This window comes from Gorilla gorilla, chromosome 23 (genome assembly GCF_029281585.2).
Source record: "Gorilla gorilla gorilla isolate KB3781 chromosome 23, NHGRI_mGorGor1-v2.1_pri, whole genome shotgun sequence".
Lineage (NCBI taxonomy): Eukaryota > Metazoa > Chordata > Mammalia > Primates > Hominidae > Gorilla > Gorilla gorilla.
The window spans coordinates 42,633,526-42,876,360 of NC_086018.1; the positions used below are offsets into that span (position 1 = coordinate 42,633,526).

General features: G+C 52.5%; 2 protein-coding genes and 1 pseudogene across 5 annotated transcripts; all 3 read left to right on the forward strand.

The window, feature by feature from the left end:
- Positions 1-18,935: 18,935 nt before the first annotated feature.
- On the forward strand, positions 18,936-21,437 carry LOC134758230 (acidic leucine-rich nuclear phosphoprotein 32 family member B-like; annotated as a pseudogene).
- A 13,030-nt stretch (positions 21,438-34,467) lies between these two features.
- PRR5 (proline rich 5) lies at positions 34,468-103,493 on the forward strand. Of its 3 annotated transcripts, none has more exons than XM_055375369.2 (9): positions 34,468-34,681; positions 68,194-68,310; positions 80,261-80,341; positions 90,968-91,016; positions 92,299-92,356; positions 97,511-97,602; positions 98,047-98,187; positions 100,828-100,963; positions 102,584-103,493. In XM_055375369.2, exons 2-9 carry the CDS (start codon positions 68,204-68,206, stop codon positions 103,057-103,059), a joined length of 1,140 nt encoding a protein of 379 aa, XP_055231344.1. In that variant the 5' UTR covers positions 34,468-34,681; positions 68,194-68,203; the 3' UTR covers positions 103,060-103,493. The 3 variants fall into 3 exon arrangements, with proteins under 3 accessions (XP_055231344.1, XP_055231343.1, XP_055231342.1); XM_055375368.2 differs by lacking the exon at positions 34,468-34,681 and adding an exon at positions 42,212-42,823; XM_055375367.2 differs by lacking the exon at positions 34,468-34,681 and having other exon boundaries at positions 67,906-68,310.
- A 13,978-nt stretch (positions 103,494-117,471) lies between these two features.
- ARHGAP8 (Rho GTPase activating protein 8) lies at positions 117,472-226,740 on the forward strand. 2 transcript variants are annotated; one of them, XM_031005500.3, is made up of 12 exons: positions 117,472-117,535; positions 150,690-150,839; positions 165,301-165,388; positions 172,604-172,735; positions 178,988-179,074; positions 186,657-186,755; positions 189,747-189,857; positions 209,543-209,616; positions 212,251-212,328; positions 213,208-213,336; positions 223,703-223,806; positions 226,231-226,740. In XM_031005500.3, exons 2-12 carry the CDS (start codon positions 150,761-150,763, stop codon positions 226,549-226,551), a joined length of 1,302 nt encoding a protein of 433 aa, XP_030861360.1. In that variant the 5' UTR covers positions 117,472-117,535; positions 150,690-150,760; the 3' UTR covers positions 226,552-226,740. The 2 variants fall into 2 exon arrangements, with proteins under 2 accessions (XP_030861360.1, XP_063560993.1); XM_063704923.1 differs by lacking the exon at positions 172,604-172,735 and having other exon boundaries at positions 117,484-117,535; positions 226,231-226,698.
- Positions 226,741-242,835: the final 16,095 nt, after the last annotated feature.

The following is a 242,835-nucleotide window of genomic DNA, read 5'->3' on the forward strand; positions in this document are numbered from 1 at the left end:
ATTGATATTCAACGAGGGTGCCAAGACAATCAAAGAAGAATCATCTTTCAAAAAATGGAGCTAAGACAACTGGGTATCCACATGCAAAAGAGTGAAGCTGGACCCCTACCTCACTCCATATACAAAAACTAACTCAAAATGGATCAAAGACAGCCATGGAAGAGTTGCCACTACAAAAATCAGAAGAGGTCAGGTGCCAATCTTCACGACTGAATTAGGCAAGAGTTTCTTCTTTGTGACACCAAAAGCACAAGCAATGAAAGAAAAAACATAGAAAATTGATTTCATCAAAATGAAAAACTTGTGCTTTGAAGGACATTCACAAGAAAGTGACAAAACAGCTCAAAGAATAGAAGGAACTATTTGTAAACCACATATCTAATACAGATATAGTATTTAGACTATATAAAGAACTACTACAACTCAATAATTTAAAAAAACAAATATCCACGTTAAAAAGTGACCAAAGGAGTCTGGGCACAGTGGCTTACACCTATAATTTCAGCACTTTGGGAGGCCAAGGTGGGGTGATCACTTGAGGTCAGGAGTTCGAGACCAGCCTGGCCAACATGGCAAAACCCTGTCTCTACTAAAAATACAAAAATTAGTGGGACATGGTGGCGGGTGCCTGTAATCCCAGCTACTTGGGAGGCTGAGGCAGGAGAATCACTTGAACCCAGGAGGCGGAGGTTGCAGTGAGCTGAGATCACACCACTGCACTTCAGCCTGGGTTATAGAGTGAGACTCTGTTTCAAAAAAAAGTGACCAAAGGATTTGAAGATACACTTCTCTAGACAAGATATACTCATGGCAACAGGCACGTGAAAAGGGGCCTGATATCACTAGTCATCAGAAAAAATGCAAATCAAACCCACAATGTCACAGCACTTCACAATCACAATGATGGCTATACCAAAAAAAAAGAAATGACAATAACAAATTGAGGCAAGGATGTAGTGAAATTAGAGCCCTCATACATTGCTGATGGGAAGTTAAAATAGCGCAGGAGGTTTGAAGAAAAGCCGGGCAGTTCCTCAGAAAATTAAACATAGAGTTACAGCAATCTCACCCCAGATATCTACTCAAGAAAACAGAAACACATGTCCACACAAAAATGTACACTTGAATGTTTACAGCAGCACTATTCACAACAGCAAAATATGGAAACAATCCAAATTTCCATCAACAGAAAATGGATAAACGTAACGTGGTATGCACATCCAACCATAAAAAGGACGGAAGTCCTAACAAGTGACACATCGTGGGTCAACCTTCAAAACATGGTGCTCAGTGAAAGAAGCCTGACATGAAAGGCCACAGATTCTAGGTTTCCATGTGTATGAAATGTCCAGAATAGGGAAACCTACAGAGACAGAAAGATTGGTGATTGCCAAGTGCTGGGGGTGTGGGGGAAGGGGAAGTATCTACTAATGGGAACAGAGTTTCTTTCAGGGAGATGTAAATGTTCTGGAATTAGATTGGTGGTTGCACAATCTTGTGAATATACTAAAAACTACACTGTATGCTCTAAGAGGGTGAATTTTGTGATATGTGACTTGATCTCAGGTTTTATCAAAGGCCCTCCAGACTCCTTAGCTGGCATTTGGGAGCCGCCCCAGCCTCTCCTGCCTCATCTCTCACTCAAACCTCCTAACCACATACTCATCCTCTACCACCCTGGGAACCCTGTGAGGTCACACCCCACCCCCACTGAACAACCCCATCACAGCACTCATCACCCAGCATTGGGGTGGTGAAGTGTCCTCCACCCCACCGTGAGCTCCCCTGGGTCAGAGACCAGGCTGGCTACCCCTGTGTCCTCACCACCCAGCAGGGGCCCCATAGATCCACAGAGCAGACATCAGACAAGGAGCAGAGGTGGATGAATGGATAGATAGATGTTTGGATGGGTGATGGATAAATGAATGGATGGATGGGTGGATAGTTGGATGGGGGGATGGAAGATGACTGGATGAATGAATGGAAAATGGGTAGGTGTATCAGTGGATGGATGGATGAATGAATGATTGAACAGATAAATTGATGGATGGATAGATGCGTGGATGGATGATGAATGGATAGATGAATGGATGGTTGGATATAGGTGGAAGGATGATAGGTGGATGGATGGATGGATACATAGTTAGCTGTGGGGGATGAGTGATGGTGAATGAATGGATGGATGATTGAACAGATGGACGGATGGATGGATAGATGAGTAGATGGATGATGAATGGATACATGCATGAATAGTTGGATGGGTGGGAGAATGATGGATGGATGGATGGTTGGATGGATGGGGGGATGGATATACGTGGATGGATAGATGATGGGTGGATACCTGGATGAAAGAATGGATGGATGAATGGATGGATGGATGATTGAACGGATGGATGGATGGATGGATGGTTTGATGGGGGACAGATAAGTGGATGGATGGGGGATGGATGGATGCATGGATGGATGACTGAACAGATGGACAGATTGACAGATGGATGGGTGGGTGGGTGGGTGAATAATTAAGGGATATGTGGATGTATGGGTGGGTGTGTAGATGGGTTTTCAGGGGCCTAGATTGTCCGACCATTGCCCCTGTTTTGGTACAAGGGAATGGCCATCACTCCTTTCATTCCTCTATCCTCTTTCTCCCTGCTGATTCTAATGGCTCCAGATTGGCCAAGGGCTGTAGGAGGGGATGGTCAGGCCTAGTGAGCTGGGTGAAGGAGGGTAAGAGTCAGTGCTGCACTTTGCCCTGGACTTCAAGCCAAGCCTTCCTTGCTAGGAGCTCTGGCAGTGAGAACAGGACCCATGGGAGCGCCTCAGAGCAGACAGGCCACTGCCCTAAGCCAAGTGGTGACAAAGGCCCTGGCCCATGGAGAGGGAGGGAGAGAGGGCCCAGGCTTGGCTTCTCTGCTGAGCCCCAGGAAGGTGACAACTCAGCAAGGTACGGGTAGGGGAGAAGACAGGTATGCCTCAAAGTGGGCCTATGCTGGCTGAAGCCTCACAAATATACAGCATCCCCCAGCAACCTGCACACGTGCATATGCACATTCACGCACACACCATCCAGCCAAGGGGTGCACTGGCTGGCTCGGACCACAGCCACCCCACTGCTGTCTCAGAATGGATCCCACCACCACCTTCTGATGACACAGAGTTCCTTGTGGCCATTTCACAGAAAGGCAAACTGAGGTGAACAGACTGAGTGGCTTGGTCTGAGCCTGGTTCCGCCGACCAGTACTCCCACTCACTGGTCTACAAAAGCCAAGAGTTGTTTCAAAGGGAACCCACAGCTGTCACTGTCCCCCTGGGGGTGCAACCTCATGGGTCACATCAGTGGTGGCAAAGCTCATTTTCCGTTTCCTGCCCACACTCCTTCTGCAGAGGCTTCCTGAGTACCTACTCCATGCCCAGCACTGTGCCCGTCACCGGAGGTGTATGAGGAACGAAATCTGGTCTGTGGGCTTGCAGCGCTGGGGTCCCAGGGCCTGTCACTGAGTCCTTGCTGACTCGAAGGTCAAGGTCATCTCTCCACTGCCAGGAGGCCGGAAGGGACACGTGGCTGATGCCCTTGCATCAGGGCAGGACCAGGGAGGACTTCCCAGAGGAGGTGCTTTTGAACCTGAAACCCAAAGATGAAAAAGGAGGCATCCAGGTTGGGGGAGAGGGGGCATGGCAGGGAGAAGGGGAGAAGGGCTGAGGAGGCAGCGTGAGCTGGAAGCCCAGAGCTTGTGGGGAAGGAAAGCAGGCTCCAGGCAACTCTGCGGCCAGCATGGCAACTGAGGCCAGGCCAAGCCTGGGGCGCTTAGTGTCTAAAGACAAGATGAGGATCCCAAAACACTCAGGCTTTAGGAGGCAGCTTTGAAGCAATCAGGGTACTTTTTTTATTTTCTGTTTTTTGAGATTTTGTGTAACCAGGCTGGGCACAGTGGCTCATGCCTGTAACCCCAGCACTTTAGGAGGATGAGGTGGGCAGATCACCTCAGGCCAAGAGTTCAAGACCAGCCTGGCCAACATGGTGAAACTCCGTCTCTACTAAAAATACAAAAAAAAAAAAAAAACCTAGCCAGGCATGGTGGTGCGTGCCTGTAATCCCAGCTACTCCGGAGGCTGAGGCAGGAACCTGGGAGGCAAAGGTTGCAAGTGAGCCGAGATTGCACCACTGCACTCCAACCTGAGCAACAGAGCGAGACTCCATCTCAAAAAAAAATTTGATGTAACCAGGGCTTAAAAGAAAAAGAGAGGTTGGGCGTGGTGGCTCACGGCTGTAATCCCAGCAATTTGGGAGGCCAAGGCGGGCAGATCACCTGAGGTTGGGAGTTTGAGACCAGCCTGACCGACATGGAGAAACCCCGTCTCTACTAAAAATACAAAATTAGCTGGGCATGGTGCTGCACACCTGTAATCCCAGCTACTCGGGAGGCTTAGGCAGGAGAATCGCTTGAACCCAGGAGGTAGCAGTTGTGGTGAGCCGAGATGGCGCCATTGCACTCCAGCCTGGGCAACGAGAGCGAAACTCCGTCTCAAAAAAAAAAAAAAGAAGAAGAAAGAAAGAAAGAAAAAGAGAAAGAGCTATGGCGATATATGAATTATTTGCAACCTGCTCCCCCTGCAACCCCACCCAGACCTCTAAGGTAGCTGCTGCGCTTCCTCACCCAGCAAAATCTGCAAATTGGGATACAGGGGCAGAGAGCAGCCAGAGAGGCTGTGGGGGTGATGTCCAGGACAGAGTTGAGTGGAGTGGAAGGGCTCAGGAGGGGCCCAGATGGAATGGGGCGAGGACAGCTAGGTTTCGGGAGCTAGGAGTAAGGGAGTGAGACTCCTAGAGCACCTGAGATAGGAGCAGAGCATGAGCGATGGGGAGATCATTTGTACACATTTGGCTGCAGGTTATGAACATGCTTCCACATTATGGTGCTATCCCAGGAGTCTGCAGTAGAGTCGGCAGTAGATGGATGGATGGCTGGATGGATATAGGTGGATGGATGGATGGATGGATGGATGGATATAGGGGGATGGATGAATATAGGTGGGTGGAAGGGTTATAGGTGGATGGATGGATGATGGTGGATGGTTAGATGGGTGATGGATGAATGATTGAACAGATGGATGGATGGATGGATGGATGGATGGATGGTTTGATGCGGGGAGGGTTATAGGTGGATGGATGGATGATGGTGGATGGATGGATGATGGTGAATGGACAGATGGATGATGGACGGATGATTGAACAGATGGATGGATGGATGGATGGATGCTTTGATGGGGGGAGGGATATAGGTGGATGGATGGATGATGGTGGATGGATAGATGGATGATGGAAGGATGGTTGAACAGATGAGTGGATGGATGGATGGATGGATGAGTGGGTGGGTGGATAGTGAAGGGATATACGAATGTATAGGTGGACATGTGGATGGGTTTTCAGGAGCCTAGAGTGTCCAACCATTGCCCCTGTTTTGGGTCAAGAGAATGGCCACCACTCCTTTCATTCCTGTGTCCTCTTTCTCCCTGCTGACTCTAACAGCTCCAGAATGACCAAGGACAGTAGGAGGGGATGGTCAGGCTTTTCAGCCAGGCTGGGTGTGATGCCAGACCAGTAGTTCTTTTCATCTGTCATGAGGTGCTCTTGGTCAATGGGGTAAATGCATTTACATGTTCTCCCACTATAAAAATAATACCCATTTATTACTGGATATTTGGAAATTGCTAATTTGGAAAACTAGAAAGAACAGATCATTTTCCATATTGTCAACATCCAAAGATTTGTATCAATAACAATTCAGTGCATTTCTTTCTGATCTTTTCCTAATCTCTGCATTTTATGTCATCTTAATAGTTTGTAGAATGTTTTGAATATTGATTGTTTTTTAAAATTTAACGTGAGTGCATAAACATTTCCCCATGCCTTTAAAAACTTACTGTAGGCTGGGAGCAGTGGCTCAGGCTTGGAATCCCAGCACTTGGGGAGGCCGAGGCAGGAGGATTGCTTAAGCCCAGAACTTCAAGACCAGCCTGGGCAACATAGGGAGACCCCGTCTCTACAAAATATTTTTTTAAAATTACCTGGGTCTGGTGGCACCCATCTGTGGTCCCAGCTACTCGGGAGGCTGAGGTGGGAGGATCACTTGAGCCAGGGAGGTCAAGGCTGCAGTGAGCCATGACGGTGCCACTGCACTCTAGCCTGGGTGACAAAGGGATGCCCTATCTCAAAATTAATTAATTAATTAATTAATTTTTAAAAATCATCATAAACCTAACTTTTTTTTTTTTTGAGACAGAGTCTCGCTCTGTCACCCAGGCTGGAGTGCAGTGGCGCAATCTCGGCTCACTGCAAACTCCACCTCCCAGGTTCACGCCATTCTCCTGCCTCAGCCTCCCGAGTAGCTGGGACTACAGGTGCCCGCCACCACACCTGGCTAATTTTTTGTATTTTTAGTAGAGATGGGGGTTTCACCATGTTAGCCAGGATGGTCTCGATCTCCTGATCTCGTGATCTGCCCGCCTCAGCCTCCCAAAGTGCTGGGATTACAGGCTTGAGCCACCGCGCCCAGCCCGTAAACCTAATTCTAATGGGTGCATCATATTCCAGAGAGAGGACGCATGAGAATTTCATGATTCACTTTGTTGGGCATTTTCACAGTGGGTATTTCCTGCTGCTCTAAATAGTGCTCTGACAAACAGTGTGGAGATTTTCCTCAATTTCGAGAGACTCCCTGACTGTGAGTTTCCAGAAGTGGAATCATTGAGTCACCTCACTTCCTGAATGTACAGCCAAGCTGGCCTCCAGAAGTTCTGCAGAGATTTCCACTCCCATCAGGGGAATGAAAGCCTCTGCTGCACAGTGCCCAGTACAAGGGACCCACATGTACTTACTCGCCTACGATGTGGTGGACTTGAGGGGCCTCTGAGTGCCCAAGAGGCATTTCTATGGCTGTGTTTTGTGGCCAGTGTTCCTGCCACCCCTGGGAACTGTCTCGTGGGCTTGGCTGGGGCTGTGAGCCAGGCAGTGGACACTGCTTGGATTGAGAAGCTGGCAGCCCCCGGCCTTGGTTCGTGCCTTCCTCATCTGCAAATGGAGAGACTGGGAGGCCATGAGACATCAACTTGGACAGCGGGCATGGCTGGTGACCTGCCACTGCACTATCGCCCCTCACAGCCCGCCGTCTGCTGGCAGGGCCGCTCGGGAGCACACGCTGTTCCTGGTGCAAAGCCACTGCTGCCTGTTCCGGGAACAGCAGAAGATCAAACGCCCCGGGCTCCTGGACTTCATTAAAAACGTATTTCTTTCTCTTTGCCCACAAAAGTTTCCATGTAACCAGGGAAACCTTTTTTAAATTACACACTTCCTCCAACAGCCATGCAGTCTGGGGCCTGAGAATGGACGAGGCCGGGATCTCTCAAGATCTCAGAATCTCTTCCTCCGCTGGAGCCCAGGGCCTCCTCAGGGAATGTGCAGCTCAGCTTCCAGATGGGCAGAGATGCCACATGGAAGGAGGGCAAGGGCCAGAACCCAGCCGGTCGGAGGGCACCCAGATAGCCCCAGAGTCCCCCAGCCACCGCGAGCCCTGCTAGACAGCTGGGACAGCCCAGGGAAGGTGCCGGGCATTCATTAATCAGCTCATCTGCCCACCGGCTGACACTCTGCCAGGTCCTCTGTGCTTCGATAGAGCTGGGATGGGGGACAGAGAAATAAATCAGGCAAAAATCCTTTGGCCAAGTCACTGTCAGGCTCTGGAGGGGGAGATGGCACTTGAAACATATAATTATATTCACGTCGCTGTTGAAAACACATTTTCTGAGTACTTACTCTGGGTCACTAACTATGCTGGGAGGTTCACATCATAAACATTCTGTGAGCTGGGGACTGAATGTGTCCTAGGCCATGCCTGGCTGAGGCCGACAGAAGCCCAGCGAGGGCCACAGAGTCCACCTGGGGCCCCGGGCCACCAGCAGGAGCCAAAGCCAACCCAGGGTCCCAGGCCACCAACAGGGGCCAGAGCCAACCCAGGGTCCCAGAACACCAGCAGGGGCCAGAGCCAACCCAGGGTCCCAGGCCACCAACAGGGGCCAGAGCCAACCCAGAGTCCCAGGACACCAGCAGGGGCCAAACCAAGACTAGGCTGCTCAGCCTGCCTGGCTCCATGATACTGCAATGGGGGCAAGCAGGAGGCCCGGGAGTTCCCTCAGGGTCACAAAGGCCCCCCCCGAGCACTGGGATGGGGTCAGCCAGGAAACAGGACACAGCGCCTGTCCAGGGGCCGGGGAGGAGGGAGGAGGGGAGGAGGGGGTTGGGCAGAGCCAGCTCCGCGGACAGCCTGTGCAGGAAACAGCTGAGGGAAGCTGGGGCGAGATGGGAGCAGTATCGCCTCCACAGCCCACCCTCCCATGGGAGCCAGGGCCAGGGCGGCGCTACCACTCCTGAGGTTGGAACCATAGTGGCTGAGGCCACAATCCAGCTCTGGGTCTGCCGGCTCCCACCGGCCATCACTGCCAGAGCCCAGGGACCTCTCCTGTAGTGTAGGACTGTGGATTCCTGCCCCCGAGTGTCATGGAGATTCCAGGTCCCAGAGGACAAGACAAGGCCAGGAGATGTTGTTTCTCCCAAGACTGGGGGCAATTCTCGGACCTGGAGCTGAGTCAGCCCCATTCACCTGCTCACCAAGGGGAGTGTGGCCAACGCCTGGGCAGTTGACAGTGACCAGCAAACGAGTGAATGGAGGAACAAGGGAATGCTCGAGTGAATGAGAGGAGGCAGAGCCCTGACCAGACTCTGGGAGCCCCAGGTCTGGCCGGTTCACAGCCTCACTGGAGGCCTGCTGCAGGCCAGGAACACAGCGAGGCAGCAGCCGGGGGGTACGGAGGGCAGAGAGACTTCAAGCCGCTCCCGGGGGTGGCTGTGTTCCTGTGGCCGGTCCCAGAGGATGAGAGGGAGATTTCTAGACAGAAGAGATGGTGGAGGACACAAAAATACAATTCCTGCCCCCACGGGAGTACCGAGGCCAGCTTCTAAAGAAAACTGACAGGATTTCTTTCCTAACTGACTTCTGTATGTTCCAGATTCTTTTTCCAACCTTGGTTCAATTCCGAACTGAACCCTCAAGTCCCCGGCCTCCAGGAACTCAGCTCCTAGGCCAACAGACCAACAGAGGCAGCAGAGAGCAGGACAAACAGGGCGGACAAGAAAGATCTTTCTTCAACCTCAATCCCAGAATGAACGCTCAGGCAACTGCTGGGAGTAGTGAGCCCACCATCTCTAGAAGCAATCAAGTTGCTCTCGGATGCCCAACAGCCAAGAAGCCCAGGAAAGAATCTATAAGTGAAGGGGGGTGTTATTATATCAAGGTTTACCCCAAGGCCCCTCATCAGGAAGCCCCTTAGGAATGGTGCTGTGTCCAGGGTTCAGAGCCACCCAAGTCCTCCAGACAGACCAGAGGGGGGTGCCTCAGGAGCCCTCTGGGCTCCAGAGAGCAGCAAGAAAGGGCTAAGCACCTGCTATATGCTGGGCACTGTGCCAGCCAGGAGTTTTCTCTCATATTATCTCAAATCATCTCAATACGCTGCAAAGTATGTATTTCTGTACCTTTTTTTTTTTTTTTTAGACGGAGTCTTGCTCTGTCACCCAGGCTGGAGTGCAGTGGCGCGATCTCAGCTCACTGAAACCTCCGCCTCCTGGGTTCAAGTGATTCTCCTGCCTCAGTCTCCTGAGTAGCTGGGATGACAGGCGCCCACCACCACGCCCAGCTAATTTTTTTGTATTTTTAGTAGAGCCGTGGTTTCACCATGCTGGCCAGGCTGGTCTCAAACTCCTGGCCTCCAGTGATCTGCCTGCCTCGACCTCCCAAAGTGCTGAGATTCACAAGCGTGAGCCACGGCGCCCGGCCTCTGTCCCCATTTAACAGATGAGGAAACTGAGGGTCAGGGAGGTAAAAGGCTTGCCTGAAATCACACAGCTCCCTTGGAGCAGAGCCAGGATACGGAGCCAGAATTGGCTGGCCCACAGCCTAGGGCCAGCGCTCCCCTTCAGCTGTCATTCAACCCATAAGTATTTATGAGTGCTTGCCATGTGCTACGTCTTGGTCTGGGGTTTGGGTCATAATCCCTAATGACTGTTTTGAGTACCATAATCCTGAATGCTGAAATCCCAAAAGATCAAAATCCCTAAAGTCTAAATCCCTAAAGTCTAAAATTCCTAACATCTAATTGACTCATGACAGATTTGGGATTAGAGGTGATGAAGGCTTCTAAAAGTGAATGGCAAGGTGTTACCAATAAAGTTTGTTTTTTCGATTCAGCCTAAGGCATTTGGTGGAAAATGCAGACAACTGGATGGGCCACTTGATACAGCAGCCACAAAAACTTCAGCTTAAAAATGTGTCACTTGGCCCAGCGCAGTGGCTCACGCCTGTAATCCCAGCACTTGGGGAGGCCGAGGCAGGAAGATCACCTGAGGTCAGGTGTTCTAGACCAGTCTGGCCAATGTGATGAAACCCCATCTCTACTAAAAATCCAAAAATTAACCAGACATGGTGGCAGGCGCCTATAATCCCAGCTACTCAGGAGGCTGAGGCAGGAGAATCACTTGAACCTGGGAGGCAGAGGTTGCAATGAGCTGAGATCACACCACTGCACTCCAGCCTGGGCGACAGAGCAAGACTCTGTCTCAAAAAAAAAAAAAAAAAAAAAAAAGGTCATTTGCCTGCCTTGGCATTCCTTCCAGCTGACAATATTCCAGGAGCTTTCATGTATTTATTTTTTTCTATTTCTAGTTTTTCTTTTTTTCTTTTTATTTTTCTTTTCTTATGCCTCGGAGAGCTTTTAAAGAAATACAGCCACATTTGCCTGAAGAAGCCACTGAAGTTTCTGACTGGTTTGAATATAATTATGTGCACGGTAGGATAGGAAGACACGTACGGCTGGCTGGGCGTGGTGGCTCACACCTGTAATCCCAGCATTTTGAGAGGCCAAGGCTGGCAGATCACTTGAGGTCAGAAGTTCGAGACCAGCCTGGCCAACAAGGTGAAACCTCGTCTCTACTAAAAATACAAAAATTAGCTGGGCATGGTGTCGGGCACCTGTCACCCCAGCTACTCAGGTGGCTGAGGCAAGAGAATCGCTTGAACCCGGGAGGCGGAGGATGCAGTGAGCTGAGATTGCGCCGCTGCACTCCAGCCTAGGCAGTACTGTGACCACCAAATCTGTGGTCTGCATATGAGTGCATGTGGAATGATAGAATGTCCATGTCGGTGTATGTCAAATGATAGAAAACTTTCATAAAGAGCAGAGCCATGTAGAAAATGAACATGAACACGTTCTCACAGGAAAGGCATGCTCTTAAAAAAAACGAAAAAAAAAAAAAAAAGCAGCCGGGCGTGGTGGCTCACGCCTGTAACCCACCCCAGCACTTTGGGAGGCCAAGGCGGGTGGATCACGAGGTCAGGAGCTCAAAACCAGCCTGGCCAATATGGTGAAACCCTGTCTTTACTAAAAATACAAGAATTAGCTGGGTGTGGTGGCGGTAGCCTGTAGTCCCAGCTGCTCGGGAGGCTGAGGCAGAAGAATCACTCGAACTCGGGAGGCGAAGGTTGCAATGAGCTGAAATCACGCCACTGCACTCTAGCCTGGGTGACAGAGTGAGACTCCATCTCAAAAGAAAAAAGAAAAGAAAAGAAAAGCAGCTACTCATCGAGATGCAAGACTTCAAACTATAGTTAATAACAAAGAAAGTTGGCCAGCTCTTATGGACTGTCTCTGAGTAATAGCCCATAGTCTATCCGAGTAATACATTTTTTCATATTGAGTCATCTTTTTGGTTTGTTAGTTTTCTTTTTTCTTTTATTTTTCTTTGTTTAGGTTTTCTTTTCACTCACTCTTTTAAACTAGCAGCACTGTTTTTTACAATTTGTTATGCTATGGATTTAATCTTTGCATCATTTCCAATCCTGGAAGTATAAATTGCATGGAGACTTTTAGAGAGTTCTAATTCATTTTTTGCATCTTTTGCAAATTTGACTCCACAAAAGTGCATTATCACAGCGTTGACTTTGTGTGTAAGCACTGTGTGTGTGTGTGTGTGTGTTATGTAAAAATGTTGAAACTTCCTCAATGAAGTGATGTCCTTTTTGTCCATCTGCACTTGCAAAAGGTAAAGTTTCTCCAGATCTCAGCTCTCTGGGTGAGTGCACAGGCACTGGTGGCCCATCACAGATTTTGAACGGTCTTATCAAAAGACTTAGGTTGTTCATCCAGGTATTCCAGATGACTGCGGTTATAAAGCTGGGTGCACATAATTACCCACCATAGTATTATTTGTTAGTACATTTTCCTTTTCCTTTCTTTTTTTGAGACAGAGTCTCACTCTGTCACCCAGGCTGCACTATGTTGTCCAGGCTGGTCTCGAACTCCTGACCTCAAGTGATCCACTCGCCTCAACCTCCCAAAGTGCTGGGGTTACAGGTGAGCCACCACTCCCAGCTGAATAGCCTGCTATTGACTGAAAGCCTTACTGATAACGGAAACAGTTAATTAACACATATTTTGTATGTTGTGTGTATTACACACTGTATTCTTACAATAAAGTAAGCTAGAAAGAAGTAAATGTTTTAAGAAAACCGTAAATAAGAGAAAATGTATTTACAATTCATTAAGTGGAAGTAGGTCACCATAAAGGTCTCCATCCTTGTCATCTTCATGTTCAGTAGGCTGAGGAGGAGGAGGAAGAGGAGACGTTGGTCTTGCTGTCTCAGGGATGGCAGAGGTGGAAGAAAATGCACGTATAAGTGGATCCAAGCAGTTCAAGTCCATGTTGTTCAAGGACCAACTGTAAGGTCACATTCAGTTTCCAGGTGGCCAGGAATTTTTGGAGGATGAAAGTCAACACAGTATAAGTAAACAGCCTGGAACTATGGAGCTACTTTTTCTCTGCAGAGTAAACGGCAGGCACGCTCACCACCTGCTATAAAAGATTCAGGTTCTCTGAGCTCAAGGCTCCTCTTCTACACAATCCCCTGAGTACAAAGCTGCCATTGAGCCCTATTTGTGTTATTCTTGGAACTGGCCCATAAAAATGCAGATACTGTGGCTCCCGCTGCTGCTGTGGGTCAGGAACTGTTTCTTGTTTCTGACCCAGGAGTCTCATATCTTCTGCCTGAATTTGTGGAACAGAGGCAGGCTCTTTTCTTACCTTGCAAATAGGGTATAATCTCATGTCCTTCACAGTTCTTGGCGAGTAGGACCTGTGGCTAAGGGAATGGCTTCGTGACTTACAGAGGAGGAGAGTGTGAGAATCGTGGAGGCGAAACTCTAGGAGGAAAGAGAAGACAGGCAGCGAGGAGGAGTGGCAAGAGCTGTCTGGGAGGCTCTGAGGAGGGGACGAGGTCAGGGAGGGAGACGCTAAGGGGGCGTTGTCCCTGCTGGCCGTGTGGTGGGTGTGCAGAGCCCCTCCTGGCCTGGCCCACAGATCCTCAGCAGAGCTCATCCTGCTCACTGAGGCTTTGTGCAGGGGACTGGGGGTGACCCTGAGAGGGGATGGGATCTGCCACCAGGTTGGCATGGGCATGTGGGCAGGCAAGATGAGGGTGAGTGCCAGGGCCAGGGAAGAGCTGGTATCCCGCTGACATCCCACAGCTCATCTGATGGTTCTGTTAAAACTGAGGTGGGCCCAGAGCCCTGCCTGCTCCCTCCCCCAATGCCAGGAGCCCCTTCAGGATCCCCAGAGCTCCAGAGGCATGATTAGGAGATATCTGGACCCGACGACCTCGGTCTGACCTTGATGTTGAGGTTTTTGCGGTTAACCCCCTTGGGGGCAGAAAGGGTGGCTGCTCTGAGCCCACCTCCCCATTTCCTTACAGGCTTCATAGAGTCGTTGAGTTTGACCCCAGCCAGGCTAATGGGTGCAAAATGCTTGGACGAATGGTCAGCCTGGAAGATGGAAAACTGCTTCCAGGAGCAGTGATGGCTTCATGTAGAGCAAGGGCTTCGCAGTCGGCAGCTGCAGGTTCTAATGCTGCCTCCGCGAACCCCAGTTACCACGCTTTTGAAATGGGTCCATGGAGGGGCAGGGCTCAGTGGTGGAACCGGTTTTCAAAACTTAAGAAGCTGGACTGTCAGGCCAGACATGGGGGCCCACACCTGTAATCCCAGCACTTTGGGAGGCCGAGGTGGGCGGATCACGAGGTCAGGAGTTCAAGACTGGCCTGGCCAGCATGGTGAAACCCCGCCTCTACTAAAATTACAAAAAATTAGCCGGGCATGATGGCACCTGCCTATAATCCCAGCAGCTCAGGAAGCTGAGGCAGGAGAATTATTTGAACCCGGCAGGCAGAGGTTGCAGTGAGCCGAGATCTCGCCATTGCACTCCGGCCTGGGCGACACGGCGAGACTCGGTCTCAAAAAAAAAAAAAAAAAAGAAGCTAGACTGTCTAGGCCCAACCCTCTCAGCTGACAGTGCAGAGAAGGGCAGGGCTTTCTCAAAGCCAAGTGAGTTAGAAGCAGTTAGTCAGGGTTAGCTCCAGCCTGAGAGTGGCCTCCGGAGCTAATCACCAGTTTCTACCAATCAAAGTGAGGTCAGACCAGCAGATGGGGGAGGGGGAGGGGGAGGCGGCGGCAGAGCAGGGCCCAGCAGTGCAGGTGGGGCAGGGAAATGGGGAGCAAGCTGATTTTAAGCAAGCAGCAACCTTCAGCCACCTCCCCCAGGTCTCCTGTCTGATCACAGTTGGAACTCCCAGCCCTGGAGACTACACCATTTCCTCTGATAGATTCCCATCATAGTCAATTTTTTTTTTTTTTTTTTTTTGAGACAGAGTCTCACTCTGTCGCCCAGGCTGGAGTGCAATGGTGAGATCTCGGCTCACTGCATCCCCTGCCTCCCAGGTTCAAGCGATTTTCCCACCTCAGCCTCCCGAGTAGCTGGGATTACAGGCACCCACCCCAACGCCTGGCTAATTTGGATATTTTTAGTAGAGACCGGGTTTCACCATGTTGACTAGGCTGGTCTCAAATTCCTGACCTCAAGTGATCTGCCTGCCTTGGCCTCCCAAAATGCTGGGATTACAGGTATGAGGGTATGAGCCACTGCACCTGGCCAGTTTTTTTTTTTTTTTAGAGACAGAGTCTTGGCTCTGTCACCCAGGCTGGAGTGTAATGGCGTTATCACAGCTCACTCCAGCCTCAATCTCCTGGGCTTCAAGCAGTCCTCCCACCTCAGCCTCCCGTGTAGCTGGGACTACAGGCATGCATCACCACTCCCAGCATTTTTATTATTATATTATTTGTAGAGATGGGGTTTCACCATGTTGCCCAGGCTGGTCTTAAATTCCTGGCCTCAAGCCATCCTCCTGCCTTGGCTTCCCAAAGTGCTGGGATTACAGGCAGGAACCACGGCCCCCGGCCCCTCATCATAGTCTTAAGTGTCGTTGTTGCCTTTAAAAACCTGTTGAAAAGGGGCTACCTCTTCCACAGAGAGGGCAGGGAACCCTGTGTCTAGCTCCCTGAACTGGCACATGTGAAGCAGTATGGATTTGTGATGCTGGGCTGGTGCCAGGGCTCACCTGTTCATTCCACCTTTGCCCACCGAGTGCCCACCAGGTGCCAGCCCGTGCCCCAAGGCTCTGTGGCCAGAGTCTGATTTCATCCCTGTGACAAATGTTCAGGGTAGATAACATTAGTCTATTTTACAAGTTATCTTTTTTTTTTTTTAGATGGAGTCTCACTCTGTCACCCAGGCTAGAGTGCAGTGGCACGATCTCAGCTCACTGCAACCTCTGCCTCCCAGGCTCAAGCGATTCTCCCGCCTCAGCCTCCTGAGTAGCTGGGATTACAGACACGCATCATCACACTGGGCTAATTCTTGTATTTTTAGTAGAGACGGGGTTTCACTACATTGGCCAGGCTGGTCTCGAACTCCTGACCTCAACTGATCCACCCGCCTTGACCTCCCAAAGTGCTGGGATTACAGGCATGAGCCACTGCGCCCGGCTTAGTCTGTTTTACAAGTAAGGAGCCCGAGGCCAAGAGAGACAGGTCTGCAGCTAGAAGGTGGCCATGTAGGCAAGTGGGGAAGGAAGGAATGAAGGGAGGAGGGAGGGAAGGAGGAGACAGGCAGGGCTCCAGTCCCAGGGATGGGAAACAAGGGCATCGTCCTCACGAGGTTCAGTCCCAGTTGTAAGAGGCTCAAGAAAGGGGAGGACCTCAGAGGGCAGGGCGGGGGCTGCAGCAAGTCACACACAGAGCAGAAGTGCTGTGTCTGCTTTTCCAGGAGGACAGCTGCAGCCTCAGATCCCCCAATTACTCAGAGGGGCCAATCCTACCCCTGGCTCACGCAGGTGGGGACCTCGGCCCCAGACCTCAGGCAGCACCCCACCCTCCCCCACTTAACATCCTCCTGACTGGCTTTCTGCTGATGGCTAGGAGGTTGTTCCCATCTGAGCCCAGGCCTCTCACTAATGCTGCTGACCCAAGGTTCATGGGGGTACCCAGCCTCCAGCCTGGGGGAACGGCCACCAGGGCCAAGGCTGGCTGACTCAGTGGACATCTCAGGCCAGGCCTTCCTAGTCTGTGCTCCCTCATCCAATCCTCCCAGCTTTTCAGGAAGTAAACATCACTCCTCCCATCCCGGAATCGGGGGGAAATCCTGAGCCCAGAGACGTGGCATGACTTGCTTTAGACTGCACGGAGAGAGACAGGCAAACGAGAAGTAGACACCCATTTCTGCCGTGATTCCTCCCCCAGGAATCTTTCTGCTACTCTGCTTGGCCTTTCGTGGTAAACAACTGGGCGTGTGAGCGAGCGGCGGCGTGCATGCCAGAGACAGATGGATGCAGTGAGTGTTCTAAGCCCCAGGCAGCCCCGGCACTGAACACCCAGATAAAGCTGCCAGGCCGCCTTCTTCCTTCTCCGGGAGAACAGGTGTCAGTGGCCCAGGGACAGGAGCTGGACCAGAAGGGCTTTGGAAAGCCTCTGAAGGGAGGCCAGGAAAGGATGGAGGCAGAGAAGGAAGGACCCTGTGGGGAGTGGTGCCCACAGAACACCGCCTCCATCGAGGGCTGAGTAAGGAGAAGCATGTTGTTTGAATTAGAACGCTAATATGGGACAGATGTGGTGGCTCATGCCTGTGATTGCAGCACTTTGGGAGGCCAAGGCAGGCAGATTGCTTGAGCTCAGGAGTTCAAGACCAGCCTAGGCAACATAGAGAGACCTCATCTCTACAAAGAAAAAAGCTAGCCAGGCATGGTGGCACACGCCTGTAGTCCCAGCTACTCGGGAGGCTGAGGTGGGAGGGAGGATCACTTGGGCCTGGGAGGTAGAGACAGCGGTGAGCCATGATCATGCCACTGCACTTCAACCTGAGTGACATAGTGAGACAACGTCTCACAAAAAAAAATTCAACAAATATTAGTCTTAGATAGAAGACAGGGCCAGGTGCGGTGGCTCATGCCTATAATCCCAGCACTTTGGGAGGTGGAGAGGGGTGGATCACCTGAGGTCAGGAGTTCAAGACCAGCCTGGCCAACATGGTGAAACCCCATCTTTACTAAAAATACAAAAATTAGCCAGGCATCATGGCACATGCCTGTAATCCCAGCTACTCCAGAGGCTGAGGCAGGAGAATCACTTGAAACCAGGAGGTGGAGGTTGCAGTGAGCCGAGATCACACCATTGCACTCCAGCCTGGGTGACAGAACAAGACTCTATCTAAAAAAAAAAAGAAAAGAAAGAAAGAAAGATAGAAGACAGAAAAACAAATGAAAAAATGTGAAAATAATGACTAAAAATGTTTCAAATGTAATTATCCACAATGCAAGTTTGCATCTAGCAAAAACATCAGCCCATGGATGTAAGAAGTTTAGAAAAATTCAAATAATAAATACAAAGCAACCAACATAGACATATTTTAGCTAAGCTGCTGAAAACCAAAGCTAAGGAGAAAGTCTTAAAGGCAGCTAGACAGAAACGGCATATAACATACAGGAGAATAGCAACAAAAATGACAGCTTACTACTCATCAGAAACAAGAGAATCCGGAAGACAATGGAACAATATCTTTAAAGCACTGCAGGGGGTGGGGACAGCAGGGGACTGTCAGACTGGAATTTTAGATCCAGCAAAAATGTCCTTTAAAAATACTGGCAGCCTGGGCGCAGTGGCTCACACCCGTAATCTCAGCACTCTAGGAGACTGGGGCAGGAGGATTGCTTGACGGCAGGAATTTGAGGTTACAGTGAGCTATGATTGCACTGCTGCATTCCAGCCTGGCTGAAAAAGCAAGACCCTATCTCAAAAATGAATACATTAATTAATTAAAAATAAAGGGAAACTAAAGTCATTTCTGGTTAAATACAAGCTAACTTCTTCACTACCAGGTGTAAACTAAAAGAACTTCTAGAGGGGCCAGGCACGGTGGCTCATGCCTGTAATCCCAGCACTTTGGGAGGCCGAGGTGGGCAGATCACTTGAGTCCAGGAGTTCAAGACCAGCCTGGCCAACATGGTGAGACCCTGTCTCTACTAAAAATACAAAAATTACCCAAGCATGGTGGCACATGCCTGTAATCCCAACTACTCAGGAAGCTGTGGCAGGAAAATCGCTTGAACCCAGGAGGTGGAGGTTACAGTGAGCAGAAATCACACCATTGCACTTTAGCCTAGGCGACAGAGTGAAAGCCTCTCTCAAAAAAAAATTTAAAAAAAAGGAACTTCTAGAGGAACTTCAAGAACTTCTAGAGGGCTGAAGGAAAATTATGCAAGATGAAAACTCAGATATAGAAAAAGGGATGAAGAGCAATGGAAATAAGTATATGGATAGATATAGAATACTATTTTCTTCTTTTCAATTTCTTTAAAAGACAATTGACTATATAAAGCAAAATAATAACAATGTATTGTGGGGGTTATAATATATTTTCAGGTAAAATATATAACAAAACAATAACACAAAAGATGAAGGAATTAGAGGATGATGTTGTAAGGTTCTCACATTTTCTATTAATTCAAGGTAATCTGTGATGAGTTAAAAATACACATTGCCAGCCAGGCACAGTGGCTCACACCTGTAATCCCAGCACTTTGGGAGGCCGAGGCGGGCAGATCACGAGGTCAGGAGTTCGAGACCAGCCAGGCCAACATAGTGAAACCCTGTCTCTATTTAAAAATACAAAAAATTAGCTGGGCATAGTGGCGGGCACCTGTAATCCCAGCTACTCGGGAGGCTGAGGCAGAAGAATCTCTTGAACCCAGGAGGCGGAGGTTACAGGGAGCCAAGATCGCGCCATTGCACTCCAGCCTGGGCAACAGTGCGAGACTCTGTCTCAAAAAAAAAAAAAATACACATTGCCTTTTCCCTCCACGATTTCTCTCTACTCCCGTGAGTTACTTGACTCTGAGGGCTCCGTTTGTCTGCCTGCAAGCTACACATTTCCCAGGACCACACCGCTGGCCTCTGCCACGAGCAGATTCCTTCTGATGGCCTTACTGCACAGGCGGGAACATCCTTCCCCCATCTTCAGAAAGTTTGAAGAGTGGAGAAGAGGGGAACGTGAACATGAGGAGGAGACTCCACGTGGAGCTGAAGTACCAGACCCCACCCGCTGTTCTAAAACTTGTCTTGGACAATTGCCAATCAAGTGATGGAAAAATTGAGGGCTTTACAGTTGAATTTGTGAACTTAGAGTTCCTCCATTTAATAACTGCAGGCTTGATTTCATTTTCAAATCTCCCCTGGCTGCCACGACAATAGAGTCTTTGGAGATCTGGACATGTTAGAAACTCACACATCTAAACTTGGATGGAAATACACTGAAAGATATCAGAACTTTAGAACCTTTGAAAAAGTTGGAACGTCTAAAGAGCCTGGACCTCTTAAACCGTGAGGTTACTAGCCTGAATGAAGACTGGGAGAGGGTCTTCAAGCTCCTGCCCCAGCTGACCTACCTTGATCACTATGACCAAGAGGACCAGGAAGCCCCCAACTCAGATGCTGAGGGGGATGATGTAGATGATGAAGAGGAGGATGAAGAAGGAGGAAATGAGGAAAATGAGGAGGATAAGGATAGTGAAGAGGAAGAGTTTGATGGAGACGAGGATGAAGATGAAAGTGAAGATGTAGACTGAAGAAGGTGATGATGAAAGTGAAGATGTAGACTGTGAAGAAGGTGATGATGAAAGTGAGGATGTAGACTGTGAAGAAGGTAAGATGAAAGTGAAGATGTAGACTGAAGAAGGTGAAGATGAAAGTGAAGATGTAGACTGTAAAGAAGGTGATGATGAAAGTGAAGATGTAGACTGTAAAGAAGGTGATGATGAAAGTGAAGATGTAGACTGTGAAGAAGGTGAAGATGAAAGTGCAGATGTAGATGGTGAAGAAGGTGATGATGAAAGTGAAGATGTAGACTGTGAAGAAGGTGAAGATGAAAGTGAAGATGTAGACTGTAAAGAAGGTGATGATGAAAGTGAAGATGTAGACTGTAAAGAAGGTGATGATGAAAGTGAAGATGTAGACTGTGAAGAAGGTGAAGATGAAAGTGCAGATGTAGATGGTGAAGAAGGTGATGATGAAAGTGAAGATGTAGACTGTGAAGAAGGTGAAGATGAAAGTGAAGATGTAGACTGTGAAGAAGGTGAAGATGAAAGTGAAGATGTAGACTGTGAAGATGAAAATGAAAGTGAAGATGTAGACTGTGAAGATGAAAATGAAAGTGAAGATGTAGACTGAAGAAGGTGAAGATGAAAGTGAAGATGTAGACTGTGAAGAAGGTGAAGATGAAAGTGAAGATGTAGACTGTGAAGGTGAAGATGAAAGTGAAGATGTAGACGGTGAAGAAGGTGATGATGAAAGTGAAGATGTAGACTGAAGAAGGTGATGATGAAAGTGAAGATGTAGACTGTGAAGAAGGTGAAGATGAAAGTGCAGATGTAGACGGTGAAGAAGGTGATGATGAAAGTGAAGATGTAGACTGTGAAGAAGGTGAAGATGAAAGTGAAGATGTAGACTGTGAAGAAGGTGAAGATGAAAGTGAAGATGTAGACGGTGAAGAAGGTGATGATGAAAGTGAAGATGTAGATGGTGAAGGTGAAGATGAAAGTGAGGATGTAGACTGTGAAGAAGGTGATGATGAAAGTGAAGATGTAGACTGTGAAGAAGGTGAAGATGAAAGTGAAGATGTAGACTGTGAAGGTGAAGATGAAAGTGAAGATGTAGACGGTGAAGAAGGTGATGATGAAAGTGAAGATGTAGACTGTGAAGGTGATGATGAAAGTGAAGATGTAGACTGTGAAGAAGGTGATGATGAAAGTGAAGATGTAGACTGTGAAGGTGAAGATGAAAGTGAAGATGTAGACTGTGAAGAAGGTGAAGATGAAAGTGAAGATGTAGACTGTGAAGAAGGTGAAGATGAAAGTGAAGATGTAGACTGTGAAGGAGGTAAGATGAAAGTGAAGATGTAGACTGTGAAGAAGGTGAAGATGAAAGTGAAGATGTAGACTGTGAAGAAGGTGAAGATGAAAGTGAAGATGTAGACTGTGAAGGAGGTAAGATGAAAGTGAAGACGTAGACTGTGAAGAAGGTGAAGATGAAAGTGAAGATGTAGACTGTGAAGGAGGTGAAGATGAAAGTGAAGATGTAGACTGTGAAGAAGGTAAGATGAAAGTGAAGACGTAGACTGTGAAGAAGGTGAAGGTGAAAGTGAAGATGTAGACTGTGAAGAAGGTGAAGATGAAGTCAGTGAGGAGGAAGAAGGATTTGGACATGATGAAGGGGTCGATGAAGATGAATATAAAATACGTAAGAGATGGTGGGCCTAAACCCAACTATATCAGTAACTACATTAAGTGTAAATGGAATAAATGCTCCAATTAAAAGGTGGTGATTGACTGAGCACAGTGGCTCACGCCTATAATTGCAGCACTTTGGGAGGCCAAGGCGGATGGATCAACTGAGGCCAGAAGTTTGAGACCAGCCTGGCCAACATAGTGAAACCCCATCTCTACTAAAAATACAAAAAAAATGGCTAGGCACGGTGGCTCACACCTGTAATCCCAGCACTTTGGGAGGCCAAGGCAGGTGACCTCACCTGAGGTCAGGAGTCCAAGACCACCCTGACCAACATGATGAAATCTCGTCTTTACTAAAAATACAAAAACATTAGCTGGGTGTGGTGGCGGGCGCCTGTAATCCTAGCTACTTGGGAGGCTGAGGCAGGAGAATTGCTTGAACCCGGGAGGCAGAGGTTGCAGTGAGCCAAGATCACACCACTGCACTCCAGCCTGGGCAGAAGAGTGAGACTCTGTCTTAAAAAAAAATAAAATAAAATAAAAATAAAAATAAATTAAAAAAAATAATAGGGGAACATTATGAACAACTTCACAGCAATAAATTTGACAACACACATGAAATTAATAAATTCGACAACACATGTGAAATAAATTCCACAACACATGTGAAATTAATAAATTCCTTGAAAAAGATAACTTACCAAATCTGACACAGGAGAAACTAAAAAAAATCTGAAGAGCCTTATATTTAGTAAGGAAATTTAGATTTGTAATTAAAACTACCTCACAAAGAAAACTTCAGGTTCTAATGGCTTTTCTAGCACGCTTTTTTTTTTTTTTTTTTTGAGATACAGTCTCACTCTGTCACCCATACTGGAGTACAGTGGTGTGATGTCGGCTCACTGCAGCCTTTGCCTCCTGGTTCGAGCAATTCTCCTGCCTCAACCTCCGGAGTAGCTGGGATTACAGGTGTGCACTACCACACCTGGCTAATTTTTGTATTTTTAGTAGAGATGGGGTTTCACCATGATGGCCAGGTTGGTCTCGAACTTCTGACGTTAAGCAATCCATTTGCCTCACCCTCCCAAAGTGCTGGGATTACAGGCATGAGCCACCACGCCCGGCCTCTAGCACATATTTAAGGAAGAAATAATGTAACCAGTCTTACGGAAACAGGAAAGCAAGAAGGAGAGAAGGAAGGAAGGAGGGAAGGAAAGAAGGAAGGAGGGAAGGAAGGAAGGAAGGGAGGGAAGGAAGGAAGGAAGGAGGGAAGGAAGGAAGGAAGGAGGGAAGGAAGGAAGGAAGGAAGGAAGGAAGGAAGGAAAGAAGGAAGGGAGGGAAGGGAAGGGAGGGAAGGGGAGGGAGGAAGGGATGGAGCGGAGAGAGGGAAGGGAAGGGGAGGGGAGGGGAGGGGAGAAAGAAAGAAAATTACAGACCAGTATCCCTCAACATATCCTCAACACAATTGTAGCCCACGGAATCCCCCAATATATACCAAGGGTGAAGAATCCTGGCCAAATGCGATTTCTCCCGGAAATGTAAGGTTACTTGAATATTTGAAATCAATCAGTGTGATTTGCCTCATTGATAGAATAAACAATTGATTTCAGGCCGGGCGCGGTGGCTCACGCCTGTAATCCCAGCACTTTGGGAGGCCGAGGCGGGTGGATCACGAGGTCAGGAGATCGAGACCATCCTGGCTGACACGGTGAAACCCTGTCTCTACTAAAAATACAAAAAATTAGCCGGGCGTGGTGGCGGGCGCCTGTAGTCCCAGTTACTCGGGAGGCTGAGGCAGGAGAATGGCGTGACCCTGGGAGGTAGAGCTTGCAGTGAGCCGAGATTGTGCCACTGCACTCCAGCCTGTGTGACAGAGAGAGCATGACTCCGTCTCACAAAAAAAAAAAAAAAATTGATTTCAATAGTTGCAAAAACAATGTTTTTAATCTTTCAGCAAATTAAGAATGGAAAGGAACTTCACCAACCGGAAAGAAACCCGAAGAAAATCTACAGCTAAAGTCACAGTGAATGATGGGACACTAGAGGCTTTCCGCAGGGCTCAGGAACAAGGCAGGGAGGTCAGCTCTTGTCACTTCCACTCCACCTCATTTCAGAGGCCCTAACCAGTCTCTACGCACTGACAACTTGATCATCCATGTAGAAGACGCTAAGGAATCTACAAAACACCACGCAGGGCTTGGCTCCAGTGAGGAAGCATTGAATTGGCGAAGGGGGTGTCCAGGGTAGTCCTGGGAGGCCCAGGAAGGCTGAAAGGGGGAAGAGCTTCAGAAGCTGCCTCCACCCAGAAGGCCACCAAGGATGCTGAATTATTTTAAGGCAGGCCAAGGGCCTGGGTTCCTTACACAGGCGAGGCTTGTTCTGGTTGGGAAACCCGAGAGCAGCAATTGAAGACAGATTGTTGGCGGGACTGCCCGGCCGCCGACCTCATGGCTAATCCCACTCCCTGGTACAGGATGTTTGGGCTGAGTGCAGGGGCTCGCTGCCAGGTTCTCGGAGTGCACACTGGAGGGGTGGGGGGCAGGGTCTGGCTGCAAGGGAAAGGCCTCATCCCAGACTCCTTTTATCCCCATGTTATACCCCCTGTGGTGTGGGAGGGGCAGCAGGGCAGCAAGAGCCATTCCCATGGGGAGGGGTGAGTGACTGTCCCCAGGAAGAGGGCCTCAGGAAGTGGAATCTGGCCCACATCGCGGCAGTTCGGGTTCTGCTAAGTTCATCCCCTCCAGCACCGCTGCCTTGGCTCAGGGCCTGGACCTAAGCCACAGACCCTCATAGGCAGGCAACCCCCGCCCCAACCCGGAACACTTGAGCAAGGAGGGCCAGAGGTTCCAGGCTCAAGGGAGGCTGTGGGATGCGCACTGGTCCGGGAGCCCCAAACCTGAGATCTGCTCTTTGAAGGAAGCTTCTACTGAACTACTGGGAGGAGAAGGGAGGCCTCCAGCTCCAGCTCCCAAGACCCTTTCTGGGCTTCCAGTATTACAACCTTTGTCACACTTCTGGGGCTGGCTTTCCTGGCCCGGAAGGTCCCCAGGGCAGGTCCAACTCACACCTGCACCCCAGCCCCAAACTCAGAGCCTAGCAGCCAGCAAACACTCCTCAAACTGAACCAAAGACTCAGCCGCTGTGGCCAGTGGGATCCGGTCCAGGCTGAAGACAGAAGGCAGCCTGGCTTTCCCCTGGGACAAGTCCCGGGAGCAGATGAGTCTGTGCTGAAGCCAGAGCCAGCGGGACAGGGCCAGGAGGCTGGCAGCTCTGTGCTAGAGCTCCCACTCCTCCAGCCCAGCCTGGCAAGGATGCCTACTGCCCAGGGCTGGGTCTCCTCCCCCAGTGAGCCTGCCGGGTCCTGTCACCATGGGGATAGCAGCCACAGATGGTCCGCTGGACAACAGGCACAGCCACCAGCCTGGGGCACAAGCTGCTCACTCCTCTCCTGTCCTCTTCCCCACAGTCGGGACAGGAGAAGGCTGCCTCTTGGGGGCCCTGGGAGAGGCTCCCCACTGCCAAAGCCCTCCCTCTAGGGACCACCAGGAGCAGCCCTGTGGGTGGACAGCTTGGACCTATCCCTGGTTGCAGTGAGAAAGAGCCCATGGCCATTGAAAACGCAGGGAGGCTCAATAAGGGGGCACTGGGAAGGGCTTGGTGGAGGGTTTGGGCTTGTGCTGGGCGATTTGGGGAAGATGTAAGCTCAGGACCCCACTCTGGATTGAACGTTCTTGGGAAACTGGGCTAGTTCTCTGACCCGGGTGTTTTTGTGTGTGTGGGTTTTTTTTTTTTTTTTTTTTGAGACAGAGTCTTGCTCTGTTGCCCAGGCTGGAGTGCAGTGGCATGACCTCAGCTCGCTGCAACCTCCACCTCCCAAGTTTAAGCGATTCTCCCACCTCAGCCTCCCAAGTAGCTGGAACTACAGGCGCCCGCCACCATGCCCACCCGGCTCATTTCTGTATTTTAGTAGAGACGGTGTTTCACCATGTTAGCCAGGCTGGTTGCAAACTCCTGACCTCAGGTGATCCACCCGCCTTGGCCTCCCAAAGTGCTGGGATTATAGGTGTGAGCCACCGCGCCCTGCCTGATCTGGGGTCTTAGCAAACCTTGTCTATGTGGCAGGGAGCCCACAGTGAGGCTAAGGCTGTGATTGATGAAGCAGCTGTCCTCACTCCTGTTTGCTGAGACACAGGGAGTTTGGACATTCGGTGGCTTGGACGATGCTCCTGCAGTTGCCTGTGCTCAGACACGATGACGGAGGGGTCTTGCTTTTGTCCTGACCCATCGCAGTCCTGGAGTGGCCTCGTCTGATGTTGTTGCTCCATGACATTGAAATTTGTGTGGTCCACAAGAAGACAAGCTGGTGTTTGGAGAGGGAGGGCTCCCCAGAGAAGGGGGAGGGCCATGGGGTGCACAACGTGCACCCTCCCCAGGGCCCCTTCAATGTTCAGGAAAATTACCAAACACGCTCGGGCAGGAGGGCTCAGGTGTGGGCGTGGCGGAGGGGCCAAGCTCTGCCCTGAGGTCTTGGGGGGCTCTGGATCTCCTGTAGGGCTCAGGGGTGAGGCCGAGGGGCTGCCTGGCCGTGTAGGAGCCATCAGAAACCCAGAAACCTGGGGGGATGGCTGGGAGCAGGGGTGGACTCTCCCCCATGAGAGGTCTGGGTGGGCCCCAGGGAAAGGCCCTCCCAACCTTGTTTGTGAGAGTGGGCTCCATTCCCATTCTGTGACACAGGGCAGTGCCCTGTGTTAGTCCGATTGCATTACTAGGAAGGAATACCTGAGACCGGGTCATGTATAAAGAGAAGAGGTTTAATTGGCTCACAGTCCGACAAGGGTGTACAGCAAGCCTGGTGCTGGCAGCTGCTTCTGGGGAGGCCTCAGGAAGCTTCCAATCATGGTGAGAGGCAAAGAGGGAGCAGGCATCTCACCTGGCAAGAGTGGAAGCAAGAAGCCAAGGAGAGGGCATCCCAGACTTTGAAACAACCAGATCTCCTGTGAATCAATGAAACAAGAACTCACTCGTCACCAAGGGGGTGGCGCTAAACCATTCATGAGGGATCCGCCCCCATGACCCAATCCCCTCCCACCAGCCCCCAGCTCCCGCGCTAGGAATCACTTTTCAACATGAGATTTGGAGGAGACAAACACTCCAACCATATCAGCCCCCAAGGTGGAGCTGGCACTTCCAGAGTCCAAAGGAGCCCAGAACCTCCTGAGAGAGACATAGCCGAGGGGCAAGCTCCCCCAACCCGACCAGCCCTGGGCTGGGAGCAGAGGGTGGGGTCCTCAGGCCTGGCTGGAGTTCGAGTCTCTTCCAGCTCCCACAGACTACTCTCACTCCACTTGCCAACCTGAGCTCAGCACACAGGTGTGGTGCACATATGTGGTACTCAGGTGTGATGCCCAGAAGTGATGCAGATATGGGGCACACAGGTGTGGTGGACAGATGTGGTGCACAGGTGTGGTACACAGGAGTTATACACAGATGTGGCACACAGGAGTGATGCACAGATGTGGACAGATGTGCACAGGAGTGATGCACAGATGTGGTGGAGTGATGTGGTACACAGGTGTGGTGCACAGATGTGGCGCACAGGAGTGATGCACAGATGTGGTGGACAGATGTGACACACAGGAGTGATGCACAGATGTGGTGGAGTGATGTGGTGCACGGGTGTGATGCACAGGTGTGGTGCTCAACTATGAGGCACAGGTGATGCATTTATATGAATCTGCAAGGTATCTTTCATTCCCCAGATGTTCACCAAGCACCTACTGTGTGCCAAGCCCTGTGCTGTATACACAGAGCTGACACAGAGCCGACAGCCAGGATCCTTGCTTTCGAGGACTTTCCACCCTAGAAGGGAAGAGAAGGAGGTGAGGAGGGCACAGCAACAGCTGCTCCTGCTTGTTATGCTCTGGAATTCACCCCTGCGTGGCCAGGGCTGAGGACCTCCCTTCACCCCTGCATGTGAAGTGCTGCCACCAAGCTGAGCATCTGAGACCAAAGTTCATGTCTGAGAAGCTAAAACGCAAAAGAAAAGCAGAGCACACGATGGGGAAAATACACACAAAGGTCATGTCGTTATTATTCAGAAAACTTTATTTCCCCTTCAAATCACAAAATGCTACACAGACTCTACCTTTCTTTTTTTTTTATTATTATACTTTAAGTTTTAAGGTACATGTGCACAACGTCCAGGTTTGTTACATATGTATACATGTGCCATGTTGGTGTGCTGCAATTTACATTAGGTATATCTCCTAATGCTATCCCTCCCCTCTCCCCCCACCCCACAACAGGCCCCGGTGTGTGATGTTCGCCTTCCTGCACAGACACTACCTTTCAATCATAGGTTAGATCTGCAAGTCAAGAGGAAGGGCCCTTCAGCAGCTGCAGGGGGCGGGGTGGTCAGGGTGGCAGGGTTGAGGCCTGAGAGTCGAGGTAGCAGGTGTTCCAGGAGCCCCAGGCAGAGGCTGAGAGCTGCTTCCCTGTCCGGCCTGTCATCAGAAACTGGCTTCTGAGGTCATTTTCACCTCTCTCAGGAGACGCTGCAGCCCTGTTTGGGTCAGAGTCTCCATCTTCCTTACACACCCCTGGCTGGCACGAGTGTCCCATGAAAGGTTCCCAGTGTGCACAAACGTGTGTAAAACTGTAAAGCACATGCTTCAGGTGGGTAAGCACCTCCACGAGGATGGAGCAGTGTTTGCCTGGGGAGGAGCCCATAGGGGCTTCCAGGTTCCAGTTCTGCCAGTGAGTGCTGGCGACGCTGGTGAGCTTGGGTGAGCTTTTTCCACATTATTCAAGTTCTTTTATACAGATAATATTCTTTGTAACATTTTAAGCACTCTATGGAAGGAGAAATACTCTCGAAGCACCCGGGCAATCTCACAGCCCAGGAGCTCTGGATGGAAGGCCGTGGAACAGGGGTCCCACCCCGGGCAGAGAGGTTGGGTGGCAGGAGTCCCAGGCTCCAGTCACAGCCTTGCCGGGTATCCTGGTTTCTGGTGGCCGCTCTAACAAATAGCCACAAACTTAGAGGCTTAAAACAATACAAATTTTGGCCAGGCATGGTGGCTCACACCTGTAATCCCAGTACTTTGGGAGGCCGAGGCGGGTGGATCACTTGAGGTCAGGAGTTCGAGACCAGCCTGGCCAACATAGGGAAACCCCATTTCTACTAAAAATACAAAAATTAGCCGGGCGTGGTAATCCCAGCTACTCAGGAGGCTGAGGCAGGAGAATTGCTTGAACCTGGGAGGCAGAGGTTGCAGTGAGCTGAGATCACACTATTGCACTCCAGCCTGGGCAACACAGCAAGACTCCATCTCAAAAAAAAAAAAGAAAGAAAGAAAAGAAAGAAAAAAAAGAAAAGAAAAGAAACCCATAAATTTCTTCTCTTACAGTTCTGGAGGCTGTGGTGTGGGCAGGGCTGTGCTCCTTCAGGGGCTCTAGGACAGAATCTGGTCACTCATTGCCCTTCTGGCTTCCAGAGGCACCTGCATTCCTTGGCTTGTGGCCCTTTCCTGCAGCTTCAAAGCCACAGAGGTGGCATCTTCCAATCTCTCTCTGTTTCCATTGTCATTTCGCCCTTTTCTCACTCTGACCCTCCTGCCCACCTCTTATAAGGACGCTTGTGATGATGTCAGGCCCCCTGGGAGAATGCAGCACCTTCTCCCTATCTCAAGACCCTGATTCACATCTGCAAAGTTCCTCTCGCCATAAGGAGTGCGTGAGGCCACAAATTCACAGGCTACAGGGATCAGGACATGGACTTCTTTGAGGAGAGGGCCATTATTCTGCCTAACACATGGTGTGGCCCTGGTTTAGTCACTGTGCACTGTTGGGCCTGTCTCCCTGACTATGGTGACAGGGGACAGGGTAGGGTCCAGGGGTGCCTCCCAGTGCACAGAGCCCTCAGACAAGTCAGGTTTTCACTCAGTCCTTCAACGGCACCAAAGGCCCTCTTGGCCTAGGCTGCACAGGGGCAGTGGTGGGAGGTACCCAGACTCCCCCATCAGAGAACTACATTTCATATAGGGCTTTAGATTCACAAAGCTCTTTTCTTAGCTGCAGGCTATAAACAAAGGCTCATTAACTATGTTTTAATGGCTCCATCCACCAATGGATAGGTAAATAAATGAAAGGATAAACTTGTGAAATTAGCAAGCGCAATGGTCCCCATTGCAGGAGCAAGGAGCCTGGGGTCCCTCAAGAATGGACTCAACCTTAGTATTCAAGCTGCAGAGCCTGTGCCCTCTCCCTCCTATATATTGCCACGGTGCCCCCCTCGCCCTCAGGGTGTCAGGACGGTCCTGGCACGCGGTGGGTGCGGGCCACATCTGCTCACTCAGAGAAGAAGCGAAGGAAATGTGAGGTCAGGCCGCCACTGTGGCTGGGGCAGGGGCCTCACTTGAGCCTCCCAGCAGCTTCCCACAGTCTCACGTGACTGAGCAGCAGAAACACACACAGGCTGGGTTTCCTGCCAGGCCCCAGAGACATGCTCAGCTCTCACAGGGAGGAAGAGGCCAATGGGCTCGTGGTCACTGCCAGAGCTATGACAGGCACCCGCGTGCCTTCGAGGGGGTCCAGGTCTCAGCTGCCTTCTGGGTCACCTGAGGCGCCTTCATGTTGACCCCAGTCCTGGGCCCCTCAGAGGAGAAGAGCTCAAAACCCTCTGAAAGCCAGCAGCATGGGCTCCAAGCCAGGGAGCCTGGGCTCAACGCTGGCTCTGTCAGGACTTGCTGTGTGGTCCTGGGCATGATGCATAACCTCTCTGAGCCTCAGTTTCCAATTCTGTAGAGTGGCAACAATAATATCTATCTGTTGGCCGGGCGCGGTGGCTCACATCTGTAATCCCAGCACTTTGGGAGGCTGAGGCGGGCGGATCACGAGTTCAACAGATCAGACCATCCTGGCCAACATGGTGAAACCCGTCTCTACTAAAAATACAAAAATTAGTTGGGCGTGGTGGTGCACACCTGTAGTCCCAGCTACCCGGGAGGCTGAGGCAGGAGAACCCCTTGAACTCAGGAGGCAGTCGTTGCAGTGAGCCGAGATCACACCACTGCACTCCAGCCTGGTGACAGAGCGAGACTCCAACTTAATAATAATAATAATAATAATAATAATAATAATAATAATAATATCTATCTGTTACAGTCAGGGTCCCAGCAGAAGGCAGAGCTGACCAGGTGGTTCATGTTCACAGAGGCGTGGTCAGGTTAGGGAGAGCCAGAGGCCAGCAAAAGAGGGAAGCTGCTACCAGCCCTGGGGCTGCAGAAGGGAGGGAAGGAAATGGTGCTTCCCCCGGAAGCCAGTGGAGCTAAAGCCTGGCAGAGCATCCGGGCACGAGCTGTGGTCAGCATGCAACCCGCAGGGACTGCAAGGGTCAGCAGAGGGCAAGAGGAGAAATGCCTCATTCTCTCTGGCTGATCTCCAGCAACTGCCTCCATGGGTCAAATGCAACCAGGTGGGGGATGCCGTCCACCCAGGTCAGCCTCAGGGAGCACAAAGTAGGCAGTGAATGGATCTGGGGAGCAGGGGGTGCCACAAACGACGTGGCCAGAACCACACACCATGGGGTCATGTATTCATTTACTCACTGATTCTTTCAACAAATACCTATTAGCCACCTTCTAATACCTGCCAAAGACTGTTTCCAAACACCCAGAGATACTTTGGGGAAGAAAAGAGACAACTCTCCTCTCTCTCAGGGAATTCATGAATTTCTGAATAAACTACACCATAAAGAAATAACCGGCCGGGCGCCGTGGCTCACGCCTGCAATCCCAACACTTTGGGAGGCTGAGGTGGGAGGATCACCTGAGGTCAGGAGTTCAAGACCAGCCTAGCTAACATAGTGAAACCCTGTCTCCACTAAAAATACAAAAAATTAGCCAGGTGTGGTGGCGCGCGCCTGTAATCCCAGCTGCTCGGGAGGCTGAGGCAGGAGAATCGCTTGAACCCAGGAGGCAGAGGTTGCAGTGAGCCAAGATTGCGCCACTGCACTCCAGCTTGGGCAACAAGAGTGAAACTCCATCAAAAAAAAAAGAGAGAGAGAGAGAGAAAGAAAGGAAAGGAAAGAAAGAAAGAAAGAAAGAAAGAAAGAAAGAAAGAAAGAAAGAAAGAGAAAGAAAGAAAGAAATTTAATGAACATTTTTTTAAAAAACCAATCCAATTAGAAAATGGGCAAAATACATGAACAGACCTACCACTGATAGGATTTACAGATGGTAAATAAGCTCTCAAGATCGTTTTGAATCTTTAACATCAATAGTCGTTAGAGGAAGGCAAATTAAAACCATGAGATCTCACTACACACCTATCAGCATGGCAAAAATAAAACACAGGGACAAGACGAAATGCTGGTGGGGATGCAGAGAAACTGGATCACTCAAGCTTTGCTGCTGGGAAGGCAAAGTGGTACAGTCACTCTGGAAAACATGTTGGCAGTTTCTTAAAAATCTAAACATGCAACTCCCATACGACCCAGCAATTACACTCCTGGGCACTCTTCCCAGACAAATGAAAACTTATGTTCACACAAAAACCTGTACACAAATGTTTATAGCAGCTTTATTGGTAATAGCCCCAAACTGGCAATCAACCCAGATAGTGTTCGACAAGTGAATGGCTAAAGAAATTATGATGCACCCATTCCATGGAATGCTGACCACTCCACAATAGCAAGGAACAAACTACTGAAACACAAAGCAACCTGGAAGAATCTTCAGGGATTTATGCTGAGTGAAAAAAGCAATCTCAAAAGGTAACATACTGTATGACTGCATTTATATAACATGCTTGAAATGATAAAATTACAGAAATGGAGAACAGATAAGTGCTTGCCAAGAGGGAGGAGGGAGGGAGACAAGCACATAAAAAGTCCACGGGGGGTCCTTTGCTGATGGAATGTTCTGTACCTTGATGGCATCTATGTCAATATCCTGGTTGTGATATTGTAGTATAATTTTGCAAGATTTTACCAATGGAGAAAACTGGGTCCAAGACATCTCTATTATTTCTTATAACTGCATGTGAATCTACAATTATCTCAAAATAACAAAGTTTAGGCTGGGCGTGGTGGCTCACGCCTGTAATCCCAGGATTTTGGGAGGCCCAGGCAGGTGGATCACCTGAGGTCAGGAGTTTGAGACCAGCCTGGCCAACATAGTGAAACCCTGTCTCTACTAAAAATACAAAAATTAGTCGGGCATGGTGGCAAGCACCTGTAGCCCCAGCTACTCAGGAGGCTGAAGCAGGAGAACCACTTGAAATCAGGAGGCAGAGGTTGCAATGAGCCAAGATGGCACCACTGCACTCCAGCCTGGGTAACAGAGCGAGACTCGGTCTCAAGAAAAAAAAAAAAAAGAAGAAAGAAAGTTTAATTAGAAGTGGGGGAGGTCCTAGTGGTCACACACCAAGAGGCTGGATTAGACGACCTCGAAGGTCCCTCCAAGGCCAGGACATCCCTCTTGGCAGCACAGGGCTCAGAACAGCTCCACCTCCTTCTGGCACCTCTGGGGCCGTTTCCAGCCCCACCCCAGTACTCGATCCAGGCACTGTCTGCCCAGTCTAGATGCCACCCAGACACTTTAGGCCCCTCTGTCCAGATGCCCTCTCCTCCCTCTAGGATGCCCCATCCTGCCGTTCAGGCAGAGCTGCTCACTCCCAGGGCCCTATGGACCCCATTAGAGTACCTGGGGTCTGGCCGGGATGCTTGCTGTCCTGGAATCTGGTCACCAGAAAGGCCGGCCATCTGATCTGCCTCATGTCAACACTGTTTCTGGGGGCTGAGTGGATTAGCGTCAAACAAGCACAATGATGGAGGGGGAAAAAAAAAAGCTTTACAACTGAATATGGACACAAATATTTGCACAATTGCATTCTAAAACATTAAAACAATCACTACACCAAAACACAATAACCATAACCATCACCACCCGAATGCCCACAGCCTGGCCTCTGGTACAGGACTTTTGGCTTCTACCAGGCACTGACTGTCAATCCTTTCGGGGATTCCTGGGACAGACACCACTGCCCCCCGCCCACTGCCCCCACCACAGCCACGTATCAACGGAGAGGTACTTAAACAGGGTGAGGCTGTTTAAGTGAAGAGTGAAAAGAAGCCCTTTTCGAGACACTGAGGTGTGGGATGTGGGTTGTGGGGTGCAGGATGTGGGGTGCTGGATGTTTCCACCAGGGCAGTTCTTCTCAAACTTTACTGAACTCTGGAACCACCCAGAGGGCTTGTTAAAATAGGGGGCCCAACCCCGAGTTTTGCTTCTGTAGGTCCGGGGTGAGGCCAGGGACTCTGCACTAACGGAGGCCACACTTTGAGAACCACAGCCCTGGGCTGTTTTTGGTGCCAGGCCCGTTCGTCTTCCCCTCCCTCCCCGCTCCGCCCGCGGCTGGACCCCGATCCCCGGGACAGGGACTGAGTCCGACCGTCTGATTTGTCCTCCCGGCTTCTAGCGCCCCGCTCAGGTCGGGGCTTGGGGAGGGGGCGCTCTCTGGACGTTTGCGGCCCGCCGAGGGGTGGGGTGAGGGCGTCACGGGCCGATCCGAGCCGCCGGGTGACCCGGGACGCCCCCTGCCCCGGCGGGCGCCGCCCACAGCCTGCGCAGTGCTCAGGGGCGGAGGCCGGGAGGGGGCCCAAGCGCCAGCCCCCAGCTCCGGCGGACCCGGGTGGGCGTGCCCGCGGACCCGCTTGCCGCACTAGGGCGAGTCTGTCTGCAGCGCCCCGAGTCCCTGGGGGCTGCGGCGGCTGCGGGCGCCCCCGCGCGGGCCCGAGGGGCGGGACGCGGCGGAGCGGGGCGGGGCGGGGCCTCCGCGGCCCCCTCCCCCGGCCCCGGGCTCCGGCTCCGGCTCTGCGCGGTGGCAGCGGCGGCGGCGGCGGCGCGGGGACCGAGGTGAGCGGCGGCTACGGGTCCGGAGGCCCGGCCGGAGAGGGGATCGGGTGGCTGGGGTTGGGGGGCGGCACGCGCGACCCTGCGGAAGGGGGGTGCCCCGGGGCGGTGCCGGCGGGGCGGCGCGCGCATGTGTGTGCGCGCGTAGGTGCGCGCGCGCGCGACGCCGACTGCGGGGCCCTAGGGTGGGGTAGGGGTCGGACGGAATCTGCGGGGCAGGGGCGGCCCCCTTGGGTGAAGGTCCAGCCTCTCCCACCCCAGCCTCCCGGGACCTCCCGAGCTCGTTCTCTCCCAGCCTCTCTCGCTCGCCCCCCGCCCCGCCCCCTTCCCTCTATCTCTGAGTTTGTCCGCGTCTCTGTGGGTGGGTCTCCGTCCAGCCGCCCCGTGTCCCCATCTCCTTCCCCGACACCGCTCTCTCCCCATGGCAGCTCTCCCCTCCCTCGCCATTGCTCCCCCTAATAGGGCAAACAAAGATGGTCGAGGATGGGGGACCCTTCCTTTCTGAGCCCTGTCCTGGCTCAGCCTGTGGCCCCCACCGCTCTGGCCTCTGGCCTGGGCCTCCAGCCACTTCCTAGCTGGTAGCTCGCCCTGCAGAGTGGGTGGGGGCAGGTGGAGGCAGCAGGCAGACCCCGGGGCAGAGGCTCCAGGGCTGGAGCGCTTAGTGGTCTATAAGGTCAGAACCTGGGGAGACACCCTCACCATCCCTTGGCAGGTGGGGACACTGGGCAGGTCTGCCTGGCCACGGGTCTGCGCCTCTGACCTAATCAGATGGATTTCTAGACCCTGTTCCCATAAGCAGAGCCTGACGCTTTCTAAGATTTTTTCCACCAGAGCCAAGGTAGAAGGCTGGGGGAGGGTCCCAGGTCCAAAGGTCCCAGGATGTGGTCCCAGCGACTGGGTCACTTCCTCCAAGCGGCCTCCACTTCCCTACCAGTGGCATGGGTGGGAGTGACATCTGTGGACAGATGCCATGAGGACCGTGTGGGGTGGCCTAGCTGCAAGGTGATTAGTGATGCTCTTGGTGGGAGGGTGGTGAGTCCCATTCCCTGGGCTGGATCTGGAGGCGGGAGGGCGCCTCCCTGTGGCCCCTCGGGCCTTCTGCACTCGGCGCAGCCTCCAGAATCCTGGGGGTAAGCTGGGGCTCTCCAAGTGAGGTCCTGGACCCCCGGATCATCCTCCTTGATGACAGTGCTTGATAAAATGTCAATTCCCGGTCCCTGTCCTGAGCTGGTAAGGGGGCACCAGGAATCTGCATTTTGTAAGTCCCCCATCGTCATTCTAATGCACATTCAGGTGTGAGCACCGCTTGGTGGTAACATCGGCTGAGGGGGACAAAGTCATCTACGTTCCTCTGGCTGGCAGACAGCGAAGAGGACCAAGAAGGGCCCATCCTGGGGTCTGCAGTTTTGCTGTGTCCCTGGGCAAGCCGCTCCCCTCTTGGAGCCCAAGTACCCCAGCAGTCAGAGGAGCTTATGGCCTCCCCAGGGACCTTTCCTGCCAAACAGTCTGGGATTCTGAGCCCTTTGTTTAAATCGTGGGGCGGGGATTGCTGTGAAGTCCGGCAGGCCTGAGTCAGGATCCCAGCTCCAGCACTGGCTGGCTGTGTGGCCCTGGACAAGTCACTTTGCTTCTCTGGTCCTTGGGTTACTCACCTGAAAACTGGTGATCATCATATTACCCCCACTCATCCACCCACAGGGGCAGTCAGGGAGGTCCAAAGAAGTGTGGTGCCCCACATCGCAAGCACACCATGGTGTGGGTGGATCGGCCGTGGGAAGGGCTGGCACTTCTGTGTCTTGGCTGTTTTAACTGGGTGGTGATGGGGATACTTGCATGGACTTAATTCCTCACCAGCAGGGAAAGCAGCCTGTGCAGAAACATTTGTGAGCTAATGGGTTTTTTGTTTCTAATGGATGGCTTAAAAGGCCTGGGGACGGTAACACAGAACCGCCTGGCAGAGGCGGGCAGCGTGGTGTGGTGCCAGCTTTCCTGCTCACGCCCAGTAAGTCAGGGGCGCAGACACCAGGAGGGGCGGGTGACAAGAAGGAAAGAGGAACACCAGCCCCTCTCCAGGTGCCGCAAGTTGTGGACATTTGTGGATGTGAACAAAACCGTCTTCTGGGACATGTGTGAGAAGAACAGAGCTCTCATGAGACTCCCGTAGAGGAGGAGAGTCATTCATTCATTCATTCATTCATTTACTCATTCATGAAGACCTTCCCCAGGCCCCACAGATGGCAAGGAGGGCCCCTCAAGATAGAAAGACCCACGCAGAAACAGACAGGCTACTGATGCCGTGTGAATGTGGTGCTATCCGGGTCAGATGGCAGTGTGGGTCACCCACAGACTCAAACAGCAGGGTCAGGGCATCCTGCTTCAAGACCCTCATCCTGAAGCCCAGGGGGGGCCACAGGGGGCCAGCGCTGAACAGGACCAGCCATCTCTTAGATTAGAGGCAAGAAATGTGAATCAGAATCTTGGGCCATTATGAAGACATGGTTTAGCTGAACAAAGAGGTGGCTTCTTGGTGACAAGACAGCCCTCATTTTTTATTTTAACCACATCTCTCTTTTTTCTTATGTCTTAAAATTGAATCTTGCTGGGGAGCACGTGGTGGCACGGGGGCTTGGAAGTCTGGTGAGCATATTTCTCGGTGACTTCAGAAACCCTCGGTATCGGAGAGCAGCCCTGGTGCTGCTGCTACCCAGAGGCTTGGCTGCAGATCCTCAGACCCTCAGCTTCTGGTGGCCCAGCAGGAGGAGCCTTCAGGAGCCAGGGAGAGGGGAAAGGTTAGGGATCCCAGAGTCAGGGCCACCTGCCCTGACTAAAGCTGGGAAAACTGCCTAAGCTCCCTGAGCTTCAGTTCTCTCATTGCAAGGTGCAGATTGGAATAAACAGCTTAGGCGACTGAGGGGGTGGGTTCTGGAGCCAGCTGCCTGGGTTCGAATCCTGTCCCACCTCTCAGGAGGTCTTGGCAAGTTACTTAACCTCTGTCTGCCTCCACTGCTTCATCAGTGAAATAGTGATTCCTGCCGCACTCTAGGCTGTAGGCTGCTGTGAGAGTTAAGCAACTTCATGTCAGGTGCTTGAACAGTCCCAGTTAGGACTGTTCCCTGTGAGTTGTGTAAAGTAGTGATGTCATTCTGTAGCCACGTGGTCTTGCTATACTGATGTCTAGTGACATAGCCTTGTGGTGCATAGTCTTGTAGTGCTGTGGTCTTGTAGTGTCGTGATCCTGTGATAACCCTGCCTTGGCATCAGCCGTGGTATTGGTATTAATGTTAATGTTGGGGTGGCCCTAAGGGTACAGGAAATGAGATAAATACAGTGCTCACTCTGGGCCTGGCCCAAGGAAGCCTTCAACTGATGCCTGTGCCCTTCTGTCCCCTGCCCCAGAGGAGTAGGGACAGAGATGGAGTTTGCTATTGTGTTACACGGATACCCACATGCTGGGGCAAGTGGGGATGGGGCAGGGCCAAGTCCTTGTTTAAAAGATGTCAAGATGGCCGGGCACGGTGGCTCATCCCTGTAATCCCAGCAGTTTGGGAGGTTGAGGCAGGTGGATCACCTGGGGTCAGGAGTTCGAGAGCAGGCTGGCCAGCATGGTGAAACCCCATCTCTATTAAAAATACAAAATTAGCCAGGCGTGGTGGCACACACCTGTAGTCCCAGCTACTCGGGAGGCTGAGACAGGAGAATTGCTTGAACCCAGGAGGCAGAGGCTGTAGTGAGCTGAGATCACGTGCCTGCACTCCAGCCTGGGCAAGACAGAGCGAGACACCGTCTCTAAATAAATAAATAAATAAATAAATAAATAAATAAATAAATAAAATAAAAGATGTCAAGAAAACACATGTATTTGTCTCGGCACGGAGGGCATTGCTGTCCTGAGTTCTGACTCCTGAGCGTGGGCTACCCTCTGGAAGGGAGGGGCTGCCTGCCATCTTCTGAGCTCCTGTCCTGCCAGCCAGCCCCTGTGCATAGACCTTCCCAGGCGCTGTCTCACCTACTCCTCCCAGCCAGCCCACGAGGTGGGCGTGGCCCTGCCCAATTGACAGATGGGCAAACTGAGGCTCAGGGAGACCAAGTGACTGCCCAGAGCCATAGCAAGGGGGCATGGCTGGGACTCAAACCTGGGTCTGCATGCTCCACCCCACTACACAGCATGCGCGAAGGTCAGGAAATACTGCCACAGAGCCTTGCCATCAGGAACCACCATGGCGGGCTCCTCTGACCCCAGCATGAGTCCTGCTCATTTTCTGGAAGGTTCTTAAGGCTGTGCTTTCTGTGCCATCTGCTGGGTTGGTTAAAGGCCTTCACTGGGTTGCAAAAGCAGTTTCCCCAGCAAAAGCAATCCACCCAGTGCCCAGAAGAGAATCCAGGCCAGAGACATGAAGGGAGAGAGGACCTAGCCTGGGGGCATAGCCCCCACTTAGTGCCAGAAGACCTGAGTTCTGGCCCTGGTTCCACTGCTTACAGGCCCTTTGAGTCTGAGGGTGTTACTCTCCGTGCCTCAGTTTTCTAATCTGTGAAACAGGAATTTTGATTTCTGCCCTGCATAGCTCCTGGGGTGAGTAGGCTAAAGCTGCCAAATAATAATGGCCAATGCATAGGCAGCTCTTGGGAGGCACTGGACAGCGTCTTAGAAGTTTACCTATTTGCCCTCTTTTAACCCTCTGAAGGGCCTCTGCGTTCACTGTTCCGTCATCATCCCATTGTACAGACCAGGAGGGTGGGATAGAAAGATATCGGTATCTTGTCCAAGGTCACCCACTGGTGAGGCATTTGGGTCTGATTTAGACGAACAGAAAGCCATCCGTTGTGGCCACTTCTTGGTGGATAGACGTGTGGCTCCCTACTTGATTATTCTCAGTAACGGGGAGCTCACTACTCTCTAAGCCCCTATGACTGTTAGTCTAGGGCTTGGGTAGGTGGCGGTGATGGTCCTTGGTAAATAGACCCCACGTGGAAAGGGAAGACAGGGAGAAGATCCTGAGCATGGCTTTGGCTTTGCTGTGGTGGAGGGGCCAGGAGATCTACCTACGGCTGGGAGAGGGTGGGCCCACGTTCTGCTTCATGCCTTCCACAGGCCAAACCTGAGGCTGAGAGAGGAGAAGAATGCTCAACAAAGAGGACAGACAGTAGCTGCTCAAAAAGCCTTGGGGTGGACAAATCCTCTTTCTAAGGGAAATTTTAAATATAAAACCAACATCGCCATATTGGACAGAGTCTGGAGAACGGGCTCTGATTCTGCCTGCAGCCTTTCTCCCTAAACATATTCATTTCCAGTCAATTTGTTCTGAGGTAGAAGTCCTGTTGCATAGCGTCATTGCAGCACCACACCTACAGCTCTACGGTTCTGTATCCTGCTTTTTTCTTGTTTTCTTTTCTTTTTTTTTTTTAGACAGTGCCTTGCTCTTTTGCCCAGGCTGGAGTGCAGTGGCACAATCACCGCATTCCGGGTAGCTGGGACCACAGGCACGCACCACCACACCCTGCCAATGTTTTTATTTGTTTTTTGTTTTTGGTTTTTTGGGTTTATTTTTATTTTGTGTGTGTGTGTGTGTGGAAATGAGGTTTTGCAGCCGGGCACGGTGGCTCATGCCTGTAACCCCAGCACTTTGGGAGGCCGAGGTGGGTGGATCGCCTGAGGTCAAGAGTTCAAGACCAGGCCAGGTACGGTGGCTCACGCCTGTAATCCCAGCACTTTGGGAGGCTGAGGCGGGCGGATCACGAGGTCAGGAGATCGAGACCATCCTGGCTAACACGGTGAAACCCCGTCTCCACTAAAAATACAAAAATTAGCCAGGCGTGGTGGCAGGCGCCTGTAGTCCCAGCTACTAGGGAGGCTGAGGCAGGAGAATGGCGTGAACCCAGGAGGCGGAGGTTGCAGTGAGCCAAGACCGCCACTGCACTCCAGCCTGGGCAACAGAGAGAGACTCCGTCTAAAAAAAAAAGAAAAAAAAAAAATAGTTCAAGACCAGCCTGGCCAACATGGTAAAACCCAGTCTCTACTAAAAAATACAAAAATTAGCCGGGCATGGTGGCATACACCTGTAATCCCAGCTACTCAGGAGGCTGAGGCAGGAGAATTGCTTGAACCTGGGAGGCAGAGGTTGCAGTGAGCCGAGATCTCGTCACTGCACTCCAGCCCAGGTGACAGAGCAAGACGCTGTCTCAAAAAAAAAGAAAAAAAAGAAAGAAATGCGGTTTTGCCACGTTGCCCAGGCTGGTTTTGAACTCCTAGGCTCAAACTGTCCTCCTGCCTTGGCCTCCCACAGTGCTGGGATTACAGGCATGAGCCACCACGTCTGGCCTGTTCTGCTTTTTTCACTCGGTGTAATATCGTGAGCATCTTCCCTGTCCCTAAGCAGCCCAGGAGCTCGTGAGCAGTCACACTGAGTTTTCAGCAGCTGCACAGTATCTGTCCCATGGCTGTTCTGTCATTTGTCTTGGAGCCCGCCTTTCAGTGGGGCCTCCACATGCACAATGATGTGGAAAGCTGTGTGACCCCAGGCAGGGCTCTCACCCTCCCTGCATCTCAGTTTCCTGCTCTGCTGTCAAATGGGAGCAAGAAGCAACCCACATCCTAGGGGTTCTGGGAGGAGTAAATGAGGAGATGGGATGTGAAGTGTCTGGCATGTGGTGAGGCTTAAAACTCGGTGGCTGTTGTTACTGTTGCTGTTGTTATTATTATTATTATTATTTAGGTCACATATCCTAATTAAATTGTGGATCCTTACAGACAGGAGCCAGATTCTCTGCAGTCCTGTGCCCCACTCCTAGCCACGCTCAGTCATGTTTATGATTTGATTCCTGATGTTCGGTTTCCCCCAAATAGAATGAGTCTCTGTGTGGGCGAGGTGCTGGGAGAACTTGATTGGCACAATCTCATTTTGTCCCCCATGAGCGGGGATCCTTAGCTCCATTGTAGAAACTGGCTCAGATGGGCAAGTTACTGAACCTGGGAAAGTGAAAAGAGAAAGAAAAATCAAAAACAAAAAAGAAGGCTGGGCGCAGTGGCTCATGTCAGTAACCCCAGCACTTTAGGAGGTCAAGGCGGGCAGATCACTTGGGCCCAGGAGTTTAAGCCAAACCTGGGCAACATAGCAAGACCCAGTCTCTATTAAAAGTACAAAAAAAATGAGTCAGCCGGGCATGGTGGTATGCACTTGTGTTCTTAGCTACTCGGGAGGCTGAGGTGGGAGGATCACCTGAGCCCGGGAGGTCAAGGCTGCAGTGAGCTGTGATTGCGCCACTGCTTTTCAGCCTGGGCAATAGAGTGAGACCCTGTCTCAAAAAAAAAAAAAAAAGAAAGAAAGAAAGAAAAGAGAAGAGAAGAAAAGAAAAGAAAAGAAAAAGGAAAAAACTGGCTCAGAGAGTGTGATGGCCCTCCCCAGTCACACAGCAGAAATGGAGGATCCAGGAATGCTTCCTAAAGGAGGCGGCAATGGCCCTGGGCCAGCAGGATGGGGGGTTTGACTGGGCCAACAGGCAGAGGGTTGGGGTTCTAGGCGGGGTGAAGAGGAGGAGGGGAGCTGTCCAAGGGGCATAGCAGTCAGAGCCCAGCACCCAACATAGGGCGGAGTGGAGTGTGGGTGGGGCTCAGGGGCGTGTGCTGAGCTTACCTGAAGTCGGCAGGGCAGGAATGAGCTGTCTGGGCTCCTGACCCCACCCTGCACCTTGGACCTGGCCAGTTCCTTCTGTCCGGGCAGGAAGGGGTGCTCTGTGGGCTTGGAGGATGCAGGCGCCTTCCTGGGGACTGCTCTGTGAGCAGTGATAAAATATTTATCAGCCAGCAGCTGGGCTTCCCTGCACAGGGTGCAGTCGGGGGCAGCTCCCACCCGAGCCTGCAGCCTGAGTTCTGCTGAGTCATGGGGGAGCCCAGTGAGCCACCTGCCCTCAAGCTCCTGGGCCCCCTCTGCCCTTTGGCCATGTGAATGCCTCCTAATGTGTAAGCCATTCGGCTGCCCCCAAGGCCAGGCATCCAGTGTGCTTAGTGCTGAGCAGGGTTTCAGAGCTCACCCCCAGGAGGGTGCAGACCTCAGCCAAGGTCGCAGGGCAGAGGAGACCCGTGGGCTGGGATTCCACCTGTGCCCACCCTGGCAGCATCCCGCCTCCTGAGTCCTCTCGGCACCCAGCAAGGTAGGCACTCTTTGTGTCTGGTTTTAGCGGTGGGGATGCCTGGGCGTGGAGAGGGGGTGCGGCGTGTCGGGTCTCATAGCCCTTAGTGGCCGAGCGGAGGTTTGGCCCTGGTCTGTCTGACTCCAAGACCCTGCTGTGTGCCCCTGCCCCGGAGGAGCCCCACTCCATTTCAGCCCTGAATCAGGACTAGGGTGTCTGTCCGCCCTGATGTGACACAGTGCTGTGACTTCGGGTTTGTGCTTTCGATTTTTAGAGTAGCAGCAATAACAAAAAACAGTAGCAGATGGCTTCTTCCTACTGCTGCATGGGGTGGGACGAAGGGCAGGGGGTTCAGATTCTTTTGTTCACTCATTCATAAAAAACATTCTGGGTGCCCTGGCCACGGGCCAGCGCTCAAGGCTCCAGGGACCAGCGGGGGACGTGTCAGATGGACCTTCCCTAGGGGAGCTTATGCCATGGTGAGGGGAGTCAGAGGGGTGGGCTCAGTGCCTGGGCCTGCTCACATGCTGTGTGACCTTGGACAGGTTGCTTCACCTCTCTGAGCCTCAGTCTCTAATTTGTGAATTCAGGATAAACTTGGCTTTTTCTCTGAGCAAGCAAGGATCACACCTGTGTCCTTATTCTTTCTCACGGCCTCACATCCAACAAAGCTTGTGGGCACGGATCATCCTTTGCACCGGCTCCAGTTTCCAGAGAGGCCCTGGCAGGCTTTGCATTGGCTCATGCAGGAAATAACCGGGAGCCAGTGCTGGGGGCCTCAAGGACCAGCTGGTTTTAAGGTGGAAGTTTTGCCTAAGGTGCTTAGAGTTCTGAAGGGAAGTGCTGGTACCCAGAGTCACGCATGTAGCAGCTGTGAGAGGGAGCGGGCTGCATGCGGGCTCTTGATGGGAACCCTGTGGGTGGTCGGGTCATCTCCAATGCCCAGTCCTGGCTGGGCCCTTGTTGCACCCGCTCACCACCTGCCCGGACATGCAGTCTCTTCCTGCTCACTCTCAGCCTTCTCTCCTCTGGGCCTTCCTCCTGCTGTTCCTATGCCTAGTCTGATTTTTTTTTGTCGTCCTTCACCTGCTGGGCTTCTGCTGGCTCTTTTTTTTTTTTTTTTTTTTGAGATGGAGTTTCACTCTTGTTCAGGCCGGAGTGCGATGGCGCAATCTCAGCTCACTGCAGCCTCTGCCTCCAGCAGTTCTTCTGCCTCAGCCACCCAAGTAGCTGGGATTACAGGCGCCCGCCACCACACCTGGCTTACTTTTGTATTTTTAGTGGAGATGGAGTTTCACCATGTTGGCCAGGCTGGTCTCGAACTCCCAACCTCAGGTGATCCACCCGCCTCTGCCCCCCAAAGTGCTGGGATCACAGGTGTGAGCCACCGCGCCCTGCCTGCTAGTTCTTTAAGCCGCTGCTGGAAGGCATCCTTCTCTAGAAAGTCTTCCTGGCTGTCTCCTGTTCACCGCAGGCCGGGCGGACCCACGGTCCCCTCAGTGCCATCTCACCCTGGGCTCTGCTCATGCCTTTGGGCCAGCGCTTGTCATACAGAGCTTCTCTGCCCTGTTCCCAGGTCTCCCCGACAGCCTGGGGCTGCTCTGTGTGATTCATCTCTGGGTCCCAGGGCTCAGCTGGGGGCTGGCACAGAGTGGGACCCCAGCAGCATTCGATGAATTGAGAGCACGAGTGAGCGACGGACATCAGGGCACCTGCGTTAGGGGACAGGAGGAAGCCTGGGATGATGGATGGTCAGCTGGACGGTGGAAAATTAAGATTTCTGGGGCCTTGAAAGAGACTGCCATGGGAGTCAGTGCCTTGGGGGGTCAGGAGCACTGGCCTCCAGGTCTGAGCCTCTCCCCTTGTAGCTGAGTGACCCTGAGTGACTCCCCACTCTCCTAGGCCTCAGGAGATACGTGGGGCTACCCCAGGTCCATTCTGCAAACGCAGCATATATTCATGCGAGGGAGGCAGGCAGGAGCAGGCTTGTGTTCTTAGGATGCTCACAGTGGTGTCCCACAAACACACAGACAGACAGAAAAAAGACCTAAATGAAATGTACTGAGATGGGGAGCAGTAATTTCTCTGGTGGTTTGTTTCTTCTTCCATCCTTTTCGTATTTTTCAAATTTTTAGAGTCCCTTCAGTGACTTTGAGCGTGCATTGAGAGCCCAGTAACACTGGGGGGCAACTGCCACAAAGACACAGCCTCGGCCAGGCGCAGTGACTCATGCCTGTAATCCCAGCACCTTGGGAGGCCAAGGCTTGTGGATCACCTGAGGTCAGGAGTTTGAGACCAGCCGGACCAACATGGAGAAACCCCATCTCTCCTTAAAAATACAAAAAAATTAGCTAGGCATTGTGGCGCATGCCTGTAATCCCAGCTACTCAGGAGGCTGAGGGAGGAGAAGCACTTGAACCCAGGAGGCGCAGGTTGCAGTGAGCCGAGATCGCCCCATTGCACTCCAGCCTGGGCAAAAAAGCGAAACTCCATCTCAAAATAATAATAATAATAATAACAATAATAATAATAATAATAATAATAAGACTCAGCCTCCCCCCTCTGGGACACTCAGTCTGATGGGGCAGGCTGGTCAGAAGACATAGAGCCATGGTGTGTTTGGAACTTTCGCAGAGGGAAGCCTGGGGCTCGGGAAGCCCGGAAAAGACGCCGGTGCAGCCTGAGGGCTTGTACAGGTGCCACTGTGCTGAAGGGTGGCTACGAGGGAGGCAGGTGTATGGGCGAGGGTGAGTGCAGTGTGGCTGGAGGCTTAGGGGAAGGTGAGTAGGACGGCGAGAGACCCACAGGGAAGGAGGGCTGACCTCAGCCTGAGTGAGTGTGTTTGGTGGGGTGAGCAGTGATGTCAGTCCCTCCTGGGAGCTGCTGTGATTTGGGGCTTTCTACTTTATTCACTCAACAAACGTTTCTCAGAATGAAGGGTGCTCGGGGCCGTAGGGCACAGATACTGATGTGGCCCTTTAGGGTCACAGGGTCCAGGGTTCAAGTCCCAGCTCCACCACTATCCAGCTGTGCAACTTTTGACAGTTTGCTGTACCTCTCTGAGTCTCAGATACTTCATCTTTGAAATGGGCAGAAGAGCACCTGCCCCATGGCTTCCTGTGAGGATGTATAGAAAATGCTGGTCCAGCTCCTGGAATGGCATGTCCCTCCCCCACCCTAAAGTGCACGTTTAGTGGAAGGAAAGGGGGGATGGGGAAGGATGGGGGATGGGGACAGAAGCGAGCATCTGAACCTAACAGGAGGGCTGGTCCCTGCCTGGTGGGGCAGCAAGGGGTCCTGTCACAGCCTAGCCAGGAGGTGGGCATCCCAGAGCCGCAGCAGTGGCAGCGCTGCCTCCATGGAGGTCCCACAGCAGGACTCGCCAGCCTTTGTCCTCCCCACCCTGGGTGCCCGACTTTCCCATGGAAGCTGCTGCATCTTCCCATGCCTGCCCACCACAGCAGGTGGGCTGGGATGTCTCTCTGAGCTGCAGATCCCCTGGTTGGGAGAGTAGGGGATGGACGTCTGGCCTGAGACCCCCCACACACACCAGGGCAGGTTCCTGGCTCCCTGCCAGAGCCTAGCTGCCTGCCTAGAGGCTCAGAGTCCCCAAGAACTCAAGGTGACACAGTGGTGGCAGGGTGTGACAGAGGAAGGAGCCGAGGTGAGATTTGAGAGCCTGGGGCAGGGCAGGGCAGGGCTGGGGCACAAGCTGCAGGACCTGGACAGAGCAGGGTCAGACTACAATGTGGTCTCCACATTCATGCATCCATCATGCAGCTCTCACTGGACCCTGGCATTCCAGGGCCACGACTGTCTGCCAGACTAGCACGGCAGCGGCTCTGCCTTCCTCACCCTACCGTGCCGCCAGTGGTTCCTGAGTCTCTTCTCTCTCGGCCCCTGCATCTGCAGAGCTGAGGTGCTGATCCTCCTCTCCTGGCCTCTGTGTGAGGCTCAAATGACACCAGCCCATGAAGGGCTCAGCACATGCCTGCCACATAGTAGGAGTCCGCAGGATGATGGCTGTTCACCCGGAGGGCCAGCCTTCCTTTGACTGGGTTCCTGGGAACTCTGGGAGGTGCTTTGCAAAATGTTAGTTAAAAAAAAAGTTTGGGAGGCCAGGCGCAGTGGCTCATGCCTCTAATCCCAGAACTTTGGGAGGCCGAGGCGGGCAGATCATGAGGTCAGCAGTTTGAGACCAGCCTGGCCAACATGATGAAACCCTGTCTCTACTAAAAATATAAAAATTAGCTGGGCATGATGGTGGGTGCCTGTAATCCCAGCTACTCAGGAAGCTGAGGCGGGAGAATCGCTTGAAACCGGAAGGCAGAGGTTGCAGTGAGCCAAGATCGCACCACTGCACTCCAGCCTGGGCAATAAGAGCAAGACTTCGTCTCAAAAAGAAAAAAAAAGGGTCTGGGAACATCCCTTTTTGAAGAGTCAGCAGATAGTGCAGGCACAGCTCTGGGGAGGCGAGGATGGCTGTTGAACTTGGTTTGACTCTGTGTTTTCCAGCCTTATGGGACCAGGGGCCCTGCTGGGAAAGAGCAGCCACTGAGTCCCAGGGGGACACCTGTGCCTTGTGTAGCTGTGCAGAGGGTGCTGTGGGGCTTACGGAGGGCTGAGGCAGGAGATGATGTGGGCAAACTGCCCTGTCCAGAGGTCCCTGTGGCCACAGCCTGGAGGGCAGGCAGGAGGAGGAAGCCCAGCCACAGGGAGGCCAATGTGGAAGGGATGCTGTGGCCAGAGCCGTGGCCTGAGAGCACAGTGGCTGGAGGGAGGAGCCGGCAACAGTAGGAATCTGCAGAGCCTGGGAGACAGCACAGAGGGAACCTGCTCCACGTGGCCATGGACCTGCCTCACCACTGGCCCACTGAGTTACAAGGGGCGTGGCCAGCAGAGCTGAGATGTCCTCAGGAGAGGAGCCAGCCCAATGAGGCAGAGAGGCCTGCATGCTAGGGTCAAGGTTAGCCACACTCCCTTGCTCTGCTGGCCCCAAAGCTGAGAGGACCCTCCAGGGAGGCCTCTGGCCACAGTGCCAGGCAGATTATGAGAAGGCAGTGTCACGGTCACTGAGCTCAGGTGAATCTCCTCCTTACGTATACTCTAATACAGGGGATGCCATAGGCAGATGGTGGAGAGAATGGGGCGAGGAGGAAGGGGAGGGGGTGGAGGCCCATCCAGGCCCCAGCCAGAGCTCTTCATCCACCTTCCTCCGTGGCTGTCAGCTGCCTGGACATAGCCTCTGGTGCTGGGCTCTGGATTCCACCATGTGTCCCCGCTGGCCTCTCTGTGCCCATAGGTGAAATGAAGACCCCCTGTGCCTCGCACCCTGCCTTCTCACAGAGCAATTATGAAAGCCTGGTGAAGACATGGAGGTTGGCACAGGGCGACTGATTTGGCCAAGGGCAGATTTGAATCCAGCACTTAGCTCAGGCCTGGCACATAGGAGGTTCTCAAGAAACACTTGAGTTAAAAGGAGGCTGCAGATGGCTGTCTTGACACGGGAATGTCACAGAGACAATCACGGTACCTGGCGTGTGGTCAGAGCTGAGTAGCTGCTAAGCCATGTTATAATTACAGCAGCCACCTAAGGAAATTGCCGCTCTCATTCTGCAGGGCCGCCCAAGGACTCTCTGAGCCCACTAGGGAACGTGCCCACTGTAGTGGGAGGCCTGGACAGTACTGTCCTCTAAACGCAGATGTGCGTGTGGTGGGGCAGGGCTACAGAGAAGACTTTGGTGGATTAGGTTACTCCAAGAAGGGTTTTGCAGGATGAATAGGAGTTGGCCAACCAGACCAGGCTTAAGGGAAGATCATCCCAAAATAAGTGAAGGGTGAGCATGTGGACATGAACTGAGCCTGACTTCCAAGGACAGAGCCTTCCGCCAGGAAGCTGGTCTCTGCTCCCATTCACTCAGGAGGTTTCAAGGAGGCCCCTGGGTCCCCTGCCTCTCCTCTCAGACCCTGGGAGCTGATTGCTCAGGCTGCCTGCAAGAAGCTGGGAGCTTCTAACTGCACAGCCACCCTCTGGCCTTATGCCTGCAGTGAAGCCCTGGAGAGCCCCTTCCTGTCATCTGCCCCTTGAGTCTGGGGAAATCCATGTGGGCCAAGCCAGTGCTTGGGGAGCGACAGAGTTTGTAGTCAAGATAGCCACCCACCTCGAGGGCCACCTGGCAGCCCCAGCTCCTGAGGAAGAGGCTTCTTGCCTTGGCCCCCACCCCATCTGCCACCCACACTCAGAGCCACAAGACAGAGGGCCCAGACCTAGGTTACTCAAAACCAGAAACTGCCGAGAAGATCTGAATGAGGAGCCCCTTTGGGGCCAGGGCCAGGTGGCTGGGCAAAGCCTTCCTCCCACGCCCAGCACCCCAAAGGAGGGCAGGGGCTGGGGGGAGCCAGCCAGGAGACTGTGTCCACCCTCCCAGGCCACCCTGCCTTAGGCCCCAACAAAGGGCAACTCATAGACCCTTGGGGACCCCTGAAGCAGGTCCTCTAATTGGCCTCAGATCCAGTCCCTCTGGGGTCCCAAGCCCTGGCTGCAGAGTCACCCCCTCTCTCCTCCCCATGGCTCATTAGCTACATCCTAAGCCTCAGTCTCCCCATCAGTAAGATGAGAAACCTACTCGCGAGCCACCCGGGGAATGGAAGCAGCTTCTGTGGATGAACAACTGTGTCCACCTCTGTCATCCTTGATAGGGTTCATGGATGGCTGAAGAGGGGCCAGCCCGATCGTTTGTCAGAAGCCCTAGCCCAGGAACAGTGGCTGGGCCCCTCACGGGGGTTGGTTTCATTGGCTTTGACTGCAGCGACAGGTAGGGTGTGTCCCCCGGACTGGGTGGGGGTGTCGAAACCAGGACTTCCAGAATTGATTGAGGGTCCAGGAGGGCCCGGGCCAGAGGGGTGGGCTGAGGAGGGGCCTGGGGCTTTTCAGTTAAACAAGCCACCTGTGGCCACCCCAGCCCCCACCCCAGTGCCCACAGAGCCTGAGCTGTGAGCCCAGTGAGGCCAGGAGCTGGAAACCAGTCTGATCCAGCCTCGAGAGTGGTAGAAAATGTGCTGGTGATGGCCAGGTGCGGTGGCTTATACCTGTAATCCCGGCACTTTGGGAGGCCGAGGTAGATGGATCACCTGAGGTCAGGAGTTCAAGACTAGCCTGGCCAACATGGTGAAACCCTGTCTCTACCAAAAAAAATACAAAAATTAGCTGGGCGGCAGCTGAGTAGTTCCAGCTACTCAGGAGGCTGAAGCAGGAAAATCACTTGAACCTGGGAGGTGGAGGTTGCAGTGAGCCGAGATCGCGCCATTGTACTCCAGCCTGGGCAACAGAGCGAGACTCAAAAGAAAATGACCTGGGGATGATGGGGAAGGGGCAAAGAGCACTGGGGACCAGGGTCAGGAGGCCTGAGGGTCACCTCCTGCCCGTGGTCCAACTGCCTGTGCTGCCTGGTGTTGCCCAGCGTGCACCCGCCCCCAGCTCTCTGCCCAGGGCACTGTTGTGAGGTTAGGGGCAGACAGCGGGTGTGGGTGCAGAGCACAGGGCCGGGCTGATGTCATCGTCCACAGTGGGGGAGCAGCCCCTTCCTGTCGCTTTGGTCTGTGCTCCACTTGGCCGTGCTGGGTGAGGTCATCCTTCCAGGCCCTGGTGAAATGTCATCTCTGGAGGCTCAGGCGTCCTCCCTCCTGGGGATTCTGGAGCCTCCCTTTACTGCCCTCTTGTGGCTCTCAGGGGAAGGGAAGTGGCAGCCCGGGACTCAGGGCCCGGCATGAAGTAGGCGCTCCTGGTGGCCGCTGGGGTTACTGACCGTGGGAAGCGTGTAGCTCCAGAGTCACAGCTGGGCTCTGATTTCAGCCCTTCCACTCACTGACCCTACAACCCGGGCAAGTCAGCTTTCCCTCGGAGCCTCCGGTTCCTCTTCTGAAAAATGTGGGTGGAAATTCTGGCCTGTAGGTCTGCCCCAGGTTGGAGGGTGGATGGGTACGCAGTGCCAGCACCCAGTAGGGCCTCCGTGAGTGAGCATGTGTCCTTTACCCCATGCACTGGGACAGTCCTGCTCTGCTGGTGACCTTACATATCCCACTCCTGTGCAAGGCCTCAGTCTCACCATCTGTAAAATGGACAGTGGAGACTAGAATGGACAGAGCAAGACCCCATCTCAAAACAAACAAACAAAAAAGGATTTCTCCTCTGTCTGGAATAGAGCCATGTGTATTTAACCAGAAAAATGTTTTCCCTCCTCCACCCCAAATCTGTGGATGCTCCATAGAGAAGGGCCATGCTTATCCCTCAGTTTCTTCTTAAGGTGGGAGCCTTGCCCTTTCAGAGAAGCCAGTGAAAGCCACACCCCTCTCGCCAGTGAAAGCCACACCCCCTCCCCAGTGCAAGCCACACCCCTCTCCCCAGTGAAAGCCACACCCTCTCCCCAGTGAAAGCCACACCCCTCTCCCCAGTGAAAGCCACACCCTCTCCCCAGTGAAAGCCACACCCTCTCCCCAGTGAAAGCCACACCCTCTCCCCAGTGAAAGCCACACCCCTCTCACCAGTGAAAGCCACACCCCTCTCGCCAGTGAAAGCCACACCCCTCTCCCCAGTGAAAGCCACACGCTCTCCCCAGTGAAAGGCACACTCACAGCCACCGTGACTCTGCCAGGCGTGGGCTGTGGTGCCTGACACCCTCTCAGACATGCCCAGGCACATGCTGGAGTTGCTCAGAACTTCTACACAGAATCCCAAGCACCAAGGGTGGGGCTGGAATCAAAGCCGAGATACGTGATGCCCCTTCCGCCTAACTTTGTCCCCTTCTAACCCAGATAGTGCCCAGAAAGATGGTTCCACTTGCAGGCCCTGTGCCCAGGGCCCTGGCTTCCATGGTACCATCCTTTCTCCCTGGGGGAGCACCGTGATGATGCCACACATCAGAAGTTCCCCTATTGGGGCCCGGCATGGTGGCTCACGTCTGTAATCCCAGCACTCTGGGAGGCCAAGGCAGGCAAATCACCTGAGGTCAGGAGTGAGAGCAGGCTGGCCAACATGGTGAAACCCCGTTTCTACTAAAAGTACAAACATTAGCCAGGTGTGGTAACACACACCTGTAATCTCAGCTACTTGGAGGCTGAGGCACAAGAATGCTTGAACCCAGGAGAAAGAGGTTGCGGTGAGCTGAGATCACACCACTGCACTCCAGCCTGGGCGACAGAGTGAGACTGTCTCAAAACAAAAAGAAAAAAAAGAAGTTCCCCTATTGGGCACCTGGCTTTTACAACATCTTGTTCTATTCTTGTGTTTTTGTTGTTGTTGTTGTTATTTTTTTGAGACAGGGACTCGCCCAGGCTGGGGTGCAGTGGCATTAACTCGGCTCACTGCAACGTGTGCCTCCCGGGATCAAAAGCTTCTCCTGCCTCAGCCTCCCGAGTAGCTGGGATTACAGGTATGTGCCACCACGCCTGGCTAATTTTTTTTATTTGTTTGTTTTGTTTTGAGATGGAGTCTTGCTCTGTCGCCCAGGCTAGAGTGCAGTGGCTCGATCTTGGCTCACTCACTGCAACCTCCACCTCCCAGCTTCAAGCGATTCTCCTGCCTCAGCCTCCTGAGTAGCTGGGATTACAGGTGTACACCACCACGCCCAGCTAATTTTTGTATTTTTAGTAGAGATGGGGTTTCACCATGTTGGTCAGGCTGGTCTTGAACTCCTGACTTCATGATCCGCCTGCCTTGGCCTCCCAAAGTAATTTTTGTATTTTTAATAGAGACTGGGTTTTGCCATGCTGGCCAGGCAGGTCTTGAACTCCTGATCTCATGATCTGCCCACCTCGACCTCCCAAAATGCTGGGATTACAGGCATGAACTACCACACCCAGCAAATAGGATATCTGATTCCTTCTTTTACATCTTTAATTATGTGAGGCAAATTTAATTTTTTCTCCTCCAATGGTTTCTCAGGAATTTCCTCCTGGTATGTGTGGTGTTTGCTTGTCCCTCCCTCAGGGTGGTCTGTTTCTGTGTGTTGTGTAATTTGGGATCATGAGTTTATCTCCAGCAAGGGCTTTATCTGTGAGAATCCCAGCTCGTGGGCATGCCTCCCAGAGCATTGTTTATTGTTGCTGATATAGAACACTTGTACATACTTTTGCGGTATGTGTGATATTTCGACCCCTGTACACAATGTGTTTGATCAAATCCGGGTAATCGGGAAACCCATCGCTTCAAACATCTATATTGTCTTTGCATTTGGAACATTACAATTCTTCTAGCTACTTTGCAATATATGATAAATTATTGTTAATGATGATTTCACTATCCAGAGCATTTTTATAATTGCTCTCCCAAGCAGCCTACGGCTGTCACAGGCCTGGGGCCACTTTCTGATCAGTTGGGTTAGGCTTTATAAATACAAACCTAATCCCAGGCTAGAGCAGACCCATGGCTAGAGGCCCTCAGGAGAACTGCACACTTTTTCCTACCTCAAGCTCAGGAGGAGTCAGACAAGTTTTCTTGTCACCTCTTATTGTCAGTGGGTAGATCTTTTTCTAGGCTACATTTTATTAAGGTTGCAGCTCCTCAAGCCCTCTGGTGTTCTAGGGAGAATTCAGTTTCACCTCCCAGCATCCTGCTTGCTCCGCGCCTGGTCTCCTGGCTGCTATCACAGTTTAATAAACCCTCCATCTCAACACGCTCTCTCCACCCCCACAAAGCTGCCACACTTTCACTTAATGTCTGAGGTTTTGTTTTGTTTTGTTTTGAGATGGAGTCTCACTCCGTCGCCCAGGCTGGAGTGCAGTGGCACGATCTCGGCTCCCTGCAACCTCCACCTCCCGGGTTCAAGCGATTCTCCTGTCTCAGCCTCCCGAGTAGCTGGGACTACAGGCGTCCACCACCACACCTGGCTAATTTTTGTATTTTTAGTAGAGACGGGGTTTCACCTTGTTGGTCAGGCTGGTCTCGAACTCTTGACCTCAGGTGATCTGCCTGCCCTGGCCTCCCAAAGTGCTGGGATTACAGGCGTGAGCCACCGCACCCGGCCTGTCTGAGTTTCTAGTTTAAAACATTTTCCTAGCCGGGTGCGGTGGCTCACACCTATAATCCCAACACTTTGGGAGGCTGAGGCAGGCGTATCACTTGAAGTCAGGAGTTTGAGACCAGCCTGACCAACAAGGTGAAACCCCGTCTCTACTAAAAATACAAAAATTAGCTGGGTGTGGTGGTGCACCCCTGTAGTCCCAGGTACTAGGGAGGCTGAGGCAGGAGAATCGCTTGAACCCGGGAGGCGGAGGTTGCAGTGAGCCGTGATCGCACCACTGCATTCCAGCCTTGGCTACAGAGCGAGACTTCGTCTCAAAAGAAAAAAATATTTCCTGCAATGTTACTATTATACTAGTTAGAGTGCAACTAGTAGAGCATAACAGTTAAGAACACGGACGCTATGACCAGACTGCTTAGGCTTGGAACCCAGCTCCATCGGCAAGGAGGGGGTTCGGTTTCTTCATCTGTGAAATGGGGGGCAGCAACAGTCTACCATATGGGGTTGCTGCCAGGCTAGAGGGCTTGATCCATGAAGGCAGGGAGAATATCACTCCATATGTGTAACTGCGTACTTCAAGCACTATGCTGGCCTTCAGTAATGTCAGTATTAAATGTGCTATTACATCCTATATATGGCCAGGTGCAGTGTGGCTCACGCCTGTAATTCCAGCATTTTGGGAGGCCGAGGCAGGCGGATCACTTGAGGTCAGGAGTTCGAGACCAGCCTGGCCCACATGGTGAAACCCTGTCTCTCCTAAAAATACAAAAATGAACCGGGCATGGTGGTGCACGCCTGTGATCCCAGCTACTCGGGAGGCTGAGGCAGGAGACTGGCTTGAATTCGGGAGGTGGAGATTGCAGTGAGCCGAGATCACTCCACCGCACTCCAGCTATTACATCTTATATCTTATGTGTTATAATATAAATATATCTTAAGGAGAATTGTAATATTATCATGCTGGCCCCTGATTTTCCACACTTTTTTACAAGCTCGATCATAGGAGATGTTTGTAATTTTTTATCTAACATTTCTAGGACACAGGCAGGGAGGGAATTTTTAGGTTTTCTAGTTCTCTAAGTTGCCCAGCTTCTTGATCTTCATGTGATGAAGACAATATAATAATAACCCTCCCATTTATTACCACTTCTTACGGGGACCTTACCGGATCCTGCCCACCTGCGTCCAGTTATTCTGCTAAATTATGGGTCGTCTTTGGAGTTCGCAGGAATCCAGCTTTGCCACCTACCAGCTTGGTGACTCATCTCCCCATCTGTACACATCTTTCATCCCTTATCAGACACCCCCCAGGGCCAGATGTGGCTGGAAATTCCTATGGGATGACCCCTGGGCATCTGGGCGGCAAGTGGGAACCACAGCTAGGAGAGTTTCTGTAGCCAGATTACCCGAAGAGGGTAAACAAAGGCTCTAAGTAGCCTCCCTTAGGGACCAAGTGTGTTCAAGGACTGAGCTCCGTGTAGGCTGGGACTTGACCATTGGATTGCGCACCATGGAAGTCACCTGTGGCCTGGGCAGAAGGGCCATGGAAAAGTGGTGGGGACAGGAGCTCATCTCAGAGTTTTGTTTTGTTTTGTTTTGTTTTGAGACGGAGTCTCGCTCTATCACCCAGGCTGGAGTGCAGTGGTGTGATCTCGGCTCACTGCAACCTCCACCTCCTGGGTTCAAGCAATTCTCCCATCTCAGCCTCCCGAGTAGCTGGGACTACAGGTGCCCGCCACCACGCCTGGCTAATTTTTGTATTTTTAGTAGAGATGGGGTTTCACCATGTTGGTCAGGCTGGTCTCGAACTCCTGACCTCAAGTGATCTGCCCACCTCGGCTTCCCAAAGTGCTGGGATTACAGGCGTGAGCCATCATACCCGGCCTCGTTCCAGAGTTTTGCTCTAAAAGGGAACAGGAGAAGGCACTGCTGGCCAAAGGTGGTTTTGTGGTCCAGAGGGAGGGGGCAGCACGGGTCTGACAGGAGAAGGTGAGACTGAGCTTACAGAGGAGAGAAGCGGCACCTGAGCACTGGGGCCCAAGGAGGATGTGGGAGGGGGCAGGCTGCAGAAGTCAGGGATGGGGGGGCAGGTGACCAGAAGGCCAGGAGGGAAAGAGAAGACCCCGTGGGCAGACAGAGCCCCCAGGAGACGAAGCACCAGATCAGGGATCCCCAGCTCTGTGTGGGCAGATGAATGTCCACTGGGTGTTGACCTGTGCCTGAACATTGACCTGAGCACCCAGTCTGATGGAGGAGACAAGCACAGTCTGAGACCCTGACACAAGGCAGGGGGAGGGAGGAGGGCCAGGGACTGTTGGCTAAGTTGGGTAAAGGAGAGAAAGTATTCCATGATGGGGTTGGGGGGAACCTGACAGCGGGCATGGCAGGGCCAGAGGCCACCTTGGAGGAAGAGGCAGCCCAGTTCACTGTCATGGCCAAGGCTGAGTGAGCACCTGCAGCTGTGAATACGTTTAGAGCCTGTGGTTACCCAGGGAGGGAGATGTGATGAGGATTCTCATTTCACAGATGGGGAAACTGAGGTACAGTCAAGCAGAGGGAATCAGCCCGAGGTCGACATCTATTAAGTGGTGAAGCCGCGATCCTCTGGCTGCACAGCCCATGCTCTGAATCGCACTTTACTACCCACTGTTATTATTATTATTATCACTGAAAAAATAACCCAGCCGGAGGACGAGGAGCAGGGCACCCCAGGCAGAGGGCAGAGCCTGGGTAAAGGCCCAGATCTTCCAGGCAACAAGTGGGCACTTTGTCTCCTGGTTCGGGGGGTGGCGGGAGAGGGGCCTGGCAGGGCGTGGTGGGAGACAAAGCAGAATTGGAAGGAGTGGAAGACTGTGCTCAGATTGGAGGGTCTTGGATGCCAGGCTTGGAAACCTGGAATTTATCCTGCAGGCAGAGGGCCTCATCCAGAGCCTCTGAGCAGCCAGGGCAGAGGCATCCTGGGTGTCCAAGTGAACGTGCTGGCAGCCTCGGGAAGGTGGATTCCCGGGGCGGGGAGGTAGGAGAGTCCTGAGCCCCCGAGGGCTGTGTGGTGGAGGGGGTGGGCAGGCTGTGGGCAGGGGCTGAGAAAGAGGGCAGAGGAACGGTGAGCCCCAGCCCAAGCTTCAGGTAGGAAGATCTGGGCTGCTTCCGGGAGGATTTGGGTAGAGAAAACCGGGGTCTGGAATGGGGATTCTGAGGTTGGTCCTGGCCCTGCCCCTCACCGGCCTGTGACCCTGCAGGTGACGTCAGGACTCAGAACCTCCATGTCCACCTCGGTGGCACGGAGAGGAGGCTACCCAGCGGGAGGGGTTGTGGTGGGGAGGCCGTGGCCCGCGCTGGGCACAGCATGTACTCAGTGGTGGGGACCTGCCCTAGACTCAGTGCCCCTGGCACGCCTAGAGCTGACTCCTCCTGCCCCTATGAAGAGTTGGGGCCCCTCCAGCGCCCCTGCAGTTTGGGAGGCCGAGCAGTTTGGGAGGCTGAGGCGGGAAGATCACCTGAGGTCAGGAGTTCAAGACCAGCCTGGCCAACATGGCAAAACCCCGTCTCTACTAAAAACACAAAAATTAGCCAGGTGTGGTGGTGCATGCCTGTAATCCCAGCTACTCAGGAGGCTGAGGAAGGAGAATCGCTTGAACCTGGGAGGTAGAGGCTGCAGTGAGCCGAGATTGCACCACTGCATTCCAGCCTGCGCGACGGGAGCGAGACTCCATCTCAAAAAAAAAAGACACTGAAATCCACCAAGTTTTTTCTAGATGAGGACTCCTTGGTAGCAGAAGTGGGGGCATGGCTGGTGGATGCCACCCTGGTTGGACGCCCCTCCTCCACGAGGGAAGCCAGGGCCTTGCCAGTGTCCAGAGGAGCCGACATCACCTCCACAGTCGGCTCTGTGGGCTCAATTTATGCCATCAGGAACACGGGCCAAGTTTTGATGGGCTGTTTCCTGCCTCCCTACCCTGCTGGACCGGAATTTCTGACTGGGAATAGTCATTCCTGCCTCCCAGGGCTGTTTGGAAGAGCGATGAAAGAACGAGTGAAAAAGCACTGCCTAAGCCCCCAGATCCCACACCCCCAAATCCTACACCAAGCCCACAGCCCTCTCCTCCTCCTCCCGGGGCTCCTCCACCGGGGGCTCCTTCACCCGGGGCTCCTCCACCCGGGGCTCCTCCTCCCATGCTCCTTCACCCGGGGCTCCTCCACCCGGAGCTCCTCCACCAGGGGCTCCCCCTCCCGGTGCTCCTCCTCCCAGGGCTCCTCCTGGGGGCTCCTCCTCCCAGGGGTCCTCCTCCCGGGGCTCCTCCACCTGGTGCTCCTCCACCCAGGGATCCTCCTCCTCCCAGGGGCTCCTCCTCCCGGGGCTCCTCCACCCGGGGCTCCTCCACCCGGGGCTCCTCCACCCGGGGAAATTCCTCCTCCCGGAGACTCCTCCTCCCGGGGGCTCCTCCTCCCAGGGCTCCTCCACCTGGCACTCCTCCTCCTGGGGGCTCCTCCTCCCGGGGCTCCTCCACCTGGCGCTCCTCCTCCCGGGGCTCCTCCTCCCAGGGCAGTGTCAGGCAGGGCTTCACATTGCAGTGTGAACTCTGACATCCCAAGCAGCATTCCTTCCATCCAAGATTCTTCTAAGAAAAGGCTGCCAGCCAAGAAGGTGTCTTGGGAAGAATACAGGTTGGGAGTGCAGCCCGGGAGTCCGTCCCGCTCTGCCGCCTGCCCTGAGGAGCCTCAGTCTGCAGGTCTGCAGAGCAGGGATGTTCCCCAGGCCTGCCTGGCAGGGTGGCTGCAAACACGAAGGTTCGGAAGTGCACCAGCTCTCAGCACCGGGCCAGGCACAGCTGGGTGGTGTTACGCTGCCAGGCTGGGATGCCTTTGCAGAGGTTACTCCTCCCGGTCCCCGGAGTTTGTGTTTTTCCCCTAAACAAAGCAGAGCTAGAGGGAATGAGGGTGTCTCCAGTGTGCTGAGTGTCAGGGTGGGACCTTTCCCCATCTGGACATGGGGTTTCCTGGAGGTCAAAGCCAGAGCCTGGCAGGGAGTGGGCTCTGTTTGGGGAAAGGCAACGTATTTGTGTCCTGGGCCTGCCATAACTAATGACCATAAACCAGGTGGCTTATAACAGAATCTCATTCTCTCACAGTTCTGGAGGCTGAAAGTCTGAAATCAAGGTGTCCTGGGAGGCCAAGGTGGTTGGGTTGCTTGATCCCAGGAGTTCGAGACCAACCTTGGCAACATAGAAAGACCCTGTCTCTACCAAAAATACAAACTAGTCAGGTGTGGTGGCGTGTGCCTGTAGTCCTAGCTACCAGGGAGGCTGTGGGAGGATCACCTGAGCCCAGGAGGTCAAGGCTGCAGTGAGTCACGATCACACCACTGCACTTCAGCCTGGGTGACAGAGCAAGACCCTGTCTCAAAAAAAAAAAAAAAAAAAAAGTGTCAGCAGAGCCAAGAATCCTTCAGCTTCTGGTGACTCCAAGTGTGCCTTGGCTTGTGGCCTCATCGCTCCAGTCTCTGCTTCCATCCTCACACAGCCCTCTCCTCTGGGTCTCTGTATCTCTGTGACTTCACATTTCACATGGACTTTTTATTTATTTATTTATTTATTTATTTATTTATTTATTTATTTATTTTTGAGATGGAGTCTTGCTCTGTCACCTAGGCTGGAGTGCAGGCTCAGCGGCTCACTCGGCTCAGTGCAAGCTCTGTCTCTCAGGTTCACGCCATTCTCCTGCCTCAGCCTCCTACAAGTAGCTGGGACTACAGGCGCCTGCCACCACACCCGGCTATTTTTTTTTTTTTTTTTTTTTTTTTTTTTTTTTTTGTATTTTTAGTAGAGACAGGGTTTCACCGTGTTAGCCAGTATGGTCTCGATGATACGCCCACCTCAGCCTCCCAAAGTGCTGAGATTACAGGCATGAGCCACTGCGCCCTGCCCACATGGCCTTCTTATAAGGACATCAGTCACTGGATTTAGGGCTCACTTACTCCAGTATGACCTCATCTCAATTTGATTACATCTGCAAACACCATCTGTCCGAATACCGTTACATTCATAGGTGCCAAGGGCTGGGACTTCAGTGTCTTTGGAGGGCACAATTCAGCAGTTGAGCTGTCTGAATACCCAAGGATGGCCGAGAAGGGTCAGCACGTCATTGTCAGGACAGGAAGCTTCGAGGGACAGGCACCTGTGTGGTGCTGGCCGAGCCCATCCCCTGCCTCCACACTCTACTCATAATGTTGGTTAAAGAAAAGGTGACTGCTGGCCAGGTGTGGTGGCTCATGCCTGTAATCCCAGGACTTTGAGAAGCCAAGGCAGGTGGATCACTTGAGGTCAGAAGTTCGAGACCAGCCTGGCCAACATGGTGAAACACCATCTCTACTAAAAATACAAAAATTAGCCGGGTGTGGTGGTGCATGCCTCCCAGCCACTCGGGAGGTTGAGGTAAGAGGATCACTTGAACCTGGGAGGTGGAAGTTGTAGTTAGCCGAGATCGTGCCACTGCACTCCAGCCTGGGCAATAGAGCAAGACTCCATCCATGCACGGACACTCTGTTCTGGGTCTCTGGCAGACACAGGCATGGTCCTCATTAGTGTAGGGAAGACACACTGAAGCCTGCCCTCCTGCCTGAGTTTGAATCCTGGCCCAGCCACGTGACCTAGGGTAAGTCACCTAACCTTTCAGAGCCCCAACTAACCTACCTGTAAACTAGGATGATGGGAATAGCTGCCTGCCTTGGAGTGCTATGGAATTCAAGGGTGGATACCTCATGCCTGGCCCATAATAAGTGCTCACTAACCCCAGGAGGAACGTGGTCTTATCTCCCCACTCCAAGGACAAAGAGACTAAAGCTTGACAGGGAAGGTATTGCAGATATCAACCTAAATGACAAGCAGTGGCCAGGTGCCGTGACTCACGCCTGTAATCCTAGCACTTTGAGAGGCTGAGACGGGCTGATCACTTGAGGTCCGGAGTTCAAAACCAGCCTGGCCGACACGATGAAACCCCATCTCTACTAAAAATACAAAAATTAGCTAGGCGTGGTGGCAGGCACCTGTAATCCCAGCTACTCAGGGGACTGAGGCAAGAGAATCGCTTGAACCCGGGAGGCAGAGGTTGCAGTGAGCCAAGATCGTGTCAGTGCACTCCATCCTGGATGACAAAGCAAGACTCTGTCTCAAAAAATAATAATAAAATAAGAAGGAGAGAGGGGCTGTCTACAAGAAAATCATATTTCTTCAGGAATCAGGCATTGCAATGGGAATTCGCATACCATATTAAACTATGTGTTATGTTCAGGGACAAAGAAAGACAAAGGTTTTTAAAGGAAAAATGAGGAGGATTACATAATTGTTTTGAGATAATTATCCCTGGCTACAAGGATCAATAACAAGGGTGGCACCAGCCCGAGGTTGGACAGGCAGTTGCTGAGCAGATGTCCTCACAGAGGTATTTTTGGTGTGTGATTGCTGTGGCCTTTGTGCAAGGTTGTGGTTTTTTAGAGCCTTTTGTGATCATTCTTGTTATCAGGCATTTTTATATAAGAAGCCTCTCTTCATGGCCTTTCCTGGCTATTTCTCAGGGGGTTTTGTTTGTTTGTTTTTTGTTTTTGTTTTTGTTTTGAGACAGAGTTTTGCTCCTGCCACCCAGGCTGGAGTGCAATGGCTCAGTCTGGGCTTACTGCAACCTCTACCTCCCGGGTTCAAGCAATTCTCTTGCCTCAGCCTCCTCAGTATCTGGGATTACAGATGCACATGAACATGCCCAGCTAATTTTTTTGTATTTTTAGTAGAGACGGGGTTTCACCATGTTGACTAGGCTGGTCTCGAACCCCTGACCTCAAGTGATCCACCCATCTCGGTCTCTCAAAGCGCGCCCAGCCTGTCAGGGTTTTTTAAACACAAGTGATTCCATTTTGATTCTGACAACTTTTTTTTTTTTTTTTTTTTGATACAGAGTCCCTCTCTGTCGCCCAGGCTGGAGTGCAATGGCACAGTCACTGAAACCTCCACCTCCCAGGTTTAAGTGATTCCCCTGCCTCAGCCTCCTGAGTAGCTGGGATTACAGGCACACACCACCACACCTGGCTAATTTTTGTATTTTTAGTAGAGATGGGGTTTCACCATGTTGGCCAGGCTGGTCTGGAATTCCTGACCTCAGGTGATCCACCCACCTCAGCCTCCCAAAGTGCTGGCATAACAGGCGTGAGCCACCGCGTCCAGCCAATTCTGACAACTTTGACACAAAGGAGGTGGCAGAGCTGAGGGCAGACCCAGTTTGGGAGATTCCAAAACCTGACTGTCTCTGCAATGCCATCCTTGAGCTTGGACAGTCACTTCCTTATACCACAGAGGCACCTATTGAGAGACTAGAATCTGGTTATAAAACACCTGCCCCAAAAGAGACTTTGGAAACTGATTGGTGTTCAAGACCTGGCTGACAGGTGGGAAGGTGGCTTGGAGAGACAATCTCATGCAGGTGCATGTGTGATGTCTGGTGTATTAAGACCAGGGACCTGCTGGCCAGAGCCCCCTCCCCGGCCCCTAGAGCTGAAATCCAGAACAAAAGGAGGGCACGTGTCTTGGGTGCACAGAACCAGACCACCAGGGTGGAGAAGGGCTCAGATGGAGTCCTGGTAACTCAGCCGGTCAAGAGAAGACTTAAAGGAAGCGGTCCACCTTCAAACCTCAAGGCTGCTGTGGGACCAAGGAGGACATGAACTTATTTATTTATTTATTTATTTATTTATTTATTTATTTATTTATTTATTTGAGATGCAGTCCTGCTCTGTCGCCCAGGCTAGAGTGCAATGGCACGATCTTGGCTCACTGTAAACTCCGCCTCCAGGATTTGAGCGATTCTCCTGCCTCAGCCTCCCTAGTAGCTGGGACTACAGGTGTGCACCACCATATCCGGCTAATTTTTGTATTTTTAGTAGAGACAGGGTTTCACCATGTTAGCCAGGGTAGTCTCCAACTCCTGACCTCAGGTGATCCACCCGCCTCAGCCTCCTAAATTACTGGGATCACAGGCGTGAGCCACCACACCCGGCCAGGACATGAACATAGTAGATGGCAGAGCTAGGATGGGACGATGGGCTCACCTTCTGGTAGCAGGGACCATGTCTTTCTTGTTCCTTGCTGTGTTCCCCACACAGCCTCAGTTTCCCCAGTCGTGAAATGGGAATAATAACAGTTGATCCTGGCTCCAAGGCCACCAGGTCCGGTGGCCTGGTGCTTGGTGCCGGAGTCACCGCAAGTACCCTGGGCTCCCCCAGCGTGGTGGCCCTGACTCAGGAACCTCCTTCTGCCGTGCGACCATCCTGGCAGCGGTCACCAAGCCCTTGGCGTGCCCCGTGACTGCGTGGATTTTTTCTGTGCCCTCACAGGGCAGTGGTGTCACCCTCCTCGCCCATCTCAGGGAAGGGATGGGACAGCCCGGATGGCAGAGACTGTGGGGACAGAGCCAGGCATTCCCCATGGCTTTCCGTGCCCAGCACGTTGCCAGGCCTCTTCCAGGCTGTCCGGGACTGACCAGGCTGCTCCTCAGGGGGCAGAAGGCACTTTTGGGTCGGCTTTGAGGGAACACCAGGCTTCGCCACCAGGGGGCGGACGTGCACCTCCAGAGCAGGCAGTGCCTGGGAAAGCAGGCAGGGCGTGGGCAGCTGAGGTCAGCACCTGAGGGCCGTGCCCCGGGGAGAGTGGGCGAGATAGAGGCTGTCTCTCTCTCCCGCCCAGCCCGCAGGGCTCCAGCCTCAGCTCCCCCACTTGCTGACTCTGACCTCGGACATACGCCTCGGCCTCCCTGGGCCTCTGTTTGTCTGTCTGTAAAATGGGACTGGTCTCCCAACTTGGCAGCCTTGTGGGGATGAGTCGGGGCAGTGTGTTTAGTGGCCGCCCCTGTATCATGCCTATAGTACCCCTCCCTGGGCCCCAAACTGGCCCCTTCAGGGGTATGCTGTCTCCTCCCTTTGGCTGGCCTGTGTCCCAGAGATCATGATGTCACTTGCAGTGCTGATGGACTAGAACTCAGAGTCCCGGGTTCAAGAGCTGCCCTGACTTACTGGTCTGTTCCTGTCCCCTGGGTGTCCAGCCGGGGCTGAGCCAGGCTTAGGGATTGCAGGCCCTTCAGAAGGGTAGTTCTGAGGATAGCAGGGTCCCCCTTGGTGACCAAGTGCCGACACCCCACTGGCCAGGGGGAGTTTGGAATGAGTTTGGGCCCTGGGGAGGAGAGGACGTGGTTGATGCCATCGGGCCTGGCACCTTCCTGGAGCAGGGGCCACTCTGGTGGCTTTGGGGATGTGTGAATGAGTCTGGAGCAGGGGTGGCTCTGGTGGCTTTGGGGATGTGTGACTGAGTCCCTTTGTCTCTCATTTCCTTAACAGAGGGGCATTTCCCTTCCCTGGTCTCAGACACAAATGAGCCCTGCCCAGGGTACCCCGCCACAATACAATTGCTGGGTCCCCCAGCCCCCTCCTCAGACCCAGAAAGCCCCATAAGTGAGAGGAGGGCCCGGTGGGCACCTGGAGGCCTCGTGCCTGCTGGCAGGGGCAGTAGCCGGGTGGGAGCTGTCACGTGGGGCTCAGGCCCAGCAAGACTGTCACCTGATGCTTCAGGGCAGCCAGAATCCGGGTTTCTGTGTCTATCTCTCCGTTGTAAAATGTTGTAAGATGTTGGCCGCACGCAGTTTGGTTTATTTTCCTCCGACGCTGCAGGCCACACAGAGCACACTTAGGGGCTAGACTCCGCCCTTTGTCCCCCAGTTGCCCCCTGCTCTGAGGGTTTGTGACAGCTCTGTCCCCTCGTGGCCTCTGCCTGGGGTTTCTGGCCCCGGGGCAGCCCCGCAGCTGTGCCCTCTCTGCCTGTCACGGCCCAAACCCAGAGCACTAGCACCTTTGCTTGAGCCTCCACTGCCCTCCTGGCACTGGGCTGTTGGGTGTAGACAGATTTTACACATCTGTGGCTGGGGCCAGGGAGAGGTTATAGCTAATTCCTTAACGCTGACTAGAGATGCCTTTTTTAAAGATCTCTTTAAAATTCCTCAGCCATCCCCACCTCCGGAATTTCTGGCTGGCCGCTTCTCCCAGATGCCTGCAGCATTCCCAGCCCCCTGTTTCCCTCCTCCTGCCTCCCACCTCGGGCTGCCCATTTCTCTCTGATTTCTTATCCCAAGCAGTCAGGCCTCCCTCCCTCTCTGGGGCTGGCCCCTCCTGCCAGCCAGGCCCTGCCTGTGGTCAGCAAGCTTGGGACCAGGCTGTGCTGAGCCCACAAAGCCAGTCCTCTCCTGAGAGCCAGCCTCCGGCGTGGGAAACCATTTCATCCCGTCCGGATCCCCGGCGGTTCTGCTTTGCTGCGTTTACACCAGTGGCCGTGACGGAGATTCTCGCTCACATCTGTCCAGCCTGGGCACTTTTATGAGGCATTTTCACCAGTGGGGTCCAATGTAATCCCTTTATTCTTATGAGATAAATGTTCATCCATCCGTTAAACCAAATATCTATGAAGCACCCAGTCTGTGCTAGGCACGGGGACTGTAGCAGTGAACAAGTTGTTACGGTTCTTGCCCTCTTGGCTTATGGCATAGGATGGAAAAAAAGTCATCAGGTGACAAGAGGACGCCCCCTGAGCCTAATTGAGAGTGAAGGCGGTCAGAGACAGGGGCAACTAACTTCCCTGAAAGACGTTCTAGGGCAGGGGAGGGACCCGCAGCTGGAGGGCAAGCAGGTCTCAAAGGCCCCTCCGAGGAGTCAAGGATCTGGGCTTTATCCTCTGTTTTCATTCTTTTCAGAGACAATTCAGTACATGCTTTAGTATTTTTATATGTTTTTTGTTGTTGTTTTTGTTTTTTTTTACAGCAATAAGGTAGGAAATCCTCGTCTGGCCATGAAATTTGGTTTGGGATCTAAAAGATACCGTGTTCCCGTAAGTTTGAGAGCGTGGGCTAGGCACAGTAGTTCATGCCTGTAATCCTAACACTATGGATGGCCAAAAGTGGGAGGACTCCTTGAGTCCAGAAGTTTGAGACCAGCCTGGGCAACATAGCAAGACCCTGTCTCTATTACAAAATTTTTAAAAATTAGCCAGGGAGCCGGGCACAGTGGTTCATTCTTGTAATCCCAGCACTTTGGGAGGCCGAGGTGGGAGGATCACCTGAGGTCAGGAGTTTAAGACCAGCCTGGCCAACATGGTGAAACCCCATCTCTACTAAAAATAAAAAAAAATTAGCCAGGCATGGTGGTAGGTGCCTGTAATCTCAGCTACTCACTAGATTGAGGCAGGAGAATCACTTGAACCTGGGAGGCAGAGGCTAGCAGTGAGCCATGATTGCGCCATTGCACTCCACAGGCGACAAGAGCGAAACGCCATCACACACGCAAAAAATTAGCCAGGCATGGTGGCACATGCCTTGTAGTCCCAGCTATTCAGGAGGCTAACGTGGGAGGGTTGCTTGAACCCAGGAGGTAGAGGCTGCAGTGACCACAGTGGTGCCACTGCATTCAACCTGGGCCAAAAAGTGAGACTCTGTCTCAAAAAGAAAAGAAAACGTGTACAGCACTTTACAGTTCGTTTATAAAGCACCTGTTGCTGCCTGTGGGCCCCAAGCTGCCTGTGAGATGAACCGTTCCATCCCGCTTTACTGATGAGCAAGTTTGTCTGTTTATGTCTCTGTCTCCCAAAGACGATGGTATTTATGTCTGGAACACAGGAGTTACTCAGGAGACACTGGCTGATTTGCACTAAACAAAGACTCTTCATGAGGCTCTCTTAGTTTTTATTTTATTTTATTATGATGATGATGATTTTTGAGACGGAGTTTTGCTGTTGTTGCCCAGGCTGGAGTGCAGTGGCGAGATCTCAGCTCTCTGCAACCTCTGCCTCCCAGGTTCAAGCGATTCTCATGTCTCAGCCTCCTGAGTAGCTGGGATTATGGGCATGCACCACCACGCCCAGCTAATTTTGTATTTTTAATAGAGATGGGGTTTCTCCATGTTGGCCGGGCTGGTCTTGAACTCCTGACCTCAGGTGATCCGCCCACCTCGGCCTCCCAAAGTGCTGGGATTACAGGCATGAGCCATCACCTCTCTCTTACATTTTATATGGGGCCCTCCCAGCTCCTGGAGCTGTGGCTGTCACCCCCCATCTGATGGAGGGGTCAGGTGAGCCTTGTGGGAATCCCAGAAGCTGGGGACTGGGAAGGGCCCTGTTCAAGGGGCGGGACGCTCCCTGTGGTGAGGCCCAACTTTGCCATTTGTTGATTGCACAATGTTGGGCAAGTTATTTCACTCTGTGAGCCTCAATGTCCTCAACTGGAAAATGGGGAGAAGAATAACCTCTACCTCACGGAAGTAGTTCATGTTAGTTTATGTGAAATCAGACATCTAAAAGTGCTCTGCGAAGCAGGCAGGAAGCACCGGCTGTGCCCTGCCTTCACTGGGATCACTCTGCCCCCACCACAGGGACTTGGGAAACTGCTTGGTTTTACCATCCAAGAGACCTGGGGGTGGGGGATAAGGAGCAAACCCTCTACTTCTTCAAGCCCTCACTCCAGCAAATCCTCCAGGCAGCCAGGCAATGCTGAAGTCCCTGTCCAAGGGGGTCTAGGCTGAGCCCGGGTGGAGTGGGTTCTTGGGCCGAGGTGCCTGGAGGGGACTGAAGGCCTCTACCCAAAGTCCTCATGAGAACTGGGTGGGGGAGCCTGTGTTCAGGTGAGGGGTACGGAGGCACCTCTGTGGCACAGCCTTTGCGAGGAGGGCTGTGGAGGGAGACCGCCGGGGCCGGGGTCGCTGGACATCGTGTGGGCGCGACCGCAGTGCTGGGCGGGGGGCGGGCGCTTGGGCTTGGGCCCTGCGTCCTGTGCGTGTTGGTTTCCTGTGGGCACGTGGGGCCCTCGGAAGAGGGGAGGAGGGTGAGCACGTCCTCAGAGGGCAGACCCAGCGAGGCGTCGTGGCAGCTGCGGCCGCGGAGACGCCGGCTCCGCCTCTTGCACACGCCCCCTCGCCTGAGGCCCCGCCCCGCCCGCGATGCCCCCGCCCCCTTCCCCGCCCCGCCCCCCGGGGCGCCGCGACCCGCCCCTGGGCCCGCCCCCGGGTCCGCCCCCGGTCTCCGTTTGCGCCGGGTCTGTGCTGGCCGCGCGCCTGGCGCTCCACGCTGAGCCTCTCCGTGCAATGATTAACCCGGCGGGGCGGCCGGCGCGGGACCCGAGACGGAGGCGCGGGGCCGGGGCGGGACCCCGCAGGACCGCTCGGCTTCCTGCCCTCGCCGGAGTTTCCGCGTAGAGGGCGCATCGCCGGCCCGGGGCCCTTGGCGCGGCGTGGCGCAGGGCGCGGCGTGGGGCGCGCGTGGGCGCGGCGCAGGCGGCCCGGGTCACCATGAGGACTCTCCGCAGGTTGAAGTTCATGAGTTCGCCCAGCCTCAGTGACCTGGGCAAGAGAGAGCCGGCCGCCGCCGCGGACGAGCGGGGCACGCAGCAGCGCCGGGCCTGCGCCAACGCCACCTGGAACAGGTAAGGCCGCGCCCTCCCGGCCACCCGGAGGCCCTGGAGAGCCGGGGGAGGGGACCCCTGAGCCGTCCGCGGGCGAGGGGCCGCCCCGAGCCAGGAACGGTGCCGAAGGCGGCGCGGCGCTTCACAGTTTGCAAAGAACTTGCCCCGCCGGAGTGGTGCGGGCCTGGAGGAAAGTTCAGTGCAGCGTGGTTCCAGAACCCAGGGAAGGGAGCGAGGCCAGCCAGCGCTCGGGGCTGGCCCAGAAGCACCCGGCGGGTGGGCGGCGGGGTGGGCCGGGATCCCGCGTGCCCGCCTCCTACCCGGGGTCTTTCCACGTCTCCACTCCGGTGCTCGTGACAACCTGGGAGGCCAACGGAGCAGGAAGTATTTTTCCCATTTTGCGGCTGAGCACGGGAGCCTCGGGGCTCAGTGGGTGGGTCGCGCAGGCTTCCTGTGTCTCTTTAAGCTCCCTTAGGCTTTCCCTTGAGAGGCCCCCTGTCCTCCAGCTGTCAGCAGGGGGTGCGGCAGCTGCGAGGCATTCTTTAGAGGACTCTCCTCCAGGGGTCATTCCCAGACAAGCAGGGGCCTGGGAAGCCCCTTCTCCCAGCTTTGTTTGAGGAGCAAGGCTGGGATCTGGAAAAGAGACGGTTTATTTAGTGGAACTCCCCAGCGTCTCTGCTCCCTAGGAAAATGAGAGGCAGGAGAAAGTGAGGCAGGCTGTTCGGGGGAGGCAGTGGACACTGTTTGGGGGAGGCTGTGGACGCTGCCCCTCTCGCGCCCACACCTGGCAGTAAAATCTTGCCAGATGCTCCACCGGCTGTGGTCTTGGCCACCAGGAAGCCGGCTGTCACTTGGACACACGTTATTTTCAGTTCATTGAATGCATTGTGAGCGTCATGGTGGGCTCAGGGCTGCCAGCGAGATCCCTCTTCAAACGTGGTCTCTTCTGTCTCTGAGTTGCAAACTGCTAGAGGGCTGGCACATGCCTGCCTCTGTTTCCCCCTCCGTCAGTGGGTATTCGCATTCCTCCCTGTGGGGAGGGCTGGTGTGGGAACAGTGAAGGAAGGACTCCTGTTGGGAAATCTCACTGACCCAATGACTGCACAGTGTCTTAAGAGCTGTGTTCTCCACCAGGCACGGCGGCTCACACCTGTAATCCTAGCACTTTGGGAGGCCAAGATGGGAGGATTACTTGAGCCAGGGAGGTCGAAGCTGCCATGAGCCATGATGCCACCACCACTGCACTCCAGCCTCGGTGACAGAGCAAGACCCTATCTCAAAAAAAAAGAAGAGCAGTGTTCTCCTCCTCCAGTATTGAGATGAAAGCCATCTCTCTGTCCTTGTTTCTCTGCCGTGATTTAGAGGAAAGAGTTAAACAGACTTATTTCAAATCCCAACTCTGCCTCTTCCCTACTCTGTGGTCTTGAGCAAGTCAGGTCCTCAATTTTCCTTATCCATAAAACGGGCAGATAACAGTACCCACCTCATGGGGCTGTTGTAGGGATGAAATTTGAACATGCAAAATAAAGCCCTCAACACAGTGCTTAGCACATAGTAAGTCCTCTGTACCTCACAGCTCAACCCCAGACTCACGCAGGGGACCAGTGTCGGGGTATCCCTGTAAGGATGGCATTTGGAGGGCTCCACAGGAGTCAGTCAGTTCCTGAGCACCCACTGACAGCCACTTGGTGAGCTCCCTCCCACCCCCGAGCTGGGGTGTCCTGCTGCGGGTCCCCAGACAGGTGGGGGCACTGGCTGGTTGCTGGCTTAGACACTGCCCTCATCCCACCTTGGGTGACCCTGGAGTGGGCTCTGAGTCTCAAGTGTCTTCTCAGAGTTCAGGGAGGCCTCAGGGGGACTCTGCCTGAGCACCCCCCGCCCCACCAGATTTCACTCAGCAGCCTGGCTGATTGCAGAGAAATGCCAGCCCCTCCCCGCGGCACCTGCAGGGCTCCAGGTCTCCCAGCCCTTAGGCCTACATCAGCTCCCGCCACCCCAGGCAGCAGGGGCACGGCCATTTCCTGCACTCCTCTTATGTGCCAGGCCCCGGGCCAGCCCCGTTCACTGCCCTTAACTGACTTTGCCACTCTCCTAGCCCAGCGAGGTATTACCAGCACCCCCCACCGAGAGATGCAGAAGGGCAGAGAGAGCACCCAGGAGACCTGCCCAGCTCATCCATCACCTGCACAGGATGCAGCAGAGCCTGCGCCCCAGCTCTCCTCCCCAGCAGATGTGGGAGATCGAGCCAAGAGAAGGCAAACTGCCTTCCCCAGCCAAGTCCCTGAGTGGAAACTGCAGGGAGCAGGGCACCCCTTCTGGTCCCTGTCTGCATGCTCCCGCTCCTAGCGGTGCTCCCTGCCAGGGCCCCCCAGGACAACAGATCTGTGCAGGGTCGGGGACAGGCATGTCATTCTGCAGGGCCTGGCCATGTACTCCTCACTGTGAGTCCAAGACACACCCCCTTTTATCTGTGTGACTGTATTAGCTTCCCAGAGCTGCTGTAACAAAGACCACAAACTCGGTGGCCTAAAACAGCAGAAATTTGTTCCCTCACAGTTCTGGAGCCAGAAGCTTGAAGTCCAGGTGTCACTCCCACCAGAGGCTCTAGGGGAGGAGCTTCTTGAAGCTTCTGGTGGCTCTTTGGCTTGTGGCTGCATCACTCCAATATGTACCTCCCCATGGCTTTCATTTCCACATCCAAATCTCCCTCTCCTTTCTCTCTCTCTCTTTTTTTTCCTTTCTTGAGACGGAGTTTCACTCTTGTCCAGGCTGGAGTGCAATGGTGTGATCTCAGCTCACTGCAGCTTCTGCCTCCTGGGTTCAAGCAATTCTCCTTCCTCAGCCTCTGGAGTAGCTGGGATTACAGGCGCCCACCACCATGCCCAGCTAATTTTTTGTACTTTTAGTAGAGACGGGGTTTTGCCATGTTGGTCAGGCTAGTCTCTAACTCCTGACCTCAGGTGATCTGCCCACCTCGGCCTCCCAAAGTGCTGGGATTACAGGTGTGAGCCACCGTGCCCAGCCTCTTTTTTGTTTTCTTTTGAGACGGAATCTTGCTGTGTCACCCAGGCTGGAGTGCAGTGGTGCAATCTCAGCTCACTGCAACCTCCACCTCCTGGGTTCAAGTGATTCTCCTGTCGCAGCCTCCCTAATAGCTGGGATTACAGGCGTGCACCACCATGCCCAGCTAATTTTTGTTTTTGTTTTTGAGATGGAGTCTCACTCTGTCACCCAGGCTGGAGTGCAGTGGTGCAATCTCAGCTCATTGCATTCTCCGCCCCCACAGGTTCAAGCAATTCTCCTGCCTCAGCCTCCCAAGTAGCTGGGATTATAGGCGCCCACCACCATGCCACCATGCCCAGCTAATTTTTGTATTTTTAGTAGAGACAGGGTTTCATCGTGTTGGCCAGGCTAGTCTCAAACTCCTGACCTCTGGTGATCTGCCTGCCTCAGCCTCCGGAAGTGCTGGGATTACAGGCATGAGCCACCACACCAGGCTCCCTCTCCTTTCTCTTGTTAAAACACTAGTTATTGGATTTAGGGCCCATCCTTAGTTAAGGATCATCTCCAGGTCCTTAATTAAATACTGCTGCAAAGACCCTATTTCCATCAAGTGTAAGGCTTGCTCTGTCATGAGAACCGAGTCATTGATTGATTGATTGATTCATTCATTCATTTATTCATTCATTCATTGACTGTGCCAGCACTGGGCTGCTCAGGGCATAGATTCAGCAGAGAACAGCCTCCTGGAGCTTAGAGTTCCCAGGGGGAGGCATTGGTAAACAAACAAGGAGGTAAGTAAATGCAGGTGGGCTTGGTGCTGGGAGGAAAGCAAACCAGGGGCCCTGGAGTGCTGAGCATTTCGCTGGGGTCTGCCTTCCATTCTTTCCTCCACGGATGTTGATTCTGTAGGTGTGCAAGAAATGTTTGGTTTTTCTCTTTTGAGAGAGGGTCTTGCTCTGTCACCCGGGCTGGAGTACAGTGGCACAATCATGGCTCAGGCAGCCTTGACTTCCCAGGCTCCAGTGATCCTCCCACCTCAGCCTCCCAAGTAGCTACAGGTGTGTGCCATCACACCGGCTAATTTTTTTTTTTTTTTTTTTTTTGTATTTTTGGTGGAGATAGGGTTTCGCCATGTTGCCCAGGCTGATCTCGAACTTCTGAGCTCAAGCAATCCACCTGCCTCAGTCTCCCAGAGTGCTGGGATTACAGGCATGAGCCACTGCACTTGGGCCAGGGAATGTTTGTAAGGGAGTTACGGATGTGGCCGGGCCCCCCTTACAGAACATAAACCAGGACTGCAGAGCTTGTTTCCTGAGTGCCCACTCCTTATTTATTGGTCAGGTTTTGCCCCTAGCCTGTGACAGATCTGCCTCCCAGTGCCAAGGTGGCAGAGATGTGTCCCCATCGGGCTCTCCCAGGCTGGTGGGGTGACAGATAAAGACACGAAGGCTGACCTGCCATACCCCTGGCACCCCCATCCTTATCCCCTTCCTTCCTTCCTCCCTCCTCAAGGGCCCCTGTCCCTGTTCCCTGCTAGCTCCCAGGCAGCTCCAGTTCACTCCTCCCTGGGTCTGGCCCCTGTGCCCCTACGGGGCTTCCAGCTATGAAGGCTGTGCTCTTGGGCTGCGGGGCCAAGGTGTACTTTCACATCTTCCCACTGGAGGAGGAGGAGGTGGGACAGGAGTGGCCGGCCACTGGGGCGTGCCCTGCAGGCAGAGCTGAAGTGGCCCCAGGGAGGGCCTGTGTGGAGGAGGGCCTGCACGCCAGCCTCAGGAGCCAGGGCATGAGGGTGCCCTGCTTGCAGGCTCCGGCAGGGTCAGGCAGCCCGGTGACCCCTGACTAGGCCCCAGCTGCCAGCATGCCCTTGGCGGGCTCTGTGCTTGTGCCCTAGGCCTGGCCCCAGCCTCTGCCTCCTGGCAGGGATGCATCTTGCCATCCCCTCCTACCTCCCCCAGCCCCAGAGGCTCTAGAGAAACTCTCAAAAGATGCCTCAGATCCAGAGCAGGCCCCAAAATGCCATGAGGGCACGTGGGGGTACCAAGCCCTCTGAGCCAGTGCCCCGCCAGTTGCCCTCACCTCTGTCTGGGGATCACCAGGAGGGCTCACCACTGCAGAGACCCCAGCTAGAGGTGGGAGGAGCTCCCCAAGCCCCACCCCTGCAGTCCACCCCAACACAGACCCCTCCATGTGTTTGGGCCAGAGGGCCTCAACCATGATGGGACACTTCCTCCTTGCCAGGCCTGTGTCTCCCAAATGCTTGAGGCTTTAGAGAGCCGGGCCCACCTTCTGCTTGAAGCGGAGGCCCAGGCAGGCAGTTGTAGTGCATGGCCCCAACATGCCAGCCTCGTGCAGGGCCGGCGATGATTCACTTCTCACTCACTCCACACAAATCCACCTCCAAGGCTACGGTGACTGTCTTCAGCCTACAAATGGGGAAACCTGGCCGGGCGTGGTGGCTCATTCCTGTAATCCCAGCTACTTTGGGACGTTGAGGCAGGAGAATCGCTTGAACCCGGGAGACGGAGGTTGCAGTGAGCCAAGAACACGCCACTGCACTCCAGCCTAGGTGACAGAGCGAGACTCCAACTCAAAAAACAAACAAACAAAAAACAAATAGGGAAACCGATGCCAGAGGAGGAAAGGCACTCGATCAAGATCCCCTGCTAATGTCAGGGTCCGGGGTCTGAATCCAGGTCTAACATGGGGCCAGGACACAGTGACACATGTGGGTTCACGTCCCAGCTGGGGCCAGGGCTAGGTGGGTGTTGGTGGCAAGAGCTGGCTTCCATAGCTAGGGTCAGAGCACAAGGGCAGGGCCCTAAAGGACCTTGTCTGCACTCCCTGGTCCTGGACAGGAACCAGCTGAGGCTGTGACCACTCCAGCCACCTGCCTCAACCCCGCACCCGTGTCTCCCCCAGCAACACTGTGCTCCCCATTACACAGCAATGGTACCACCTACACCCTGACCTGTACTGGGCCCTATGGATGAGCTTTCATTCCCCACAGTAACCTTTAAGGTGAGCTCAATACTCCCATTTTGCAGATGAGCAAACAGGCTCAGAACGGTACAGGGAGGCCAAACGCGGTAGCTCATGCCTATAATCCCAGCACTTTGGGAGGCCAATCCAGGTGGATCATCTGAGGTCGAGTTCAAGACCAGCCTGGCCAACATGGTGAAACCCCGTCTCTACTAAAAATACAAAAATTAGCCCAGCGTGGTGGCGGGCGCCCGTAGTCCTAGCTACTCAGGAGGCTGAGGCAGGAGAATCACTTGAACCTGGGAGGTAGAGGTTGTAGTGAGCTAAGATCGTGCTGTTGCACTCCAGCCTGGGGGACAGAGTGAGACTCTGTCTCAGAAAAAAAAAAAAAAAAAAAAGGTACAAGGACTGCCCAGGTTCATGCAGTGAGTTGGGACGGAAGCTGGGATTCAACCCAGGTCTCACCGGAAGCACGTGCTCATGGGGCTCTCTGAAGGCCAGAGGATGTTGGCTGAAGCCTCCAGGCTGGATGGGGGCCTGGGGCCAGTGAGGGGGCCTGTGTTCGGCTCCCCACCACCCCTGCTTGTGGCTCCCCACCACCCCTGCCTGCTTGCTCTGGGTCCCAAGCTCCCTGCCTCTCGGAAGCAGCCTGGGCAGATTTCTTGCCCTAGTTCCCAGAACCTGTGACTCTGAGGCTTTATGTGTTGAAAAGGACTTTGTAATCACAAGGGTCTGTGTGAGGGAGAGGCGGGGGTAAAAGGGACAGAGATGCAGTGACGGGCACAGAGAGCTTGGAAGGTGTCACGCTGCTGGCTGTGAAGATGGAGGAAGGGGCCCCAAGCCAAAGAATGTGGGCACCTCTGGGAGCTGGAAAAGGCGGGGACAGGTATTTCTCCCCCCGCCCGAGCCTCCAGAAGGAACGGCCCCACCAACACGTTGATTTTAGTCCAGGGAAACTGATTTAGAACTTCCAGGCCAGGCGCAGTGGCTCACACCTGTAATCCCAGCACTTTGGAAGGCCAGCGCAGGCGGATCACCAGGTCAGGAGTTTGAGATCAGCCTGGCCAACATGGTGGAACCCCATCTCTACTAAAAATACAAAAATTATCCAGGAGTGGTGGCGCGCACGTGTAATCCCAGCTCCTCTGGAGGCTGAGGCAGGAGAATCGCTTGAACCCGGGAGGCAGAGGTTGCAGTGAGCTGAGATTGCACCGCTGCACTCCAGCCTAGGTGACAGAACGAGACTCCATCTCAAAAAAACAGAGAAAAAGAACTTCCGACCTCAGAACCGTAAGGGAACAAATTTGAGTTGTTTTCAGCCACCGAGTTAGGGGTAATTTGTTGTGGCCGCCACGGAAGCCCACACACTGAGCTGCTCTTTTCTCGCGTGTGTGGTGGTACACCACCCTGACCCCCTACCTGCAGCCCCTCCCAACCCGGCCTCATGCTGGGGAGGTGGAGGGTGGAGGCGGGATGTGAGGCGGGTAGGCAAGCAGCCAAAGGGAGGCCATGGGTGCGGCACTGTCCCCCCCACGGCCTGTTCTGGACAGACGGGGCCCCCAGATCAGCCCCTAGGGCCTCAGCCCTTCCTCTTCAGCCCAAGCCCCAGTGGCAGCAGATCTCAGCACTGCCAGGCAGCATGGAGCCTCCCTAAGGGTCCTCCCCTTCTCTCCCTCACCTGCACCCCCCCAGCGCTCAGGAGGGGCTGGCCCCCCTACTGGGACTTGGCCTCAGGAGGACTTACCCTCCTGGGATGTGAGGCCCTGCCCTGGGAGGGCACTGCCTGCTGGGGCTGGGGGGGCTTCCTAGAGGAGGCGGTCCACATCTGGACAAGGGAGGTCATGGGCCGTTTCCACTCAAGCCCTCACCCAGAAGCCATGACATTTACACATGCCCCAACTGGGCCCGTCTTTGCAGGGCCCAGAGGGGCAGCTGGGGTTTCGTTTCTGTTTTGGGAGATGACAGGTCACATGAGACCCTCCCACCCTCCTCGCCCTTCCTCTATCCCTGAGTGGCCCGCAGCGAGGCTTTCTTGTTTACCAAACACCCTTACCCCACCTTCTCCCGAGGGTTTGGGTGGGGTGGAGAGGAGCAGAGGTCCTGGGTGTGGGGGAGGGGCCTCTGCAGGTGCCAGGCTGTGTCACTCTGTGTCTTCTCCTGTGATCTCGGGGCTGGTGGTTAGGTGACTGAGAAGCCACAGAGTAGGTGGGCCCAGGCTGGGTGTGGCCAAGGTATGGTAGATACAAGCCTCTCCCTGTAGCTTCACAGAAAGGGCCGCAGGGCAGGGCAGGGCAGGGCAGGGCAGGGCATGCTGACCTTACAGCACACCGGGCGGTAGGCACTGTACTGAGAAGTCCATTTTCCAGATGGGGACACTGAACCACTGAGTGGTTAGGTGGTAACTTGGCCGAGTTACCCAGCCCAGAAGTGTAGTTCAGAGTCCACAGAGGGAGCAGGCAGGGGTGGGGAGTGTGGGTGGGAGAACACCCAGGGCGAGGAGCCCAGGAGAGGCTCAGGCCTCCGCGGAGGGAAGGGCGTGCCACGGCGTTCGCGGGCAGGTGTTCGCGGGCAGGTGCTCGCTGGGCTTTGCTCTGTGCGGCCAGAGTGTGAGGCCAGGTGGGGCGTCCGGAGGTCTAACCGTAAGCCAGGTAGACACTTCCTCCCCCAGAAAGAAGTAGCTAGCTTTCCCACACAGCTGCAAGGGAGGGCAGGTGAAGGGCGAGCCCCAGGCAGAGGGAACGGCAGGATGGAGGCCCCAGGGCAGAAAGAAGCCAGGGCAGCTCCAGCCTGGGGCCTCAAGGGGGTAGTGAGGAGGGCAGCGTGAGTGACGCCAGACCCAAGAGGGCCACAGGTCAGAGGGAGAACCTCGTCCAGAGGTCCCATGGTGTAGAGTCACCTCTGGCAGGGCGACCAGAGTGGGCTGGAGTTCCCCAGGGGAGTTAATGAAAAGGAAGGAAGGACAGGCTGCTCAGGGCAAGTCACTGAGGGCAGCAGGGCTGAAGCCTGGGGCCCACTGCGAGCCTTGGAGGCCCTGGCTACACCGCTGCACTGTCCCCTCTGCCTGAATTGGGTCCAGCAGTGGCTCCACCGTCCGCTGTAAAGGAGGCCTGGGCTCCAGGAGATAACTTGGGAAGGCGCCTCTGAACCTCCATCCAGGGTGTGGGGACAGTGGCCAGGAGTACCTCCACCCGCCATATCCCAGAGGCTCTCCCAGCAGATGCAGGGCTGGGTGGAGGCAGCCCTGGCATCTCCACTGCCTCCAACCCACCCCAGCAGCTGCCACAGGGCTGGGAGGGTGTCTGCAGCTGCCAGGATTGTAGGGTGGTTGCCGTTGGGGGACAGCTGGTTTCCTAGCAGACTTCCCTCGGGATTTTCAACTTTTTTAAGTCTGAAAATGGGGGCTGAGGGCAGCTCTACTGTGACATAGTTGTGGGGCTGGGGCCACCCCAGGGCTTCTCACAGGGGAGCATCATCCCAGCCATGAGGGGATGACCAGCCACCAGCCTCTCCCCTGGGCTGGCTCGTCCTTCAAACTCTCTGGGGGTGGCGCTCTCACGATTCCTGATTTACAGACAGGAAACAGAAGGTAGAGAGCCCGTGTCCCCAGACACGGGACTAAGGAGCATTCCGGTGCAGTCGGGCACCCCAGGCCAGGGATACGTATCTGGTGTGATCTCGGCCGGTGCCCGCTGAGAAGCTGATGAAGCCCTGGGCAGAGCTGGAGCTCAGCCTGTGGCCGGGCCAGGCCAAGCACCAGCTGTGGAACCTGGCACAGCCCCCATGCTGCTCAGAGCCTCCTCGAAGCATGTGGGATATGCGGCCTGTGACCCTGCCCTGCGCCAGCGAGGACAGGGAGGATAGGGAGACAGGAAGCCCTGGCCAGTCCCGGCTACGTGTGGGGTCGCTGCCTGGGAGAAGGAGCACAGGGGAGTTCAGGTGCACAGGGGCCCAAGATGCTGGCCGCTCTGTGACCTCCAGCAGAGGACTTAGCCACCTGGGCCTTGGTTTTCTCATCTGCAAAATGGGTGGCCAAGTCACAGGGAAGGGTAGAGTTAAAGCAGATGAGGACGTTAGGAGCTTGGTGGCAGCTGCCTGCTTTGTGGTGTGGGCAGCATCGTGTGGACAGCTGTTCCCTCCAAGGTGAGAAGTGTGGTGCTGGTCTGCCATAGGAACCTTGGAGTTGCAGCTAGGTCCTGGGTGGGAGGTGGCTGTTGTACCCAGACCTGGTTCTCACCCTGAGGACCTCGTGGCCAGCAGCGGGCACTCATGACCAGGAAAGTGAATCAGCAAAGTGCTAGTGGAGAGTCTGCACTGGGAAGGAAGGGGTCGGGGGTCAGAGGGCTTCTTGCAGGTGATGGCCTCTGAATCAAGATGAATAGCTGCTCGCCTCATGGATAGGGACGAGAAGGGCCTTCCAGACAGGAGAAGCAGTTGCTACTAAGACCCAGAGATGTGGCGCTACCCGGAGGGTCCTGCAGTCTCTGGGGTCAGAGCTCAGGATGCCCGGGAGTGTGGGGAGGGGCCATGTCGGGAGGAGCCTGGATGCTGCCTGCAGGACCTCAGGCTGTGCCTGCTGGGCAAAGCCCTGGGCAGGGAAGGAACTGCAGCCTCCACAGAGGGTGGATGTGGTGGAGAGGTGGGAGGCCAGCTCCTGTCATCCGAGGTCCAGGGAAGCCAGGAAGGGGTACGGGGAGAGCTCTAGGAGGTAGAAATAGGCTAGACTTCCCGACCTCGGGTGATTCGCCCACCTCAGCCTCCCAAAGTGTTGGGATTACAGGAGTGAGCCACCCCGCTCGGCCTAATTTTTGTATTTTTAGTAGAGGCCGGGTTTCGCCATGTTGGCCAGGCTGGTCTCGAACTCCTGACCTCAGGTGATCCACCCATCTTGGCCTCCCAAAGTGCTGGGATTACAGGAGTGAGCCACCGCGCCTGGCCTGGTTTTGGTTTTTGTAGAGGCACGGTCTATGTTGCCCAGGCTGGTCTTGACCTCCCAGCCTCAAGCAATCCTCCTGCCTTGGCCTCCCAGAGTGCTGGGATTACAGGCGTGAACCGCCATGCCCGGCTGCCACAACTACCTTCACATCACACCAGTCACGTTGAGCAGTTGTAACAGAGACTGGTGACCCAGGAAGCCTAAAAGATTTGCTTTCTATCCCTTCACAGAAAACGTTTGCCAGCTCCTGCCTTAGAGAGTTTTGTTTCGTTTTGTTTTGTTTTTTTGAGACGGACTGTTGCTCTGTCGCCCAGGCTGGAGTGCAGTGGCGCGATCTCGGCTCACCGCAAGCTCTGCCTCCCGGGTTCATGCCACTCTCCTGCCTCAGCCTCCCGAGTAGCTGGGACTACAGGCGCCCGCCATCGCGCCCTGCTGATTTTTTGTATTTTTAGTAGAGACTGGGTTTCACCATGTTCGCCAGGATGATCTCGATCTCCTGACCTTTTGGCCCACCCACCTTGGCCTCCCAAAGCGCTGGGATTACAGGCGTGAGCCACCGCGCCCGGCAGCCTTAGAGAGTTTTACAAACAAGGGCAGGAAGCATGAGGGGGTCGGGAGCGCCACAGCTGGCTAGGGACGCAGTGATGCTCCTGAACTCCAGGTGGCCGTGGAGGTAGAGAAGGGGCAATAGTCCACAGGACTTGGATGTGTTGGGGGGTGGGAGAGGCGCAGGGGTTTCCTGGTTTCTGGCCTGGGCAAGGTGGGGTTAAGAACCCAGAAAGGAAGCTGGCTGAGGTTTGGCCACATAGTGTGTGCAGAGGACACGGGAGCAAGGTCCTGCGGCAGTGACCAGAGGGCATCTGGTGATACAGGCTGGGCTCCAGCAGGGCCGGGCTGGGGGTGCAGGGCCTCGGAGTTGAAGTGGGTGTGAGCAGGGTCCTGCAGGGATGGCAATCCTGCCCTTCTAGGAGAGAGGGAAAGAGGAAGGGGGCCTGATGGGCAACCAGGGGGCTCTCAGACCTCAGGACTGCAGTGTTCTCTTCCCTCTGCCCACAGCATCCACAACGGGGTGATCGCCGTCTTCCAGCGCAAGGGGCTGCCCGACCAGGAGCTCTTCAGCCTCAACGAGGGCGTCCGGTGAGTGCCTGTCCCACCTTGGGCCAGGGTCCTTGAGTGGCAGGGAGGGCTAGGCCCAGAGTCGAAGGCCCCAGTCAGGCCCCTGACCCGCCAGCCACGCCTGTGCTTCCTCCCCTAGAGGCCATCTGTCAACAGGAGAGTAAGGCCCAAGTTAGCAGTGGCCGTGGGGCCAGGAAATGGTTTCCCGAGCTGCCACGTGGGCCATGACCTCCACAAACCACTTCAGGCCTGGTGGCCCTGCGCCCCCACAGCCCCAGAGAAAGTTCTTCAAGGGGAAGCAGGGTGGGACTTGGACAGCCGCTGGAGATGACGCTGACGGCCCCCACTGGTGCTGAGCATCGTGAAGGATATTTATTCTGTTAAAGAGGAAGGACCCACCTGCCTAATGACGGGAGTGTTATTCCCGGGAAGGCAATTCCAGCCCTGCCAAACACCCCTCGTTTCCTGTGAATAGCCGGGAAATGAGGATTGCGAAGCAGCAGGCCGGACACACACCCACCTAGCTGCTGCCCCAAGCCAGGTGGCAGGAGCTTCAAGGGAGTCTAGGGTTGCCGTTTGTAGTGGAGGAGGCCAAAGCTCAGAGAGGTCAAGTGACTCGCCCCAGATCACACAGCTGCTCCAAGGAGGCAGTTCCCAGCTCTGTGCTATTTCCTTTGGCCTTGACCCTGTTACCTTGTCCCTGTGTCAAAAGAATACTGGCAAAATAGGCAGTCACCCTTCCCCTTGTTATTCAGGAGAAGAGTCAGTGGACTGGCCAGACTTTCATACGCAGGCACCTCCCTCCACCCTGTGTGGCAAAGCTGAAGGGGCCCTTACATGTGGGTAAACTGAGGCCCAATACATGCTGCTTGTTCAGGGTGTCCTGCTTTTCTCTGGCTTATCTGGCCCACCCCTGGGTGGGGCTCTGGGAGCTCATTTTCCTGATGAGCCTCTGCTTCAGGAAACAGGAGCCTAAAGGACCTGCCAGGGGGCGGGGTGGGGGGCAGTTTGGTTTGGTTTTTGAGACGGGGTCTTGCTCTTGCCCAGGCTGGAGTGTGGGGGTGCAGTCTCACCTCACTGCAACCTCCGCCTCCTGGGCTGAAGCAACCCTCCCACCTCAGCCTCCTGAGTGGCTGGGACTACAGGTAGGTACCACCACGCCCGGCTAATTTTTTATTTTTTGCAGAGATGGGAGTCTCACTACCCAGGCTGGTCTCGAACTCCTGGGCTCAAGCCATCCTCCCACCTCCGGCCTCTCAAAGTGTTAGAATTACAGGTGTGAGCCACCATGCCCGGCCAGCTGGGTATTTAAACAACAACAAAAGGAGTTACTGTTAAATTTACAAATCCGGCAGCAGGCACAGTCCCCAGCTTTGGACATCCTTCTCCCCTGCCCCTCCTTGGCATGAACAGCATTGGTAATTGGCTGATTCTTGCTGCTGCCTCTCCACAGGGCTGACATAGAGCAGGCGGCCTCCCCAGGAGTGTGTGCTGGGGGTGGGGGCTCAGAGAAGCTGCCCTGGGCCCCAGGCTTCCCTCGCCAGCCCCAGGATTCTACCCAAGAAATGGGTAAAAATCGGGGGCTGTGTTAAACTTCGAGCCCCTGGACAGTTAGGTTATTTGGGGCAACTTCTTTTTAGTCAGTTCAGAATGAAGTGCTGGAATGTTTAAGGAATAATAGCAGGGTCTTTTTACTGAAGCCTTGCTCTGTGCCAGCCTTAGAACAGGAGTTTTTCACACCAAACCCGTCCATGGCCTGGAGCAGTGGCTCTTGCCCGTAATTTCAGCACGTTGGGAAGCCAAGGTAGGGGGATCGCTAGAGGCCAGGAGTTTGAGACCAGCCTGGGCTGAACATGGCAAGACACCTTCTCTATTAATATGTGTTAACGTTTTTTAAAAGTAAATTAAAAAAATACTCATCCACTCTTCACTGCAGCCCTGAGGAGTAGATGCCTTGTTATCTCCATTTTACAGGTGAGGAGACTGAGGCAGAGAGTGGTTGACGTGGTTTGCTTGAGGTCACAGGGCTAATAATGAATAGAGCTGGAGCTCAAGCCCCTGACATCAGGGCCACTGGGTTGTTCAGCTTCTGCCCTACGCTAGCTCTTCTGGACGGTGTGGCCACATTAAATTCAGTGACATTAGCCTGGGCACAGTGGCTCACCCTGTAATCCCAGCACTTTGGGAGGCCGAGGCAGGAGGATTGCTTGCGTTCAGGAGTTCAAAACCAGCCTGGGCAACACGGCGAAACCCTGTCTCTACCAAAAATACATAAAATTAGCTGGGCATGGTGGCAGGCGCCTGTAGTACCAGCTACTCAGGAGGCTGAGGCATAAGAATCATGTGAGTCCAGAGGAGGAGGTTGCAGTGTGTCAAGACTATGTCAGTGCACTTCAGCCTGGGTAACTGAGTAAGACCCTGTCTCAAAAGAAAAAAAAATGAAAGGACTTTAATTATACATTAAATCCATAATTGGTCACTAGCTTTGCTCCCGTGAGAGAATCTGTTACTAGAGACATTGATTACACCAGCCTCCAAATGGTCCCCCTTACCCTTTTTTTTTTTTTTTTTTTTGAGACGTAGTTTCACTCTTGTTGCCCAGGCTGGAGTCCAGTGGTGCGATCTCAGCTCACAGCAACCTCTGCCTCCTGGGTTCAAGCGATTCTCCTGCCTCAGCCTCCCGAGTAGCTGGGATTACAGGCACACATCACCACACCTGGCTAATTTTTATATTTTTAGTAGAGACGGGGTTTCACCATGTTGGCCAGGCCGGTCTCAAACTCCTGACCTCAGATGATCCACCCGCCTCAGCCTCCCAAAGTGCCGGGATTCCAGGCGCGAGCCACCATGCCCGGTATCCAGGAGATTTTCATCACCCCAGCAAGAAAGCTTTAGCAGCCCCTCCTCATTACGCTTTCCCGAGCCCTGGCATTGACCACAGACAGCTTTCTGTCTGTGGATGTGCCTATTCTGGACATTCCATATCAGTGGAGTTACAGCAGGTAGCCCTTCACGCCTTGCTTCTCTCACTCAGTGCAGTGCTCTTGAGATCCACTCAGGGAGGAGCACTTACCCCTGCTTTGCTTTTTTTTTTTTTTTGAGACGGAGTTTCACTCTTGTTGCCCAGGCTAGAGTGCAATGGCGTGATCTCGGCTCACCACAACCTCCACCTCCCAGGTTCAAGCGATTCTCCTGCCTCAGCTTCCTGAGTAGCTGGGATTACAGGCATGTGCCACCACGCCCGGCTAATTTTGTATTTTTAGTAGAGACGGGGTTTGTCCATGTTGGTCAGGCTGGTCTTGAACTCCCGACCTCAGGTGATCCACCTGCCTCGGCCTCCCAGAGTCCTGGGATTACAGGCGTGAGCTGTTGCACCCAGCCTGCCTGCTTCGCTTCTTTTCATGCCATGTCATATTCTATCGTGTGTATGGAAAGCACAGCATATGTGCATCCACCTCGGCTGATGGACGTGGGTTCTTTCTACCTTTTGGCTGTGATGAATAATGCTGCTGTGAACATCTGTGTGCAAGAATTTGTGTGGATGCATGTTTTCATCTTTTTTTTTTTTTTTGAGACTGAGTCTTGATCTGTCACCCAGACTGGAGTGCAGTGGGGCGATCTTGGCTCACTGCAACCTCCGCCTCCCGGGTTCAAGCGATTCTTGTGCCTCAGCCTCCTGAGTAGCTGGGATTACAGGTGTGCATGACCACGCCTGGCTAATTTTTATATTTTTAGTAGAGACAGGGTTTCACCGTGTTGGCCAGGCTGGCCTTGAACTCCTGACCTCAAGTGATCTGCCAGCCTCAGCCTCCCAAAGTGCTGGGGTTACAGGCCTGAGCCACCGCAACTGGCCTCATTTCTCTTAGGTTCATATACCTAGCAGTGGAATTGCTGGGTCCCATGATGACTCTGTGGTTATCTCTTTGAGGTACTCTTTCCTTTCCCACAGTGGCTGTACCGTTTCACTGTCCCACTTAGCAGCGTATAAGCAGGGCAGGAGAGTTCAGTTTGTCCACATTCTCACCAACACATGTTAATTTCCAGTGCTTTCATTCCGAGAAGTGGCATCTGTTTGTGGTTTTAATTTGCATTTCCCTGATGACTGATGATGTTGAGCATCTTTTCAGGTGTTTATTGGTCATTTGGATATCTTCTTTGGAGAACTGTCTGTTCCCATCCCTTGCCCATTTTTCAGCTGGGTTATTTGTCTTTGTATTATTGAGCTATGAGAGTTCTTTATATATTGTGGATCTAGAGTCTGTTAGATACTGGTTTGTAAATCTTTCCTCCCATTCTGTGAGCTGTCATTTCACTTTATTTCTGTGTCCTTTGAAGCACAAAAAGTTTTTATTTGTATAATGTCCAGTTGTCTAGCTATTTTCTTGATCCCATCCTTTGATCACCTTTTTTCCTCCTAAGGTACAGAAATGAACACACTTTGCATAATCATTTTTACAGGTAGAGAAAAATCTTTTTCTTTTTTTTTTTTTTTTTAAGAGACTAGGTCTCGACTGTTGCTGAAGAGCAGTGGCGTGAACATAGCTCACTGCCGCCTGCAACTTGTGGGCTCAAGTGATCCTCCCACCTCAGCCTCCTGAGTAGCTGGGACTAAAGGCATCCAGCACCAGGCCCAGCTAATTTTTTTTTATTTTTTGTAGAGATGAGGTCTTGCTCTGTTGCCCAAGCTGGTCTCAAACTCCTGGGCTCAAGCAATCCTCCTGCCTCAGTGTTGGGATTATAGGCGTGAGCCGCTGCACCTGGCTGAGAAAACAAGAAAAAAATCTTAACAAATAAGTCACTCTCTGTCCAGAGGGCTGCGGATTTAAGGACCCAAACCTCTTTTTAACTTGATGGCTTTGGATGACATTATCCCTGACATGTCATTGCTATGTGACCCACCCTCTTAGACAGAATCTGAGGCCCTGGGCGCCCTCGTTGTGCTCAGCCGTGAGGTCCGTTTCCCCTGTGCTTAGTGGCCTGGGCTGCTGTGTGCCGCCTGTGTTGTCCCTGCAGAATACAGCCGGGGCGTCTGTCTGGGGCAGCCTCTCTTCTGGCATCCCATGTGGCTCGTACTGTTCTGCCTTTGACCGTCAGAAGCGTGCATCTGAGTCCTCAGGTTAGTGCAGGAGTTCATGGACAGGAGCTGGGGCCACCTGCTCCCTGTAAGGCCTCTCCTGCTGGCTCCTGGCCAAGTCACAGATGATCTGTCCCTGCCCAACTCCAGCACCAGGTCCTGCTGGCCTAGCTGCTCCCAGGAAGCAGCACACCCCCTGGATGGGGTGTCCCAGCCTCTGCTTTCTGGCCCTGCAGACCCTTCCCACAGCTGTCTCTCTTGAGGCTGACATCCCAGGTTACACCCAGGCTGTCCCCTCTGTGGCCTGCTAGCCCCTGGGGCCTGGGATTTGCTGCAGCTTCATCCCCTGGGCTCCCCTCCTGTGATATGAGGACACCCACACCCCCTCTTCTCCCTCCCTGGCATGGTGTCCTCTATTCCTAGCATGCATGGGGCTGGCTTGGGGTTCCCCTTAGGGAGTGGTCCCCTCCCACTGTCAGGGAGCCCATGCTCAGCTCAGCTCAGGCCAGGTGGCCGTGCCCGCAGCCTGTCAGCAGCAGGTCTTACGTGCAGGCCAGAGGTGCTGTTCGGATTTAAGCCACTTGACTTTGAAGTTTCCCACAATCCTGGACTGGGCAGGCCCTCTCTTCGTGTTCTGTAGGAAGGATGCCTGTTTTTCATCTGCAGGACTAGGGCTCCAACCTTGGGTTCCCTGATCCAGCCTTTGACTTCAACAGTGCACTTCCAGAGCCTCAGTCTCCCCATCTCTGGAGTGAACATGGTTCCCATCTTGTAGGGCTTTTGCATGGCTGGAGTTGGTGTGCGACCCCTCCTCTGCCTGGAAGGGGTCTCACAGGTCAGGAATGAGGGGAACCCAGGTGCTGGCAGCTGCCAAGTGGAAGTTGCCCGTCCGTTTAGCATTCATTGTGAGCACCCACTTCTTACACGCTTGAGAGGTGGACAAGGCCTTCAGCAGCATTCCTGGCCAGGGGCAGTGGGTCCTGAACCGGCCACTCATCCTCAGCCTGTGTTCAGTTCAGATCTGAGGCTGTGTCTGTGCTCTCATTGGGGTCCGGGAGAGTTGGTGGGCACCGTGCAAATGGGGGGATGCTCAGCCAGTGATGCCCCTCACCCCTGCCCAGAGAAGGAGTGCGCTGAGTTCATTCAGTGTGAGCTGTTGGGTGAGAGGAAATGTCAGAGGAGGCCAGGGGAGCCGGAGAGGTGGCCAGAGGGTTGGAGCCACCCCAGGTAGGGCTTTGTTAGGGCCTCTCCGGGATTTCCAGCCATTGTGAGCCGAGGGGCCATTTGGTCCTGAAGGAGGCATTCATTTGTTCACTTATTCCTTCGTCAGCATTCACGCCCGCACTCATCATGGGCAGGGAGAGGACCAGGAAGGCTTTTCTGAGCTCCAGCTGCTCCTGATCCCAGTTGACCCCCGGGACCCTCTGTTACCGGTGGAGGGTGTCCAGGTTCTTGGCGCTTTGAACAAAGAATTGAACAAAACACACAAACAAAGCAAGGAAAGAATTAAGGAACAAAAGCAGAGATTTATTGAAAACGAAAGCACACTCCCCAGGGTGGGAGCAGGCAAGCAGCTCAAGGGCCAGGTTACAGAATTTTCTGGGGTTGAAATACCCTCTAGAGGTTTCCCATTACTTGGTGTACACCCTATGTAAATGAAGTAGTGGCCCGCAATCAGTGTGATTGGTTGCAGAAAGCGACCAATCAGAAGCTGAAGTGAAGCACCCTGTGCAAACATCCGATTGATTGTGGAAAGTGACCCATCAGAAGCTGAAGTTACAAAGTTATACTCCTATGCAAATGAAGACTTGGCCCAACCAATTGTGGTAGGGGACGAATCAGAGGTCCTTGCAGTTTTTCATCTGCCGTGCGGAAAAGAGGGGTTGCAAAGGAAGTAGCCTCCGGTCCTTTTGTTACTTGGGCATGGAACATTGGGGTCTTCCTTTGGATTTAGTTCTAGGAAGTCAGTGTGAATTGGCCTTAGGTTCCCTGCCTCCAGACCCTACTCTCCTGCCTCACCTCCTGCTGTATGTTCACATGGATCTCAGGCCACAGACAAGGGTGCCGAGGCCCAGACAGGGGAGGGGTCTCGTCCAGAGTCACATGGCGTGCTAGCAAGCACTGGGGCCTGCCCTCCAGCCCTGACTTGCTGAGCAGACGCCCTCAGGTTCAGCCTCATGACTTCTATGAAGACCCTCCCTTCTCACCTGGTGCCCTGCTCTCTGGCATCACTCAAAGTGGCCCTGCAAGTAATGCCTGCGGTAACTTTGAGACAGATGCTGCGTGGACGTGGGGATCACTCCATGAGGTTGAGGTCACAGCTTGGTCCTTGGCGGACCAGAGGACAGGTCACAGGGACAGTGGGAGAAGGTTGGGGGGACTGCTGGGGCGGGGGCTGCCTGCCAAGGGTCACTCAGGGCACCATTGTCTGTGATCACAGGGTGAACCTCAGCCTTGTTAATGCCACTGCACTGATTTCACAGTTGTGCAAGGGAGAATGTTGGGCCTCAACGCCGGTCCTGTTACTAAGGGAAGCTGCTGGCCAGGAGCAGGGCCAGGCTCCAGGGCTGGAACCACTCAGCTGCGCTGTTAGCCTGAACCTCAGCTTCCCCATCCATGAAATGGGGACACTAACATCACCTGTCAGGTGGCTGTGAACGGAGGCCCGTGACTGGCCTGCCTCAGCACTGCCCACAGAGCTGTGCAGGAACGTTAGTATTTTGCCGTGTGCTTCCCGTGCACCTGCAGTACTGCCCGAGCCCCAGGCTCTGGTGACGGCCAGGTGCAGGGAGCAGGAGCCACCTCCATCCCAGCACCTGAGTGCTGGTTCCCTCAGCCCAGGCCACGTCTCTGGGCTTCACTTAGCTCCCAGATCCCACACCCCATGGCATGGTGGGGGCAGCCAGCCCTGAACTGGGGTCCAGCCTACAGCTTCTCCAGGAATAAAAAGTACAGCCACCCCAAAACGGCCTCTGAGGACTAGAGCATGCACTCACTGTGTATGGGGGGATGGTATGTTTATTGCACCTCCACCAGTCCCCCCAGATCCATGGTTAAGAGAGCTCACCGGAGCAGGAACAGGAGACTTTGTCACCCTCCGACTCCTGGTGGCCAGGGGCACAGTGAAAAGGGTAGGCAGCTTGCAGGAAGCAAGCCTTATTTGGGCTTTTTTTTCCCAGCATGTTGCTTTTGAAAACTCCAGCCAGTCCTCTCTTTGCACCACAGTGCGGGGCTTCCAAAATGACTACACATTGAAACTGTGTGATCTTAGTAAACCACGGGGAAAATGACAATTGTTCCATAATCTTTAAAAAGTGTTTTGTTTTTTTTTTTTTTTTGAGATGGAGACTCGCTCTGTCACCCAGGCTGGAGTGCAGTGGTGCGATCTCGGCCCGCTGCAACCTCCGCCTCCCGAGTTCAAGCATTTCTTCTGTCTCAGCCTCCCGAGGAGCTGAGATTATAGGCACCCACCACCACGCCCAGCTGATTTTTGCATTTTTAGTAGAGACGGGGTGTCACCATGTTGGCCAGCCTGGTTTTGAACTTTGGACCTCAGGTGATCTGCCCACCTTGGCCTCCCAAAGTGATGGGATTACAGGCATGAGCTACTACACCTGGCCAAAGCTTGTCAGAACATTGAAAGCTGTTGTACTATTGGTCTATTGGTTATAAACGTAACCAACATATTTTACTGTTTGGTTGTAACCATGCAGAGAAATGAAAAAGATTGTATAGTAAAATGAATATTTAGTGCACTATAATTTAAAACATTGGGGCCACGTGCAGTGGCTCACGCCTGTAATCCCAGCACTTTGGGAGTCCGAGGCAGGTGGATCACCTCAGGTCAGGAGTTCGAGACCAGCCTGGCCAACATGGTGAAACCCTGTCTCTACTAAAAATACAAAAATTAGCTGGGCATGGTGGTATGCGCCTGTAATCCCAGCTACTGGGGAGGCTGAGGCAGGAGAATCACTTGAACCTGGGAGGTGGAGGTTGCAGTGAGCCAAGATCGCACCACTGCACTCCAGCCTGGGTGACAGAGTGAGATTCCATCTCCAAAAATAAAAATAGAAAATAAAACAGTGGGAACATAGTATTTTGAGCAGTGTTTGCCCGTTCAGAACATGATCATTTTTCATTGATTTGCTGCACTTCCATCTGTGTTGGCCAGTTGCTTTTTCTTGTATCCATTTTTACAGAATGCCACATGGGTTTCATACTGGCAGAGAAGGAGGCAACACAGGTCACAATTTGCTGTCTATGCATGAACTGCTGACAGATACTTAGGGACCAATCAGAGACTGACTTTGAAAGAAGTGTTGCAATTGGTCAGTGATCATTGTACACATCTGTTATCTACATTTTGATTCGTGGACTGGAGAGCGGGCAGCAGAGCTTGTACTTAATCAGGATAACTGAAACGTGTGTGTATCAGAACCATGCAAAGAGAGGACTGCCTGTAATTCAGGACTGATTAGAAAGTTTTCCTAAGCCGGGTATGGTGGCTCATACCTGTAATCCCAACACTTTGGGAGGCCAAGGCGGGTGGATCACTTGAGGTCAGGAGTTCGAGACCAGCCTGGCCAACATGGTGAAACCCCGTCTCTACTAAAAATACAAAAATTAACTGGGCCTGGTGGCGCATGCCTGTAGTCCCAGCTACTCAGGAGGCTGAGGCAGGAGAATCGCTTGAACCCGGCTTTACCACAACCTCTAGGTTGAGATTGTGCCACTGTACTCCAGCCTGGGTGACAAAGCAAAACTTTGTCTCAAAAAAAAAAAAAAGTTTTCCTAAAGGGAATAGCAACCTAAAAAGCAAGATTTCTGATGTATTTGGTTCAGAAGACTGTTGGGAGGTCATATCTGGGGCCTCAGCGCTGACAGTGCCTGTGTACTTTCAGCCTGGCTGGTGTGGAATGTGGTGCTCCCATTCTCTCAGGCCCTGGAGGTATGTAGGGAGGGAAGGAGGAATTGTCAGTGTTGAGTGCCAAGGTGGAGGTTCAGATCTCAGCTCTGGCGTGTCCCATGTGGCCCTGGTCTGGTGTCTTGACCTCTGCGAGCCTCTCTTGCCTCCCCTGTAATAAAAGGGGAAGCCCAGTGAATGCCTGCAGCTGGGTTGGTGAAGACTGAATGAGCTTCTCTGGAATAAAGAGTAAACACTTGGGAAGAAGCTCTGCAGGGGGAGAGAGGAGGAGCCCATGGCATCCGGGATTTGGGCAGGTGGAAGGCAGGAGCAAACCAAGTGTTGCAGGCCCAGCCCTGCCAGGTGTCTCTCCAGAAGGTGTGAGACGCAGAGGCCACTGTCTTCCCTCTGAGGACCCCTTGGCTTCCTCTGCTGTGACATGAGTGCAAGGATCTAGTTGATGAGCTGCAACTGCGGACCATGGAGGCCCCGGTTGTGTGGCCGACCCAGCCCCTGCAGGTCTGGACAAGTGGGACTTGTCCACTACCCATGTTTTTGGGCTGAGCATGCTGGTCTCCCCCTGCCCAGGAGGCCCCACCCCAGTCCCTGGGTCCCCCATGCCAGTGCCGTGTGGTCTGGGACTTACTCTTGTCTCACCTCCCACCCACAGGCAGCTGTTGAAGACAGAGTTGGGGTCCTTCTTCACGGAGTACCTGCAGGTAGGTGGGTCTTGCTCCAGCCAGGCTGGGTCTGCCTCATGAGCCAGCCAGAAAGTACAGGGGCTCACCTGCCCCCGGGGGTGTGGAGCGCTGGCTCCCCAACTGTCTGCCTGCAGTTCCAAGGACCTGCCTCGTTCCTTATCTAGCCACTTGGAATGTTGTGGAGGTTAAATGATAAGACGAGGTGAATTCTTTTTTGAGATAGTCTCACTCTGTCGTCCAGGCTGGAGTGCAATGGCGTGATCCCAGCTCACCGCAACCTCCACCTCCTGGCTTCAAGTGATTCTCACACCTTAGCCTCCTGATTAGCTGGGATTACAGGTGCCCACCATCACGCCTGGCTAATTTTTGTTTTTTGTCTTTTGTTTTGTTGTTGTTGTTGTTGTTGTTGAGATGGAGTCTTGCTCTGTTGTCCAGGCTGGAGTGCAGTGGCGCAATCTCAGCTCACTGCAACCTCTGCCTCCTGGGTTCAAGCGATTCCCCTGTCTTAGCCTCCCCAGGAGCTGGGATTACAGGTACCCACCATCTTGCCCAGCTAATTTTTGTATTTTTGTAGAGACAGGATTTCACCATGTTGGCCAGGCTGGTCTCAAACTCCTGACCTCGAGGTGATCTGCCCGCCTCAGCCTCCCAAAGTGCTGGGATTACAGGCGTGAGCCACCGCGCCCAGCCAATTCTGTACATTTCATATCGGTGGCCTAACACGGCGTGCGGACTTTTGTCTGGACTCTTTCTCTTAGCATCAGGTTCTTTCTTGTTGGAGCACAAGCCAGTGCTTCATTTCTTTGTGTAGATGGGCTGCATTTTGTGGTCCATGCTTTCGTTGGCGGGTGCTTGGGTTGCTGAGACCACACAGCGTGGTTCTTGGCCGAGCCACCCCAGGCAGTGCGTCCAGGGTCCCTGAGGTAGGATGGCAGCTGACGGGCCCGGCCTTGGGTAATCAGAGTCACCTCTTGATGCAAAGTCCTTTCTTCACTGTGGGACATGCCAGGCTTCTGCCTGCCCAGCTGAGCCCAGTGCAAGGAGCTCTAGGCCCTGCCCGCCTCTCGGGATGTCTGTGTGACCACCTCCTGTCTCGTGACAACCCGGGGTTGGGTCAGTTGCCCTCCTGGATGAACTGATTCTCAGGCCCTGCAGCAGGTGGACTGTGGGACCTCAGTGAGTCTCCTCCCCCTTTAAGCCTTGGCTGCTCACTGGTGGATGGACTCTCGGGGGCCCTGCTGGCCAGGACACCCCAGGGCATCCACAAGGGCGGTGACAGCCCCTCTGTGTTTACCTTCAGAACCAGCTGCTGACAAAAGGCATGGTGATCCTTCGGGACAAGATTCGCTTCTATGAGGGTGAGTGTGGGCCCCTTGGCGGCCACTCTGGGCCATGCTGGGTCCTGGCTGGCTGCTGGACTGCTGGGCCTCGTGCTGGGGGCCTCTGGTGCAAGGTGTGGCTCTCTGGTCTGGAGGGCTTGGAAGGAACACGTATAGCCTTAGGGCAGCAGGGCCGAGATCCTTACCCAGAGGGGACCCTGGGAGAGGGTCTGCCCCCCGAACTTGCTGGAGCCCAGGAGGGCTATGAGACGTCGGGGAAAAGCCCCCTGCTTCCCCTCCCTGCCCACGGGACTTTCTGGCCCTAGTGAGCTCTGTCCCCGCAGCCTGGGAGAGCCCCTGTCCTGGTCTTTGGGGGTCAGAGGAGAAGTGGGTTAGGGCTGAGGTCACCGATACTCACAGAGGAGGGGACAGGGTAGGGGACTCAGCTGAATTTTCTCTGTCGAGGCTCACAGCCACCCACTGGGACCTTCAGGTTATTGTTCCTGAGTGGGAGAGCACAGTGGTGATAAGTGATTTGCCCAAGGCTACAGTGCACATCAGGGGCGGGGGACTCAAACCCAGGTCTGCCTGACTTTAGGGCACACACCCTTTGCCCTTCTCACGGCCCAGAGGTCCCCGCCGGCCTCACTGTGCAGGCTGGGCTTCCCGTGGCCGAGAGCCTTGGGCAGCAGCAGCAGTGTGCGCATCCTTGCAGGAGCGAGCTGCCCTGGGAGCGGGGTCAGGTGAGGGGGTCCACTCAGTTCCCGCGGATGCTGCTTTGCTCGGGCTGTGCTGGGATCCGGCCTGCACTGTACCCGCGTGTTGAGCACCTGTGCACTGGGCACCGGGCGTGTGCGTCCCTCCCTGCTGGACTGCCCCGAGTGTTTCACATCTACTAACTCCTTTGATTTCCGCAACCCTGTGAAGAAGCCACCGTTGTTAGCACTGAATGAATGGGGAAAGTGAGGCACGGTGTCCTGCCCAGGCCACACCGCTGCTCCGTGGCAAGGCCAGGGTGCCAAGCGGGCCACCGGCTCCCGAACCCATACTCTTCACTCTGCTGCCCCAGGCTCCCCCTCCAGGTCTCCCTCTGACCCTGGGAAAAAGAGCTATTAGCCCACTCCACAGAGAAGGACACAGGCCCGGAGGCCTGGCGTGTTCCAGGGGACCTTGGAGCTGCGTGTCATGGTCCTTCCTCACGTCCACTGAACATGTTGGGTGGGGCCAGTCAAGACAGGAACACAAAGAGAGGCCATGAAAACCATCAGACCGTCGGGGAGACATGGGGGTTCTGGGAAGGCTTCCTGGAGGAGGCAGCATCTAGACTGGCAGGACAGAGCTGTGAGCATTTGGCACCTGAGGAAGATGGCCGCCCACGCCCCTCGCTTGACGCGGCACATTCTGGTGGTGCCTGTACCTCCCACCAGATCTGGCCCAGGGGAGCCGGGGCTCTCGGAGAAGGGAGTTTTGTGTGGCTTGAATGGAGCTCTGCCTGGCGCAGCCAGGTCTGCCAGGCCTCCCAGCAGGGGTGCCTGCCCAGCAGAAGGGGCAGAGGGCAGCCCTGGGAGGCCCAGCAGAAGGGGCAGAGGGCAGCCCTGGGAGGCCCAGCATCCTCTTCCGCCTCGCCAGCCCTTCCTGGCCTCCCCAGGCCTCAGGGACAGGCACTGGGCTCTAGGCTGGGAGTCTGAGGGCCCTGTCCTCCAGTTCCCATGTAGCTGCAGACACAGGGTTTCCTCTCCAGCCTCAGCACCCCTGTCTTAGCAATGTGGGGTTGAACAGGCTCTGTCCACTTGAGTGCTCTCTACATGTCAGGCCCAGGTGACCTCTGGGGGCCCAGAGAGGGAGGAGACCCTGGCCCTGCCCTTCAGGGACTCACAGCCCAATTGGGGACACAGACACGGACCCGAGGGTGACAGTTGAGTGTGATTAATGTCATTGTGAAGGAGTGTCCTGGGGAAGAAAGGGTTCATTTCACCTTGACAGAGAGGGCTGCATGGAGGCAGTGGCCCTTGAGTAGGGCCTCAAAGTGTGGTCTGTTCAGGGGAACGTGTGGTCCCTTTCGGCCCCGTGCAGTGGGGACATAGCCACCTCCACATCCTGATGGGCGGCCTCAGGGGCCTCCCCCTTCCTGCTCCCTACCCCTGCCTGGGTTCTACTGGGAGCTCTTCACTTTGAGCCTGCTCCTTGCAGCTGTCCCTACAGAGCCTCTACCAGAGGTGGGTGATGGCCCCCTGTGGGGAAGCCCCAGGACCTTGCCCCCTGCCACTTCTCAGCCTCCAGGGAGGCCTTGGACTTCAGCCCCTGGGCAGAGCCGGTCCTGGAAGCGGAGAGCCTGAAGGAGCGGCCTTGAGGTGGAGGGCTGCCTCCCTAGGAAGGGGAGGAAGGCTGGACCGCGGCCGGGGTTGTAGTTTGATGGCCTCTGTGTGTGGCTTAAGGGAATCGGCTCCAGCTGCAGCCGGGCAACTCCTTGGAAGCCAGAAACTTGGGAACTCTGGGCAGGAGCTCCTGGTCCTCTGCTGGGCCCTGGGATCTGCCGTCGCTCATCCACCAGGGAATCCAAACCAGGTGTGGGTCACGTGACCCAGCTGTGCTGCCTTACACGCTTGCCTCCATGCCTGTGCCTCGGCCGTCCCTGTGCCAGGCACCCTTGACCTGGCCCACCCAGCGCGTGGCTTTTGTCACTGCCCTGCGCTCCTCACTGTTCCTGAGTCTCCTGACGGGCTGAAACAGGGTTGTTCGTTTCCAGGGCCTGCACAGGGCCCTCAGCACTCGGATAAAGAAAGGAAAGACGGACACCAGCCTGCGCCCACAGCGAGAACCCCAGAGTGGGAGCCAGCGTGGAGCCAAGGCTACTGCGGGGCCGCTCACCTGCATCAGCCCCTGCTACTGCCAGGCTGGAGCCAAGGTACAGCGCGCACACACCCGGCCCCGTCCTGCCGGCAGCAAACGCCCGGTGCTGTTTCATCTCAGCTTTCGACCTGCCCACGTGGGGACGTGTATCACGCCCCTTTCACAGAGGATGCCACTGAGTCCGCCTGGAGGAACTTCCTGGGGTCGCCCCATGCCTGCCTCCGACTAACCCTACTGCCCCACAGAGGAGCCCCCACAGGACAGTCCCCGGCAGAGAGCCCCAACAGCCACGAGGCTGCCCTTCCTGGCCTCTCGTCACCATGTGTCTCCAGCTGGGGCCTGGATTCTGTTTTACAACATCTGCTTTCTGCAGCATTTCCGCCCCGTGGGCTGGAGAACAGCCTGCACTGAGCAGAACGCGGGCCTGGCCGGTGCCCAGAGCCACCCCCCGGCCAGCCCGGGCACTGAGCTGCCTTTCTTCCTGCCGCGGCAGAGGGGAACTGAAGGGACTTTGTGTGTGGGCACAGTTCGGCGGGGCGGTGAGGATCCGTCCGTCCGGGTCATTCCTGCTGACCCCCATCGCCCTCAGAGCCAGGTGTGGGCTACCCGGGAGGGCAGAGGGCTGGCCACCGGGCTAGGAGCCGAAGATGGGGCCCAGTCCAGCTCGGTCCCAGCCCCCGGGGCTGCCCCTGGTGGGGTCCCACTCCTAGTGCCCTCGAACCTACATGAACCTGGGGGCTTCCGGGAGTGGGGGCAGGGCCCAGAGAGTGAGAAAAAGGCAAAGGTCCCTGTTCAGCCTCCGCATTCCCATGGAAACCTCAAAGCAGTTCTGGCCGGGGGCGCAGCCTGAGAGACAGCCGGCAATGCTTCCCTCTTCACTCAGAGGCGCCCACACCGAGATCTCTCTCGCCAGTTGCTCGTCTGGCTTCCAGGGGACAGCAGAGGCCTTGGGGACACGTCCTTGGACTGTGCATCCCTGGACCCAGCAGCCCTCATCCCAGCTCCGCTCAGTCCAGGCAGAAAGGCCAAGGGTTCTGCACGTTGCTTCTCCCACTGGAACCCAGAGCCAGCTTGGGCAGCTGTCCCCATCCCACAAGGGTCACTCACCCGGTGCATGGCACCGTTCCTCCCAAGGCCAGCAGAAATCCTGCAGAGCTGGTCCCGATGTCTGCTACCTACATATCTGTTTCAGAGACTCACCTGTCAAGATGTGTCCCCATACCACTACGTCTGGCAAGCCCAGCTCCTATAGCCAGCTTGGATGCTCCTCCTCCAGGAAGCCCTCCCTGCCTGACCCTCTGCACCCTCTTCTCCCTTGGACGTGGTGCTGCTGTTGGAAGTGGTCTCCGTGGATCCCCAGACCTGACCACAGGCAGAGCTGGCCTGGCCCTGGGTCCTCTGGGCCACTGACTGTGGTGCACCCTTTCCTCGGAGGCTCAGCCTCTGTCTGCTTGGTGGGGGGTCGATCACCCCTGGCCACTGCCCTTATGATCCTGCTCAGTGTCCCACTTCCCTGTCACGTGATGGATGGGCAGCTGTTTGGGGCTCAGCTGGGTCCCCAGTGACCAGCATCAGCGCTAGCACAGAGTAGATGTTCTGTGAGTGTTTGTTGGAGGGGCAGATAGTGTGGGGGAAGGAGGGAGGAGGTCGGTGGGTAGGTGAAATCAACTGCTTAGCCGGGTTGTTAGGAGGATCTGATGAGACTAGGATGTGAGTTGAAACTGCTGTGCTAGGCACACCTGTGTGGGTCTCACTTGTGCCAGGCATACCTGTGTGGGTCTCACCTGTGTAGGTCTCACCTGTACCAGGTGTACCTGTGTGGGTCTTACCTGTGCAGGTCTCCCCCATGCAGGTCTCACCTGTGCCGAGTGTACCTGTGCGGGTCTCACCTGTGCCGAGTGTGCCTGTGCGGGTCTCACCTGTGTCAGGCGTACGTGTAGGGGTCTCACCTGTGAACGTCTCACCTGTGCCAGGTGTATACCTGTGTGGCTCTCACTTGTGTGGGTCTGGTATGTGACAAAGGCCTGGGAATTGGCAGCTGTCATCTGCCAGGAACAGACCCTGAGCCAAGTTCCCTGTGCCTTAGGCTCATTTCATGCCCTCAGCTCTGGGAGGCCAATCCCTTTACTGCCACATTTTATAAATGGAAGACTGAGGTTAAGCAGTGGGCCCAGGGCCATAGAACAGCTGAGCTGTGGAGCTGGACATCGACCTTGGGCAGGTGCCGCCAGGGGCCTGAGCCCAGGCCCTCCACTCCCGCATCCTCTGATGACCCATCCTGGGTGAGTGGAGGCGTCTGCCAGAGCCAGTCAGGCCCAGTGGTGATGGCCCCCATGCCCACAGGACAGAAGCTGCTGGACTCACTGGCAGAGACCTGGGACTTCTTCTTCAGTGACGTGCTGCCCATGCTGCAGGCCATCTTCTACCCGGTGCAGGTGGGCAGCCCAGCCCTGGGGAGGGAAGCCCAGTGCCCCTGCTGTGCCCACCCTGGCCTCACTCTACAGAGGGGGGCCGCCAGGCTTGGGGACACACACACCTGCTCTGCTCTGTGCTGCTCTGCTCTGTGCTGCTCTCCTTGGGCTACCTGAGTTGCTCAGAGCCTGTTTCCACCCCTCCAAGCTGCAGATATGGACACCTCCCTCCCTGTGAATCCCCCAGCAGCGAGGCACAGCGTAGGGGCTCTGTGACAGTAACCCTTTCACTGCCAGAGGAAACTGAAGGGGCCCTCTATCCTTGGGACGGGGTCATCTGAGGAGAACAGGGTGGAGGGGCCTGAGGGTCGGCAGGTCTCTTCCCCCTGTGGGGTCCCAGGACCGGGAGAGGGGAGATGAGGACGCATGTGACCACAGCCGGTGGGGTGGGGTGCCTTCCGTCCACAGGGCAAGGAGCCATCGGTGCGCCAGCTGGCCCTGCTGCACTTCCGGAACGCCATCACCCTCAGTGTGAAGCTAGAGGATGCGCTGGCCCGGGCCCACGCCCGCGTGCCGCCTGCCATCGTGCAGATGCTGCTGGTGCTGCAGGTGGGCACAGTGGGCACAGGGTCAGGCATGGGGACCGTGGGGCAGTAATTGGGCTCAGGTCCCCACAGGCAGAGCATGAGATGAGGATTTAGGGGCACGAGACTTAAGGAAGGGCCCGATCAGAGGAGAAGCCTGTCAGGGCCAGGGACCGGGGAGCAGCTGGTCAGAGCTGTGGGTTCAGGAGAGCTCAAGCGGCAGACCCGTTCCTCTTGGGCACAGGGCTGGGCCTTTACACCCTGTATCGGCCAGCCTGGGGCTGTGCCCACCCCCAGCATGCACACACACATACACACTACACACATACCTGTGTGCACGCACACACTACACACGTGCACACGCACATACTACACACGTGCGCACGCACGTGCTACACACGTGCGCACGCATACACACTACACACATGTGCGTATGCACATACTACACGTGCACACACATACACACTACACACGTGCGCACGCACATACTACACAGTGCACACACACTACAGACGTGCACACGCACATGCTACACACGTGCATACGCGTACACACTACACATACATGCGCACATGCACACTACACACGTGCGCACGCACATACTACGCACATGTGCGCACGCACATACTACACACATGCACACTACACACATACTTGCACGCATGCACACACACACACAGCATCCCAGTCATTTCTGCCCCAGAGGGCTTTCGTCAGTGGGTCAGCTCTGGGGAAGACACTCTGAGAGCTGTTAGCCCCCCTCACAGCAGGTGGGGAGGGGTGCCTGCCCCAGAAAGGAGTGGGGCCCCCAGTGGCATCCACCACAAGCCAGGGGTTTCCACACACGGCCCTTCCCAGGCACCACACTTTGCAGTTGGCCGGCGCATCGCACTGTCGCAGGACCACACAGTCACTGCCGGCCACCCCATTTTACAGGTAGGGGACCCAAGTCCTGCTTGCTATGAGCTAACAAGGGCGGGAGCCCAGCCCCACCCCGGCTCTCGCAGGTGCAAAGCCCTCTTTATCGTTCTGAATCCCCGTGAAGATCTTTTAAAATTAGGGTCTGTGGGGACACTCGGGACCCTCACAGGGCAACCAGAGCAAGGAAGGGGCGGCCAGTGTGGAGCTGTGCAAGGTGGGGGCTGCCCTGGGTGGAAGTTGAGAGAGTTTAGGTCAGGCCTGGCTGGGTTGAAGCGGGGCCTCTTGAGGGACTTTGCTGTGTCAGCTTCAGCTTCCCGGTCTTTAACAGAGGGAGGCCTCCTCCCTGGCAGGACAGGTGAGGACTTGGTCATTCATGACCAAGTCACTGCTCCTACAGGCAGACAATTCCAGGGACACGTGGGGTCCCCTGCATTAGTGTAGGTGACCTTACTGAGGGCACCTGTGGAGTCCCACCCACTCCTTGTTGTAACACAGGCCGGGACATAGGAGCCTGTACCAGCCCCGAAACCCCAAGAGTTCAGGCGACTTTGCTCACCCCCAGGGACGTAGCCTGGACCGTGCCTCACTCCCTGCCTGGAGTGGCCTCCCACAGCCATCCCAAGAGTCCTGGGTTAGTCCTCGCCTCTGGCTGGCTGGATTGTCACTTACAATTCTACCTGGGTGTGGCCGGGTGCGGTCACTCACGCCTGCAATCCCAGCACTTTGGGAGGCCAAGGCGAGCAGATCACAAGGTCAGGAGATTGAGACCATCCTGGCCAACATGGCGAAACCCCGTCTCTACTAAAAATACAAAAATTAGCCGGGCATGGTGATGCATGCCTGTAGTCCCAGCTACTCGGGAGGCTGAGGCAGGAGAATCACTTGAACCTGGGAGGCGGAGGTTGCAGTGAGCCAAGATCGCACCACTGCATTCCAGCCTGGTGACAGAGCGAAACTCTGTCTCAAAAAAAAAAAAAAATTCTACCCCCCTGTATCTTGTCCCTGAACCCCCTGACAGCCCCTTGAGGCCTGCTGTCTTCCATTCATTCATTCATTAACTCATTCATTCACTTATTTAATAAGTGCAAGCACTCGTTATAAGTCAGCTTTCTCCCAGCCCTCTTTGCTGGGTGCTGAGGTCCCAGAGCTTTTGTCCCAGCTCAGCGCACAGCTGGGTGAGCAGCCTCATCTCCCGGGCCTTGGCTCAAATACACCTGGAGGTAGCGGTGAGCCCTTCAGAGCTCCGGATGAGGGGAGATGATGGCGTGAGCCAGTGATGGGAAGAAGAGAGTGGGGCTTGTGAGGAGGTGCCTGATGGATGGGGACTGCACCTGGCCCCATGGGGCAGGGAGCCCCAGGTGAGCAGCTTGGCCCTCCCTGCGTGGGGTCAGCCAGTGTCTCTGGAGAGACTGTCCAAAGCCTCTAGGACTCTTGAGTACAGGGCCCCTCCGAGGGGTGGAAGGTGCAGAACACCCATCTCATCTGGCCACAGGGCCTTTTTCCAGGGCACACCATGGTCTCCCAGATCACGACACTGCTGTGAGCAGCAGAGTGACTCAGGCCACATGCTCTGAGAGGGGCTGGGAGGCCACCGTGGGCCCTGCCATGGGGACAGAGAGCCTGTGGGAATGGGGAGGCGGGAGGCAGAGGACGGGCTGTCTGGTGGGTGGGACATATGGTTGAAAGCCTGGAGCCACCAAGCTCGGGTGCATGACCCCCTACCCCCTGCCCCACTCTCCTGCAGGGGGTACATGAGTCCAGGGGCGTGACTGAGGACTACCTGCGCCTGGAGACGCTGGTCCAGAAGGTGGTGTCGCCATACCTGGGCACCTACGGCCTCCACTCCAGCGAGGGGCCCTTCACCCATTCCTGCATCCTGGGTAGGGGTCTGCCTGGGCCTTGGGCTGGGGCAGGGGTGACCACGGGCCCCATCCATTGTGAACAAATGGGCAAGCCGAGGCCCCACGACAGAACCAGGATCTGACTCCAGACTGGTTCTCAGCCGGGCAGCAGCCCCCAGCCTGCCATGTGCTGGCCTGGACGTGGGGATCCGTGACAGTGGGCACACACCCTGAGCAGTGATGTGGCAACACCTTGGAGAGCTCCACCAGATCTCCGTGTTCCCCAGGAGGGCACATTCATGTGCAGTCTTGAAAGTCAGAAGTGGGCCAGGCGGAGTGCTCGGAACATGCAAATGCCAAAGCCTGAGGACTCCTGGCTCAGTTAGGGGACCCAGGCTGGGAGGGACTCGGCCTGGGGGTGGGCAGGGTGAGCCCTGTGGGCAGCATCCCGGGACTGCCTGGTGCGTCCAGCACAGCTGGCCACGTTGCTCCCTTGACGGAGGGCCTCTGGGTTCCTTCAGCAATGTCCCTTGAGTACCTGTTGTGCCCTAGCCCGAGCCCACGCCCTTCCCCTCCAGCGGGGGAGGCCGACCAGTGAGTCCCCTCCACAACCCACCATTAGCTGGAGGCTGGGAGCATCCCAGGCAGAGGGGACAGAGCTGGGGCAAGGCCCACTTGGGACTATGCCCTCCTCATCCAGAGGGGCTCCCCATCCCCACCTGCTGGTGTAAAACCTGCCCACTGGTGTGTCTCAGCTCAGGCAGTGCCCTGGCTGCTGGAGAACTTTGAGCCACCCAGGCTTGGTGTAGCCCTGGATGGCAGGACCCCAGCCCCTGCCTGATGGGACCCCCATCCTCTGGTCCGGGAAAGACACCTGAGCCGCTCGTGTGTGTCGCCTGCCACCTGGTGGCCACTCTTGGGACTGCAGGGTCCTGAATGGGAGCCTGAACCCTGCCCCCCCACCAGGCTTGGCCACCCGTGCCACTGCCTCCGGCCCAGATGAACCAAGGGGCCTCCTCCCTGGGTCCCCACGTCTACCCTCGGCCCCCACAGTCTATTACTCTCCACGCAGCGGCCAGCGAGGCCCATTTACAACTGCCTGGCTGCAGGCTCCCCGCATCCCCAGGATGGAATCCCCACCTTGACCTTACATGGAGGGCCTGTCCCCATCTGCTCCCATCACAGCCCCACAACCTGGCCCCATGGCTCACCTCTGTGGGCTTCTTGGCCCTCCCCCCATCCCCTTGGACACCAGCTCCAGTGGGGCAGGGGCTGCGCCTGCCTGGGAAAGTACAGGTGTCCAGCAGGTGCCAAAGTCCATACACTTCCACAAGTGGGGAAACTGAGGCACGGGGGGTGAGGTAACTTACCTAAGGTCAAACACAGGTCGCTGGCAGGGTGCAGGTTCAAACCCAGGCATTTGACTTGAGGTCCTGTGTGACCAGGCTGGGCCTAGGCTGGGGAAGAGAGACTGGAACCTGAGCTGGTGTCGGGGCTTGTGGCGGTGGGACCTGCTGAGCTGGGCCCGGGATCGGCGTGGGTCGGGCCTTCCCTGCAGCTGCCCCTGCACAGGGACCCAGTGTGCAGCGAGCAGCAGGTGCCAAGGTGGGCGGGGACCCAGGTGGCCTCTGGTGTGACAGTGCCCATGTCTCTCCCCAGAAAAGCGCCTCCTCCGCCGCTCCCGCTCGGGGGATGTGCTGGCCAAGAACCCCGTGGTGCGCTCCAAGAGCTACAACACGCCTCTGCTGAACCCCGTGCAGGAGCACGAGGCGGAGGGCGCGGCGGCCGGCGGCACCAGCATCCGCAGGCACTCTGTGTCGGAGATGACGTCCTGCCCCGAGCCTCAGGGCTTCTCCGACCCGCCAGGCCAGGGCCCCACCGGGACCTTCAGGTCCTCCCCGGCGCCCCACTCAGGGCCCTGCCCCAGCAGACTGTACCCCACGACCCAGCCCCCTGAGCAGGGCTTGGATCCCATCCGCAGCTCCCTGCCCCGCTCCAGCCCGGAGAACCTGGTGGACCAGATCCTGGAGTCCGTGGACTCGGATTCTGAAGGGATTTTCATTGACTTTGGCCGGGGCCGGGGCTCTGGCATGTCCGACTTGGAGGGCTCTGGGGGCCGGCAGAGTGTTGTGTGAGGCCTCACAGCTGGCCTTGAGTTTTTACTGACACGTCCCTGTGTGCGGGGGTGTCCATGTGGCGTGTGTGTGAGTGAGACTTTTTTACTGCGTCCTGGCCCGCCAGCCCTGTCGGCCTCGTCACTGGCCTCGGTCACTTTGTACTTCTGTCTTGGTTGGAAATACCATCAGCCTTCCTTGCTCGGCCCAGGTCTGTTTCAGGCATCTGAGTCGGCGTTTACCCAGGGGCCGGGTCAGAGACGGGGGTCGGCCGCTCGCTCCCACGCTCCTCCTGCCCCAGCCCTCTGGTGTCCACACCTGCCCACAGAGAATGTGAACCTGGTGGGCTCTGCCCACACCGGGCCCCAGAGTGACCAGACTCCAGCACACCTGTCTCCTCCTGCCTGGGGTGGCCATGGGGATGGAAGGGGGTGGAATAAAACCTGTCAACCTGGCTCATGTCTGCAGTGCTTGCCCTGGGGACGCCCCTTCAGGGTGCTCACCCTCAGGCCTTCGCTCCCTTCTAGGGAGCGCAGGTTTCCAGGGTCTGCGTGGAGGGGGCAGACCTGCGCCTGTTGTCCAGGCCTCCCTACTGCTCCACCATCCCTGTCCCTGAAGGGAGGACCGGGAGGTTGTGGAAGGAAGGGCTGGGATGCTAGGGAGTGGGGCTGGCCCTGCCGCACAGGAGTCTGGCCCTGACTTTGCCCCTGGCCTTAGCAGGGATGGACTCACTGAAGCCTTTGAAGGAGGGAAGGAGGGGTGGGGGCGGGATCTGCCAGCTCCTCCCGTGCTACAGAAGCGTCCAGGTGGCGGGGGTGACCTGCTGAAGGCCATCCGGCCTGGGAGGCACAAACTAACACCTGCTCTGACCTCCCCTGCAGCCTCACTATCCCCAGACAGGCTTTCCCCGAGCTCTCAGGTGGGCAGGATACCCCATCAGCCGCAGCAGGCAGGGCTCTTTGTCCCCCAGTCAGTGGGGCCCGAGTGTTACTGACAGCCAAAGGCCACCACGGGCACCCCAACTATCGGGGCAGGAGCTGAGCCTGGGGCAGCCTTCCCTGGCCACCCCCGCCGTTTTAAAGCATCGGGTCAGCGTGGCCTCCATGGGGAGGGGTGGAGGGGTCTCTAACGGCAGGCACCTTTCCACACCCCGTTCACCTGCTGATCTGCCACCCCCGCAGCCTTCCACGCGCTCGCCTCTCATGGCGTTTTCTCGAGGTGGGGAAGGAGTGCTGAGCAAATGAAGGACAGGCCCAGGGCAGGGGAACCAGGTGTGATTGGAGGGAGAGGGTGGGTGTGAGCTGGGTGTGAGCAGGAGGACGTCACCTGACCCCTGAGTCACGGCCGGAGCTGGCCCAGGCTGTCTCCCAGCAGAGCCTTCTGGATGGAGGAGTTTCCCTCTCTGGTGGGAGAAGCAGACCTGGCCCCCCTGCTTCAGCTCAGGATAGGAGGGTGTAGGGGTGGGGGCAGGGGGAGCTCTGGCTTTCTGACTCTGCTGAGCCGCAGTTTTGTCGTCTGTGATACGGGTGCATACCAACCCTGTGGAGCTCTCTGAAGCTACTCGGAATGGGTAATGTGCCCCAGGCAGGGCTCAGCTGGGCAAGTAGGGGAGCAAGAGCAGCCTCGGGACCCAGGCCTGGGGGACAGGTGGTCGTTGAACAGAAAGCCAGAACCTGGTCTGAGAACCACTCAGCCAGGCTGATGAGGCGGAGGTCCGTGGACCAACCTCTTTGGTTCCCAGCTCCATCATGGAGCCCGAGGTGGCCTGAGGGGGGGAGTAGTGGGTGACCATTAGCAACATGGGCAGAAGGGTTCCCAGCGGTCACCTCAAGGCAGGAGGACCAAAGACCAGAAGCCGTGGCAGGGAGTTGCTGTCTGGGCTCTGTCCACACCAGGGTGCTAGACCCTGTGTTCTGTCCCCTGAGTGGTGGGGGTTCCATCGTGGGGAGTCGAGCATCCCTGGCCCCTGGATGCTGCCGGGCCTGGGGTGGCCCAGGGACTGGTGGCCCCTGCTGGCTGGCACTTGGGCCCTTGGCAAGGCGGTCCCTAAGCTCTCAGTCCTCCTGCCCTGGGGCAGGAGGGGAGGCCCCTGGGCAGCAGCCAGCAGCATCCCCAACCACAGATTGGGGGGCTGCAGTCCAGGAGGGTGGGTGCTGGGCCTGGGCCCTGCAGCAGCTCACAGGACTCAGTGGGGGCCCCAAGGAGGTGAGGAGGCTGCACTCCCACTCCCAGAAAGCAGCAGCCCACCAAGAGGGTGTGTGTGTGTGTGTCCTAGCCTTGTTCCCAAAGATGTCAGAGGTGATCTGCATTCAGACATCTTATAAATTGGTAAACACCTGTAATCCCAACAGAGTCTCGCTCTGTCACCCAGGCTGGAGTGCAGTGGCGCAATCTCATCTCACTGCAACCTCTGCCTCCTAGGTTCAAGTGATACTCCTGCCTCAGCCTCCCGAGTAGCTGGGACTATAGGCATGCATCACCATGCCTGGCTAATTTTTCTATTTTTAGTAGAGACGGGGTTTCACCATGTTGACCAGGTTGTTCTTGAACTCCTGACCTCAGGTGATCTGCCCACTTCGGCCTCCCAAAGTGCTGGAATTACAAGCATGAGCCACTGCACCCGGCCCTTATTTATCTTTTAAGGAGTAGAGTGACTCAGGGAAGAGGCGTGGGAGACCGTGTGCTCCATCCTGTTTGGTCTTCAAGGCATCCTCCTGGAGAGCTGCGCCTTGTCACAGAGTCAGGGCTCGATGAAATTATGTTGACAACAGAAATGAGCAGACACGGCTTCTTAACATTTGCTGTTCTGTCTCCCACACCCTAAGGTTTGTTAAAAGAGTGAAATCGCTGGTTAATTAGTTAGTGGTTGGTCTACCATCAGCAACACCGGGGTGTCCAGTGGGGTGGATTCCTCTGCATCTCCAGGGCTGGGGTTCTAGAAACTGCTTTATTGTTGTTGTCTTTTGTGTGCTTGTTGTAAGTTTTGTGCAGGATTCTCGTGAATGCTCTACCCCTTACCTCTCAAATGCACAATCTCAGGCCCTGGCCCCATCTGCTGACCCTAAATCTGCATTTCAGCCCCACCTTGGGGTCCGTGGGCCTGCCGGGACATGTGAGCCTCACCTGCACTGTGACAGCGTCTGGGGTGGAGGTGGCACTTAGGAAAACCCAGGGTGGGTTACGATAGGCTTCCCAGTGACCCTGACTGCACCCCTGCTGAGAGCTCAGATGTGTTTGGGTGTCTGTGTGTGTGTGTGTGTATGTGTGTGTAAGTGGGTAGGTGTGTGTCTGCACGCACGCACAAGTGTTTGGGGGGGGTGTGTGCGTGCGTGAGTGGATGGGTGTGTGTGTGTGCATGTGTGTGCGTGTATGTGTGTGTGTGTGTGTGTATGTGTGTGTGTGCAAGTATACACCACACAGCAGCTAAGCCCTGGTAGGAGGTCTCAGAGGCGGGTCTGTTGGAGTGCTGATGCCCACCCCGCGTGCCCTTTCAAGCACCCACTTTGGACCCCATGATATTCGTCTCCAGAAGGACTAGCTCCGTTTCAGGAAAGTGCTGCTGGGTGGGCTGTGGCCCAGGAATCACGAGGTAGGAGGCAAACGTGCTCTCTGGATGTGCTGGCCCTGGGAAGAGGAAGAGGAGGAGTCCCAAAGGTGGAGATGCCTGCAGCCGAAGCCCCTCCCAGAGAAGGGAAGACTCCAGAAGAAGAGAGAGGGACTGGGAAGCGTGTAGGCCAAAGGGGTGCCCACAATAAGCGTGGGCCCATTTGTCATTTTCCATCTGAGCATGAAAGTAATAGCTTACAGCCAGGCACGGTGGCTCACACCTGTAGACCTAGCACTTTGAGAGGGCAAGGTGGGTGGATTGCTTGAGCTCAGGAGTTGGAAACCAGCCTAGACAACAGGGTGAAACTCTGTCTCTATAAAAAATATTTTAAAAATTAGTCAAGTGTGGTGGCACGTGCCTGTAGTCCCAGTACTCTGGAGGCCGATGTGGGAGGATCACTTGAGTCTGGGAGGTTGAGGCTGCAGTGAGTCGTGATCACGCCACTGCACTGCAGCGTGGCCAACCGAGTGAGACCCTGTCCCTGCCACAAAAAAATAAGTTGGTCTCTAATTGAGACTTCTGGGTCTATACCCAAAAGAATTGGAAGCAGGATCTCAAAGAGATGTTTGCACACCCATGTTCATAGCAGCATGCTTCACAACTGCCAAAAGGTGGAAACAACAAAGTGCCCATCGTTAGCTGAATGGATATGCAACGTGGTCATCCATACAAGGGAATATTCTTCAGCCTCGGAAAAGAATGAAGTCCAAATAATAATAATAATGAAGTCCTGATACATGCTACAACATGAATAAGACTTAAAAACCTGATGTGAGGCTGGGCGCGGTGGCTCACGCCTGTAATCCCAGCACTCTGGGAGGCAGAGGCGGGCAGATCACGAGGTCAGCAGATCGAGACCATCCTGGCTAACACGGTGAAACCCCGTCTCTACTAAAAATACAAAAAATTAGCCAGGCGTGGTGGCGGGCGCCTGTAGTCCCAGCTACTCTGGAGGCTGAGGCAGGAGAATGGCGTGAACCCGGGAGGCGGAGCTTGCAGTGAGCAGAGATCGCACCACTGCACTCCAGCCTGGGCGACAGAGCGAGACTCCGTCTCAAAAAAACAAAAAACCTGACGTGAGGTGAAAGAAGCCAGCCAGGAAAGACCACATACTGGATGATTCCATTCCGAGATGTTCAGAATAGGCAAATCCACAGGGACAGATAGTAGAGTGGTGGTTGCCACCCTGCGGGAGGGGGATTTAAGGAGTCGCTGATGGGATTCGAGTTTAGTTTTGCAAGATAAATAGAGTTCTGGAGATCGGCTGCTCAGCGACATGAATGTGACTTAACACTACTGAACTGCCCACTTTTTTGTGTGTATTTTACCACAGTAAACACACAAGGAAGGGGAGAGGAGAGGAGGGGAGGGGAGCAAAGGAGAGAGGGAAGGGAGGGAAGGAAGCTTCCACCTTTTGGCTGTTGTGAAGAGTGTTACCATGAACACGGGTGTACAAATATGTCTTTGAGATCCTGCTTCCAATTCTTTTAGGTATAGATCCAGAAACCTTTTTTTTTTTTTTTTTTTTTTTTTTTTTTGAGACGGAGTCTCACTCTGTCGCCCAGGCTGCTGGAGTGCAGTCTCACAATCTCAGCTCACTGCAGCCTCCACCTCCCGGTTTCAAATAATTCTCCTGCCTCAGCCTCCCAGGTAGCTGGGATTACAGGCGTGCACCACTACGCCCAGCTAATTTTTGTATTTTTAGTAGAGACAGGGTTTCACCATGTTGGCCAGGATGGTCTCAATCTCTTGACCTCATGATCCACCTGCCTGGGCCTCCCAAAGTGCTGGTTTCACAGGCGTGAGCCACCGCGCCCAGCCCAGCCAACCCAGAAGTCTTAATTATAGGCCAACTTTGTTTGTTTGTTTGTTTGTTTGTTTTTGCAGTGGGGACAGGGTCTCCCTCTGTTGCCCAGGCTACAATGCAGTGGCATAATCACAATCACGTCTCACTGCAGCCTCAACCTCCTGACTCAAGTGATCCTCCCACCTCAGCCTCCAGAGTAGTTGGGACTACAGACACGTGCCACCACACCTGGCTAATTTTTTTTAATAAGGAAGGGAGGGAGGGAGGAAGGAAGAAAAAGGGAGAGAAGGAAGGAAAGGAAGGAAGGGAGGGACGAAGGGAGGAAGGAGAAAGAAAAGAAAGAAAGGAAAGATAGAGAAGGAAGGAAAGGAGAGAGGAAAGGACTCCTTCCTTCCTTGCAGTCCCTGTAGCTGCTTTCCTCAGGGAGCGTGAACTGATCGTCTTGGTCCCTCTACTGAGACTGGAGTGGAGGGACAGAGCACTCCATCGGGGGACCGTGGTCCCTAACTCCAGGACTGTCTAGCAGTAAAGCAGGCAGTAGCCTCAGAAATGCTGGGAGGAGTAGGGAGGATGCCAAGGCATAGGAGCCTCTGCCAGGGATGCAACTGACACAGACTGGACATGAGCGCCTAAGAATCAGGATGCTCTTTCTGGTCCCCGTGTAGCTGGGGGTGGCGATATGACCAGCCCTGGCCAGTGAGTTCTAAGTGGAAGTGATGCGGGGCACTCTAGAGCTGTAGCATTTCATTGCCAGACACAGGACCCTCCAGGACTGTCCTTCCCTCTGCCACGGTGGTTGGCAGTGTCCCAGGCAAGCCTGCTCCAGCAGGCAGATGTGTGGCCTGGATAAGAAGGCCGGCTACAGTGGTGGAGGCCCCTGTGATTGGGAGATGCTTGTCGCTTGGCACAACCAGGTTTGACTTGACGCTACACTCCTTTTTCCCAGTACCCTAGAATCACGTAGTCCTTGAGTGGGGAGAAGGCCAGCATGGGATATTTCATTGTATATATTTATGTATGTCATACACCCCTCATGGGCAGAGCCAGGACCTCCAGGGTCTGATCCTAAATTGGGCACTGTGTGATATTGGGCAGGTCGCCCTGTCCTCAGTTTCCCGATCTATGGCCAGGATCTTCCCAGCTATGAAATCAGTGACCAGCACTATTTCTTTGCCTGTCTGTGCACCGTGGACTCACATGCAGAGCAGGGCTGTTAGATTGTAAACTCCAGACACCAGACATCTCTGACAAAGGAGCACTGTGCAGATGACAAGCATCGGGCAGACGCGTACTTAATGGTTTTTGACCTGAAGGTGATAATGGCTTAATAATAAACGGATGGTTTTACCCCCAAGAACCCTTCTTCTCATTGACTGATGTGTTTGCAGAGAGCTCAGAACTGCTCTCACAGGCTGTAAAAAGCTATAAAAATGTAAACTATCATTGACATCATCTGCAAGAGGAATTTCTCATACTGACATTTCTCACAATGGGGATTCATGTCAGCCTGTGTTTGGTGGGGGAAGAGGCCAGGGGAGTGTAAAATATGAGGATGCAGGATCAGGCGGGCTCTGATTTGCAAGCAGCCGAGGCAGATGTCAATGATCATGCAGAGAAGGAGTTTATTGAAGAATGTTGCGAGCTCCTACAGCTGTGATGAGGTGGGTGAGCCAAGCCCACTTCCAGGAACGGTGTCCCAAATCACCCCACACGACAGTGGGCCTGATGGGAAACCGGCAGCATTGCAGCCACCGAACGGGGAAGGCGCCCATCATATGGGGATGCTCCCACCGCACAGAGAGGCTCCCATGATATGGGGATGCTCCCACTGCACAAATGTTCCCACTGCACAGATACTCCCACCACACAGAGAGGCGCGCATCATATGGGGATGATCCCACGGCACAGATGATCCCATTGCACAGATGCTACCACTGCACAGAGAGGCACCCATCATATGGGGATACTCTTGCTGCACAGATGCTCTCCACACACAGAGATGCCCCAGTTACGCTGGACCAAACCCAACTGCCACTAGCGCCAATACCCATTGTGTTCCAGGCACTTCACTTTGTAGCCACTGTGTCCTCCCTCAGCACCCAAGCTGGGCATCGCTGGGTGATGAATTCTAGGGCAGCCTCCTCTCTCAGGGTGGACATCACAATGGTGCAGTCTGTCACTGTCTGGTCCCTGGTGGCAAAGGGACCGGGTAAACCCGTTGTCAGGCCATCTTGGGGCTGTGAGATGTCTGTAAGGTCAGGAGTGCCAGTATGGTAAAGGCATTTGAGGGGTGGGCAGGTCGGTGCACAAGATCAGCGTCCACCCTGCTGTCAACCAGGGCAGCAGGAGCATGGCCACCTCAGCTGCAAATCAGGAGGGTTTCCATTATTGGACCCAAAGATCCCAGAAAACCCAGTGGAGGCAGTTTGCAGGCGGTACTAACCACACAATGCATTTGCTCTGACACGGGACCAGGGCATGTAGTAGACGGGCAGGGGTCAGGGAACCTGCCTGGGGTTCTGGGCCAGGCTACATAGGGATAAAGCAAGCCCCTTAACCGACTGGATCCCAGGATCCTGGCCCATAAAGGGAGAGGGTTGGAAGAAGATCTTCCACATCCCTTGTGCCCTAACCTGGCAGTCATACACCCAAATCGGGGGGTAGTGTTGGCTTCGTGGTTTTAATAAGGTTAAAAGCAGGCCAAGTCTTAGCTCAAGAAGCTGGCAGGCTGAGTTAATTCGGGAGAAAACAAACGGGAAGCCCAGGACCTTGGACATAGATCTTTTATTCCCTCCTCCTTGAAATTCTCCATCCCCAAGCACTTATTAATGTGGAATTTGCTGCTTGGGGGAGAACCAACTCTCCGACTTCAGAAACATTTGTAAGAGCAAATTTAATAAAGCTAAGAATAATACCATTCAGATGTAATTCCTTTATTTTGCATGATTATTCCTTCTTTTCTATCGCAAGGCATTTGAAATGCAAGGAGTTATTGAGATAGCAACAAAAGGAAACGGCTAACTGGTTGATTACTGACTAACAGTGCTTGGGTAAAAACAGAAGAAAGAACTTGAAAAGGGAACCAGCCTACAGTTCTTTTATATTTCTTTTTCCTTTGATTATGAATGGCAGAACACACCTGCATTCTTTGCCACACAATCATTCGGTATTGTTGCTTTATTGTATGTATGTTAATATCGCTAAGCTATTGGGTGAAATTTGTATGAGATTTTCACAAAACACAAATGCAAGGAGGGTGGTATTTCCCCTGACATCTCTTAATACCGTGAAATTATTCTGCCAGCCGTAGGCCGACTGCGGGGGGGGGGTTTCCCTTACTCCCGTCCAAAGTCGCTTTTTAAAACAGAAACCCTGCAAATTGCCCTTCTTTCATGAGGGCCGGATCTTACATTGGTGATATAAAAGATGTTTACATTCCGCAAAAGGAAAAGAGAACCCTGCACCCAGTGCCAGGTGAAAACGATCAAGTGTGTGTACGTTGCTAGAATAAGACATTGTGACTTCCTTGTCATGTTTTGAGAGCAATGAAGTGTTACCACTTCGAGTCCTTCGAGAGCCAGGAAAGTATAAAATAATAACACACAAATTGTGTTGTGTCAGTTGAACAGGCCACAGGCTAGGATGGCTACGAATTCTTTGCTCAGGAATAAGGCAGCTGCTTGAGCGTTGAGAGAATGAAATGGAGGTTGTCCGTTCATATTGTCAGAGATGTTTGAACCGAAACGACTCCATCTTGAATAGGGGCTGGGTAGAATAAGGCTGAGACCTACCGGGCTGCATTCCCAGGAGGTTAGGCATTCTTAGTCACAGGATGAGATACGAGGTCAGCACAAGCTACAGATCACAAAGACCTTGCTGATAAGATAGCATGCAGGGCCGGGCATGGTGGCTCACAGCTGTAATCCCAGCACTTTAACAAGCCGACACGGGTGGATCACCTGAAGTCAGGAGTTCGAGAGCAGCCTGGCCAACATGGTGAAACCCCGTCTCTACTAAAAATACAAAAATTAGCTGGGTGTGGTGGCAGCGCGCCTGTAATCCCAGCTACTTGGGAGGCCGAGGCAGGAGAATCGCTTGAACCCGTGAGGCGGCGGTGGCAGGGAGCCAAGATGGCGACACTGCACTCCAGCCTGGGTGACAGACTCCATCTCAAAAAAAAAATAGCATGTGGTAAAGAAGCTGGCCAAATCCCACCAAAACCAAGATGGCGATGAAAGTGACCTCTGGTCATCCTTACTGCTCATTATATGCCAATTATAATTCATTAGCATGCTAAAAGACACTCCCACCAGTGCCATAACAGTTTACAAATGCCATAGCAACATCAGGAAGTTGCCCAATATGGTCTAAAAAAGAGTGGACTCTCAGTTCCAGGAACTGCCCACCCCTTTCCCGGAAAACCCATAGATAGTCCACCCCTTGTGCCTCCCTCAGACTCCCAAGTAGCTGGGATCCTCCTGCTTCAGCCTCCCAAGTATCTGGGATTACAGGCACCCACCACCACGCTCAGCTAATTTTTGCATTTTTAGTAGAGATGGGGTTTCACCATGTTGGCCAGGCTGTTCTCAAACTCCTGACCTCAGGTGATCCACCTGCCTCGGCCTCCCAAAGTGCTAGGATTACAGGCGTGAGCCACTGCACCCGGCCAGCTTGGATCATTCTAATCTCTTCTGAAATGAAGGAGAAACCACTGCCCGAGAGCCTCTGGAAAGGCCTGGTGGGTGGCAAGGGTGCTGGGGGGGGGGGGGGGGGTCCCAACTATTCATGGAGGGTGTGGCTTCATCAGCAGCGTGAGAATGGAGTCATACATCCTCTAATCAGGCCCCTCTGCAATTGTCTGCTCTTCATCAAACCGAAGCATAGAAATACACATCGGCCTGTTGCTTTGGGCCTTCATTTCCTTAGGAAAGTACCTGTGTCACATAAAACGTACATTAAACACGTGTGTAGGTTTTTCTCTGATAAATCTCTTTTGTTATAGGGGCCTCAGCCGTGAACCCAGCCATGGTTGAGGAAAAGATCTCTTTTTATCCCCAACACCAGCACTCCCCATGTGCCAGGCTTTGTCATCAGGGCTTGGAGAGAGAGAAAGAGACGGCACAATAAGCCCCAGCCATCCAGGCAAAGTCCAGTTACTCTGACCTGAACTGCTCACTGTGGCCGGAGGAAGGCCTGGGTTGACTGGCACAGGCCCAGTTCCTTCCACAACCTGAAATAATCATTGTGGCAGGGAGTCGTTGATCTAAAGGGAAAAACTGAGGCAAAATTAATACAAGTAAGAGTATATTTGGGGGCTGGGCGCGGTGGCTCACGCCTGTAATCCCAGCACTTTGGGAGGCCGAGGCGGGCAGATCACCTGAGGTTGGGAGTTCGAGACCGGCCTGACCAACATGGAGAAACCCCATCTCTACCAAAAATACAAAATTAGCTGGGCGTGATGGCGCATGCCTGTAATCCCAGCTACTAGGGAGGCTGAGACAGGAGAATCGCTTGGACCCGGGAGGCAGAGGTTGCAGTGAGCCGAGATCACACCATTGCACTCCAGCCTGGGCAACAAGAGCGAAACTCTGTCTCAAAAAAAAAAAAAAAAGAATATATTTGGGTCAAGTTTGAGGACTGCAACCTGGGAGTATACATTCAAGTTGCCCTGAATATTCACTGTGATTAGCAACAGTTACAAGTAGGTTTTTGAAGGAAAAGAAGAGGCAGTTCCTAAATTGTTTACCAAGAATTTACATTAAAATAACATAAATTAGCTGGGTGCAGTGACTCATGCCTGTAATCCCAGCACTTTGGGAGGCCAAGGTGGGTGGATCACCTGAGGTCAGGAGTTCAAGACCAGCCTGGACAACATGGTGAAACCCTGTCTCTACTAAAAATACAAAATTAGCCGAGCATGGTGGCGGGTGCCTGTAATCCCAGCTACTTGAGAGCCTGAGGCAGGATAATTGCTTGAACCTGGGAGGCAGAGGTTGCAGTGAGCCAAGATTGAGCCATCGCACTCCAGCCTGGGCAACAAGAGCGAAACTCTGTCTCAAAAAAAAAAACAAAAACAAACAAACAAACAAAAAACAAAAAAAAGCAAACTGTTCTAAAGAGCTTCTGCATAGCAAAAAGAAACTATCAACAGAGTAAACAATCTATAGAATGAGAGAAAATATTTGCAAACTATGCAGCTGACAAAGGACTAATATACAGAAACAATAAGGAACTTAAACGAATCAACAAGAATAAAATAATCCTATTAAAAAGTGGGCAAGGGGCCAGGCACGGTGGCTCATGCCTGTAATCGTAGCGCTTTGGGAGGCCAAGGCAGGCAGATCCCTTGAGGTCAGAAGCTTGAGACCAGCCTGGCCAACATGGTAAACCCCATCTCTACTACAAGTACAAAAATTAGCTGAGTGTGGTACCGTGTGTCTGTAATCACAGCCACTTGGGAGGCTGAGGCAGGAGAATTGCTTGAACCCAGGGGAGGAGGTTGCAGTGAGCCGAGATGGCGCCACTGCACTCCAGCCTAGGTGACAGGGCAAGACTCTGTCTCAAAAAAAACAAAGAACAAAAGACATGAACAGACACTTCTCAAAAGAAGACATACACGCATACCAGCAGCCAACAAACATGAAAAAATGCTCAATATCACTAATCATCAGAGAAATGCGAATCCAAATCATGAGGAGAAACCATTTCACATCAGTCAATGGCTATTATTATTATTTTTTTTTTCTGCCAGCATCTTGATTTTGGACAGAATGGCTGTTATTAAAAAGTCAAAAAATAGTAGATATTGGCAAGGCTGCAAAGAATGGGGAACACTTATACACTGTTGGTGGGAATGTAAATTAGTTCAGCCACTGTGGAAAGCAGCTTGGAGATTTCTCAAAGAACTTAAAATAGAACTACCCTTCAATCCAGCAATCCCGTTAGTGGGTACACACCCAAAAGAAAAGAAATCATTCTACCAAAAACCCATCTGCATTCATATGTGCATAGCAGCACTATTCACTATAGGTTAGATATGGGGTCAACTGAGGTGCCCATCAATAGTGGATTGGATAAAGAAAATGTGGTACAATTCCAACATGGAATACTATGCAGTCATGAAAAAGAATGAAATCATGTCCTTTGCAGCAACATAGATGCAGCTGGAAGCCATTATCCTAAGTGAATTCATGCAGAAACAGAAAACCAAATATGACATGTCTCACTTCTAAGGGGGAGCTAAACCTTGGGTACCCACAGATATAAAGATGGGAACAAAAGGCACTGGGGACTCCAGAAGGGTGGGGGGAGTAGGGCAAGGGCTGAAAAACTTCCTATTGGGTACTGTGCTCACTACCTGGGTAAGGAGATCAACAGAAAACCAAACCTCAGTGTCACCCAATATATCCCCTAACAAATCTGCACATGTACCCCTTGAATCTAAAATAAAAATAAAAATAATAAGTCGTTGATTGGCTACACATTGTTCTCTGTATCACAAGTTGCAGGAACATGCAGATAATGGGTGAGGCAGTGAGTCAGGAACATAATGCCTTTAAACCATGGCCCCCACGGCCGGGTGCGGTAGTTCATGCCTGTAATCCCAGCACTTTGGGAGGCCGAGGTGGGTGGATCACTTGAGGTCAGGAGTTCAAGACTAGCCTGGCAAACATGGTGAAACCCCGTCTCTACCAAAAATACAAAAAATTAGCTGGACATGGTGGCAGGCCCCTGTAATCCCAGCCACTTGTGAGGCTGAGGCAGGAGAATTGCTTGAACCCAGGAGGTGGAGGTTGCAGTGAGCTGAGATCGCGCCATTGCACTCTCAGCCTGGGTAACAGAGCAAGACTCTGTCTAAAAACAAAAACAAACAAAAAACAAACAAACAAAACCATGGCCCCCAAGCACTGCAGGGGGACCTGGACTGAAGTCCTATACTACTGTTTCTCTGGGCCTGATATATTTTGTATCTAAGCTGCTTTCCTCAGATACAAAATTTCCTCAGACACAAATCCTTCAACAAACCCTAGGGAAAATTTCCTCTCAAGTCCCTCCAAATCTCCCAGTTCTGCCACGCTTTGCACACCCCTAACGAAAGGGGCCAGGTGCAGTAGCTCACGCATGTAATCCCAACACTTTGAGAGGCTGAGGAGGGTGGATCACTTGAGCCCAGGAGTTCCAGACCAGCCTGGGCAACATGGCAAGACTCCTGTCTCTACAAAAACTACAAAAATTAGCTGGGTATGGTGGTGCACACCTGCGGTCCCAGCTACTCGGGAAGCTGAGGCTGGAGGATCGCCTGAATCCAGGAGGTAGAGGCTGCAGTGAACCAAGTTCGAGACACTGCACTCCAGCCTGAACAGAGCGAGACCCCTGTCTCAAAAAAGTAAAATTAAAAATGGGGCCCGGCGCAGTGGCTCACGCCTGTAATTTCAACACTTTGGGAGGCGGAGGCGGGAGGATCGTTTGAGGTTGGGAGTTCGAGACCAGCCTGGCCAACGTGGTGAAACCCGGTATCTACTAAAAATACAAAACTTAGCCGAGCTTGGCGGCGCACGTCTGTAATCCCATCTACTATGAAGGCTGAGGTGGGAGGATCGCTTGAACTCGGAAGACTGAAGCTGCAGTAAGCCGAGATCGCGCCACTGCACTCCAGCCTGGGCGACAGCGCGAGACTCCGTCTCAAAATAAATAAATAAATAAATACATACATAAAGTAAAATAATGAATAAATAAAATAAGAAATGGGGAAATGGATCAGCAAGAAAGTGCCCGCCCGAGGCATGGGTTCCGTGCGGGACGGGGACGTGGCCCAGCCGGGAATCGGGGCGCCCAGGGTGCGATGTGCGAGGGGCTCCTGAGCGCGTGTGCTCCGCCCGACCCCGCCCTGTCCCCCCGACACACAGGTGGACCCAGGGTCAGCTCGTGCACCTGGGAAATGGCTCCCGCCGGGTAGCAGGGGCGAAGGGGCGGAGGGGCGGAGGGGCGGAGGGGCGGGGCCTGCCCGGGAGCCACGTCCGGGGAGGGGCCAGGTGAGCGGCGGACCCGGCACGCAGGTGGGGGCCGGCGGGGTCCGTGGCCAGGTAAGGCGGGCGGCGGCGGGAGGGAGCGCGCAGGGAGGAGGCCGTGCTCGGGCGGGGGGGGGGGGGCGCCGCGGGGACTCCCAGGGCGTGTACGGGGACAAGGGACCGCTGGCCGGGTAGGGACGCCCAGGCGGGCGCGACGCCACGTGCGGCCGGGGGGAGACCCTCCGGCCGGCGCGCAGCCTCCAGGTCCCCTGTGGGTTCTAGACTCCCTCTCCCTTCACCTCCTTTCTTTTCCGCCCCCCCACCCTCCCCTCCTCTGCTTTTTCCCCTGTCCTGTTCCTTCTCACCCCGCACCGCCTTCCCCGCCCTCGCCTCTCTCCGCCTGGGTTTTGGTCTGGTCTGGCCGGACGGTGTCAGGTCAAATGTTCCTTTTTTGCTTCCGTCCTGGGGTCTCAGGTTAGGTCGGGTCAGCGCCTGGGGGAGGCACCTCCCCCGCCCCCACACACCCCAAACCTACAAGGTGGGTGAGGTCATTCCCGTTTCACAGATGAGAAAACGGAGGCCGGGGCAGGTGCTGCGCTGATTCAAACTCAGGGGTTGGGGGTCTGGCCGGTTCAACACACAGCGGTGGAACCCCCCGGGAGTTAAAAGCAGAAACTTTTTTTATTTTTTTTTTTATTTTTGACACCGAGTCTTGCTCTGTCCCCAGGCTGGATTGCACTGTTGCATCTCTGCTCACTGCAACCTCCGCCTCCTGGGTTCAAGCGATTCTCGTGCCTCAGCCTCCAGAGTAGCTGGGATTACAGGCACTGACACCATGCCCAGCTAATTTTTTGTATTTTTAGTACAGACAGGGTTTCACCATGTTGTCCAGGCTGGTCTTGACCACCTGACCTCCGGTGATCCGTCCGCCTGGGCCTCCCAAAGTGCTGGGATTACAGTCGTGAGCCACCGCGCCCGGCCTAAAAGCCCAAAGTTTAAACCAATCCGCTAGCAGCCTCGGAGGTCGTCAGGAAGGCAGGGAGGCCCTGCCTTTCACTTTCCCTCAATCCTGTGCGGGGTTGGGGGGGCTCCTGAGAATCCTTCGGGCTCTGCCACACCCTGGCTTGGAAATTTCTCCGCTGCCTTGTGAGGAGTGTGAAGGCCCCGGAGAAGGAACCGCAGAGTCCACCCGGGAAGGAGGGTGGGATTGTTTGGCGGGATGGAAACAGCACCTTGGCCACCGACTTCAGGGTTTTGTGACAGAGGCTGTGTAGATTCCAGAGAGCTCTGTGCCGTCCCTCGCTTGCCTGTGAAATGCAGTGTTGACATTTGTCCAGCTGAGAACTCAATGCTTAAGACTTAGCCGTTTCAGAAGTCGATGTCCTTTGCTTGGCCTCTCTGTTGGCAGCTTTAGGATCATGTTTGTGGACTCCTCATTTGATTCACTGACTAACCATTCCCCAAACCAACGCCAGAGTTGGGGGTAGGGCGAAGAGGGACATGGGATGTGGGCCTGAGCCCAGCTGATTCTTGTGGACAGCCAGCTGCCTGGTCCCTGCCCTCAGGGGCCCAGAGTCTGGCTTCTGTGTAGAGAGAATCCAAGGGTTTGTGGGAGCTTAGGAAGGGCTTCCTGGAGGAGGTGGCCATTGAGCTGGAAGGTGGATGGGAGGTGGACGGGGAAGAGAATGGCACCTACTGGCTAGGGATACTTCGCTTGTGAGGTACAGGTGGAAAAGTCCATGGAGTGCCTGACGGGGTGGGCCAATTTACTTGGATAACATCATCGGGTCATTGAAACTTTGTGTGTGTGTGTGTGTGTGTGTGACGCAGTTTTCGCTCTTGTCGCCCAGGCTGGAGTGCAATGGCACGATCTCAGCTCACTGCAACCTCTGCCTCCCCGGTTCAAGTGCTTCTCGTGCCTCAGCATCCAGAGTAGCTAGGATTACAGGCGCCCACCACCACACCCAGCTAATTTTTGTATTTTTAGTAGAAACGGGGTTTCACCATGTTGGGCAGGCTGGTCTCAAACTCCTGACCTCAGGCGATTTGCCTGCCTTGGCCTCCCAAAGTGCTTGGAGTGCTGGGATTACAGGCATGAGCCACCACACCCGGCCGAGTCATTGAAACTTACTTGACTTAAACATGCCTGGGACATCATGCCATCTGCCTAACAAGCCAGTTCTAGGCTGAGCTATTCATGGGCACACTGTAAACGATGGAGTTAAAGGTGGCTTCGGTTAAAGAGACGAGAGCAAGGAACTCAGGTGCTGGAGGTGCCTGACAGTATGTTTCACCACATTAAAAAAAACCCATCCCATTCCCTGATTTTACCCTCATTTCACTGATAAGGAAACTGAGGCACAGGCAGCATGAGGGTGAGAAAGAGATGGAGAAGGAGTCAGGAGACCTGGTTTTTAGGCAGGTCACTCTCCTTCTGGGGCACTCAGCCTCCTCATCTGCAAAAGGAGCTATTGGCCATCCTTCCCCACTGCGATGGTGGTCACCAAATGGCCATGAAACCCTCACTGCACACTTGGCTGCCTGACTCCTTGCTCACATCAGGAGGCAGGGACTGTTACTGCCTGGTTCACAGATGAGGAAACAGGCAAGGAAGGTTAAGGTCACATGGCTAGTGATTAGAGAGCCAGGCTTGGAAGCCAGCTCTGCTGCAGCTACAGTGTCCCCCGTGTCCCCACCTTCCTCCCACACACACTGTGCTGAGCCACCTCCCTGGGCACTGAGGTGTGCCTCCCACATGGGAACTGGTGTCTGGTGTAAGATGGAGCCATTCGGAGCCTGCCGGTGACTACCCTTCAAATCTATGTGAAATTAGCGTGGGGAGAGAAAATAAACGTTTTCCATTTCTTTCCAAATTATTTAACTTTTACCCCTTGGTCCTTTAATTAAAACTGATGCTCAAGGAAGATGCATCACGTGTGTCCAGATGCTTCCCAGGCCTCCCTGGGGTGCATTTGAGGGGAGAGCCTCTGGGCCCTGCACTGTGGGACTTAGCTGCAGGAGAGTGCGCTGCTCCGGAGTCCTGCCCCAGCTGCCTTCACAGGGCGTCTCCCTGAAGCTTCTGGCAGCCTGTTGTGTCCAGATTTCTGTGTCCCTGGAAGGCAGAGGACCTGGCTGAGTGACTCTCTCTCCAAGTTAGGTCTTTGGGCCCCCATTTTCTCACCTCTCAGATGGGTGTCATAAACCATCGGTTTGTCTTGAGGCTGGGCAAGTGGGGGGTGGGGATAATGTTAGGGCTCAGGAGACGCAGGCGCTGCAGTGGTTAACAACCAGGATGGGGCCTGCCTTCCACTCTCTTGACCTGGAGTCAGTTGCTGGCCACTCTGCTTGGTTTCCTCGTCTGCAAAATAGGGGCCATGTCATTACCGACTCATAGGACCATTGGGAGAACTAAATGAGTTAATGCATGCGAAGCGCAGGTGTTCCTGTTTATTGGTCTTGGTTCTGTCTCCTGACCTTGGGGGAAGATCTTGCTTGGGGAGAAGAATGTCGTTTGTTTAGAGCCTGCTCTTTCCACGCTGAAGGCCAAGGCCAAGCAGTTCTTTCTTCAGCGGCCTGGACTTTGCAGGGGAGGAGAGTGGAGCCGGTGACTGTCCAGAAGGAACTGGTTGGGCAGGTCTGAATTCCTGAAACTCCTGGGTAGCTCCCCGCTCCCTTCCCCTACCTGGCCGTAAAATGAAAACAAGCAAAGGAAACTCAGACGGGGCAGTGGGTTTTTCTGGGCTGCAAGTTTGTTATCACAGGAAAGGTTGACCCGTGTGGGGCTCCCTGAAGGTGCCTCTGAGGCCCCTGCAGCTGGGACTCCCACCTGACTCCCCAGAGCAGACCCCACACTGTTGTAATTCCTTGCATTTTGTATAAGAGGGTTTATTTTTTCATTTCAGTTCTTTTTATTTGTGGAGAATTTTAGACACTCAAATGATGTACAATGAGCCGCCATCTCCCAGCGTCAACCATAGCCACCCTGGAGCCAACCTGGCCTGTGCTCACCCCACACCCCGCCCCCCACCCCATACACCTACCCCCACCCTTCCTGCAACTCACCCTTCCACCCTCTCACCCCTTCTCTCCCCTCCCTACTCCCCATATCATTTTACAGTAGCTCCCAGACCTCATACTCCATAAATACTGTAAGTTGAATCCCTTTTCTAAAAAATTATTTTTTCCTCCAGCTTTATTTAGGCATAATTGGCAAACAAAACTAGTACACATTTACAGTGATCAATGTGAGGTTTTGATATATGTATGCATTGTGATGTTAAATCAAGCTTGAATCCACCCTCACTTTTTTTTTCCGCATTACTGCAGTACTATTATCATGTTTAAAATGATTAGCAATAATTTTTTATTTTTTCCTTTTATTGAGATAGGATCTTGCTCTGTTGCTCAGACTAGAGTGTGATTATAGCTCACTGCAGCCTCGAACTCCTGGGCTTAAAGGATCCTCCCACCTGAGCCTTCCCGAGTAGCTCAGACTACAGGTGCACACCACCCTGCCTGGTTAATTTTTTAATTTTTGTAGAGACGAGGTCTTGCTTTGTTGCCCAGGCTGGTCTTGAGCTCCTGGGCTCAAGCAATCCTCCCATCTTGGCCCCCCAAAGTGCTGGGATTACAGGTGTGAGCCACTGTGCCTGGTAGCAACAAGTTCTTAATATCAGCCAATGCTCAGCGTTCAAATTCCTAATTGCCTCAAATATTTAATTTTTTTTTTTTTTGAGACAGAGTTTCGCTCTTGTTGCCCAGGCTAGAGTGCAATGATGCCATCTCAGCTCACCGCAACCTCTGCATCCCGGGTTCATGCTATTCTCCTGCCTCAGCCTCCCAAGTAGCTGGAATTACAGGCATGCGCCACCACACCTGGCTAATTTTGTATTTTTAATAGAGACAAGGTTTCGCCATGTTGGCCATGCTGGTCTCAAACTCCTGACCTCAGGTGATCCGCCTGCCTTGGCGTCCCAAAGTGCTGGGATTACAGGCGTGAGCCACCGTGCCTGGCCCTTTGATCTTTCTTTTAAATTCCTTCCAAACTTTAACCCCTGCTCCTTTGGAGTGTTTTTGTTGTTTTGTTTTGTTTTTGACATGGAGTCTCACTCCGTCACCCAGGCTGGAGTGCAGTGGCATGATCTCAGCTGACTGCAACCTCCGCCTCCTGGGCTCAAATGATTCTCGTGCCTCAGCCTCTGGAGTAGCTGGGATTACAGGCACCTGTCACCATGCCTGGCTAATTTTTTTTTTTTTAGTAGAGATAGGGTTTCACCATGTTGGCCAGGCTAGTTTCGAATTCCTGACCTCAGGTGATCTGCCCACCCTAGTCTTCCCAAAGTGCAGGGATTACAGGCATGACCCACCGCCCCCAGCCTGTGCTGCTTTTTCATAGGAGCCAGTAGCCTCCACCTCAGAGGTACAGAGGGGGATCCCTGGATGGGGTCACAGAGGGAGTCGGAACAGGTGGGAGGCACAGGGCTGCCTGAACTTCTCCACGGACCCATGGCAGTTTCCTCTGGCTGCAGGGAGGGCAGGTCTCTTTGGCCTGGCTAAAGTGTAACCAGATCTTTCTGTGAAGAGGCATCTGATGCCGGGCGCGGTGGCTCACACCTGTGATCCCAACACTTTGGGAGGCCGAGGCAGGCGGATCACAAGGTCAGGAGATCGAGACCATCCTGGCCAACATGGTGAATTAGCTAGTTGTGGTGGCGTGCACCTGTAAACCCAGCTACTCGGGAGGCTGAGGCAGGAGAATCGCTTGAATCCATGTGGCGGAGGTTGCAGTGAGCCAAGATTGTGCCACTGTACTCCAGCCTGGGTGACAGAGTGAGATTCTGTCTCAAAGAAAGGAGGCATCTGAAGGCCAAGGCTGGGTGTATGGGGGCTCCGTGAATCCCCACTTTAATTTCCCAGGAGGCTGGTGAGGAGGTAGATTTGAATTGAGACTGAGTCATTGAATTGGACTTTAGCCAATGATGATAATAGAAACCATCTGTGGCTCACTTACTTTGTGCAGGGCTGTGCGTTCCGGGTAGTGGGGAGGGCGGGGAACATAGTGTGTGCAAAGGCCATGAGGTGGCAGTCGGGGGTGTATTTGAGGGGCAGCCGGGAGGCCGATGTGCCAGGGCAAAGGCAGTGGGGTGGGAGTGAATGACATGAGCTCTGGAGGGCAGCAGGTCCAAACCAAAGGCTCTTTCAGGCTCGTGCAGGGGTTTGAATGTTATTCCAAGAATGACAGGAAGCCCTTGACAGAGGGTTGTCATGGAAGGTGTTGAATAGGCAGTTTGGATATTCAAGTTTGAGTTGGGAGAGAGGTCGGTCCTGAGATCTGGGTTTAGGAGTGGAGGACACAGATTTACCATTTTTTAGGCGGGAGAAGAGAAAGCCCAGTGTGAACCCAGCAGGCCCAAGTGTGGATGGTAGGGATCATGGCAGAGGCCCCAGCTGCATCCACTTCAGGGACAGCCTGGAATGGCAGAGAAAGAGGTGAACAAGGTGGATGGTGGGGTGACCCTGGAGTGTGGGTGGAACCAGGCCAGGCTGGGCCTTGGATCCCGGGGTCTGTCCCAAGCCCTCTGCTTGTTCTTTTATTCAACAGACCTCCCAAGTCCCTGCTCGTGTCCCCATCCCCGGGTTGGCTGAGTGCAGAGACTCAGAAGTGAGTCAGACATGGCCCTGCTGTCAGGGCACACACAGTGATGGGTCAAGAAGAGCATACAGGTACATGGTGCAGACTGATGAGGGCTGTGATGGACCTGGGGGCTGCCAGAGCCCACAGGAAGCCCCTCTCCCAATCTGGGGTAGGCAGGGCACCTGGAGCATCAGGACGCTTTTGGCTGTAATTAACAGAAAACACAACTCTGAACCGGCCCAAAGTCAAGGGGGATGCATTAGCCCGTGTAGCTGCTAAAGGTCTGGGGATAGTATGGAGATCAGGTGTGGCGTGATCAGGGGTTAGCTGTTCCTTTCATTCTCTGTGGGCTGCTGGGTCTGCAGAGGGGCAGCAAGTTGGCTGCAGCCCTCCAGGTCTCATCTGCATACCCAGCTGCACGGAGAGACTCTCACAGTGGTTCTGTCTTGAGAGACAGGATCTTCTGTCTCAGAAGCACCTGGGATACTTCCTGGAGCCTCAGGGGCCTGAAGGAATCGATTCCCGTGGTCAGGGAGATTGCCTCGTGCTGATTAGCTCTGGCTTGGGTTTCTGAATTAACCTTTGAAAAGGGAGATGAAAAGGGAGATATGATTACTCTTAGCCTAACTGGGCGGGCCCTGGGAGGCGGGACAGCCTCACCTCTTGCAGCTGGAGGGTGTGCAGGTGAGAGTTGTGCACCGAATGATCACCTGGGTGCCCTTGCGCAGGGCAGCAGAGATGCTTGGTGTTCCCTAAAGGCTGTGTGAGGAGCCCTGAGTCTTGACCCACAGAAGAGGGGGTGACCCCAGCAGCCCTTTCAGGGTGCTGAAGGTTTCCTGCGGTTTGTGGGCAGGCCTCTGACAAGGTCCTGATGCAGGTCACAGTCAGCTTGTTTGGACTTTGCTGCCGCCACCTTCGGGGGTCTCATGTATCTGCTACCTGGACAAATGGCCTTGCGCATGCCGTCTTGCCAGCGTTGGGGACCCAGTGGTGATTGTGATGAAGGCTGGGTAGTGAAGGTCTGTATTAATGAATTCATGCATAGCTGAGACAAAAGAGTGGAAGTTACTTTTTATGGGATGCCACTGGGGGACCCTGGAATCCCAGCTCAGTAGCGACCCCCATTCAGCCATGAGCAAGATCTCCTGCCCCCATCATTCCTGGACTTTCCCAGGAGTCGCTGGCCAGTGTCTGCCTCACCTCAGGTATGACTGTGTGCAAGCTTCTTTGTCTCTGGGTCTTGGAAGCTTAGGCCTGGGTGGCATCAAACTCATTGCCTCCTTCTCCCAAGAGCCCTTTATCAGAACACCCAGTTCCAAAACGACAGCCTGCATTGTGCAGATACCACAGCGAGCTCTTCCTCTGTATGCCCTGCACATCGGACTTGCCACTCAAATTAAGTTTGGTGCTAATTTGCCCGAGGTAAGTAGGTGTTAATTTGTAGCTACAGCATTAAGATAATTGCTGTGAGGGTCTATTTGTGTAATGTGCAAATATATTTTTACAGCAACAAACCATTTTGCTATGAATTATAAATAGAACAGTTGGGTGATTTGAATTTTCCTTTCCATAATATCCACTCTGCCAGCATGCCTGTTCGGGTCCATGTCTAATGAGGGGCTGCAGCCGGCCCAGCCCCACAGATGCTGATGGTGCCTCTGTGTCCTTGTCCACCACCCTGGGGGGGATCTGAGAGAAAGGGCTTGTCAAGGAGGGTCGGGAGGGAGTTGAGGCATGTGTGGACTCACATGCAGGGCGAGGCAGGCTTTGGGGGATGGAGCTTCTGCTCTGAAGCCCACTGGCCAGGAGAAAGGGCCCACTTGCAATGTCTGGTTTATTTTCACTTCGTTTTGATGATTACGAAGGACCTGCATGTGCCAGGCCCTGTACTAGGCACCACGGATACTGTTTGAGCAAATCCAGGCATGGGCTTGGTCCTCGTGAAACTTTGATCTGCTAAGGGAGGCCCATGTTAACATTAGCAAAAGGATCACGGAAATAAGTGCCATCAGCCCTCTGTATTGGTGGCCTCTGTATTCGTGGGCTCTGCATCCGTGGCCTCTGTAACCATGGACTCTGTATCCGTGGGCTCCATATTATGGGTTCCTCATATGTGGATTCAACCAACCGCGGATTTAGTGTATTGGGAAAAGAAAATAAATGGTTGTGTGTACTGAATTTATACAGACTTTTCTCCTTATTCCCTAAACAACACAATGTAAGAACTATTTACAGGCATTTACATTGTGTTAAGTGTTACAGGTAATCTAGAGATGATTTAAAGCATACAGAAGGATATGCATAAGTTATATGCAAATACTACACCATATTTCAGCAGGGGCTTGAGCATCTGTGGATTTTGGTATCTGCCAGGAGTCCTGGAATGGATTCCCCAAGGGACATCTGTAAACTTGCACCTGGTTGAGAGCTATGAGTAATGGATACAGGGAGCTAAGAGTATATGGAGAGGGGCCTGCCGTGCTCCTGTTTGGAAAGAGGAGTTTGAGGCCAGGAGTTTGAGACCAGTTTGGGCAATATAGTGAGACCCAGTCTCTACAAAATACATGAAAAAGCCGGGTACAGTGGTGTGCACCTGTAGTCTCAGCTACTCGGGAGGCTGAGGTGGGAGGATCGCTTGAGCCCAGGAGTTCAAGGCTGTAGTGAGCTATGATCATACCACTGTACTCCAACCTGGGCAACAGCATGAGACTCCGTCTCTAAAACAAAAAAAATCTTCGTTAGGTCTTTGTCCCTGGTTCCTGGCAGAGCTCCTAAAACCCTTGGAAGAGCATCTTTTGTTACTCATTATGAGCTCTCTTTTTTTTGGAGACGGAGTCTCACTTTGTCACCCAGGCTGCAGTGCAGTGGCACAGTCTTGGCTCACTGCAGCCTCCACCTCCCGGGTTCAAGCGATTCTCCTGCCTCAGACTTCTGAGTAGCTGGGATTACAGGTGCCCACCACCCCTCCTGGCTAATTTCTGTATTTTTATTAGAGATGAGGTCTCACCATGTTGGCCAGGTTGGTCTCGAACTCCTGACCTCAGGTAATCCACCTGCCTCAACCTCCCAAAGTGCTGGGATTACGGGCATGAGCCACCGTGCCCAGCGATTATGAGCTCTCGTGACCGTACCTGAGTTTGTACTGTAATGAGGTGACTCAAGGAGGGGCCTAGATAGCTCCAGGATGGGGGCTGTCCCAGAGGAACCAGCCATGAGATTAAAAGTTGGGGCTATCAGTCCCTCACAACCTTTGGGGAGGGGAGAGAGACTGGAGTGTGAGCGGATCACCAATGGCCAGTGATGTATCCAATGACGCCTACATAACAAAACTTGGGTCCAGACTGTGAAACAACAAGGCTAAGAGTCTGTTTTCATGCTGGTTGGGAAGGTGGGGAGAAAAACGACTTTCCTTTTTTCAGTGCCTGCTCATTCAATGGGCTTGGTGCCCAGAGCAAACTTAGAGCAAAAGATAATTTTCAGGCTGGGTGTGGTGGCTCACACCTGTAATCCTAGCACTTTGGGAGGCCAAGGCGGGTGGATCACTTGAGGCCAGGAGTTCGAGACCAACCTGGCCAACATGGTGAAACCCCATCTCTACTAAAAATATAAAAATCAGCCAGGCGTAGTGGTGCATGCCTGTAATCACAGCTACTCGGGAGGCTGAGACACAAGAATCACTTGAACCTGGGAGGCAGAGGTTGCACCGAGATCATGCCACTGCATTCCAGCCCGGGTGACAAAGCGAGACTCTGTCTCAAAAAAAAAAGATACTTTTCAGAAGAGGGTAAAATCATGACTGTCATACAGATGTAAAAATGAACACATTAAAGATTTTATTTAGCTCATGAGAGAATCAGGCAGATGTTAGCGACTGAAAAGGGAATCGGAAGGACAGGGCATTTGTAGATCAGGGTATTGAAATGGAAGTGCAAATGGAGACAAATTCGGGGAGTTTTGGCAGGAGAAGGGGAGGAAGGGAGAGAAGGCAATTGCACTTCCACCAGACAAGGCAGAATCGGTGTGTTTATTGGTGAGAATGATTTTCTGTTTTTTTTTTTTTTGAGATGGAGTCTCAAAAAAAGTACAAACTCAGGTATGGCTGGAGTGCAGTGGCACAATCTCAGCTCACTGCAAGCTCCACCTCCTGGGTTCACGCCATTCTGCTGTCTCAGCCTCCCCAGCAGCTGGGAGTACAGGTGCCCGCCACCACGCCTGGCTAATTTTTTTTGTATTTTTAGTAGAGACGGGGTTTCACCATGTTAGCCAGGATGGTCTCGATCTCCTGACCTCATGATCCGCCCGTCTCGGCCTCCCAAAGTGCTGGGATTACAGGCGTGAGCCACCGCGTCCGGCCATGATTTTCACTGCTATAAGTTATCCACAGCTTGCAGAGTTGTAAAACAACTCCCGAAGAGTCAGAGTCGGAGAACCTGGAGGAGCGTTCTCTGGTCTTCATGATGCAAGCGTGTCCCGTTGAGGCCCACATTTGTCACTACAATTACAGGGAAGCCCCTGCAGGGACTGGTAGCAAATGCTGGAAAAATGGATTTGTGGCATGAGATCTAAATAATAGTTCAAGACAACCGATGAGGAAGAGGAGAGGGGTCCCATGGCAAAGACAGGCCTGAGAGTGACAGCCACGTCCTGGTGCCATACAGAGCAGCCCCTCGAAAGGCAGGAAAGGGTCGGCTGCGGTGGTCCGGGGTGGTGGCGTGTGCGACGGTGGTTCTTCCTGCTCATGTTCCTTCGTGTGTTTGACATTCCCTGCATGTTCTGAGTCATTCAGGTTCTCGGCTGTAGCCGAGAGACCTGGGCTGCAGACGCAGCTCTCTGCCAACTTGCTGGGTGCCTTTGGGCAAGCCCTCACCCTCTCTGGGCCTCTGTGTTCCTGCTTTACAGTGTCAGTTGACGACACAAGATGCTCGCTGGGGTGGTCCTGGCGCCACTGTCTGGAATTCTGGCAATTCACGGGAAAGAGAAACCTGAGTGTGCGGAAAAGGCCTGCGTCAGTCAGAGTTCTCCAGGCCAACAGAATCAATAGCAGTTACGTGTGCGCATTACGTGTCCCTGTGAGAGGGAGCTGAGAGTGCTGTCAACTATAGGACTGAGAGAGGGGAGACGGGCTCCCGGGGCTCACCCTGGCACACTCCCCTCCTGGCTGTTGCTACACAAGGCCCGGATTATGTGGCGCTCACATTGAGTGAGGAAACTTCAAAACAAATCATCCTATCAGTGGTTTTTGAGGTAGGGGAAGGGGTGAAAGGCTTTGTCCTTGTTTGGATGATGCAGAGGCTGGAGGAAAAAACAAAGCCTTCTTGGCTTCAGAGGTGCTGGGCTCTGGGCAGGCTCCTCAGCCCTGTGACCTGTGAGTGGCCCTGAGGCCGCAGCTGGCCCGGGGCCTGCAGTGGGGTTTGCATGTGACAGGGAAGAGGAAGAGACCCAGGGCCGTTCTGGCTGTTCCGTCTTGTGTCACTGTCTCCTGCAAGGCTTTGAAGCAAGAATGCTGTAGCTGTGTCCCTGTGCCCTGGGAGGGGTGCATACCTCAGGAGGTGCCCCTGCATTGCCAGTGAGGGGGATGTGTCCAGGTGGGACCTGGTGCCCCCAGAAGTTTGCTTCCCAGCTGTTTGCTTGGCTTGTAACAGGTTCGTCACGGAGGCTGTGTCGCTAGTGAGGGCCCGGTTTCCTGGCCAGCCCACAAGGGGGTGTAATCGGGACCCTGGGGGCCCTGGGGAGGGGTGGGACGGAGCTGGAGGGGCCTAGAGCCTGGGCTGCAGTGAGGTCCAAGTGGTGGGAGTGGGGACAGGTTGGGTCTGTCCCCGGCTGGAAGCTGCCCTCCTCCCATCATTAAGCATCGGGACCCCCTCCTGCCTGTTGTGAGGTTTGAGTGGCATGACAGGGTGGCAGGGAGTCCCCCCGGGCCAAGGACGGGAGCAGCCCTCGTCACCTCTGCATCTGGAAGCCAGGGCTTGTTGGACGGCCAAGGGACACATGACCAGCATGTGCCAAGTTCTCAGCTCGCCGGGCAGCCCTTCTTCCTGACCAGTTGCCTGCGGTTTGGCCGGAGCTGTGGGTGTAGATGATTGAGTTTCTTTTCTCACTTTCCCAGCAGGCAAGGGGCAGCTCCCCGAAGGGTGTGAACACAGGGTCCCAGCCTGGGTCTCGCTCCTATGCCCCTCTCCAGGCCCTAGCAAGCTGCTCCCCAGCTCAGGGAGGACTGGGAAGAGGCAGTGGGGCTCCGCCTGGAGAAGGTAGGCCCAGGGGCCTCGGCTGGGACACGCTGGGCCTCCCCTGCCTGGCACCCGGGGTCCTGCACCCTGCCAGGGAGGCCAACCTGATCCTGGGTCTGCATGCGAGGCCCTGCCAGCTGGCTCCACCACCTCCAGCCATCTGCCTCCTGCCCTCAGAAGCCGTGGTGTGGTCTCCGGGATCAGGTGATTGTGGAAAAACAGAGGACCAAAGCCCAGGGGAGGCTGTGGGGCAGGGCTAGCAGCAGGTCATGTACCTGGTGTGAGAGGTTGTGCGTCCTTGGAGGGTGCTCTGGAATCAGTTGTCTATACTGGAGGAGGAAGGAGTGTCCATGAGGAACTTGCTGGAGTCTGATGGCCCAGAACTGCAGGTGCGGAGGAGACAGAGTTTGTGTGGGCACATGTGCGTGTGTGCATGTCTGTGCACACATGTGTCTTTGTGCATATGTGTGTCTCTGTGTACATGTGTCTGTGTGTGCATGTCTGTGTGCGTCTATCTGTAGGCGTGTGTGTCTGCATGTGGGCGTGCGTGTCTGGGTGCATGTATGTGCATGTGTGTCTCTGTGTGTGAGACGTGGAAAGTGCGCACATGATTCCAAGACCCTTCCTGCCTGTCTTCCTGGGGACCCTCCCGGGGGCTCTCTCTGGGGGTCTTTGCCGCCCTTTCCTCCTTCCTCTCCGTGGTCCTGGGCTCTGGCAATGCTCTGGAATCCCTCAGGTGCTTGGCACCAAGTCGGTGAGTAGTGGGGCAGGGTTCTTGCTCCATCTCACAGCCCAGAGAGAGCAAAACTCCTGGCCAAGGCCACACAGCAGTCTGGCAGCAGAATGCAGCCTGAGGGAGCAGACGACAGGGGCTTTGGGGAGGCCTTGGGGTGGGGGTGGGGCTGCCGCAGGTGGAGTGAGGAGGCTGGTTGAAAATGGATATCAAGTCTGGGAAAATGGCCACTGCTTGGCTCCAAAACCAAAAAGTCTGGGCTTACCTGTGTCAAGGTAAAAGAAAATGCAGAGCCGGGAGTTACAGGAGCCATCCTCAGGCTGGTTTGCTGTGTGACCTTGAACAAGTGTCTGCCCTTGAACAAATGTCTGTAACTTCACCGGGCTTTGTTTGATTGTCTGATAAGTGGGGAAGTTGGATGTATCAAGGTAATGGAGCTGTGGAAGGGTTTCCTTCCTTCTCTGCTTCCTCCCTCCCTCCTTCCCGCTTTCCCCTGACTATAGAAACATTCCAGAAATATTGCTGAGAACACACATACACTCCTTATCTTGATTCAGAAGTTGGTATTGTTCATTTCGGATGCTCTTTCTCCCTCTCTCTCTGTCTCTCTCTTTTAGCTGAACTATTGGAGAGTAAGCTGCAGACCCCCAGCAGTCCCTGCTGAACATGTTAGCTGCCCCTCCTGAACAGAAAGATATTCTCCCGTATAGCCTGATACCATTATCACACTAAGAAAATTACCAGCAATTCCTTAATGTGATCGACTATGCAGGCCACATTCAAATCCCGCAGTTGTCCCCGGAATGGTTGCAGCACTCTTTTATAAGTCAGAACCCACCGAGGCTCCCACGCTGCCTTTAACTGTTGTCTCTTTAGCTTCTTTCCTTTGGAAAACAACCCCCTACCGCCTCCCTTCTTTTAAAAACTGACATCCCAGCCTGGCCAACATGGTGAAACCCTGTCTTTACTAAAAATACAAAAATTAGCCGGGTGTGGAGGTGCGTGCCTGTAATCACAGCTACTCGGGAGGCTGAGGCAGGAGAATCACTTGAACCCAGGAGATGGAGGTTGCAATGAGCCGAGACCAAGCCACTGCACTCCACTGGGGTGACAGAGTGAGACCCCATCTCAAAAAAAAAAAAAATTAAAAAATGACATCAACATTTAAAGCAACCAGGCCAATTGTCCTGTAGAATGTCTCTCCTAGATTTGTCAGATTTCCTCCCCGCATGATGTCTTTTTTTTTTTTGTGAGACAGAGTCTTGCTCTGTTGCCCAGGCTAGAGTGCCGTGGCACAGTCTTGGCTCACTGCAACCTCCACCTCCCGAGTTCAAGCAATTCTGCCTCAGCCTCCTGAGTAACTGGTATTACAGGCGCCTGCCACCACGCCCGGCTAATTTTTGTATTTTTAGTAGAGACAGGGTTTCACCATGTTGGTCAGGCTGGTCTCGAACTCCTGACCTCGTGATCCACCCGCCTCAGCCTCCCAAAGTGCTGGGATTGCAGGCGTGAGCCACCGCATGCGGCCTTATTTCTTTTTTTGTTGTTTTTGAGACAGCGTCTCACTCTTTCACCCAGGCTGGAGGGCAGTGGCACAATCAGCCTCAGCTGCAGCCTCAACCTCCTGGGCTCAAGTGATCCTCGCACCTCAGCCTCCTGAGTAGCTGACACTACAGGTACACACCACCACACCTGGCTAATTTTTTTTTTTTTTTTTTTTATCTTGCAGAGACAGGGGTCTTGCTTCATTACCCAGGCTGGTCTCTAACTCCTGGGGTCAAGCACTTCTCCCACCTCAGCCTCCCAAAGCACTGGGATTACAGGCATGAGCGACCACACCTGGCCTTGATGTCTTTTCTCTTGTTCTTGGACCTAGGGGTATTTCCTGTAAACTGAACATTAGCACCGAAGGCTTAATTAGATTCAGATGAAGCCTTTTGGGCAAGAGTTTCTCACAGCTGTGTGTCATTCCTGTTGCAGGAAGGTATGACATCAGGTCGCCCTTCTGTCATGACACTAGATGAGCTTCTTGGCTGAGGTGGTGGCTGCCAAAGTCCCTGTCGTGGAGGTGTGTTTTTCTCTTTTTTTTTTGAGACAGAGTCTCTGTTGCCCAGGCTGGAGTGCAATGGCGCGATCTCGGCTCACCACAGTCCTCTTCTCCTGGGTCCAAGTGATTTTCCTGCCTCAGCCTCCCAAGTAGCTGGGATTACACGTGTGCACCACCATGCCTGGCTAATTTTTGTATTTTTAGTAGAGATGGGGTTTCACCATGTTGGCCAGGCTGGTCTTGAACTCCTGACCTCAGGTGATCCGCCTGCCTCGGCCTCCCAAAGTGCTGGGATTACAGGCATGAGCCACCGTGCCTGGCCTAAGCCACTGCTCTGGGCTGTGTTTTTCCCTTTGAGCAGCCCTGGGCTTTGGTGAGCATCCTGTTCTCCATCATCTTTCACCTGAGGCTCCATCATCCACCCACAATCTTGCCCTGAAACACTTCTCGAAAATCAGCTGAACATATATGTGGTCTATTCGAGACTTTCTGTTCCGTTCCACTGACCTGTATGTCTCTCTATGCCAACCCCACACTGTCCTGATTAGTGTAGCTTTATAATAGGTCTTGAGATCAGAAATTCTTCCAACTTTCTTCTTTTTTGTAATTGTTTTTGCCATTCTGGGCCCTTTTTAGTTTCAAATACATTTTGGAATCAGTTTATTAATTTCTGTGAAAAAGCCTGCTTGGATTTTGATTGGGATTGTGTTTGAATCTAGAGATTGATTTGAGAAGAGTTGATATTGTAACAGTATTGTGTCTTTTAATCCAGGAGTGTGATATATTTCTGTGTATACTTAGATCCCTTTACTTTTTTTCAACAATGTTTTGTAGTTTTCTGTGTAAAGGTTAGGCACTTCTTTTGTTCTCTCTCTCAGTATTTTGTAATTATTGATGCTATTGTAATTGTCTGATGGATTCTTCCTGCCTGCTATACAGAAAAACCAATTCATTGAGGTCGCAGGATTGCGGTAAAGAAACAGTTTCATTGATTCAAGGCCAGCCCACACAGGAGAACTGGAGTTATGACTCAAATCCGTCTCCTTGAAAATTCAGAGGCTAGGGTTTTTCAAGGATATTTTGGCAGGCAGAGGGCTAGGGAATGGGTGCTGTTGATTGGTTCAGGATGCAGTCACAGGACTGTAGAAAATGGTTGGCGTGGTGGCTCACGCCTGTAATGCCAGCACTTTGGGAGGCTGAGGTGGGTGGATCACAAGGTCAGGAGTTTGAGACCATCCTGGCCAACATGGTGAAACCCCATCTCTACTAAAAACACAAAAATTAGCCAGGCATGGTGGTGTGTACCTGTAATCCCAGCTACTCTGGAGACTGAGGCAGGAGAATTGCTTGAACCCAGGAGGCAGAGGTTACCGTGAGCCGAGATCATGCCACTGCACTCCAGCCTGGGCAACAGAGCAAGACTCCATCTCAAAAAACAAACAAACAAAAAAAACAAAAAGAAAATTCTCCTTGTCTGCCGAGTCCACTTCTGGGTGGGGGCTACAGGACCAGAGTCAGGAGTCTTGGGTGCAGGTGGAGTCATCTGCCAGGAATGCAAAGTCTGAAAAGGCCAATCTTAGATTCTTTTTTTTTTTTTTTCTTTTTGAGACAGTGTCTCTCTGTATCACCCAGGCTGGAGTGCAGTGATGCCATCTCAGCTTATTGCAACTTCTACCTTCTGGGTTGAAGCAATCCTCCTGCCTCAGCCTCCTGAGTAGCTGGAATTACAGGTGTCTGCCACCATGTCTGGCTAATTTTTGTATTTTTAGTAGAGACCAGGTTTTACCATGATGCCCAGGCTGGTCTCAAGCTTCTGACCTCAGGTGATCGACCCACTTTGGCCTCCCAAAGTGCTGGGATTACAGGCATGTGCCACTATGCCCAGCCTAATCTTGGGTTCTACAGTAGTGATGTTATCTATGGGAGTAATTGGGGAAGATATAAATCTTGTGACCTCTAGGACAATGGCTGGTGACTACACCTAGGTCTTTGCAGAATTCAGACCCCTCTCATTAATCCTCACCTTGTAGCCTTTTATTCGTTTTACAAAGATGGTTTAGTTTTGGGAAGGGCTATTATCATTTAAACTATAAACTAAACTTCCCCAGAGTCAGCTTGGCCCATGCCCAGGAATGGCCAAAGGCAGTTTGGAAGTTAAAGGCAAGATGGAGTTGGTCAGATCAAATCTCTTTCACTGTCATAATTTTTTCACTGTTATAAATTTGGCAAAGGTGGTTTCACTGTTGTTGATGGATTTTTAAGTTTTAATTTTCAGTTTGTTCTTTGCTGGCATATAGAAATAGAATTGATTTTTGTATATTAAGTTTTTTCCAAAACTTTGCTAATTTTGTTTATTGGTTCTGGTAGTTCCTTTGTAGATTCCTTAGGATTTTTACTTAGATGATCATGTAGTTTGCAAGTAAATTTTTTTTTTTTTTTTTTTTTGAGTTGGATTCTTGCTCTGTCGCCCAGGCTGGAGTGCAATGCCATGATCTCGGCTCACTGCAACCTCTGGCTCCCTGGTTCAAGCAATTCTCCTGCCTCAGCCTCCCAAGTAGCTGGGACTACAGGCGCTTGCCACCACACCCAGCTAATTTTTGTAATTTTAGTAGAGATGGGGTTTCACCATGTTGGCCAGGCTGGTCTCGAACTCCTGACCTCAGATGATCCACCCACCTCGGCCTCCCAAAATGCTGGGATTACAGGCATGAGCCACCCCGCCTGGCTTTTTTTTTATTTTTTATTTTTTTTTGAGACAAAGTCTTGCTCTTGTCCCCCAGGCTGCAGTGCAGTGGCGCAATCTCAGCTCACTGCAACCTCTGCCTTCCGGGTTCAAGCGATTCTCCTGCCTCAGACTCCCGAGTAGCTGGGATTACAGGCACCCGCCACCACGCCTGGCTAATTTTTGTGTTTTTAGTAGAGATGGGGTTTCACCATGTTGGCCAGGCTGGTCTCGAACTCCTGACCTCAGGTGATCCACCCGCCTCGGCCTCCCAAAGTGCTGGGATTACAGGCATGAGCCACCGCGCCCGGCCTGCAAGTAAATTTTTTTTGCTCTTTCCAATCTTTATGCCTTTTTCTTCCTTGTCTTATTACAGTGGGTGGGACATCCAGTCTACTGTCGAATAGAGGTGCTGAGAAGGGCTATCACTGTTCATTGTTCTGAGCGCTTTCAGTCTTTCAGTCTTTCACTGTTCTGTATGATGTTAGCTGTAGATTTTTTGTAGTTGCTCTCTACCTGGTTTAAGTAGTTTTCTTCTGTTCTTATTTTGCTAGTTTTTATTATGAATGAGTCTTGAATGTTGTGAAATCCTTTTTTCCTCTTCTGCATCTGTTTTTTTCCTCATTTTTTTCCTTTTCTGTTTTACTATGTTTTTATGTTTCTGTTTTACTACTGTTTTGCCTTTTTTTTTTTTTTTTTTTTTTTTCGAGACAGAGTCTCTGTTGCCCAGGCTGGAGTGCAGTGGCATGATCTCAGCTCACTGCAAACTACACTGATTGACCTTTTTTTTTTGTATTTTCTTTTTTCTTTTTTTTTTTTAAAGTAGAGACAGGGTTTTGCTATGTTGACCAGGTTGGTCTCGGACTCCTGACCTCAAGTGATCCACCCGCCTTGGCCTCCCAAAGCGCTGAGATTACAGGCATGAGCCACCATGCTGGCTGATTTTTGAATATTAAAACAACTCTGCAAAGCTGAAACAAACCCTTGTTGGTCATGATAGGTTGTACTTTTTATATATTGCTGGGTTTGATTTGTTAATATTTTGTTAAGATTGTTTATGTCTCTGTTCCTAAGGCAGATGAAGCTTTCTTTTCTTGTATTGTCTTTGGTTTTGGCATAAGGGTAATGCTGGCCCCATAAAAATAAGTTAGGAAGTATTTCCTTATCTTCTATTTTCTGGCAGAGTTAGTGGAGAATTGGTATTATTCCTAATGTAAATGTGGTGGAATTCACATGTAGCACCAGAGTTTTCTTTGAATTTATTTTCTCTCTCTCTCTCTCTTTTTTTTTTTTTTTTTTTTTTTTGGGGGACATGGTCTCTTCCCATCTCCCAGGTCTCCCGTGATTGTGCAGTGGTGCAATCATGTCTCATTGCAGCCCTGACCTCCTGGGTTCAAGCGGTCCTCCTACTTCAGCCTCCCAAGTAGCTGGAACTACACGTGTGCACTACCATGCCCAGCTAATCTTTATTTTTTGTAGATATGAGGTCTCATATGTTGCCCAGGCTGGTCTTAAACCTCTGGGCTTAAATGACCCTCCTGCCTTGGCCTCCCAAAGTGCTGGGATTATAGGTGCGAGCTACCAAGCCTGGCCAGGAAGCTTTTCTTAACAAATATGACTTACGTACTAGATAGTGGGCTATTCAGGTTATCAGTTTCTTCTTGAATGAGCTTTGGTAGCTTCTGTCTTTCAGGAAATGTGTCAAATTTATCTAGATTGTTGAATGTATTGTCATAAGGGCATTTGTAATATTCTCTCATTATCCTTTTAATGTCTGTAGTATCTGTAGTGATGTCTCCTGTCTCAAGATGTAGATTTAGCTTCACCTTTGTATTTTAAGACATTTACTTTGTAAACTTTACTGTGTTCTGATTGGTGAATTGAAACATACATGCATTTATATAGTAATAACACCTTTCCCAAAAGACCCTAAATAGCTTGGTTTTTACTAATTACACTGTATGTCAGCAGAATATTAACATACTTCACAGGACAGATGTTTTATGACACAAGGATGGTATGGGATTTGTAAAACTACGTGAAATGTAGAATTTTTTTTTTCTCTCTTTTTTCTTGAGACAGGGTTTCATTCCTGTTGCCCAGGCTGGGATGCAATGACATGATCTTGGCTCACTGCATCCTCCGCCTCCCATACTCAAGTGATTCTCCTGCCTCAATCTCCCGAGTAGCTAGGACTAAAGGTGCACACCACAACATGTAGCTAATTTTTGTATTTTTAGTAGAGATGGGGTTTTGCCATGTTGCCCAGGTTGGTCTTGAACTCCTGGCCTCAAGTGATCCACCTGCCTTGGCCCCCCAAAGTGCTGGGATTGCAGGCATGACCCACCACACCCAGCAAAATGTAGAATTATTAACATGCCCTTTATACTATAATGATGATGGTTGTGAACATTTATTGCATACCAATCACATACCAGGTACCATGCTGGGCAATTGACTGCATTATCTCGCTAAATCCTTATATTCTCTCTATGAGGAAGGTGCTGTTGTTGTCTATATTTTATAAGCTAAGAAATGGAGACACGGGTTGAGACAGGTGCCAAAGGCTCTCCAGGTAGTCTGGCTGCAGGATGCACACATATTCTGCTCTAGGGTCTTAAATTTATGCCTTTCTAACTCCAAGTCTTATGCCTTTCCTTCCACACCAGGCTGGTTTTCAACAGTCACGGGGTTAAAGTTAAGGATGAACTGTTGATAGAGATGGATTTTAGTCTTGGTGAAAGGAAGAACGTTTTAGCAGTCATTTCCGAGCCAAGATGAAGTGAACTTCCTGAGAAGGTAGTGAGTGTCCCATCACTGCCGATGTCTGTGCCAAGGCTGACACAGCTGCAGTGATAGGACATTGTAGTTTGAATATAAGTTATCCAATCAACAACATCAACAAAAAAAGGCCTTTATAATTAGTGTCTTCATGGTAGCAGAGACTGTATGACATTTGACTATTTTCTTGTTTATTGGTATTTCTTTGGGAGATTTTTTATTTTATTTTATTTTTTGAGATGGAGTTTCGCTCTTGTTGCCCAGGCTGGAGTGCAATGGCACAGTCTTGGCTAACTGCAACCTCTGCCTCCCGGGTTCAAGTGATTCTCCTGCCTCAGCCTCCTAAGTAGCTGGGATTACAGGCACCCGCCACCACGCCTGGCTAATTTTTGTGTTTTTAGTAGAGACGGATTTTACCATGATGGCCATGCTGGTCTCGAACTCCTGACCTCAGGTGCTCCACCCACCTCGGCCTCCCAAAGTGTTGGAATTACAGGCGTGAGCCACCGTGCCCAGCCTTTTTTTTGAGGGGTGGGGGCGGGGGGCAGATGGAGTCTCACTCTATCACCCGGGCTGGAGTGCAGTGGAGCAGTTGTGGCTCACTGCAACCTCTGCTTCCTGGGTTCAAGCGATTCTCCTACCTCAGCCTCCCGAGTAGCTGGGACAACAGGCGCTCACCACCACGCCTGGCTAATTTTTTGTATTTTTAGTAGAGACAGAGTTTTGCCATTTTGGCCAGGCTGGTCTCGAACTCCTGACTTCAGTTGATCCACCTGCCTCGGCTTCCCAAAGTGCTGGGGTTATAGGCACGAGCCATGGTGTGCAGCCTTGGGGAATATTTTTTAATAGAAATTCCAAGAGGCAAAGGTTTCCTGCGCAGCACAACATATAAACTGAAAGGAGAATGAGCACTCTGAATTTTTCGTACTCAGCACCAGCGTTTTATGTACCATATGAGCTGGCCTGGGCCTATGGGTCAGCAGAGATGGCGAGAGTCCGGCTGCCTGGATATCAGCCTCTGGTGGACTTGGCTGCTTCTCCCCTCATGGCCTCCTGGGTGGTAGCTTGGCCACCTGCAGGCAGCCTTTCCCTGACCTGTGGACAACTCCAGCAGGGCTGTCATAACCCTGAGGGGACATAATTCTTTCTTTTTTTTTCTGAGACAGAGTTTCGCTCTTGTTGCCCAGGCTGGAGTGCAATGGCACAGTCTTGGCTCACTGCAACCTCTGCCTCCCGGGTTCAAGGGATTCTCCTGCCTCAGCCTCCCAAGTAGCTGAGATTACAGGCATGTGCCACCACGCCCGGCTAATTTTTTTGTATTATTAGTAGAGATGGGGTTTCATCATGTTGGCTGGGCTGGTCTCGAACTCCTGACCTCAGGTGATCCGCCCACCTCGGCCTCCCAAAGTGCTGAGATTATAGGTGTGAGCCACCGCACCTGGCCCATGACTCTTTAAGGGACATTTTTAGTACCTGAATTCTATTTTTTAGCACAAATCGTATCTCATTTTTAATCAGTTTATCTATATTATGTAGCTACTTAGCATTCTGGAAAAATTAGCTTCCTTGGTAATAGAAGGACTCCTTCAGTCACCTAGATTGGCCCACATTTCCAAATTTGCTTGATGTTTCAACTCGAGCTTTGCCTCATTCAGAAACCAGTAGCCTTCCTGATCCTGGTCACTCGTGGAGTGAGTCCTCCGCTCCCAGGTGAGTAAGTCAGAAGCGAGTGAGTCACCTCCAGATTTCAGGTCCCAGCCGCCAAGCTGTAGTCTGAAACTTCACGGCACTTCCCATCCCCTGAAGATGTCCCAAGTACAAGCTGCTTCCAGAGGCTTCTGTAACCCTCATTAATATGTAGGCATCCGGCCAGGCGCAGTGGCTCACACCTGTAATCTCAGCACTTTTGGAGGCCGAGGCGGGTGGATCACCTGAGTTCAGGAGTTTGAGACCTACCTGACCAAAATGGTGAAACCCAGTCTCTACTAAAAATACAAAAAATTAGCCAGGCATGGTGGCGGTTACCTGTAATCCCAGCTACTCAGGAGGCCGAAGCAAGAGAATCCCTTGAACCCGGGAGGCGGACATTGCAGTGAGCCAAGGTCACGCCATTGCACTCCAGCCTGGACAATAAGAGTGAAACTCCGTCTCAAAAAAAAAAAAGAAAAAGAAAAAAGTAGGCGTCCTTGTACTTGTTAAAATTATTCCTGTGTCTCCACTGTGGTGAGGCCTGTGGTAAGCAACATCTCCTGAAGTGCCACCTGCCTTGTTTGAGAGTCATAAAACGTTGTCTTCTTAATAGGCTCCTGGAGTTCAGATTTTTCATTAATGTAAATGGGCCCTCCCTGTGTTGCCCTTTATTCTGAGTTACTGAGGCTTCACTTGCCGGTTCCCAGCACTGGGCACTCCGGGAGGACTTGGTAATTAACTGAAAGGCTTGCTTCAGCGGGTGGCGTCAGAGCAGAATTAATGGCGCTGCGCACTGTAGGTGGCCTGGTGGCGGGGGTAGGGGTGCATGGGAAGAGGTGTTTGCTGTTGCTTGTAACTCACCCCTCCTTCCACTGGGAGCCTCTCCCTGTATCCCCCCTGCCTCAAGGCCCACTGTGCCCTGCCTGCTCTGTCCATCACCCTCGCTGTCTATGCAGCTGGGGACATGTCCCATGCACCGGCTCCTCCTGCAATGCTGCTCCTGCTGTTTCTGGGACCGGCTTTTTGCCCTCAGGCTTCTGAGCTATTGTAGGTTCTAGAAGCCTCTGCTGACCTTCTCAGGCACTCCTCTGCTCAAGAACCTGCTGTGTCTCCCTAGCACGTGTTCCTCAAGTCTGAATTATTCCACTCCCGTAACACTCTGCTATTCTTCAACAGGCATACTCTACCGCCTCCCGCTGGGCCCAGGCCTTCCCCTTGGCACAGTTGGAGCAGCCTCTGTTATGGTATGTGCCTGTCTCACGCTAGGGACCAGGGCTGGGCTCAGACCCTGGCGACTGACTCCCCATGTTGTGCTTAAACGTTCATCTCAATTTTAAACATTTCTCCCAACACTTTTTAAATAAAATCCCTGAGCTCTTCTGCTTGGAGAAAGTCCTGGCAAATCATTCCCAACAATAAAATCTCGTGATCAGAATGTAGTAGCGCTTTTCCCACTAGCCAGGTAGGTTCATGTCATTAAAAGGCTGCTTTAAACACTTTTCTGTGGCAGAAATTCAAAGACTTTCGCCCCTGAGCAGGGTCACTCTGTTGGGCCTGAAGTCTCCTCCCTACTGCTCGTTACCTGTTTAACAGCTGCTATCAGACACCCAGTGGCTTTCCTTCTGCAGCTGCTTTTTTTTTTCTCCCTTCTGAATTCTTAACTTGTATTTGAGCCCACCCAGTGGTGATTGTTTTGTTTTATTTTATTTAGTTAGTTGTTAATTTTGAGACAGAGTTTTGTTCTTGTCACCCAGGCTGGAGTGTAATGGCACAATCTTGGCTCACTGCAACCTCCGCCTCCCGGGTTCAAGCGGTTCTCCTACGTGACCCTCCCGAGTAGCTGGGATTACAGGTGTCCGCCACCATGCCCAGCTAATTTTTGTATTTTTAGTAGAGACGGGGTTTTACCATGTTGGCTAGTCTGTTCTCAAACTCCTGACCTCAGGTGATCCACCTGCCTCAGCCTCCCAAAGTGCTGGGATTACAGGCATGAGCCACCGTGCCTGGACTATTTTATTTATTTATTTATTTATTTATTTATTTATTTCCATAGATTATTGGGGAACAGGTGGTGCGGCTACATGAGTACGTTCTTTAGTGTTGATTTGTGAGATTTGGGTGCACCCATCACCTGAGCAGTATACATTGCATTCAATGTGTAGTCTTTTATCCCTCACCCCCTTTCCACCCTTTCCCCCTAAGTCCCCAAAGTCCGTTGTATTTTTCTTATGCCTTTGCATCCTCATAGCTTAGCTCCCAAGCTTAGCTCCCACTTATGAGAACGTAACAATGTTTGGTTTTCCATTTCTGAGTTACTTCACTTAGAATAACAGTCTCCAATCTCATCCAAGTTGCTATGAATGCCATTAATTCATTCCTTTTTATGGCTGAGTAGTATTCCATTGTATGTCTATATCACAGTTTCTTTATCCTCTCGTTGATTAATGGGCATTTGGGCTGGTTCCACATTTTTGCGATTGTGAATTGTGCTGCTGTAAACATGGGTGTGCAAGGATCTTTTTTGTATAATGACTTATGTGCCTCTGGGTAGACACCCAGTTGCGGGATTGCTGGATCAAATGGTAGTTCTACGTTTAGTTCTTTAAGGAATCTCCACGCTGTTTTCCATAGTGGTTGTGCTAGTTTACATTCCTGCCAGCTGTGTAGAAGTGTTCCCTGTTCACCGCAGCCACGCCAATATCTATTATTTTATGATTTTTTGATTATGGCCATTCTTCCTTCCGTAACTTCTTCAGGTGGTCAGGCTAAAATCAGTTTTCTGTGCCCTGGGACGATAGCGAAACAGCAGAAATAACGTCCTCATCCTTGATTCATTTCTGCCCCCAGTTGTAATGGTCAGCCCTCCTCTCTCTCTAACCCCACATTAAAAGGTAACTTCCAGGAAATGGAAAATCAGAACTCTCACACAGATATAAAACAAACATGTTAATGATTTTCTTTCACCCATGATGAGTGAACCAGGCAGCAGCTACCATCAGTTCAAAAGATGGTCTGCACAACACACCCACAAATAGATCAGGAATCTTGGAATGGATATGTAATGAAGGGCAGAAAGTGGAATTGCACAGTGACTGACTTTTTGGTCTCTGACTTCTTTTTTTTTTTTTTTTTTTTTGAGACAGAGTCTCACTCTGTCACCCAGGCTGGAGTGCAGTGGCGCGATCTTGGCTCACTGCAACCTCCGCCTCTTGGGTTCAAGCGATTCTCCTGCCTCAGCCTCCCTAGTAGCTGGGATTACAGGTCCCCGCCATCCACACCTGGCTAATTTTTGTATTTTTAGTAGAGATGGGGTTTCACCATGTTGGCCAGGCTGGTCTCGAACTCCTGACCTCAGGTGATTTGCCTGCCTCGGCCTCCCAAAGTTCTTGGATTGCAAGCATGAGCTACTGCGCCCGGCCGGTGTCTTTTTGTTCAACATATTGCGAGACCACTCATGTCAGTACGCGTGGCTATAGTGGCCTGTCCACCTGGCATGTAACATCCCCCTGTAGGACGTCCGCCATTTACATCTCCTTTGCCTGCTGTGGAGATTTACAGGGGCGGTTTCCAGTTTGAGGATTTTTTTTTTTTTGAGTTGGAGTCTTGCTCTGTCACCCAGGCTGGAGTGCAGTGGGGTGATCTCGGCTCACTGCAACCTCTGCCTACCAGGTTCAAGCAATTCTCCTGCCTCAGTTTCCCGAGTAGCCGCGATTACAGGTGTGAGCCATGGGCCACCACGCCCAGCTAATTTTTGTATTTTTAGTAGAAATGGGGTTTCACTGTATTGGCCAGGCTGGTCTCGAACTCCTGACCTCAGGTGATCCGCCTGCCTCGGCCTCCAAAGTGCTAGGATTATAGGCATGAGCCACCACGCTCGGCCTTTTTCTTCATTTTAGACAAAACAACAGGGGGGTCCCTTGAAGGGCATTTCCTCAAACCCTGCGGGCTTGTGTGAAACACGCCTCTGTGTTCTGTGTGCTTCTCCCTCAGGGTGTCAGAGGGAGGGACCCCCAGGCTGGGACCCCAAGAGGTGGCAGCAGGTGTCCCATCTGCCAGGTGAGCGTGTCCGGGCTGGACTTTGAGGAGCTGGCCGTCATAGCTAACGTATGTTCTCTCTCCAGCCTGGTCCTGGGAGAAGATCACTGGTATACATTTAGTTTTTGAGTAGATCATATATTCATGTGGCTCAAAAAAATCTAACTCTATAAAAATACACTCAGTGGGCTGGCACAGTGGTGCACAGCTGTGGTCTCAGCTGCTCAGGAGGCTGAGGCAAGAGGATCTCTTGAGCCCAGGAGGCCGAGGCTGCAGTGAGCTGTGATTGCACCACGGCACTCCAGCCTGGGCTACAGAGCAAGATTCTATCTCTTAAAAAATAAAATAAAAAACAGGCTGGGCACAGTGGCTCATGCCTGTAATCCCTGCACCTTGGGAAGCCAAGGCGGGTGGACCATCTGAGGTCAGGAGTTTGAGACCAACCTGGTCAACATAGTGAAAACCCATATCTATTAAAAACACAAAAAATTAGCCGGACATGGTGGCGGGCGCCTGTAGTCCTAGCTACTCAGGAGGCCGAGGCAGGAGAATCTACTGAACCAGGGAGGCGGAGGTTGCATTGAGCCGAGATTGCGCCACTGCACTCCAGGCTGGGCAACGGAGCAAGACTCCATCTCAAAATAAAATAAAATAGGTATTCAGTGAAAAGTCTTTCTTCCACCCCATCCTCAGGCCCTGCCCTCACCCCCACCACTGGCCAATGCCATTAGTCCATGTTTTATCTTTGTAGACTTGCTTTATGCAGATTTAAATAAAGCCCTGGGGATGAGGGTCATCCTCCCGGGTTGTGAGGCTTTAGTGAGATAACACCCTCATTCACAGTAGAGCTACCCTATAAGGTGCTAGGTTCTGTGTCCCATTTTACAGAAAAATAAACTGAGGCTCAGAGGCACTGAAGAGCATGCCTGAGGAAACCAGGCGGCAAAGGCCAAGCTGGGAGGAGAGCCTCGCTTCCAGGTATCCCCTGGGTTCCACGGACTCCCGTGCACATGTGTCCAAGTGAGGGGCAGTGGCTGTCACTATCATGTGCGCTGCCGGCGGCTGCTGGGCAGATTTCTCTTCTGGGTTTGAAATAACCGGAGGCGATCTTAAGAACCTACTGACGACCCGCCGCTCTGGAATAAATCATTTTCCATTCTGCATCTAGCATCAGCATTTCACATCCAGTTGCAGGAAGTCTTCGTGGAATTTTACATACATTGCTTGGTTTGCTTCCAAGAACTCATGATTTTGCCTTCTGGTTTACTCTCCTTACTGCTTCAGGCTTGCAGCGATAGGAACCCATTTCTCCCTTGGGTTGCTGTGGCAGCGTGACGGTAATGCAGATTCAGGAGATTGCAGTATGAGGTTCAAGTGTGGGCTGCGTTCAGATGGAGTCCCTTGACCTGCCTCATCCTGTTTCCTTACCATAGTGCTTCCCATGTACTGTAGCATTTTTTTCTTTTTAAAATGATTTATATTATATTATTTTTTAAACGTTTATTTATTTTTGAGACGGAGTTTCATTCTTGTTGCCCAGGCTGGAGTGCGATGGCGCGATCTCAGCTCACTGCAGCCTCCGCCTCCCAGGTTCAAGGGATTCTCCTGCCTCAGCCCCCAAGTAGCTGGGATTACAGGTGCGTGCCACCACGCCCGGCTAATTTTTTGTATTTTTAGTAGAAACAGGGATTCACCATGTTAGCCAGGCAGGTCTTGAACTCCTGACCTCAGGTGATCCACATGCCTCAGCCACCCGAAGTGCTGGGATTGCAGGCGTGAGCCACCGTGCCTGGCCTATTTTATTTATTTTTATTTTATTTTTAGAGACAGGATCTTGCTGTGTTGCCCAGGCTGGAGTGCAGTGATGTGAAATTGGCTCACTGCAGCCCTGACCTCCTGGGCTCAGTCATCCTCCCACCTCAGCCTCCTGAGTAGATGGGATTACAGGCATGCACCACCGTGTCTAGCCCTTCTCTTTTAAATTGGACTGAAATTCGTGTAACATTAAATTAACCACTTTAGGGCCGGGTGTGGTGGCTCACGCCTATAATCCCAGCACTTTGGGAGGCTGAGGCGGGCAGATCACTTGAGGTCAGGAGTTTGAGACCAGCCTGGCCAATGTGGTGAAACCCTGTCTCTACTAAAAATACAAAAAAATTAGCTTGGCATGGTGGCACGTGCCTGTAGTCCCAGGTACTCAGGGGGCTGAGGCAGGAGAATCGCTTGAACCCGAGAGGAGATTACAGTGAGCCAAGATCGCACCAGTGCACTCCAGCCTGGGCGACAAAGTGAGACTCCATCTCAAAAAATAAAAAATAAATGAAAAGAATAAATTAATCACTTTAAAGCACACAATTCAGGGCTGTCGAGTCCACTCACAGTGCTGTGTACCCACAGCTGCTAGTTAGTTCCAGAACGTTTTCATCACCCCAGTGGGAAACTCCCATTAAGCAGCCACTCCCCTGCCCTCCCTCCCTCCATTCCTGGCATCCACCCATCTGCTTTCTGTCTCTGTGGATTTGCCTATTCGGGACGCTTCATGTAAATGGGATCATACCGTGTGTGCTTTTTTGTGCCTGGTTTCTTTCACTGAATAGAGCGGTTTCAAGTTCCTCCATGTTGGGTCATAGGCCAGAACTTCATCCTGTTACGGCTGAGTAATATTTCACCATATGGCTGGACCGCACGTGGCTTATCCATCCATCCACTGGTGGACATCTGGGCAGTTGCCACCCTTTGGCTGTTGTGAGCAGTGCTGCTCTGAGCATGCGTGTACATGTATTTGCTCAGTCCCCGTCTCCAGCTTTCCTGGGCTTCTCCTTGGCTGGGTCGTAGGTTTGGCTTTCTGGGGAGCTGCTGGGGAGCTGTTTTCCACGGCACGTTTTAGCACTGAAACATCAGGAGGCCTCCACCTGTGCAGTGATGGGGGTGTCCACGTGGCTAACATGTAGGGCCACGGGGGTTTCCAGGCTGGTTCCCGCAGTGGGCCTGGGCCAGCCCAGCTCCAGCCCAATACACATGCTCCCCTCCCTTCCTCCCTCCCTCTGGGCCAGGCTGTCCCACTCCATCTTTCTGCTCAATCTTCTCAGGGCCCAGGAGGTTTCACCACGTTGGCAGGGCTGGTCTCGAACTCCTGACCTTGCATGAAGCCCAAGTCCTCCCCAAGTTCAAGGTTCCGTGGTCTGGCCTGGCTCTCCCATAGCCACGCTGACCTTGGAGGCCCTCTCCTGCCTGCAGGGCTTTGCCACTCTCTGAGTGCCCCCTCCCCACCCCCGCAGCGGTCCATCCCTGAGCTGTCCACCCAGAGGCAGGCGGGCAGTCCATTTCACTGCCACTCAGGGCCAGCACCAGCCAGGACCCACATCCGGGGCTTGTCATTGAAGAGCTCGGCCCCCACAGGCCTCCTGCTCCACCTTCTCTGCAGCCAGAGGGATCCTGGAAGCCCCATCAGGCAGGCTCGACTCAGGACGTCCAGTGGCTCTGTCACACTTGGGGTGAAGGTCCCTGGAGGCCCACCTCCTGCACCCACCTCCCCTAGGTCTCTCTCCTTTCCCTGTTCATGCCTCTGCTCCACCGCACTAGAGCCGGCATCCCTGAGGACAGAGCTGTGCAAGCTTCCAGTGGCTGCCGCAGCAGGTCCCCACCCCGTCAGCGGCACAAATAGCACAGAGACCTTAGCTTCCCGACCTGTCCGAAAGGTGTTTCCTGGGCTGAGGTCAAGGCGTTGGCGGCCGGGTGTACGTCCGGAGGCTCCAGGGAGGCTTTGTTTCCTGCCCTTTGCTGCCCACATTCCTGGGCTCGGGCCCATCCTGCCTCCAGCCGCAGAGCCTCTCCCCATCATTCTCTCTGCCTCCACCCATGGTCATGGCTGCTTCCTTGACTCAGCCCTTCCTGCCTCATTCTTGTAAGGACCCCCTGCAATTATAGTCAACCTCTGCACCCACGGGTTCTACATCCAAGGATGCAACCAGCTGCAAATAAAAAATACTTCATAACATAATACATAAAAAATACAACAATAAAAACTGCAAAAATCTTAATACCACAATAAAACCATGCAAATTAAAAATAAAAGTACACTGCCAGCCACGGTGACTCACACCTGTAATCCCAGCACTTTGGGAGGTCAAGGAAGGCAGATCACTTGAGGCCAGGGGTTCGAGACCAGTCTGGCCAACATGGTGAAACCCTGTCTCTACTAAAAAGACAAAAATTAGCTGAGCATGGTGGTGCATGCCTGTAATTCCAGCTACTCAGGAGGCTGAGGCAGGAGAATTGCTTGAATCCAGGAGGTGGAGGTTGCAGTGAGCAGAGATCATGCCACTGCACTCCAGCCTGGGCGAGAGAGTGAGACTCGGTCTCAAACAAAACAAAACAACAACAAACAGCATAAAAATTCCTTACATGGCATTTACATTGTATTTGGTATTATAAGTAATCTAGAGGTGATTTGAACAATACGGGAGAATGTGTGTAGGTTCCTTGCAAACACTATGCCATTTTCTATCAGGGATTTGAGCTTCCAAAGATTTTGGTATCCCTGGGGGGTCCTGGAACCAATCCCTCCAGGATACTGAGAGACAACTGTACTTTGGGCCCAACTGGATAATCCACGATAACCCACTCATTTCAAGATCCTTAACTTAATCCCCTCTGCAGAATCGCTTTTGCCACAGACGGTCACATGCACAGGGTCCAGGGAGCGGGATGTGGACATCACTGGGAGGCCTCTGTTCTGCCCGACGCAGGGGCTTTGCCTGTGTGGCTGCCGGGTCCTCACTGCCGGAAAGTGTTCTTGGCACATAGTAGGTACTCAATGCATATTTGTTGACTGACTGGAAGGAGGGGTGTCCTGTGGCACCCCCTACTCACCCCACCCTGGGACCCTCACACCTGTTGATGAACAGGGGCCTTGGCCCCATCCCCCGCCCCATTCCTGCACAGAGCGGTGCTGAGTAAATACCAGGTAAACACCCCAAGGACTGGGGTGGACGGGGACTGAGTGGGCAGGGAGGTGCCGGAGGCAGCTTCCAGCCCATGTGAGGCAGCCCTCAGGCCCCGCCTCATGCTCCCTTCTCAATGGGGTGTTGGTCTGGATGAGTGAATCTCAAATCTGGCTTTGCATCAGAATCACCTCCAGAAATTGTTAGAAAAGCCAGTGCTTTCTCCTCGGGCACCCTCACCAGCCTCGTCATGCCCTGGGCCTCCGAACTCCATGGGAGCTGACTCTACCCATCTCCTCGGGCCGCCAGCAAAGTGCCACAACCTGGCGGCTTAAGACAACAGGTCACTGTCTCAGTTCTGGAGGCCACCAGGCCAAAGTCAAGGTGTCTACAGAGCTGCACTTTCCCGAAGGCTCCAGGGGAGGGTCCTTTTTGCATCTTCTGATGGTTCCTGGTGTCCCTTGGCTTGCGGCCGCATCACACTAGTCTGTGACTCCGTCCTCACACACCCTCCCCTTGTATCTCCTGAGTCATTGGATTCAGGGCCCACCTTGATCCAGTTGACCACATCTTAACTAATTACATCTCCAAAGACCCGACTTCCAAATAAGGTCACATTCCGAGCTCCAGGAGGAATACTGGGGTGGGGAGGGGATAGTCTTCAATCCCCTACACCTGGGGTCCTACATGTACTCTAACCTTGAAATTCAAAATTCCTGTTCTTTTTTGCAGCTGAAAACATTTCTCTAAGAACCCTGATTGGTTTTGCATGAGAACCTCCCCTGCCAAGATTCAACTTAGGAGGGCAGCCTTTTCTTTCTTCCTCATATGGCAGTGACCCCAGTGCCTGCCCTCAACCCCAGCCCACCCTGGTGCTTTCGGCAGCACTGGCTTCCTGCTGGCTGCCAGTGTCAGGGTCTTTCATGGAGGCCTGGGTCAGAATTTGGAGCTGGAGGTTCAAGGTTAAGTCCACATCTTGCTGCCAGTTAGCAAGTCACTCTCCCTCTCTGAGCCTTAGTTGCCACCCCTGTCAATGTGGACAGTATCTGACCCTTAGGTCTTATTTTTCTCCCTCCATGGTGCTGGACACTGGATGGGCACTTAGTGGGTGTACAACCGAGGTAGAGTACACAGTGGGTGCATGGCTGGGAGAGAATGCTTAGTGGGTGCTCGGCTGAGGCAGGGCGCATAGTGGGTGCTCGGCTGAGGCAGGGCGCATAGTGGGTGCTCGGCTGAGGCAGGGCGCATAGTGGGTGCTCGGCTGAGGCAGGGCGCATAGTGGGTGCTCGGCTGAGGCAGGGCGCATAGTGGGTGTGCAGCAGAGGTGGGTGACTGTCTTATGAAAGGCATCAGGAGGCTCCCTCATTCCCCGCCTTACTGGAGAATGCACTGACTTCCTTTAATCTTCTTTGCCGCAGAGCTGCAGAGAGACAAGGCGGCGGCGGCTGCTGTGCTGGGTGCAGTGAGGAGGAGGCCCTCGGTGGTGCCCATGGCTGGCCAGGATCCCACGCTGAGCACGAGTCACCCGTTCTACGACGTGGCCAGACATGGCATTCTGCAGGTGGCAGGTAGGGCTCCAGCTGGGCAGTCTGCAGGACCATGGGCAGAGCAGCCTTCCTCTCGGCAACTTTGGGGCAAAGTGGGCTTGTCAGGGGCTGCCTCACTGCAGCTGGGCAAGATTGAAAACTAATTAGAGCCAGGTGCAGTGGCTCATACCTGTAATCCTAGCACTTTGTGAGGCCAAAGTGGGCAGATTGCTTCAGCCCAGGAATTCGAGACCAGCCTGGGCAATGTAGTGAGACCCCATCTCTACAAAAAAATACAAAAATCAGCCGGGCATGGTGTTGCATGCCTGTATTCCCAGCTACTTGCGGGGCTGAGGTGGGAAGATTGCTTCAGCCTGGGAGGCAGAGGTTGCACAGTGAGCCAAAATCACACCACTGCACTCCAGCCTGGGTGACAGAGTGACAGAGTGTTGAGACCCTGTGTCAAACAAACAAACAAACAAAAAAAAGAAGTAAAACTAATTGGAAAAGGAGGGCCTGCTAGTATGTTTGGAGAAATAAATTACACACTTGTCAAAGCATTGCCCAGGTGCTCCGAGAAGCCAATGGGCAGTGTCCTGCTAGGCTTTAAAGAGCAGAGGCTGAAATTTAATGAATTGTTTTATTAATCAAGGGCACTGTTATGTCTCATCCAAAGCAACGAACATCTGCAAAAACGTAGACAACAAACAACGCCGTGCCCAGCAGTTGGTCAGAGGAAAACATCTTGCGTTGCTTTGTTTTGTTTTGTTTGAGACAGGGTTTCGCTCTGTCGCCCAGGCTGGAGTGCAGTAGTACGATCCCAGCTCACGGCAACCTCTGCCTCCCGGGTTCAAGAGATTCTCCTCCTCAGCCTCCCAAGTAGCTGGGATTACAGGCGCTCACCCCCACACTCAGCTAATTTTTGTATTTTTAGTAGAGACGGGGTTTCGCCATTTTGGTCAGGCTGGTCTTGAACTCCTGACCTCAAGTGATCCATCTGTCTCGGCCTCCCAGAATGCTGGGATTACAGGCGTGAGCCACCGTGCCTGGCCTTGCGTTGCTTTAATTTAGGCCTGAGCATGCATTTCTCCCATGGGCAGTGAGTCCAACCCTCACGTTGGTGTCCCCTGCACTGAGCTCCATAATCATTAGCTGTCATCTCTGAGGGGCCTGGAATCTTGTCAAGGTAATGATAAAAAGAGGCCAGTTCTCAAACAGTTAAAGACCCCAGAAACATGATAAACCCTTTAGTGCACACTGTGTACAGGAGGGACAGCAAGAGGGCAGGACTTGACAGGCACTCAGTCATTTGAAGCCCCAAATGTCCTTTTAAGAAAACTCCTAGGGTTTAGGTAGAGGGGACACTGGACCGAGTGTGAGGAATGCAGATCCCCTGGCCAGGTGCCAACAAAAGGAAGGCAGGAAATATATATTTTTAATTTATATAGTGTTTAAAATTTTTGTTATATGTTATTATTATTATTATTATTATTGTTATTTTGAGATGGAGTTTCATTTTGTCATCCAGACTGGAGTGCAATGGCACGGTCTTGGCTTACTCTAAACTCCACCTCCCGGGTTCAAGCGATTCTCCTGTCTCAGCCTCCCAAGTAGCTGGGATTACAGGCGCCTGCCACCACACCCAGCTAATTTTTGTGTTTTTAGTAGAGACGGGGTTTTGCCATGTTGGTCAGGCTGGTCTCGAACTCCTGACCTCAGGTGATCAACCTGCCTTGGCCTCCCAAAGTGCTGGGATTATAGGCATGAGCCACCATCCCTGGACTTTATTTTTATTTTTTGAGACAGGGTCTCACTCTGTTGCCCAGGCTGGAGTGCAGTGGTGCCATCTTGGCTCACTGCAGCCTCACCCTCCCAAGTGCAAGTCCTCCCGAGGAGCTGGGATTATAGGCATATACCATCATGCCTGGCTAACTTTTGTATCTTTAGTAGAGACAGGGTTTTGTCACGTTGGCCAGGCTGGTCTCGAACTCCTGACCTCAAGTGATCCGCCTACCTCTGCCTCCCAAAGTGCTGGAGTTTACAGGTGTGAGCTACCATGCTGGCTGGTTATTATTATTTTAAATGAATAAATATTTTTGAATTTTCTGTTTTAGTTTTCTAATATGGTAAATATATATGGATACAACCCGCTTAAAAAAATAAAGCTCTTCGAAGTCCTTAATAATAACCTTAGGAATACTGATGGGTTCTGAGACCTGAAAGTTTGAGAACTAGTACACTTGCCTATGATCTGTCTAGGTAAATAAATGTTTCTTGTGCACGTGGAAAGAATGTATGTTATGCGTTGTTGGGCAGAATGCTCTATGTATTTCAGTTAGGTTAAGTTGATTAATGATTAAGTTGTGTCCACATCTCCTACATCCTTATTCATGTTCTGTCTGCTCTCAGTTACTAATGGAAGAGTGTTCACAGCTCCCAGAATTGGACTTTGTAAATTTCTTCCTTTAGTTCAGTCCGTTTTTGCTTCCTGTGTTTTGATGCTTTTTGGTTTTTTTGTTTGTTTTTTGTTTTTTTGGAATGAAGTCTTGCTCTGTTGCCCAGGCTGGAGTACAGTGGTGCGATCTCAGCTCACTGCAACCTCCAACTCCCTGGTTTCAAGTGATTCTCCTGTCTCAGCCTCCCAAGTAGCTGGGATTACAGGCACCCGCCACCAAGCCACGATAATTTTTGTATCTTTAGTAGAGACAGGGTTTTGCCATGTTGGCCAGGCTGGTCTCAAACTCCTGACCTCAGGTGATCCACCCGCCTCGGCCTCCCAAAGTGCTGGGATTACAGGTGTGAGCCACTGCGCCTGGCCGATGCTTTGTTACTAGGAGCATATATACTTAGGATTGTTATGACTTCTTGATGTATTGACCTTTTTTTGAGACAAGGTCTCACTTTGTTGCCCAGGCTGTGCAGTGGTGCTGTCTCGGCTCACTACAGCCTCTACCTCCCTGGGCTCAGGCAGTCCTCCCGCCTCAGCTTCCTGAGTAGCTGGGACTACAGGCACAGGCCACCACACCTGGCTAATTTTCTTGTTTTTTTGTAGAGACAGGGTTTTGTCATGTTGACCAGGCTGGTCTTGAACTCCTGGGCTGAAGCAATCGGCCTATCTTGGCCTCCCAAAGTGCTGGGATTATAGGTGTATTTTTTACCATTATTAAGTGACCTTCTTTATGTCTGGTGATACTGCTTGTCTTAAAGTCTGATTTTTCTGGTACTAATATAGCCAAGACGGCTCTACCAGCTTTCTCATCACTGGTGTTGGTAAGGTGTGCCTCTTCCATCTTTTTTCTTTTCAGTCTGTCTCAGTCTGCACAGAAAGTTCATCTGTTACAAACAGCTTATCACTAAACATTTTTTAAAAACTTTAATTGCAAGATGGACATATAGCAGAAATCACATTGTCAAAGCCTGGGAGGGTCAGCAGAGGAGATTGCACTTGGTCATGGTGGTTCTGGGGCACATTAAACAGAGGACGGATGTAATCAGATGTATAATTTAGAAGTCTCTGGGGTTGAAGAATGATGACAGCAGCTACTAGAGTCAGGGAGGCCAGTAAGAGCAAGAATAGAGGTTTGAGTTAATGTCGTGGCAGTGGGATGCAGAGGAGGGCATGGAGTTGAGAGATGTTTTTAAAAACGTCCAGCTGGTGGCCTAGCTGAAACCAAAAACTGGGGTTGGAGGTTGTCACATGGGATGAGGTTTCCAGGGGTGTAAAGGAAGAGTTTAAGAGAAGAGGTGGCCAGGCTACCTACAGGCCATGGTTCATGCCTGTAATCCCAGTACTTTAGAAGCCCAAGGAAGGCGGGTCACCTGAGGTCAGAAGTTCGAGACCAGCCTGCCCAACATGGTGAAACCCCGTCTCTACTAAAAATAAAAAAAATTAGCCAGGTGTGGTGGCACATACCTGTAATCCCAGCTACTTGGGAGGCTGAAACAGGAGAATCGCTTGAACCCGGGAGACTGAGGTTTCAGTGAGCCAAGATCACACCATTGCACTCCAGCCTGGACAACGAGAGCAAAACTCTGTCTCAAAAAAAAAAGAGAGAAGGGGGAGCCCTGGGAAGTAACTTGGCCGCCTTCTTTTTTTTTTTTTGGAGACGGAGTCTCGCACTCTCTCCCAGGCTGAATGCAGTGGCATGATCTTGGCTCACTGCACCTTCTGCCTGCTGGGTTCAAGCCATTCTCCTGACTCAGCCTCCCGAGTAGCTGGGACTACAGGCACGTGCCGTCATGCCCAGCTAATTTTTTGTATTTTAGTAGAGACAGGGTTTCACTGTGTTGCCCAGGCTGGTCTCAAACTCCTGAGCTCAGGCAATCCGCCCGCATCGGCCTCCCAAAGTGCTAGGATTACAGGCTTGAGCCACCGCATCCGGAACTTGGCCTTCTTCTTCAATGTGCCTCCCTCCACTTGCTCTCCCTGTGGGTACCCCGGGGGCTGGGAACCTTCCAGATTATTCATCCTTCTCCCAGCAAAAAGAAAACTAATTGGAACAAGAGGACCTGCCAGGGTTTAGCCTGGGAGGGATGTTGTGGGATTTCAGTGCAGTCTACTGTGGTCCTTCCGTGTCATTAGGGGGCTGTGCGCTGTGCTGGGGTGTGTGCTCCTCCCAGGGAGTATATGAAGTTGTCAGAGTCGACACTTGAGCCAGGGCCTCGATGCTGCAGACTTCCTTGGGAGATGATGGCACAGGCAGCAGTCTTCAGCTTTTAGATAGTTCTCTTGTGTTGGAGCAGAGTTTTCACTTGTTTAAAACCCAGCTTCGCCGGGCGCAGTGGCTCATGCCTGTAATCCCAGCACTTTGGGAAGATGAGTCAGGTGGATCATCTGAGATCAGGAGTTCGAGACCAGCCTGACCAATATGGTGAAACCCCGTGTGTACTAAAAATACACAAATTAGCCGGGCGTGATGGTGGGCACCTGTAATCCCAGCTACTTGGGAGGCTGAGGCAGGAGAATGGCTTGAACCCAGGAGGCGGAGGTTGCAGTGAGCCGAGATTGCATCATTGCACTCTGGCCTGGGTAACAAGAGCAAAACTCCATCTCAAAAAACAAACAGAAATACCCCCAGCTTCTTGAGAAATTTAACCATATCAAGAGACCATATGAGGGCCTCAGCCATCCTGAAAAGATGCCGGCCTTAACCAGCAGTCATCAGGAACAACAAGGATGGAGGTGCCTGGAGAAGAGCTTAGTGGAAGCCACTCTCCACTCGGGTGAAATAGAGTTTACAGTCAAAGCACCAAAGCAAGAAAAATCTAAACATTCCAATGCAGGTGCATTGGATACAGAGAGAGAAAATTATTGGAGCAAAACTTCCAATTGCCAGCAGCTTTTTCTTCTTTCTTTTTTTTTTTTTTTTTTTTTTTTTTTTTTAAGATGGAGTCTTCTTGCTCTGTTGCCCAGGCTGGAGTGCAGTGGTGCAATCTCAGCTCACTGCAACCTCCACCTCCCGGGTTCAAGCAATTCTCTGCCTCAGCCTCCCGAGTAGCTGAGATTACAGGCACCCACCACCACGCCTGGCTAATTTTTGTATTTTTATTAGAGATGGGGTTTCATCATGTTGGTCAGGCTGGTCTTGAACTCCTGACCTCATGATCCACCTGCCTCGTCCTCCCAAAGTGCTGGGATTACAGGCGTGAGCCACTGCACCCAGCCTCCAGTCACTTTTTCAATTGGGACAACCAGCAGAGAACATCCCCAGATGGCCCCTCACTGAGGACTGTTCTTAGCAGAACAGAGGCCTCTCCCCTTCCTCCTCCTGGGCCTCACCTTGGCATCAGCTTCGTTCTCTCGTCCCCTAAGTGCAGTTCATGCACCTGAGTTTTCTGTGGGCCCGGGGGACAGTTCAGGACCAGGAACCCCCTTCCCTCCTGTTCCTCCAGGGCGTGGCATGGACCCCTCCAGGACTTCTTCGGCCAAGGGCTCTCCTGCATCCTTCAGGTGTGACCAGATGTCACTCCCCACCAACGTGTTTCTGAATTTTTCTGTCCCAGCTGCTACTTCCCCCATGACCAACATCTGGAACCACAGCCAGAAACCAGACTCCTGTCAAAAGGAATTTTGAATGATCTCTCCCTACTTGAGTGACTATATGCTGGCCAAATGGAAGCTTTGTAGAATTTTGACACTAACAATAGTGGTGGTGGTGGTTTTTTTTTTTTTTTTTGAGACGAAGTCTCACTCTGTTGCTCAGGCTGGAGTGCAGTGGCGCAATCTCGGCTCACTGCAACTTCCGCCTCCCAGGTTCAAGTGATTCTCCTGCCTCAGCCTCCTGAGTAGCTGGGATTATAGGTGCCTGCCACCATGCCCAGCTAATTTTTGTATTTTTAGTAAAGATGAGGGTTCGTCATGTTGGCCAGGTTAGTCTCGAAATCCTGACCTCGGGATCCTCCCACCTTGGCCTCCCAAAGTCCTGAGATTATAGGCATGAGCCACCGCACCTGGCCAGAATAGTGTTTTGTAAATAAAGTTGACTTCAGTATCTTAAGAAGTGGTCATTGTGGGGCTGAGCATGTGTTTCAGAGTCTGAAGCTCTGGTCTGGGGCTGAGGCTGGGAGCTCAGAGTGGAGATCCATCAGGTGGTGTGAAGCAGGGTGGGGGATAGAAGGTTCCAGGTCTGAGGACCAGAAGAGGTAGAGGTAGACGCTCAGAGACGTGGAGGGTGGTGAGTGGCAGGGGAGAGAAAGAGAAGTCCACACCGGACCTGGACCTGCAGGACAACACACGTCCACTGCCCTCGGTTCGGATCTTTCGGCACACAACCCATTCCGTTGCCGGCTGGGCTTTCCTGCAGCACGCAGGCCTAAAGGGGTCTTCAGCTCTCCTTCCACTTTTGCAAAAATGGTTAGCAACTTCAAACAAAAACCATAGCAAACTTGCGACTCCTCCCGATAGATTGCTACTGCCTTTATGATGCGTTTTAATCGCCCTCCACTGGGAGAGAATGATGAATCGCCCCACGCACCCTGTGGGTAACGGCTCTGGGAATCGTTTCTTTATTCATAAACCAGGCTTCTCCTATTGCAGAGACAGTGAGTGATGTGGTGGTGTAAACAGCGAGGGGAGAAACAGGGGTCATGAATTCATCTGATGCCTTGCAGAATTTGCATTTTATTGATAGTTTTCATTTCCTTCCATATTATATCATATTGAAGTCTGGTTTTGATGTGCTGGCCTGTGTTCCCAGAGAACAGCGAAGGGTATTTACTCATATTGACTGATGGCATCAACACAGATGCAGCATTGATGGCTTAATAAGTGGGAAGGTTGAAGGTTCCAGGGATTCCTCTCAGCTGCTGGGGAGACCGAGGGAGCGAGGGAGGCCGGCCTCAGTGTGGGGCATGCGCAGGGCAGAAGAAGCTGCGGAGGCTTGGCTGGGAGTCAGCCTCGGCCAGCTGCTCGTGTCAACCCACCCTGACGCTCACTTGGCCTCTGGGCCTCAGTTTTCTCACCTGTAAATGAGAAGATGGGACACAGCACTCCTGGAAGCACCCAGCATCCTACCTGGTCCGTGGTAACAGCTCACAGTGCACTTACTGTGTTCTGGGGCTGTACCAAGACTTCATGCAGGTTATTGATTTAATCCTTCCTGTAACCCTCCAAGTCAGTTTCATTATGATTTCCGTATTGCAGATGACCAAAGAGGCGCCAGCCGAGCTCAGCCAGGGATTGGGCAGAGGAAGAGATTCTACCCTGGCAGGCTGGGTACAGCCCTTTGCTTTTTTTCTCTCTCTCTCTTTTAAACTTTTTATTGGCCAGGCACGGTGGCTCACGCTTGTAATCACAGCACTTTGGGAGGCCGAGGGAGGCAGATCATGAAGTCAGGAGTTCAAGACCAGCCTGGCCAACATGGCGAAACCTCGTCTCTACTAAAAATACAAAAAATTAGCCAGGCATGGTGGTGCGCACCTGTAGTCCCAGCTACCGCGGACGCTGAGGCAGAAGAATTGCTTGAACCCAGGAGGTGGAGGTTGCTGTGAGCCGAGATTGGGCCACTGCACTCCAGCCTGGGTGACAGAGCAAGACTCCGTCTCAGAAAAATAATAATAATAATAATACACTTTATTATGGAAATTTTCAAATGCTTCAGATGTAGAAAGAATAAGGAACCCAACTTCTCCGTCATGGCACTTGCTCTAAGCTTCATAAGTTTATGAGATCTGAATAATGCTGTGTGTTCATTTGGAAGGACATTTAGAAATCTATTGATATGAGCCAGGTGCTTTAGCTCGAGCCTGTAATCCCAGCTACTTGGGAGGCTGAGAAGAGAGGATCGTTTGAGCCCAGGAGGTCAAGGCTGCAGTAAGTTATGATCATGCCACTGCACTCCAGCCTGGGTGACACAGCCAAACTCTGTCTCTAAAAAAACAACAACAAAAAACAAAAACCCGAAATCTGTTGGTATGGAAACAAAATACCAAATTAGTTGCCCTTCTGGTTTGGGAAGGAGTAAAAAGCCTTCAATAACAGCTCACTCTCAGAGCTCAGTATCATGCAAGACCGTGGGCTCTGCAAACAGTAGGTGTTTAATAAGTGTTTATTGAATGAATGAGTCAGCACTGTATGCAAGCAGGATGCTTGTGAGGAACAGGGACGTGACCCAGTGTGGGCTCTGGGCTGGGGTCTCTTTGCATGTGCCGTACTCTGCCCTGGGACCCTCTTACCCTCATTGCAGATGGCAGGGTGGAGGGGGCCCATGGCGTGGTTGGGTACCTCGGGCCCTGTGGCTGGCTGAACTGAGTCCAAGCTTCTCAGGTGGGAATTCATCGTTACCTGCTTATCTTGGCTTCACCCCACACCCCCCTCTACCCTCTGGGCCAGTTGACCAGAGCCACAGGTCCCCTCCCCACACTACCCCAGACAGCACAAAGCCCCCTCACCAGCAATAGGCACTGGTGCACTGGCAGGCCACGAGCCCTCCCCTCCCCACCACCTGCAAACCAGACGAGGGTGGGAGGCAGAGGGGAGCCCCCTGGTATGGGATGAGCCTGTAGGTGTGAGAAGGAGGGTGCTGGGACCTGCGGAAAAGCTGCCAAAGACCTGCGGTGGCCCATTGTGGCCCACAGGCTTCTCTTTCTTGGACACCAGGTCTGAGCCATGTTCTCCCACCAGGCCTCCCAGGACACCTCCCGGGACCCACCCAGTCTGGGGGGCTGCTCCTCCCACAAGCCTCCCAGCCCCTCCCCCACCCCAGGTGGCACCGCAGCTCCACTTGCCCACACATGCACAGGCAGCTCCTCCTCCTGTGTCCTCTCCCCTGTAAGTGGCCTTGCCACTGTCCCTGGGATCCCTACTCCTTTCCATGTCTGCAGCCTCCGCTGGCCTTGCTGTAGGCTGTCCCTACCCCTCCTCACCTGGCTTCCCAGGGTCAATAGAAAAAGTCAGACCTCAGTCCTTGCCCTGGCGACCTTGACCCTCCCTCCCATTTGGGTCCCAGTGGCCCAGGGAAGCACATCTGTGATCTCTGAACACCCCCTGAGGTTCCTCAGTGACCAGGGGTCCCAGAGCAGACGCTGCTCTGCTCCCGGGAATGGCCTGGAGCTGGGCAGCAAAGCCACTGCCCGCCGTCCCGGCTTCTGCTGCCTCTGCTCTTGCTGGAGACCGGCCTCTGCTGCATCTCTGTGCCCGGTGGGTGGAGGCCCCCACAGTGTGCTCCTCGGGGGCAGCTGATGGTGGGCTGGGGTGCAGGGTGGGCCGATGCTGTATCATTCGGAATGCGCCTGGCCCTCGTCCCCAGTTCCCTCGAGGTAGCTCTAAGTCTTTGGAATTTCCCAAGTGAAAGGAGTATTTTTGTTATTCATGGCAGGGGTGGGGGGCTCTAAGACCTCCAGGAAGGGAGGGGCTGGAGGCTGAGTTCACTCTGTGGCCTGTGATCCCATCAATCCCACTGAAGAAATGAAGCTTCAATGGGGGCCCTGGATTTCCAGAGGTTCCATTGGCCCCTTGCTCCCCCAGTTGGTGATGCTATGACGATGGGCCCAAAGGGGAGGCCTCTTAACTCCACGGGAGAGGTCACAGATGCTCTGAGTCCAGGACGCTCCCAGACCTTACCCTGCGCGTCTCTTCCTGTGGCTGGTCCTGAATTGCATTGTTTGTAATAAAGCTGTAATTGTAAGTCTAGCGCCTTCCTGAGCTCTCCAAGTCACTCTAGCAAATTATCAAACGTGAAGGGATTGTAGGAACCCCTAGGTTTGTAGCCAGCTTGTCAGATGCGTGGGTGGCATTCTCATGGGGCTGCCCTCAACCTGTGAAGAGTGGTCTAAGCCCAGATAAAAGCCGTTGCAGACATAGATGATGGGTGTGGCTGCCAGGGCTCCCACGGTTCTCAGAGAGGTGCTTGTGGGGCTGGGCACAGACCTCCCATTTCCCCTGGATCCCTTTCCCCCGGACCCTGGGGCCTGGCAGGGGCCGTGTCTCATCTTCTCTCCCCGGAGCTGAGTATACAGTGGGCCCCCAACAAATGCCGGTTGAGCTGATCTTCCATTGGTCCAATTCTCTAGCACATCCCCCAAGACTTGCACTTGGTCTGATTCCAGACATGATAATGCTACTTGGCTTTTTTTTTTTTTTTTTTTTAATCCTGAGGTTATCTTTCTGTTTCAGCCCTAAAGGCATTGATTTGACTCCTTGTTTCTTCAGTAGCTGTATAAATGATCCATCACTTTAGGAGCAAAGTTGTTCTTTCCCCTGTTATCCCACAGGAGGAGGGCGCAGGCTCCAGGTCAGCCATGGAACCCTGGCCTCCGCGGTGGTAGACACTTTGTCTGGAAAACACTCTACTTTCAGGCATAGCCATTGAAGATTTTGTGCCTGAAAACTCCCACTTGGTAAGGGAAGCAAATAAAAGTGTGGCTTGCAGTGCAACCCTTTAAAACAGAAGCTTGCTAAACAAATGGAAAGCGTGACCAGAATTCGTAAGGAACTGTGAAATGAGGAGGATGCTGTATTTGGAAGCTGTGAAATTGCTCTAGGATTCCAAACCTCAGAGTAGCTTCCAGGCTCCTGGGAAGAATCAGATGCGTGGCCTAAATAAAAGACAGCCCCCGGCCAGGCAGCCAGGGCAGGGACATCAAAGAGTTCACACACTGCGCACGCGTGTGTGTGCGCTCATGCCAGTGTGCGTGTGAGTACGTGTGTGCACGCAAGTGTGTAATTTTTTTTCAAGAGACAGGGTCTCACTCTGCTGCCCAGGCTGCAGTGTAGTGGTGTGATCCTAGCTCACTGCAGCCTCGAATTCCTGAGCTCAAGTGAGCCCTCCACCTCAGCCTCCCAAAGTGCTGGGATTACAGCCGTGAGCCACCGCACCCGGCCAATAAGATTTTTTTTTTTTGAGACAAAGTCTCACTCTGTTGCCCAGGCTAGAGTGCATTGGTGCGATCTCAGCTCACTGCAACCTCCACCTCCCGAGTTCAAGAGGTTCTCCTGCCTCAGCTTCCTGAGTAGCTGGGACTACAGGCGTGCACCACCACACCCAGCTAATTTTTTATTTTTAGTAGAGATGGGGTTTCACCATGTTAGCCAGGCTGGTCTCGAACTCCTGACCTAGGGTGATCCACCCGCCTCGGCCTCCCAAAGTGCTGGAATTACATGAGTGAGCCACCGCGCCTGGCCAAAAAAGTTTTTTTAGAGACAAGGAAGGTCTCATTATGTTGCCCAGGCTGGTCTCGAACTCCTGGGCTCAAGTGATCCTCCCATCTTGGCCCCCAAAATGCTGCTGGGATTACAGGCGTGAGCCACTGTGCCTCCAGTCATTAGATTTGAAGCCTACGCTAAATCCAGGATAATCTTATCTTGATCCTTAGCTAATTAGATCTGCAGTGACCCTGTTTCCAGTGTCACATTCTGAGGGTCCAGGGGGACTTGCGTTTTTTTTTTGGGTAGGGCTGGGGTACTCTTCCCCCACTACACAGGGTTAGAGGTAGACTGAGCGGCCCCACAGCCCCTTCCCTGAGGTCCACACCTAATCTGCACCCTCAAGGTCAGCGCTGCCCAGTGGAACGTTCTCTGTGCTGGACACGCTCCATCCCTGCCTTGTCCGGGGCAGCCCCCACCGTGCGTGACTGCTGGACACCTGAAATGTGGCGAGTGCCACTGAGGAGCTGGACTTTTTTTTCTGAGACGGAGTCTTGCTCCTTCACCAGGCTGGAGTGCAGTGGTGCAATCTCTGCTCACGGCAACCTCCGCTTCCCGGGTTCAAGCAATTTCCTGCCTCAGCCTCCCGAGTAGCTGGGATTACAGGCGTGTGCAACGAGGAGCTGGACTTTTAAAAATGTGAATGCTTTCGTCCTGGAAGGTGCAGGTGTGGGTCTTCCCACTCCTGTGTGAGGAAAGGAAGAGAGAGCAGAAAGTGCTGGGAGGAGAGGCTGCACCCTGCTCCAGGCTTCCCATCCCCAGCGCCCACGTTTTGGGGGGGGGTTCCCCAAGGTCTCCTGGGAGATGAGCACCCTCACAGAAGCCAGGGCCTGGGCCCCTTTGCACAGCCCCCCGCCCCTATGCTGGGCCTGGAAGCTTGGCCAAGGAACCTTTTACTGCATTGAGCAGGGCCCTTTGAAGGGATGAGCCCAGGGGCCCTCAAAGCCACCACGGCTGCCTGTGGCCTCTCCCTGTACATTACCCCTCCTGGGCCTGTACCACTGGGGTTGGAGCCCCTGTCTCTGTGCTCACGGCCAGAGGAGCTGCTCCCATATGCAACGGCATGTCCACCGACCGGCCAGAGGGCATTGTGGATGCGGGGGGCAACAGCTTTTCTGCAGAAGTGCGGTTTAGTGGGAAGGGGTGTAGAGTCAGCAAGGAGGCGGGAGAGCATTCCAGGTGGAAGCTCAGGCAGGAGGATGCCCTTGAAGAATTGAAGGAAGGCTGCTGGGCCAGGTCCTCGGGGGCAGAGGTAGGGGCCTCGTGGACCAGCAGTGGCGGGATCTCCGTGTTCCCCACTCCTGACGACAGCCCGGTGTGGGTTTGGTCTCCCTCCCCACTGCTGCCTGTACCCCTTTGTGCCCCGTTTTCACCCTTGGCACGTGTGCCTCAGGCTGTTCTTACCTGTGTCCTTGTGTGTTTAATTGTAATGAAGAGGCTGTGGATGCTGGGAAGCAGGGCGGCCCTTCTGTTCTCCGTGTCCCTGAGCCGTGGCCGTGGAGTGAGAAAGTGCTGAGAATCCAGGGGGTGGGGGGTGGGTGGTGACATCAGACTGCACTTGAGTCACTGTCAGGGCCTTCCCCAGGGTGTCCTGCATGCCAGAGGTCCTCTCTCTCAGGGCCCTGGGCAGAGAGAGGAGGAAGGTCTGAACCATGAGGTCTCCAACCTCTTCTGGCCACTTGTGGGGTGGGGCAAGGTGGGGTTGGGGCTGGGAGAGGAGGGGCAGCTGTGTCTGCAGGCACGGAGGATGGTCTGCAGGGGCATGGAGGATGGTCTGCAGGCATGGAGGATGGTCTGCAGGGCCCTCTCCTTCAGGAGTCTGTTCTGTCTTTTTTTTTTTTTTTTTTGAGACAAATTCTTGCTCTGTTTTCCATGCTGGAGTGCAATGATGCAATCTTGGCTCACTGCAACCTCCGACTTCCGGGTTCAAGCCATTCTCCTGCCTCAGCCTCCCAGGTAGCTAGGACTGTAGACATGTGCCACCATGCCTGGCTAATTTTTTTGTATTTTTAGTAGACATGGGGTTTCACCATGCTGGCCAGGCTGGTCTCGAACTCCTGACCTCAAGTGATCTGCCCTCCTCGGCGTCCCAAAGTACTGGGATTACAGACATGAGCCACTGCACCCGGCCTGATCTGTCTTTTTATCTCACTAAGCGCCTGGCCCGGAGCCTGGATTCTGAGGACAGAGATAAGCAGACCCAGTCCCAGCTCTCAAGGGGTACCCCTCCCCGCAGCTGTCCATATGTGGGGGGCACCCCTCCCCACAGCCGTCCATGTGTGGGGGCGCCTCTCCCTTGCAGCTGTCTATGTGTGAGGGGCACAGATGTGTCAAGAGACTGTTGTAGCACATGGTGACCCGGGCCATAATGGACGGCAGGGCTGAGCATCTGCATTCCTGAGAGGGCTCCTGTACCCCCGACATGAGGTCATGCCCAGGAGCCACTGTCCCCCAGGCCACCCTGGCCTCCACCATGGCCCAGAATCATGGGGTGGGGGGTTGGAGGAGGAGGTAGAGTGGCTACACCCTGCCTTTGAAGTCAGATGTGTCTCGATTTAAGTCCTTGGTGCTGCCTGCCAGCTGGCTTTGCACTGATGACTTAACCCTGCTGGGCCTCGGTTTTCTATCTGTAAAGTGCGGGGATTATTTCCAGTGTACGGCTGGTCATGAGGATGAACTTGGGCCACGTGCATAAAGCCACGGGTGATGGATGCTCACTCAGCAGGTGTCGCCTCCGAGGAACGCTGCTGCCTGTGCCTCCCAGCTCGGGCTGGACTGGCCAAGGAGGCTGCTTTTTGCTAAGTGCCTGAGGATTTTCTAGGAGAAGGTGGCACGGAGGCTCACCTGTGTCTGCTCCTCCAGGGGACGACCGCTTTGGAAGACGTGTTGTCACGTTCAGCTGCTGCCGGATGCCGCCCTCGCACGAGCTGGACCACCAGCGGCTGCTGGAGTAAGTGTTCTGCCCCCTCTCTTTCTGTCCCTGTCTCTCCATGTTGCTTGTCCCCATCCCTTCACCCCACCTCACTCTGAGTCACCTGCTGTGTTCTGGGGCCTCCTTTGTGACCTTGCTGGTGTGCAGAGCTCTTGCACTCATGAGCCTACCCGAGGGCCATCTGTGGACACCCCTGGTCCCTGGGCTTCTGTGCACCATTCATTAGCACAGCGGGAGCCAGGTTTTGTTTCCTTTTAGCCACCCGAGCTGTGGGTGCCTCCCTTTGGAGTTGGGGACAGTCCCCTGGTCCTAGGTGTAGGCCAACCTTGCAGATGACATGGCTGCCGAGCGCCAGGCCTCCCCCACGCACTGTCCCTTTGAAACCTCCCTGGGCCTCTCTCTGGGAACACCTTCAGAGCTGTGAGAGTTTCCTGTAGCTGCCGTAACAAATGACCACATGCTTGGCAGCTTAAAATGCTCTGAGTGGATCCTCCATGGTTCTGGAAGGCACCAGTCCCCAAGGTCAAGGCAGCGGCAGGGCTACACTCCCCCTGGCGGCTGCGGGGGAGCTTCTGGCCTCTTCCAGTTCCAGGGGGCCCCAGATGACTTGTGGCCGCCTCATTCCTATCTCTGCCTCGGTCTTCACGTGGCCTTTTTGCCTCTGTGTCTTCCCATCTCATAAGGACACCAGCCACTGGACTAGAGCCACTCTAACTCCATGGCACCTCATCTGAACTAATTGCACCAGCAAAGACCCTATTTCCGAATAAGGTCACACTCTGAGGTTTTGGGTGGAATTTTGAGGGGTGCCATTCAAACCCAGGACAGAAGACAAGGGCCTGCTGCTGCTACTGCTGCTGCTGCTACTGCTGCCGCCACCACTGGCTCAGCAGGCATCTATTGAGTGCCTACTGTATGTGAGACTTTGGGTAGATAGTCACTGTATCAGGGCCCACCTGTGAACTGAGGAAATCACCCCTGTGGTTTGGGGTGGGAGAACTAAGGCCAGGAAACGACTCTGAGACAGAAGGTGGCAGGACATGGAAGGGGCCGAGTGAGGGGGTGCCTGGGCCCCATGTACCTTGTACACTCCCAGTGCCACCCAGGTGCGCATGGGCTCCACAGCTAGTACAGGGTGGGGGGCCGTAGAAAATCAAGGTTGTTGTTAGTTTGCCATACCAACAAGCATCAGGAGCATTCAGAAGGGGAGGTCTCAGGCAGTTTCCCAAACTAACTTGGGCAAGGAACCTTTTACTGCATTGAACAGAACCCTTTGAAGGGACGGGCCCGGGGCCCTCATAGCCACCAAGGCTGTGTGTGGCCTCTCCCTGTACATTACCCCTCCTGGGTCTACACCTTCTGTTCCCCCAGCCTTTGCATGCAGCACCCCCAAACACATCGTCCCTTGCATATGTCCCCTTGTGTGCTCACCTGCGTTCTGTGCCAGTCCCCTACTGTGGCTGTCCTCTCTCCACCCCCCACCACCATGCAGACACCACCTCCCATGCACACACCCCCTCCCGTGCACACACTCCCTCCCATGCACACACCCCCTCCCATGCACACACCCCCTCCCAGGAACACACCCCCCCACGCATGCACCTCCTCTCATGCACACACCTCCTGCCGGGCACACACCCCCTCCCGGGTACATGCCCCCTCCCGTGCACCCACCCTCTCCCATGCAGACACCCCCTCCCGTGCACACACCCCCTCCCATGCACACACCCCTTCCCAGGAACACACCCCCCCCATGCATGCACCTCCTCTCATGCACACACCTCCTGCCGGGCACACACCCCCTCCCGGGTACATGCCCCCTCCCGTGCACCCACCCTCTCCCATGCAGACACCCCCTCCCGTGCACACACCCCCTCCCATGCACACACCCCTTCCCAGGAACACACCCCCCCATGCATGCACCTCCTCTCATGCACACACCTCCTGCCGGGCACACACCCCCTCCCGGGTACATGCCCCCTCCCGTGCACCCACCCTCTCCCATGCAGACACCCCCTCCCGTGCACACACCCCCTCCCATGCACACACCCCTTCCCAGGAACACACCCCCCCATGCATGCACCTCCTCTCATGCACACACCTCCTGCCGGGCACACACCCCCTCCTGGGTACATGCCCCCTCCCGTGCACCCACCCTCTCCCATGCACACACCCCTTACTGTGCACACACCCCCTCCCGTGCACACACCCCCTCCCGTGCACACACCCACTCCCATGCACACACACCTGCTCCCATGCACACACCCCCTCCCGTGCACACACCCACTCCCGTGCACACACACCCTCCCGTGCACACACCCTCTCCCGTGCACACACCCGCTCCCATGCACACACCCCCTCCCGTGCACACACCCTCTCCCGTGCACACACCCTCTCCCGTGCACACACCCCCTCCCGTGCACCCACCCCCTCCCATGCACACACCCCCTCCCGTGCACACACCCCCTCCCGTGCACACACCCCCTCCCGTGCACACACCCCCTCCCGTGCACCCACCCCCTCCCGTGCACACACCCCCTCCCGTGCACACACCCCCTCCCGTGCACTCACCCCCTCCCGTGCGCACACCCGCTCCCATGCACATACCCCCTCCCGTGCACACACCCCCCTCCCGTGCACACACTCCCTCCCATGCACACACCCCCCTCCCATGCGCACACCCACTCCCGTGCACACACCCTCTCCTGTGCACACACCCGCTCCCATGCACACATACCTGCTCTCATACACACACACCTCTCTCGTGCACACGCTTCTCCATCACTAAGTCGACTAAGTCACGTGCTCAGCACAGACTGGGTGTTCAGAGTGAAAGACTAACCTAAAGTAGATTGACTCATGGGTCCTTAGATGGCTGTCACATGACCCCCAGGCCACCAGACCCACCTGCAGGACTGAGCCTTCTCCAGCCCAAAGCAGCTTTGGGTCCACAGTCTTGAGCGTGGGCCCAGGCCTCACGCCCTCTTAGGTCTGCCTGCTTCCTTCCCTCCCTCCATCACCCTCCTCAAAGCCACATGGGCCTCGCACCCTGCACCCTCTGTATTGGCCGTTTCCCATTGCTCGGAAGGAACCACCTGTTCCTCACCTGTGTATGGCCTTGGGCGCCCTGTCATCCTCTTTCATCTGTCCGTTGCTGCTGGTGTCTGCTGTGCTGGCCACACTGCTTTCATAAGGTGGCCACCGAGCCTCCTTCCTGGTGAAACTCCCGGGCCCAGGAGAGCTGCTGCTGGGGGAGAGTTGGCAAAATAGCGAGAGCAGCACCTCTGCTGGAATCCCTGTCTGTGTGAGTGAGAGGCCCCCAGGCCCAGGGGAGAAGCTCAGTCTTAGTGAAGGGAAGTTAGGTTCTGAGGGCCTTGGAATTTGCTCCCGGACAGTGAACTGACTGAGCTTCATTTCTGAGGCCAAGCCCTGGCCGATCTCTGGGTGTCCCTGGAAACATTTATGTGCCCTTGTGAGGACAGGGAGCACGGCACCTGGCCTGCTGCAGACTCCCTCACTGCTGGGGACAGCTCAGGACGTGACCCTGGCGGGGAGGCTGTGCCTGCCACCACTTCCAGATGCCAGCATCTAACTGCTAAAGCCGAGGGACTCAGGGAGTGGGCTCGACCTGGAACCCCCAACTCAAGATGAACAAAGGCATGATCGGACATAGAAGCACCCAGAAGACTTTGGGCTGGTTGCTTCGTGAGAGTCCCCCCAGTATATGCATTCTATCTGGTCTTAAAGAATCTTCTGACCACAGCTGAAACTGCAGTGGCGAAGGCAGAGACCTGGTGGGGAGCAGGTGCCGGGAGCGACTTCCACCAGTGCACCAGTGCTGCTGCTGCATGGCGAGACCTGCAGGATTCATGGGGCGAGCTTGGATCCTGGTGCTGATTACCCCAGACAATGAGGCTGGCTTTCCCCAGGAGGTGCTCAACCCAGTGAGGAGCTGATGCCAGCCTGCAGCCCACTCTTGGTGTTTACCAGGCACACAGGGAGAGATGGATGCTAGATCCAGGAAGAGCTCATCTCCTGGGGTCCTCTTGAGAGGACGCATTCCCTTGTCAGGTCATTTAGGCATGGAAAGACCTGTGACCTATGGGTCAGCTCTCCCCGAGGGGGCTGCTGCTGGGCCAGGAATGAGCTCACGATTTGCTGTTCTTATAAAGACAAAAGTGCCTGCAAAGACAGAAAGCGAATTGGTGGTTGCCGGGTACTGGGAGTGTGATGAGGAGAATGACTGTTTAACAGGTCTTAGTTTTCTTTTGTGGTGATAGCAATATTTCAGAACTGTAGAGAGGGGGTAATTGCACAGCTTTGTGAATGTACTAAATGCCTGAATTGTTCACTTTAAAGTGGTTAATTTATGTTATGTGAATTTCAACTAAATTGGACAAAAAGCACCCCTGACAACAAATTGGTACCTTGTGCTCTTTTATGTGCTTATCCAAGATTCCTTTACTATTAGGTGGAAGTAGTAAGCATGGCTTCCATGAACAGTTGTATAGGTTGTTCACAGCACAAGGCTAACCAGATGAGAAGCTACCATCACCTGGTGCTTTTTTCACTCAGCGTGGGACAAGCATCTGCCCAGAGGAAAAGGCGTCTTTTTCTAACTCATGCAAAGGTGCTCTGTGGGCTTCTCGGCCTTGGTAAGAAGAGCCATCAGGCTTACTTCTCCGCAGCCTTTATGAAAAAAATTAACACCCCGTACATTATCCTCCCTATCCATTCCAACCGGATGGCTTTCCTGTGGCCAGATGCATGCTCCTATTTTTGAAGCGGGTGAAGAAACAAGTCTATGTCTTTGAAACCCAACTAGTAATTTAGTTAATGACTTCCTGTGCTGAGCACGCGGGCAGATGCATTGACACCCAGAGGATTTCAGTGTGCCGAACAGAAGGCACTGGGGAGAGCCCAGCGCTGGGGCCAGATGAAGGGTGCCTGCTTTTACAAGGAGGCGCCCAGAGTGGGAAGAGGAGCTGTGCAAAGACATTGGCCTCAGTTTCCCTCTCTTGAAAAAGTCATTTGCGACATGCAAAAGTGGCTATCCTGAGAAGTGAGGAGGAGTGAAGAGTTCTCAGTGGTTCGTGGACTCTTCCACCCCTCTATGTTCAGGTGGAAGTCTCGACCTGGGTTTTTCTGAGAAAGTGACTCCATAAAGGATGACCTTGGTGAAGTATGCCCCGGTGGCTTAGCCCACATGGTGTCTGAGACAGCGTGCTGGAAAATGAGTGTTAAAGTTACTTCCACAACGGGTGAGCTGAAATCATGCATGGTGTGAGGTCAGATGTGCGTGATTTCTCTACATCAAAGCAGACAACGGGATGGGAGCAGGCGTGGATGGCAGCCCACAGTTCTCAGAGACGCTGAGTGTGTGGAAGCTGGAGCCAGGCCACTTGGTTCAAAGCCCAGCTCTGCCCCTTACTGATTCACCTCTGTGAGTCTCAGTTGACTTGTCTATAAAATGGAGATAATAGTACCTGGCTCCTAGGGTCATTGGGAGAATTAAACGTGTAGAAGGCCTGCAGTTCAGGTGGTTTGGGCTTTTGACAGAGGGCACTCTGACATCACTTAGAAATCAAACACACATGCCGGGCATGGTGGCTCATGCCTGTAATCCCAGCACTTTGGGAGGCCGAGGCGGGTGGATCACGAGGTCAGAAGATCAAGACCATCCTGGCTAACTCAGTGAAACCCCGCCTCTACTAAAAATAATAGTAATACAAAAAATTAGCCGGGCGTGGTGGCAGGTGCCTGTAGTCCCAGCTACTCGGGAGGCTGAGGCAGGAGAATGGCGTGAATCCAGGAGGCGGAGCTTGCAGTGAGCCAAGATCACGCCACTGCACTCCAGCCTGGGTGACAGAATGAGACTCCGTCTCAAAAAAAAAAAAAAGAAATCAAACGCACACAGGAGAAGCTGGCATCCTTGGTCTCCAGGCTTCCGGGCAGTGCAGGACCAGCCGAGCCTCTGCAGGTGGGCACAGGCTGCTGCGGCTTTCTCCCGAGGCAGTTCTGGGAGCATCTGCCTGCAGAGCACCCCACCCACAGCCTCAGAGAGTGGGTCCACCTGGGTGGATTAATTACAAGATGTGCTCCAGGTGAGAACCTGGACAACCTGAGCTGAGGGATCATGGCCTGACCGGCTCAGTGTCAGGCCCTGCAGAGTGCTGGTGGAGGGTTAGGGGGTGCTTCTGGAGCCCTTCCTCCTGCAGATGGCAGGGCAAGCCCTTTCCCACAGGTGACATGAAGACAGTGCTTCCTAGGTGCAGCAGGGCAGGATGGAACGTGGTCCATGGGAAATGGGTAGAGCCTACACCATAGGGGGTGGCAGGCGACAGACGCAGAGCACAGTGTCAGGACTCTGGCTTTGTAATGAAAAGCAAAATGTTAGGAGCTCACCTGGAGGGAAGGAATTGCTTGCCTTAGAAATGCAGCAGGCAGCCGGGTGTCTGAGGTAGAAGGGCCTGTGGTGTTGGGGGTCAACGGCAAGGGCTGAGCACTCAAGCATTCCTGGGTTCAAATCCCAGCTCATCCTCCTTGTGAGTTTCCCGGGGCTGCCGTAACCATGATCGCAAATGTGGTGGCGTAAAACCAGAAATGTATTCTCTCACAGTTCTGGAGGCCAGAAGTTCAAAATCGAGGTATGGCCAGGGCCGTGCTCCCTGCGGAGGGAGAAGCCCTTCCTTGCCTGTCCAGCCCATAAAGGCTGTCGGCAGTCCTGGGCCTTCCAGGGCTGGTGGCCACATCATGCTGTCGTTGACACTCTGCTTTGCCTCCGTCTTTACGTGACCATCCCCCTTCTGACTTCTCATCTTCGTGTCTGCCTTAGAAGGATGCATGTGATTGCACTGAAGGTCCGTCTGGGTAGTCCAGGATGAGCCCCTCCTCTCAAGGTCCTAAATTTAATTGCACCTACAAAGACCTTTTTCCCCAGATAAGGTCACATTCTCAGGCTCCACGGATTTGATATGGGTGTCTTTCCACGGCCAACAGTCTGGCCTACCACATCCACTTACTAGCTGTGTGACTTTAGGTAAGTCACTTAACGTCTCTGAGCCTCAGATGTCATCTGGGAAATGAGGACTGGGGCCCACGGTGCGTGGAGTCTCCATGGGCCCCGGTGCTGGCACCTACTGGGTGACCATAGCTTCCATTATAGGGAAAGCACGTTTGGTTTCAATAATGAGCAGGTGATTTTCATAACTGAATCTTCTGTGTTGTGCCCAGGTATTTGAAATACACACTGGACCAATACGTTGAGAACGATTATACCATCGTCTATTTCCACTACGGGCTGAACAGCCGGAACAAGCCTTCCCTGGGCTGGCTCCAGAGCGCATACAAGGAGTTCGATAGGAAGTACGTGCCCGCAAGCCTTCAGGGACGTGGGTGTGGGCTGCTTGTGGCAGGAGGAGGCATTGTGGCCACAAGGGGTCACAGAGTGTGCAGTGGGGGAGGGGTCTGGTAGGGCGGAGGGTGGAGGGTGAGCAAATGTGGGGTAGTGGAGGTTCACCTCCACTCTGGGCCAAGCTCTGGAATCCCGGGCAGGGGTTGGCACTCTTGTTCTTTTCTTTCTTTCTTTCTTTCTTTTTTAAGAGACGGTCTCACCCGGGCACCATGGCTCACACCTGTAATCCCAGTACTTTGGGAGGCCAAAGTGGGTGGATCACCTGAGGTCAGGAGTTCGAGACCAGGCTGGCCAACATGGCGAAACCCTGTCTCTAGTAAAAATACAAAAAAAAACACACAAAAAAACAGAGACAGTCTCGCCCTGTTGCCCAGGCTGGAGTGCAGTGGTGCAATCATGGTTCACTGCAGCCTTGACCTCCTGGGCTCAAGCAATCCTCTTGCCTCAGCCTCCTGAGTAGCTGGGACTACAGGCGTTCACCACCATGCCTAGCTAATTTTTGTATTTTTTTGTAGAGATGGGGATCTCACTATGTGGCCCAGGCTGGTCTCGAACTCCAGGCTCAAGCGATCCTCCCACCTCAGCCTCCTAAAGTACTGGAATTACAGGCATGAGCCACCATGCCAAGCCAACACTCTTATTCTTAAAGGGCCAGACAGTCAGCATTTTAGCTTTGCAGGCCTGTTGCTCTATTGTAACAACTCTGCCAGACCGTGTTCCAGTAAGACATTATGGACGCTGAAATGTGAATTTCATGTCATTTTCACGTGTCATGAAATATTCTTCTGTTTTTTTTTTTTTCAACCACTTAAAAACATAAAAAGTCATTTTTAGCTTGCAGGCTGTACCAAAGCAGGAAGCAGGGCTAGGTTCATCCTGCCTGCCCATTCTCCCACCCCTGGTCCAGTGAATTACTGGCAAAGAAGCAACTGCATGACCGTTTCTTCACTAAAGCCTCTTCTTGCTTACACAGCCCTTTACAGTCTGGAAGGGGCATTCTGATGCCTCTTGTTGGTGAGATGGGCAGCCTCATTTTACAGATGAGGACATAGGCCCCAGAGAGCAAGTGACTTACCCGTGGTCACTCAGCTTGTGTGTGGTAGGGCAGGATCCCACCCCAGGCCCCCGCCTCCCTCTCCCACCCAACGCTACTCACCACTCGGCCATGGCCTGGAGCCGGCAGACTTTTCCTGAGGGACGTCCGGCCTAATAATCAACTTTGCAATATATCTGGCTCGTAGACTGCGGTGATGGGCATTGATGTGGATATCCTAGATTCCTCTGGGTTTTCCTTCTTCAAAGTCCTTTCAAACCTGTAACAGAAATCTGCTTCACAGATACCTGAGTCAGTGGGACAGTGGGAGGCAGTGCCTGAATGTACCAGAAGTCCTCCCTCCAGTTGCCTTTTGGGTCCTGCTGTCATTATCAATAGGACCTTTGGAGGGACTTCTTGGTTCCCCGTCCTATGTCTTAGGGAAAGAATTGTTGCTGTATTTTGCAGTCATTTACTGGCCTGGAGATGGCCTAGCCCCAGCACATGTCCTCCTCCAGGATGCCTTCCTGGGTTGTCCTGGGAGAATCAATAGCCCCTTCCCTGCAGCCTCACTGTGCCTAAGCAGACACCAATCCTAGCTAGCACTGAGGGGTTTGTGAACAGGTCTGCCTCCTGCACTAGGCTGTAACCCCTGACCTATACCTGCATCCATATGCAGGGTCTGCATATGGCAGGCTTTTTTTTTTTTATTATTGAGACAGAGTCTCATTCTGTTGCCTGGGCTGGAGCACAGTGGTGAGATCTCGGCTCACCACAACCTCCACCTCTCAGGTTCAAGTGATTCTCCTGCCTCAGCCTCCTGAGTACCTGGGACTACAGGTGTGAGCCACCATGCCCGGCTAATTTTTGTATTTTTAGTAGAGACGGGGTTTCACTATGTTGGCCAGGCTGGTCTTGAACTCCTGACCTCGTGATCCGCCTGCCTTGGCCTCCCAAAGTGCTGGGATTACAGGCGTGAGCCACTGTGCCCGGCTGGCAGGCTTTTAATAAGTGTTAGATGGGAGGATAGAGGAGTGAAGTGGTACTGGCAGGAAGTACCAAGGTTCCAGCCGGCATAATCAGGAAGGCAGCATGGAGGAGGCAGCCTTTGAGCTGCCTGTGGAGTGGTGGGCAGGGTGTTACGAAGTGGCAATCACTGGATTTTGTTTCTGGTACAAGGTGTGGCCAGATGCAAGAAAGAGCAGGGTTGACTTTGGTGCAGTTGGTGGGGGTCTGGTCTGTAGGGTTCCCGTGGGGAGCCCTGGAGGAAGGCAGCAAAGGAGGGAGGGGCACAGAGGATGCTGGACTGTGTTTAAGAGGCAGCAGGGAGCCATGGCAGGTGCTTGAGGAGAAGTGAGTGATGTGTTTAAAGCAGCCCTTTCAGGAGGCTCAGGCTGACACAGCAGGATGTGCACAGTAGCCCTGTCTTGAGCTAAAGCAGATGAAGGTTTTGCCCTCTGCACTTCCCCACGTGAGAAACGAAGATGCACCCGCAGATTCCTTGAGGCAGCTCCCCCACTTCTCAGTTGCCAGAAATCAGCCCAGAGAAACAAACCCGTAATCAGCCCAGGGTGCTTTCCCCTCCCTTTCTCGAGGGGGCTGCTGGTTCGCACATTAGGAGTGGGTCACTCCCGCTTGGGAGAAAGCAGCAGAATTCCTTCACAGCCAGGTAAGATGTGCCAGTGGTCGATGGATGAAATCTAGCTGGGGAGTTGGAATCTGTGTTGCCAGCAGTGACCTGTGAGCAGTGACAAAGCCAAAGGTAACGGCACCAGCCCGGGGAAGGAGGCTGGCCTCATGGCAACCTGGGGAGGCTGTCAGAGCTTTCACATTGAAGGGCGTTGATAAGTGGAGCCACGCAGGTGGGGAGACTTGAAGCAGTGACTTCCAATCGGCGGTCATTTAACCTTGGCCAGAGGGGACTAGGCAGGGAAGAGAGGAAGGTGGCAGCCGTGGCCTTCAAGGCATCAGATGAAAGAGGCAGACTTGTTCTGTGTGACTCTCCCACTCCCCGGGAGGTTGGATAGGGGTGGGGGTTAGGGTTAGCATTACAGATCTTGGCTCAGTAAAAGCAAAAAGGAGGGACACTCTAGGCATCAAACTACCCAAAAGTGGAGTGTCTGCAGGGGTGGTGAGTTCCCCATCGCTAGAGGTATGCAAGTGGTACTCCAAATAGAATTAGATGAGATCGCCTGTAATCCCAGCACTTTGGGAGTCTGAGGTGGGTGAATCATTTGAGGTCAGGATTTCGAGACCAGTCTGGCCAACATGGTGAAACCCCATCTCTACTAAAAATACAAAAAATTAGCCAGGCGTGGTGGTGCACACCTGTAATCTCTGCTACTCGGGAGGCTGAGACATAAGAATCCCTTGAACCTGGGAGGCAGAGGTTGCAGTGAGCTGAGATCGCGCCACCGCACTTCATCCTGGGAAACAGAGTGAAACTCTGTTTCAAAAAAAAAAAAAAAAGATTTATTCAGTGAGGGTTTTCAGTCTGCCATTGCCACACCCCATCAGGTTTCCTGCATTCTTTTCTGTTCTCTCTGCCTTTGGCTTCTCATCCTCCAGACCGTCCTGCCAGGTCATTCCTTTTAGGGATGAACAAATTCGCACGCAAGTGTTCACGACCCCCCTTCTGGGAGTGCTTGCCTCACCAAAGAGCTCCTGCCATGGGTGGCAACTAATGGAAGCCACTGGAAGCTCAGTCTCAGGGTGAACCTTGCAGCAGCTGCCCTCTGGGCTCCTGGAGACTCTGGAAGCCACTGCTACTGCCCCACGCCCCGCCCCTCCTCTCAGAGCCTTTTTTTTTTCTTTTTTTTTTTTTTTTTTGAGACAGTCTTGCTCTGTCACCAGGCTGGAGTGCAGTGGCGCGATCTCGGTTCATGGCAACCTCTGCCTCCTGGGTTCAAGTGATTATCCTGCCTCAGCCTCCTGAGTGGCTGGGACTACAGGTGCGCACTACCACGCCCGGCTAATTTTTGTATTTTTAGTGGAGACGGGTTTTCACCATGTTGGCCAGGATAGTCTCCATCTGTTGACCTCGTGATCCGCCCGCCTCAGCCTCCCAAAGAGTTGGGATTACAGGTGTGAGCCACCGAGCCCGGCCTCAGAGCCTTTTTAAAATTAGTTAATTAACATTTCTTGGAGAGATACTTTGAGATTATATAAATATCCTGCTCCTTGTCAAAATACTTTTCACCTTCATTGCTGCTTCTTGGCTTAGTTGTTCATATGATGGCAGCCAGTGGTGGTCTGATGAGCTGTCGGCATCTGACGAAGGGAAGAGCTTTTTCTTCTCCTCACTTATTTATCTCAGTGTGGACATGTGTAAAATGTCCTGTTTTATTCATTGAGTTACAATCCATTACTATCATTTTAATGATCAAATTGTCCCAAATTTGCCCATGTGGGTGCCGTTTTAAGGACTCCCAGGTCCTTCTGACGCTCCCCGTCACTCTTTGAGTGCTTCCTTTACTTTCTGGCACAGGATCTGCCAGGCTTATCTTGTATTTTTCTTGCTCCAGCTCAGGAATCTGCCATTCTCCAAGGAGCACAGTCGCCCTGGCTCCCTGTAGTGGAGAATGCTATTTAGAGACCAAGATCTGGACAAGAGGAGTGCTTGTTGCTTTTGGGGTGTTATGGCTCCCAGGCCCTTTCAGTGGACAGAGTTAGGGTATGTGTGTGTGAATGTACATATACATACACTTACACACACACACATCCCCCTACATACACACATACACACCTGGATACAGTACATACACCTGCATACACATACAGACACCTACATATACATATGCTTACACACACCTACATACACACATACACACCTAGATACAGTACATACACCATGCATACACATACACACATACAGACACCTACATATACATATGCTTACACACACCTACATACACACATATACACCTAGATACAGTATATACACCCAATACAGACACCTACATATATATACACTTACACACACCTATATACACATACACACATATACACACCTACGTATACTATACACTTATATACACATACACCTACATACAACTACACACACACCACTTAGTTACATACACCTACACACACACTTATATCTACACACACCTACACACACACCCACACACACACCCACACACCTAAATACACCTACACACCCCTCGGTATACCTACACACACGTAGGTACACCTACACACACTTTCATACACTTACACCTACACACACCTACATACACACCTATATACACTTACACCTACATACACCTACACACACTTACATACAATTACACAGTTACATACATTTACATAGACCCACACACACCTACACACTTAGACTTACGTATGTCTACACACATACACAATTGGCTTCCAAAAATTCCTGAAATTTTGACAGCCCGTGTGAGTGGATAAGAGGTGGCTCTGGCGTCCCGCAGGCTGACCCCACGCAGGCCATGTGGATGCCCCTTCTCGCCTCCTGGGCTGTGTCTCCCCAGCAGGACACCGTCCCCCACTCACCCTCTAGAGCCCTGGCATGTCGTCTGCCCCCATCCCCACCCTGGTTGGCTGCCTCCCTTTCTTCCCCAACCTGATGGCTTTGGGCTGAAGTATTCGAGAAGGAAGCATGGAGACTGGGAAGGAGGGAGAGAGAGAAGTTCACTGGGTGTTCCATTGTGCGGGTGGCTGTATTGCATTGAACCGGCCGCCGGCTGATGTTTAGGTTATTGCCGGGTTTATCTGCCACCATAACCGACACGGTGAGCTCCTTCTAGCCCAGGTCAGCTCCTGGCAGGGCAGGTGTTGGCCAAGAGGCTCTGTGCGGTTTTAATTCTGAGAGCTGTTGCCAAATTGCCCCCAGGTTGTGCTCCAGCCCCCCCCCCCCCCACCCCCACCCCACCCTGGTGTGAGTGAGCGCCTATAAACAGGGCTCCGACTTGCAGCTGTGCCTCTGCGAACTAAAGCGCTGCAGGCATGCCTGGCGGGGCAGCAGGTGAGGGGTCCTGATTTTCCCCGAGTTTATTTCGTTCTTTGTTTGATGTCCTTAAATTGATCCTGTTGAGAGGAGTAACATTCTGAGATTCACAGTGGAGGCAGCTGTTTCAGGGTTATTGGGCATGGGGTGTTTCTCGGAGCGCGGCAGCCTGAAGTCATCCCCCGTTTCCCTCCTCAGGTACAAGAAGAACTTGAAGGCCCTCTACGTGGTGCACCCCACCAGCTTCATCAAGGTCCTGTGGAACATCTTGAAGCCCCTCATCAGGTATTCGTTACTCTGGGAGAGGACCTCGCTGGGGTTGGAGGTTTCACCCCTCAGGGTCCATGGGACGGCCTTCCCTATCCACACATCATGGAGGGCCCGTCTCCAGGGTGCCTGTGTATCTGGGGCTCCCTACCCGCCCTGGGGTCTGCGGGGGATCACAAGGCCAGCCCAGGTCATGGACAGGAGTGCAGTGCCGGCCTTTGACACCTGTGGGGTTTGCACCTGGTGTTTAAAAGCCCCCCTTGGCCTGAGCCCCCACACTGTGTGACCACCCTCAGGTGCCGTGATTTTCCAGAGGGACTCACAGATCTCAGGAAAGCTGTTATCTTCACTGTTGTGGTCTGTTACAGAGACAGGGCACAGCTTTAAGTCAGCAAAGGTAAAAGGCACACAAGCCTGGGTCCAGGAGGACCAAGTACAAGTTCCCAGCTGCCCTCTCCGGGCGGATTCATACAGGCAGTGCTCCATTCTCCCAGCAAGAATGTGTGGGGGAGGAGGGAGCATGGCTGGCCGGGGAAGCTCACCGAGCCTTGGTGCCCAGGGTTTTTGTTGCGGGTCGGTCATGTAGGCACGGAGCATCCACCCGGCTGACCTCAGCCACTCGGTCTCCAGCCCCTCCTGAGATGAGACGAATACAACCCAAGGCCCCCGCCCTCAATCACATTGTTGGCACAAACTCTGTGGTGTTGGCCCAAGGTTCCCAGTGGGCAAAGACATTACCAGGCTGACTCTCCCAGGAGCTGAGAGGTTTCCACCCAGGAGCAGGTCACCCATGGCCAGCCTTCTCTTTGGAACGTGCGGGGCTTGGACACCCCAAGCCTGCTGAGTTAAGCCTTGATTGCATAGCAACCCAAATAAGTGGCCTAAAGAAAGGCAGCCACAGCCCGGAAATGGGGCGACTTCAGTCAGCTTCTTCCATATTTAGACTTGTTCCTGCTAAAGGATTTCTGCCTCAGTATTGGGAAGCAAGAGCTCAAGGGGCTGGTGAGGCCTGGTAGGCTCTGCCTGGGTCGCACGGGCATCTTCTATTTTCTTCCATTTTGGCTGTATGCATCAGGCACAAACTGTGTGCACGGAGCCACATGACGGGGGTGGGGTGGGGAAGAGACTGACAGATGTCGTTCTTGCACGGTGGCTCTGGCCCTCCCTGGGTGAGTTCTGCAGGCGAGGGAGGGGCTCAGAGCAGGAGGGCGCAGGTGTGCACCAGACGGGTCAGGATAGCCAGGTGAGGTGGTTGCCTCTGTGAGAGGGCGGGAGGACTCCTGGAGGGCCTCCCTAGGACGAAGCCTTTGGGGACAGGGAGGCACATCCCTGGACGGGTCGTCATTCTTCCCCAGAGGTTTGAATCTCACAGGCCTTTGCCGTCTCCCCCCGTCGGCTCCTTCCACTTGTTGAAGCCCACCCACATGGCTCTGAGGCTGCTGCTGACACAGGTCTCTTCCCGCGCCCCACAGACACCGTGCGAGTGGGTGTGGCGCTCCGTGTACAGGGAGCACTCAGAGCTGGAATGCCAGCTGGGACCTCGGAGTCCACACTGTCTCCTTCCCATTTCCCCATCCATCCCTGGGAAGCATCTCGGCCCCCCAGGAGCATGGACAGCTCAGGCTCTCAGGCACCTGCCTGTCTTCCCACCAGCCGTCTCCCGCCCCAAGGGCTACACTGCCCCGTCCCACCCTTGTCCCTGTGTCCCTTTGTCTCTTAATGTGACTGGCACTCAGAGGAATGTTGGCAAGCACTGGTCCTTGGGCACATCGAGAGCTACTCTGCAGCCAGACACAGTGGCTCATGCTACTAATCATAGCACTTTGGGAGGCCAAGGCAGGAGGATCACTTGAGCCCAGGAGTTTGACCTGGGCAAGAAAGTGAGCCCCACCTGTATAAAAAATTTAAAAATTAGCCGGATGTGTAGCATGCGCCTGTGGTCCCAGCTACACGGGAGGCCAAAGCAGGAGGATTGCTTGAGTCCAGGACTTCAAGGCTGCAGTGGATTGTGTTTGTGCCATTGCATTTCAGCCTGGGCAACAAGCAAGACCCTGTCTCAAAAAAAAAAAAAAAAAAAAGAACCGCCCTGCCAGGCGACTTGGAGCCTTTCTTTTCTTTCTTTTTTTTTTTTTTTTTTTGAGACGAAGTCTCGCTTTTGTCCCCCAGGCTGGAGTGCAATGGCGCAATCTCGGCTCACTGTTACCTCTCCCTCCTGGGTTCAAGCGATTCTCCTGCCTCAGCCTCCCAAGTAGCTGGGATTACAGGCACCTGCCACCACGCCTGGCTGATTTTTGTGTTTTTAGTAGAGACGGGGTTTCACCATGTTGGCCAGGCTGGTCTCAAGCTCCTGACCTCAGGTTGATCCACCCGCCTCGGCCTCCCAAAGTGCTGGGATTACAGGCGTGAGCCACCATGCCCGGCCTTCTTTTCTTATCAGCTACCAAAGCTGTCATTCCAGGGACTGAATCGTGTGGCCCTGAGGCACACTGGGAGAATTCCCAGAGCAGCAGACTTGAGTCAGCTCCTGCTTAATACAAGGAGAGATTTTTGGGGCCAAAGAGCTCCTTTCATGTCACTAGAATTTCCTGCCAGTTTTTCTCACCTACTGGCCTATGCCGCACACATTCCCCTATTGGAAGGTGAAGTTTTGTTTGTGTTTAACCAGGCCCAGCACCCTTGTGCCCTATGTGACATGTGACATATTTGACATAGCAAAAAAGCTAGTCCTGTCATTTACCTTAGAAAAGTCCTTAGAGGGGATGGGCGCAGTAGCTCACGTCTGTAATCTCAGCACTTTGGGAGGCTGAGGCTGGCGGATCACCTGAGGTAAGGAGTTCAAGACCAGCCTGCTCAACATGGCAAAACCCCGTCTCTACTAAAAACACAAAAAATTAGCAGGCATGGTGGTGGGCGCCTATAATCCCAGCTACTCAGGAAGCTGAGGCAGGAGAATTGAGGCTTGAACCCGCGAGGCAGAGGTTGCAGTGAGTCAAGATTGCACCATTGCACTCCAGTCTGGGTGACAAGAGCTAAACTCCATCTCAAAAAACAGAGAAAAGTCCTTAGAGGGTGAGTCGTGGTGGCTCACACCTGTAATCCCAACACTTTGGGAGGCCAGGGCAGGTGGATCACTTGAGCCCAGGAGTTTAAGACCAGCCTGGGTAACATGGCGGAACCTCGCCTCTACAAAACAGATAAAAATCAGCCAGGCACGGTGGCGCGCACCTTAGTCCCAGCTACTCAGGAGGCTGAGGTGGGAGGATTGCTTGAGTTCGAGAGGCAGAGACTGAAGTGAGCTGAGATAGCACCACTGCACTCCAGCCTGGGCGACAGAGTCAGACTTTGTTGTGCTTAAGAGTTCTAGAAACCTCTAAAGTTCTTGGGGAAAAAGTTCACCTGCTTGGCCAGGCACAGTGGCTCACGCCTGTAATCCCAGCACTTTGGGAGGCCGAGATGGGAGGATCACTTGAGGTCAGGAGTTCGTGACTAGCCTGACCAACATGGTGAAACCCCGTCTCTACTAAAAATACAAAAATCAGCTGGGCTTGGTGGCGCATGACTGTAATCTCAGCTACTTGGGAGGCTGACGCAGGAGAATCACTTGAATCCAGGAGGCAGAGGTTGTGGTGAGCCGAGATCACACCATTGCACTCCAGTCTGGGCAACAAGAGTGAGACTCCAGTCTCAAAAAAAAAAAAAAAAAAAAAAAAAAAAAAATTCACCTGCTCCTCCTGTTTTCCACGTGGCAGCGTGATGGTGATGGCACCAGACTGCCTGGGCTCGACTGCTCTGCCCCTTGCCATCCATTACCCATTACCCTCAACAAAAGAGCCAACCCCTCTCTGCTTCAGTTTCCCCATGTGGCTGACAAGGCTATTTAAGTCATTCCATTGTCATAATAATTCACTGACTTAATACATATAGTGTTTATTTTCTTTTTCTTCCTTCCTTCTTTTTCTCTTTCTTTTTTTTCATAGGTTCTTGTTCCATCACCCCGGCTGGAGTGCAGTGGTGCAATCATGGCTCACTGCAGCCTTAACCTCCTGGGCTCAAGTGGTCCTCCCACCTCAGCCTCTCACATAGCTGGGATTACAGGTGCGCACCACTGTGCCCAGCTAGTTTAAAACAATTTTTTGTTGAGACAGGGTCTTGCTATGTTGCCCAGGCTGGACTGGAACTCTGGCCTCAAGTGATCCTCCTTTCTCAGCCTCTCAAAGTGTTGGGATTATAGGAGCGCGCCATGTTGACTGTTTAGAATAGTGCATGCCAGGCAAATACTCAATGTTAGCTGCTAGTACTGTGTTTTTTGTTTGTTGTTTTGTTTTGTTTCATTGCTTTGAGACAAGGTCTCAGTCTGTTGCCCAGGCTGGAGTGCAGTGGTGCCATCACGGCTCACTGTAGCCTCGAACTCCTGGACTCAGGTGATCCTCCCACCTCAGCCTTCCAAGTAGTTGGGACTACAGGCACGCCACCATGCCCAGCTAAATTTTGTATTTTTAGTAGAGACAGGGTTTTGCCATGTTACCCAGGCTCGTCTCCAATTCCTAAGCTCAAGCAATCCTCCAGCCTCGGCCTCCCAAAGTGCTGGGATTATAGGCGTGAGCCACTGCACCTGGCCCTGATTTAAAATGTTCTTAAGCTGGCTGGGCGTGGTGGCTCACCCCTGTAATCCCAGCACTTTGGGAGGCCAATGTGGGCAGATTACCTGAGGTCAGGAGTTCGAGACCAGCCTGGCCAATATGGCGAAACCCTATCTCTATTAAAAATACAAAAAATAAGCGGGGAGTGGTGGCAGGCGCCTGTAATCCCAGCTACTCAGGAGGGTGAGCCACGAGAATCGCTTGAACCCAGGAGACGGAGGTTGCAGTGAGCCAAGATCGCGCCATTGCACTCCAGCCTGGGCAATAAGAGCGAAACTCCACCTCAAAAAAAAGAAAAAAAAATCTTTTAAAACTACCCTTTTGTGTTAATTTGATTCCAATATCTTACACACCTTATGTGCCAGCACTGCAAAACAGTACTGTGAAGTCAGCCACAGTTTCCCCATTTCAAAGAAGAGGAGGTTGATGCTCAGAGAGGTTACGCCCAAGTTCGTACCATGAGAGGGGGCGTGGGCTGGGATCCAACCTGAGCCTGTGTGGTTCTACCCCTCATTCTGCCTCATGCCTGGACATAAGCAGCTGCCAGGAGAGGACCATAGGAATTGGGCTGGGACTCTGGAGCCCAGATTGGGCTCCGCAGCCCATTGCCTGTGAGGTCTTGGGCAGCCACATAACCTCTCTGTTTCCCAAGTCCTCATTTGTAAATGAAGGAAGTAGAGGAACTCTGAGGCCCTGGGTCTCGCCCAGACCTCCTGACTCAGATCCCCGCAGGTGGTGCCTGTGGCTGCAGGTCTAACAAAACCCCATCGACTCTGCTGCACGCCGTGTTGGGAGCCCCCGGCTGAGCTGGCCTGTGGGCCCTTTCCCGAGAGGAGAGGCAAGTGGCAGGGCCCTGGCTGCACCTGTCCCAGAGTCCATGTTTGGCAGAGCCTGGCCTGCAGGACAGGTCAGGGAGGTTGCAGAGAGGAAGGTGAGGGGCTGGGCATGGGAGGCCTCCCTGCAGCTCTGAAGCGGGCAACTCTGTCCCTGAGAATGGTTCCTGCAGAGGGGCAAGACTCCCTTTGCCTTTAGTGGGTTCCTCCCTCCCATCACACAGGACATTGACAGTACTTCACAGCCCCGGGGACACCCTCCGGCATCCTTCCAGCAGAGACCAGACTGTCCCCGAGTCCTGTGGCGTCTAAATGGGCAGGCGGTGAGGACACTCCTGCAGGGGTCCCACCAGCCCCTTCCCTCCAGGGGCTGGGGTGTAGGGACTAAGGCAGGCCCCGCTTTCCTCCCTCCCCTTGTCCTTGGGGTGAGGGGCACACTGCACTTTGGTGACTATTCTGCAGCCCCAGCCTTCAGCCCGGGTTCCCTGGCCTACCTGGCAGTGTCCTTGAATGCAGAAACCTGGCAATCCCCGCCCTCCTCCCTCAGCCCCCGGGTCCTATTCTTTCTTGTCCACTAGGGGGAGCCAGTGCACACAGCTCGGCCTCCCTCGGGGCTCCTTTAGCAACCACCTGGCGCTGGCCTGAGCTTTGGGCTGAGCACTGGGCGGCCGCTGTCCCTTTGGATTCTCCTACCTGTCATGATCTCTGTATTTTTTGTTTTTGCCATGGTAACTTGAATTATTTTGATTTTACAAAACGACATTGAAAATACATGAGTACTTATTTCAAGACTTTCAAATTGTCATAAAATAACATAAAATATCTTCGGTTTGGCTGAATACATAACTTTCCTTTTCCAGTAACAATATAATTCTTTACCCACATTAATAGTTGTATATTTTGGCCAGGCACGGTGGCTCATGCCTGTAATTCCAGCATTTTGGGAGGCCAAAGCGGGCGGATCATGAGGTCAGGAGATCGAGACCATCCTGGCTAACATGTTGAAACCCCGTCTCTACTAAAAATACAAAAATTAGCCAGGTGTGGTGGTGTGCGCCTTAATCCCAGCTACTTGGGAGGCTGAGGCAGGAGAATCACTTGAACCCAGGAGGCAGAGCTTGCAGTGAGCGGAGATCGCACCACTGCACTCCAGCCTGGGTGACAGAGCGAGACTCCATCTCGAAAAAAAAAAAAGAAAGTTGTATATCTTAAACATATACAATAAAGAAATAATACTGTCCTACAAAATAAAACTCAAATGATATATTTATGGCAAAAACCAAACCTAGACTGTCATAAAGAAGGCGGGGATTACAGGCTTCTTATAAAGGCGTGCTCACTTCCATCTGTCAATGATCCCCACTTTGCAGTTCATGCTGAGCCTTGTTACTAATAGCAGTCGTCACAGCGAGCATGTCCACCAGACGTCAGGCAGTGGACTAGACCTGCAAATAGCCTTGCATTGTCTTCCGCCCTCACTTAGGAGGGAGAACCCCCACTTTCAGACCCAGGCCCTGAGAGGGAGTGAATTGCCCTGGGGCACAAGAGGAGGGAGAAGACGGAGTTGCTGCACCTGGTCAGGGCATGTCTGGCCTTGTGGCTGCGCTGCTCCCTGGGGTCCGAGAGACTGTCCTGGAGACAAACCTGGAGAGCCTCGTTGGTTCCTCTCCTTAGAGAGAAGAGGTGGCCAAACGTGAAGCCACCACTGACCCCAAAACCGCCAGCAACTGAGGCTGCCCTGGGGCAGGCTTCAACCTCAGAGCTTCTCTCTCTGTGCCAGTGGCTTAGTGCCCCCTGTCTAGCCTGCATCCCCCAAAAGCGCTTCTTGGCACTTCCGCGCTATCTCTTATATGCAAATTCAGGGCAGATATAAATTGGAGGCAGATATTTATTTTTATGCAGATGAGCCACTCCAGCGTGTTTGGTGCATTGGAGATCTCGTGAAAGCAAAATATCTCCCGGCGTGCGCTGCTTGTGTTCGGGTTTTAAGTCATGTCAGCGTTTACATTTTCTTAATATGAAAAATGCCTGCATTGTTCTGCCGCCAACTCCCCCTCCCTCCCTGCAACCCTCGGCCTCTCTGCTGGCGCCTAATCGTTTTTTATTCTCTTGCTTCTGCTTTCTTAGTCACAAGTTTGGGAAAAAAGTCACCTATTTCAACTCCCTGAATGAGCTCCACGAACACCTTAAATACGACCAGCTGGTCATCCCTCCCGAAGTTTTGCGGTAAGTGCCTGTTAGACCCCAGAAGCCGCATCAATACATCTTCGTGCTTCCGAAGGGCTTGGTTCAGTCCCATGAATGTTGAAGGCTTGATTTCCAAATGTGTGCTTGGCTAGATTTGGCTCAGAAATCTGCGGCATCGACAAAGATCCGCAGCAAAAGGTGCTAACTGCTGACTCAGAGAAATGAAATGGCAAAGGTTGTATACAGGATGGGATGTTTTCCTCGCCCACCATTGCAAAACTGATTTAAAAAATAAGCCCTAGCATGGCAACGGCCGTTTGTTGCCTTGGTGTTTACCGTTTTTGCTTTTGAGCAGAAAATTAGGGGAATTTCCCAGGCGTGTGGATAACGCTGTGTACGGAATGAAGTGTTCTCAGGGACGTCGCGGGTGCTCTAGAAAACGACCTGTCTCCTGGATGCTGAAAGCTTAATTGGTGTGTCTGCTACAAGGCTTAAATGTAGGCCAAGATGAATAGAGGCTGCCCAGAAAGGCGTATGCCACACAGCCAGTACGGGGTGTGGCCAGATCCAGCCTGGGTTCCCTCTGCCCCTGTGTCTCCCTCTCTGAGGGGCTCCTTTGAAGGAGTAGGCCCTTGCCAAAGTGCATGCAGGTAAGGCTGGTAGCCTTGCAGGGGTAATGGAGATAATAACTTCTCTCCGGACGCCAAGTCACATGGCAGGTGCTGGGATATAGAGGTGTTTAGGGAGTGTGGTCCCTGCCTTCATGACACTCTCAGACTAGTGAGGTCCACAAATCAGTGATGACAGGGGCCAGAGGAGGCCCTGAACCCAGCTGGGGAGGGGACTGGTGTGTGTGGGTAATCCAGGAAGACTTCCAGGAGGAGGTAGCTCTTAAAGTGAGTTTCACAGGGACAGTTGGCTAGATCAAGAGGCCAGGGAGGCACATTTCCAGCAGAGGGAAGCCCTCCTGCAAACATGGGTGAAATATTGGGAGATCTGGAGGCAGTGAGAAGTCCCGTGTGATCAGGCAGAAGTTGGTGAACGTGAAGCTGGAGGTCACCTTGGGCTGGGAGTCCTTGGTGCCAAGCAGAGGAGAGTGAACTGGACCTGGAGGCCATGAGAGGATGATGGGAATCCCCGGTCGCCCGTGGGCCCTGGCAAGACCCCACTCCTAGACCTCACTAGAGTGATCCGGGCGAGTCCATGGAGACAGCTCAGAAGATGTATTTGTAGCAGCTCTGTGGTGGAAATGATTTGGTTCTGGTGACAAAGGGTAACTCACATCCTCCTGTGTGGGAGAGTGATTTGGGGATGAAATGGACGGCATCTGTGAAACACGCAGCTCCGGCTTCTCAGTGGGTACTGGGTGCAGTCTAGGGCCTCTGGAATGTGCAGGTGGCTGGCGACACTGAGGGAGCAGGGTCCTGTGAGTCAGAGGGGATGAGGTTTGGGAGAGGGGCTTGGGCTTGGGCATTGGGAGCTCCTGAACTTATTCAGTAGGCAGCCGGCACCCCTGTTCCATAGCCATGCAGCAGAACCCCAGAGGACACGTCCAATCCTGATGCTTTTAAATGAGCATCTTCTAGACTAGGGGTGGGGCTAAGTCTGGATTTTCTCCACCCCCACATGCTTCCTGCTGGCTGCTGTGAGCACCAGAGGCTGAGACCCACTGGCACAGCGGCAGGGCAGGGCCTTGGGGTGCTCAATCCTGGCTGTCGTCCCAGCTTGTGACCTGGGGCATGTCACCAGACCTTGACAAGCCTCAGTTTCCCAATCTGTAAAGTAGACAACCCCTCTACAGTAGGCCCCTCATGAGGGACCGAGACATCTCTAGGGAGCCACTCGGGGCGCAGAGCGCTGTGATTAACTCACAAAGAACAACCGCACGTGGTAGCATCTCACACCTGCTTGGCTGGCCAGGCTCGGTCCGGTGCACCACCTTCTCCGCAGACCTTTCCTGCATGTCGGGTGCCTCTGCGACGTGTGCCTGCACCGTCTTGTGTCACTGACGGCCTCGCTCCCGAGCTGCCAACTAATGGTCATGTGCCCCCCCATCCTGTGGCCGGGTCCCTGCTGTATGCACAGTGCCCGGCACATAGTAGGGCTTCAATACATATTTGCCTGTGTTAAGGAAGGACTGTTACCTGCAGCACAGAGGGTCTTTTCTTTCTTTTTCTTTTCTTTTTTTTTCTTTTTTTGAGATGGAGTCTTGCTCTGTTGCCCAGGCTGGAGTGCAATGGCGCAATCTCGGCTCTCTGCAACCTCCACCTCCTGGGTTCAAGTGATTCTCCTACCTCAGCCTCCCGAGTAGCTGGGATTACAGGTGTGCACAACCACACCCAGCTAATTTTTGTATTTTCAGTAGAGATGGGGTTTCATCATGTTGGCCGGGCTGGTCTCAAACTCCTAACCTCAAGTGATCCATCTGCCTCGGCCTCCCAAAGTGTTGGGATTACAGGCAGGAGCCACCGTGCCCAGGACAGAGGTTCTTTTCACCTGAAGGCTTTAACCACCTCCTTCAGAGTTTATCCATCCTTTTCAGAGTCCATCTGTTCATTCATGGGTTTCTTGTTTCATTCAACAAATATTTTAATTGAGCATCTACTAAGCAGCAAGCCCTTTCCAGGCACTGGGGATAAAGTAATTAACAAAAGGGACGAGGTTCCTTTAGCATTACCGGCCAGCTCTTGTCTTAAATTCAGACACCCGGGAGAGCTGAGGGTGGTCACGCCCACCTTGGAGCTGACCGCATGGTAAGCAGGTGAGGCTGCTCTGCTGGTCAGGGGCCTCAGGAGAGACTGGACATTTGCTGGAGGTTGGACTACTGCCTCTTATGCGAACAGCCCACAGCAATGGGGGATTGTGACTGTGTGTATGTGAGTGTGTGTGTGAGCTGGCAGTGTGGCACGTGAGCCCAGAGGGATGAGATGCCCCGGTGTCCTGCAGGTGGGGCATCCAGCCCCACCCAGCGCCTCCGTGGCTGCCAGCTGCCCCTGCCAGGTGAGATCCCAGCCTCTGTTGTGTCTACAGGTACGATGAGAAGCTCCAGAGCCTGCACGAGGGCCGGACGCCGCCTCCCACCAAGACACCACCGCCGCGGCCCCCGCTGCCCACCCAGCAGTTTGGCGTCAGTCTGCAATAGTAAGTGAGCCAGGAATGTGCCTGCTTCTATGCCCTGGAGCCCTGGGAGCTGTGGGGCGCTTCTGGGTCCAGAAACATTTTCCCCAGACCTTTGTCTCCAGCAGCCAAGCTGAACCCTGAAGGAAAGATAAAGCCTGAGCCCGTCACTGAGGCCGTGGCTCGCTGCCTGGTTGGGGGGCGCGTGCTCGCTGCTCGGTGCCTGGTTGGGGGGCGCGTGCTCGCTGCTCGGTGCCTGGTTGGGGGGCGCGTGCTCGCTGCTCGGTGCCTGGTTGGGGGGCGCGTGCTCGCTGCTCGGTGCCTGGTTGGGGGGCGCGTGCTTGCTGCTCCGTGCCTCGTTGGGGGGGGCGCGTGCTCGGTGCCTGGTCGGGGGGATGCGTGTCACTGCTCTGTGCCTGACGGGGGGGACCGACAGTGGGTAGTGGATGGGGGTCTCTGGGGTTCCCGCCCCAGCTTCCATCATTGCTGCCCCCTGCCCTCCGGGTACACAGCGGGACACTTCCCACCACCTTCAAGGAGGGCGTGGTCATGGGATGTGCTTAGGTGTAGGTGTGGGGTGTGTCGTGCTAGGAGGAAGCTTCCAGAGCCAGTGGGCAGCTGCCTCTCATGGTGATGTACAGGCCTGGGTCCGGTAGAGACGGCACCTGGTCACTCTGCATCCCTGATCCCCGCATCACCATGCACCTTGCTAACACCCAGGCTGGACACAGGCATAGAGAAGACAGGCTTGTGCTGGGCTCAGCCGCTGAGATTTAAGGGTCATTGTTACCGCAGCGTGACCTGTCCTTCCTAATACCCTTTATCAGCCACGTGACCTCGAACTCACCTCTTCTCTCAGCTTGTTTCCTTATTCCTGTTATACTACCTTTTTTGGGGGTGGCGGGAACAGTCCTGCTCTGCTTCTCAGGCTGGAGTGCAGTGGCACCATCTCAGCTCACTGCAACCTCCGCCTCCTGGGTTCAAGCTATTCTCCTGCCTCAGCCTCCTGAGTAGCTGGGATTACAGGCGCACACCACCACGCCTGGCTAATTTTTTTGTATTTTTAGTAGAGACAGGGTTTGGCCATGTTGCCTGGCTGGTCTCGAACTCCTGACCTCAAGCGATCCACCCCTCTCAGCCTCCCAAAGTGCTGGGATTGCAGGTGTGAGCCACTGTACCTGGCCACCCAGGGTAGATTTTGAAACATTTTGAAAGGTTTTGAGAACTGAGGAGGCTTTGGGTGGCATCTGGGCCAGGGGAGGAGGTGCATCGGTCACCTGCCCTTACTGAGCCATGTGGGCAGGGGCATTCCTGGGGTTAGAGGGAAGTGGATTCGGCCCTGGGGACCTGCCTGTTTCTTTCTTGGCCAAGAGTGGAGGAGCTCAGGGAGGGGAGGGAGGGGAGGGAGGGAGGCAGAATCATGGCCCCCGACGAAGTCCATGTCCTCATTCCCAGAACCTGTGATTTAGGTCACCTTACATGGCAAAAGGGGCTTGGCAGAAATGATTAAGTAAAGGATCTTGGGATGGGAGGTTATCCTGGGTTCTCTGGTGGGCCCAAAGCAATCGCCAGCGTCTTTACAAGAGGGAGGTAGGAAGGTCAGAATCAGAGAGGAGATGTGGCAGCAGAAGCAGAGGCCGGAGGGGTGCGGGGCCAGAAGCCAAGGCACTCAGGCACCTCTAGAAACTGAAAAAGGCAAGGAATGGATTCTTCCCTGGAGCCTCCAGGTGGAACACAGTCAGGTCAACCCCTTTTTGACTCCTGACACCTCCAGGATGTGAGATAATACATTTGGGTGTTTTGTTTTTTGTTTTTTTTTTTTTTTTTTTTTGAGACAGAGTCTCGCTCTGTCCCCCAGGCTGGAGTGCGGTGGTGTGAGCTCAGCTCACTGCAACCTCCGCTCCCCAGGTTCAAGCAATTCTCCTGCCTCAGCCTCCCAAGTAGCTGGGATTATAGGCGCCCACCGCCATGCCTGGCTAATGTTCATATTTTTAGTAGAAACGGGGTTTCACCATGTTGGCCAGGCTGGTCTTGAACTCCTGGCCTCAGGTGATCCACCTGCCTCGGCCTCCCAAAGTGCTGGGATTACAGGTGTGAGCCACCTCGCCTGGCCCATTTGTGTTGTTTTAAGCTTCCAAGTTGATGGTAGTTACTGGGGCCACATGAAAATCAAGTAGGTGGTAGTGAGTGGTGGGTAGTTGTGAGTATAGGGGGAGGGAAGTGTGTCTAAATCTTGTTCCCAGAGCTAGCAAGTTTGCTTCCAGGATGCTTGAGCCCAGGAGAGGGCCGGGCCTGGAGTGCACATGTGAAGTTGGCTGGGCATCTCGGGTGTATCACAGCTAAAGAGGACCGTTGGTGTCCCAGCGTGGGTCCCTAGACCAGCACTATCTGATGGAACTCTCTGTCAGGATGGACGAGGTCTGCACGGTCCAGTATGGTAGCCAGTGCTCGCGTGCGGCTAGTGCAGATGCTGAATTTCTAATTTTATTTCATTTTAACTAAATTAGAATCACCACATGTGACTTGACTGTTGTACTGCACCGCACGGCTCTGACCGTGTCACCCTCGCCTTCCCTAACTAGGCACACACACGAGGAGTTGTACTTAAGACATTTTGTAAGCACTTTGCCAATAAATGAGCAAGAGACTATATGTTGAAATAGAATGTTCACCCCAAATATATCTGGAACACACATTTTACTACCAAATAGTACTTCCTTTTCCTTTTTCAGACATTGTGAGAATGTGCGGGTGTGAACAACTCTTCCACTGCCACCACCCCTTAGGGGCTGCGCAGGAATGCTGGGCGGGGCAAGCACCTGCAGTGACCTCGGGCCCTTCCTGGGGGCACTGGTGAGAACTCAGCCCTTGACCAGGCTCAGCCAGCAGACCACAATTTTTTTTTTTTTTTTGAGACAATTTTTTTTTTGAAATGGAGTCTCACTCTGTCGCCCAGGCTGGAGTGCAGTGGCAGGATCTCGGCTCCCTGCAACCTCCACCTCCCGGATTTAAGCAATTCTCCTGCCTCAGCCTCCTGATTAGCTGGGACTATAGGCGTGCGCCACCATACCTGGCTAATTTTTTTGTATTTTTAGTACAGGCAGGGTTTCACCATGTTGGCCAGGCTGGTCTTGAACTCCTGATCTCAAGTGATCCACCTGCCTCGGCCTCCTACTGGGATAACAGGCGTCAGCCACCACACCTGGCCCGGGCCAGGATATTCCAGCCATCAGGTGACTGTTTTCCCCACGTTCCTGAAGCCCTGTGTCTCCAGCCCGTTACTGGGGCTCTGCTGGGCTGATACTGCTTCCATGTGCTGTGGCACACAGGGTCCCAGGGGTGGGTCCTTAGCTGGGAGATTCCAGCCACGCCTTTCTCATCTCTTATCTTATTGTTTAGAGCCACTTCTCTCTTCTTATCATCTAACAAAACTTTAAAAATGAAAAACAAAGCCCGGGTGCGGTGGCTCATGCCTGTAATCCCAACACTTTGGGAGGCTGAGGTGGGTGGATCACCTGAGGTCAGGAGTTCAAGACCAGCCTGGCCAGTATGGTGAAACCCTGTCTCTACTAAAAACACACACACAAAAAAAGTTGGGCATGGTGCCGCACACCTGTAATCCCAGCTCCTCGGGAGCCTGAGGCAGGAGAATTGCTTGAACCTGGGAGGCGGAGGTTGCAGTGAGCCGAGATTTTGCCACTGCACTCCAGCCCAGGAGACAGAGCGACACTCCCTCTCAAAAAAGAAAAAAAAAAGAAAAAAAAAAAACTATCATAGCTCACAGACTTCGAAAGCCGTCTACCTGAGTGAAGTGTGGGAAAATTGTTAGCCATGGCTGTAGGCCTCTCGGCTCCTAGAAGGTCACCAGAGATACCATTAGCCCTGCATTCTGAGCAGGTGCCTTTCAGAACGTACTAATGCAGGGCTGTTGGCTTTAACTGTCACTTTGCCATAGTCCATCCCTCTCCCAGGGCCAGTTGTAACTGTAAAAGTCCGGTCCTTAGCTGCTTTCGGGACAATGGGCCACACTGTGCGTGCAGCTTGGAGAGAGAATCCCTGCAGTTGCCTCTTTAAATTAATATTTTATGCGGTTTCATTGCCAATGATTATAATAAAATGGCAATAAACATTTTAAAGGAAGCACTAGATATGTAATTTGTTTGGACTGTGAATGAAAGTCATTAAAATTCATAACTGAATCCTATTCACAAATGTTAATTTGCCAAGTTCAAAAGCATACAGCAGAAAGCTATCACCTTAGAATGAGCTAATGAAGTTAATATATTAAAGGGAAGTCAAAGATTCAAGAGGTCTTTGCTTGCCATCCCTGAAAAGGAAAAATGGAAACCTGAGGCCTGTGTGGGCACCTGGGGGAGGCAGGTACAGGGCAGAGCTTGAGGTGTCCTTAGGCTGGGTGGGGCAGGTCATGGCTGAGCTCTGGCATTTTCTTTTTTTTCCTCTCTCTTTTTTTTTTTTTTTTTCCTGAGATGGCGTCTCACTCTGTCGCCCAGGCTGGAGTGCAGTGGCACGATCTCTGCTCACTGCAACCTCTGCCTCCTGGGTTCAAGCAATTCTCCTGTCTCAGCCTCCCGAGTAGCTGGGACTACATACAGGTGCACGCTACCATGTCCAGCTAAGTTTTGTATTTTTAGTAGAGACAGGGTTTTGCCATGTTGGCCAGGCTGGTCGCAAAGTCCTGACCTCAGGTGATCCACCCGCCTGTGGATTACAGGCATGAACCACTGCACCCGGCTGTTACTGTTTTTTATTTTTATTTTTTTAGACAGAATCTCGCTCCATCACCCAGGCTGGAGTGCAGTGGCACAATCTTGGCTCACTGCAACCTCTCCTTCCAGTTCAAATGATTCTCCTGCCTCAGCCTCCTGAGTAGCTGGGATTGCAGGTGGCTGCCACCATGCCCAGCTAAATTTTTTTTTTGTATTTTTATTTTTTTCTCTTTTATTTATTTTAGTTTTGTTTTTTGAGACAAAGTCTCGCTCTGTCACCCAGGCTGGAGTGCAGTGACACGATCTCGGCTCACTGCAACCTCCACCTCCTGGGTTCAAGCGATTCTCCTGTCTCACCCTCCCAACTATGTGTGACTACAGGCATGTGCCACCCTGCCCAACTAATTTTTTGTATTTTTAATAGAGACGAGGTTTCACCATGTTGGCCAGGCTGGTCTCGAACTCTTGACCTCAGGTAATCCACCCATCTCGGCCTCCCAAAGTGCTGGGATTACAGGCGTGAGCCACCGCGCCTGGCCTGTTTTTATTTTTTATCGTAGCCATCCTAGTAGGTGTCAAGTGTAGTTCATTATAGTTTTGTTTCACATTTCACTGATGCCTAATGCTGTTGAGCATCTTTTCATGTATTATCGGCCATTTGTTTACCTTCTTTGGAAAAATATATATTCACTAGATTGTTTGCCCATTTTTTGTTCGGACCGTCTTTTCATTCTTGTAAAGATTTGTTGATATATGCTAGATCCTAGGCCCTTATCAGATGTATGGTTTGCAGATGTTTTCTTCCATCCTATGTGTTGTCTTTACACCTTTTGATGGTATTTTCTGAAGCATAAAAGTTACATTTTGATGAAGTCCAATTTATTTATTTTTTTCTTTTGCCGCTTGTGCTTTTGGTGTTTTATCTAAGAAATCATTGCCAAATCCAAGGCCATGACAATTCATGCTTATGTTTTCTTCCAAGAGTTTTACCATTTAGCTGTTAGATTTGGGTCTTTGATACATTTTGAGTAGATTTTTCTATATGTTGTGAGGTGAGGTCTGATTTGCTTCTTTGTGTGTTGTTACAGCACCATTTGTGGAAAAGACTTTTTCCTGGCCAGGCAGGGTGGCTCACGCCTGTAATCCCAGCACTTTGGGAGGCTGAGGCGGGTGGATCACCTGAGGTCAGGAGTTCAAGACCAGCCTTACCAACATGGTGAAACCCCGTCTCTACTAATAATACAAAAAAAATGTGCTGGGCATGGTGGCGGGCACCTGTAATCCCAGCTACTTGGGGGACTGAGACAGGAGAATCGCTTGAACCTGGGAGGCAGAGGTTGCAGTGAGCCAAGATCATGCCATTACACTCCAGCCTGGGTGACAAGAGCAAAAGTCATCTCCAAAAAAAGAAGAGAAAATACTTTTCTTTCCCCCATTCAGTTGTCTTGGTACCTTGTCAAAAACCAGTAAACATGAGGGTTTATTTCTGGGCACTCTAATTCTTGTCTATTGGTCTGTATGTTTATCCTTATGCCAGTGCCACACAATCTTGATTACTGTAGCTTTGTAGTAAGTTTTGAAATTGGGAAGTGTGAGTCTGTGAGTCCTTCAACTTTTTTTTCAATATTGTTTTGGCTATTCTGCATCTCTTTAATTTCCATATTCATTTTAGTATCAGCTTGTTAATTTCTGTAAAAGGCAGCTGGGATTTCAATAGGGCTTGTCCTGGGTGTGTGGACCAATTTTGAAGGTATGCCATCTTGAAAATAGTTGTCTTCCAATCCATGAACATGGGATGTCTTTCCATTTATTTGGGTCTTTTAACTTTTTTTCAGTGGTATTTTATGGTTTTCACTGTACCAGTTTTTTGAACTTTTTTGTTAATTTTTTTTTTTAAATTTGTGATGCTATTGTCAATGTAATTTTTTTTTTTTTTTTTTTTTTAAAGACAGAGTCTTGCCCTGTCACCTAGGCTGGAGTGCAGTGGTGCAATCTTGGCTCACTACAACCTCTGCCTCCTGGGTTCAAGTGATTCTCCTGCCTCAGCCTCCCAAGTAGCTGGGACTACAGGTGTGTGCCACCACATCTGGCTAATTTTGTATTTTTAGTAGAGATGGGGTTTCACCATGTTGGCCAGGCTGGTCTCAAACTCCTGACCTCCAGTGATCTGCCTGCATCAGCCTCCCAAAGTGCTGGGATTATAGGCTTGAGCCACCACACCCAGTTGTCAATGTAATTTCTAATCTATCTTTTTGTTACTGATTGCTAGTTTCTAGAAATACATTTTTTAAATATGTTGATCTTGTATCGTGCAACCCTACTGAACTTGTTTATTAGTTCTAATATCTTTGTGTGTGGATTTTTTAGAATTTTCTATATCCAGGATCATGTCATCTGCAAATAGAGATGGCTTTACTTCTTCGTTTTCAACCTACTCTACTAGGTTGCCTTTTATTGCCTAATTATGCCTGACTGTAACTTCCAATACATTGTTGAATAAAAATGATAAGAGCAGACATCGTTGTCTGACTCCTGATCTTAAGAATCAGCAGTTAAGCTGGGCTAAGCAGCATGTACCTATAATCTCAGCTATTTGGGAGATTGAGGTGGGAGGATCATTTGAGGCTGGGAGTTCAAGACTAGCCTGGACAACATAGCAAGACCCTGTGTCTATTAAAAAAACACACACACAAAAAAAAGAATCAATAGTCCTTCACTACTAAGTACATTGTTAGCTGTGTGCATTTCATAGATGCCCTTTATCAGGTTAAGAACCATCTTTTTTCTTTTCTTTTTCTTTTTTTTTTTTTTTTTTGAGATAGAGTCTCCCTCTGTTGCATAGGTTGGAGCACAGTGGTGCGATTATAGATCAGTGCAACCTCAGATTCCTGGGCTCCAGTGATCCTCCTGTCTCAGCTTCCCAAGTAGCTGGTACTATAGATATATACCACCATGCCTGGTTAATTTTTAAATTTGTTTAGTAGAGACAGGGTCTCACTATGTTGCCCAGGCTGGGAACATCATTTCTATTTCTAGTTTGTTGAGTGGTTGGTTGGTTGGTTGATTTGTTTGTTCATGTAAAGGTGTTAGGTTTTGTCAAATGCTTTTTATCGCCATTGAGATAATCACATGGCTTTTGTCCTTTATACTGTTGATATGGTGTATTATATTGATTGATTTTTACATGTTGAATAAACCTTGTATTCCTGGGATAAATCGTTTGTGTTCATGTTGTATAATCTTTTTCATATATTGCTGGATTTGCTTTGCTTGTATTTTGTTGAGGATTTTGTATTTATATTTATAAGAGGTATTAGTTTGTCATTTTCTTGTCTTATGATATCCTTGTCTGGTTTTGGTGATACTGGCCTCAGAATGAGTTGGGAAGTGTTTCCTCCTCTTCTATTTTTTGGAAGAATTTGTACCATATTAGAGTTAATTTGTTAAACATTTGATAGAATTCACCACTGAAGCCATCTGATCTTAGGCTTTACTTTGTGGGAAGTTTTAAAATTACTAATGTAACCTCTTTGCTTGTTATATTTATTCAGATTTTATATTTCTTCTCAAGTCCATTTTGATTGTTTGTGTCTTTCCAGGAATTTGTTCGTTTCGTCTAGGTTTTCTAATTAGTTGGCATGTAATTGTTCATAGTACTTCTTCATAATCCTTTTATTTGTATAATGTCACTAGTAATGTTTCCTCTTCCATTCCTGATTTTAGTAATTTGAATCTTCACTCTTTTTTTTCTTGGTCAGTCTAGCTAAAAGCTTGTCAATTTGTTGATCTTTTCAAGGAGTCAACTTTTGGTTTTGATGATGTTCTCTGTTATTTTCCTATTTTCTATTTATTTCTACTCCAAACTTTACTATTTTCTTCTTTCTGCCTGTGTCAGATTTAGTTCATTTTCTTTTTCCAGTTTTTTAAGGTGGAATGTTTATCATTTTGGAATCTTGCTTTTTGCAATGTAAGCATCTATGGCTATAAATTACTCTCTAAGTCCTGCAATAGATGTATCTGTTAGTGTATTATTTCCACGATTTTAATTAATCTTAAAGTATTTTCTAATTTCTCTTGTAATTTTTTTCTTTGATTCATTGATTTCTAGGAGTCTGTTGTTAAATTTTCACATATCTGTTTTTGATTTTTAATTTTATTTTATTATAATTAGATAACTTTGTATGATTTAACTTCTTTCAGATGTATGGAGGCTTGTTATGTGGTATAACATATGGTCTAGCCTGGAGAATATTCAACGGACACATGAGAAGAATGTACATTCTGTTATTGTTGGGTGGAGTGCTCTATAAATGTCAATTAAGTCTACTTGGTTTTTAGTATTTTTCAGTCTTCTGTTTCTCTGTCAACTTCTGCCTAGTTGTTCTATTTATTATTGAAAGTGGGGGATTGAAGTCTCCAGTATTATTTTAAAATTATTTATTTCTCCCTTCAATTATGTCTGTTTTGGCTCCACATGTTTAGGGGCTGTATTGTTAGGTGCATACATTTTTATGATTCTTACTTTCTTATGAATCCTTGCATGATGATAAAAAAAGTCCTTCCTTGCTACTAGTAACAATTTTTGTGTTAAAGTCTATTTTGTCGGATATTAATATAGCCATTATAGCTCTTTTTAGTTACTGTTTGCATGGTGTATCTTTGTTCATCTCTTTACTTTCAACCTATTTGTGTCTTTGAATCTAAATTGTGTCTCTTGCAGACAGCATATAATTAGGTCATGTTTTTCCCCATTCCACCTTCTTTATTAGAGTATTTAATCCATTTGCATTTAGTGTGATTACTGGAGTTACATCTGCCATTTTGCTATTTGTTTTCTATATGTCTTTTTTGTTCCTTTATGTCTTCAATAATACCTTCTTTTGTGTTAAATACATACTTTGTAGTGTACTGTTTCAATTTTTTGTTTCTTTTGCTATATATATGTATATTTAAAGTATTTTCTCAATTGTTGCCTTAGGGATTAGAATTTATATCTTAATTTATAACCATCTAGTTCTAATTAAGAAGGATTGTGGAGCCAGGCATGGTGGCTGAAGCCTGTAGTCTCAGCACTTTGGGAGGCCGAGGTGGGCGGATCACGAGATGGAGACACTGAGACCATCCTGGCCAACATGGTGAAACCCCGTCTCTACTAAAAATACAAAAAAAAATTAGCCGGGCGTGGTTGCAGGCGCCTATAGGCCCAGCTACTCAGGAGGCTGAGGCAGGAGAATCACTTGAACCCGGGAGGCGGAGGTTGCAGTGAGCCAAGACTGCGCCACTGCACTCCAGCATGGTGACAGAGTGAGAATCAGTCTCAAAAAAAAAAAAAAAAAAAAAAAAAGAAGGATTGGGGACTTGCAAACTCTTCAGAGAATACAACTTTTGGGTGTTGTCTTCCACCCCATGCTAACACTCCTTCTTTGCCACTGGAAGAAACTTGATCTGATGGTGATCTTATTAGCAAGCGGGACCATGTGGCCCTTTTAGTTTCTGCTTATCTCCTAGAGCCAAGGTTTTAACTGAGCCAGGGCTCACTTTTGTCAGAAAAGAACTGGTAAGTATCTGTCTTTCTAGTCTCTTTTTTCCTGTGTGCGTAGGATATGCTCTTCTTCGGTCTCCTGTACCATGTGGCTGTCTGGAGACTATACAATCCTTCTCTTTGCGATCGGCCTGCAGGGTGGGACACTGGCCTCCCATAGGCTCTGGTTCTGAGCCGTGTGTGCCAATCTGACTTGCCAGAACCTCTACCCCATTAGAGTTTTGGGGACTGACCTCACTAAGGATACCAAGCAGTTTCTCATTCCCCATCTGCCTGCAAAGAGGGGCAGCCCTGCAGATGTGAGACTACAGGATTCCAGTGCCTTGTTGCCACCTTTCACCTCACGACAGCTCCACCTCATACCAAATCACAACTCTAAATGCAAGACTGTGATCTGTGCCTTTTTTTTTTTTTTTGGAGACAGGGTCTCACTGTGTTGCTCAGGTTGGTTTCAAACTCCTGGGGCCAACTAATGTTCCTGCCTCAGCCTCCTGAGCAGCTGGGATTACAGGTGTATTGTCATACTGCTTGTCTTTTGAACCCAGGTATAATGAGGACTTTGAAGTCAGATTTTAACTTGAACCCTGGCTCTAGCCAACCCTAGGCTGTGTGACTCCAGATACAATAATTTGCGTGAGCCTCAGTTTTGTCCTCTATAAAAATGGGGGCACAGTGATGCAGTGAGTGGGCTTTAATATTGCACGTGGTGCCCAGTAGGTCCTCAGTGCACAGTGGTCACTGTGATTGTTCACATGCACTGCCCATTTCTGTGGGCATCCAGGACCTCCCTGGCTGAGTCTGTGACTGAGAACTTTGCAGGTCAGTGATGCAAGCTGCAGCCATTCATCCCCTTTCAAATATTGGGAGGGGGAGTGTTGTATTTAGAAGATGCACGAGCATCTCAGAGGGTTGGGAAAAGCCTGGGTGCCCAGCTGAGGCAGGCCTGCTCAGCACTCCCCATTATCACTGTAATTTAAGGTTGCCATTCCTCCCTCCCTCTTCCCTCTTGTTTCTTCCTTTCTTGTTTTGTTTTGTTTGTTTGTTTTGAGGCAGAGGCTCATTCTGTCACCCAGGTTGGAGTGCAATGGCACGATCTCGTCTCAGTGCAACATCCACCTCCCTGTTTCAAGCAATTCTCCTGCCCCAGCCTCCTGAGTAGCTGGGACTACAGGCGCGTGCCACCGTACCTGGCTAATTTTTGTATTTTTGGTAGAAACGGGGTTTCACCATGTTGGCCAGGCTGGTCTCAAATTCCCGACCTCAGGTGATCCGCTCACCTTGGCCTCCCAAAGTGCTGGGATTACAGGCGTGAGCCACTGCACCCAGCCCCTACTCCTTTTAATTAGTCACAATTTCTCCTTATTTGTGCATTCCTTGCATGCAAAACCGGAGAAAAAACATGCTCTGAATTACTCTAAGCACATCTCCTGAGGGGAGGGGTACAAGCAAGAATTCTATGCTGAGAGTCCCCGATGCCCTCCAGTGGGTGGACGACTGTCGGAAAGCCAGGTGGGAGTCACTGGCCACAGAGAACGCTGTGCTGACCAACAAACTGTGCTCTGTGCTCCAGAGTCCTCCTGCCCAGCATGCATCTTGGAACTTTAGTTCATGGTGTGGGTTTAATGCAGTTCGTGCATCCTTTCTGAGACCTGACCCTGGCCTGCACACATTGAGATGCACGAGATGAACGTGGTATGATACGATTCACCACCGCCCTGGGCATCCCCACCCAGCCAGGAAACACAGCACATCTGCCAACTAGAGTCCCCTGGGGTCATTGCTATGCACAGCACTGACTCTGTCAGTCCATTGAACAAGCCTCTCTCCGAGCCAGCAAGTAGCGGATGGGCAGGGGAGGAGAAACCCAAATTGTGGGTTTCTGCTCTATGGAGAGTAGTAATTTTATGCCGGGGCCCTGTTCTTCCCCTAGCTGTGAGAGCCTCAGAGTAGATGTGGGTGCTCCTCAAATGCACGGGCAGCGGAAAACACGCTTAGCTGGGAGCACGGCAGCTCTGGGCCAGTCCCTCCTCTTTGGGGACCTCAGTTTTCTCATCTGCCTGAGGAGGTTGGGCTGGATGATCTCAGAGTCTCTTCCTGCTCTGAGAGTCTTTTATTTTATTATTTATTTATTTTGAGATGGAGTCTTGCTCTGTCTCCTAGGCTGGAGTGCAGTGGCACAGTCTCAGCTCACTGCAGCCTCCACCTCCCGGGTTCGAATGATTCTTCTGCCTCAGCATCCCAAGTAGCTGAGATTACAGGAGTGTGCCACCATGCCTGGCTAATTTTTTTTTTTTTTTTTTTTTGAGACGGAGTCTTGCTCTGTTGCCCAGGCTGGAATGCGATGGCACGATCTTGGCTCACTGCAACCTCCGCCTCCTAGGTTCAAGCAATTCTCCTGCCTCAACCTCCTAAGTAGCTGGGATTACAGGCACGCACCACCACACCTGGCTATTTTTTGCATTTTTAGTAGAGACAGGGTTTCACCATGTTGGTCAGGCTGGTCTCGAACTCCTGACCTCGTGATCTGCCCATGTCTGCCTCCCAAAGTGTAGGGACTACAGGCTTGAGCCACCGTACCCGGCCTTAATTTTTGCATTTGGTAGTAGAAACAGGGTTTCTCCATATTGCCCAGGCTGGTCCGGAATTCCTGACCTCAAGTGATCCACCCACCCCGGCCTCCCAAAGTGCTAGGATTATAGGCGTGAGCCACCATGCCCCATCTGAGAGTCTACTTTTAAAGGACAGCACAGAGACAAAGCAGTAGGCAAAGGGGTCTTTCAGGAACTCGTCCTCCTCATAACTCCGCATTGTCCCGCCTGTTGAGTAGGACTCAGTGGGTCTCCCTCCCCGGGAACAGTAGCCAGCCAGGGCTTTGGAATCAATGGATGCAGGCTCTCCAGCTGCATGAACCCGGATAAGTCACTGTAGCTCACTGGGCCCATTTGTTCATCTGTGACATGGACCACCTGCGTGTGGTCTGGGAGGCTGCTCAGCCCCTGGCATTGGGACGATTTTCGTCAGTGCCATTGGCTTGTAGCTCAGCAAAGCCTGCACCTCCCTTGTCGTTTAATATTTGCAGACCTTGGGGAGAGAGCGCCAGCATCTCTGCTTTCCAAATGGAGAAACTGAAGCTGGAGAGGATGAGGAAACTGGCCGGTGGTGATCTAGCTCCTACGGGAAGGGAGGGACAGGGTTTGAAAGGGTCTGTCTGGCTTCCTAAGGAAGCAGAGAGGAGGAAAAGAGCCTGTAACTTTGGCACATCCTGGGAGGAAAGGACCTGCCTGCCACATTCCTCCCTCCCCAGGGACACTGTCTCTGTGGGCCCCAGGACACCTTCTCCCTCCCAGAGTGGAAACCAAGATGGGAAGGGGGCAGGGGGCCAGGTCCGTATTCCTGCAGCAGCAGGACCTCCTGAAGGTCACGCCAGCCCTCAGGGCACCTCGGGGAGCTGTGGATTGCTGCTCAGTGTCCCCAACGCGAAGCTTCGGCAAAAGCAAAATTGCCATGAAACCAAACCACCCATCGAGATTGGATATGCAGAAGCCTTATGGCTGTGGACAGAGTTCTAATCGCCGTTTAAGTGGATTAGCAGATTCCTCTGTAAATCGTGGAATAAAACTAAAGCACACTCGATACCATGTTCACCTGATAAATCATCTGACATACAGACGTTCCCAGGGGGCCGTGGAGCCCAGCAGGAGGAGCAGAGATGGAAGCCCAGGCCGGGCTTGCCTCCCTGTGCCACCTCTCAGTTGTGGGACCTTGAGCTGGTCACCTTGCCTCTCCTAGTGTCGTCCTCTGATCTCTAACTTGGGCTCATGAAACGATGGTGGAAATGAGGCAGACGATACACATGTGGAGGAAAGACTTCACACTCAGCCCGGTGGGTTTCAGTCGGGCCCTTTTCATCATGACCGAGTCTTCCGTTACCTGTTACCACTTCACAGATTCTCCAGGACTTAGTGGTTTCCAACAGCAACCACGTCACACGGCTCCTGGTGTTTGTGGAATTTGAGCAGAACTCGGCCAGGCGAGTTTGCCCATGGGGCATTGGCAGAGGGCACGTGGTGGTGTCCAGCTGGTGGCTGGCTAGGATCATCCAAGACACGCCTTATGTTCCTGCACCTCTGGCCTCAGTGGGGACTGTTGGCCAGTGCACCTGCCCACAGTGTCACCAGCCTGATGTTCCCAGGGTAGCTGTGCTTCTTCCAGGGCAGCTCAGGGTTTCCAGCAAAAAGGTTCCCGAGATCACAGGTGGGAAGAGTCAGGCTCTTTAGGACAGGAGAGAAGGACCTGGCCCAGAAACTGAACAGTTGCTTCTGTCAAATTCTGTTGATCCACACAGGGTCCTTTGGGACCTGTGGCTGCTGTCACAGTGGCTTAAAGTAACACGTGTTTATTTTCTTGCGATTCTGGAGGTCACATGTCCTGAAATCAGGATCTCAGCAGGGCTGCATTTTTTCTGGAGGTTCTGGGGGGTATCTGTTTCTCTTCTAGTTTCCAGAGGCGCCTGTGCTCCTTGGCTCCCAGCCCTCCCTCCCATCTTTTTCACAGCACACCACTCTGGCCCAGCTTCCCTTGTTACATCCCCTCTCCCTTCTGCTCACTAGATCCTCTGCAAGGGTCTTCGTGATCCAGTCGGGTATCTTAGTCTATTCCGGTTGCTCTGACAAAGTAGCATAAACAGAGTGGTTTATAAACAACAGAAATTTACTTCTCATAGAGCTGGAGGCTCTATGAGTCTAAGATCAAGGTGCCACCAGATTCAGGCAAGTAACTGTAGCTCGCTGGGCCCGTTTGTTCAGCTGTGACGTGGACCGCCTCTGTGTGGCCTGGTTGGAATGATTTTTGTCAGTGCCGTTGGCTCACAGCTCAACGAAGCCGGCACATCCCTTTTCGTGATGAGGATTCAGTGTAGGATGAGGACCTGCTTCCTGGTTCATAGATGGTGCCTCCCAGCCGCGTCCTCGCGTGGAGAAAGGGGAAGCTCCCTGGGGTCGCTTTTAAAAGAGCGCTCTGTCTGCCTGGAGTGTCTGAGGTGAGCCAGGCCTTTGGGGAGGTCTGGCTGGGAAGGGGCTTGTGGCCAGATAAGCACCTCACTGAGTACCTGGTGAGTACCTGCCGTGCCAGGCACTGCCAGCTCCATGGCCCCAAAACTTGGCTCTGCAGGCCTCATACATGCGGGGCTGCCTTTCAGGGGAGTCCAGTTTACATTTATTGGCCCCATAGAGAGCAAGGAGGAAGCGTGTGTGCCTGCCTGGCAGGGTGGAATCTGCCGTGGCCCTCGTAGGGAAGGGGGGAGGGAAGATGCCAAGCAGTGATCCAAGTTAACGTTAAGATTCAGGTACGCGTCATGGCCAAGAATCTGAGTCAAGTTTCCGTGTATTTTTTCTTTTTAGAATTGTTAAGTCTCTGTGCGAGCATGATTTGCCAATTGTTCTGTAACAAGTCACATAGACTGCATGTTTTCTGAGTGCTGGGGTCCATTCTCATTTAATTCTCACCCCCCTGCCCACCCTGGGAGGCAGGTGCTAGTATCCCGCCCATGTGACAGGAGAGGAAGTAGAAGCAGAGGTGTCGAGTAGCTCTCACGCCTGCTCCCTGCCTTTCAAGTGCACTCCTAGCTCCACGTGGCCAAATCCAACTTCCTTTTTCGGGTATCCCTAAAATGCCTCCTCTGTGGTACCGGACTGCGCTCAGGGTATCTCTCTTCCTGTGCACACCAGTCAGCTTTTGCTAATTCTGCTGCATAACAGTCTCACTGGGCTGCAACATGTTTCTTTCTCTCTAAGGTTGGGAGGTAGACAGGCCAGCAGGGGCTCGGCCCGCCTCCATGTACCTGCATTTTGGTGCCAGGCTGAAGAAGTAGCCTCTTGACATGCCATTCTCAGGGTGGGGACTGGAATAAGAGTGGCCACGCCAAACTATGCTGTCTCCTTGGACGTGATATATGTTGTGTCTGCTCACGTCCCACAGCAGGGCACATGGCCCAGCCCAGAATCAGTGGGGCAGGGAGGTGACTGCCCTCCAGGAAATGAAGGTGACACAGAGAGGAAGGGGAAGCTTGTTGACGGCACCACAGTCTACTCCCATGTGGCTCCTGATCAGCACCAGGTGCGGGGAGTACTGCCAAAATCTGCTTGTCATCCTCCCCCAAGTATGTACTGTTTGCTGGGTCTCAGGCCCTGTGTTGGACACTTGATTTGAAGGGTTAAAACCAGGCACAGGCTGAGCGCAGTGGCTCACGCCTATAATCCCAGCACTTTGGGAGGCTGGGGCGGGCGGATCACAAGGTCAAGAGATCGAGATCATTCTGGCCAACATGGTGAAACCCCGTCTCTACTAAAAATACAAAAATTAGCTGGGCATGGTGGTGCACGCCTGTAGTCCCAGCTACCCGGGAGGCTGAGACAGGAGAATTGCTTCAACTCAGGAGGTGGAGGTTGCAGTAAGCCGAGATTGCGCCACTGCACTCCAGCCTGGGGGACAGAGTGAGACTCCATCTCAAAACAAACAAACAAACAAAAACAGCACAGGTCTTGCATACACATCCCCAGCCATTTCCTTGGGATGAATTCCTAGACATAGATTCACAGGATCAAACAGTGTGACTGTTTGTAAGGTTTTTGGTTGTCGTGGAATTACCCTCTAGAAAGGTCACATGCTTTGTAGAGCCTGAAGCCAGGGGTCACAGGCAGACCTCAGTGGCTCAGGCAGGTGGGGCTGGTGGCGAGAGGAAAGTCCCTCATCCTAACACTCACTCACGTGCAATGTGCAAACATAGCTGATGCGTCAGCTGGAGGTGAGGGCCAGCTGGCAGTGGCAGGCAGGAGCCCAGCCTGGCTTCCTTGGGGGCCACCGGGGGTGACATAGACCCTCAGAGCCAGGGCTGAGCATCAGGAGGTTGGCAGGGCCTGGGGGACGCCAGGAGCTCCCTTGCAACGAGAGAGAAAAGCGGCATCTTAGAGTTGTCTCAGTGCAAAGACTCACATCACGGTCAGCCCCAGCAGGGCCAGGGAGACCCAGTCGAATACTTTGACCCCAGATGGGCCTGTGTTTGTCTTTGTTTGTGTCCAGCATTGTGTTCTGTTTGGATGAGAATGTATGCCATGGGCTACGTTTTCATTTTCATCTTGGTGAAGGTTTACGTTGTTGGTGACCTATGGACTCTAAGGATCAGGGGGAGGACCCTGCATCCGGAGGTGGGCGGTTGGAATGTAAACCCCTCACGAGGCCAGCTGTGGACAGGCACGGAAGCCTTTCTCTCTCTGGACCCCTTTTCCTTATCCATGAAGTGGGTAACAGTAGCCTGCCTTGCCCACAACATTATTTCCAGTGAAACAATGCATTTTGCAAGCGGTAAAGCTGTGTATTTCAAAAATAAATGCCCAGTAAAAACTCTTTCAGATAAACCAAAGCTGAGAGAATGTATTTTCAGCAGAACTGCACTATAAGAAATGTTAAGGGAAGCTCTGCAGAACAAAGAAATAGAATGCCAAATAGAAATTGGGATCCTCACAAAGGAATGAAGCATGCTGAAAATGGCAAATATGTGTAAATAGAAAATAAATAGATTTTCTCATTTTAAGAATATCTTTGAAAGTAAATTGACTGTTTAAATAAAAATAATAAAGTAGTATGAGGCTTAAAACATGTTAGAGTACTGGATAATGTATTATATTATAAAGACAGGCCTGGCCCAGTGGCTCATGCCTGTAATCCCAGGACTTTGGGAGGCCAAGGCAGGTGGATTGCTTGAGCTCAGGAGTTCAAGACCAGCCTGGGCAACATGACAAAACCCTGTCTCTACAAAAAATTAACTGGCATGGCATGGTGGCACATGCCTGTAGCCCCAGCTACTTGGGAGGCTACGGTGAAAGTATTGCTTGAGCCCAGGAGGTCAAGGCTGCAGCTAGCCAAGATCACACCGCTGTACTCCAACCTGGGCAACAGGGTAAGACACTGTCTCAAAAAAAAAAAAAAAAAAAAAAAAAGGATGGGATATGAGACTTATACTGTAAGTAGAATGGTATAATATCATTTGAAATAGACTGTATTACATTAAATATGTATAATGTAAAACTAGGGTCACTACAAATAAAAAGATATATTTTTATTTCATATATACATAGAGAGAGAGAGAGAGAGAAGAGGGAGAGAGTTGAAGTCTTGCTCTGTCATCCACACTTGGAGTGCAGTGGTGCGATCTTGGCTCCCTGCAACTTCCGCCTCCTGGGTTCAAGTGATTCTCCTGCCTCAGCCTCCAGAGTAGCTGGGATTACAGGCATGCATCACCACGCCTGGCTAATTTTTGTATTTTTAGTAGAGACGGGGTTTCACCACGTTGGCCAGGCTAGGCTTGAACTCCTGACCTCGTGGTCTGTCCACCTTGGCCTCCCAAAGTGCTGGAATTACAGGCGTGAGCCACTGTGCCTGGCCACATCTAATATATTAATAGAGGGATAAAATGAAGTCCTAAAAAATAATTAGCCAGCAAAATAAAGTCAAGAAAAGAGGAAAAAGGAACAGATAACAAATAGTAGATTCAAACCTAGCCATATTGATAATTACATTAAGTCTAAGTGGCCTAAACATTCCAATTAAAAGAGATTCTCAGATTGGATTTTATTTTATTTTATTTTATTTTTTTTGAGATGGAGTCTCCCTCTGTCACCCAGGCTGGAGTGCAGTGGCACGATCTCGGCTCACTGCAACCTCCACCTCACGGGTTCAAGTGAGTCCCCTGCCTCAGCCTAGAGAGTAGCTGAGATTACAGGTGTACACGATCACATCCAGCTAATTTTTGTATTTTTAGTAGAGACAGGGTTTCACCATGTTGGCAAGGCTACTCTTGAACTCCTGGGCTCAAGTGATCCGCCTGCCTTGGCCTCCCAAACTGCTGGGATTACAGGTGTGTGCCACCGCACCTGGCCAGCATTTCTTTATGTGAATCTCTGTCTCAAAATAGTTAAAGTAGGAGACAGGTTAACCCAGAAAACATACTGGGTTTTTTAATTGAATTAATATCCAGTCCAGGGCTTCTTATTCTGCCCTCACAGCCAAGCCATCTCATACCACTGGGACTTCCCAGTATGGCTTCCCTGTCTAGAATGCCCTTCTCTCTTTTGTCCTCTGACAGGCTCCTACTCATCCCTCAAAACCCAGCTCTGAAGTTGCCCCCTGGGGAAGCCCTTCCCAAACCCCATGTCTTCCCTGTATCATAAATATCCCTTTCATGGAGTTCTCAAATACTGCACTATCATTTTATTATTGGGTCTTCAGACTTTCTACTTCCTGAGGGCTGAGCCTACCTCTCTCTTCCTGGACAGTGCCTGGATCCTGTGTTTGCACAGGGGTGTGGAGAGAACCAGCGCCTCTTCTCATTGTGATCACCCATCAAGCTCAGGTAAAAACTGTGACTTTCTTTTCTGTTTTCTCAGCCTCAAAGACAAAAATCAAGGCGAACTCATCCCCCCTGTGCTGAGGTTCACAGTGACGTACCTGAGAGAGAAAGGTGAGACGGGGCCGGCTCCAGCTGGGTGATGTGAGGGCTGCTGGGTGCACCTCTCTGGGTGGTTTGTCTTGGATCCTGAGCACCCACAAGCCAGGGGGTGTGACCAGGAAGGGAGGGGCTCAAGCACAGTGGCTCCAGGTCTGGGCTCTGGCCTCGGATGGTCTGGGTTTGAATCCTGTCTCCCCTGTGTACTAGCTGTGTGACCTGGGGCCAGTTACTCACCCTCTCTGGGCCTCCATTCCCTTGTCTGTCCAGTGGGGTTAATAACAGTACCTGACTTGTAGGATTGTTGTAACCCCTAAACGAGACAGTGCCTGCAAAGCACTTCGGGCGGTGCTGGTCTGTAGGAAGCCCTCTCGAAATGGGGACTCCTCTGATGGGATCAACTTTGATTTGCAGACACCATTGCCAGTGGGGTGGGTGCAGTCAAGAACTTGGAGTGGGGTGAGGCTTGTGGGCTCTCCACGGCTCCTGAGGCTAGAACTGAGGTCCGTGGAGAAGGTGCGTGGAGGCTGCTTTTACCTTAATGGGAGGAAAGAGGTTCCCACGGAGGAGCAGGCACCAGGGAGGTTTACCTGGCACCACAGCTGCAGGTGTGCTAGGTGGGCCGGGTGGTCTCCAGCCTGGGTGCTGCAGCACAGATGCGTGGGTGTCAGACAAGAAGTGAGTGCCCCCCCATCCCCACCACCCTGGCAGGGCTGACTCCTCTCCAGCCTCCAGAGCTCGGCTCAACAGTTGCTTCCTCAGGGAATCCCCCTAACATGGCCAAACCCCCTAAAGCAGACCCCAGCTCTGCCCACGGACTCAGCACCGTGGGCCCCGAGACCCCGCCACCGTGTGGTCTCTTGGCTGCTGCCATTTCTCACGTTTCCATCTGGTGGGGAGTTCCCATGCAATGGCTCTTAAAGCCACCGCCTCAGCCCTGCACCTTTCTGGTTACGAGTGGGTTGATTTCCTCTTTGGAGCAGGCCAGGTGGGTGGTCTTTGAAAAACCTGCTTTAGACAGGCGGGGCCTGGAGAGCCCCTCCTCACCTGTAGGCCAGGGTGCCCAGGAAATGTGCTTTGGCACGAGAGTCCATGCATATGGGATGGGGGTGGCATCAGTGAGCAGATGTGCTGGGCAGGGGCCTGGGAGACCATCTCCCTCAAACCCCAGACCCTGCGGCCCCAGCATTTCCCTCAGTCACGATGCTCAGCTGGCAGGTGAGCAGGTACGGGGGACACCCCACACTGGGACCCCAAGAGGCCTGCCTGTCCCCGGCCTGGACTGCCCCTCCTTGCCCTCTACCGGTTAGGTCCTGCTTTCCGGAAGCCCTCTCCAATTCTGCCCCTCTCCCAGGCAGAACTGCCTTCTTCACGCCTTCCCATCATTCACTCATTCACTCGGGAGGCATTTGCTACGTGCCTCCCTCGTGCCAGACTCTGGGGATATCAAAGTGAGCACACGGGACGGGGCAGCAGCAACTATTCCACCGAGAGCTGCCCAGATGCTGACTTCCATCAGGGAGAAGGCCCTGCCAGACCGGGGTCCCTGTTAGGGGGTTTGACCTTGTTGGGGGGCTTCCCTGAGGGAGGGGCAGTGGAGCTGAGCTCTGAGGATGGGGAGAAGCTGGCCATGCCGTGTGACAGAAAGGCCCCAGAGAGGAGAGCAGGTGCAGGGGCTCGTGGCTGTGGGAGTGCGGGAGCGTGTGGGGCTTCGAGGAAGTTGGGAGGAGAAGGGGAGGTCAGGCCTTGCAAGTCCCAAGAAGACTTGCACCTCCAGATGCCTGCGCCACAGTCCTAGGTCCTGGTGTTCCGGAGCACCCCCATCATGCACCGCAGGCCCCCCAAGGGCAGGCTCAGGCCTGTTTCTCTTTCTGGCTCTGAAGCCAGCAGGGGCCTGGCCAGAGGAAACCCTTCCCTCCACCCCAGAGCTGCTTTCATGAGCCAATTACAAGCACTGAAAATGCTCTTTATAAACTGACAATGGAGACAAGTTTTCTTCTTTGATTACAATCACCTCTTTAGCAGAATTGCCCAATCGAACTTGGACATCATCTGTATCTTCACTGTCTAAACAGCAGCCACCAGCCCCTGTGGCAGTAGCTCAATAGGGCAGTTCATATGAGGCTCATGCAACTGAGTGACTAGATTTTTAATTTTATTTAATTTTAATTAAAGTTAAATCCCCATGTGCAGCTACTGGCTGCTGTGCTGGACAGCTCAGCCCTAGCCCTTGTGGGAAGTCACGTGTCTGGACGTCTCCCAGGTGCCAGGCACGTGCTGGGCATCACTGTGTCCAGTCCTCTCTGCAGCCCTTGGAGACAGGAGCTCATGGCCTTATTCTGTAGATAAACAAGGCAGATAGGCTCAGAGAGGCCGAGAGCTTTCTCTGAGGTCACACAGCTGGTAGGCAGAGCTGGATTAGAGCCTAGGTCTGTCTGAGATTAGAGTCTATTTCCACTTTCCCTTTCCACGGACCACAGAGGTGGGAAATCGGGTGGGTTGGGGAATATGGAAAGGATTTGTGGAACAAATAAATGTGTGGAGGCCAGCCACAGGTGGGTGATGCCGTGGGCAGGGGAGTGTCATATAAGGTCCTGGAAGCCCTTTGGGCTGGGACCTGTGAGATGCCTGGAAGCTCCTCTCCTGCAGGCCTGCGCACCGAGGGCCTGTTCCGGAGATCCGCCAGCGTGCAGACCGTCCGTGAGATCCAGAGGCTCTACAACCAAGGTGAGGGTGTCCCGCAGTCCTGAGCCCCGAGCTGCCTGGTCAGCGAGCACAGCACTCCGGGGCCTCAGAGCGGAGGCAGGGAAGCACCGCCCCCGCAACCCACCCAACTCCCACAAAACACTCAGGGTGGGGGCAGCTGCCCAGGAGGCATCGAGGGGCCCACTGGTAGTCCAGAGTGGGGACCTTTTGTCCAGACCCCCAACCCCACTGGGACATGGTGGCCGCATGATGCCATTTTGCCTTTAGGGTCTCTCCATCCACACCACGTGGCACGTGCTTTCAGGAGACACCCTGCAGTGCAGGGAAGCTGGTTTTTTATCTGGCAGCTCCCCCGAATTGGCTCAGCATGGCTTCCTTAACTGCCGTGTGTAACCCACAGGCAGGGGCAGTGGCCTCTGAGCTGAGGATGCATTGCACTGACACTAATGAAGCCGCTGTCTTGCTGAGGAGACTTGCCTTCCATCCCACTCGCTCCCGTGATCAGTTGTGCATTACACAATCATGGAGCATCAGGCCTGCACAGGGCCCAGCTCAGGCCTGCCTGTCTCAGGCCCAGGGCCTGCAGTGTCATCTCTGCCACAGACCTGGCCTCAGAGAGCTGGCATTGTAGCCGGGAGCAACAGCATGCCACAGAGAAGCCAGCAGCCCACCCCAGTCCCCACTGGGAGCCCAGGAGGAGGCAGTTAGGGTGGTGTAGGGGCTGATGGGGCCAGAGCACACCCATTTCTAGGTGGGGACAGCATCATCCCTAGGACACATGGCTCCAGCATCAGGTGGATCCCATCCGCACATCTCACGCCCTGTGTCTCAGAGCTCGTTCTGCAGTGGCAGTGCCCAGGCCGGGGTGCAGACCTCAGCAGTGTCGTGTTCTGTGTGCAGGGAAGCCCGTGAACTTTGACGACTACGGGGACATTCACATCCCTGCCGTGATCCTGAAGACCTTCCTGCGAGAGCTGCCCCAGCCGCTTCTGACCTTCCAGGCGTACGAGCAGATTCTCGGGATCACCTGTGCGTAGCTGCCCTGGGGCGGGGGTGGGGGGCTTGGTCCTCAGATGCTGTTCCCCAGCTACTGGCCCAGGGTCAGGCTCTGGGGTGGCCGAGGTGACGTGTACCCACCCTCATCCTGTTGCCATCTGGCACTGCAGGGCAAGAGAGGGGGTCATTGGGGCTGCCCCCACCATGCACAGCCAGTCCACACTGTCCAAAGGCAGAGGAGGTGGGGTCGGTCAGGGTTGTCCAGCTGTTGTTCAAGACAGATCTTGAATCTTAAAATCAGTGTTTCTACCCCACTGTGTATTCAAGAATCACATTTGCCCAAAGGGCAGCCTGGCCTTTGTCCTGGCCCCTGGGGGGTGACTTCTGAACCTTGGACTTTCCCAAGGGGCAGGAGTTACCTTTGTCACTCATCAGGGGCCCTGATGGTTTATGGTAACTGAGGGTTATGGTGACTCAAGATAGGGGTGTAGGGGTGGCCATTCCAGAAAGACCAATTACATGGTTAGAGGGTGCGGGCTTTGAGTCACGTGAGACCAGCCTGACCCCTGGGGAGGGCAGGGGGCTGGAGATTGATTTCAGTCTCAAGGCGTCCCGTCAAGGTCGCTGGACCCCAAACTCCCCTCAAAGGCAAATTTACACCCATTTACTCAGCAGTGCTCCTAAGCGCCTGCCAAATGCAACGCCCTGTCTGAGATGGGGAAGGTCTCTCCTACAGCCTGGAAGGCCATGAAAGATGTTGAGGGCTGACTGACTTTGGCTAGTGGATGGGAAGCCTGGGAGAGTTCAGAGCCAGGCTGAGCCTCATGGAGACAAATTTGATCATGTGCATAGAGATAGCTATCTGGTGGAGACAGAGAAGGAGGCACTACATTCAGCAGCATCCTACCAGCCGGGCCCAGAGCAGGCAAGATGGACAATGCTCCATCACCTGAATGCGCCAGGCTGTGTCCTAGAGAGAAGCTTCCAGAAGCCTCCCAACTTCATTAGCCCCTGCAGAGGGATGATGACTCCAGCCTCTGTAGGTTCCTGCTTGAGAAAACTCAATGCTGCCAGGCGAACTTACTGTTTGTTCCACCCAAAACCTGGTGACAGGGAGATAGGCCCTGGAACCCCTCTTTGAGCAGCAGTTCCTTTAGAAAGCTTGCAATTGTGGGCCAGGCATGGTGGCTCACACCTGTAATCCCAGCACTTTGAGAGGGTGAGTTGGGTGGATCACTTGCCGTAGGAGTTCAAGACCAGCCTGGTCAACATGGCAAAACCCTGTCTCTACTAAAATAAAAAAATTAGCCGAGCGTGGTGGTGCACGCCTGTAATCCCAGCTACTCAGGAGGCTAAGGCAGGAGAATCACTTGAACCCAGGAGGCAGAGCTTGTAGTGAGCCAGGATCGTGCCATTGCACTGCAGCCTAGGTGACAGAACAAGACTCCATCTCAAAAAAAAAAAAAAAAAAAGCTTGCAATTATGAATCCTTTATCTGTCCTTTGAGATAAAAATCATCCACCACCCAGAGCTATCTCAAGGACTTGAGAGCCATCTCTTTGAAATGAAAACATTCAAAGTGCTACCTCTGCCTCCCAGTCCCCGGGGAGGGAAGGACCCAGCTCTGGCTTGCACCACTGCCTCCGGTCATAAAGATACCAGACATTTGTCCTCTTCCGGATAGGCACCAATTAACAAACCTGGAGAGCGTAGTCATATTAAGCAACCCTCTGTTGGGAGGGAAAAAATCCTTTCCTGCTACCCGTCTTAGGTTCATTGGTGGGGACCCTGTAACTTGTTATTCTGACAAAAGACAGAGTCACATGAGAAAAGCATACCAGTTAATTTAATGTAAGTTTTACATGACACAGGAGCCTTTTAAAAAATATTTATTTATTTATTTATTTATTTATTTTTGAGACAGTGTCTTGCTCTGTGTCGCCCAGGCTGGAGTGCCGTGGCATGGTCTCAGCACAGTGCAACCTCCACCTGACATGGGAACCTTTATGAAAATGAAGAAAATGAAGACCCAGGCTGGGCATGGTGGCTCATGCCTGTAATCCCAGCACTTTGGGAGGCCAAGGCAGAAAGATCACTTGAGTCCAAGAGTTTGAGTCCAAGAGTTTGAGTCCAGCCTGGGAAACATAGCGAGACCCCATCTCTACAAAAGATTTTAAAAATTGGCTGGGCTTGGTAGTGTATGCCTGTCGTCCCAGCTGTTCAGGAGGCTGAGGTGGGAGATCACTTGAGCCTGGGAGTTTGAGGCTGCAGTGAGCCATGATCACACCACTGTACTCTAGCCTGGACAAAAGAGCAAGACCATGTCCCCGAAACAGAAGGAATGATGGAGGGAGGGAGGGAGGAAAGCAAGCAAGAAAGAAAAGAAATAAAGAAAATGGGCTGGGCGCAGTGGCTCACTCCTGTAAACCCAGCACTTTGGGAAGCCAAGGTGGGTGGATCACCTGAGGTCAGGAGTTTGAGATCAGCCTGGCCAACATGGTGAAATCCTGTCTCCACTAAAAATACAAAAATTAGCTGGGCGTGGTGGTGGACACCTGTAATCCTAGCTACTCAGGAGTCTGAGGCACGAGAACTGCTTTGAACCCAGGAGGCAGAGGTTGTAGTGAGCCGAGATCGCACCGCTGCACTCCAGCCTGGGCGACAGAGTGAGACTTTGTCAAAAAAAAAAAAAAAGGAAGGAAGGTGAAGACACGGTTCAGCCTGAATGTTTTGATACTAGGTTTGATGAAGAGTGGAAAGTCATGGAGCTTCAATTCCTTTTGTCATTCCGCCGTCTTTAGAGATAAGGCACCCTCTGGGCATAGGGAAGACCCCCTCCCACGAGAAGGTTTTATGAACTGTTACAGAGAAGTGGGGGGAGTGAGAGAGCCCTTCCCACACCTGCCTTTCTTAGATTCCTTCAGCTCAATAACATATTCAGCATGCCCAGGCTCCATATTTGGGACAGTAGTGTTCCGGACCCCAGCATTCCCCCTTCTGAAACTTTCCCCAGGAGGTTTTACAGTCCAGAAACTGAGTTGGTAGATTGTCTCATGTTGCATGAATCCGTCTGTCAGTGCTGTGACTAGGTCACTCCAGGGAAACAGTTGTGTCTCAATTCAGGAGGTAGCGGTGGAGGTGGGAGTAGGGTGACTACCTAAGTCAGCCTGTTAATAAGGGGCCTTTCTATGTCAACAAACATGAAGTTCAATGGTTTGAACAAACCATAAATTCCGGGGATTTTTTTTGTTTTGTTTTTTGTTTGTTTGTTTTGTTTTTGAGGTGAAGTCTCACTCTCACTCAGGCTGGAGTGCAGTGGCACGATCTCGGCTCACTGCAACCTCCACCTCCCAGGTTCAAGCCTTTCTCCTGCCCCAGCCTGCCGAGTAGCTGGGACTACAGGCCCGTGTCACCACGCCTGGCTAATTTTTTGTATTTTTAGTAGAGACAGCGTTTCACCGTGTCGGCCAGGATGGTCTCAATCTCCTGACCTCGTGATCCGTCCACCTCGGCCTCCCAAAGTGCTGGGATTACAGGCATGAGCCACCGTGTCCGGCCTAAACTCCATTTTTTTAGTCAGGAGAACATTTAGTTGAGAAGATTCCTAGATGTTGGCTTGAAGTATCCTTTCATGGTAGAGTGAGAGTGGCAGCAGCTGGCCAGTGAATTCCGTAGTTTGCAATTTAGATGTCTTTGGTGATGGCACTGGGCGTTCCGGTGAACTTTCTGAGCGGACTGAGCAGGAGGCACAAGGACTATCCGTACAGTCATCTGCTGTGATTTCTCTGAAGTTTATATCAAGTCTTCCAGCGTCAGCTTTTGGGGCTTTGGGGAAATGGCAGGTTTTAGTTCTTTGTCATGCCAACTCAGGGGGTAGGAGAAAAACTGGGAATGTTAGCTTGGAGCGTCGTAGCCAGATATTGGAGGAAACGAGAGGAACTGAGAACCCGCAAGCGTGCACCGTAGTTTTCCACGGGAGCATCATTTCTCTGTACAGTTGCTTCTCTCTTGATTCTCAGTTACAAAATAAGTCTGGTTTCACTAGAATTTGGCCTGATTATTTACATAAGGGCAGCAAGAATGGGAATTGACCTATGTCGGCTCTTGTTAAGTCTACCTTGCTGGAACTTTTAATAAGGAATCTCAGATTCACTTTTTAAAAGCCTCTTGAGGCTAGAAAGCCAAGTTAAAAATTTGCCATCAGGGCCAGCTGCGGTGGTTCACGCCTGTAATCCTAGCACTTTGGGAGACCAAGGCGGGTGGATCACCTGAGGTCGGGAGTTCGAGACCAGTCTGACCAACATGGAGAAATCCCATCTCTACTAAAAATACAGAATTAGCCAGGCATGGTGGCACGCACCTATAATCCCAGCTACTCGGGAGGCCGAGGCAGGAGGATCGCTTGAACCCAGGAGGCAGAGGTTGCAGTGAGCTGAGATCTCATCATTGCACTCCAGCCTGGGACACAGTGAGACTCTGTCTCAAAAAAAAAAAAAAAAAAAAAAAAAGCCATCAGACTTTGCCTGCAGTATCTGTAGATTTGAGAGAATTCCTCTCTTAAGGTTCTCAATATATTTTAAGTCTCCTGGGCCTGCCAGGAAGCGGCCTTCCTTACTCACTGTAACGTCATACATAACACTGAATAAGGTTAGTTGTCATTTCAAGGAATTCCCCTTGTATCTTTTTTTTTTTTTTTTTTTTTTTTTTTTTGAGACGGAGTCTTGCTTTGTTGCCCAGGCTGGAGTGCAGTGGCCTGATCTTGGCTCATTACAACCTCTGCCTCCTGGGCTCAAGTGATCCATCTGCCTCAGCCTCCCGAGTAGCTGGGATTACAGGTGTGCGCTGCCACACCCAGCTAATTGTTGTATTTTTAGTAGAGACGGGGTTTCACCATGTTGCCCAGGCTAGTCTTGAACTCCTGACCTCAAATGATCCACCCACCTCAACCTCCTAAAGTGCTGGGATTATAGGCATGAGCCACCATGCCAGGCCCTTGTTATATCTATTTTTAACCCTACTACTTCACTAGTAAACCCAACTACATAAAGATGTATGCTTGGATTATACTTAATATGGGTAACTCAGAAGATGCAGCTGGTTTTTTCGTTTTGTTTTTGTGTTGAGATGGAGTCTCGCTCTGTTGCCCAGGCTGGAGTGCAATGGCACCATCTCAGTTCACTGCAACCTCTGCCTCCTGGGTTCAAGCAATTCTCCCACCTCAGCCTCCCAAATGGCTGGGATTACAGGCACCGGCCATCTTGCCTGGCTGATTTTTATATTGTTGTAGAGACGGGGTTTCACCATGTTGCCATGTTGGCCAGGCTTGTCTTGAGCTCCTGACCTCAGGTGATCTGCCTGCCTTGGCCTCCCAAAGTGCTGGGATTACAGGCGTGAGCCACCGTGCCCAACCTCTACAGCTGTTTTTATTAAACTAACAATATCAGACTAATCTTGTCAGAGTTACTCAAGTCACAAGAACTTGAATATTTGGCTTAGTTTCTATATTTTTGAGAGCTTTAGAAATGTTTTATATAAATGCTCATGTATCTCTAAGCCAATTTGAATAGAACTCCTTTAAGGGATTTTATAAATTAACTTGGTAATACCATCAAAGGGAGAACAATTTCATGTATACATAACATACATGCGTAGACATAACATATAGATCTGCAAACAAAAAAAGAATTTTTTTTAAGTTTAAGTTGGTCTTGAACTCCTGATCTCAGGTGATCCATCCGTTTCGGCCTTCCAAAGTGCAAGGTCTCCTTCTCCTTGACCTCTGGGCTCAAGCAATCCTCCCACCTCAGCCTCCCAAGTAGCTGAGGCATGCACTACCACACCCAGCTAATTTTTAAATATTTTTTTGTAAAGACAGAGTCTCACCATGTTGCCCAGGCTGGTTTCAAACTCCTGGGCTCAAGTGATCTCCCTACCTCAGCCTCCCAAAGTGCTGGGATGACAGGCATGAGCCACTATGCCTGGCCACAAACCAAGATCTTATAACTTTCATACATAGTTTCATACAAGTTAAGATTACCTGTTGAGGGTGAAAGTTGTTATCAATAGTTCAGGAGAAGGCCCTAAAGATTTTTTTCTTTGCCCAGTTTGTTTCCAAATAGTCCTTTTAACCTTGTTTTTTGTTTTGTTTTGTTTTGTTGTTTTTAACCAAAGGTGTACCTAATCCAATGTAACTCGAAACCCATAAGACTTTTTGTGGCCATGGATACAAGAGATGTTCTCAGAGTCCCCCAGGATCCAAAGTTACCCCACAGATAGCCAAAAGAAAGAGAGACAAGCGCCCTCAGAGCTGGTGATGGCTGGTAGGATGTCAGCTGTCGCTGAGTCTGTGTTGCTATAAAGAAATACCTGAGGCTGGGTAATTTATAAAGAAGTTTAATTGGCTCATGTTTCTGTAGGCTTTATAGGAAGCACGGTGTTGGCATCTGCTTGGCTTCCAGGGAGGCCTCAGGAAGCTTTCAATTATGACGGAGGGCAAAGGAGGAGCAGGTGTCTCACGCAGTGCGAGTGGGAGCAAGACGGGGTGAGGTCATGCCACACACTTAACCAGATCTCTTGAGAAATCACTTACTCTCATGAGAACAGCACCAAAGAGATGGTGCTAACCATTTATGAGAAATCTGTCCCCATGATTTCATCACCTGTCACCCATCCACACCTCCCACATTGGGGATTACAATTCAACGTGAGGTTTACAGGCAACACCATCCAACATATCAGAGTGCGGCTCACATTACTGTCTGGCCAGCTATAAATTCCTTTTTTTTTTTTTTGAGACAGAGTCTCACTCTGTTGTGCAGGCCAGAGTGCAGTGGCCGAGATTCTCTACTCACTATAACCTCTGCCTCCCGGGTTCAAGTGATTGTCCTGCCTCAGGCTCCCAAGTAGCTGGGATTACAGGCACCCGCCACCAAGCCTGGCTAATTTTTGTATTTTTTGTAGAGACGGGGTTTCACCGTGTTGGCCAGGCTGGTCTTGAACTCCTGATCTCAGGTGATCCATCCGTCTCGGCCTTCCAAAGTGCAGGGATTAAAGGCGTGAGCCACCGCGCCCGGCCTGTAAATTCTTGGGGCTACATCCTGACCGTTGGCTGTTCCCCCAGGCATTTGGAAGCCAAACTGGCCATAAAGGCAAGTTCTCAGGACACGAAACAAGATGAAAGGAGAATCTTATCCCATGATTCTCCTCCTCACAACAAAGGACCCAAGAGACAGAGACAAAGGCAAACAGTGACTCTTCCTGGGAGGCTGAAGATCACCGAGGAGTCCTAGAGATCAGATGCGCGAAAGTCACAAGCCAAAGAACCCATTCTTCCGAATGTGGCTCTGCTGGCCCAAATTCAGAAAGGGAGAAAACAGAGAGACCTTGACCACCCTCACACGACCGCGCGCTGCAGACAGAAATCCGACCACCCTCACACGACCGCGCGCTGCAGACAGAAATCTGACCACCCTCACACGACCGCGCGCTGCAGACAGAAATCTGGGAGGCTGACTTGAGTAAGAATTCTTTTTTTTTTTTTTTTCGAGACGGAGTTTTGCTCTTGTCGCAAAGGCTGGAGTGCAATGGTGCAATCTCGGCTCACTGCAACCTCCACCTCCCGGGTTCAAATGACTCTCTTGCCTCAGCCTCCCAAGTAGCTGGGATTACAGGTGCCCGCCACCACACCCGGCTAATTTTGTATTTTTAGTAGAGATGGGGTTTCTCCATGTTGGTCAGGCTGGTCTCAAACTCCTGACCTCAGGTGATTCACCCACCTCGGCCTCTCAAAGTGCTGGTATTATAGGTGTGAGCCACCACGACCAGTCTTGAGTAAGAATTCTTACCTTTGGCCGGCTCTACCAGGGGTCCTGGCTCTCTCTGCAGCTCCCAGACCAAGTGAGGTGTTCCAGCCCAGGGTACCTCATCCCCATGACTAGAAACTGCAGGGAGGGTCAAAATCTTTTCCTTCTCCCCATCTTAGGCTCCTTGGTGGGGCCCTGTTGCTTGGACTAACAAAAGACAGATTCACAAGAGAAAAACATACCAGTTTCTCTACTAGAAGTTGCACATGACATGGGTACCTTCCTAAGGAAACGAAGGCCCAGAGACCCAGTCCACTGAGTGTGCTGATGCCAGGTTGGAAGAAGAGTGGAGAGGCGTGGGAAATGCGACAGACGGGGGACTGAGCCTGCGGCAGGAAACTAGGGGGACATGCCGTCTTCAGAGATGAGTTTGCCTCTTCCCTCTGGGTATAGAGAAGGCGCCTCTCATAGGATGATCTCATGGCCTGCTGCAGACGAGAAAGGGGAGGTCAGAGAGTCCTCGAGGCCCAGCCTCCCACGTGCGAGCTGTGTGACCTCAGGCTAGTCACCTAACCTCTCAGAGCTGTCTTTCCTCCTCTCTCTACACTGGGGTTGTTGAAATGCTTGACCTCTTGCTCCCTCATAGGGAGTGCTCAGTGACATTGGCGGTTGTGATGCTCAGCTCACCAGTCCTGCCTACTTGCCAGCAAGTATTCTCAGAGGGACCACAGTGAGAGCTGAGGGTGACCTGCACCATTACCCACTTGGGACCATAATTCTTAAATAAGGTTCAGGCGCAACATCCAGAGAAGGAAATGGCAGCCACCTGGCTCGGTTGAAATATTCATTTCAAGGGAATTCTTTGTCCATTCAAATGACTGAACAACAGCAGCAGCTTGATTTCATGGAATAATGGCTTTTATTAAGAAGCCAACAGGAATGATCATAGTGGGGAGTCTTGTGTCCTGGCAGTGGGTGTTTGTAGAGCACCCGCTGTTCACCAGCAACTCTGTGCAAGGCTCAGTGGGAGGGTGGTTGGTGTGTTGGAGGATGTGGGTACACAGTAGTGTAGGCATACATGTGGCTGAGTGCACACATGTGCATACATGTTCACACATGCACCTGCAGCGGGAACTTGGTGAATACTTGTTGGTTGGTGGTGGGGGTTTTTTTTTTTTTTTTTTTTTTTTTTTTTGAGATGGAGTTTTGCTCTTGTTGCCCAGGCTGGAGTGCAATGGCACCATCTCGGCTCAGTGCCACCTCTGTCTTCCGAGTTCAAGCAATTCTCCAGCTTCAGCCTCCCATGTAGCTGGGATTACAGGTGTGTGCCACCACACCCGGCTTTTTTTTTTTTTTTTTTTCAGTAGAGACAGACAGGGTTTCACCATGTTGGGTCAGGCTGGTCTCAAACTCCTGACCTCAAGTGATCTGCCTGCCTCGGCCTCCCAAAGTGCTGGGATTACAGGCATGAGCCACTGTGCCTGGCTGGTTGGTGGGTTTTGATTGGAAGGTTATGGAGCTCCAGTGGTGGATGTGGTTATAAGGGTAACTGGGTCTCAGAGTGGGGGCCAGTTGCATCGGGACACTGCCTTTCCAAGAGCAACAAAGTGTGGGCGATTTGTGGTGCTGAGAATCGTGAGCAGGCAGTTAGTCTAGAGTAGGGTTGCAAACCTTTCCTGTAAAAGGCCAGATAGTAAATATGTTAGGCTTTGTGGGCCTTGTAGTCTCTGTTGCAACTACTCAGCTCTGCCCTGATGAGGCAAAAGCAGCCACGGGCAATGTACAAAATGTCCGTGGCTGTGTTCCAAGAAAACTTTATTGGCAAAAACAAAACTTTATTGGCAAAAACAGGCAGTGGGCCAGATCTAAGCCATAGGCCGTAGTTTTCCAACCCCTGGTCTAGACCACTCCCATTTATAAAGGGATTTGGCTTTAGCAGCTTCCTGGAAGGTGGTCCTGCTGGCTGATAAAGCAGAGGGACGGAGCTTGCAGAATTCAGGTGATAGGGCTTGGATCTGAGTCCCCAGCGCGTCTCATGTTGAATTGGAACCCTCAACGTTGGAGGTGGGGACTGGTGGGAGGTGATTGGATCATGAGGGCAGATACCTCATGGGTTGGTGCTGTCCTCTAGACAGTGAGTGAGTTCTTACCAGATCTGGTTTAAAAGCATGTGGCACCTCTGCCCCACACTCTCTCTTGCTCCTGTTTTTGCCATGTGATGCGCCTCCTTCCTTTTTGCCTTCTGCCATAATTGGAAGCCTCCTGAGGCTTCCCCAGAAGCTGAACAGGTGCTGGTGGCATGCTTGTACAGCCTGTAGAACCCAGGTGCTGGTGGCATGCTTGTACAGCCTGTAGAACCATGAGCCAGTTAAACCTCTTTTCTTATAAATGACCCCATCTGAGCAAGAATAGCCAAACACACAGGTTTGCTGAGCAGAGCCACACGGCCAGAACATAAGTGGGGGGTACCAAGCCCAAATGTGGGATAGTCCATCCTTAGAGCTGTCCTTCCTATGCCCGTGTTCTCCTCCCGGGCCGGGATGCAGCGCTGCCCCTGGCCCCTCTGGAGCTCAGCAGGGAGCCCCATGCCGTTCCAGGTGTGGAGAGCAGCCTGCGCGTCACTCGCTGCCGCCAGATCCTACGGAGCCTCCCGGAGCACAACTACGTCGTCCTCCGCTACCTCATGGGCTTCCTGCACACAGTGAGTGGGCAAGGGGGGAGCTTGGGGTGAAGCCCAGTGGCCTTCCCTGCCATGCTGGGCCCGCATGGACCAGTCCCCTCCTTGCCCTGGGTCTGGGGTCATGCCCTGCTTGGGCCTCGGAATACCACTCCCTGGCCCCCAAGGACCTCATCCAAGGCCTGGTCAGGCACCCAGGCTGCTGAGGACCCCGTGCCTGTCGGACAGGGTGTACCTGCCCCTGCCTGCTCCTGTACCTGCTGTCTCTCAGCCATTGCCAGTGACTTTTGTTATTGGGGTCCTCTGCCCCTATGTCATTTCCTGTTTGGGCTGAGTCTCTGGGAGGTGGGAGCTGTGTCCACCACTGGTACAGAGCCCAGTGGACTGAGCTGACCATTCCTGGGAAAGGGATACACCCAGAACCACGTCTGTTAAGTTCCTGTGACTGCATAGTGGGTGGCTTAAAACACTAGGATTTACTGTGTCACTCTTCTAGAGGCTAGAAGTCCAACAGCAAGGTGTGCCGGGCTGTGCTCCTTCCAGGCTCTCGAGGGAAGGTTCCTTCCTGGCCTCTCCCAGCTCCTGGTCACTCCAGCTCTGCCTCCAGCTCCCCCTGGCCTACGCCTGTGTGTGTGTCTAATCTCCCTCCACCTTTGCCTCATAAGCGTGGACCCCCTGCCATATGTCACTGGGTTTAGGACCCACCCAGATGAGCCGGGATGATCTCATCTTGAGATCCTCAACGACAGCTGCAATGACCCTCGTTCCAAATAAGGTCACAGTCAGATTCTCGGTGGTCTATCTTAGGGGGGCCAACATTCAATCTACTACACCAGGCTAAGCAAATGACCAGAGAGAGAGAGAAACCCTTCAGTGCTCTGGGCCTGGGCTTAGCGTGCTCTCCCCCTGGGGCAGGGATGCATTTGGAGCAAAAGCCTGTGCGGCCAACAGGGGAAGGCTCAACACATCCAAGTGGGTCCACCCCCAACCCCCAGACCCACAGCCTTGAATGTTTAACCCCCTCCATCTCTCCAGAGGCCTTTGCCCCAGGCTGTGCAGGGTGAGGAGAGCCTGGGCAGAGTAGGCGTCACATCCCAGAGTCTGTTGGAAAATGCCACCCCTTGGTTTTACAACAATTTTTTTTCTCCCTATTGCTTGATATAATTTCTCAGAGGCCCAAAACTAAACTCTCCTAACTCTCTCAAAAAATTTTAGACAGTCTTGCTCTGTCGCCCTAGCTGGTGTGCAGTGGTACAATCTCAGCTCACTGCAACCTCAGCCTCCCAAGTAGCTGGGATTACAGGTGAGAACCACCAATGCCTGGCTAATTTTTGTATTTTTAGTAGAGATGGGGTTTCGTCCCATTGGCCAGGCTGATCTTGAACTCCTGACCTCAGGTGATCCACCTGCCTCGGCCTCTTAAAAGTGCTGGGATTACAGGTGTGAGCCACTGCACCCAGCCTACTTCCTCTTCATTAGGAGAGACTGATTTCTCTCTAGCCGCCTCCTCCATGGGCACCGATGTGAATGCACCTGGCGTGGTGTTGCGTGTTATCCCCCCAGTGGCACCTGGGGGCCTCGGCTTAAGGAGGGGTGGCCTGCAGTGGAACTGGCTGGACCGGCAGCCAGGGGGAGCCTCAAAGGCATCCAGCCATCTCACTGAAGCAGGGTTTGGGCATATCTGAGCATCCTCAACAGATCTGTGAGGGTGGTGCCTGGCCCTGCCTCCCTCCCTCCCTCCCTCCCTCCCTCCAGTTCTCTGCTCTGCCCTGGTACTCACAGCCTCATGACCCCCGTTTCTGACTGAGGTTTCCCCCCAGCTTGCATCTTGTAGAAGAGAACAGGCCCTGCCCTCACGTTGGTCCACATGGCCCCCTGCCACTGGCTGGCCACATGACCTTGGGCAAGTCTCCTGTACCTTCCAGGCCCCAGATTCCTCATCTGTAACATGGAGTAATGACTCCCACCTGCTGGGGTTGCTGTAAGTGTTGGCCGAGATGCACAAGGAGCCCTTCGAGGAGGCAAGCTCTTTCCACTCTCGCTGCCCCTCGTAGTGGCCCCTAGCTGTGCTGGCCCCCATCATGCCCAGTTCGCCACTCACAGAGCCGAGGCCAGAGAGGTCACCTAGTTCGTACCGTCTGTGCTACAGCCCATCCCCAAGATTGCATCTCCCCAGAAGGTGCAGTGGAAGAGGAGATGGGTTGAGGCTGTCACAGGTCAGAGCCAGAGGGTCCTCCAGGACATCGAGGCCAAGCCTTCCTTTTATAGATAGGGTAACTAAGGCCCTGAGTGGGCAGGTGGCTGTACAGGGTCCCCATTACTGGCTCCCGGCTCCCAGTCCAGTGCTCCTCTCACTACCTACGCCTCTCCCAAAGTTCGGGAGGGAGTTCCAGGTGCCCCCTGCCCCTTGGTGTTCACTCCCCCTTACTTGTGTGTGGTTTCCTCCAGGTGTCCCGGGAGAGCATCTTCAACAAAATGAACAGCTCTAACCTGGCCTGTGTCTTCGGGCTGAATTTGATCTGGCCCTCCCACGGGGTCTCCTCCCTGAGTGCCCTTGTGCCCCTGAACATGTTCACTGAACTGCTCATCGAGTACTATGAAAAGATCTTCAGCGCCCCAGAGGCACCTGGGAAGCGCGGCCTGGCACCATGGGAACAGGGGAGCAGGGCAGCCCCTTTGCAGGAGGCTGTGCCACGGACACAAGCCACGGGCCTCACCAAGCCTACCCTACCTCCGAGTCCCCTGCTGGCTGCCAGAAGACGTCGCTAGTGTTGTGAACACTCTGTATATTTCGAGCTACCTCCTACACCTGTCCGTGCACTTGTATGTTTTGTAAACTTGGCATCTGTAAAAATAACCAGCCATTAAATGAACTCAGAACCTTCTAATGAAAACTCCATGCCTCTGGTCCTTGGACTCTTGTCCATGGTTCCTGAGCTGTGGACCAGGATAGAATAATGCATTTGTTAGGATGGATGTTTTGAATCGCAACCCAATGTGGTTTAACTGAAAACAGGAATGGAGTGGCGGCCAGGCCCTGCTGCTGCGACACTGCTGTGTAACACACTGCCCAAGCCTAGTCACTGCAAGCTACTGCTAGTCATTACTGCCCATGAGTCAGTGGGTCAGCTGTGTGGTTCTATTGGTCTTTTGAGGGGGTCACTTACTTACATGTTCTGGCTGAGCTGGCTGGCAGCTGGGGTGACTGTTCTCCCACAGGTGTCCCAAGTCCTTCCAATGGCTAAACGGGGCACATTCTTACAACATAGGTCCAGGTGCACACACAAGCGCTATTGCAGTTTTCATGCTTTGACTGGCATCCTGCATGCTCACATCTCATTGTCCAAAGCAAGCCTGGTGGCCAAGGCCAGGGTCACAGTGGGAGGGCCCTGCAAAGGGGGTGGATACGGGGAGGGTGAAGAATTGGGCATAAAGCAGCCAAGCTGCCCGAGGGCCCTGGGGTGCGACAGGACTCTGCAGTCTCAGGCAGGCTGACTCCTTGGGCTGGCAGGATGGGCCCTGTGTTTCCATCAAATACGGTAGAGAAGGATACAACCTCTTAGTGCCACATTCCCAGCAAAAAAGCCCCAGGTTCACCCTGATTGGACAAGCCTAGGTCACATGCTCACCTTGGACCCACTGCTGCAGCCAGGGAAGGAAGGCTCTGATTGGCTTAGGCCTGAGTCTTGTGCCCCACCCAGACCTGGCGGTGGGGGAGGAGTGGCAGGCCGCTGCAGGGGATTACCCACGAGTCCCACGCTGCCATCTCCCCAGCTCTTGCTGCAGGGAGAAGCGGGGGAGGTTCTGGGGAGCAAAGGACAAAAGTACCCTCTGCAGATCCCCCGTGGTGGCCCCTCCGTGCCTGCTTGGGGTGTTGACCGAGTTGTGCCGGGAACCCCGGTACGCGTTAGGATGCTTGGGGGAATCACTGGCAGCCCCAGGCCAAACCCACACCCAGGGCTCTCCTCTGAAACTTAGAGGGTGCGGTCTCCTCGCTGGCCTCCTCCCTTCTTCACGTGTATCTTCCCATTATTCCCCTGCCCCTCATCTGTCGCTGTGTGTGTTCTACCCTGCTGGTGCTCGCTGTCCTTAAGGGAGGGGCTCGTGTGGCTGCTGAGCGACCCCCCACACCCTGCCTTCAGAACATGGATGGTACAGGGTCACGGGCATGGGGACAGGGATAGGGAGGGTTGCAGAATGGCCGTTACACCCCCTGGTAAGCCTCGTGCCATCCCAGCTGGGGATGGAGTCCCCAAATGACACCCCTCTTCTCTGCCCAAGCTCAGAACCTACCTGAGTCACACGGTATATTACTGACGGCGAATCCCTATGTTCTGCAGCAATCTCAATCCTTGCCTCCTCAGAAGAAAGAGTTCGACTGGCCGGGCGTGGTGACTCACGCCTGTAATCCCAGCACTTGTGAAGCCAAGGCACTTGCATCACCTGAGGTCAGGAGTTCGAGACCAGCCTGGCCAACATGGTGAAACCCCGTGTCTACTAAAAATACAAAAACTTAGCCAAGTGTGGTGGAGCACACCTGTAGTCCCAGCTACTCGGGAGGCCGAGGCAGGAGAATCGCTTGAACCCGGGAGGCAGAGGTTGCAGTGAGCCAAGATCATGCCAGGGCACTCCAGTCTGGGCAACAGAGTGAGACTCCGTCTCAAAATAATAATAATAAAAAAAAAAGTTCAACTGAGGGGCATAAGGATGAGTGAGAGACCCAGGACCAAGGCAAGTTTTAGAGCAGGAGTGAAAGTGTATTAAACTTTAAAGCAGGAACGAAAGGAAGAAAAGTACCCTTGGAAGAAGACCAAGCGGGCGACTTGAGAGATCAAGTGGGTGGTTTGACCTTTGACCTAGGGTAGGCCGGGCGCAGTGGCTCATGCCTGTAATCCCAGTACTTTGGGAGGCCAAGGCAGGTGGATCACTTGAGGTCCAGAGTTCAAGACCAGGCTGGCCAACATGGTGAAACCTTGGGTCTACTTGTCTACTAAAAATATGAAAATTAGCCAGGCAGGGGGGCAGGGGGGTGGGGGGATGCCCAAGCCCAGTCACTGAAAGCAACTGCTGGTCATTACTGCCCATGAGTCAGTGGGTCAGCTGGGTGGTTCTATTGGTCTTTTGAGGGGATCACTTACATGTCCTGGCTGAGCTGGCTGTCAGCCAGGGTGACTCTGTTCTCCTGCAGGTGTCCCAAGTCCTTCCAATGGCTAAACAGGGCACATTCTTACAACATAGGTCCAGGCACACACACAAGCGCTATTGCAAGCAGTTTTCATGCTTTGACTGGTGTCCTGCATGCTCACATCCCATTGGCCAAAGCCAGCCTGGTGGCCGAGGCCAGGGTCATAGTGGGAGGGCCCTGCAAAGGAGGTGGATACGGGGACGGTGAAGAATTGGGCATAAAGCAGCCAAGCTGCCCGAGGGCTCTGGGGTACGACAGGACTCTGCAGTCTCAGGCAGGCTGACTCCTCGGGCTGGCAAGATAGAAGCACAGGGCCCATCAAATATGGCAGAGAAGGATACAACGTCTTAGTGCCACATTCTCAGCAAAAAAAATCCCCAGATTCGCCCTGATTGGACAAGCCTAGGTCACATGTTCACCTTGGACCCATTGCTGCAGCCAGGGAAGGCTCTGATTGGCTTAAGCCTGAGTCCTGCGCCCACCTAGACCTGGCAGTGGGGGAGGATTGACAGGCCTCTGCGGGGGATTACCCGCAAGTCCCACGCTGCGGTCTCCCCAGCTCCTGCGCAGGGAGAAATGGGGGAGGTTCTGGGGAGCAGAGGACAAAAGTCCCCTCAGCATAGTGGGTACCTGACCAGGCCTTGGATGAGGTCCTTGGTGGCCAGGAAGTAGTATTCCGAGGCCCAAGTAGGGCATGACCCCAGACCCGGGGCAAGGAGGGGACTGGTCCATGCGGGCCCAGCATGGCAGGGAAGGCCACTGGGCTTCACCCTAAGCGCCCCCCTTGCCCACTCACCGTGTGCAGGAAGCCCATGAGGTAGCGGAGGACAACACAATTGTGCTTCGGTGCTCCGTAGGATGGGGCGGCAGCGAGTGACGCGCAGGCTGCTCTCCACACCTGGAACGGCATGGGGCTCCCTCCTGAGCTCCAGAGGGGCCAGAGGCAGCGCTGCATCCCGGCCCAGGGGGAGGGCAGGGGCGTAGGGAGGACAGCTCTGAAGATGGACTGACTGTCCCACAGTCGGGCTTGAGACCCCCACTTAACTTTCTGGCCGTGTGGCTCTGCTCAGCAAACTTTGTGTGTTTGGCTGTTCTTGCATTGCTATAAAGAAATACCTGACATTGGGTCATTTATAAGAAAAGAGGTTTAACTGGCTTATGGTTCTACAGGCTGTACAAGCATGCCATCAGCACCTGTTCAGCTTCTGGGGAAGCCTCAGGAGGCTTCCAGTTATGGCAGAAGGCAAAAAGGAAGGAGGCGCATCACATGGCAAAAACAGGAGCAAGAGAGAGTGTGGGGCAGAGGTGCCACATGCTTTTAAACCAGATCTGGTAAGAACTCACTCACTGTCTAGAGGACAGCACCAACCCATGAGGTATCTGCCCTCATGATCCAATCACCTCCCACCAGTCCCCACCTCCAACGTTGAAGGTTCCAATTCAACATGAGACGCGCTGGGGACTCAGATCCAAGTCCTATCACCTGAATTCTGCAAGCTCCGTCCCTCTGCTTTATCAGCCTGCAGCACCACCTTCCAGGAAGCTGCTAAAGCCAAATCACTTTATAAATGGGAGTGGTCTAGACCAGGGGTTGGAAAACTACGGCCCATGGCTTAGATCTGGCCCACTGCCTGTTTTTGCCAATAAAGTTTTCTTGGAACACAGCCACGGACATTTTGTACATTGCCTGTGGCTGCTTTTGCCTCATCAGGGCAGAGCTGAGTAGTTGCAACAGAGACTACAAGGCCCACAAAGCCTAACATATTTACTATCTGGCCTTTTACAGAAAAAGTTTGCAACCCTGCTCTAGACTAACTGCCTGCTCACGATTCTCAGTACCACAAATCGCCCACACTTTGTTGCTCTTGGAAAGGCAGTGTCCCACCCTCCAGGGGCCTGATGCAACTGGCCCCCACTCTGAGACCCAGTTACCCTTATAACCACATCTACCACTGGAGCTCCATAGCCTTCCAATCAAAACCCACCAACCAGCCAGGCACAGAGGCTCACGCCTGTAATCCCAACAGTTGGGGAGGCCGAGGCAGGCAGATCACTTGAGGTCAGGAGTTCGAGACCAGCCTGATCCAACACGGTGAAAGCCCATCTCTACAGAAAAAAAAACACAGAAAAAAAAAATTATCCAGGTGTGGTGGCACACACCTGTAATCCCAGCTACTTGGGAGGCTGAAGCAGGAGCATTACTTGAACTGGGAAGACAGGTTGCAGTGAGCCAAGATGGCGCCATTGCATTCCAGCCTGGGCAACAAGAGCAAAACTCCATCTCAAAAAAAAAAAAACAAAAACACACATAAACCAACAAGTATTCACCAAGTTCCCGTGGCAGGTGCATGTGTGAACACGTATGCACATGCATGCCCACGCTACTGTGTACCCGCATCCTCCCACACACCAACCACCCTCCCACTGAGCCTTGCACAAAGTTGCTGGGGAACACCGGGTGCTCTACAAACACCCACTGCCAGGACACAAGACTCCCCACTATGATCATTCCTGTTGGCTTCTTAATAAAAGCCATTATTCCATGAAATCAAGCTGTTGTTCAGTCATTTGAATGGACAAGGAATTCCCTTGAAATGAATATTTCAGCCGAGCCTGGTGGCTGCCATCTCCTTCGTGCCTGCATGGGGTGTTGACCTATCGGTGCACCGCGGGCACCTCACACTCCAGGGCAAGCTGGAGAGGGTTCTGCTTTCTCCCAACCAGCCTCCAACTCCGATTCCGTCTGACGTCCAGGTGGCAGCACCATGCCCCTGAGGCCCGATCATTCCTTTACCAAGGGCGGGGATGAGTCGCGAGGGTGCCAGGCTGGTGGGGAGCCACTGGCTGAATCCATTTTCCTTCTAGGAGAGAGGGCGGCTCAGTAGCAGCTCGGTGCTGGTGGATGCTGAGCTGGCCCTGCCTTCAGAACATGGATGGTGCAGGGTCACGGGCATGGGGACAGAGATAGGGAGGGTTGCATAGTGGCCGTTACACCCCCTGGTAAGCCTCGTGCCATCCCAGCTGCGGATGGAGTCCCCAAATGACACCCCTCTTCTCTGCCCAAGCTCAGAACCTACCTGAGTCACACGGTATATTACTGACGGCGAATCCCTATGTTCTGCAGCAATCTCAATCCTTGCCTCCTCAGAAGAAAGAGTTCGCACTGGCCGGGCTCGGTGACTCACGCCTGGAATCCCAGCACTTTGGGAGGCCAAGGCGGGTGGATCACCTGAGGTCAGGAGTTCGAGACCAGCCTGGCCAACATGGTGAAACCCTGTGTCTACTAAAAATACAAAAATTAGCCAGGCGGGGGGCAGGGGGACAGGGGGGCAGCGGGGGTGGGCACCTGTAGTCCCAGCTACTTGGGAGGCTGAGGCAGGAGAATCACTTGAACCTGGGAGGCAGAGGTTGCAGTGAGACGAGATTGCGCCACTGTACTCCAGCTTGAGTGACAATTGAGACTGTCTCAAGAAAAAAAAAAAGGTTTTATGTGTTGGCAGGCATCTGAGGTCTGTGTGCCTTCTCCCAATTCCTCCCTTGGGGTGGGCTGTCCGCATGCACAGAGGCCCGCCAGCACTTCGGAGGGGAGTACGCACAGTGTTTACCGGAGCTGTGTGCATGCTCGCCTGGGTGTTTTCCCCTTACCAGTCGAGTGTTCCTGTAGCAGGACGAGCCGCAGACAAAACTCCTCAGACACCGGACTAAAGAAGGACAAGGTTTTTTATTCGGCCTGGAACGCCGACAGACTCGCGTCTTAAGAGCCGACCTCGCGGAAGACAGAGTGCCTGGCCCTTTTAAGGGCTTACAACTCTAAGGGGTTCCACGTGAAAGGGTCGTGATGGATTGAGAGCACGTGTGGTTAGAGGTGGGGGGGGGGGTAATCTTTTAACCTCAGGCCGGGTCATCGGTGGCACCCGCTGGTCTTGCCACTGACTTCATTCCTGTTGTTTTTCAACGTTTACTTCCTCCTCCTCTTCAGAGACAGGAGACAGTAAGAGAAGTGGCTTCTCTCCTCATTCCCATGAGGTCAATACAAGTTAAATTCCACCCTTTTGCTTCCTAGTGCTCGTGTGTGAACTCGCTCGCCCAACTCCTGAGATCTTGATCGGGGGAAGCTTATTACCCTAGCACCAGCTTCAGGTGATTCTATTCGGAGGCTGCGTTCCCTGGTTCTGGCTGCAAACAATTACAATTACAGAGAAACAGTAACAACTGCCTGCCATCACGTGATGGCCACCTGACTTTCCTAGTGGGGGTGGGGGGAGCCCTCCCCTGCCCCGCTCCTGTCTGACTAGCTACCTACTGTAACAAATTGAGAAAGCGGTCTTTCAGGAGGCCCACAGGTGGAAATTGAAGTTTCCCTACAGCTGCCCAGAGACCCTGATCTGTGGATGAGGGCCTTTGCTAACTGGTCACTGTGATTCAGACGGACTCACCGCCCGGTCACTGGCCCTGCAGACAGCTGGCTCTTGAGGACTGGCACAGCTGACCAGGCCTGGCTTCCTCTCTGGGGACTGACAGTCAGAATATTCCCTACTCTTCCCATGGGAGGAGGCAAGGGGAGGCCGGGAATATTAATCCTACTGGATGAGTTTCTCCTGTGAGGACACTGGAGTAGGTCTGTGCGCCCTCTGATATTCTCATTCCTAGTGTGCACATGAGAATCCAGAGGCCCCCCACAGAACAGTAAGAGAACACACCTGAAGTCACACAGCTAGTGAGTGGCAGAGCTGGGATTTGAACCAGGGCAACCCCATGTTCTTCCACGGAGCTGTGGGAGCCAAAGGGAGACACCTGGGCCTTGGGCTTCCCATCTATACAGTGCGTTTTGTTTTTCGTTTGTTTGTTTTGAGACAGAGTCTCGCTCTAACCCCCAGGCTGGAGTGCAGTGGCACAATCTCGGCTCACTGCAAACTCCACCTCCTGGGTTCAAGTGACTCTCCTGCTTCAGCCTCCCAAGTAGCTGCGATTACAAACACATACCACCATGCCCAGTTAATATTTTTTATTTTAGTATAGATGGGGTTCCACCATGTTGCCCAGGCTGGTCTCAAACTCCTGAGCTCAGGCAATCCACCCACCTCGGCTCCCGGAGTGCTAGGATTACAGGCATGAGCCACTGCACCTGGCCCTACAATGGGTTTTTACACTGCCTACTCCCAGCTCTGAGAATGCCAGTCAGAGACCAAAAATCCTGAGCTAGGATCAGCCCCACCTTTTGCAGTGACTCAGCAAGTTTAATCCACACTGGGTTGTCAGCTGTCACCATCAGCCCACGTTTAGGCATGAAACAGAGATGCATGGCGGTGCCCCTGGCAGCCTCTGCACTGAAGTCCTTTGAGAGGCTCCAGGCCCCTGCTCACCCCATACCAGCCCTCATCCAGCTTAGAGCAGGAGGACTGCACCTCACGCCCTCACTGCTTCAGGGCTCTAGGGAGCAGGACTGCAGGGACCCAGCCCTGAGCCCTGTCCTTCGGGGGAACCACCAGGGCCTGTGGGCCTCAGTGAGGCTTTCTGGACTCCTCTTCCCCTTTCCCCTCCCGGCTCCTTCTTCCCCACTGGTCTCTTGTCCAATGCCTGGCTACGCCTTCCCCCTCCCTTCATTCATGTTTTTACTTCCTCCCGCACCTTCACCATACATGATCTGTTTTTCTGTTCTTTTTAGCTCTCACTCCTAGCTAACCTAGGCCAGAATGATTCTTTTATGCATCTTGAAAGTTGATTATTGTTTTATTTCTTTTCTACTCTGCTACAAAGTCTTTTTTTCCTTTTTCTTTTTTTTTGAAATGGAGTTTCACTCCATCGCCCAGGCTGGAGTGCAGTGGTGCAATCTTGGCTTACTGCAACTTCTGCCTCCCAGATTCAAGTGGTTCTCCTGCCTCAGCATCTCTAGTAGCTGGGATTACAGGCGCCTGCCACCACGCCTGGCTTTTTTTTCTTTTTCTTTTTTTTTTTTTTTGTATTTTTAGTAGAGACGGGGTTTCACCATGTTGGCCAGGCTGGTCTCGAACTCCTGACCTCAGGTGATCCACCCACCTCGGCCTCCCAAAGTGTTGGGATTATAGGCATAAGCCACCGCGCCTGGCCTAAAGCCTTTTTCTTTTGATTCACTCATTCATTCTTTTTTTTAAAAAGTGCAACCTTCCAGCTCTGACCAAACACATCCAGGCACAAGGCACCCAGACCAGGCCTGAGTGGGATCCCCAAGAATGGCTCGATTTGGAGCCCGAGGCAATCAGCCACCTGTCTCCCTGGCCACAGCCTCTGGAAAAGCCACACCTAGCATCTGCACCCCCTCCCCAGGAAGGTGTCTTCTGCTCACACAATTCAGAACAACCCTAAAATGGCCTCAGAATTCTGTTGCCAGGAAAAAAAAAAAAAAAAACTGAAATAAAAATGATGGCTCCCTGAAGAGCCCACCATTGTGAGCACCAGAATTAACAATGACATTAAATCAAGTCTCATGCATTATGCAGAGAGGTTTACAGCAAAATGCACGTCTGTGAAATATATGTTTCAAATTTCCTGACTCCAAGAGGTGGCCCCAAGATGTTCTCCTGTGGCTTCTTTGATAACAGTTTCCCTGTCACAAACGTTAATTGTGGAATCCTAGCTTAGCACTGCGTGGCCTCGTCACCCTTCCCTTGTATCAAAGCACAATTTCCTGATCATTTCCACAGCAAAAGAAAGTGATTACAGAGATAATGTGGTGGAAGCACATCAGCACATTTCAGCTTAAAACAATGAAATGCGGTGCTGAAGTGAGGACTCCAGGGTGTCTCTATTGACAGCACGCACAGAATAAATTGTCCAAACATTCACTTTTGCAGTAACGACAGAGATTTTTAAGTGACTCCAGAGATTAGGCGGGCTGCCCAGAACTTGTAACTGACATCCACAATGAATTATTGAATTCTGTTGAGGCATAAAAGTCTGTAGCAAACCAAGTAGTCAGTCTACCCTGAAGAAGGCCAGCCTGCTGTCACTGGAGGGGCAAAGACTGGGCACCCCACTTCTGGTACCATTTGCAGCTGTGTGACCATTGGCAAGTCATTTAGCCCAGGATGGGGAGTTGAAAGTCACAAGGCTCAGCTTGGGTGTTTGTCCTACATGGTGGGCATATGACCTGTGTAAGTTCTCTGAGTTTTTTCTCTTTGTCTGATGGGGAAGGTCAGCATCCACCCTGCAACACCTTGTGTGCTCCCAAGCACCTGCTTTGTGCCAGGCAGTGCAAGTCTCATAATCACAGAGAAGAGCACAGTACACTTCCTGCCCTCAAAGGGCTTCCTCAATAGCTGGGGAGAATATAAGAAAGTAAATGCGGCCGGGCGCGGTGGCTCACGCTTGTAATCCCAGCACTTTGGGAGGCCGAGGCGGGCGGATCACGAGGTCAGGAGATCAAGACCATCCTGGCTAACACGGTGAAACCCCGTCTCTACTAAAAATACAAAAAAATTAGCCGGGCGTGGTGGCGGGCACCTGTAGTCCCAGCTACTTGGGAGGCTGAGGCAGGAGAATGGCATGAACCCGGGAGGCGGAGGTTGCAGTGAGCCGAGATTGCGCCACTGCACTCCCACCTGGGCCACAGAGCAAGACTCCGTCTCAAAAAAAAAAGAAAGTAAATGTGCAATTAACTGTTTTTAAGAACTAAAGCAGTATGTGCAGGGCATAGGGAGGTGCAGGGTAGGAGACAGAAGAGACGAGAGAGTCGTAAACACCTCCTGGTTTTTGGCTTGAGATATGTGGGCAACTAAGGGTGATTGTCCCTGGAATGGCAGGAGTATGGGAGAAAGAGCAGGTTCTGCTGTTGATTTTTAAATATTTATTATTTATTATTATTATTTTTGAGATTGAGTCTCACTCTGTCACCCAGGCTGGAGTGCAGTGGTGCAATCTCTGTTCACTGCAGCCCTTTTGGGTTCAAGCGATTCTCCTGCCTCAGCCTCCCTAGTAGCTGGAATTACAGGCACACACCACTATGCCTGGGTAATTTTCGTATTTTTAGTAGAGACAGGGTTTCACCACGTTGGCCAGGCTGGGCTCAAACTCCTGACCTCAAGTAATCTGCCCATCTCAGCCTCCCAAAGTGCTGGGATTACAGGTGTGAGCCACTGTGCCCAGCCTCTCTGCTGTTGATTTGATATCAAAAAGCTTTACTTTTTTGTTAGAATAACAATAACTCACTGCTTAGGGGAAAAAAGAAAAAAAAAAAACAATGACAGAAGGTATACAAGCTGTGCCTGTAGTCGCAGCTCCTTGGGAGGCTGAAATGGGAGGACTGCTTGAGTCCAGGAGGTTGATGCTACTATGAGCCGAGATCATGATCATGCCACTGAACTCCAGCCTGGGTGACAGTGAGACCCTGTCTTAAAAACAAAACACACACACACACACACACACACACACACACACACACACCCCAAGAAAAGAAAAATCACTTGAAATGTGACTATCTATGAATCCTATTCTTAATATTTTGAGAAATGGGCACTCTCGTATACTGCTGGTCACAATGCAAATAGTACAGTCACTTTAGAGAGCAATTTAGCAAGCTGGTGAAGTTCAAGCATTGTTAAGTCTAGATAATAACCAAGAAAGTAGGTATAATAACATCACCACAGCACGGCTGTCAGAGAAAATAATTAAATGCAGCCTAAATATCCATCAGTGGCAGAAATGACAAATAAACTGGGTGATGTATTCACAAGATTGGAGAGCATCCTGCAGTTAAACTGAACAAAATAGGAGTGAATTTATCAATATAGATAGATCTCAAAATATTGCATTAGGAAGGAAAAAAGCTACAGAACAATAAAGATAGCATGGCACCATATGTGTAAAAATTTTAAGCTACCAAGACAATCCTGTATGTTGTTCATGGATTGAATAATATTATACACATTAACCTATATATATATATACACACACACACACACACACACACACACATGTCCTATATATATAAATATACATGGCCTATACATATATATATACATGACCTATACATATATATATTTATATATGTATGTATATATATATACAAGAAGAATTTTTAAAAAGTAGCTGGGAAGGAGATATATCAAACTCTTCATAGAAGAAAGGAACAAGAGGGTCTTTACCTACAGCTGTAAATTTAAAAAATTTAATATTAGGGCTTACAGTATCAACCTTAAGTAAACTGAAAGGTAAGGATGTATATTATGATGCATGGATCAACCACCAAAAAATAATGTAAAAAGATATAGCTGGCTGGGTGCGGTGGCTCACGCCTATAATCCCAGCACTTTGGGAGGCCAAGGTGGGCAGATCACCTGAGGTCAGGAGTTTGAGACCAACCTGGCCAACATGGTGAAACCCCGTCTCTACAAAAATACAAAAATTAGCTGGGCATGATGGTGGGTGCCTGTAATCCCAGCTACTTGGGAGGCTGAGGCAGGAGACTCGCTTGAACCCGGGAGGCGGAAGTTGCAGTGAGCCACGATCGCTAGTGCACTCCAGCATGGGCGACGGAGAGAGACTCTGTCTCAAACAAACAAAAGAAGATATAGCTAACAAAAAAATTAAAAGTGAATTCTTAAAAATATTTTTCAGGCTGGGCGCGGTGGCTCATGCCTGTAATCCTAGCTCTTTGGGAGGCCGAGGCGGGTGGATCACGAGGTCAGGAGATCAAGACCATACTGGCCAACATGGAGAAACCCCATCTCTACTGAAAATACAAAAATTAGCCAGGCGTGGTGGTGCACGCCTGTAGTCCCAGCTACTTGGGAGGCTGAGGCAGAAGAATTGCTTGAACCTGGGAGGCAGAGGTTGCAGTGAGCCGAGATCGCACCACTGCACTCCAGCCTGGGCGACAGAGCAAGACTCCATCTCAAAAAAAAAAAAAAAAAAAAAATTTAAACCAAAAACAGCCAAGATAAACAGTGGAACAAGAAACCAAATGGGACAAACAGGAAACAAATAATAAAGTTACCAACTGCATCAATAATTATCTCTAATATTCATGGACTGAACTTTAAAATTAAGGGGCAGATGTCAAAATGGATATAAAAGCAAGAACTAACTACATTCACTTTAAATATAGACAGGTTGAAGGTACATGAATACAAAAAATATACCATGCACGCAGTAGGCATCAGGAGTGTCGGGTGTCTATATTAACTAACTTAGATAAAATAAACTTCAAGACAAAACGTATTATCATTTAGAGAAGGTCTTCTGATGCTGATACAATGGTCAATTTATTCAGAAGATGCAACCATCAAATGTAAATGCACCTAGTATATAGAACTGCAAATACAGGAAGAAAAAAAAAACACAAGAGAATTTAAAAGATAGACATTTCATAATCATAGTTGGAGACTTTAGCATTTCTCTCATCAACTGAAAGATCAACTTGACAGAAAGTAAAGTCACAGATAATCTGAACAACTATCAACAACCTTGACCTGACTGATATTTTTATGATGTTACAGCCAACAACAGAAGAATACATATTCTTTTCAAAGTGCACATGATACAGTCATGAATACTGACCACATTCTGGAATATAAAACAAGTATCAATAAATTTAAAGGAATTGAAATCACATGAAGCCTATAATGAAATAAAATTGAAAATAAAAATAAATGATATTTAGGTTTCTTTTTTCTTTTTGTAAAAAAGAAAAAGAAACCACACTTCTAAATTCACATGTCAAAGAAGATATCATAATGGATGTGAGAAAATAATTTGAATTCAAATCCAAATTAATTTGAATATTTGCTAATGTGATATGTCAACATTTGTGTAACAGTTAAAACAGTACCTGGAGGGAAATCTAAGTGCTTATAGTAGGAAAAAAGAAAAAAAGAGAAAATTCTAAAATCAATGACTAGTGATGAGTCATTTTTAAGAAAAAGAATTTATGTATCAAAGTAAACCCACATAAGTAGAAGGAAGGAAATAATAAAGAACAGAAATCAACAACAACAATAAAACAGACAGTAGAGGAAATTAACAAAGCCAAAAATTAGTTATTTGAAAAGATAAATAGAATTCATGAACACATAGCTAGATAGATCAAAAGAAGTCAGAAATTAAGAATAAAAATTATGACTTTAGAGTCTACAGATAGTAAAATAATAAGAAAATATTATGATCAGCAAGATGAAAAATTCCTTGAATAATTCAACTTAGCTGAAACTGAGTATCTGAATAGCCTTGTATATTAAATACGCTGAAAATTTTAATGGAAAAAAACCTTCTCGTATGTAAAACTCTTGGCACAAATGGCTTCACTGGTGAATTCTAACAATAGAAAGATCTTCTTTCAGAAAATAGAACATTTCTAAGTTATTTAACACCATAACCTGATGATGATATTGCAAAGAAGTCTATAGTTCAATATCCCTCATAGACATAAATATGAAAATACTTAAATATTAGCAAATCAAATAAAGCAATATGAAAAAGATACTATATAGTGAACCAAGTAAAGTTTATTTCAATAATTAAAGGTTGGTTTAACATTTGAAAATCAATATAAATCATATTTCCAGAATACAGGAGATATCCATATTGTTTTAAAAATGGATATAAGTGTTTGACAAAATTTTAAAACCATCTGTGATTTTTAAAAAATCAAAGCAAACTAAGAAGGGACTTTCTATCTACTAATTAATGTACTTAATGGTCAAATTATTGAAACATTCTCCTTAGAAAATCAGAAACAAGACAAGGGTGCCCAGTCTCACCTCTTCCATTCCACATTGTATTGGAGATCCTGACTATTGCAATATGGCAAGAAAACTAATAGGCATAAAGATTCGAAAGAGGGAAGTAAAACTGATGCTACTTGCAGATGACATAATTGTTTAGATGAAAAGCATTACGGGGTTTACAAAACAACTACTAGAAGTAATAAGAGGATGTGGCAAGGTTTCAGGATATAAGGTGTATCAGTCAGGGTTCACTCAGGGAACAGAAACCACACAATAATTTGAAAAGGGAAAGTTTAGTGTAAACAAATCAGTAGCTATAACAGGACCATAAATATTAGGGTAGAAACTGATCTCTAAAGAGTACCTTTGGGCTACATGAGAGCATCCTGGGGAGGAACAATTTGGAAGGGGAAGCCCATCCCCAAAGCTGAGATTCAGACCTCTTTGGAGAAGGAGCAGCTGCAAGCCCTCTGGGTGCTGAGGTTTGCCCAGTTGGCTGGGCTGGGCCGGTCCACAGTCACTCGAAAGTAGAAAACACCCCTGTGGGTTGCAGGTACCAACGCTGGTGAGTGGGCAAGCAGAGGTTTTCAGTACTTAATAAAGTTTGAAAACACCAATAAGCCGGCTCCCAAGTACTTAAGGCTCACTCGGGCCTTTCTTTAGTGCTAGATGCTTCTTTCATGAGGGAACTGGTACAATTCCTGGAGAGGCCTCTTGCTGGCATGTCTTGGGTCATGTGGCCTGTTCATTAACAAATCAACTTGGCTGGGAGATGTGGTACTCGTATTGTACCATCATGGGCCATGTGCCCCTAGAGGGGCACAGGAGGCAAACAGGGCAGCTCCAGATGGCTCCAGAGAGCAGAAGCCCCAGGGAAGCAAGTTTCAGGCAACCCAAGGAAAGCTGTCTATGATGGGTTTGTCTTAGTCAGTTTCTGCTGCTATAACAAAATACCACAGACTAAGGCTGGGAACAGTGGCTCACGCCTGTAATCCCAGCACTTTGGGAGACCGAGGTGGGCAGATCACCTGAGGTCGGGAGTTCAAGACCAGCCTGGCCAACAAGGCAAAACCCCATCTCTACTAAAAATACAAAAATTAGCCCAGCATGATGGCAAGCGCCTGTCATCCCAGCTACTCAGGCGGCTGAGGCAGGAGAATCGCTTGAACCCGGGAGGCAGAGGTTGCAGTGAGCTGAGATCGTGCCACTGCACTCCACCCTGGGCAACAGAGTGAGACTCTGTCTCAAAAAACAAACAAACAAAAAACAAAAACAACACAGACTGGGCAATTTACACAGGATAGAAACTGATTTTCTCACAGTTCTGGAGGCCGGGAAGTCCAAGACGAAGGCACCATAGGTTGGCTGTGCGGTGAGGGCTGCTCTCTGCTTCCAACAGCTCCTTCAGAGGGGAAGAGCATTGCGTCCTCCTCACCCAGCTGGAGGCGGAAGGGCAGGGAGGGATGAAATACCTCGCTCAAGCCCCTCTTGTAAGGGCACCAATCCCATTCATGAGGAAGGAGCCCTCAGGGTCTAATCACCTCTTCAAGGCCCTGCCACCTAATACTGTCACACAGGCAACAGCTGGACTTTGGAGGGGACACATTCAAACCATAGCAGGGTTAAGTCGTGTGCCCCAGGGTTGAAGTCCTAACCCCCAGTACAATGACCCTTATGCAGTAATCCCCACTTATCTGCAGTTTCAGTTACTCATGGTCAACTACAGTCCAAAAATATTAAATGGAAATTTCCAGAAATAAACAACTCATAAGCAGTGTCCCGCCCTGGATAGGAAGCGTCCCTCTGTCCAGCTACCTGCTCATGAGTCACTTGGCCACCGTCTCGTTGATCAGCTCGACCATCGCAGCGTCCCTGTGTTTTGTGCTCAAGCAACCCTCACCCCCTACTTAACAATGGCCCCCAAGGGATGCTGGCAGTTGGGATCTGCCAAAGAGAAGCTTCCTTCCGTGCTGACGGCCTGCCCTGGACAGCCAGCCCGCCCTGAGCTGGGCACCCTGCTCTCCAGGGGCCGTGTTAGATGGAGCTGGGAGTGAGGGTCCTGGAGTGACCACTGTCCCAAACTGAGGCTTGTCTCAGCACAGGGTCCTCTGGGTGCTGTGGGGTGGGGTGTGTTGAGCTACAGGCGGCAGATGTCTGCACATCGTGGGA

Coding starts and splice junctions, on each gene's coding strand:
- PRR5 (XM_055375367.2), top strand. CDS start 68,177: ATGAGGACTCTCCGCAGGTTGAAGTTCATGAGTTCGCCCAGCCTCAGT. Junction 92,357..97,510: donor CAAGATTCGCTTCTATGAGG/GTGAGTGTGGGC, acceptor CCATGCCCACAG/GACAGAAGCTGCTGGACTCA. Junction 98,188..100,827: donor AGATGCTGCTGGTGCTGCAG/GTGGGCACAGTG, acceptor ACTCTCCTGCAG/GGGGTACATGAGTCCAGGGG.
- ARHGAP8 (XM_031005500.3), top strand. CDS start 150,761: ATGGCTGGCCAGGATCCCACGCTGAGCACGAGTCACCCGTTCTACGAC. Junction 165,389..172,603: donor GACCACCAGCGGCTGCTGGA/GTAAGTGTTCTG, acceptor TGTTGTGCCCAG/GTATTTGAAATACACACTGG. Junction 179,075..186,656: donor ATCTTGAAGCCCCTCATCAG/GTATTCGTTACT, acceptor CTGCTTTCTTAG/TCACAAGTTTGGGAAAAAAG.